Genomic DNA, 203,198 nt, shown 5'->3' with positions numbered 1-203,198 from the left:
TTGTTTCCGGCAGCTGTTGTGATTACATATTTCGCATTCGAGATAACCAAACATTGGTCTCGCCATGGTCTCGCAGAAAGGTTTTGTTTTGATCATAATTATTGTATAGGGTCCTATGATTTGGGGGAAAAAAAAACACACAACATTATTTTTGTATAAAAATTTAAAGTGACTTCAGTTTCAACATGGAGGAATAAATTTCAAAGAACTGTTTCCACCCACTTCACACAATCCAAAACACACCTACCCCATTCTATTCGGACTACTTCGCTAGTTAACCTACTGTATTTTCAAAAACTATTTTCTAAGAATAATTATTGTCACCCTATTCGGGCCCCTTTAGCATAGCGCAATGCCATGTCATTCAACGAGTGCACAACACACTCGCTTTAATAACCCGTGTACTGGCATTCAGCCAACTTTCTGATGCCGGCCGGCTAATAACAGAGAACATGTGATCTTTATTTACTGCCGTTCTACCTGCTGTGCACCCTCCCTCCGCGCGTGGATGCATAATCGTTTCTCGGAAGTCCACTTCTGCGGTCAATACACGCATACGTTATTTGGTTCATGGGTTATGCGCCTTTGAGCGTTGTTCTGATGGTCGTGTGACTGCAGTATAGGAAACATACCGTCAGTGTGTGTGCGGTATTATAATATGAAGAATACACTGACATTTTAGTGTCCAAATCCAATTAAATCAAGATAAAAAGTATAGATGAAATAATAAATCGTAATAAAAACTGTGAATTCTAGCTGAGATTGGGAGTTCTATTATACTGCCCCTTGTTTCGCGAGTTTACCCGTGTAAATTTCAACCAATATGCACCACAATGAAAACTAAATGTGAATGTTTAACAAATAATTTTGCACCAACTCGACCTCTGGATTAATATGCCGGTGCTCTACCACCTGAGATATCCAACCCAATGTTGGCGGTCTGTCAATATTGTGTTCGGGTAAAATTAATGATTAAAACAAACACACACCAGATAAATAAATAAATAACCAAACAACTTACAAACCTAAGCGGGAATCGAACCTGCACCAACCCGGAGGGCGAGGCTCACTCTGTAAACTCAAACATCGGAGGGCTTGTCTATCCAGCTGCCTAAAAATATCAACAAAATAAATTTTCAAGAATGAAAAATAAGTTACACAAGCGACAACAAACACATATACAATAAGGCTTTTTAATTTTTAATATGGAGCAACTTTGTCAAGAAACTATTTTTAATGTGAGGCAATACCTATAAGAATAGAAAAATTAATTAAGGAAAATAGAAACTATGGCGTTTCCAACATTTTTGAGTCACTTTCTGTGTACATTTTTGATGAAACTTGCACGCGTGAAAGGTTTTCATTGGCTGAGAGTCGTGCAGCGCGTACACGCGCGTGCACGTTTCCATTGTTTTACATCAAAGATGGTTGTCAATGACGTCATGTGCAACCTATTAGTGCGATGCGCGTTGTGCATGCATTGTGCTATAAGGGGGGGGGTCAAAATAGACCATGTTAACTTTGTTAAAAAAGTGTGACTATGGTGGTGGACGGTGTGACCTTGTACATTCTTTGAGTATTATTGCAGGCACAATACTGCACAGGTAATATGGGACAGTTGACATATTGTGTAATAATTTCCACATAAAATCCAAGAATTATGAAAGAAAGCTTGACAAGTTTTGAGATGTACCCCCTTCATCATCATATCAAAAGTTGATAAGAATTAGCGGTGCAATCTCCATAAAATATAAGATTTTATGTTTTCTTCCATGAGGCTGCGTACAATTCGTGCCTGCAGGAAGTCCAGGCTCTGTGGCTCTTTTGTAAGCATGTGATGTCACAGGTCACATATCGTCTATGTTTCCAAGTCAAATCTCAACTTCCCGCTCCATTTGATGTCATCTTTTTCATTTTCATTCTCCACGTACAATAATATTGTGCTTCCTTTTGAAATCTAAACATACACCGGATGGATTTTTCATGTGGTCCTCCCGACATTGCCTGGTTCTTCAAACCAGCCGGAAAGGTAGAATATGATATCAAGTTCATCACCACGTCTAGACCGCTGAGGACACTTCCCGTGCAATGGGATCAGAGAGCTTCCCCGAAACAAACTTGTTTATAATAATTGTTATAAACAAATTGTTTTCATCTTTTTGTTCTTCGACTGCTTCTGCAACATTAAACAACAAAAGGCAACTTCTTGTTAATTGGAGCGGTCAAGACAAGAAAACCCCAGCAGATGGAATAAATATAACAATATTCAAGAAAAGACAAAAGCCAATGACATCATTGCAAAGATAACGGGGTAAACTTAATTTGTAAAGTTATTTTAATACATAACTTTATTTTTGTTGGTAAGAAACGCAATGTACATTGTAATCAGTATGGGGCCCATAGGTGGTTACACATACTATTCCGACACCCCTATGTTCCGACAACTCTGCCTAAATTCCGACATCCAGACCAGGGATGTCGGAACACAGGGGTGTCGAAACCATAGAGGAAGAACAGACCTTCCTCTATGTCGATACATAGGGATGTCGGAATATAGAGCAGTCACCCCTCAAGTTTGACAGCAGAAAAGTCTCTCTTTTTTCGTGGTCTACGTGCGGCTTGTGCATCAGTGATTGATGATAGGACAGCTTCATGGTAAAACCACAGCCCATGGGATACCCTCTTACCCTGGTGGTTCTGTGGTAAACCTTGAAATGTGGTTTCTAGATCTGTCAACAAATTAGGCAGCCTCTAGAAATGTTACGACTGTTCAGCATGTGAAATAGAACAAGTCTGTCTCACGTCTCACACACACACACAAGGACAGAGATGGGATCAGAGCCCACGTTGTAGGTTGTTTGGCTCTCTTTTAGCACCGGTACCGGTCTAGTAGCTATGGGATCTTATTTGACCAACGTAGGACAATGGGCCGTTATTTATATGCTCTTACTACAATGCTCAAAGCCTGAGCAATAACAGTCCAACAAGTAATCCTCCCCTCATCCGTGCCCAATTTCCCATTACATGTAGTCACTTTTCATTATAACCAAACTGTTATAAACTGCTTACCAACCAAACTAAACCGGTTCGGGTTTAACTTGGTACGCTGTCTGAACATACCCTTTAAGCTGTATGGTGTTATAGTTGTGTACAATACATCCTTTGATTGAATGAAAGATTAGTAATGGGAACACGTCAGGACTTGTGCTCTAGTTCAGTTGCTGGATGGTTATTATAGCTTCTGGTAATATAAGGGCATTGCTTTATGGTTGCTGGTACTGCACATATTTTGCAGTATTTTGTTATAGCCACAATTTGTGCGCTTCAAAATAAACCCACTACAATTGGGCCGGGAATTCAACCTGGAAAACCAACATTTATTTCTAAGAAGTCCTTATTGAATCATAATAGACATGTAGAGCAATGCTTTTAATTGAATCGAAAATTACATTACGCAATATAATGTGTTCACACTAACTGTCCTTGCCCTATATTGCATTGCACACATATGAAACTTCCCTGAACGTCTCTATGACCTAGATCGGCATTGCACGATGAACACATGGCAGGGACTACCCTGGTAAACATGCGGTTTCGCGCACCAGGGCCTTATGAATGGATTTATTATCATCATACACAATCCCAATATGCAAAGTGAGAAAAAACGCTGGCCAATCAATTCTCGGCTGCTCCTGTAGAGCTATTGCAGGAGCCAATGAGGGTGTTTCATTAATGACCGCGCCATCATAGGATCGGAAGCCGGGTAATAGGCTCCGCCCCCTTGTGCAAACCAAAACAACCGGCCGGCGTGTGCGAAAGCATTCGACTATAAACCACTTCAGATTGTGTGGTTAGATATTCAGCGTGTCAGCGAGAAATAATAGCATAGCTTCGCCTGAATTCTGACACTACGTACTCACCGCAATCATAATCTTTAAAAATCTGGATTTTCAACAGTGAATTTAAAGTTTTTTCGACAAGTATGTACGGAACAAAACGACTAGCGAAGAGGTCCATCGTAGGAACCCGTGTGTGCGCCCAGTGGCCAGATGGTGTTTACTACGCTGGGGTTATACACAAAGTGGAACTCGAGAATAAGTCCAACTGTTTGGTGGATCCAAACTACACCATATGTTTTGATGATGGGTACATCAGAAGGTATAAGGAGGGCGACATAGTTGGCCAGGGTTTTAGCGGAATCAGCAGCGTGCACCTCAAGTTTGGACAGCGAGTGTTCTTTACGAATCACGGGAGAGAGATGGTTGGATTTGTGCAGAAACATAAAAGGCCAACGAATGAGGTATGTTTGTATACAAACACGCTACCATGCACGCAGCCTTCCTTGTTATTGTATTTTAATGTGGCCACCGTGCATTGTATTCAGAGGTTTGTGGTTTGCCTTTTGGAATTATGAAATAGATTCATACATCAACTTGGCCAGTAATATTGTATGAACAAATATAATATTGTACGTAGATGTAGGCCTTACAAATAAAAAAAAATAAACGCTTTCCAAACAGCAATCTATAGTGTGAATAAATAAGCCATGGAGGTAGAAATAGACTCCATGATATTTCAAAAGAGCAACGCGGCAAAAGGTGCGGATGGTCTGGTGTTTATTTATTCTTATGTGAATTTTTGGTGTCGGTATTTTTTAAAGCTTTGTACATTATCACATCTGGAGTTTTCCCTGGGTTGAATGTATCGCTGAGACTTATGACTTAGTTAGGGGTTGAAATAAGAATAAGGAAGGTTAAGAAAGGACAGTTGAGGAGGGACTGAGCAAGTCGAATGATCAATGTTGACTGTTGCTAGTCTAGGATTTAAAACTATTTGTTGAGCACGAGGTTTGGCCTTGAATCGAAGCCGGCTCTTACTATTGACTGATGACCAGTAGGTTTCCCTCCTTTATCCATGGAGGTCCAAACAAATACAAACTGCGTGCAGCTTCTGCGAAGGGAGCAAAAGAATAGTTATGTAATCCCCTTTACCGATAGTGGACTCGCACATTGGGGGTTTCACTAAGTAATCCAAACAGGGTGCGTTCGTTTAGCTTCCCTGGGTCGACCCCGGTGTGTGGCGTTTTTTTTCCCCAGGACGAACGTGGGTAATTATCTGCACACGTTCGTCCTGGAAAAAGAAAACGCCACACACCGGGGAAGCTAATCGAACGCACCCACATATAAACATTGAGTGGTGAAAAAACACATGTCTTTCCTTCCATGACCCAGGGGACGATTTCGGCCAGCACTTTTGCATAGCAACACAAATATATGTAGCCTGAACTTGTTTTGGGCTCACTGAATTCTATTAATAAAATTATTGAGATAGCATATGGTGATTTTTGAGTTGAGACTGAAACATTTTGTGTAGCAATTAGACCATGTGAACTTTGTTTACATTAAGTATGACCTTCAAGTTGTACATTCTTTGAGTATTCTGGCAGGCACAATACTGATATGATATGGGAAAGTTGACATTTTGTGTCATAATTTCCACATAAATTCAAGAATTTTGAAAAGTAAAAGCTGGACAAGTTTGAAATGTGCCCCTTTCGCCATATCAAAAGTTTATAAGAACTAGACAATAAGTAGACATTGCAATCTCCATAAAACATAAGGTTTTATGTTTTGTTCCATTAAGCTTTGTACAAATCGTGCCTGCAGGAAGTCCAGGCTATGTGGCTCTTTTGTAAACATGTGATGTCACAGGTCACATGTACAAGGGAAACCGTTCACTACATGAAAACCACTCGATGAAAAAGCCCAATTTAACTTGTTCTGTGCATTGCATGCTAATAATTTTAGTAGCAAATCGTAATTTGCTCTGATAGTACAAGGGAAACAATTCAATGCATGAAATACACTCAGTGAAAGCTCAATGTCATCCCTTTTGTAAACAAACTGACCTGGCCGATCCAGGTCTGGGCTCGTCACTTCCAGATACAAATCCACCATGTTTTCCCTCAGGCTAAAATGAGTTAGCGTGCACGGAAATACTCTAGCGCTAGTCCCTGGCAATCCAAGGTCACTATTGCTATTATTACACAGCATTGACATCGTCTCGAATTGTAAACAACATTTGCAATAAAAGCTGAATAGTATGTCCCAGGGAACTCCGTCCGCCGGTGATTCTGTCCCCCATGTTTATGGGAAATTAACAAGGGCTGGAGGATGAACCTCGAAGAGGGCGCGATGTCAGAAGAAGTTTGTACATAGACCTTTTCGCAAATACTGGGGCGGGCGCGTAAAGCTTGGAATTAGGTGCATTGTGGTCTAGCTGGTAGCAAAATTTGATTCATATCTATCCCACAATGCACCTCATTCAACAGTCTGCGCTTGCGCATTGGTATTTGCGATAAGGTCTATGATCGCCATATGGGGGACAGAATTCCCTGCCACACCAGCAGATTTTCTACCATCCGCAGGACAGTTCTTTCTTTCCAGAATTGAGAAGTCTCCAGAATTCCTACAATTTACTCCGCGGTAGTAAGTAGAAAATAAAGCTCGACAGTTTTCTAAAGAAGAAAATATACTATGTATAGATGTTGTTACTGCAAACCAAACGCAGACCAGTAAATGATTCGTTTTTGAAAAGGCAAAGGCACCAAGGCATTGGTAAAGGGCACGGGCACCCTATGAGGAACTTGTAAACCGCCTTAATTAGGCCGTGTCCGAAACGGCGACTTCGGCTACAGCTACGGCTAGATCGCGCGCCTCTGCCTATTCTTCAACACTGGTAGACGCGCTGATCTAGACGTAGCTGTAGCCGAAGTCGTCGTTTCGGACACGGCCTCAGTATAGTTGCCTCCGTGAAGTATCAGGCCTGCAAATATTATACATTTGTATATCATATCGTTACAGGTCTTTATCAAAGTAGACGATGGTTCGGATAGAGTAGTGCAGAGGAAGTTGGATGAGATCAGGCTAATGGAAAGTAGAAAGTCACCTCGGCTGGCTGATCACGAGACGGACTATCTGAAACTTGCTGATATGACCCCACCATCAGAGTCCAAGAAAAGAGCTGTGTCCAGTTGCATCGATGTCCCAAGGTAAGGTTTAACTTAGTCCCATTTTATTTGATGAATGTTAGCCTTTAGGCACAAAGCTTACTTTTAATGTGAGAGGTCGTAAGCTGTTCCGAAGCCACAATAGTGCTAAATAAGCTACACGGTCAAGAAGAGAGCCAAAAATGAATAGAAAAACGATGTGTGGAAAATGTACTCCCACTGGTAGTACTATACGTCGTAGATAATAACATACTGATGGCTGGGACACTTCAATATAACTCAGGAGGAATATTGTATTTTTTTTAGGGGGGGGGGGTACCCTCACCCTAGGATGACATTCAGTCAAACCAAATTTCAGTCAAATTTTGACATTCAGTCAAACCAAATTAATTTGCCAAGAGGACGCGTCAGGTACCTCTTTAGTTCGACACACAACATATCGGTTAGTATAGACTATACCAAAACCACGGTACCTCTTTTCTGTTCTTGAATGCCACAGTCATAGTCGTGTGGCCGTACCTCCGTCCACTGAGCAGCATGGTGATATTTTAAATTGATTTCCAATTTTAGTGACCCTTAGGAAAATCAGATTTTTTTATATTAAATTATTATTAAATAGCCTGAAAAGTCTATCATGTATGTCTAGCCTGGATGTCAGCCCTTATATACTCCCCAAAACAATGTTTCCAATCCCAGATCATGTATAGCTCTATGGTCAGTCAGATAAAGTTGGCAGCTGTGTAAATAATCATGGGTTTATGCTAGCCCTGGCGGCCTACCCTTTCGTGTTGTACTACTCTGTATCTGTGTACAGAGGAAGAGTCCTATATATAGGTCTAGGGTTTATGCCAAACTCGTCAGCATTCCATAATTCTTTGCTAACATCTTGCCTTGTATTGTTATATCTAACCCGATGAACTGTTTCAACTCCTGTTTCATTTGGGGAGGGGGGGGGGGCTGCCGAAATGGTAAGGCCGTTTCCGGAAGGACGTGTCTGTTTAAAGAGTAATTTGGTAGTTGTTTTAACATTAACCAAAACAGCGCGCCTGGTAATGTAGTTGGTGCAGGTTTTGATTGTTTCTGTATCTCTATAACGGGAAGTTCAACAAACTATTTTAGTTTCCTTTTTTCTGGCAGAAGTTGAATAATTTGAGTGAGAAAGTACCTCCTTCTCAAAAAATACTTTAGAAGGAGCCGTTGCTCACAGCTCTCCCCATGGCTCATTAGTTTTTATGCTAACAACTATTATGAGCAATTACCAATATTGTCCAGTGCAGTGCAGTGCCTTTGAGTCGTCATGTTATTCCAGTTCTATTTCTATTTTAGTTCTAAAGCAGATGGTTTTCACATTAGCAACATTGACATTACCATAATTAAACCGCTCATTCTCTGAGTAAAATGTGAGTGTTTTATCGGATGTTTTAAATTGATCCACTTCTAAAAGTTCACAATTTGCTTTCAGCGGTGATTGCTTCAACTTGATAAAAGGGCTTGTATATGTATCGTTTGGCGACTTTAAAAATTAAAGTCATACAAACATAATTGTTTAAGAAGTACAGCAGATTTGGATAGCACAATGCATTTGAGAAACTTGTAACTCAGAAGAATTGAGGTGATGCCTATAGAAAAAGCTTTTAATTTTGTATCCCCAAAAATCTGAATCTGTGAAACATTTCCCAGATTATGGTTTCAACATTTCCCAGATCATGTTTTCAAACATTGCAGAATATTTTTCTGCTTGGACATAAAAATACAGATATTCGGCGATATCTTTTAAAAACGATACCACCAAGTTTTGAAATAATATGTTCACAGGTTTATAGTTTGATATATTGTCTATATTCAACACTATTGGTTAACAGTGTGTTACAAATACCAAATTTATACAACCCCTTTAAATTGTCAAACAATGATGTTTTCATCAAGCTATTGTGTAATATGTTGAATACAATATCATTATCAATGACTATTATCAATGTAACTGCACGTCTAACATGTCCCCAAAATTATGAATCTTTATTCAAAGAACAATGTTAATGTTCATGTTTATAGGCCAATAAGAAATAGACGTGTTTGTGTTCTGATAAACAAATTCTTTATTATCAGATAAGTGACGTATACAGATGACTATTTGTCAGATATTTTGACAGTAGATGAGGACTTTGTCCTTATGGTTGTTTATGTATAACCAACGACTTTGTATCTGGGCCAACCACTTGCGTAATTGTTTGTTTTGTTGTCCGGTAAACAAAGTCACGACCAGCAGACGATTCTTGAACATTGAATTATCTTTAGATGTCTGAAGTTGTTTGTCAACAATTTGCGATTGTTAGATTGTTGTTATAAATGTATTTGGAATTAATAAATATTGAACAGTATTATTGCTCTTTATCAGAAAGTACAGTCGTATGACGTTTATTGCAAGAGCGCTGGGACTAATCAAATTATCTCTTTATAACAGAACTTTGCTATCTACAATAATTTTTGTAAAATTGTTTGACTCATGTCCTACAGCACCTCAGCAAGTAATATTTTAAAGGCAGTGGACACTATTGGTAATTACTCAAAATAATTATCAGCATAAAACCTTTCTTAATAACGAGTAATGGGGATAGGTTGGTATAAAACATTGTGAGAAACGGCTCCCTCTGAAGTGACGTAGTTTTCGAGAAAGAAGTAATTTTCCACGAATTTGATTTCGAGACCTCAGATTTAGAAATTGAGGTCTCGAAATCAAGCATCTAAAAGCACACAACTTCGTGTGACAATGTTTTTAAAATTATTATTTCATTCATATCTCGCAACTTCGACGACCGATCGAGCTCAAATTTTCACAGATTTGTTATTGTATGCATATGTTGAGATACACCAAGTGAGAAGACTGGTCTTTGACAATTACCAATAGTGTCCACTGTCTTTAAGGAAAGCTTTCTACCATAATATATTCAAATAAGAGGTCATAGGAAACAGAAAACAGAAATGAGATTCAGGTTTAATAAACAGACCTGTTTAGAACAGTGCTCCAAAGCTGGCTTAGGCCCTACTCATCGTAATGTATTTTTTTTTTTAAGTCACCCATGCATGTATCGTTCAAAGCATTGTTCGGGACCAAACCTTTTAATACTGAAAAGACCTCAAGTCTTTTCAGATGAATGTAAAAGCCAAATTTAATCTATTTGGTTTGTAACAATACCACGTGTCCGACATGTGTACAGTTTTGCTGGTATAATATATTCTTTTCAGTGAGAACTTGTCTTGCTATAAGGCCTATTTATTCTATAACATACCTCATACATATTCATGACCGAGAGTCGAGTTCTCATTGGTCCATTCCTCATTATTGGAAATTGTCAAACTAGTTAACTTTCAGTTTTTGGGAGCTATTATCGACTAGTCACCCTCAAACCATGTTATTTGGTATACTACCGCAGAGCAAACCAAACATACACTGATACCTCACCATGCGACCTTAAACCCCAAGTTCACTTACTAAACTTTTCTTGCATAAATCAACAACCAAGACAATTTACCTCAATGCAACTCACTATCTGGTCATCATTGGAGCCAAGCTATGTAAAGTGGAGCCAGGCATTTACTAAAGTGGGCGTGGCTCACAGTGGGATGACGTCATTCTTTACGAACATAATTGGGGAAAGTACCAAGAACATTTCTTCATAATGTTGCGTCATAAAAGGGGAAAACAATGATGTCATGCTCGTGCATTGCAAAATCTAAGGAGTTACACAGTCATCAAAAATAGTCCCTTCGTCTAGACAATGACGACAAGTTGTTTTCAATTCAAACCCACAAAGGACTTGTGTATGCCCCAATGTATTTTAATTGAATTCGGTTTAACATGGTTTAACAAGTTATCTCAATTGACATTTGTATGGGATTGTTGTTGAGTGATCTAATTGTCAAATTTAAACACTAAACTTGATATCATACAAAACACAGGTGCATTGCAAAATCTACTGAATTACATCAAAAAATAGTCCCTTCGTCTAGACATGACGACATTGGACTTGCGTAAACCTCAAGGCACTCGAAGTGAATTAACTCATCTGAATGGGTTTGTTATTGATCTAATCTTATCAAAAAGCTGTAGATGGATTGCACATGACGTCATTGACCACCATCTTTGATAGGCCTATAAAACAATGGAAAAGTGAAGACGTTTATAGGCGCTGCGCACAACTCTCAGCCAATGGTATCCTTTCACGCGAGTGACGTTTCATCAAAGATGGCGGCCAATGCATTGCAAGGGGTCTATTGTTTGATTTTGACCCTGTTTGCACGAGGAGAGCTCGATCTTGGGGCTATTTGTTGGGACGATTTAAAAGTGATTTTAAAAGATAGCTCTGGAGGAAATAATATAGGGGAGGCACGGCGTGCTCAGCAGCTTGGAACAAAATATGACTTTATGCGCAACACCCGGCCCACAGTCATGGTGCGCCCATCTCACCAGGGCCACCAGGAAAAACAATTACGTTTCTCTTCCACTATGTGATATTTGTTATCGATACCACACTTGCTTGTTTATTGTACTTAACTGATTTTGACTACGATGGAAGGTAACTAAAGCTCAAAAAGTGGTGTCCGCACACTTCGTTTATTGATCACATCTCAGTGTGGGATTTGGACTTGTGTGGATACCATTTCGACATAGTGTCTTGTTTCGTAGGCTGGAATCTCAAAACAGAACCATCTGTTTTTTTCACCACAGGTTTTTAGAGAAAGAGAGAGTTCATGAAAGTTCGTATTAAATTTATTGAAAAACTTGTTCAGACATGTTCTATATAAAATGTAATGCATGCCCCGACCAGCACGTACTCTGTACCTGCAGCAATACAAGGACTTTCAAGGCACTGTAGCCGATTTCACACAACTCTAGGATTAAAGACAATGGACACTATTGGTAGTTGTCAAAGACCAGTCTTCTAACTTGGTTTATCTCAACATATGCAGAAAAATAAAAAACCTGTGAAAATTTGAGCTTAATTGGTCGTCGAAGTTGCGAGATATTACTAAGAAAGAAAACACACCATTGTCACACGCAGTTGTGTATTTTCAGACGCTTGATTTCGAGACCTCAAATTCTAAGTCTGAGGTCTCGAAAATCAAATTCGTGGAAAATTACTTCTTTCTCAAAAACTACTTCACTTCAGAGGGAGCCGTTTCTCACAATTTTGTATACTGTCAACCTCTCCCCATTCCTCGTTACCAAGTAAGGTTGTATGCTAATAATTTGTTTGAGTAATTACCAGTAGTGTCCACTGCCTGTAAATGCTGTGCCTATGGTTAACTCGTCCTAAGTCCCAATATTAATTCTAAGAAGAGTTTGGTGAAATCGACGGCTGGACACGTTTGGTAATTGTCTAAGACAAGTACTCTCACTTGGTGTATCTCAACATGTGCATATAACAACGAATCTGTAAACATTTGGGCTCAATATATTGGTCAACGAAGTTGCGAGAAAACTATGGAAGAAAAAACACCCTTGCTGCCCAAATAAAAGGCTTCAGGCCTGAAGTCTTTTTCATCATAATTTGTGAGAAATTACCTCTTTTCAAAAACTTCAAAGGGAGTCGTTTTCACAATGATTTATACTATCAACGGCTCTCCATTCTCGTTACCAAGTAATTTTTTTGCTGAACATATTAACCAATGTCCAGTGCCTTTAATGGCAGTCGAAAATTGGATCCCTCAGAAATATGTCATAAAAAGAAATAAATGTAGAATTAACGGTTTATTGGAGGTTTAGAATAGTGGTGTCAGAATCAGTTCATTAATTTTAAATTATTTTTTGTTGTTCGTGACTTTGAATACCAGTAGATTTTGAAGGATTTGAACTAATCAGCATCAAGGTATATTGACTGATATTGACTGTACATCAAGGTCATGACATCGAGGTCACGAGTTCCGGTTTAGTTTAATTACAAAGGCACACTATCAATATCAAGTCTTAAAGTAAATTAAAGTTGAGTCGAACTACTTGGAGGTATTACGGCAACTTCTGTAAAATCCACGTACGGTTTTAGAATTCTCTCCAGTCAACGCAACGAAACTAAAATGATGCTTGTGGCTCAATATTTGTTTTTATATTAACATTGTTTGCGTATTTTGTCAAACTATATAAGGCCTATAGTTTGACAAAACAGATACAGGTTTCTGATGGTCGTGCGTGCATGCTTAAAGCCATTATACACTTTCGGTAAACAGTATTGTCCAAGTCCCACACTTCGTGTATCACAACTTATATATAAAATAACAAACCTGTGAAAATTTAGGCTCAATCGGTCATCGGAGTCGGGAGAAAATAATGGGAAAACCCACTCTAGTTTCCGCGCGTTTCGCCGTGTCATGACATGGGATTGTGTTTAAAATAAATCCGTAATTCTCGCTAACGAGAATTTGTATTGTTTTAATGTTTTCTCAAAAAGTAAAGCATTTCATGGAACAATATTTCAAGAGAAGTCTTTCACCATTATCTTTTGTAAACCCTGTAAATTATTTGTAAATCTGTGAACTAGTTTTTTCTTTTTCTGTACCGAAAGTGTATAATGGCTTTAAACTAATGTTGCCATTGAGTTGACTCCAGGTTTGAGCCGTCCAATATTGTTCCCGATTTAATAAGGACCAAAGCGGGTTTCTGGTTATAATAATATAATGTTGCTTACCGTAAGCAATAATAAACATGACTTGTAGTTTCACTTTTATCACCTATAAAATGCAAACAAAACTTGACATGACGCGACTTGCAAACCCAACCCTTAACTCGCATTCTTTTCGAATGAACTTGGGAAAAATTCCCCTTCACCGACATCAGTATGTCACAATGACTCTTTCTCTGACAACGACAACAACAACCAGGGTTTAATTCCCTCATACCGGAAGAAATATAAAACCACAAAAGTGCCTGGATAGATTGTTTGCGTTGCAATGCCTTATCAATTTAATATCCGGGGAAATAATGGAATATTCCTTTGAAAAAAAAATGGTACGGTCCTGTTTTGTTGGCAGCCAAAAGAAAGTCCCGCCTATTATGAATTTAACTATAACTGTGGCTACAGAATTTGGGTTGGCTTTCTTCCTGCAATAATGGATATTGTTAAACTTTTTTGGGCTAGTTTTGTCAACAATGAAGTTTTCACTTTTTGCTTTCACCATGCGTGCATTCAAAATACACATAACACATGTATATGGTTAGGATTTTACAAGTAAGTGAGCCCGTTTTCGAATTGGTGGCTACATAATATACGGCTACGGCTGTTACTAATGGCTGTTGGTAAGGCCGGAAACTGCAATGCAACGCATGATGACGTTCAATAGCCATACCAAAGGCTGTTAGTTGTAGCCGCCAATTCGGTTACGGCTTAACACGTCATCATAACAAAACTACCAGCATTTTAGATTGATTCCTTCCCACAAACACATGAGGTGATCACTCTAGCTAAATATATCATCATTTTTATGAACCTTCAACTTTCAGAAAGCTGCCCTGCATCACGAACTATCAAGAATCGCAAAAATTACGGCTGAATACGTTTTTTATTTTTATTTAAGCACCCTTTAGTCACATCAAAATTGTGTTAATAAAAAAGAGATAAGACAAAATCTAACTGTACGACTTCCACACCACAAACTGTGAGATATTTTCTCCCATTGACCAGTGTAAATTAGAGGAATCGGACTCTGTGGCTCTTATTGCGTCACAGGTTACGTAACTTTATCCTTAAGTGACGTCACGGATTGCGTCGCGTGATCTTTAAGTGACGTCACGGATTACGTAACGTGATCTTTAAGTGACGTCACTGACTACGTGTAATGTTTTTATGAACGCTATGGAGCCGCGTTATCAACAGACTCGGTGCATGGTCCCTTTACTTTAGCTCCATATCTTGTGTAATTATTTACCGCAAAAACTCCAGACAGTAGACGATCAAAATACAGTGGTTTTTTGATCTGTTAACCTCAAGACGTGTGTTGTATATCATGTCCCACATCCTAAAGTTCAACAACAAATGTTGGCAGGAGTTTAAGTGATTTTATGCATGACCATTTTTGTTGGTGTGGAACTGTAATTGAGTCTGGTTGAATCTGACTTTTTTAATTTGGAGAATAGGAAGGACGATAGTATTACTTGACCAAAACATAACTCAACAGTGCTACCAAAAAGTCTCCATTTCTAGCTGCGTTCAAACATGGAGGAACAATCTGTTTCGTCCTCCATGGTTCAAACAATCGTTTCGTAAACCATAATTATTCCGATAGTAGAACACTCTTGCTGAGATTATTTGGAACATTACTCCATGTTTGAATAGAATGAAAAGCGAGACATAGATGTGATTTTTTTTATTTATTTTTTTATTTTTTATTTTTTTATTAGGAATGCGTAGTTATCTTGCAAGCTATTTTGCTTGCTCAACATCATTGTCAAAAATCGTTGTTGGTTGAAAGTGTTTTTGCGAAACAAAACTAAACAGCTTTTTACATTGGAACGCACAGCGAGATTAAACACCCCTATAAAAAGGCTGATAATGGAATAGCCCATGAAGCATTGTATGGTAATGAGGTAAGCGTGCTGCCTCATGACGTATTCTTGTAGGTCTAGGCACGAGGCACGCGGGTGGACGTGCAAAAAGCGCGCCCAATGCTGTATTTCAAAATGTTGTTGGAGATAAACTTCTCCCGGCCGGTGCCAAATCAGGCCTAGTTTGACATCAAAGAATATACAATAAAAACAATCTCCTTTTTTTGTCACTTGAACAAAAACAATGAACTGGAGAAACATGAAGGAGATATTCACCGTCTGACTTTGAAGGGCACATTGAATAATATGACTTTTGGCTGAATTCCGACGTTTTATGTCGGCCTGGTGAAGAAAATCAGACGTTTCCACAAATAAAGAAATCCTGCTCATTGGTCTACTTCTCCAGTGCTTTGGATACTGTTTCAAAAAGCTCCTTGAAATCTATAGCCCCAGGGAAATATAAAACAGTATAAATGGCATCACTTCAACATACCTTTGAATTTGTATCCAAGTTTCAGACTTTTTTGTTAGTAATGACTCTAACCCCTGATTATAGATCAATGATTAAAGACAAATAATGTTACTCATAACACATTTTTAGCGTTACGTAACAAATACGAAGCATGGGTATTAAGGTGAAATGTTACAGTTTTATTCGCTCTTGTTGTTGGTGTGGGGTGTTTGTTTAGTAATTTTTTTGTTTTGTTTTTGAGGGGGGGGGGGGGTTGTGTCTTACACTGATGTTGATTCGAAGGAATAAAGTTTAATTAAATTTCCCTCATTATGATAATTTTTTTTTTCAAACTGGTTTATTCTTGTCAAAAATGTTCAGCTTTGTTTTAATCGCAACTTTGCATCAATAAATTAGGGCCATCAATTGGCCTACGTGCAAAACATTGGAACATCTGACACAGTCGTCTCGCTCTACATTAATGATTCATCATCATCATTAATGAATGAATTGCTATTCAGGTTATTGACCCATTATTTGCAAACAATTGTTTATATTAGAAAGCGGATCCGGTAAAGCGATGATAGAGTCATCGAAACCAAGTGGAACTTCCGTCAACAAGTTTAAAGGAACACGTTGCCTTGGATCGGTCGAGTTGGTCTTTGAAAAGCGTGTGTAACCGTTTGTTATAGAATGCATATGATTAGAAAGATATTTTAAAAGTAAAATATAATTATCCACACAAGTATTACTCGAAATTGCGTGGTTTTCCTTTTACCTCGTCGACAAACACGGTCGGCCATTTATGGGAGTCAGATTTTTGACTCCCATAAATGGCCGACCGTGTTAGTTCGCAAAGTAAAAGAAAAGCTATGCAATTTCGAGGCAAATGTGTGTGGATCATTGTATTGTACTTTTTAAACATCTTTCTAACCATGTACATTGTATAACAAACGGTTACATACGCTTTTCAAAGACGAACTCGACCGATCCAAGGCAACGTGTTCCTTTAATACCAATTACTCTGTTTTTAAAGGCACTTGACACGTTTGATATTGCCAATGGTATGGAATACCAGTATTCTCACGTATCTCAACATATGCATAAAATAACAAACCTGTGAACATTTTGACCTCAATTAGTCGTCAAATTTGCAAGAGAAGAATTAAAATAAGAAAAGAAACAACCCTAATAATTGTGTGTTTTCAGATGCATAATAAAATTATAAAAGTTTTCAGCTTAAGTGGGTTGGGGGCGTTAAATAAAATTATTTCAGCAATATAGCACCATGTAGCATTTCTAGAGCAAGGAATCGCCAAGTTGAGACCATACATCTCTATAAAAAGGTGTGAAATAATAAATAAAAATCGAAAATAAATTATATTTATTGTTAATTTACACAAAGCAAGACTTCCTGGTACACCAATATTATATGATGGGTCTTAATTGTGATTTTTTTGTATTGAACTTTAAAAGCGGGAAAGGCATTTATTATTGACAAACATGTGTTATAGACACCAGCATGCAATATCAGTCTCAAGTCAACAAGAACTGTTGTTGTGTGAACTTCTGATCATTGGTTAGGTCAGGAATTGTGATGTTAATTTTCCCAGCCGGCGTGATTGTGTCATGTCAATTGGAAGCATGGGCAAACTGCACGTAGGCCATGAAGACATACGGAGTTTTTTTTAAAATCGCCCAACAACGGAAGGGAAAACAATAAATATTAACATGGTCATAGTAAATATTAATTCATCCGGTGATAATGGTTCAAGAGAAGGTTGGATCAGGCCGGGCGAGGGGCATGGGTGGCTTTCAAGCCGAGAGGGCAAATTGTATTATAGGAAAATAATGGAAGGAATGCTTGACTGATTTCCCAGTGTAACCGTGGTGTTATACTTGTAGACCAACTTTGATATGTCAAAGTGACGGACAGGTTAACACCATTCAAAATACCGAACATTCAAACGGAATTCATTTTAAGATCAGTTCATAAATAAATGCGACTTAACTAAAACCTGGTTGGAAAATTTATAATTGAAATGTGCATGGAGAGGCTCATATGTATATGAGGTTGCTGTTAACAAACTGCCACACTTTTTAAATAGTAAAATTTCTAAAACCGAGCATATGGCTATTGTAACCTCACTTTATATAAAAGAGCGCCTCTGAGCATTTTGCCGACCCTGGATCGAACAAAACTTGTTTGGGAAAATTACAAATTGATTTGGGATATTTAAGACGCGAACTATTGTTTCAAAACCATGCAGATATAGCAATTCAATCAAACAAAAATACATAGGCACTTTTCGAATCCACGGTTTCGGCTCCAGATTCTCGGCTCAGGCTAGCTTGGCCCCACGGTTGTTCTGACATATTTTGCGCGTGCTATGCGTACGTGCTCATCGGGCTTCAGACGAGAGAGAATGGAGCCGAATCCAAAGCCGAAGCCGTGAGTTATTCTAATAGGGACACAATAAGTTATTCTGAAATTTGCGCCGCTTAGTCTAGAAAGAAAACGCGATCAATGTCGTGTGGAAATGATTTTGAGTTGGACCAAGATTTTCGCGCCCTGCGCCCAATAATTTCGCGCCGAAATCAAAAAGTTGTTCAGTCAGCGAAAATTTACGTCATGATCCGCCGAGCGAGAAAAAACGCTGCTGATATTTTATCTGCTTTGCAATAAATTGAGTCATTACTTCACCGATTTCGAAATAAAACCCCACAATTCTCTTTTTCAATCCAGATGGAAATACTTTAATCGATCGAGTGTATGAGATAGAAAAATTCAATTTGCATTTTGAACAGACCGCTATCGTCTCTCCAGTGTTTTTATTCAAACAAGACCCGGCCTAGTTTACCAGAGTTCCGAGAAATGAAAACAAACAATCGCGGAGCAGAATATTGAAGCGTGCGCGTTCGCTCAGTCCCAACCGACCTACGGCTGTTGTATGTTGACACTACGAATTACTGCCCACCCCCCCCCCCCCCATCCCTTTCTTTAATTTCTCGGAAAAACTCTCTTTCGGACGAGCACTGAGGTCGCAAAAAGGCTACGTGACAGGCGTGCGTCCACAATGAATCATTTACTATGCTCGGTTTTTGTTTAATGGTTAGTTGTAGTTCACTGAACTCAACATACTGACTAGCTAATGAACAATGCTTGATAAAATAATAGATATTGCTCATCCGAGTGTAGGCCTATTATGAACAATTGCATCCGATGAACTTCATGATACGAAAGTTGTATGCATTGTTTAGTTTGCCTCAAGTGTTTCCAATGCCACTACCCTCCTTGTTTTGTAGAACCTGGTAAGTTTGTTAATTATTCTCTGAGCTCATTAAACAAATTTCAAGGATAACGATTTAATTAAAAACAAAAGTATTTAAGATATTTTAAATACCATGTTTAATGGGATTTCCCAAATGAGATTAATTATAAGTTGTGACTTTTTAATTATTTTGTGTGTGTGTGTACCTTTTCATTTTTATATAGGGTACATCATAAATAATGCATTTTAATTTAGTGTGAGAAAAAAACACACCAGCAATTATTGGAATATGTGATAGGGTTACTACCACTACACTTAATTTTCAATTAACACAAAATTAATGTTGCATTGCATTTTATTGATTTATGTAAAGCAGGTGTTTAAAAACTGGTTTGGGTGGGTTCACCATTCAGAAAAAAAAAATTTGGACATGGACTTTGGATTTGGAGTCTGAGAAAAGTCATTTCCAGAAAATAGTTACTGCTGGTCTTTTTTTTATGATTATTTCAAGTTGGTAATTTCTTCAGGCCCGAGTCTATTATTAATTGAGTGAGAAATCACTTCTTCCTCAAAAACTATGTGTCTTAAGAGGGAGCTGTTTCTCACAATGTTTCATTGGGTTGCTGGGTAAATTTTGCGTGTAGGCCTATATATAATAATATGCCTTTGCCTGTTTGTGTATACTTTTTTTTTTTTGGTGATGGTATGATTTTACCAATTTATTAATTTTGTGTTTGTGTATAGATTTAACATGCTTATTGTAAACTCGATTTTTCCTAACTCTGTAAACACTTTGTAGATTTAAATGTTGTCAACCTTTTGGTTTTGTTTTATTCAGATTAAATAATCCATTAATAATAATAACAACACTAAGAATACAACTATCAACAGCTTTTCATTGCTTGTTACATAGGTAGATGTTATGCTAATAATTATTTTGAGTAATTACCAATAGTGTCCAGTGCCTTTAAATCAACTGGGGTTATCATAACACAAAGCCAATTATCATTTTAAGGCCCAAGATAATTACACTGTCACTGGTCACTTTGGTCAGTCCAGCCTTAAGTAGTTGGATGGAAAGGTTGGTTCCATCTGTGGAGGAAGGAAATGATCCCATGGGTCAGTCAACAATATTATCCATGAATGATCCAATCATCCATGAAGACACTTAAGTGGACAAAGTCCATCACTTCAGACCTGTGGTCAAGCCACCATGACCAACTGACCATCCATTCACAATATGGTCTCAATGACCCATTGTCCAATACTGCTCATTTTTAAATTTCCATAATAATCCATTGGAAGCTTTGACTTATACACAAGCTGCCAAGTCAAGGGAGAACAACTCAACTGACAATAAATTATTTGATGGTAGTTATTTGTCTTTTAGCGAAAATTCCATTTATGCAGTTTTGATATGTCACCGAGGCAAAGAAGGCGATTGCCTCCCTGCCCCCTGGTCATTGGTTGCCTTGATGACCTTGAACAGTAGAAATTTACAATTTTTCTCATAGGGTGCCCATTTACTAAGGAGCAAATGCCTTGGTGTCCTTGCCCTTTCAAAAACGAAGCATATCGGCCTGCAAATTGGGCAATTTTTGACCACAATTAACTGTCCCTTCTTCCTCTGTCATGCATCAGAATACCTTGCATGTTTATCAAGGTTCAGTTAATATTTTATGGTTGACTGCTGCCATTAGTTTATGTCCATTAAAGCATTTGGACACGTTTGGTAATTGTCAAAGACTCAAAGACCAGTCTTCTCACTTTGTGTATCCCAACATAAGCATAAAATAACAAGGCTGTGAAAATTTGAGCTCAATTGGTCATCGGACTTGCAAGATAATAATGAAAGAAAAAACACCCTTGTCACACGAAGTTGTGTGCGTTCAGATGCGTGATTTTGAGACCTCAAATTTAGCTCGAAGTCAAAGGAAATCATGGAAAATTACTTCTCATGAAAACTACTCCACTTCAGAAGGAGCCGTTTCTTACAATGTTTTATACTACCAACCTCTCCCCATTACTCATACCAAGTAAGGTTTTATGCTGATAAATATTTTGAGTAATTACCAATAGTACCTTTAAAGGGTTAGGGTACTTTTCTACGACACAAAACACAAAACGTCCACAGGTATTCATTAAACTAACACCGTTATGATGGTATAATAGAAAGCTTCCCCTTAAAATATTACTTGCTGATGGGCAGTAGTTCTTGAACAATTAGTAAAACAATTTCACAAAAATATTTATTATTTTAGCATGTAGTTGTACAGTGGATTTACGCAACTCTCCTCAAAACATTGCTTTGTGATTTTCCCTTTTTTTTCTCAATTTTGTTTTGACTAATGATGCCATAGGTAAATTATATTACAAACATCTGTATTCACATTGAGTAGGGACTCGTGTCATGGCCAAAAACTTAATCTACAAAAGTTATTAAAGGAACACGTTGCCTTGGATCGGACGAGTTGGTCAAAACAAAAGCGTTTGTAACCGTTTTTTATAAAATGCATATGGTTGGAAAGATGTTTTAAAAGTAGAATACAATGATCCACACAAGTTTGCCTCAAAATTGCGTGGTTTTCCTTCTACTGTGCGAACTAACATAGTCGGCCATTTATGGGGGTCAAAATTTTGACCCCCATAAATGGCCGACGTGTTTAGTCGACGAGGTAAAAGGAAAACCACGCAATTTCGAGGCATGTTTGTGTGGATCATTGTATTCTACTTTAACAACAGCTTTCTACCCATATGCATTTTATAAAAAACGGTTACAAAGGCTTTTCAAAGACCAACTCGACCGATCCAAGGCAACGTGTTCCTTTAAAACCCTTTAATTTATGTCCATCAGAAGGTATCATATCCTATCCGCTAGTAGTCAGAAGCAAACATTATAAGGTCAAATTTGACAGAAGCAATTTATTCACTGGCCAGAGAAAGGTCCCCTGACCTACGTTTCGTACTCTGGGGATGTCCAGTTTATCATAGTAATGACCAAGGACTATTGTCCAGTCCAAACTAACTGACCTGGACTAACTAGTGACCTTGTATGAGGTCATGTGATGGCCAAACCACAAAGACACTGGCCCCATGGTCAAACCACCTTGCTCTTTTATGGTTAATGGTCAATCCCAACCAACCATAACCACATTGTCAACACAATTGGGCTACATTTCACAGAAAGTTTGCTAAACAATTTTCTACAAACTAAGCTGATGGTTTTTTGACTGATGGTCCAGATTCTCTGGTAAGCAACATTGTTTTTGTACTAAGCAAAACTAAGCAGCTCTTTGAAACTGGACTCCCGGTCAGTTAACACACAGGACACTTTATTGAGACACTTTTATGACGTGGAATCAATTTTCGGATCTAATATTGGGATTTAAAGACTAGCAGGTAATGTTTTTCTTTTTAAAATGTTCTGCTTTTTTTTAACAAGAAGATCTTTTGGTTGTTATCAGTTGCTGTTCCTTGTGATTGTATTTTAATGTGTACCTTTATCAGTGAATTTGAGAGAAATTAAGGTAATCTGGGGCCATATTCACACGACAGCAATGTAGCAGGGGTCCTTTGCTTAACTTGAGCAGGGTTGTAAAATTTTAGGACTGTCCGAGGTCCCTAAATAAATCTTCTAACATTTTGCTTTCCTTTTAATGGACAGTATTAAAGGCAGTTGACACTATTGGTAATTGTCAAAAGACTAGCCTTCACAGTTGGTGTATCTCAACATATGCATAAAATAACAAACCTGTGAAAATTTGAGCTCAATCGGTCATCGAAGTTGCGAGATAATAATGAAAGAAAAATAACCCTTCTCACACGAAGTTGTGTGCGTTTAGATGGTTGATTTAGAGACCTCAAGTTCTAAACTTGAGGTCTCGAAATCAAATTCGTGGAAAATTACTTCTTTCTCGAAAACTATGGCACTTCAGAGGGAGCTGTTTCTCACAATGTTTTATACTATCAACCGCTCCCCATTACTTGTAATCAAGAAAGGTTTTATGATAATAATTATTTTCAGAAATTACCAATAGTGTCCACTGCCTTTAACACAAGGTGCATTTTGTAAAATTTCGCAACAATGCTAGCACAGGACCCTTGACTAATTGCTGTTGTGTGAAAAGGGCTTTATGCCTCAGCATGGTTAATATTTATTGGAAGAACCTGTTCGGGAAATCACAAGAAGTATTAACCTACTGTCGGATTGAATAAGTAACTGTTATATCTCAGCTGTGATGAGCAGATGATAGAATAAGTAACTGTCATATCAGCAATGATGAGTAGATGATGGGATGAGAGCAGTAGGGTATTTTCTTACTGATACTCAGCGTGTGTTTGTTTATAGTGGTATTGGCATTACTCATGTACGTCACCTCCAATATCAACCACAAGACTTTTTGCTCTAATCAGGGCTTGCGCTTAAAGGCAAAATATACCTTTGGTTTTTGGAACCTTTTAATTGTTTTTATTCTATATAAAATGTAGCTAACCTGTGCAACTTTTATTTTGAGATATCGCTAAACATTCAGAGCGATTATGTCCACGCAGGAAGACAAATATTTTCCTAAGAAACCTTTTTGACATAAATGTTTCTCAGATTCAAATTTTTAGGTATAAAATCTGATACATTTTCCCATATAACCAGCCACATTTGCTCGAAAGGAAATTATTCTGTGAAAATTTTGACTCATTTGGTGCAAGAGATAAATTAAAAACTGCCCTTGTTGCACAAATTTTTGTGCTTTCAGATTCCTAATAAATGACTTCAGGCCTGAAGTATTTTATTATTCGAGTGAGAAATTACCTCTTTCTCAATAACTACGTTACTTCGGAGAGAGCTGTTTCTCACAATGTTTTATACTATCAACAGCTCTCCATTTCTCAGTACTAAGTGAGGGTTTATGCTAAGGGGAAGCCCTGTGAATGTTGCAACATCTCCTGACTGATGAATATTTACACGAATTGATGATGCAAGACACAGTTAAAATTTCCCCTGACATTATTGCAAAACTTCTGAGTCATTTTCACGTCATGATGTTTTGTGCCATTGATGAAAGATTTTTTGGATGAAGACTGACCTTCTAGAAAAAGGGTTGTTATATTTGAGATATTTATACACCATGCCTATTATTATTTATGGTTCTAGAGTTCTTCGTGTCCGGTCATTGTCGTGGTTCTTTAGGTAAAGTATTTCAACATACTTGGTTGTGAATTAAACAGATATAACACAGGATAAAACCTGTTGTATGTACCTGTATTAACCTTTTAAATTAAATGTTATAGACATTTTAACAAATTTTCATGTAAATTAGATTTTGCTAGATGTACTAATGAATCAATCTGAAATGATAAAAACAATTTGATATGGCTTTCATTTGATTTGATTTTTCATTTTTATTAATTTAGTTTCATGTACTTCATGATTATTTTATGCGGTGTGATTGAGTTTACTAAGTAGAGTGTCTTGAAATGCCCTTAAATTATTGGTTTTTTGTGTCGCGACAAAATGAAAAAAAACAATTGGAATTGTCGTGAAAAAGTGCAAAATAGTTGTCCAAGTAATACGCACAACTTTCGTGAAATCTGCTGCTGATGTTCCGACCCTAGCAGAGTCTTTCTCGAAAGGCTTTGACCCCATAGTAGAAGTTCTCAGAAAAACCTTTTCTGGTGTGATCTCACTAATGAATGATAATAACCTACTTTGTCTGTTTTTTTTCTTCTAGTGTGAATTCACCGAAAGAGGAATGGGAACCATAAAATAGATGAAAATAACCTACTTTGTCTGTTTTATTTTCTAGTGTGAACTCACCCAAAGAGGAACCGGAACCACTAATGGATGACGTGATGGCAGCCATGGTGTTAACAAGCTTATCAGGAAGCCCTCTATTGTCCAGACAGGATAACTCAGGTAAGAGAGCGAAGACCATCGGACAGCTGAAGATTTGAGAAGAAAAGAAAAGAACCCTGGAAATTAGATGATTAAGTTCTGTGGTTTGTTTTTGCTGATTTGTTAAAATTTGGCCTTAGTTTCTTAAGCCCTTTTCATAAAGAAACAAGTTTGCCAGGAAAATTCCAAGGAAAGTTAAGTTCACACTTGAATTACTGACCACGGAAAACTCATGGGTGACCCCTTCATACCTACATGTACCCTTGCTTGGGAGTTCGCCCTATATAACCCAGGAAAAAAGCAATAGCCCCTAGAATATAGGTCCTTTTGCTTCCACAACCCTAAAAAGGTACGCTTTTTATTATTAAGAAATAAAAAATTACTGTGTACCTGTTGAACCCAACTCTAGACAATAGCTGGGCATGTTAAGAAGTCACTTCGATGTAAAGATTGATGGGAGATGCTTAGAAAATAATGTTTAAAATACCTTAGATTTTGTCAGGATTATTTACCTCTTTCAAGCATTGGGGTAAAGCTCATTAGCCATTTTGAGGTTTGGTGGACAGTTTATAATACTGTTTGGTTTTGGGTAAATTTGTCTGTATACACCCAACCCGAGGGCACTCCTTTTTTTCCCCTGCATTAAAGGATTTAAAGGCACTAGGCAGCTCAATGAAACTCGCCCTTGTTGTCTTTTTTCCTCGTGCACTTAAATACTCAGTGTTTTGACCCCAAGGTGATGTCATTACCTTGAATGGTCTTAACTGTTCATTCAATATTTTGAGCAAACTATAATAACCTTGCATTGTGTCTGGATTGACTTTTGAACAGTGTGCTTTGTAAACAGCGCAAGGACAATCAATGTATGTTGAATGTTTAATCACTCACGTTCGTACATGATGTTCAATTGACAGCATTGAATACCAGATCTGATATTCATGAAGGTAACCAAGGCGATTGCCTCCATGCCCCCTGGTCATTGCATTGGTGCTTTTGAAATGCCCCGATAGAAGTTTACAATTTCTTTATAAGGTACCCTTTACCAAGGATTTTTGTTTTACAATTAGTTTGATTTTGAAGTTAAACAATGGAGGTAACAATATTACAGATATAATAATAATTTTAAAAAATATTAAAAAAATAAAAAAAAATATCAAGCACAAATACTTTTTTTTAAATAGAAGATCTGAATCAAAACAAGATGGTCAAAACAATCTCAACTTTTCATAAAAAGAAACACCATAAATGGAGAGTAAAGCAACAAACACAAACACAACAGAAACTACACCCTCCACATTTTATAATCTAAACCTTAGCCTCTCCTCTCCCCAAAAAGGACAAGGGGCGGGAGGAAGAAAAGAAACATTCTGAGATCGGATATTATTTATTTGATTATGCTAAGACAATCCATTATTGTCCTGGTCGCAAGTATTTTGTTGGGCTATTAAAATACTTACTGGCACTCCCTGAGTCAATAATAACAGTTGGAAAGCTGCCAACAATGCATCAGCCAATGTTTTTAGACTTTGGTTTCCTTTCCGATCAATTTGTCAATAAATAAAAACCAGACATTTTTGTTTAAGATGATCTCCCCTGTCACGGGAATTAGGCAAACTCCCCGCAGGGGATATAAACACCAAGGGTATGAAGTAGTGTAGTTTTTTTTTATAGTTATAAAAAGGGTAACTAGTTTCCCAACACAATTATGTCCATATGGGCTGGGGCACATTCTGGCAAGTTTGGCACCTTGCCAAGCTTTGCCTGCTGGGTGGGTTACAAGTCATCCATCATCAAGAACACTGCACCTTTAAAGGGTTTTGATGTAGATCAAAGTTTTGGCAGTGACAATTTGAATCCACACTCCCAGAGAATGAAGATGTTTTTAATTTACCTGTAGAAGTTTCAGCTTCAGTCAGCAGTTATCATTAGTTTTTTTTTAAGAAAAAAAATGAAAATCACTAAGGAAATTTTTCACCATGAGAGTCACGTAAACCCGTAAAAACATGCTAAAATAATTTTCATCTCACTGAGTGAGGAGACAAAGAATATTTTTTGGTGAAATTGTTTTAGGCCTACTCATTTCTCAAAATCTATAGCACCTCAGCAAGTATAAGGGAAGCTTTATATCATCAATATCTTCAAACCGTGTAAGTTTAAAATCTGTGGACAATTAACTTGTCTTCGTCTGTGAAGTGCAGATTCGATTTCATGAGTAAAAGCAGCAAAAAAGAACACAAACACTTTTAAATCCACCCTGATCATGGTGTGCTGTTTACTGGTGTTTTTGCTTGAGCCCTGCTCAATAACAAGCCGGCCGGCTGTTTTGCATATTATTGATGTCAAGGCCACGCTTTTTGATGGATACACTGAGGGGCATTACCCTGCTATACCAACTGGACTGTAAATAATATTGTTATGATAACAGTGTAACACTGGTTTGTGGGAAGTGCAAATTCAATTAGAATGCACACTGTGCACTGGTATTAAAACACTGGTGTCTAATGGCAAAAACAACTAGTGTCAAATTGTTAAGTTTTTTTGACAACACAGCAATATTGTTATTTGGTTTGTTTTTGCCAGGAATTGTGTGGATCATGTTCCATGTTCAAAAAACCCCAAATGAAATTGAGCTTGATTTAACAACAGTTTCACTCATTTGAGAGTGAATGCCAATCTGTGTAACTGTTTTTGAGCAAAATTGGAACAAACTGCACTCATTTTAAAGGGAAAGTACACGTTTGGTAATTACACAAAACAAATATTAACTTAAAAAATGACTTGGTAACAAGCATTGGAGAGCTGTTGATAGTATAAAACATTGTCAGAAACGGCTCCCTCTGAAGTAGCATAGATTTTGAAATAGAGTTCATTTCTCACTAAAATAATAAAAGACTTCGCTAGAAGTCTTTTATTTCTATCTGGGTGTTCAATCCAACAAGGGTGTTTTTTCTTTCATCATTTTCTCCCAACTCCGACGACCAATTGAGCTCAAATTTTCACAGGTTTGTTATTTTATGCATATGTTGAGATACACCAAGTGAAGACACTGGTCTTTGACAATTACCAATATGTTACCTTCCCTTTAAGCTAGGTAAAAGTACCCGCCTTTCACTCTAAAAAAACATTGTCCACCATACCTGTGTGGCTCTTTGCAAGACAGGTATGGCAGACAAAACAAGTGGTTTGCAGTCTTTTTCATTAAGAGAGAGTAACATTTAAATTCCACACTCCCAAACTTTATTGTATACTGTGGCTGATAGCACATGGCAAGAAGCCAAGGTTTATCCTACACAATAATCTAAAAATATTCACAAACTTTGTTGGCAAAGTTATCGTAGATCCATGCTCCACAAACCGACTATTCATGACTCACAACAGTGTGTATGATTGCTCTGTTCCATGATCCTTTCTCTGAGCTGAGAGAGAGTTTTGGTTGACTGGATGAATATAATATCCGACTTAACTCTTGCCCACCTGATATATATAGCCCTCTGTTTTGTTATTTATTCCAAAGACATTATTAACTGCGTTTATAGGATATTATCCTTTCTTGTCACAAGGCGACTTTTGAATTGAACAATACTTATGACTACATGGATTCAAGTATTGATTTATCTTTCAATGTGTTTGTGTGAATGTTTATTCTTGCACTCAAGTTTTCTGGAAGGCGGGTCTTAAGTTGTTGAAAGGAACAACAATTAACAATTGTTGTGTACAACTGTCAGACAAATAAACAAACACCATGATTCAAGGAATCCAGGCTGGTATCAGTTGTTGTCATCAAAAGCTACGGAGCATTTTATTTAGATACAGTGCTGAACCATCTCAAGGGGAGGGGGGAGTTAGGTAAAGGTTTTAATGACTTATTATGTACTTTGAAGAATAGTCTTTGGTTTAATTGATGTACATGTGTATTGGATTAACAAATATTGTTGATTTGTTGGGATTATTTTGCATCTTTATAAAACGAGAAAATAGAACTAGCTGTTGCAAACAACTAACCATGGAGGTAGAAATGTCTACCCTCATGATCTGACCAACCTAAAAGGACTGAAGGTATAAATGAAAAGAAAAAAAAAGTTGATGGCCTGATGTTTCAACCCTATACAGAGTCTTTCTCGTAGGTCTGCTAGGGTCGAAACGTCAGATCTTTGTTTGCATCTTTATAAAACCAGTTTAAGTTTGTGCTGATGTAATTTGGAATGAGAAGTTTTAGATACCAAATAATAAACCACTTTTATTTTTAGTTCAGACTTTAACGTTTGCCTGGTGAACCCCCCCCCCTCGCCCCTGTTATTTCAGTTTTAATTCATGGTCTGACTTCTCTGGCCATGAGGACAGTGTCTCTACAACTCCTTAAAGGCAGTGGACACTATTGGTAATTACTCAAAATAATAATCAGCAAAAAACCTCACTTGGTAATGAGTAATGGGGAGAGATTGATAAAATAAAACATTGTGAGAAACAGCTCCCTCTGAAGTGACGTAGTTTTCGAGAAAGAACTAATTTTCCGCGAATTTGATTATGAGACCTCAAGTTTACAATTTGAGGTATCGAAATCGAGCATCTGAAAGCACAAAACTTAGTGTGGCAAGGGTGCTTTTTTCTGTCATAGTTATCTCGCAACTCCGACTACCAATCAAGCTCAAATTTTCACAGGTTTGTTTTTTTATGCATAAGTTGAGATACACTTAGTGAGAAAACTGGTCTTTGACATTTACCAATAGTGTCCATTGTCTTTTATATCTCCAGCTCCTAAGTTCCGGTTGTTATCACAAGTTTGAAATGTCATCCAACAATATTCAAGCTCCTAAAACAATAAGATCCTAAAAATTGTTTGATATTAAACTCTTTTACAGACAAAACTTATGTTACCCCTCGGCCTAGTTCTGATTTGGATACAGGAGCCTAAAAATAACATGTTATGACAATTTATGACAAGCGTCAACTATTTCATTACAAGACTATCAGACAGGAAAACAATTACCACCTTCTATTGGGTCGCCGAGAATGTCGGAGGTCGCGAAGGTCTGGACGTGCTAGGTCAATAAAGCGATACAAACATAAACTTTTATTTGGGAAATGGAGGCAAGGGGATATGACATTTGAGATACGGAGTGTTGTAAAAATAGAATCTTTTTTGGAAGAATGGTAATTTGATAGACAATGGAAACTAGACAGCTGGAAGATTCAAAACAAGTTTGTCAAATCAAACTGAAATGGTAACTTTGATAAATGATGACAATTTCAACTTTTTTAAAGTAGGATTTGAAACTTTGCATTTTGGGAGTATAATTAAGTGAGGTGAGGTTTGCAGTAGTTTTGAATTTTGCCCTTTTTGCTGAATTGTCAATTTGTTTTCCCTTGCAAGGAAGTGTTGTAGTTAATGAATGATTTACAACTAATATGAGAAATTTAGCCAAAAAGAAAAAATCTATTTCAAGAGTTAAATCAATTTATTTGATATCTCTCTTTTCCCTGCAGTGCCCTACAGCCCAATAAGTCCAACAGGGGGTACCACAACCGGTTCTTCAACGGGTACTGGAGCGTCATACAGCCCATCCAGCAGTGGTCATTTCAGCTGGGACTTTCATTCCCGAGGAACCCCCTCCCCAGCTTCCTCGACAAGTAAGTATGATAAAAGTAAAGATTAAAAGATGCAGCTTTGTGATTTCGTGTGGGGTGTCATGGCCGAGCCAGCCATAGACCGAGTGGTCTAGGGCCAAGGGTTCGAATTCTGGCCGGGCTGTTGCTGAGCAAGGCACTTTATCATAATCACTTCTCTCCACCAAAGAATACAAATGGGTACCGCCGAGAGCAGGGGAGTAATCTGGGATGGACGGGCATCCGTTCCACGGGGAATAGAATTACTCTCAGTTTGTTTAGTGTCAAGGAAACTGGATATTATTATAAACACTGGCCGGATGAGCAGTATTGGCTCGGGACAGACTTTACTTTAGCCCTAGTTTGCGTCCCCAACCCAAAAAACTTACAGCAAAGAGAGGGCAACTGATTTTTAAAGTTCAGTGTACAAACATTTAAAAAAGTATATTTTGAAACTTAAAAGAGTTGCTCATGCTAGTCTTATTTCTTGTGCCAAATTCGTCGTTCGGGAATATAAGTCTAGGAAGGTGGGAACGCACTGTAGAATCTCGCCAAAGCCAGTCACTGTAACTTTAAGCATGGCAGCGGAAGGAAAAGTCAAATGGGAACACGGCTTAAGATTGTTTATACAGGGAGGAAACCGTTGACCACGAGTCAAAGTTAGAAGTGTCTTGGTTTCAAAGATTATGTCATCACACACTGAACTTGACACTGACAGTCCAGGAAATCAGTCATAGCCTTGAACAGGAACGAGTCCAGGAACCGTTTACTCCTCTAACTCAAAACACGGACCTGTGGCAAATGCCAAAATCTTAATTGGATCTGTTCTATGATGTCACAGTTGTCATGGTAATGGCATACAAAAACATAGGATTTTTTTTCGGGGCAAGACACAGTGAATCAGATTATTTCTCTAAAAAACAGATTGAGTTTTGAGGGACCCAAAAGAGAAATTAACTTTATTTTATTTTGATCTAGTTTAAAAGGGAAAGTATACAATTGGTTTTTGAAGCTGTATAGTAACAAAACTAACCTGTGACAATTTCATTTCAAAAAGTGTTTGCGATTTTGAGAAATTGGCCCAAATCTGGAACGACTATGTCCATGCAGGAAGAATAATTTGTAATTTAAATACACAATCTGAAAGACGTTAGTGTCAGTAAGGCTTCTCAGATTAAAATTTTAGATTTTCAAAACGCTTTATACTATTATAAGCTTCTGTACTTCCTAACCAAGCTGAGTAACTTTTTATTGCCATTCACTTTCCTGTTAGTGTTAACCAGACCATGACACTACTCGACAACAACAAATCTAAGTGTACTTTACAACAAATGTCTACACCCAATTCTAAAAGCACAAAATGTGGACATACAAAAATAGCAACCCATTCACAATACACTGGAATGACAATGTACAACGATGTCAAAATAAAGGTTTTCCCAAAAGTTTACAAAAAGGTAATGCAATGCAGGCCTGTATGCTTCGTTTTTGAAAGGGAAAGGGCACCAAGGCATTTTCTCCTTGGTAAAGGGCACCACCCTATGAGGAAATTGTATATTTCTTCTGGAGCATTTCAAGGGCACCAAGGCAATGGCCAGGGGGCATGGAGGCAATCGCCTCCGTTGCCTTTGTGAAGTATGAGGCCTGGCAGTGAAATTTGCTGTTCCCTTTAAACACAAGGTCAAAGACCAACTACTGCTTGGAGATTTATCCTCCATACAAATGCGCTGGGGTGGAAAACAAAGCTATAAATACATTTGTACCGAATTGTTGTAGTAGGAAACTTGAAAAACATGTTGGTTTGATGGATTGTATAGCAGATGGGCTTTGATAGGCAAGGCTTGACTGGGTATTGTGGAATCTTTATCGCGACCTAAATCAAAAAAACATTCTCTTGCTAGGCAATATTAATTGAAGAACCAGTTTCCAAAGTTTATTCTCATTTTATTTGATTTAATTACACTTGTACTAACTTAGTGAATTGTTCTCAGTGAATTAAACGAGAAAGTGATGGATCAACAACCCCAAAATCTACACAATATTGTCAACAAAGAAATGATAAAGATGTGCTGCTCTGACATGAAAACAAAAACCATTTTAGCCGATGAAAGGGCTCCCACCTAACTTGGTCTGATCGTAGAGATTGTAAACATAAGATATAAGACAAAAGAAACTGTATTACTTTCCAAAAAGAAAAAATTACATTGTTTGCACTAGTTTAAAAGCACCACAACGTATCAAGAATTTATAATACAACTATTGCTGAGTGAAAACAACGCACGAGGATTTAAGAATAAACTCCCTACACACCAAGCAGCCTTGTATGTCACAGCCTCCTTGGTAGAAACAAGTGATTATTATCTGGATGCCCTCTGGGCCTGTGAGATTTACTTCCACAGAGGTCAAAGATCATCGAAGGAACTTCACTTCTGGGTTTAGAATTGCATTCAATTTGGTTCCCTGGGCATTTAATGATAAACAGATTTGAAGCGTACAGTGAGGCCAATTTAGGGGGAAATTGAAATATCCTTTAACTTTTTGTTTTTACGGTATTGATGTGGGAACATTAGTTGTAGTATTTCCAGTGTTTCTGTGGAAAGTTCGCAAAAGTTGTGTAAAGTGGTTCAGAAATTTCACATCTCAGTTCATTTTGGTTCCCTGGGCATTTTTATGATAAATGGATTTGTGGAGCATACAGTGAGGCCAATTTAGGGGGAAATTGGAATTTCCTTTAACTTTTTGTTTTCACGGTATTGATGTGGCAACAATTTAGTTACAATATTTCCGCTATTCATGCATGTTTCTTTGGAAAGTTTGCAAAAGTTGTGTTTAGTTTTTAAGATTAAGTGATCAATTAAAAATGGTCCTATAGGCTTTCATATTCATTTTAGCACCTTTTGAAGAAAAATGGATTGTTTTCATCTGAAATGATGAATTGAAAGTGCAGATGTTTTAACATTTTTTTCTATACACTGTTCTGAATGATGGCACAATGGTAGGCCTACCATTGGTTTGCTCATCTGGAGATTGCTAAACGTAATCTTGCCCCAAACTAATGTTTTGAGGTAAAGAATTCAAATCTAGATGGTAACTTGTGAGTAAGGAAGTCATTACACCGAGTATTTTGTTTTCAAATGGCCTATTCCCATCCCCGCGTATAACAGAGTATTTGACGTTGAGTTGTTGCGATTTCTCAACAGGTGATGTGGATTGTAGTGTGGCAGGACTCACGCTCACTGATATCGGTTCAACTAACGGCTTAATCTTTGGTCCGCCCTCTGTGGATGAAGGAATAGATGTGAGCGAGGTCGGAGCTTTGTGTACAGTAGATGTTATTCCTGCTAAGAAACCAAGGGTAAGTACAAGTCAGATCATCTTAATTTTTTTTTTTAATTTAAAGGCACTGGACACTATTGGTAATTACTCAAAATAATTATCATCATAAAACCTCATTTGGTAACGAGTAATGGGGAGAGGTTGATAGTATAAAACATTGTGTGAAACGGCTCCCTCTGAAGTGACGTAGTTTTCGAGAAAGAAGTGATTTTCCACGAATTTGATTTCGAGACCTCAAGTTTAGAATTTGAGGTCTCGAAATCAAGCATCTGAATGCACACAACTTCGTGTGACTAGGGTGTTTTTTTCTTCCATAGTTATCTCGCAACTCCGACGACCAATCAAGCTCAAATTTTCACAAGTTTGTTATTTTATGCATATGTTGAGATACACCAAGTGAGAAGACTGGTCTTTGACAATTACCAATAGTGTCAATTGTCTTTAACAAAGAGAAATTGACTATGCAAAAGACAATGGCCTGACGCTTCGACCCTAGAAGAATCTTTCTCGAAGGCTATAATGACAACACAACAAACATGAACAGGTAAGTTGTGACTTAGTTTTTTATACCATAGATCCTTTGGGTTGGTAAGTTGGTTGCAACAGCTTATTCTATTTCCTCACAAGTTGACTATAGCGGGATTTGAACCTGTGACCTGCGGATTAACGCGCAGGTGCTCGACCGACTGATTTATCTCGTCACTATGTTGGCATTTTTTCTATTTTTTCGATATCTTTGTTCGGGGATGCCAGTCAGAAGTCATTCAACCTGTAAAGCATATAGCTAGGGATCACACCCAGTTACAATACAACCTGTGAAGCGGCACAATAATTATAAGGGGATGTGACTTCCCTCTTTGAATCGGGTGAGAGCCCTGGCTATACGACAGTTATAGGTTGAGTTGAAATTTCATCTGAACATATATCTTTTTTGGTGCTCATCGGTTTTCATCTTTAGACCAAGGGAAGACTGATTCACAAATTTTCATTTGTTTTTACTCCACAATCCTGACTCCCTACTGCCCCAATTCAACAAAATAGTGGCACCCCCTGGTTCCACCACCACCAATTGGAATGTCACAAATACTAAGCCTACTGCTGTTACTTCAACAAAGTTCAACCCAAGAAAGTCTGTGCTTATTTTGTAGGACTTAATAGTTTTGATTGATTAGGATTTAACGTGTTTAGAGACCTTGCTCCTGTTATGAGGTTCAAAGTTTTACAGACAAACTTTGGGTCAGGGGAATAACACCCAGTCCACTGGGTCCATCCACTCATGATAGAGAAAACTCACACACATTGCTACAACCCATGAAAATCTGGCCTTGTTTTGTAGGGCTAAAACGTTTTGATCGATTTCGGATTTAACATATTTAGAGACCTTGCTCCTATCTTGAAGTTCAAAGTTTTACAGACAACATTTTGATCCACCCACTCAAGACATCGCCTGTTCAATGATTTTTAATTTAAAGGGTTTGCCCACAGATTTAGACTTGACTTACACGGTTTGAAGGTAATGATTGTAGAAAGCTTTTCCTAAAATATTATTTGCTGAGTTGCTGTAGTTTTTGAGAAATTGGTAAAGTTATTTTAGCATGTACAACGGGTTTACGTGACTCTCCTGAAAACATTGCTCTGCGATTTCCACTTTTTTTTCTCTCACAAAACTTGACAACTAATGCAGTTCTATCGTCTACACCTTTAAGGATTTATGTCATGGCCAAAAACTTGATCTATAAAAGGTATCAAAACCCTTAAAGCCCCACAGATTATTTCCAAGACCAAACAGAGAAAAATTCAACCACATCTTTTTAAAGTTGAGGGTGCCTTGATATCGAGGCCTTGCCATCTCTGGCCTTGAGCCAACTTCCAAGAGCATCCACTCTCAGCTCAAGTTGAGGTTTGTTTATATCAATACCGAACTCTGCAAAGAGCCATGCAGAGCCTTCTCACCACCCCCAGCCAGTTGTTTTGACACCACTGGCCCATGAAACAGCGTGATTTCACAAGTGTGGTGGATGGAAAATGGTGCTTTCAAGAAATCAATCTCAACTTTAAAGGGAAAAGTACTTGATTTATCCTAGGCCTGGTGTTACACGGAGGCCCCAACAGTGCCCCTTAAAAAGTTTCCCATAGACTTAAATATCTTCCAATGGGTGTGCCCTTTGCAAAATGAAAATGGCCTTCCCCTCTGAAGGTTGAAATTCCAAGCCTGCTATCCCAACCCACTTTGTCTTCAAGAATGAGGTCTTGTGTATTCTATTCTTCAGGAGAAATACAGTAGGGGTAAAATATGGGGGGAAAGTCCACTAGACTGTAGGGCTTGTATAGCTCAGAATGGTTACTGGATCAAAATCTTATTTAGAAGACCAGCCAGATCGATTTCATTAAACCCTTCCTAACTTAAGATAATTCTTAGGATGAGATAAGTCATGTTAACCATAGGAGCTAGGACGCAACCCATCCTAAGATACTCGTCCTAACTCAAGATAGGATTAATCCTAGCGTTTCGTGAAGTCGGCTGTAGGACTTGTAGCTCAGAAACTTTATTGAATCGGGAATTTATTTACAAGATGAGAATCAACATGAGAAGAGACTAGAATCAAAATGAGAACACATGGGGGCTCAGCCTGATTGAAATATATTTGTGAGACTAAAAGCTCATTATTTTGAACATTATTCTTCTAAGACAAAGATGTTGTTTAAACAAAACAAGACCACAGAACTTGTCCTGTCTTGAGTTTACTGACCTGATGCTAAGATCATTGGCTTGGGGCTGGTGATCTAGAGGGTTAAAGTTGTGCCCCGAGAAAGCAGTCTTGTTTATTGGCGTGTTTGTGTTATGGTTGAGAATATTTTCCCCTTGGCAAATACAGGTTTTGTGTTTTTTCAAAATAACAGACTTGCAACTTTAAAAACAGCATTTGGCCATAAAGATTTTGTTCTTAGTTTTTTAAATGTTTGTGTTGATCAAAAACAAAATTGACTAAGGCGGAAGGCTGTGCAACCTCTGAATTATTAACAGGGTCAACCAACTGAGCTATCTTGCTATAATATTGACAGTCTCTCTATTTTGTTATTATCTTTGCGGTTTACCACGTGTGGGTTATATTTTGGCACACAAAACAAAAACAGAAAAACAACAGAGAAAGCCAGCTGATTTGATCAGAAGTTAAAATACCTGAAACTAAAACTAAAATTAGCACGAAGTTGCAGTGAAAAAACGCGCATATTTGTGCAACAAGGGTGTTTTTTCTTTCATTATTCTCTTGCAACTTCGATGACCAAGTAAGTCGAAATGATAGTCAAACAGATAATAATGTTATTTTATGCATATGTTGGGATATACCAATTGAGATAACTGGTCTTTGACAGTTACCGAAGGTGTCCAGTGCCTTAAGGGAAGGACGTTATTGTAGAAGATTTTGAAATCTTAAATAATTTTTTCCTGACCAGTAAGAAGAGAAAGCTGAACATTTCTCTCTTGTAGTTTCAGTTTTATATTTGAGTTTGTCTTGACTCAAGACTTTCTGTTTCCTTTTCTCTTCTTGTTGAACTTCATATTATTTTATATTGAATGCAAAGGTGACTGATCAGAAGAAAGGATAATAAACAATGAAACAAAATCTGAAAATGTATTTCCTATGAACTAAAAATGGCACTGGTAATATTTTCTCAGCACAAGGTTCTCCTAAAAGGCAGTGGATACTATTGGTAATTACTCATAATAATTGTTAGCATAACAACTTACTTGGTAACAAGCAATGGAGAGCATTTGAAAGTACTTAGTATTAAACAGTGTGAGAAACAACTCCCTCTGAAGTATACGTAGTGTTCGAGAAAGAAGTAATTTTCCACTAAAACTTTTGAATTTGATTTTTAAACCTCAGAATTAGATTATGAGGTCCTGAGCACACACCTTGTGCAACAAGGGCATTTTTTCCTCCACTATTCAGTGTCTTTAAAATTGATGTCAAGTCAACAAAACTGCCAGGTTCCAGATTCTGTTCATTCATGAACTTCCTGTACCAGTTTGTTTTGGCTGATTTTCAATATTTTACGAGCCAAACCCCTTAGGAAATGAATCACATGGTGTATTCTTGTAAAGGTCAAAGGAAAAAAAATAACAAAAGCGGACAATAACCAAGAAAGAAACAAACCAGCACAATGCCAAATCACAATGGATTTAAAGGAACCATTGTGGAAAGCTTTTTCCCTTTTTTCCTTAATTCCTTCTTAGACTTTCTTTCTCAATCTTTAAAGGGTTTTGTCACCTTTTTATAGATCCAAGTGTTTTGCCAAGACATGAACCCCTACTCATTGTGCATGAAAATGTATTTGATAAAAAGTGTAGAGACAAAGAGGAAGTTTTTCAGGAGATTGGCGTAAATCCGTTGAACATGCTAAAATAATTTGGTCTTGTTAAAACAAAAGTTATTCTCAAGAAATTATTTTACTAATTTCTCAAAGACTACAGAACCTCAGCGAGTAATATTTTAAGGGAAGCATTCTATCATCATTATCTTTTAAACATCATGTAAGTTTTATGTAAATCTGTGAACTTTTGTGTTTTGACAAAAAGTACCCAAACCCTGTAAAGCAAAGCTTAGAATACTGTGAGTGGTTAAGTCAAGTCATAATTCATTGCCAAGTCTTATTGACATTCTTTTTATACATAGGCTTATCCAAAGATTCTCTAGCTCCTAGTGTTGGAAGCCCAGTTTAAGGGTTTGGGTACTTTTTGTACGACACAAAACACAAACGTCCAGGGATTTACATTCAAATTGCATAGTTGAAAGATAATGGTGGTACAAAGCTTCCCTTATAATATTGCGTGTTGAGGTGCTGTAATTTTTTTAGAAATATAATTGTTTTACAAAAATTATTTGAGCATGTACAATGGTTTTATGCAACCATTTTAATTCGTAAGCAGTTTGCAATCAGCTAAATCTTTTTGTCAAAACCGAAACTCTGTAAAAGGTCATGTCTGTTTTTACGAGAGAACTGGTAAATAGAAAGTCTGTTTTACTTTTACTTTGTTCTTATGCATCGACACTTCAAATGTTGTCTTGGCCTAAGACGTCAGTGGTCGATAGTGGATAGTGTACTAGGCTCAGTTGTAAATGTAGCGTTTTGTACTTATATATGTTATTGTATACATTTTTAAAATTAATGCTTTTTTATTTTCCTGTATTTTTATAAACATGTATGTTTTTTGTTGGAGGGGTCTGGGAGGGCACATCGCTTTTATGACAGTTTTTATAACTTTTGCCTTACCCTGGAGGGGCCCTGGCAATAAAGAATTATGTCCGAAGATTTAAAATAAAATAAATAAATAAAATAAATCTCTACAGTGCGCCTTCATATGGTATGATCGAGCCACTCAACAAAAAAGTAGAGTGGGATTTGAACCATCGTTCTATGGTTTGACGGTTTTTACATACAAACTGAGCTATCTATTTCTATACTGTAGCAGTCTCCTTATTTTGTCAATATTAAATCTTTGTTGGGGGTGCCAGTCTAAAGCCAAACAATCCTTAGCTGCTGTTTGAAAAATAGGTTTACAGGAAACATAAAGATATTTATACATGGCCAGTCCTATGTGGATAATTACACAGCATAAGGTCAGGTGATTATCTGTGCTCACCCTCAATGATTTGGTGTCAACAAACCCTTAATTAAAATGGTACAGTCTTTGCAGTAAGCCAAACATAATAAGGTATGTTTACTACAAGTCCTGATCCAAGGGCAACAGGAGGGGTGTAAGTGTGTGGTGGTTATGGAGGGGACCAAAGTGATGGGTTTGTTTCCTTTTTTAGGGGGGGGGGTGGTGGTATGGTTTGACTCGGTGATTATTAAAGTAAGGTCCCTGGATTTAGCATGGATCAAATGCCACAGCTGGAATAGGTAAGGGAATGTAAACAGCAGGTTCTTTGTGTTTCGGTTATTTCATCAACGATATAAAAATAAAAATATGGATGGAAAATGATTGTCGGGGAGTATTAATCAATTACTTTTCATTTCATTTTAATTAAGACATTTATTTCCATTACAACCAGATAATCAAAATAATTACAAAGAATTGTAGTGAGGAGACATGGAAATGGGGGCATGGACCAGAAAAGCCTGTGGTAGGCCTGTCCAAACCTTCTACCTCCATGTCCAAACAAACAAAAACACAAACAGACAAGGTACGATGTTTAACAATGCCTGCAGAATAGACTCTATGCGAACTGAGTGGGCAAAATTTATTTTTGATGGATAAATAGGAAGCCTTCTCAATTGGCTAACTGGTTATCTACGATTTAGTGATTAATTTGTTCTCATAAAAAATGTTTTTTAACAAATTCTGTTTGAAACTTATTTAAGCGTACATTTGCTGTGTGGTAACACCTGTTCAACCAATAAACATGTGACATACAAAAATATTTTGATATACTAAAAATAACAATCGTTGCACTTTTGTCTCAAAAAATTTAATCATGTTGGCCTAAATAATTTGAATTTGTGTTAACGGTCTATTAAATTTGTGTAAATAGACTACATAAAATCTTGTAGGGTATTGAAAAACAAAACCCAGTACCAGTTGAATGTAGAGTTGTTTAATTGCATGCCCCCACTGCAATATCTAGAGCACAGCCCAGAGGGAGGGAACCAATACAGTCAACAGCATCATAACAACGATATTTTTTACATAAGGGCTTTTAAAAATGCATGTGTAAGGGCAAGGCTGCAGGGACAAGGTTTTTCTCCTATAATATGCTAAAAGGCAGTGGACACTATTGGTAATTGTCAAAGACTAGCCTTCACAGTTGGTGTATCTCAACATATGCATAAAATAACAAACCTGTGAAAATTTGAGCTCAATCGGTCATCGAACTTGCGAGATAATGAAAGAAAAAAACACCCTTGCCACACAAAGTTGTGTGCGTTTAGATGGTTGATTTCGAGACCTCAAGTTTTAATCTGAGGTCTCAAAATCAAATTCGTGGAAAATGAATTCTTTCTCGAAAACTACTTCACTTCAGAGGGAGCTGTTTCTCACAATGTTTTATACCATCAACCTCTCCTCATTACTCATCACCAAGAAAGGTTTTATGCTAATAATTATTTTGAGTAATTGCCAATAGTGTCCACTGCCTTTAAATAGCTTTATTATTATCGCTGTGACATCAACAGAAAGTGGATGTGTTAAAAAAAATTCAAAATTAATTGATGGGTTTTATGTTTTGCTGGCAGAACAAACTCAGAGAATAATTTCATCTAGCACTTTTAGGAGCAAAATATTTTGACAGAACAGACCAGACTTTATGCACACAGAATCCTATTATATTGAGTTCCAAATTTTGATTATTTTTGAGACGCAACTAAGACATTTTTTGTAACATTTTGCTCTGCTATACAAGGGAAATTGTTCACTGCAACTCATTTTGATAAGTTAAGGCTATAAAGGGATAATTTTGTACCCCCCTTTTGTAGTATGTTTTATGTAGACATCTACATGTTCCTTCTTGAAATAATTTCAAAATTTGGTTTGGACATGTTTTTAGGGTCACTTGTGATACTTCAAACCATAGAGAAAGAAGAACCTGTTCAAACAAACACATTTTGAGAATTTTGGGGTAAGTGGCAATTGTTGGAAGAGCCCCAGGGGCTGTTTTAAAGGCAGGTGTTGTGTGTGGAGGTTTAGTGAGCTGTAATATTATGTTGGAGGTGTACATGTACTACTTGTTATTGATAGTCGAGTGATCCCAAACATATGTTGGAAAATAGATGAAAAGACTTAGGATTTTACACTGTGGACAGCTTAAAGGGGCACTCTCCCCCCACTACCTAAATACTTGAGTGCATAGTACATGTACTACTACTTGTTATTGATAGTTGAGTGATCCCAAACATATGTTGGAAAATAGATGAAAAGACTTAGGATTTTACACTGTGGACAGCTTAAAGGGGCACTCTCCCCCCCCCCCACCCAAATACTTGAGTGCATAGTACATGTACTACTACTTGTTATTGATAGTTGAGTGATCCCAAACATATGTTGGAAAATAGATAAAAAGACTTCAGTTGATTTTACACTGTGGATAGCTTAAAGGGGCAGTCTCCTCCCACTACCAAAACACTTGAAAATTGAATGAATAAAGCTTGTCCAATAGTACATTCTTGTTACTTATAGCGGAGTGATTCCAAACATATGTTGGAATGGCTTTGGAAAATGAGATGAAAATAATTAATATTTCACACTGTGGATATAGGGACTCTGTTAAGAGTTCCAGAGTTTAGAAGCGGAAACTGAAAAGACATTATCGCCATAGAAAGTTGTTAAAACAACTAGAAGAAGTTTCTTTGTAGATCAACGATGATATAGGCCTACATTATTTTATTATTATAAATAACACATACAAATGCTGCAGTTCAAATTTTCATCCAAATCATATTATCAAATACATCTCTGATAGAATTTTAAAGTATAAACTACAAGGGACACCATGAAAAAAAAAATCAGCTTTCAGTTTCGTTTCTATAAACACAATGTAAATCATAACAAGTGTAATATCTGATGGTTGTGGTTATGAGGTTGATATATAGTCGGTTCCCCATCAACGCCTCCACCCCTCAAACCATATCAATCATACAAGTATTTGTGATTGAGAACATTAGGAACACAAGGCCGTGTAAAAAAGGAAAGATGTTTAGCGTTCGGATTTCTCAAAAAAAGGAAGAAGGAGGGGCTTTTTATTTATTTATTTTTTATTTCAAGATGGCCACCATTCTTTTTAAAATGTCAAATTTCCATTGTTTTTTCTACTTCTCAAACACACAATACATAAATGAAACATTTTGGTCATGACATTCAGACAAGACATTCAGATTCTTTTAGCCGAGTTCGTTTAAAATAACCCTTTTTTCATTAAAAAAAAAATGCATACAAATATGTGATAAAAAATAAAAAATAAAAAAGGAGGCGGCCTCTAAAAAGGAAGCGGGTGGGGACGCTAAACATAATTCTTTTTTTACTTGACCCAACAGCTGAACAATTGCTAGTTTATGGTGCTCTCAGAAACATGGATGAAAGAAGTATTCAGGCCAGCCTTTAAAGGCAAAGCAGTGAACGATTTCCCTTGTATAGCAGAGCAAAATGCTACGCAAAATGTGTAGTTTCTCTTCAAAAGTCCCTTTTGCTACTCATTCTGTGTGCACGTAAAATTTTCAGTTGAAATGTTTTGCTATGCAAAAGTGCTGATGAAATCATTACCTGCAAAGTATACCTTCGGTTTATGGAACCAATTGATTCCGGTATAAATGTATACATTTACTATAATAAAAAAAAGTACAAATTTTATTTTAAAAGCTGGTCGCGCTTTTGAGATATCACGAAAAATCTGGAGCGAATATGTGTCTACACAGGAAGAATAACCCTGGAATATACAATTTGTTTTGGTAGAAATGTTGATAGTACGCTTCTCAAATTCAATGGGGCATACAACTTATCTGTTTACATATGTCATTAAAGTGAAATGTTTCTAAAAATGCTTTACACTATCAAAAGCTGCTGTAACCTTCTAAAAGTGTTTATGGCCGTTAAATTTTAGAGCGATTATCAATCATCCCTTTAGTTTTTGTAAGCCTCATTGGATATTTCCAATAAAAGTAGAAATTGGAAGAGTTCCAAGCCCAGCAAGCAGCAGGTGCAATTACATAATCGCTGTTACACCATCAAAGAAAGACCTTGGTCAGTGGTCAGTATGGCCATTAGAGACTGGTGGTCATTTCTCTATTAATAGCAGACTTTGCTCTTAGAGAGAGTGAACAAGCCTGCAATTACGTAATGCTGTTATGCTATCAAAAAATGACCTTGGTCAGTGTATTATGCTTTGCTCTTTATGAACATGGGGAGAGTGTATGAGCTTTTTTTATGCTCTGTGGATTAGGCCTCTCGGCCCAATTTTATAGGGCTGCTTTTCAAAAGCTGAACAAAATGCTTGGCAATTTTCTGCTTAGCCGAATGATACATATGACCGGGGCCCAATTTCATAAAGCTGCTAAGCAAAACATGAGTGGGGCACCAGTTGCAACAATGTAAAACTGATGGATTTTTGGCTGGTATCCACTTTCTGGTAAGCAAGCCTTTTGTGTGCTTACCAAGTTCTTATGCTTACAGGCTTTGTGAAATTGGGCCATGGTATTTAGGCTGGTAACCTTAGTCTTATAAGCACAATTTTGTTGTGCTTAGCTACTTTTGTGCTTTGAGATGCCTGGAAGTGTTGTATAAAAACTTTTTATCATATTCACTCTAACCGTCTGACTGACGAAGTTGTTCCACAAGTCGCCCCAGGTAGGAAAAGATGATCACCGCAAGCCAGTTTAGAAAAAATTAAATTGGCCATTAGCCATCCAGCCATCAGGTCAATGCCATGGCCAGGCCAGTTGACCAGGCAGCCAGGTGGCCAGGGACCTAGAACGGTCAGGCAGCCAGTTGAAAAGTCAGCCAGAGAGTGTATGCAGCGTAAGTGAAAAATGAGCTTGGTCACCAATTGGCCGTTAGCCATCCAGCCATCAGGTCAATGTCATGGTCAGGATGTTTAGTATCTTGGCCCTGTTGAAACAGTGACCTTCCCACTCTGCTGACGAACGGTCAATGAACAAATACTTCTCAAAGTCAAACACACAGGAAGGGGTTGAGATGACAAAGTGGGGCAAACTCTTCCCCAGGCTAAGGAGGAAAGGAAGCTCAAAGTAGTTCTTGGAACTCTCTGGAAGCTGAGTCAGAAAGGTTTGCATCAATTCAAACCCTAGGGCGGAAGGGAAGGAACCAAAATGGTGACTAAGACCCTCAGCTTAAATTAGAAGTTTTAATTATATTCAGTGGTGTAAGTCCAGATAATGGAAGAGTCCAAACATGAGGAGAGGTTGAGGGTCTTGTTTAACGGATCCCAGTAGGATGCTTGGTACACTTTTGGTGGATTGACTCAGTGTGATGACTATGTAGTGATGTAAACATTGTACTTCTGCTAAGTGTCCAATTGGTACAGATGCATTTGATGGGTAGTCGTAACTTGTTTTCCTGGGGTCTATTTCACAAAGGTGGTCCCAACTTAGGACTAGTCCTAGGACTCTTTAGGAATTATTTAAATAACTTAAGGGAATCAATGTGTGGTTAAGAGGTTTTCAACTAGTGGTTTAATCTCAACGAGGCCTGGTACTTGATAATTTTACCGAGACGAAGTGGCACAACTGTTTCAGCCGTTGCTCTCGACCAATAGGAATGGAGAAACTGTCTCACAAGAACAGGTGCAAGCTTGCGTGTCACGCCTATGTTTTAACACTTTTTACTGGTCATAAACGAAGGTTTATACACACCCACGTGACGCGCTCTCCACCAATAGGAATAGCGAAACTGTCTGAGGTGTTTATGAATCAAAACTTATAAACAGTTTTGCATTTGTGCTGGTATTAAAGATGAAAGTGCATTGAGGTTGCCTGCAGGAAGTGGCTCTGTGGATCTTCTGTATTGAACACTTTATTTCACAAGTTACTTGGTTGGTCACAGATCATGGATGTAGATCTATCTATACCTCCATGGTCACAGATGAGATACCGACTCTTGTAAATTACAGTTTATGGGCCTTCTCACCCCATGGCAACTTTAGGCAATGTCTTGGAGGCAATCAACTGCAGTGCATGCTAATAAAGGATCACTGTGGTAGCACATGAGTCATTTTCCAAACCATATCTTACGATCCTCGAGAATAGTAATGTAGACATTAAAATGTTGAATGTCTTTCCTTCATGGAGGTTGCCTGGAACTGGTTGACTGTAAACTGGGCTGTATGACATGATCTGAGATTGACAGCCAACATTGTATTTTGGTTTATACCAAAAAGTTACGAAATGCAAAACAACAAAAAAATGACAAGTTTCACCCCAAAAATAAAAATCAACTGGACATCAAACAATAAAACAAGCCGACCAATTACTTTTAAAAGAAATCTCTGTGGAAGTAAGCGGGGATCAAACTGAGTTATTTGATCAGACACTTCAAGGAAAAATGAGTATTTCTTCAGCCCAAGATTAATCTCACCTAAGGCAAGGATTGTCGGCTGAATGAAAATCAAAAATTTATAAAATCAAAACGGCCTTCCTTGTTGCTAGAGTAAAGCCTACAGATCACTATAAACAGAAAACCCCTTGAAACCATAATGAATTCCAAATAAAGACTGATACAATGCTATATTAAAATGCATTTAAATTATTGATGACCCTGTGCATGTCAAAGAAAATCTTTTAAAGGAGAGACATTTAAAAAAAAAGAAAAAAAAAAGCTGAAGCCTGCAAGAATAATTTGCTTTTAAATATTGATGAAAGATGGCCTTGTTGAAAGTACACACAGAAAATAAAAAGATAAATTATAATTAAAGTCATGCCTGGGAAAATCATTAATAAGAATTACAAGGACACGTTCAAAGATGGAATATTTTTCCCGGGGAAAGTCGAGATGTGTTACGTAATAAAAGATCAAAGCTCTATCACATGTTATTCATCATTTATATATATATATCTGTCTTTGTGATTAGTGGGTCCTCTGACAACTTTAACACAAAGACAGATGACTCAACCCTGTCTGTTAAATGGTTGAAGGAGAAAGAACAAATTATATATTCAATACATTTTAAAGTATTCCATTGTTTGTTTTAAATGTTTGATTGTTTTAGTCCTATTGTAAATAGACACAATAAAACTAACCTGTAGGCTACAGATTTCAGGTGGCCACGTTTTTATGTTCACAAAGGAAGAATAATCTGTATTAATTGGACTATACAACGTTTCACAAAGGAAATTGAATATATCCTTCAGTTTCACAAAGGAAATTGAATGTATTTTTTTGAAGGATGAATAAAAAATAAGACACAAAATGAAACAAAGAATAACACATTGAAACTCTTAACCGTAAGATAGACACAAAAAACTACAATTTTCAAAACCTTTAACAAAGAAATTAATGGGAAAAGGGGATAGAAGCGTGAACAAACATACGACAATTGCTTCATTTGTGATTTAAAAGCTGGTAGGCTAATTTGGTACAAATGGAATTCTGTATTCTTTCAACAGTTCAGCAAAAAAAAAAAAAAACAGTTCAATATCCAGACATTTTCCAAACAACATTACATTCTTCAAGGAATATCACAAAGCTTTTTCAGTCACGCACAATTTATTGACAAAAGAATCCACCGAAATTGAATCCATACCAAAGAACCCACCCCCAGAGAATTGTGCATGAATGGAATAGCATGGTCAGTAATTGGATGCCTGCATGTATTATGTAATCACTAGATGAGAAATTGACAAATGACCTCCAGTGTGGTATTAATAACAGGGTTGTTGATTACAGAATATAACATCCCTGGAAAAATTAACAATAAACTTCAGGGGGGGGGGGGTTCAATGTCATCATCTTGCTGGTGAGATAATGTAATGCCATATTAATACATGCCCATTTTACACAGTTTAAGTAATTATTTTCACGGAACCTTTCTATCTTATCTTTTAATATTGTAAGTTTTATGTAAGTCTGTGGATGTTTGCGTTTTGTGTCATACAAAAAGTACCCAAACCCTTTAATACATGTCACTTACTTGACTCAGAATAGAACAGCAAGTGTTGCAGATGTTATGTAATAGTGTGTGAATTTTGAGAGTAGGAACAAAAGTAAAGGAAAGGCAGCTTGAGGAGGAATAATGTACGAAGCAATTAAATGGGAAAATAGACAATATATCGCAGGGGGGGAGGGTGGGCACAATGACATAATCTTGGTGGGGAGATGCTTTTGTAAGACACGCCCTTTTTTGCACAGTTTGACTCCAGAAGCTGTTTGTAAATGCATTGAGCCAATTGAGTTCTACTGGTTACAAGTGTTGCAGGTGTTATGTAATAGTGTGTTGAATTTTAATGGTAGGACCCAACATTATTAATTTAAGGAAGGGCAGCTTGAGGAGGGAGAATGTATATGAAGCAATTAAACGGGAAAATGGACAATATCGCAGGAGGAGGGGGGAGGGGGATTAATGACATATGTGGGGAGGTGAAGCATTTCTATTGTTGAAACATGCCAATTTACACAGTTTGATTCCTGGAGCTGTTTGTATGCATTGAGTCGATTGAGTTTACGACTTTCTTTAGAGACTGGTTAAGATTAACTCGTGAGACTGGTTAAGTCATGGAGAGAGGAAGTAAATCTATGGTTAAATGTAGGTTTCTTTTTCACGAGTGTCTGGTAGGGATTCAAGGTCTTCAAATAAGTGGTATGGGAATGAATGATGTATTTGGAATGGGGGAATTTAACTTGAATTATGCTGAAATCTAGGTCATCTTTCGTGCTTGAAAGAGGGGGAAACTCATCATGCAACCTTGGTGGAGAGAACACGCTCCATGATGCAACCTATGCTCAGACATTGTTACATTCATTGTGTTGTATTTTCCATTATTTTAACTGTAGTGTTCTGTGTATTTTGAAGTTTTAATGCTGTCAAAAGGCCTAATGAATTTCACATGGTTGGACAATAAAATTTGATTTTGTAGACCAAGTTTTTGGCCGTGACATGAAACCATACTCACTGTGAATGCAGTGTGTAAACTAATTGACCTAAAGCAGTTCCAGCTTCATTACTCGTCAAGTTTTTGAGAACAAAAAGAGCAATGTTTTCAGGAGACTGGACGTTTGTGTTTTGTGTCCTTCAAAAAGACCCAAACCCTTGTCAATTCCTGGACTCTGTATGGAAATGCAAGTGCTGCAGATGTTGAATTTTTAAGTCCTGAACCAACGTCAAAGACACTGGACACTGTTGGTAATTTTCAAAGACCAGTCTTCTCACTTGGTGTATCTCAACATATGCATAAAAAAAAAAAACCTGTGGAAATTTGAACTTAATTGGTCGCCAAAGTTGCATGATAATAATGAAAGAAAAATACCCTAGTCACACGCAGTTGTGTGCTTTCAGATGCTTGATTTTGAAAACTACGTTATTTTTTAGGGAGCCGTTTCTCACAGTGTTTTATACTATCAACAGCTCTCCAATGCTTGTTACCAAGTAAGTTTTTGTGCTGAAATTATTTTGAGTAATTACCAATAGTGTCCACTGCGGCATTTAAAGGAAGGGCAGCTTATGGATGAAGAATCAATTTATGACCCAATTAAGGAATAGCAGCCTGAGGCGGGACAATGCCTTGGTGTGAGCGCACCATACAGTGGGATAATTGCCTGCCAGAGGGGCCTCAAGAAATTTCTGTAAAAGAAAATTAACAAATTAGTAAACACAATTTTAAATATCTTTATGGGAGAGTAGGCTATACCTTTGGTTTTGGGAAGTGTTTGATTGTTTTAATCCTATATAAATGTATACCATAAAACTAGCCTGGAAACCATTTGAAATTTCATTTCAAAAGGTGGTCGTGTTTTTGAGCAAGAAATGTTACCATTTGCCAGTTATAAATTACCATACTTTTTTTTCGTGACATTCTGCCCAGGGTTCACAATTAAAGTCTGGCATGTGCGGGATAGCGGAAATACAACCCATCATTCACACCTGGCATCACACTTCCACAGCAAATGATGTTTACCACTAAAAAATGCACAATTCGATTAACATTCACGCTGGTTCTTTTCATCAATATTTTGATGGATATAAATCAACATGAAACCATTGTGTGGTCACAATAAAAGTAGACATTATGTGTTGCAATTATAAACCAGTAGTGTCTTTTTCTATTCTCAATTTGGGTTTTTTGTGTGAACAAAAATGAGTAGAAGGCCCTGGGAATTGGTGTACAAAGTAAAAACAGAGTACAATGTATTGACCAGTTTAACACTGGTTTAAAGGCAGTGGAACACTATTGGTAATTACTCAAAAATAATTATTAGCATAAAACCTTTCTTGGTAACGAGTAATGGGGAGAGGTTGATAGTATAAAACATTGTGAGAAACGGCTCCCTCTGAAGTAATGTAGTTTTCGAGAAAGAAGTAATTTTCCACGAATTTGATTTCGAGACCTCAAGTTTAGAATTTGAGGTCTCGAAATCAAGCATCTGAAAGCACACAACTTTGTGTGACAAGGGTGTTTTTTTTCTTTCATTACTATCTCGCAACTTCGATGACCCATTGAGTTCAAATTTTCACAGGTTTGTTATTTTATGCAGTATTATGTTGAGATACACCAACTGTGAAGGCTAGTGTTTGACAATTACCAATAGTGTCCAGTGTCTTTAAAGGCACTGGACACTATTGTATTTACATCAAAACAAATGTTAGCATAACAACTTACTTGGTAATGAGCAATGGGGAGCTGTTAAAAGAGGTAATTTCTCAAATAATAACAGATTTTAGGTGAATTCTTTTATTATGCATCTGAAAGCACACAACTTTCATTATTCTCTTGCAACTTTGAAGACCAATTGAGTCCATAATAATTTATTGATTTATATTGCGACCATTCCATTCAATGTACTAAATTGCTCAATTATCATGAAATTATTATCCTAAAGGGGACAATATGATAAATGACTAAAATGATTAATTGCTACTCAGTGTCTTAAATGAAATTGTGCAGAATCCAAGCAACAGAAATAGCATAATGTCTTTGTCTTTTTGCTCAACGATAGATAATAAAAATACAATTTGATTGCTTTTAGCATTTCCGAATACAAAAGAATGCGGTTATTGTCCTGTAAACCCATCACGCATGACCACTTTAAAGCACATCCCTGGGAATCCAAGCATTTTTATGTTGTATGAAACTGATTAAAGGCACTGCCGACGATGTCACAAAACTCTTCTGAACTAGGGATTAATCTTAGGACGGGTACAGTTCTGTATCCAAATGCGTAGGAAGCATTGAACCCATCCTAAGTAAGAACAGGTTACTTGTCCTAGCTCAAGGTAGGATTATTACTAGAGTTTCAAAAAATCCGCTGCTTGACATGTGTTTTTTTCCCCTTTTTTTTTCCTTCTTTTTTCGAAGACCAGCATTCTGGCTTAAAATATAATTAGAGCCTGTGTGTTCATTCGGGTCAGCCCTCGTACTTCAAAGGTGTATGTACTTTTTGTATGTCGACAGATTTACACTAAACTTACACAGTTTGAAGATAATAATAGTAGAAAGCTTCGCTGAAAATATTACGTGCTGAGGTGCTGTAGTTTCTGGGAAATGAGTAAAACAATGTCATGAAAATAACTTATTTTAAGCATTTACAAACGTATTTTCATGACACTGTTTTACTCATTTCTCAAAAACTATAGCACCTCAGTAAGTAATATTTGAAGGGAAGCTTTCCACTATCATTATCTTCAAACCCTGTAAGTTTAATGTAAATCTATGGACATTTTGAACAAGTACCCGAATCCTTAAATAAAATATTGCTACTCCATGTGTAGTGGTTGATGCTTCATGAGCTAAGAAGGCATGTAATAAGGTCTCTTGCATCTCTTTGATTGAACCATTGGTGTATTATGTCCCTTCGCTGGCTAATTAGTCTTGGCACATGTACAGGCATGTGAGATTTCCTCTTTTTAGTTGATTTCCTCTTTTTGGGTTTTAAATTTCCTTTTTTTCCCTTCACTTTTTGTGCACAAAAGTATATGAATATTATCTTGTCCCCTTTTTTTCTTGCCAGGTTTTCTCTTTTCCTCTTCTTTCATGGATAGTTACTCACATGCCTGCATGTAAGAAGGGCAAGGTTGTCAGGGGTTCTGTGAGGGGGGGGGGTGGTGGAGGTTCTGGTCCATGATGAAAGCAACCATGTGTTCAAGTTTTTTATTAAAGGCAGTGGACACTATTGGTAATTACTCAAAATATTTATTAGCAGGAAACCTTACTTGGTAACGAGTAATGGGGAGAGGTTGGTAATATAAAACATTGTGAGAAACAGCTCCCTCTGAAGTGGAGTAGTTTTCGGGAAAGAAGTAATTTTCCACGAATTTGATTTCGAGACCTCAAGTTTAGAACTTGAGGTCTCGAAATCAACCATCTAAACGCACACAACTTCGTGTGACAAGGGTGTTTTTTCTTTCATTATTATCTCGCAACTTCGACGACCAATTGAGCTCAAATTTTCACAGGTTTGTTATTTCATGCATATTTTGAGATATTTTTTGTGTGTCCACTGTCTTTAAAGGGTTTTGATTCTTTTTATTAAAGGGTTTTCAAAGATCAATTTTTTTCCCCCATGACATGAATCCCTACTCACTGTGAATGAAGATGTATGCAATATAATTTAACTGAGCAATCTAGCCCTAATCTTAGTTGCTTCTTATTGTTTTCATGTACAGGTTTCGCCGACCAAGACGGTCTACAGATGCACATGGCAAGGATGTGATAAGATGTTGTGTACTGTACAGGGGATTGAGAGACACATCAGGACTCAACATCTCAGGTAAGCAGGGAGTTCATTTCTACGTTTTTTTTCATCAGAAGAAAAAATGAAAGTTCACAGATTTACAAATAACTTACAGAGTTTACAGAAGGTAAATGGTAAAAGACTTCTCTTGAAATATTATTCCATGTAATGTTTTCCTTTTTGAGAAAACATTAAAACAATTATCAATTCTCGATATCGAGAATAACGGATTTATTTTAAACACATGTCATGACATGGCGAAACGTGCGGAAACAAGGGTGGGTTTACCTGTTATTTTCTCCCGACTCCGATGATCATAAAGGAAGTTGCCATTACAAAATGAGACATATATATTTTGGCATTCAATTTAAAAAAAAAAAAAATGTTTAAATTTCACCCCTGTTGGCCTATTTTTGGCTTTTTTCTCCTAAAGGATATTTCCCACCAACGACCCATTTAATTGATTGTATTACATTTGACAACATGGTACAAAGTCCATCCAGGCTCATAAACATCTTTGAATGCACCTGCTAGACCACGCAAAGTCAATTATTTAATTCCAAAACATGGTTTTTGAGATTCAGTCATTTCCATGGCAACCAGCCTTCTTTCAATGATTAGATTGTCAAAATAAAGTTGGGAGAAAAAGTGGATGAGTCAGAAACTCCCTGGAATGCATTTTTTTCTCCCTTTTTTCCCCGCCATTTGTTACCCTTTGTCTAGGGGAGAAGAGAGTTGATAATTATCTGTAAAATTTTGTGGTTTAAATTTTATTTCATAGATTCTTTGTAATCTTCAATTTTGTTTTCCCAAAAATCACTCCAGAGTTGATTATCGATAAAATATAAAAAAACAATCATAATGTTAGTAAATATCATGAGACAAAAATTATCAAGAAAATCGGTTGTCACTAGTGGTAAATATTTTCCCTTAATTTGTGATGCCAGTTAGTTCATTCTTCATTTTTGGTAATTGGGTCGGTAAACAACAAGTGATAAAAACGTCTGATGGACTTTGTATGCCGTGTTGTTCACCATGTGATCTAAGGAGGGTAAACACTTGTTGTTATGTAAACGATCTGCTGAGTTGTGTAATGGTCAGGACGAGAATGTTTGAATTTTTAAGTTACCGGTGGAAAATATTGACTTTGATTAGTATTTGGGTCTGCTGGCCTTTGTTCGGAGTTGATCAAATCTTAATATTTTGACACTTCGTGAAGTGGTTGTAGGGACAGGTGTTGTAGCGGGGATTCTGGATTCTTCTTTGTTTTCTGCACCTGATTGCCTTTATAATAATTCCTTTGATTAGTATGTAGCTTCTGTGTTTACAGTGGCTGGATTGTTTTTTTGTTTTGTCTTTTTTTAAATGTTCTGTAAAGCAGAAAATATTTAAGCAGCATTTTCTGCTTAAAGACACTGGACACTATTGGTAGTTGCTTGATTAGATGCTTGATTTCAAAATGTCCCTAAATCTAAAGTCTCTAAATCAAATTCGTGGAAAATTACTTCTTTCTCAAAAACTACGACACTTCAGAGGGAGCCGTTTCTCACAATGTTTTATACTATCAACCTCTCCCCATTACTCGTCACCAGTTGTAGAATATAAAGCAAGACAAGTTCTCAAAAGAACATAATCAACCTGGCAAGTAAACACACACATGGTGTTACCGCAAACCAAATATTTATTGTTATTTATTTCGTTATGGAGTCTCAATATGTTACTTATCTCATTATGTTATTTATCTCGTTATCTCGTTTAGGTTAAAAGCGTCCAGTAGCAGCCATGAGGAGGAGTTCTACTACACAGAAGTTGAGACGACGGTGGATAGCATGTCCGACATGTTTGCCGATATGTACACCTCCTCCCCACCCCCTACGCTAAGCCATATGGATATGGTCAGACCCCCGTACGAGAACCCTGAAATACACACAGACAACAATGGCAACAACAGGACATGTCAGGATGAGGTCAAAGGTCAGGCTGTGCCGAACTTTCAAAAGAGTGTCATGATGGTAAGAATGGAGTTTTATTTTATATTTATAACAATTATTGAGTAAACTTCACAATCTGTCAGTGAACTTCAAAAGCCCCAAATTAACTTTACAAGCCATGAGTAAACTTCACAAGCCACATTTAAACTTCACAAGCAATAAGTAAACTTCCGAATCCAGAAGTTAACTTCACAAGCCACAAGTAAATTTAACGAGCCACATTTAAATTTAACAAGCCACAAATCACAAGTAAACTTCCAAATCCTGAAGTTAACTTCACAAGCCACAAATCACAAGTAAACTTCCAAATCCAGAAGTTAACTTCACAGTAACCAAGTTAACTTCACAAGCCACAAATGACATGTAAACTTCCAAATCCAGAAGTTAACTTCACAGTAACCAAGTTAACTTCACAAGCCACAAATGACATGTAAACTTCCAAATCCAGAAGTTAACTTCACAGTAACCAAGTTAACTTCACAAGCCACAAACGACATGTAAACTTCCAAATCCAGAAGTTAACTTCACAGTAACCAAGTTAACTTCACAAGCCACAAACGACATGTAAACTTCCAAATCCAGAAGTTAACTTCACAGTAACCAAGTTAACTTCACAAGCCACAAATGACATGTAAACTTCCAAATCCAGAAGTTAACTTCACAGTAACCAAGTTAACTTCACAAGCCACAAATGACATGTAAACTTCCAAATCCAGAAGTTAACTTCACAGTAACCAAGTTAACTTCACAAGCCACAAATGACATGTAAACTTCCAAATCCAGAAGTTAACTTCACAAGCCACAAACGACATGTAAACTTCCAAATCCAGAAGTTAACTTCACAGTAACCAAGTTAACTTCACAAGCCACAAATGACATGTAAACTTCCAAATCCAGAAGTTAACTTCACAAGCCACAAACGACATGTAAACTTCCAAATCCAGAAGTTAACTTCACAGTAACCAAGTTAACTTCACAAGCCACAAACGACATGTAAACTTCCAAATCCAGAAGTTAACTTCACAGTAACCAAGTTAACTTCACAAGCCACAAATGACATGTAAACTTCCAAATCCAGAAGTTAACTTCACAGTAACCAAGTTAACTTCACAAGCCACAAATGACATGTAAACTTCCAAATCCAGAAGTTAACTTCACAGTAACCAAGTTAATTTCACAAGCCACAAATGACATGTAAACTTCCAAATCCAGAAGTTAACTTCACAGTAACCAAGTTAACTTCACAACGCCACAAATGACATGTAAACTTCCAAATCCAGAAGTTAACTTCACAGTAACCAAGTTAACTTCACAAGCCACAAATGACATGTAAACTTCCAAATCCAGAAATTAACTTCACAGTAACCAAGTTAACTTCTCAAGCCACAAATGACATGTAAACTTCCAAATCCAGAAGTTAACGTCACAGTAACCAAGTTAATTTCACAAGCCACAAATGACATATAAACTTCCAAATCCAGAAGTTAACTTCACATGCACCAAGAAAACTTCACAATCCACCGGTACATTTCTTTGGACAGTGACTTTCAAAACTCAAACAATTCAAAGTTGTTCTTAGTACTAAATCCAAATTGTTGCCACTTGACTCTGAATGATAAGACGTCAGGGAAACATATTTTGCATTGCCTGCTTTTTCACACAGAAAATTTCATTTTGAGAAAATATAATTGGCTGATGTTGCAAACTACTTACCAGACCAAGTAATTTGGTCTGACATATCGACCCTAGCAGTCTCTCCTGAAGGTTAAAGGATAACACAACACATATTTTACTTGTTGAAGTATGTTTTGTTGTCATTAAAGCCTTCCAGAGGTCTCTGTTAAGGTGGGAACATCGGCCATTAACTATTTTGTGCGATGTACATTTTGATAGGTTTCACTGATGTGTACAGGTCAACAGGTCAGGGATTCTAAGGCCTTGATTGACAGTTTCTCCCACATGATTCTATTTTCTAGGTTACACAACCCAGTCAAGTCTTGCAGCAACAGACAACTTTTACTTGGCAGACGACATCCCCTCCTCCTACCACATTTATCACCCCTTTCCCGGCAAATGGAACGGGCCAGGTAAGAATCTGGAGTTGTGATTTGGCTGTAGTTTGGCCACTGTAAGTTTGTTTCATTTCAGTTGGTAAATTAATCAATACTTTATTTACACTCAATCAATTTTTAGCAACTTACACTCAATCAATTTGTAGCAACAGCAGCAGGCTCTTTAGTCATAAGCAAAAGCCACATCCACAGGCTGATTAGCCGCAAGCAATAGCCACTTCTGCAGGCTCAATAGCCACAATTGCAATAGCCACATCCATGGATAGGCTGATAAGCTACAAGCTATAGCCACAGTCAGAGTCTGATTAGCCTCAAGCAACAGCCGCAGTCTGATAATCCACAATTCATAGCCACAAGTCATGGACACATTGGCAGGCTGATTAGCCCCTGGCCGTAGCCACAGTGGCATGCTGATGAGCCATGAAAGCTACAGTCACAGGCTACAATAGCCACAGCAGGTTGATTAGCCATAAGCTATATCCACACTGCAGCAGACTGATTAACTCCAAGTAATAGCCACAGCCACAGTTCAACAAGCAACAAGCCATAAACGCTCGATGTGTAAACATTTACCCAGAGAACCTTAAAGCCATTGGACCCTTTCGGTAAACAGTATTGTCCAAGGCCCACACTTCGTGTATCACATCTTCTATATCAAATAACAAACCTGTGGAAATCTAGGCTCAATCGGACATCGGAGTCAGGAGAAAATAACGGGAAAACTTACTCCTGTTTTCGCGCGTTTCGCCGTGTCATGACATGTGTTTATAACAAATCCGTAATTCTCGTTAACGAGAATTTATATTGTTTTACCGTTTTCTCAAAAAGTAAAGCATTTCATGGACTAATATTTCAAGAGAAGTCTTTCACCATTACCTTCTGTAAACCCTGTAAATTATTTGTAAATCTGTGAACTGTTTTTTTTTTTTCTGTACCGAAAGGGTCCAATGGCTTTAAACCACCCCACATTTTCTAAATCGTCATTAAATCGGATTCTTTATTCCTCCTTTGCTTTGACACAGTATTCATCACCGATCCGTACCAAGGCAAGTAGCATCGTCCAGCAGCGTCAACAACTCCATCAAGCCGCGTCTCCCAAGACCCATCTCCATTTTGCCACATCCTCAAGCTCCGTCTCCCCCGGTCACCACCCCAAGAGCCGAGAAGGAAAGAAGTGTCGTAAAGTCTACGGGATGGAGAAGAGAGACTTGTGGTGTACGCAGTGTCGCTGGAAGAAGGCGTGCGTTCGCTTTACGTGCTAGTGCCCTGGTTTATTTTTATTTGTGGGGTCACACTGTGACTATGTGTTTTGATTCATGGAGAAACACTCTTGTAGCTTTTTGAGGTGTGCAGTAACTAAGTGTATAATTACTGTGTAATGTTTTGAGGTGTGCAGTAACTATGTGTATAATTACTGTGTAGTGGTTTACATGATACAACATGCAGGCTCTGGTGCCTTTATCCTATACAACCATTTATATGATTAGTCTTTGACTGTGATTAGCCAAAGGTACGATTTGTAGTGCTGAAAAAGAGTCTCTGATTTTGACTCAGAGAGAAAACTTTTTGTTAAGTGGGTCTCACAAGAAAGTTGACAACCTTCTTTTATTAAAGGAAAACAGCTATCTAAAGGCTATGTCACACATGGCAATCACTGTTTACAGGTAACTTTGAAGCAACCACTCTTCACAAGGAGCACATAAGACATTCTTCTACCTGGTAAAGGAAAAAATTCTACAAGGAAAATGTCAATTTGTATTGGAACCTTGCAAAGAGCACCAAAGCAAAAAGCACAGGGCACCACGGCAATTGCTGTGGGTGCCAGTGGTTGATTCAAGGCCTGGGTTCAATTTCATACATAGAGCTGCTTAGCACAAAAATTTGCTTAGCATGAAATTTCTTCCTTGATAAAAACAAGGTTACAAACCAAATGTCCACGTGATTTTCACAATAAGCTTCCGAACAACAGCTGAATACCAGTAACAAGCAATATGCAACAAATGGAAATTTGGTTGGTAATCCTGTTTTTATCAAGGAAGAAATTTTATGCTAGCAAAGTTTTGTGCTTAGCAGCTTTATGAAATTGGACCCTGATTGTATTTGTATTGGAAGGCACCACAGCAAAAAGCACAGGGCACCATGGCAATTACTGTGGGTGCCATGGTTTAGTTCTTGAGGTCAAGTAGAGTTTGTTTCCTCTTGGATACCTGTAAACAATTTCATATGGGACGAGGCCTTAAGAATCTTGGAGGATGCAGTATTTTCCTATGGTATTCTTATTAAATGCATTCATTCAATGTTGATTAAGAAGTGTAAAGTAGCTGAAATATTAGTACAAAATATCTAAAGAATCATTGTGTATATACCACAGTTTATGGTTTTTGATCCATCAATTCAAAGAGGCATTTGGGTGGATTTTAACGACCGTGACAAATGAAAAAGGAATTAATGGCGACAAGAAAAAAAAGAAGTAAACTTGTCTGGCTAGTGGGTTACCAACGTTGGCATCTCCTGCAATCATGTTGCAAACTATTTTCAGAGATGTATCTTCAATTTCGGTGCGAACTACCGTATAAAATGTTGAAAGATTCCAGCTCAAGAGATGAGATCTCACATGCCTGTAAAATCCAGTCATCTGAAATTCTATTTATGTCCAAACTTTTCATGTTTTGTACAGTTTCAGACAAACAAGTCTTTATGTCAGATTTTAAAAACAATTGATAGTTCCAAGTAGATGTCATCTTCACTTGCAAATTGCATTTTGGCTTGCAGGCGCATCAAGTGCACAGTAATGCATGACTGTGACTCCTGTGAGCTCCAAATTGCTTACTAAGATGGCCGATTTATGTCATATTGCAACCTTATCAATACTGGGAGTGTGATGAAGTTGTGTTCTTCATCAAAATCCTTATAGTTTCAATACGTTCTTACACACTTACTGTAAACTCTAAAAATGTAAATAGAACTTTAAAAATAATTAGAAATAAATCAAGAAGAAAGTGTGACCTGATTATACGAAACGTTTCTGAAAGTCAGTTGAGGTGAGATTTGACTTGGGCTTGTGAGAAAGTTCTGCAATCTTATGTGTTGGAATCAAAAATGAAGAAAAGTGACTTAAAATTTCAGAAGTAATAACAGATAATCGCAGTATGGGTATTAGCCTTCACAAAGAGTTAATTGTACAAAGAATGATTTCTATTTATACGTTTGTTTGTCTGTTTCGGCAACACCATATTTTACAATAAAATATCAAGACATTCTACTCAGGTTTATATCAACACTGTGTGGCTGCATTTTATCACACATCTTTCTTAAAGGCACTGGACACCTTTGGTAATTTTCAAAGACCAGTATTTTCACTTGGTGTATACAAACAACATATTGCACACAATAACAAACCTGTGAAAAGTTGTGCCCAATTGGTCATCAAAGTTTTAAGATAAGAATGAAAGAAAAAACACCCTTGTTGCACAAATTGGTGTGCCTAAAATGGGCCTAAAAAGGGCTTCAGGTTCTGGCCAAAGTCTTTTACTATTTGAGTGAGAAATTACCTCTTTCTCAAGAACTATGCTACTTCAGTGGGAGCCGTTTCTCATAATGTTGTATACTATCAACAGCTCACCATTGCTCATTAGCAAGTAAGGTTGTATGCTAACAACTATTTTGAGTAAATACCAATAGTGTCCACTGCCTTTAAGACATGAAAATCATAACTTCTTCCAATTGCAATTTCCCTGGAGTGTCTTGGCGACTAAAAAACACATTCTACTTTTCATATCTCTTATAATACAAGAAGCCAAACTCAGAACATAAAATCTGTCACGATTTTGACACAGATCTTACTCTGGATTTATATCTTCAAAACCTTTTTCTATCGGTTTTATTTTACAACAGAATTTGAGATTATGATCTACTTTTAGACCAGAGAGACTTTTGATAAGAAACTTGGATACATAACATGGAATACTAGCATGAGGTGTATGCGCTGCACACTCAATGCTTGGTTTGTTACACCGTAATTTCTATAAATGATGTAGAGGAAAAAAACTAAAAGCCTAGTTTTATTACAATCTTCCTTGGAAATAGTTAAATCTAAAGCCATTATTCTGACGAAAATTGCTGTGTTTGTATTTCTCTTACTTTATAAGGCAAGAGATATTTGCAAACTAACAAATAAAAGTACCCAATAATATTTTCTCGAGGTTGTGAACTTTTTCTATGAAAAGTATTTTAACACTCTCTTCCAAAAACCATTACCATCCCTTTGAAGTAATGTCACATTCTTGAGAATTAAACAAATTTATTTTTACTGTTTGTAAATGTTCTTGTTACTTGCGAACTAGCGGGTGTAGTTTGTTCACTAAAATAACCATTTTGACTTTGTGTGCTTTGTTTATTTCAACCAGATATTGCGCGCCTGACTCCTCGTAAAATGTTTGAAATGTATGATACGATTCTCACCATCAACAGATGAATGGCATTGTTCTGATATAAAATAGATGTAATACAAAACTGACGGTTAGATAATGACTTGTAATTTAGTATCACTTGCTTGATGACGTTCATTAATTAATGATCATATCTATTGTATGTACATGCATGTGGTAATATTTCATATCTATTGTTAGATATTGTTTTCAATCGACGGCTGTTGTCAAGCCTGAATCTGTTATCTATGAATCAGGGATTTTGTATATCAATAATTCTTCTACTAACAATGCACATCAGGCACTGATGCACTCATTACATCTGCATTTTTGCAGAAAATCTATAGTATAAATATTTTTGTGAAGTAAGCAGAGTTCCTTTTACAGGATTAGAGTACCTTTTTGTAACACAAAACACAATATCCACAGATTTTCATTTAACTTACACACTTTGACGATATTGATGGTAGGAAGGGAACCTACAATTTTTACTTAATGAGGTGCTGCAGTTTTTGAGAACGAGTAAAAAAATGTCACAAAAATATGTTTTACATGCTGAAATAGTTTTCGTTGCACTGAGACAAAACCTATTTTTACTCATTTCTGAAAAACTACAGCACATCGGTAAGTTATTTTTTAAGGGAAGCTTTCTACCATCATTATCTTCAAACTGTGTAAGTGTAATGAGCCTTTTTGAGGTATGGCGGACACGATCCGCGCGCGTCACACGCAGCGACTGATGCCACGCTCACCATGTTGGTGGTCATTAGGTTTACGTGTAAACACCGCATCGCCTAAAATGTGCACTTCACTGAATAACAACATACGTTCTATTTCTATGGTCAATACGCACAAATTCAAAAAGGCTTTGTAAATCTGTTGTTTTATGTCCCACAAAAAGCATCCAAACCCTTAAAGAATTTTGAGAAGAGAGCTCCAAATTGCTGTCTCTTTAAATTATTGAAGAGAGTTCTTTGCACTCCTGAAGACCAACTAGTTTAGCAAATGATGGCCACATTGGTAGTTAATTTACTGCTGTAAATGTAAAGCTGTTTTCCATTTTTTTTTACCACTTTAAAGTTTAAGTCGTTTTATTTTTTGCCCGCTTTGGACAAGGTTAAGGTTTGTGAAGTAGAGTGATTCTATACCAGCCAACATTGAAACCTCAATTTACGGGATCAAGAAGTCATGCGAGTAATATGTTATATTACATTTACACATACATGTACAAATTTACAGTTTTTAAACCAATGGACACAAATCATTGTGGAAACGTAGGATTCAAACTACATGTAGTTGGTAAGACACTGCTCTAGAATAGCAAAGGTTGTGGGTTCAAATCCCACCCAAGTTATATGCCTGTGATATTTTTTTTTCACAGAACTTGTGAAAGTACTGAGTATACAGTGGTAACACACATCGGTGTAAGGGTAAAACCAAAATTAACAAATCACTGTATCCCGCAAGAAAATCTTCTCTGTCACAAGCAAATGGCACCCTCTTTTCGGTTTTGTTCATTGCTTTCTCTTGCCAGAAATAGGAATGTTCTGAATTTTTGCCACTTTTTCGCGACCTTAAATCTAAAAAATCTGGCTGATTTGTTGGCAGGTATGTTGGCTGACTCTGTAAAAAATCAAGGTCTGGGTCATATGTTTTTCTTCTCAATCAGAAGCCACTTAGTATTTCTTTCAATTCTACTCTTGGTGTCTTAAAACTAACTGCTGGTTGGGATTTTAGCGAGCTACTTGTCTCTTTACAAGATTGCGACTAATAACTGATTCAGACATCGTAGAAATATTCAGTGAAGCGCTTAGCTAAATTGCTTAGCAGATTGGTATTTATATCAACGGATGAAGTGTTTGCCTTCCGCCTTCAAAGTATTTTTCTCTCATCAAAATATCACACGTGTCGAGATAGAATGACTTATTTTATGTTGTACATACAATCCAAATTGTCTTTTACTTTTGCTTTAACAAAAATTACACCTTAAGATTAAGTGAATTATGATTTGTTATTTTTATTTTTTTGTTTTCAAATTTGCAAATAATCTCCACTGGAATAGATAGATGCAGGAAGAAGACGGATTCAATTCTTTTTTCAATGCAAGATATTTTTAAAGTTTAATTTATTAAAATTTTCATCCAAAATCCAAAGGTTGCATACATTGACTTACAAGTGGGAGGATGTGTCGTTACATGAACTAGACCTACCCCCTCTGAATCCTTGTTTGTGTTAAGACAAAATGCTGTAGCGTTTCGGTATGTTTAAAATGTTTTTAAATTTTTATTTAAGTTGATATGATAAATCTTGTAAAACCACCTTCTCTTTTATGCATCAAAAAGAAAATGTTTCTTTAATGATTTATGGTAAATAATGGAAGTAAATCAATAATAACTCGTAAAACAAAATAAATATGAAAATAAAGTAGAAAAAATCTCCTTAAGAGAACAGCTCAATATAAATAACTTTGTCTCAAAATATTGTAAATTAGGGTTTATAAACAGCTGTACAACGAAATAAAACACTTGTAAATAAAGGTGACTTTTTTTAAAAGTCAAAAATCTCAAATAAAAGGTTTAAAACCGAAGAAAAGAAATAATTGCCTTGCTTGTACTTGTTTTTCGGTGTGTCTTGGTTCAGATTTTTATGGACATGTACTAGCAGTTGATTGCAACTTTTTATATTGTGTATTTGGTATTGTGAGGCCCAACCAATTTTGATAATAACGCCAGACAACAAATCTCTTCGGAGAAAACTTTTGCACCAGCTGTTGTCCAAGTTAGACAGATCATCATGTCCGAACATGGAGGTACCGTACACTTAACAAAGAATACTTCACAACACATAAGCCATGTTTAGCAATTTATGAAGACATTGTCTCCAAGTGGTTAAGGCAGGGCTGGAATTTGGGGCTAAAAAACCCACACAGCAGCTTGTTGCTGAACTGTTTTCAAAATGAAAAACAGTTTGAACTGTCTGATTCAGCTTAATAACATACCTTCAACTGTTTTTATTTGGACAGGCACTAAGATTTGTACGAGAGGATTTGTCATAATTGTCGTTTTCCGTAAAGAAAATTAAGTATTCTTCATTGCTCAATAGAATTGAAAGGTATTTCATCAGACTCAAAGTCTTTATTCGTTTGAGGGTTACCCATTTAAGATTTAAACTGTCTTCGTGGGTTTTAAGAATACTTCCCTTTTCAATTTAATTTAAAGATATTTTATCTTATATCAACATTTCAAAACAATATTAAAAGACTCGGGTATTAATATCAGGTCTTGAATTACAAGGACGTTATGAACTCTGTTGTCAGTGGTCTTGGCCAAAAGTTTCTCACTAACTTTGAGATTTCCCAATGGAAATGCCCCTTTCAAAATGAAAATAGCCTTGCCCTCTCAACGATGACAATACAAGCCTGTAATACTCAACTAAAGACCGCCCCGGGCTTGTCTGGTCACAGTGAGTTTACTGGCTAGAACTAAAGTCTTGGGCCTGTGGTCCAGTGTTAAGTTTGCACCCTGGTTTAGATGAGAGGAAGTTTTCAGGAGCCGATTGATGCCACTGCGGCTCCTCTAAATATTGCTGTTGCCTTTTTTTTTTATAAACTTGCACCCCCCTTCATCATCCAGTTTGTATCGCCACTACTTACGCGCTCCCGTACCTGCACCCTTTGCACTGCATATGGTACGACATTACTTGGGAGTCTCCGAAGAGGATCTGTACTTGAAGGAAGATAGATCTACGATAGAAAGCAACGGTAACAAACAAATGTCTGAAGATGTCAAAAGCAATCCACTTCTTCACAACATACCTCTTTTTCATCCCTCTGTTACAATTTTCTTGAGTTGTTTCTCGACTGATTCAACGAAGGCGGGAAATGTTGGATCAGAGAGGCAGAGATGGATGGCATCGTTGAGTCGGTCTTCTGTCCAGGATGATTGGTCAAAGTGGTAGGCAGCTGGGAGGTCAAAGGTCGCACTCCCAGTTACTACCTGTAGAGATAAGAATCAAAACCAGTCTTTTCATTTGGCGTGTCCCAACATATGCATAAGTATATACAAATGTCATCAAAGTTGCAATAGAATAATGAAAGAAGAAAACACCCTTGTTGCACAAATGTGTGTGCTTTCAGATGCCTAAAAAGGCTCATTTACCAATAGTGTTTAGTGCTTTTAATGCTTTGTTAAATCAAACCCTGGGCACGGCTTCATAAAGCACAAAAATGCTTAGCACAGAGAATCCATGCTCAGCATAAACAGGTTACCTGCCAAAATTCCATGTAATATATACAGTTTGTGACTGGTTCCAATCAAAGCTTTGCCAAGCAGAAAATGTTGCCCGGCACTGCCCGCCTTGGCTACAACACTCTGTTGGTAACCATCACCATGCAATCATGCCCAACGCAACACTAACTGCACCCGTTACCTTGGCAACCAGTCCAAGTGATACTTCTCCCTGTAGCGTCTGTCTGTCTCTTGTGGCATTCTGTCAAATAAATTAATCATCAAATATTTTATTATTAAATTGATTATTTTACAGCTAATAACTGGTACAAAATCAAACCAACGCAAAGGTAGCAGCATGGAAGCACTATAGGCGAGAGAAGCTGTATCGTTGGCTGTGTTAAAAGGCCTCCTCAAGACACTTTTGTTCCTCTTTTTTGTTGTTTATCGTTGGTCCATTTTTGTATTGCTTTTGTTCTTGTGTTGCCCTCCCTGTTAGGCGCTCTGTTATAAATATAGCGCCATATAAATGATGCCTTGAATTCAAAACCTCAGCTGATGTCTCGAATTCACTTAAAATTATTTAGTGATAAATTACTTCCTTCTCAAAAACTGCGTTACTTCAGAGGGAGTCGTTTCTCAATAGATTTTATACTTTCAGCAGCTCTCCATTGGTCGTTACCAAGTAAGTTTTTATGCTAAATAGTGTTCGGTGCCTTTAACCACTGTTTTGGTTTTTAGAAATCTTAAATCACCTGAGATGGAGACACAGGTTCTTCTTGGACTTTTATAAATGAGCGGAGAACGGTCAGACAATCAGCGCAGGCCTCCAGGGTAGATGAGAAAGAGTCTTGTCTGAATTTCACACGGAACTTCCTACACTCATTCTGAAAATAAGTTGTTAGTAGTGTAAGCTTATGTTTTGTTGTGCCTCACACTTCCACCACCCAGGCTCACAACCCATCCCAATTAATACAATGTCCACCCAGACATCAGTGTCCAGCCTGGCTGTCTGGGACTTGACAAATTTATATTTTTTTGTGTTTTTGTTTTTGTTGTGTACCTCTGGCCACACTCATCCTCACTGACCATGTCACACTGACCAAAATAAACATCGTAGTTTCTCATACTCAGTCATTCTTCTCTGTTCTGCACCTATTGACTAGATGACGAAATGAGCCAGCCAACTAGTCAGTGGAAACATTAAGCACAAACCTAAGTTTCATCAACCTAAGTAAATAGGGTTCAAAATGTATTTTTTATTAATATTCTACTTTCAAAACATCTTTCCCACCACAATGCATCTCATAACGAATGCTTTTTATGGCCCAAAGCACCCAATCCAAAGGCAATGTGTCCCATTAAAGGCAGTGGACACTCTTAGTAATTACCAAAAATAATTTTTAGCATAAAACCTTTCTTGGTGACGAGAAATGGGGAGAGGTTGATGGTACAACAAATTGTGAGAAACGGCTCCCTCTGAAGCGCCTTAGTTTTTGAGAAAGAGGTAATTTTCCACGAATTTGATTTCGAGACCTCAGATTTAGAACTTGAGGTCTCGAAACGCACACAACTTCGTGTGACATGGGTGTTTTTTTCTTTCACTATTATCTTGCAAGTTCGATGACCGATTTAGCTCAAATTTTCACAGGTTTGTTATTTTATGCAGTTGTTGAGAAACACCAACTGTGAAGGCGAGTCTTTGACAGTTACCAATAGTGTCCACTGCCTTTAAGAAATACTACAAACTTGTGGACAAATTCTTCCTTAAATGTTTTGAAGACTCACCTTTATTCTTTGGAGGAAGAGAACACAGTCTCCTTTTGCAGCCGCTTTTAAGTAATGTTCAGCATCAAACAGAGGATGACTTTCCTGTAACGGAGACTACATGTAAGTGACCTTTGATCCTTGGTTTGAAATTTCCATTATTTAAAACTTTTTCTCAATAGGTTTATGAGAGATTGAGGCTGAGTTTCAACCATTACTGATCAGGTTGGCTCTGTGGTTTCTTTTCCTGCCTTTCACCTCTGTGGACCTCGGTTCGAATCCCACCACAGACCAAAACCTTGCATGCGAAGTGGATTTTCCCCATTAGGGATTTTCCTCACTGAACATTTTGTCTTGTTTCCTATAGACGATGTGACATGTTTACATTCAAACCACCCTCTGTTGACAAAACACTGTATACGTCATGTTTCGCCGGGCAAAAAGACGCGTAGTCATGGTAAGATTGCATACACTTTCTAGCTGGCTGCCAAAACACAAAGGTTTTGCCCGGCAGTATGCGTGCAAATCATAATTTGGTTTCGAGTGACGTCAGAGGTCACATTGGGGAATACTGGCAGTTTGATTTATTTTTTAATTGTACTCGGTTTTCCAAGATGCATTTTCTTTGATAAAATCTGATTTTCGAATTTCAGTTATTTTATTTAAATCCACCCACCATGCCTAGAATTACACAAAGCTCACGGAGGCCACTGTTACCCTGGTCTTGGCCAGGTGTCCCTTCAAAGGTACCCATAAACTTTTTAGATTTTTCCACGGAAGTGCTTTGTGCAAAATTAAAATAGCCTTGCCCTCTCAAGGATGAAACTCAAGGCCTGACCCACACCTACTCCTAGAGCTATGAACTTCCTTCCGCTATCGTCTCCACGAAGGAGGCGATAGCAAAACGAACCTCATAGTGAGATTAGGAGTAACCCACCCACACCCACACCGGGCAAATTCAAAGGAAAAGATGCGTTTAGATGGTTGATTTCGAGACCTCAAGTTCTAAATCTGAGGTCTCGAAATCAAATTCGTGGAAAATTACATCTTTCTCTAAAACTATGGCACTTCAGAGGGAGCCGTTTCTCACAATGTTTTATACCATCAACCTCTCCTCATTACTCGTCACCAAGTAAGGTTTTATGCCAATAATTATTTTTAGTAATTACCAATAGTGTCCACGGCCTTTAAGTTTCTTACCAGGATGAGTTTGCCTCTAGTAATGAGGAGATGACTTGAATCTTGAATGGAAAGAATCAATGGCTCGGAATCACTCCATGATTGATGCTGCAGAAAGAAACAAACAAGTTTATGAGTATGGAAACAGCACTAGAGTCTTAAGGCTTTATTAAGCAGGGCTAGAATTGACACTGGACTTCAGGCCCAGGCCAGATGTTGTAATGTCGGGCCAGTAAACTTCTGATTGCGTTTATGACAAAATAATACCTTGTGGTAGCCTATAGTATAGTTGAACAAAAAGGGCTTTACTGTATAATAATTATTATACAGTTTCCAGAGCAGATGTAGGATAACTTTCCGTATGGCGCCACCACTTTTTCACTCATTTTTACAAAAAGGGATATCTCATTGAGGTAAATTAGATACTATATTATTTCATTTCGAATGAAAAAGTGGTGGCGCCATGCGGAAACTTTTCCCAGATGTAACCCCTGTTAACACTTCACTCCAGTCTCCAGATTCCAGAACGCGCATTTGCAATAAGCGTGAAAAGGAATTGTGAGTTAAAAGGCGACCCTCGCTGGAGCGTTACAATTAATTTGTTGTAACTAAGGGGAATGTATTTATTAATATTTTATTCAGGCATAACATTAATTAACAAAGTACACACAAAAATACAGTAGATAAAAATGTATAAAAAATTTACGCCACCAATAATTACACTACTATAGCTGTAGCTTTACAGGCTAACGTAACGCTAGCCCACCTTGTTGAGCTGTTAATGGCTCCGCTTTTAACATCGGTCTCATCACTGTAATGGTGACAGTGATGAGACCGATGTTAAAAGCGGAACAGCTCAACAAGGTGGGCTAACGTAACGCTAACACGCGGCTAAAATAAAAAGGGGGTGTGTCACTCTCCGAGTCCGACCACAAAACACACGCACATCCCACACAAAGAATGAGAACCATAAACAGAATTGACCCAACGTTCATATTTTTTCTCTTACCTTCCACGTCCCTTCAGGTTGCTTCTCCCCTTCCTTGCCCACTTGTTGGACGGAGGTCTGCACGGTAGAAGTAGAGCGAATGAATCGTGCATAGCGAAGCAATCGCCATTCACTCTGATTTGAGTTCGGCGCCATCTTTCAGTGAAAGTTTCACACGCCTATCTTAAACAGCGCCCTCAAGTGTCAAGCTTCAGAAACTGTAAACATGGCCAGAATAATTTGTGATCGTTTATCATCAATTCTGCATGACATTTTCCTCTTGTACGTCGTTTGTACGCTTTCTGTGTCAGGGGGCGAGGCAGAAAATGACGAATGGGAAGGTCAGTTTGTATAATTTATTCATGCAATATATGCCCTTTTTATACATGCGTCGATCATCGTCAATGGAGTGCACACATGTCACACGGGTCACACGTTGACGTTACAAACGGACGGGTTGGTTCTGTGACTGAGCAGCTGAGGGGAGAGGTGACATTGTCACATTCTTGGCAGCATGCAGGCTGTGCTGCCGAGAGAGTAAAATAGCAAGGCCTATGTCATCAATGATGATTGATGGTAATTCACAATTATTCCAACCCTGGATCTCTTGGATTTGAGCATAAACTCCAGGATCAGATGAAATACTCCCGAAATCATCAAAAACAACACACCAAATAATGTTTTCTTACTTAAATATTACAGTACTCTCTTATTTTTCTCAAAATTAGATTAGATAATTGTAATTAGTAATTACACTAATCTAATTTCAACACAACATTTCATTCGTTCATTAACCGCACATGATTATGATGATATAATGACTCGTAATACACAACTTACGATCAATACGAGCAGCCGGTTGTTTAACAACAACTATTGTGGTTTTTCATTTTAAAGATCAGTTTTATAATTAAAATTATACAACTTTTTTTGCACATGCCATGGTCGATGTTTGACACTGACTGCACAGCTCGCATGGGCAATTGGGATAGTTAAAAATCGTAACCCTCCAACCCCCCTTGATAAAAACAGGAATGCCAACCAAATTTCCACATGATTTTCAGGATGAGCAAACAACAGCTGAATACCAGTAAGAAAGCAACATGCAACAAATGGAAATTTGGTTGGAAATCGTGTTTTAATCAAGGAAGAAATTTCATGCTTAGCAAATTTTTGTGCTTAGCAGCTCTGTGAAATTGGGCCCTGGGTGATGGTGAGAAGCAATTAAAAGTTAGTTCCTTGTTCAAGGACAACAAATGCCATGAACTGAATTTGAACCCACACCCTGATGACTCGGTCGTCAGAACTTGAATCTGATGCACGTAAATCACATTCCTCTCTCAATAAATAGCCTATAAGATGATGGTTGTCATGGTTACTTGGGAAGACAGCTAATTGGATTTTGCTTTTGATGATGAGTCTTCCCCCTCAAGAATGTTTTCTTAATTTAATGGATTCCATTTCTTTCCTTAATCTCAATCACTGCAAAATACCTCCATACATCTCCGCTCATCGATCGCGGGGAGAGACATTAGCGGAACAAACAATGAGGTTTTCGAGGAGCTCCTGGTCCCTGTACCCATACTCGCAATGGTGAACGAACCTTCTCTGTTTTTGACCCCAATCGTTGGATTAATTGTGAACATGATTCCCCAACTCTGAACAAGATCAAAGCGCTTTTTTCAAGTTTCAATTCAATAATATGTTTATTCCATACTCTTGTTCAAAAAAAGAACAATTGTGAGAATTAAACAGTACCTAGAAATGTAAAAAAATCTAAAGTGCATTGAATTGTACAGAAACAATATAATCTTAAAGCAAATAATAAATAAATAACTAAGAATTTAACTATGTACAAGAGAGGAGGGAGCTAGAGCATGAGGCTGTTAGAGTAAGCCGAGGCATGCTGACAACAGTCTTTATATAGACAAACAGACAAACAAACAAACAAACGGCGAAGATGAAACGCTTCACAGCAAACGTAGGACATAATAGAAGCTAGACAAAAATAGAAAAGAGGGAGGTTTTGAGAAGTTCGGGGCCTATAGATAACTCTATTTTTATAATCTCATATTGTATATTTGCTGGTTTTTGATGTTTGAATGTATTTTTATATTGTAAACCTAAACACAATTCAGCCTTTTGGCTGTTACGTACGTTTGATTTTTAATAAACCAATAATAATAATAATAATAATAATAATAATAATCTAGGCAAGACGACGAAACATTCACATGTTAACATGCAGTATTATCTTGGAAATTATTTGTATTGTACAAATATTTCCAAGGTAAAATACTATAAGAAAAAAGAACAGTTTGTTACACTGCCTTGAAGTATTCCTTTTGCTTGCAGTGGGGTTGGTGTTAATACCTTTGACAATTTCCAGGTGTGACATGGCCTTCACTTGTTTTAAAGGCAGTGGACACTATCGGCAATTGTCAAAGACTAGCCCTCACAGTTGGTGTATCTCAACATATGCATAAAATAACAAACCTGTGAAAATTTGAGCTCAATCGGTCATCGAACTTGCGAGATAATAATGAAAGAAAAAAAACACTCTAGTCACACGAAGTTGTGTGCGGTTAGATGGTTGATTTCGAGACCTCAAGTTCTAAATCTTAGGTCTCTAAATCAAATTTGTGGAAAATTACTAACTTTCTCTAAAACTACGTCACTTTAGAGGGAGCCGTTTCTCACAATGTTTTATACCATCAACCTCTCCCTATTACTCGTCACCAAGAAAGGTTTTATGCTAATAATTATTATGAGTAATTACCAATAGTGTCCACTGCCTTTAACCGTTTTCTATGGCACTATTTTTGAAAAAAAAGAGGAAAATCAGCTGATCAGTTAAAAAGTTACATGCCTGACATGTCTTTCTTTGTTATGTGTTCTAAAGTGCAAAGAAACACTGCCTATGAAGAGCTATATAAACATTGATTATTATTTGTTAATATTTATGTTACATTTATCATTATTCATTTAAACTGTGTAGATTATCTGCTTTGTCGACAATGTGGCCATGATGTTACCAAGGCAACGGATCTTATACGACAAACAAGTCACCTGTCACTGAACCAACGGAATGACACCATACTGGGTGTGGACAATATACTCATTCAACTCTTCAAAAATCCACAAGGTATTTAAAATTATATTATTCAAATTTTGGGGGTCAAAGAGTGATATATTTGTCCAAATTACTGCAATACTTTATAGTGAAACAAATCTTTAAAAACGTGTTATATTCTCCAAAGCTGCTTATTTTATATAACCACTTTAAGTTTTGATTGACATTGATTTTCAGAGTCATTACCAAAACTTACCCTCCAGAGGTACTGGACACATTCGGTAATTGTCAAAGACCAGTATTCTCAACTGATGTTAATCCCAACATATGCATAAAGTACTGTGAAATTTTGGACTCAACTGGTCATCAAAGCTGCAAGAGAATATTGAAAGAAAAGTTGTGTGTTTTCAGAGTGTCACGGCCGAGTGGTTAAGAGCATCAAATTCAAGTTCTGATGCCAAGTCACCGGAGTGTGGGTTTGAATCCTGGTCGTGACACTTGTGTCCTTGAGCAAGATAGTTCTATAATTGCTTCTCTTCACCCAGGGGTATAAATGGGTACCTGCGAGGGTAGAGGTTGATATTGTGAATGAAAAAGCCTTCGGAGCGCCACGGCAGCTCGGGGCTGTATACTCCCTATTGGGAGCTGAGAAAGATAAAAGGGATGTTATTGGCCCAATGACTAGGGGACTAATGTAAAGCGCATTGATACGGTTTATAGTGAAATGCGCTATATAAGAATTTGTTATTATTATTATTATTCCTAGCAAAAGGCTTCTGGCCTGAAGTTTTAATATTTGATTGAGAAATTTCTCAAAACTGTTACTTCAGAGGGAGCCGTTTTTCAAAATGTTTTAAACTATCAACAGCTCTCTCTAGTGCTCATTACCAAACATATTTCAATTCTAAAAACTATTTGAGCAATTACCAAAGGTGTCCAGTCCATTGTCATTGAAGGCAGTGGACACTATTGGTAATAACTTTAAATAACTATTAGTATTAAACCTTACTTGGTAACAAGTAATGGGGAGAGGTTGATAGTATAAAACATAATATTGAGAAACGGCTCCCTCTGAAGTGACGTAGTTTTCAAGCAAGAAGTAATTTTCCACAAATTTGAGTTTTAGAGCTCAGATTTAGAATTTGAGGTCTCGAAATCAAGCATCTGAAAGCACACAACTTCGTGTGACAAGGGTGGTTTTTCTTTCATTATTATCGCGCAACTTTGACGACCAATTGAGCTCAAATTATCACAGGTTGGTTATTTTATGCATATGTTGAGACACACCAAGTGAGAAGACTGGTCTTTGACAATTACCAATAGTGTCCAGGGTCAGTGTCCAGGGTCTTTAAGACATAAAAACCAAAAATTATTCCAATTGCTCTTTCTCTGGAATGTCTTGGTGACTGAAAATAACACATTCTACTTTTCATCTCTTAAAAGACATGTGTCCAGTGCATTAAATGCTAACTTATTTGTAAAAAGTAGGTTTTAGAAATAACAGAATTATGTGTTTGGTTGGTTTTCTCAACAGGAAGGCATTTTGAATTAATTACAGCCAGTCTTGCGGATGTCAAAAAAACACAACAGGTTTGTTTCTATTTTATGATTGTCTATTTCGATGTCGGTCACTTCAAACCCAAGTCACTACGAACCAAAGTCACTACGTAGCACCAGCGTGTGCATGGTGTGTGTCAATCACTCTCTACCTGGTTTGAACCATGTTTGAACGTTCACTATTTTTCTCCATGTGGACATCGACATCGGTATATTTTCTCGATCATTAAAACTGTTGAAATAATAATAACAATACTGACATTTATATTACGCAATGATCTATATAAATATACTCTACTGCGCATTACAAGTAATACAAAAAGATGCAGAGAAAAAAATTTTAAAAAAAAATGGGGTTTTTAACTTAGATTTAAATACATTAAGTGAAGCAGACTGTCTAATGCAATGTGGGAGATTATTCCAAAGATTTGGAGCGGCGTATAAAAATGCCCGATCGTCTAAAGTAGCCCTTGATTTCCTAGATGGGTGAGACAACAATGTGTGGTCTCTTGAACTCCTGAGACGGTAGGTTGATTGAGACTGAGAAAGTGATTTCATGGTTATGAGTTCTTGGATGTACGTTGGTGCTAAACCATGAATGGCTTTATAAGTTAATAAAAAAAAGAACTTTAAATGATATGAAGATCAGAAAAAAAGTTTTGTAGCCTTTGTAAATTCTAGATTTCTGTAATACATGAGTGTAATATTTGTTATTGTTCAGTAACTAATAATGTACATGTAATGGAACAATAATGGGAAGGCTAGAACATCTATTGGAATCAGATGAAAAAACAAACTCATTCTAAGATGGCCAGAGATAAATAAAACTAAGCCAAACTACTGTGACTAACCTTCAAATGGGAACAGAATCCTTAACAAATAGATCTAAACCGGTTATATGGCTTCTGACTGGCACCCCAGACCAAAAAGATATTGAGAAAATAAGGAGACCACCATGGGCTAAGTAGCTCAGTTGGTAGAGCACCAGCACGTTAATCCGGAGGTCGTTGGTTCAAATCCAGCAAAAAAAATTCAAATTATTATTTGATAAACAAAAATGAAAATGACAAAACAAAATTGTGTTTTCCTATGAATCTGAAATGTCATTGCCTCCTTCAGAATTTCTTTTTAAATTTATATCACAGGTATATTCACAGGATAGCTGGTTCCCTTCCTACTCATGGAGGATAGTATATTGTTCACACTGTAAAACACACCTTGGTTGGTAAGCTGCCTTTAAACTTTTTAAGGGATGGTATATAGACGATGTGATCTCTGACGTCACTCGAAAACCATAACATGATTCGCGCGCATAACCTTTGTGTTTTGGTAGCCAGCTAGAAAGTACACGCAATCTTACCATGACTACGCATCTTTTTGCCTTGTGAAACTTGTATAGTGTTTTGTCAACAGAGGGCGGTTTGAATGTTAACATAGGTCACATCGTCTATAGCTTTGATAATTACCCCCAAAATTAATTCCCCTAAAAATTTACTCTGAAGAGCTGTTGTTATGAAACATTGTTAAATGACCATAGAAATAGAGCCTGGAGGACGCCGAGTGTCTCATTGTGCGTGCGGTTTTCTTGTGAGACCACTTTTATGGGCGCGCATACACCATTTTCATTTTGTGTATGGCAAAATATTTTGCCATACAATGACATCATCATTGACCAATGAACGTTCTCCGGGTTCTATTTCTATAGAATGACCCACTTTGAAGTAATGCAGTTTTAGAGAAAGAAGTATTTTTCATCAAATATTTTGATTCGGAAAAAGCTTTAGGCATGAAGCCTTTCTCTGGCATCTGAAAGCACACAATTCTTTTGCAACAAGGGTGTTTTTTCTTTCATTACTTTTTTGCAACTTTGTTGACCAATAGACCGATCCATTAAGCTCCGCCCCATTGCGTATTGACCAATCACAATGCAACAAAGGTCCGACAAACAAGGTCGGACATGCGTGTGCGTATGCTTGGCGCGCGGCAGAGTTGTGCAGAACGGCACTGGAGAGGCTCACGTGTTCTTACTCACACGTGCGTCTTGGGTGGAGCCTAATGGATCGGTCTTTTGACCAAAATGCTTAAAGGTTTGTTATTTTATCCATATTTTGGGATACACCACCCCAAGGTGAGGATACTGGTCTTTGTAATTACCAAAAGTATACCCTGTACCTTTAGTCACTCTCTAATGCTATGCAAATAAACTCTCCCGAGAGAATTTTCTGACAAATTTAACAGCTACTTGCGCAAATTGTTTAATGAAAAATAATGTTTAGTTTCATTTCATTGTAGTTTTTTTTGGGTGCTTAGCCAAGTTTTTATTGAATCTCACGGTCACTTGTTTCTCTTTGGAGTTTTTCGTTATTCAAGAATAATTTATTCAAGAGTAAATAATTAATTATTCAATAATAATTAGTTAATTACTGAATTACTCATGGACTATGAAACAACAATTTATATAAGGGTTTATTCTTGGCTGATATTGGCCTTGTGCTATTGTGTGTTCAATCTACCTCCATGGTTTAACTTGGTTTTTGAATCGTGACTTTGTTCAGAAAATATATATTTGTATAATAACTTCCTTGGTAACAAGCACTGGACAATAACCAAACATGTCCAGTGCCTTTAAAAACGAAAGTGGAAAACCTTTTAAATAAGATCCTCTGGAGCAGCGCTGCATGCCTGTTGCTTTATAATGTAAAGAAAAATCGTTAGTTTAAAAAAAAAAAAAACTGCTGTAGCCAGTAGGGCTGGGCTCGATTTCACAAAGCAATAAAAACCATCGTAAGACAAATTTTCAGTGTCACCATAGTGATTTGCATTGTGACATCACACTTTACTAAGCAACTAGGACTGATTTGCAGTTGCGATCAATTATAGCTCTTTGTGAAATCGACCCCTGGTGGTGTTGTGTGCTTGGCTTGACCTGGTTTATGAAGCGTGACTTTGTTCAGAAATCAATAGGCCATTTAAAACCTTAATTAGCTTCAGTTCAGCAGTGGTGCGTGCCTGTTGCTTAAAAATAGCAAAGGCGTAACCATTAGTGGAAAGAAGGTGTAAATGGGGACAGCTATTTTGTTTTGGAAAATACAAGACAAACTTGAACAGGAAAAACAAATAAACAAACAAACAATTAAAACCTGTTTTTTTCCTGCCTGCATAAATGTTTTTTAAAAAGTTTGTAATTTTTAATTAATATTCTATAAATGGATATGTTTTTCTGTGTGCGTTTTTTTGCGTCTAACGAAGGTCCGGAGGACCATTTCCCTCCAATGTAAATGGAAGAATAATAATTATATGTGCATTCGTGCATAAATGTGTTTTTTTTTCTTCTTTTTTCTTATTGATATTTATTTGGGGATAAGTAATACTTTTTGTGTTTTACCCATCCGGGTTTTTGGATGTCCAAATATTCCATAGTTTGGGTTGTTTGTCATGCTTTTTTTATTTTATTATAGAAGAATCCAAGGTGTCTGACCCCCACACTGAATGAAACCATAGGGTAGCCTACCTATTGTTTACACCATTATGGTTTGAAAAACTTTCATGATCTGGATATATTTTACCCCCATCCCTGTTGCTGAAGTTTGCTAATCAAGATGTTTAATTTTCATGACACTTGCAGTAAATCACCTGACTCCTGATTCAAATAATAATAATAATAATAATAATGGCAATTTATAATGAGCCATGTCCGTCTTAAAGACACTTCTGGCGCAGGAGAGATGCAGAAGCAAGATTGCAAAGACTTACATAGATAAGCACAAAACTAAGTTTTCAAATGGGTTTTGAAGCTGAAATAAATAGTGACTTATCAGAGATTTGGGGGGGGGGGAGTTTGTTCCATAGTGATGGGTCAGAGTGAGAAGGATCAGGCTCCCCATGATTGGGGTGTACTTGGAACGTGTCTCTGGATGTATGTTGGTGCTGTGCCCTGGAGAGACTGAAACACAAGAAGGAGAATTTGGAAGTCGATACGTTTTTAAACTGGGAGCCAGTGAAGAACCTTGAGGATTGGAGAGATGTGTGATGATCTTTTGGTAAGGGGGACTAGTTGGGCAACGGAATTTTGGAGTCAGAGATGCTTCATCTGATATTCTGGTATATTATATTATGGTTTATTTATTAACTGCACTGGTGGCCAGCAGGCCGAAAAAGTACATTTACAAGTAAAAATAGTTTGTTAAAAAAAATATATAAATATATATTACCACTTTTATGGTCCAGTAACCCATCCTTCCATACTAAACATCCTTTGTCCTCGCCACTTTACTCCTATTGGTTCATAGCCACCAATATTGTTTCTGAAATAGAAACTTTAATTTGCTGTTATTTTCCCGCTTCTTTCTGGATCCTTTCCTTAATCCCTTTCCCCCTCTCTTTTTCTATAAATGGAAATGTATTTGTTTGTACTTGTTTTATGCCTCTGAAGAAGGTCCGGATTTGATCGAAAGCTAAGGCCATCTACCCTATTCATTATAATTTATATATATAAATATGTAATTATTTTAAGATTAATTGCAAGAACAACCCAAAAGCACATTTAAAAGCTTGAATCAACACTGGTGGTCAGGCAGAACGTATTACAAGTAAAACTGGTACATATAGAACACTAGAACATATTGCTGAGTATGGCATTGCAGAAGTCAAGTCATGATGTTATGAGAAATAATTACATGCAAGTTACATGCAAATTGTATCCAAGGCTTGTTGGTTACATTTATTGTCCTTTTAGTTATAATGTTGTCCTTGAATAACAGATTATTTCACGTTTAGAAGTGATAAATCACTAGGGAACAATAAGTGCCTCACGTTAACGGCTACCGGTAATTTGATGGTGATTATTTTTACTATGAACAAACTATTTGTAAAGGATTTGATAGATCGTTATAAATTTCCCCTTCACAGTTGACTGGTGTAATGTAAATGATGATGAATATGTTCAACTTCAATGTAACTTTCTTTCATCAGCGCTGATGAAAAAACTAATAATGACTTAGCAATTAATCATTATGGACAATTTGATGCCAGGAAAAAGCCTTACAAATAAGGTTGTTTGATATTAATTTGAGGTTGGGTTATTTCTGAAATATTTATATTCAATATTCTTTCCAAGTTGTTGGTTTATTCCTGAGTTGTTTGTGTATTTCTGAGGTGGTAGATTTCTGAGGTGGTAGATTACTTTCTGAGTTGTTTGTTTATTTTTGAGTTGTTTGTTTACTTCACTACTGTGCCGTAAAAAACAACTGCATGCATATGCTTTTTTATAAATTTATATTTTTGAATAGTTTCCTGTATGTAGTATTATTGTTTTTATTGTGAAATGTGTGTGTACTTTTGAGTTACTTCTAGCATTTTGTCAAAATGTACTTATAAAACAGTGTTGATTACAGTTTTTGAAATAAGGAATTTACTTTTTCCTAACACAAAACACAATGTCCACAGATTTACATTAAACTTACACAGTTTGAAGAATATGATAGTAGAAAGCTTACTGAGGTGCTGTAGTTTTTGAGAAATGAGTAAAACAAATAATTTTCGTCTCAGTTTTAGCATGTAAAAACGTACTAACCAGTTATGCTATGGTTTTGGTATAATATCATAATTGGTTAATGGGATTTTACATGCTAAAATAATTTTTCGCCTTCATGAGACGAAAATTATTTGTTACTTGTTTTACTCATTTTTCAAAAACTACACAACCTCAGTTAGTAATACTTGAAGGGAAGCTTTCCACTATCATTCACTTCAAACTCTTTAAGTTTAATGTAAATCTGTGGACATTTTGAAAAAGTACCGGAATAAAACAATTCTACACAGTTACTGCAAATACAGAGCTGTGTGTCTATGAAAAACATGTAATTTTCTTTCATCATCAATATAAAGTCTACATTGTGTTTCAAAACTCTGCTAAAAGTCAACATTGTTTTAAAAACCCTGCCTTATCAGGACCTCTTTGTTCTTAGGTCCACAAGTGATTCATATACATTGCTTACGTCGTCACACACCCACGCACACCCTGGTAATTGAAGGATGGCTGTTTGTTACACATTTTAATTGGTCATCTGGGCGTTAGTTATTCATCAACGCTCCTAATTGGTTCATACAGAAAATCTGCATTAAAACTGAACAGTGTGAATTCCTCAACCACTCATACCAACCACCCAGATTATTAAAGCTCTCGGACTGTGCTTGGACTGTCATGATCAAGAGAAAGGCAAAGGATATCTACATTCTATTGTTCCCTTCTGTTAACGAACTTCAACTTTCTGAGTCAATCTTCAGTAGTTTTCCCCACCTGTAGGAGTCTACGTTGATCAATAATCCAGCTTGTTATTTCTGTTCAGTTATCTCCATCGAACTATCTTCATATTGGCTAAGGCACTGGACATCGACTCAGGCTTACAGACTGTAATAAGAAATCGAGATCATCATCATCTCTTTCTTCCACCATTTCTGGGGGAAATCTGTACTTGCCCACCTTGAGCCTACTCCTCTGAACGCCACCGACTCCGTACTTTGCCGTGCTCCGGGAGGGCTGCTGCTACACCAAGTCCAGGCCGCCCCCTGGGCTTTGGCCCTGCCTGCCTTCTAAATCCTGCTTTAACCAGACCGCTTTGGCTGTGCTGGTTTGGTGGGGGACGGAGCTCTGTTAGCCCCCACGAATGACTGTTCCTAAATACTTCATATGGGAATATTTTAACGTTGTTCACATGAGCTTCATGGTCATTCTTTAAGTCTTTAAGCTTTTATCATTTGAACTTTTCTTCAACAACTGCTCAGTGAGGTCTTTTAGCCTTGAATAATACATCTAAACATACACAAGTGCGACTTGCACAAATTCAATCTATGCATACAGAGAATTGATATAATCAAAGTTTGTCTTGATTAGAAAAACATTTGACATTTGATTTTCATGATCAGCAAACAATTGTCCAAGAAACCCTTAAGACGCCGAAACTTCAAGAGTTGAGTTCTATATTCTGAGCAATCTCAAGACAACGGCTAGGTCAAAAGGAAGAAGATTCTTTGAACATAAACAGTAATCTTGAAGATGGGAAAGTGCTCCTTACACATCTAGAAGGAGATGCCTGCCAAACTGACTGTAAAAGCTCTGCTCATCGGATCTTATAAAATAATAATTCCCTCCTTGAAGGATGACCGAGCCCTTCGAACTGCTTAATCAGCGACGTTGTGAAAGAGTCCTGAATCCTTGAAGAATTTTCTTTTGGAGTCCTGACTTCTTGAGGAATTTTGTTCCCGGATTTTCTAAACCACTTGTTTTCTTTGTACATTTTCAACTGAAGAGGGTTGTATCCCCTTGATGAGACAGCCATCCAAGAAAACTTGTCTTCAAGTGACTTGTAAAAGAGTTGTGTTTTGAACTATCAAGGGAAGTTGTTCTTCAATTTGTATGTGAATGTTTTTTGCGGAGCTGCCCAGTATACACTTTTGTGATTACTGCCACATGAAGAGTTTGCTGCGCCAACAAAGTTACCAACTCAGATGTATTGACTACTCACACATAGACAGCTCCATCAATTAAACAATGAACGTGGTGGTACGTGTAAATTAATCTTAAGTTGCGCCAACAAAGTTACCAACCTAGCCTTGACTACACACAGATAAACGGTTCCTATCAATTGTTTGGTTAATCAATGAACTTGGTAAGATAATCATAGACATTAGTATTTTACTACAAGTATATTTTATAGTAAGGTTTGCGGTAACACTATTGTAAATTGAAAACTTAAGCTTGTATCGTACAATACAGTCCAATTCCATAAGGAAACAGCTAGACTAATTGTACCACCCCCATGCGCTATCAAATTGGACTATTGATGTATTATTCCCAAACTTATGCAACTTGCACTGTTCAACATTTTAAGTGACTATTTACAAAGGTTCAGTTGGCACAGATTTACATCCAATTAGCTACACTCAAGTGGCCAATAGAACCTGGGGTCGATTTCACGAAGATAGTCATAACTAAGGACTAGTCCTATAGTAAAAACTTAAGGCTACAATCTGAAGTTAGGGCAAGTACCTCTTCCTAACTCGAGATAAGACTAGTCTTAAACTCTTTGTGAAATCAGCCTTTTGTATCCTAATAGCAACATCTGTTTGTTGGGGTGTTGTTGTTGTTGTTGTTTTTTTTTGGGGGGGGGTGTTGTGTGGTTAAATTATCTTTCCAACAAGGGAATGAGCAAAGATCCCACAAGGGGTGATAAATGCCAGGCTAGCAATTAGCCAATACCTCACATACAATCGATGGTTAAACAAATTGTGGTTCAGTAACTAGATAACAATAACAATACTTATTCTAGTCATTGTGAAATCAATGGTTAGCTAGGCCGGATTTGAACCCATAACCTTGTTATGGTCTATTAAGTATACTATTTCAGAAGTTTTATTATTGTTCCAACTACCTACATTTTACTTGGTTACAAACAAGACATTATGTTTACATCATTTTTCATCATTGTTGCTGTGTTTCTAATTTTGTCAGCTTTAAGTGCAATTCAGAGCCAAAAGTGCTACATGTTTGTACCTACTTGTCCAGCATCTTGGCACCAGTGGGGTGACTCGTGCTACCAAGTCACTGAGCAAAGTTTTACTTGGGAAGAGGCTGGGGAGCAATGCCTCACTTTGGGCGGGGTTCTAGCTGTACCAAGCAACCTTCAAGAACATAATTTCATGATGACATTGATTTCAACAAATACTTGGATTGGCTGTAATGATATAGAGATAGAGGGGGTATGGGAGTGCTGGGAGGGTGACAGGGTGGTCACATATAGGAATTGGGATTCTAGGGAGGAAGAAAAGGCACAAGGAGGTAGTAATTATCAAGAGAACTGTGCTGTACTGAAACATGGACTAAATGAAGGCGGGAAATGGCATGATTATCCCTGCAATAGTCCATTTCCAGCTGTGTGTAAGAAACATGCTGCTTTAAGCCTTGAGCCTTTACAGTAAATTCTGAGTTACTGCATGAAGAATTGGGTGAAATATTTATATCTCAAGCATAATAAATGTTTACTAAAAGTAAACAATGAAGGTGGTGGTAAGGGTTATTTTCTCCCAACTCCGATGACCGATTGAGCCTAAATTTTCACAGGTTTGTTAATTTATATATAAGTTGTGATACACGAAGTGTGGGCCTTTGGACTATACTGTTTACCGATGTTGTGCAATTGCTTTTTGGGTTGGGATTGGGGTTGGGGGTAGGGCTAGGGTTGGTAATGGGTTAGTGTTAGGGTTAGGGTTTGGAAAATATTAGTTTGGGGGTTGTCGGAACATATTATGTGTAATTATTTAGGCATGAGGGTTTAAATAACCACTGTGTGTCAGGGCCGGCTGAGCAATCAATCGTATCTGGACTCAAGCTTTGGAGTTCTGCAGAGGGTGGGTTTGAGTCCCGGACTTGACTCTTTTTTGTGTCCTTAAAACACTTTTAACTTCGGATGGGACAGAAAGATGTAGGTCCTGTGTGTTGTGTAATGCACAAAAAAACAAACACAAATGCGCTTATCGCTAAGAATCAGTTTTTCCCCTCTGTTTCTGGCAGTAGCTGCTGGATGCGTCGCAGCACCTGGAGTACCTTTATGAGCAAGGGTCGGGATTACGGCCCGGTCACACAGGCCCCGATAACGAGAACGAAAACAATAACGATACAAATGCACGCCCTCGATTGGTTGAATGAGCGTGGGCGTATTCTGCGTGGAGCAATTCAACCAATCGCGAGCGTGCATTTTTATCGTTCTCGTTTTCGTTATCGTTATCGGGGCCTGTGTGACCGGGCCTTTAAACCAATAAAGGAACACGTTGCCTTGGATCGATCGAGTTGGTCTTTGAAAAGCGTTTGAAACCATTTGTTTTGAAATGCATATGGTTAGATAGATAATTTAAAAGTAGAAAATAATGATCCACACAAACATGCCTCGGAATTTCACGGTTTTCCTTTCACGTCGCGAAGAAATACGGTCGGCCATTTATGGGAGTCAAAAATTTGACTCCCATAAATGGCCGACCATGTTAGTCCACGATGTAAAAGGAAAACCATGCAATTTCGATGGATATTTGTGTAGATTATTGTATTCTACTTTTACATCTTTCTAACCATATCAGTTTAATAACAAACATTTACAAACGCTTTTTATAGACCAACCTGTCCGATCCAAGGCAACGTGTCCCTTTAATGTTAAGAGCTTTGAGATGCCCGTAGATAAAGCGATATACAAAAACTAGTTATTATTATTAATGTTATAAATCAGAATTATTTAGGTGTTATGTTTGTACTGTAGATTTGAAGCATAACTGACCTGGTAGTTGTAGTATTATAAGAATTGGCTTTAATCTGGAAGTGTCGTGGTCGAGCGGTTACAAACACCAAATTCAAACTCTGGTGTTTTTGATCAGCAGAGTGTGGGTTCGAATCCCCAGCCGTGACACTTGTGTCTTTAAGCAAGACACCTGACCATTGTTCATCCTTTGGATGGGACGTAAAGCCGTTGGTCCCATGTGTTGTGTAACTTATAGAAAAGAGAAGGGGTTCGCCCCGGTATTCCTTGCTATGGCTGCTGTATGCGCAGTAGCACCTTGTAAATCCCTATAAGGTGCTACATAATTGGGTCTCAGAATTCATCACTGCAATAACCTATCTTTCTGAAAGTTTGTATACACTCAGCGCCTTGAGTACCTTGTTTGGTAGATACGTGCGCTATATAAGACTTCAATGTTACTGGTGAAAAGACTTGCATAAGGAAACAGGCCTGATACTTCTTTGTTGTCAGGGCAGGCCTAGGCCATTGTTTAGATTTATTTGTTTCAACTACTTTGTGTGTGTAATTAACTGTTTAAATTTTAGGTTTGCTGAATCTTAACTAGTTAAAGGGATTATACATGTTTTGTAATTGTAAGATTTGTAATTTCAAGTTTTGTACAGAAATATACTTTAAAACTAGCCTGTGAAAAATTTATTTCGAAAGATAACAGCGCGCAACGTATTTGAGATAACATCAACAAAATTTGGAGTGCTTTTACAGTCCATGTATTAAGAACAATCTGTAATTGGAATATGCAATCTGAGAAATGTTTCATGCAAAAATTTATCTCAATTTAAAATTGTTTTTAATCCTGCTCCCAGTACAATAGTTTTACAATTAGTTTTTTTTTAACTGCTTCTACAATCCCGGCCAAAATGCTTGGGCCACCCATTCCTAACGTTACGTAAAACCATTCCTTGTCTACTTCCCCCTGGTAAACATGGTCTCCCCGTCCCCTGTCCCCCCTGCTTAATGTTGATTGGAACGTAAAAGACTGCGCAATGAGAGCCAACATTGAAAGGGGGCACGGGGACCCAACGAGATACATTGTATAGCTGGGAATGTAGCTTACCGGGCAATCTCGGTGGTTTAGTTGGTAAGACATCTGCTCTAGAATAGCAAAAGTCATGGGTTCGAATCCCACCCAATTAATATGCCGGTGCCTTTTTTCACAGAACCTTGGGAAGTACAGAGTATACAGTGTGTAGACATATATGGGTGTATTCAAACCAAAAATAATTTTTTATCCCCGATGCAAATTTAACATCTGTTCAGTTTTTATCGTCGTCAATTTTTGGAGTAATTACTGACTGAAGGTATACCCCTTTAACCTTGTGTATGCGTAGTTAGAATGTTAAATTTGAGTTAGCTGTTGCCAACTGCTTACCAACAAAAAATCCTTAATGGCTAGCAGCCGATTTCACAAAACTTTACGCAACTGCTTAAGTCCACTTGTGTAACATTTATGGCGCAACTACATAAAGTTTAGTGAAATCAGCTGCTAATGTTTCAACCAGAGCAGAGTATACTGTTCCAAACATCGAGACCCAACCGGCTCTTTTCAGAGCCAACACTCACCCTAAGAGATTTACACATGGTTGTAACCGCAAGTTTACTATTTATTTATAGTTCTCCACACCATGCAAAGCTTCAAACAATACTTAGTCAAAATTTCTTAAATTGTTATTCCTCTAAGGAAGCCAACCCTTGTGAGTCCCTGCTGAAGTCCCTGCTGATATTAAAGACCTGCTTGAACGAAAATGTCAAGTCGTGAACTTTGCTGAATTTCACTTCAAATGTTTTCATTAAATAAGGAAATCATATGGTTATAAATAGATTTAAATTGTGTAAAAAATCAATCATTTCGAATGCCCTTATCCAGCACTTTTCTGAGAGATTTGCGAAAAGCCCCGTTACGTAATCACTCTCAGAACGTCATAGTTGGGAGATCCAATTTGTAAAGCCGCTTTGTTGCAGCGTGGTGGTATAACAAAGCAAACTCCCACAAATGACGTCAGCGGCATTGTCCTTCATAGCGCGGCAGAAGTGTTTAGGTTGGGGCCTGATTTTTTAATCGATAATTACGAAAAATTCAGAAGTGTACACATATCAAAATTACATTAAAATGGTGAACAAGTGCATTATAAACAAGTTGAAATACCATTTCCGTTGAAAAACATTCCGCTCAGGTAGCTGTTTAAGGCTGAGCTTTTAAAGCCTGGCATAGACGGGTGGGATTTAAACAATAGATTTAATTCTAAGGTTTAGAATTGAAGACGTCAGTGGAAACAATAATGCAAAAAGCTTTTCTCTGCCTTTGAAAAGTGCTATTTATAAAAATCATGACTGTTTAAACTTTCCTATGCAGTTTAGAAGTGCCTTGATCTATTTTGTTATCAGACAATAAATGTCCAAATTCTTGGTCTTCGTTTCCCCAGTGTCAGACCAAACACTATTTTATGTTTAGGTAATCGGCATTTAGAGATAATTTTCTCCTAGTGGGACAGTGATTTCTCTGTTTTTAATTTGAAATCCTTTTTTTTTTAAGAACAGAAAGGAACCCCCCCCCCCGAAATTGTTTTGATTTTCATGACTATTCTTTTTCAACAATGATATCCTTGCAATTCACAAATTGTTATAAGCTTTGATAGTAATGTATGTATTTCGTATTTGTATGTAGGATTACATGTAAACATAGTTGTTTGTGAAGTGTGGTCAGAAAGTAATAAAAGTAACAAAAAATATTATAACTCATGAAATTATTGTCAGATCTTGTTGGCAATTTTTATTTTTGTTGTTCACTATTTTTATAGTTTGCTTTGTTTGAAATTTAAAATTTTACGGCAGACCAAACAAGATTTAAAAAGGGGCTGTGTCGCCATGGAGTTATGAAAGAATTTTTTGCAAATGTTTTGATCGATAGTAACACAAAGATCAGAAGTGCAAAACATATCAAGTAACAATCAATGGAGAGCTGTTGATAGGGAATAAAACATTGTGAGAAACCAGACTATTTTGTTCATCCAGCCTCAGTTTGGTAACATTGATATCAATGGGAGAAATTCGAGATGGCTCCACCATGATAAAGGCCTTTAAAAAGCATCCTGTTAAAAATATTTCACTTACCTATAAGAAGCAGTTTAAAGATGAAAAGGTGTTGAACTGTTGAACTGTAAGTTTAAGGTTACCAGAATGCTAAGTGGTCCAGTGAGATTCAAGATGGGATTGGTGAAGTTCCTGAGGGAAGGTGGATGGGGGTGAAGGGAAAAGAACTTGATGAAAGGTATAAAGAGTATAATGGTAAAAAGTATGGGAAAGGTGGTATTTCTCCTCACTTTTCGCCAATAGGACCCTGATTTGAGCGTGTAGAGTGCCTTTTAAGTCCCTCAGGAATCAACACTGAATTTTCCCTTTTATTTACCCTTACTTCTACTTTCTTTCTACTTTACTACTCGGCAAAGTCCCATGGTGGGATATCACGCCAAGATTAATGAATCTATCACGCCTTTGAATGCTTGGGCTAGCCATTGGCAATATAACAATAAAAAATTCCCTGTCCACTTCCCCCACGACAATAAACATCCCCCCCCCCCGCGGTCAATGTTGATGGGAGCGCCAAGACTGCACAAGAAGAGCCTACATTGAAGGGGGGGGGGGGCACGGGGGCCCCAACACAGGAAATGGCCGAGATTGTAGACTTTTAGTGATTCGGTTACTTTTTCTGAGAGTCCCTTCACAACCCTAGAAAAAAACATGAAATGAAATGAACCAAAATAAGAGCAAGGAGAGTGAATTCAACCTTATCTCTTTTGTTTTGTCTGTATTTTTAGGTCGTTCGAACCTAACGATTATGAAGGAGGCGTCAAAGACTCGGAGGATACATTCTACGGACTCATTTTAAATCATCTCATCCATCAGGAATGTAAGTTGGTTGGTATGTCTTTCCTTGTTGTCCCTTGTCTTTTTTTCCCTACTCTCTTAATGTAAAAGAATGAAAATTTCTCTTTTTTGTCGAACAAACATTTTTTATACGAACTTCACCCTAAATCGAGTTGAAAGTACCTGTCATTCACTCTAAAAAGAGTTGTCCGCCATATGGCTCTTTGCAAGAGTGGTATGGCGGACAAAACAAGTGGTTTTCACTCTTTTACATTAAAGGAACATTACAGAATTGGTTTTGCTTGCAAAAACAGTTGCTGGCAGTGTAAGCACTTTTATGTAATCCACCATATATATAAACTGACAAACCTGTAGAAGTTTGAGAACGATCGGCCCTCTGGGTCACAAGAGAGTAGTGAAAAACCGATTACAAATTTTGCATTGCTTCGATGCCAAAACAAAAATGAATAAAACGCTCCCTGAGCGATAAACTCCAAACGCGAAATTAGACTATTTGTTTCTCATCAAAATATGCAATTTCAGGCAGAAATATTTCAAGGGATGTTTTCTACTATCATCATCATTAGACCGTGTAAGTTTTATGTAATTCTGTGATCTTCACAATTTTTGTTTCTTACCAATTCTGTATTGTTCCTTTAAGAGAGTAGGTTCATGTTACTGTACCTTGGTTGTGTCATACTAAATGTTTGTCTGTCCATAGACTAGGGAACAAAAGCATCTCACCTAACCTTTTACCTAAATGTTGTCTTATTGAACCATTGAGTACCTAATAAGTCATACCTCATACTATATTGCTTTTGTAGTTTCGATATAAATGTTCATTATTATATTATTGTATTGTACGACAGCATTGCAATAAATGTTACACAAGTAATCAATGAGTTTCCTCCCAACCAGTTTGGAAGTCCTTGCCTGTAGTCTGTGGGAGTTCAAGTTTACTGTATAAGATACTGGACACTGTAATTACCCAACAAAATTAATTTTGCAATGAGCAATGGAGAGCTGTTGATGGTATAAAACATTGTGAGAAACGGCTCCCTCTGACGTAACATAGTTTTTGAGGAAGAGGTAATTTCTCACTCAACCTGACTTATACACCCTGACCTACCTCTCCCACTTGTATTCCAATTCTTGTTTCTACTCAATTTTTTTTTTTATAGATGCTGATTCCCTAGTCATGTCACCCAAGATTTATGCTAGATAACATACCAGTCTATCCTTAAAAGTGAGTATTCATGTCTAGTTTTCTTCATCAGGGATACACAAAAATATGACACAAGGAATAGAACAAGGGAATTTTGTTCATATATATATGAACAAAGTTCCCTTGTTGCATATATGCAATAAAGCTACAAAGACCAAACTTATCCTGCCACCACTTTCTAACTCATTTTTACCAAAAGGAATATCTTATTTAAGTGAAATAGATACAAATTTATTTTATAACACATGAAAAAGTGATGGCAGGATACAGAAATTTTCCCATTTTACAAGTCAAAGCTTGCAACTTACTTGGTCATAGCACCTGGGTTTTCTTTGGCAATGCCTTGACAAAACCTACACAGCCCGCGCCCCTCCACCAAATACCAGTACAACCTTACTCATGCACAACATCCAGCAGACTGAATGCACATGTTTTTTTGAATGGGCCTCTACACACTAAGGCAGAGACTGACTGCACATGCTTTTTTGAATAGGCCTCCACACACCAAGTGAACAAAAGAAATGAAAAATTCCAGGGCCCAATTTCTTAAGCAGAGAATGTTGCTTTAAAGTATTCTGTTTAGCACAAAATGAGCAGGATATCAGTCACACATTGTAAACGTGATATGGTTGTTTAGCTGGTAACCTTATTCTGGTAAGCATAATTGTTGTTATGCTGAGCTACTTTTTGTGCTTATAAGCAACTCTATGAAATTGGGCCCTCTTGCATCAGGCACGGAGGTCGGCTATCAAAATAAGGTCGACCGATAAAAATAATAACTTATTAAGTTTTTTTCTTTCTTCTAAGTTAAGTCACTTCCTTTAAAGGCACTAGACACTATTGGTAGTTACTCAAAATAATTGTTAGCAGGAAAACTTACTTGGTAACAAGAAATGGAGAGCTGTTGATAGTATAAAACATTGTGAGAAACGGCTCCCTCTAAAGAAGTATCGTAGTTTTCAAGAAAGAAGTAATTTTCCACTAAAATATGAAAATTTGTTTTTGAGACCTCAGTATTAGATTTTGAGGTCCTGAAATCAAGCATCTGAAAGCACACAATTTCGTGTGAAAAGGGAGCTTTTCTTCCATTATTATCTCGCAACTTCGACGGCCAATTGAGTTCACATTTTCACAGGTTCGTTATTTTGTGCATATGTTGAGATACACCAACTAAGAAGACTTGTCTTTGAAAATTACCAAAGGTGTCCAGTGTCTTTATAAAATTATTAAATTGAATAAAGCACAATAAAAACAAACCTCCTCTGCAAAAACTACAAAAATAGCTTTTTTCATTTATTCATACAAAAATGCACATTGATGCTGAACACATTACAAATCACAGAAACTAACAAAATATGGAGGAAAAATACAACAACTATTGCATGAAACATTATTTGTATTAACTTTGAATTAATGTAGCACGAAGCATGTGATTCAAACACTGTTCATTTTTTAAAAGGATTGGTCAAAAACATTGGTTAAAAAGGTTTCGTCTTTTTCCTGGTTTTTGGAAAATCTAGTGCCTGCCAAAAAAACAAGTTATGGCACTGGTTATTTGGAAAAATTAATCAATACATTTTAAGAATTCATTTTATTTCATTCAAAAAGAGTACTTGCATAACAGGGCCCAATTTCAAAGAGCTTCGCACAACAAGATCTTGCTTACCGGAACAGGATTACCAGCCAAAAAACCATGTCACATGTACACTTTGTGACTGGTATCCTGCTCATTTCTGCTAAGCAGACAATTATTAAGCAATATTGTCTGCTTATGCAGCTCTATGAAACTGGGCCGAGTTGTTGACGTCACTCCCCTTTATCTAAACCTTGATTCAAAGAGAATAATGCCACATTACAACCTTGAGAAAAAAACCTCTAAAATTTGATCAACATTTAAAAATCTTTCTCGGATAAGCACATTAAAAAATACTAAAATCCACTTTATTTTCAGAAGCTGATTCATTGGCAGCCATCGCTGAGGTCAACAATGGGAGTGTGTAAAGGTCATGTGCCAATCACAGGCCTTCATTTGAACTCAGAGACGGCACTGTTTCAGTTTATATAACATTCAGATTAAAGAGAATAATGTCCCATTTGGTGCGGCAAAATATTCACATTTTGAACCCTAAAGGCGTGTGTCTAGATCAGCGGCTATGGCAATGGCTTGATCACCAAGTGAACAACTATCAAATTTATAGGAGGCCCATAGCAACACACTTAGCAACAGCCGCAGCCACAGCTGCCATTTTGGACATGGACTTGGAATACATGTACGTAAAAGCCTGCATTTTGTATTCACTGCAATTACACTTTAAAGGCAGTGGACACTATTGGTAATTACTCAAAATAATTATTAGCTTTCTTGGTGACAAGTAATGGGGAGAGGTTGGTGGTATAAAACATTGTGAGAAACATTTGAATTCGAGACCTCAGGTTTAGAACTTGAGGTCTCGAAATCAACCATCTAACTGCACACAACTTCGTGTGACAAGGGTGTTTTCTTCTTTCATTATTATCTTTCATTATTGAGCTCCAATTTTCACAGGTTAGTTATTTTATGCATATGTTGAGATACACCAACTGTGAAGGCTAGTCTTTGACAATTACCAATAGTGTCCACTGCCTTTAATCACAAAGTTTTGGACTGATTTCACAAAGAGCTACATGTAAAACTGATCTTGAGTGAGTATCAATCTTAATTGCTAAGCAAATGAAACATCCATCGATACCTCACCATGCAATGCCTCAAATCCCATATTATAAGCGATTCAAATCAACTACAACAAAATTAAATATATTTTTATGTAAGATAAATTCTGGGTAAATTGAGGTGCACTTTTTCAGTTTCAAAGTTTCAAAGGCATACTATTTATGGTTTTGAATATAGCCTGCCTATCTTGGCCTCTTGTTACTCTGTTTTTATGACATTTGTTTTGAATTTCTGTACTCTTCAGATTAATCAGAGTGCTTTGTGGAAATGAACCCTCGTTTGCTTTAAAGCTATGCTCGCCACATATTCAATCAGTTATTTAAACGTAGCAATAATGATAAACACAGAACATGACAAAACATTGTATTGCTTGCTTTAGTTATTATTTAAAATTCATTAGTTAAGATTACTTGTATAAAGAACAACGTGCCTACAAATTAATAATACTTAATTAAACATACAAGGTATAAGTTATTTTTGTTTACACTATTTTTTGTTGACACAAACTAATGTTGAATCTTTCATCCACATACAATTACAGTTCAGTATTGTTTTTGTTTTTTTCCAGTTATTTAAAATGGCTATTTTATAATAAAATATTATTTGTGCAGTTAAGATAAGAAATAAAATCCCTTACATACAAGGCAGCTGGGCTAGGTGTGTAGCCTCATTCATTCTATTTCCTTTTCTCCCAATTGCTTGGGCTTAACTCTTTCATTGCCAAGGTCACGTGTGTACTTTAGCTGCTGTGGGCATTTGTTACATGCAGGCATGGTATTTGGTGCTTGGGAAAAAAGTAGGAAGATTTCGTGCCTGTACATGCTACTTTAGCTGCTATGGCCATTTGGTGCCTGCTACTTTAGCTGCTATGGGCATTTGGTACACGATGGTTAACTGCTATGTGCATTTGGTCGATGCTACCTAAGCTGCTTTGGGCATTAGGTTCCTGCTACTTTAGCTGCTACGGCCATTTGGTGCCTGCTACTTTAGCTGCTATGGCCATTTGGTATACGATACTCTAACTGCTATGTGCATTTGGTCGATGCTACTTTAGCTGCTTTGGGCATTTGGTGCCTGCTACTTTAGCTGCTATGGCCATTTGGTATACGATACTCTAACTGCTATGTGCATTTGGTCGATGCTACTTTAGCTGCTTTGGGCATTTGGTACTTGCTACTTTAGCTGCTATGGCCATTTGGTGCCTGCTACTTTAGCTGCTTTGGGCATTTGGTACTTGAAGTCACAGGACACCTTTGATATTTGTCAAAGACCAGTCTTCTCACTTGGTGTATCCCAAAATATGCATAAAATAACAAACCTGTGAAAATTTCGAGGTGATTTGTCATAAAAAAAATGCAAGAGAATAATGAAATAAAATAAAACTGGAGAGTGCCCATTGGACTTAAAAAAATATTTGTTCATGCAAATTTGACCCAAACAAGGCTAAATCCACGCTTGGTAAGATGCTACAAGAACAAATTTCACATACAAATTTCTCATTATGGAATAAAGCTATTGCTAAAAGCCGAGGCACACTTCAGCGATAACGAAAACGATAACGATCACGACGCAAAGAGAACACATTGTATTGGTTGAATTGCTCCACGCAGAATACGCACATGCTCATTCAACCAATGGAATGCGTCCTCTTTGCGTCATTATCGCTTTCATTATCGACGCAGGGGGACCGGGCCTTAAGGCTCTTTGTTCTACATCTTACCAAAGCAAGTGCTCTTTGCAAATGAAAATGGGCTTGCCCTCTCAAAGATGGAATTCCTAGCCTGGGTTAATAATGACCATCAACCATTACTACTGATTTTTCTATTAATATTAAAGACATTAGACACTATTGGTAATTATCAAAGGCCAGTCTTCTCACTTGGTGTATCTCAACATAGGGATAAAAAACAAACCTGTGAAAATTTGAGCTCAATTGGTCGTCGAAAATGCGAGATAATAATGGAAGAAGAAAAAATTTGTCACAAGAAGTTGTGTGCTTTCAGATGCTTGATTTCGAGACCTCAAATTCTAAATCTGAGGTCTCAAAATAAAATTCCTGGAAAATTGCTTCTTTCTCGAAAACTACGTCACTTCAGGGGGAGCCGTTTCTCACAATTTCTTATATTATCAACCTCTCTCCATTACTCGTTAACAGGTACGGTTTAATGCTACTAATTATTTTGAGTAACTACCAATAGTGTCCACTGCCTTTAACAGTTCATTATTACTGTAAACGTTGTTAATGCACTAACAAAAAAGCCGAAGAAAAAAAAAAGACTATAAAAATAAACTAAAATAAAACAATTAACGTATAATTTTAACTTAAGTTGCAGCCTCGTTTTTCTTTATAACACACAGTTTTGTTCCAGAACATGTTTTGTTCCAGAACACGTTGTCACTTTAATTTCAGTAGCTACATTTAAAACCTAAAGCAAGCTTTTCAAATAAAAAATTACTACTAAGCCTGAATAACTTACACATAAAGCCCAAAATACAAAAACATGTTCAGCGTCTGAATTTTTGAAAAAAGGAATTTCTTTTTTTAAATGGTCGCCAAACACGATTTTAAAGACAACCGGCCGAAATCGTTACAATACATTTTTGTTCTTCTCTTTTCTTTTGCAAATTTTGTTTTCGCAAAAGAAAAAAAAGGAAGCCTTTTTATACTTGGCCTAACAGATAAATAAGTGCATAATTCTAAACTCCCTAGTTTTGAGTAAGATAGTTCAAGGCAAGAAAATCGTGCAAGTCTATAAGCCCTTGACATTTTTACTAAAACATTTTTATACAAAATACAGCCATAAAATTGTCTTATATTTTATCTAAAAAAAAATGATGCATTCAAAGACAGACTAAAACTGTGTCACCATTGGAACCGGAAAATGAAAAAACCGAAAGCCTACTTATTTATTTATAACATTAATAAGATATTAATTTTTGGTTTTTACCCTTACACTAGTGTGTGTTAATTCATTAAGTTACCTCCCAACTATCCAAAAAACAAAAACAAAATATACCCTTGTGAAATGTTCTCTACAAAGGGTCTGGACACTTTTTGTAGGGAAAAAAAACACAATGTCCACAGATTTACATTATTCTTACACAGTTTGAAGACAATGATGGTAGAAAGCTTCCCTGAAAATATTACTTGCTGAGGTGCCGTAGTTTTTATATAACCGACTAAAACAATGTCATGGAAATAATTTTCGTCTCAGTGATGTGAGACAAAATTTATTTTAGCCTGTAAAAACGTATTTTCATTACATTGTTTTTTTTTTCATTTCTCAAAAACTATATAGCACCTTAGCAACTAATATTTTAAGGAAAGTTTGCTACTATCATTATCTTCAAAGGGTGTAAGTTTAATGTAAATCTGTGGACATTATGTTTTGTGTTACAAAAAAGTACCCAAATCCTTTAAATTAATTAATTTTACACTTCAAATCTGGGTTACACTGTCAGGAAAATGGTTTTGTTCCCCCTGTGCAGTAATTTTTGGGAACATTTTGGAACTAGGATGTTATTCTTTGGTAACAATTAATTAAAATCAATTCAATGCATTTCAAATACAATCACACACCTGTCTTAAAGGCACTGGACACTATTGGTAATTACTCATAATAATTATTAGAATAAAAACTTACTCGGTAACGAGCAATGGAGAGCCGTTGATAGAATAAAACATTGTGAGAAACGGCTTTCTCTGAAGTAATGTAGTTTTTTTTTAGAAAGGGGTAATTTCTCACGCAAATAATAAGAGACTTCAGGCCTGAAGCCTTTTATTGTGCATCAGTGTTTCTCTCCTGGTGAAAATGTACCTCTTTCTTGAAAACTATAATACTTCAAAGGAGGTCTTTTCTAGTAATGTTATTATATCAACAGCTCTCCATACAGTGCTCTAAACAAGTACATTTTTATGGTAAATAATTTTTTTGAGGAACTACTAAAGGTAGACCCACCCTTTAAGACACAAATGTAGTCCTTCATTTACACAAATTTAACAGAAGTTATTACATTTGTGTTAATGTTTGTTTATCATTAAAATGTTCAACTGCCTTCATAGCCCTACTTTATATTAATGAGCAAGCTTTATATTCATAATTATTAGTTTATATCAAACAAGCATTACAAAACTCATTTGTGCGTTTTTAACATTACGTGATCAAGTTTACAATTTGTTCTGTGAAGTTGTTTATTCCTGGAACTTTGATTTATCCTTCAATCACTTGAGCTCCATGGCTGCTTTTGTGTAGAATTAATGAAATAATTTGAATTAAAACTAAGTGTAAACAAAGTGGGTATCCCTAGTTTATTTCAAATCGAGTTTATCATTCTTACTTAAAAAGCTAGCACCCAACATTTGACAGTCATGTTCAGCTGATACTAGTAAAACCTTTGTGAAATCGTTACGCACTTTTCTATAATTGATACGAGTGTGCTCACAGTGCAATAAATAAAATGTATACGCTGCGCACACAGATCCTTGTCTTTTGATTGGTGGAACAACACGCATCACATGTCAGGCCTAGAATATGTTCTTTGAAAGGGCAAGGCCATTTTCATTTTTCATAGGGCACTTCCATTGGAAAATCTTTAGATCAATGGGAAACTTTTGATGGGGCACCAAGGCCAGGGGCAACGGAGGCCATGGCCTGTGTGTAATTCAAGGCCTGACATGCCATCCTTAATCTTGCAAAGTATACTGAAGCTCCAAAAATTAATATAGGATTCCTATATGGATAACTGTAGGATGCTTCGCAGAGTCATTTCCGAAATGACCATTCCCCGCCCTTTGTTCAAAGGAAAGGTCAAGTCACGGCGGACGAGGTTGTGCCTACATAAAGTCGTCCATTTTGTGTAGGTTTTTTTCTAAAGGAATTTTCTGTGTTTTTGTTGACAAGTTTCTGGGTTTATTCTGAGGAAAAAATTCAAACAACAAGGATCCATGTCAGAGTAAAATAAAACAAGTGCCTGTAGAACTAACTTCAACCCAGCCTTAACAGCATTATCAATGTTCTTCTTATATTTCTACCAGCTTCGTGCCTTGACTCCTTTTTTCTCCCAACCCATCCTTTTTCCCGTCAGAAGTTAGGAAATTCAAGGGACGCCATTTGCCCTGCAATAACTCCACCTCCTGTTGACTGTCATGCTCCTCTAAAACTTCAATAAACGACTGTCGCTCCTTCGAAGTGGTTAAGAACCCTACATCTTTCTCCTCATTGCGAAGTATCCAAGTGGGCTGAGCATTATGGGGAAGAGGCTTTGGACGACTGTAGTGGGAATAGCGAGGTTTACTGCTTGGCGTGGAGAATGATGCAGGACTAACAGAGAACGGGGTCGCTAATACTTTCTTCTGAACATGATTGGCTGTCGTTGCATCAACATTTCGTGGAACACGTCGGCGCCTTTTAAAAGAATCTACAAGTAAACCACTCCTGAATTCTTGTAAGATCTGATTGAGGTCTACAGAACGTTGGGTCTCTGTAGAGTGAAGTCCAGATCCTTCTTGTTCTTGAATGATGGATGTTCTTGGAATAAGATCAGTAATGAAGAGAGACTTGGTCTGATCTTGAGACACCAAGTTCTGTGATTCGCCAGATCCGACATCTGATGAAGTTTCAATGGAAACATCAGTTCGAGATGGAGGGTGCTCGAGCTGGACAGGTGTCTTCATCGTTGCTATTGGCAATGGAGATCCACCAATGGTGCTTGCGGATGTTGATGTTGCCATGGAAACATCACTATGGGATGGAGGACTCTTGAGCTGGATAGGTGTCTTCATCGTTGCTATTGGCAACGGAGACCCGCTGATGATGTTGGTGGAAGTCTTTGGAGCAGCAGTTGTTTCCAAGTCCATTTTTCTGTAGTCTGTTAACGAAGGCAGACTGGAGATTGAGGAATGTAGGATAGTTTGAGATTCATAACGAGTGATGAAGTGGTCACCGGACTTTTCTAATCCATCTGTGTTTTCAGGAAGCCTTAGAGTGCTTGGGTTCAGTTCGAAAGGTTTGTCACTTATTTCTATTTGGAGCAAAACTGTCGAAGAAGGGTGATTTGTAACTAGTTCATCATCACCTGCAGCAGGCTGGTCATCTCTTGTGAAAATGGATAAGTCCACAGAGATGTGGTCGGTCTGAAGGGGGGTGTGGTCTTCGGGCTGTTGAGGTTCTTCTAGAGCCAGTGTTGCTAGAGGAATAAGGTCATCACTATTAGAATTCCCCAATGGAAACACCATCCTCTGCTCCTCTAGTTTTACTGAATCTTGTCTTGGCTCGTCTCCTTGAGGCTGTACCATCTCGTCTGCTGCTCCTTCACCTGTTGTTGTTGGGGTTATCAAGAAACTTCTTGAGTACTGCATCTCAGAGTCTGGCTCATTTTCTTGTGAATATCCGGATCCATCCTTCAACAATTCGCCAACAGGCAGTTTCTGAGTTGTTCTAGAAGCTACTTTGTTGTGTGGACTGTTGGTAATCAAGCTTCCCGAACCATCAACGAACTGTTCCTCAGAACGTTGAGATGTTTCAGGTGTGACTAAACCATCTGGATCTTCAGCACTACCAGAACCTTCCTCCTTAACAATTATTTCAGTTCTTGATACTTTTACTTCCTCAGAGCGTAGAGTTGTTTCAGGTGTGAGTAGTTCATGAGCTCTACCAGAACCTTCCTCGTTAACAATCGTTTCAGTTCTAGTTCCTTTTTCTTCCGGGTATAGGTTCCAAGGTTCAGCTGTCGACGACGTGATTGTTGGCATTGGGATTGCATTCCCAAGAGTATAGCTTTCTATGGTGCCATCTTCAGATGAAAATTCTGTTGTTCCTAGGGTCATTGAGTGTTCCTCTTTAGAAGAGGTCATAGTCAGGTCAGGGTTCATGCTACCACTGGGGTCAAAGGTCATGATTGTTTGACCTGGGAATGGGACTAAGGTAACATCGGATTTTGATTCAACTTGGGCAGTGGGAGGGGCATTTGATGATTGGTCAGTCACTGTTGGGGTTGGCAGTCCGTTTGTGTGACTTTTTTCGGTTTCGCTTTCGTTTCCGCTGCCATTTTTTCCAGAGGTGACTGTGAAAACAAAAAATTACATCAAAAAATGATTTTAGTAAAAATTTAATTATTGGCTTTTTGATTTGTTTCACATTGTCACCAGATCTCAAGATGTAACTTCAACTCATAAGGTCGTTCCATAGCATGGATTTTTGTCAATGTGTTTGAGACAGTAAAGCAACACAAGTTTGTTCTAGATTTGAAGCTTTTTCAAAAAGTGTGTTATTTTTATTTGAATTATGAAACAAGTTAAGGACTTGAGAATCAATATCTGAGATGTGGTCACAATTTCTGATTTAATGAGATACAGACATGTAGAGATGGAGCATGCTGGATGAGAAGACAGTTTGGCGGGCAACAGATGGTTAAAGTACAGTTAAAGCAACATACAAGTAAAGATAAGCAGATTCAGTAGCACTATATATACACAGTAGAAGCCATAGATTGTCTTCGGACCAAATAACCTCTGCATTACTCTGAAGTTTTCACTCTGAAATTATGTTTTGAAATAAATTTACTTGTAATTAACTGGATTGGCAAGATTCCTTTCTTCGGCAACCTTTTTCAAAATAATAGCAGATATTCTGTGGAATAAGAGTGCCCGACTTAACTTGATCAAAATCAAACTTAACGTGTGATTTTTCCGAAAAACCAGTGCGCTTTTCAAAGCTTAAAATTCCGCTTAAAAAAGTCTGGCTTCATCAAGAACTTTAAAAACCTTGTCAAATTTTGGACTTTAACCAGCTAGATGCTGCCTAAGCTAAAGCCAAAGCTTAAGCCAGAGCTAAGGCCCAAGCCATGGTTTTGAAAAGGATCTTAAATTTGTAATAATTCAGACAAACAAAATGGCTGCACCATGATAACGAGAATGATCAATTAGGCACAATGCTTGGTTAGTTTTGTCAATGCTTTAATAAGGTAACCTTATAGTTAGCATGCAGTAGGAACACTTGCATAGACCATTGCGCAAACACTAACTGTTAAATGAGATGCTGGTCTAGCTAGCGATCAAACGTGATCCTCAATTCACCTCATTCCATGCCTTACGAGCGCAGACCGAGTATTTGTGAGGAGGTCTAATGTCACCACTAGTGTCAACAGCGCCCTCACCGAGTTCAAAGCATAAAAAACTCTCGTTGGCTGAGAGTTGCGTGTGTGTCCTCAGTGACGGCAGCCTATGCAATAGGTTCTACTTTGTTCCTGTGCTACTCAACCCTTTCATGGCAAAACAGCCCAACTCAAATTTTTTTGTTTCTTACATTAAATAAATTCAGGGTAAATTTAGGGAGGTTTTTTTTATATTTCAAAAGTTTCAAGGCATACAATGAATGGATGTGAATATAGCACGTCCTATCTCAGCCTAAGTAGGATTTGAAACTTTGCATGGTGGAGATAAGATATAGAAGAGTTTGCGGTAACACCATGTAATAACAATCTCTAAATGAGTTGGGGTGGTTCTGAAAAGAACCGTTGGATTAACGCGACGTTTCGATCAGTATGCTCTGATCGTCTTCTGATCGTCTTCTCCAGAAGACGATCAGAGCATACTGATCGAAACGTCGCGTTAATCCAACGGTTCTTTTCAGAACCACCCCAACTCATTTAGAGATTGTTATTACATGGTGTTACCGCAAACTCTTCTATATCCTATCTCAGCCTCTTATATTATACACTTGTTTTTTTGGCAAAACAGCTTATCTCTGTACTTTTTCTCGTAATGTCATTTTATGTGTTTTGCCATGGAAGGGGGGGCGTCTGTGTTAAGGCCGAGTTATAATCGGTCGCACAATGGTCGCGTGATGGAAATTTTGACGCACAATAAAAAAAAAGACAGTTTTTAGACCTCAGCGACGACTATAAACTGTGTTTTTTAGGATCGCACGTCAAGATTCCCGCGACCATCGACTATAAACTGGTGCAATGTGAACGGATCTGTGACCCAACAATGATATATGAAACCACAGCACCATGCAAACACGTTAAAAATCAAACATATTGACACTGTGCGATAAAGGTTCATAAAGCTATGAAAAGAGAAATCAATGCAACATGAAAACAAGCAAAGAGGAATATAAAGCAACAGCTCATAGGAAGCAGGAAGGTAAAACCTGGTTCATTCTTTCTGCGAATGCAAAGCGAATTTTGATGTAACAAGTTTGCAATGAACAATTTGCAACAGTTGAGCGAAATATTCACAGCGCAAACAGGGCTGTGACATCAAAATTCACTTCGCATTCGCAGGAAGTAAGAAACAGGCTTAAAGTACAACTTTGATAGATGGTAAGCATTAACCATTTCAGGCATAATCACACCATTTTCACACCATTTTTGTGCAGCTCAAAGACAACTTTAACTTTAAAACTTAACAGCGGAGAGAAAGAGAGAGCAAACTCATGGCAAACATTCAGTAAAAACTGATATTTTTTGTTATACCTGTCAAAATTTTGAATTTTGAGCGGTCTCCTCGAAGAGCCTAGAGGTGGAGGAAAGGAAAGGATTGAGGGGAGAGAAGAAAAGAAGAAACACGGTGAAGAAGAAGCAAAACGAAAGATGGAGAAATAGTGGAAAGGGGAGATGGAAGGCAACTGACAGACAAAGAGAGATAGAGATTGGGAAGAGGGAGGGGAAGATGGTGAGAAGGGGGACATGATTAAGTGGTGAAGAGGGGAAAATGGTGAGATGATGAAATGGGGAAAACGATGAGGTGGGAAAATGGTGAGGTGGGAAAAAGGGTAAGACAGGGGAAGATGTTAAGGTGGGGAAAATTGTGAGAAGGGGAAGATGGTGAGGTGGGGAAGATGGTGAGATGGGGAGGTGGGGAAGATGGTGAGATGGGGAGGGGAGATGGTGACAAGACACAAGGAAAAATGAAAGGATTGAGGAACATGGAAATGAGGATGAGGTTTGGTAGAAAAGGCCGAAAAGATAACATGAGTTAAAATATGACCCAAACAAAAATGTTATGCCATGAGTTGTTGAATTTGTAAAGCAAATTAAGATGCAATAAATACGCAATCAGGAAAGCAAAAAGGAAAAAGAAGAAAAAAGAGAATTATAAAAATCCAATCAAAGCCCGGAAAGAAGGAAGAATAGCGAGCGGATAATAATAGTCGATGGGAAAACAAAATAAATACAATTTGACAAAAATATGACAGAAAACATGACGAATGTGGTTGTGAAAATGGGATGGTTGAAAAAGGATGATTGAAAGGTTGGGGAAAATGACAACAGAAGTTGGAGATAAACATAAGTGAAATATGGGCAAACGTGAAGAATGAGGAAATTTAAAAGAGGTTTGGGGATGGAGTAGGGATAGATGATCCACAATGGGGTACATATGATGGGAAGGCAGAAATGGTGGAAGTTTGGAGATTGTTCAGATAAGATTAAGTAGTTTGAGTGTAAGGTTTAGATTGGAGTTTGACAATGAACAAGATTTGTTGGAAGGCAGAAGGGATAAGTAGGAAGACAGGGGTCAAGTTAGGGGAAGGAACAAGATTTGGAAGAGGGGTTCAGAAAGAGACAAAGAAAACATTAATTACTCAACAAACAAAACAAACATCACAACATGTGAATAGCCATTTCTCATGCAGTGGCCATCTTAGATTTTCTTCAAATCAATTCAGTTTCAAAACTAAACTGAGGCTGGAAGATGGAATAGTCTGGTTCCTTTCTTACACAATTAAAAACTATCAATGTGTGAACAGGGAACAAGAAAAGATGGCCACAGTGAGATGCGGGCCAATTAAAACTACAAGTGCTTTCTCCAAACCTCTGCTCAGGCTCTGGCTTAAACCTTGTGCCCTTCAAGCCAGAACCACAAGCCACAGCCACAACCCAAGCCTTGGCTTGGAAAAGGCCCAAAGTGTAATGTTAGCTTGGTATTACTTCCTATGACTAGGGCCCAGTTTCATAATTGCTCAAGCAAAAAACATTTCTTAACAAATTTCTGCTGAGCAAAAAAGGGCAGTCTATCAGCCGACATGGTATTTTGACCGGAAACATAAATCTGGTAAGCTTATTTTGTACATAAGCATCTCTATGAAACTGGGTCCTGGTGGTCAGGGTTTTCTAGGGGAAATGGAATTAATAACAGTTTGTGTGAAGGGATCAACACACTTGGACATTACTAACGAGTTAAAATCGATGTTTGAAAAGATTGGCACACTTAATACAGTATAAACAACAAGCTAGAACATGCACCAAAAATATCTACCAAAAGCCCAGGGAATGGCCCTACTAAAAAGAAAAGATTAATTTGTGTGTTTGTGATTGCGTGTTTGGCTTTTGTTTTGCTTTGAATAACTTTGTTTACTCGTTTGTGATGAGCTTGTTTTTTTTTTGTATTGCGTTTTTTGTTAATATCTTAGTGACACACAATACTTTATTGTGCATGCTGGGGACAGTGTGAGAGCTAGACCAATTTTAGTGGTCGCCTCTAAATCCGATTTAGTCCACCAAGGGCAATCGTTTCAACAAAATTGACCATGTTTAGATATGGGGGCCATCATTGCTAAAAGTGCAATCTAGGGGAAATCTTTACTGGCAGTACAGTGTATTTTGTTTAAAGTGCTGGGTGAAATTTTTTAGTTCTGGGCAGGCCTGCCTGGCAGCGCCCACTGTGGCTATAAAACTGTACACAACCTTGCATAACCAATGAAGTTTGTAAATGGTGTTGGATGGTGTACATGTAAGTACCATAGTAGGAGGGTTAATAATGGACAACATGGTGATAAAAGTAACTGTGAAAATGCATGATGACATTGTCTAGTTGGTATAAAACACTCCTCTAGATGCAGTGGGTTCGAATCCCACCTGAGTAATTTTGCATGTGATTTTTTTTCTTCACAGACCTCTGGAAAGTACTGAGTATACAAAGCTATTACACATCGTTGTATAATGGGTAAAATCAAAACTGAAATTGTTAATGTTGTTAAATGCATCTTCTTATACTCTGAACATCAAATGAACTCTGTGTTTATGTTTTTCACACCTATAAAATTATCATTACATGGTTTATTTATTGTTGTTATTTTCGGTGAAAATGATTAACTTCTATTGACCAATCCCCTGGGCTCGATGATCTCATGATGACAACTTACGGTGCAAATCTGTAATTGAGTGGCATCCTAAAATCATGTGCGAAGGACTGCAGGCGAGACAAATGAGAAATAAATTGTTTCCAGTTTTAGTTGCATGCATACTAGATTTATTTGTACCCAAAATAAAACACTCTCCTAGAATAAAAACTTTAAAAAACGAAACACAAAACCCCTTCCTTTTTAGACTTGGAGATAGTACTTTGAACATCACTTTAAAGGGTCTAGGTACTTTTTGTTGGACACAAAAGACAATGTCCACAGATTTACATTTAACTCACATGGTTTGAAGATAATGATGATAGAAAGTTTTTTTTAAAGTATTACTTGCCGAGGTGCTGTAGTTTTGGAGAAATGAGTATTAAAACAAGTCACAACAATAATTTTTGTCTCAGTGACACATAAAATCATTTTAGCGTGTAAAACCTTTTCCCGTGATATGCCTTCTCATTTCCCAAAAACTACAGCACCTCAGCAAGTACAATTTTAAGGTAGGCTTTCTACTATCATTATCTTCAAATGGTGTAAGTTTAATGTAACTCTGTGGACATTGTGTTTTGCGCCACCAAAAGTACCCAAATCCTTTAAGAAAGTTGTTATATTGTTGGTGAGTTATCACTGGTGTACACAACTACCTATACACATCCCATACAATGTGTGCATTATTAGTCAATGATGTCAATACAAAACCTTCTCAGGTCTGTAATAGGTGAATTAGTCAAATTTATTTGAAGGCAAAAATGGTTAGTTTTTAAAATTCCAATTAATCCCCAAGCTTGAAAGTTATCAAAGGTCAACTCTCTTTCAGGAAAACAACAAATTTCATCTCAGGTCTGTAATGGGGGAATTAATCAAATTTATTTGAAGGTAAAAATTGTTAGTTTTTTAAAATTCCAATTCATCCCCTGGATTTTAGTTATCAAAGTTATCGAAGATCAACAGTCTTACAATTTTTATTTTAGATTTTAAATTACACAAAAGAAAAGGAAAATCAGACTCCAGTTGTCCTTTTTGTCTGCATGAAAAAAGAGAGCTATAGACTAAGAAGACAATCACAATTATATGTTCTTTTGGTAACGATTGGCAAAGTGATGGTCGTTAAACTTCTGCTTTGACAAGTACAGAGTGAAGAATAAAAACATAATTGCACAGAACCAAACTGAGTTAAATGTTTGTATTTATGTTTAACCTCTTCCACGTGCTTATATAAGCTCAAACAGCTTTTACAATTGTTTTTTTGTACTATCTAGATTTACAGTGGACATTTTAGTTTTAAAACACAGCACATTTCTAGACATTCGTGAGGTATTTTTAAGTATTTTTTTATGGCATACTAAACAAAGTTTCATTATACTCTTATTGTACTAAAGCAAAAAAAGTTATCAAATATGGCATTTGCATTAAAGCAAACTTTCTTTAAAAAGCAATAAATAGTTATAAAGTTAAAATATGCAAAACAAAAAAGAAAGGGTTTAATTTGTTGATGTAAACTTGAGGAGAGGAAAAGAAAAAAAAAAAAAAATGGATGTTGTTTATTATTGAGTTATTACTACTTTTGAAGAGTTCATATTTATGTTCTTGGATGGGACATCCAAAAAGGGTTTGTTTTTGTACATTCATCTACTTTGCCAACATAAATGTTACTTAAAAAAACAATTGTTGGTGTTTTTCAGGAGCTTTTAACCCTAAAAATGTAATAAAAAAAATTATTGAGTTGACAAACCTTCTGAGTTTTTTTAAAAACTTTACTTCTATTAAGAGAAAACCCTAACATGAATAGATGTTTTCAATCGAATCGTTGTTATTTTATATTTCAAATCACTGTGGAAAGCATAATTCCTAAAGTCAAAAGGTTCCCTTTACCTTCCAAACAGCTGTTTTAAGCACCAGTTTTTGCCAAATTAACTTCAGTAAAAAATTAACTAATTAGCATTTAAATATACATTACAACACATGCATGATTCTTGGCCCTTTGGGATCAAAGAAGGGACATGTTTATCTAAAACTACAAGGGCTTGTCTGAATGTACATATTCTTTTGTAAATTTTCATGAGGCCCAAACGTAGGGAGAATTTCATGCTTGACAAAACAAGTTTTACAGCGACCAGTCTGACATGACTTTTGTCATTTTATTGGCATGACTTGTCTTGATATTTCGGGCCATATGAGACATTCGGGGTAGATAGGTGGCAGCAGAGTAGACCAGATATGCGCATGATATCACTAAAGAAGAGCGCCCTCATTTATATGCTAAAAAGAGGCTGCTAAAAAGTCAGAGCATCTGGTGTCACACTTTGTGGTGGACGAATAGACCTTCAGACCAAACATCCAAGAAGTCCATTCAAGCTTAAAAATGCATACCCAGCATGTCTTGTGCCACCTATTGACTCAATATCTCAAGTTTTTTTTAAAAGACAATGAATCAAAATATTTCAAACGCTACCTGTCTTTCTTGGCATGTTACTTTTGTAAGCAGCGGTGCAGTTACTTGCTCCAGTGCAATATTTTAACGTCTCAAGTTCGTCCCTCATGAACTTTCTGTGATCGTCAGTGATTTCAGTGATGGCATTTACTTTCTGTAGGAAGAACAACAGAAGAACAAAGGAGGCTAAACAAGTTTAACTTTCAAACAAGGTGAAGAAACAGGTCAAGCTGGGAGGTGGTATCTTGCCTCCCCTTCCACCTCAAGTACCTCGGTTTAAAGGCACTGGACACCTTTGGTAATTGTCAAAGACCAATCTTCTCACTTGGTGTATCTCAAGATATGCAAAAAAAAACATACCTATGAAAATTTTAACTCAAGTGGTCATCGAAGTTGCAAGAAAATAATGAAAGAAAAACCACCCCTTGTTGCACAAAGTGGGGTGCTTTTAAATGCCTAAAAAGGCTTCAGGCCTGAAGTCTTTTAATATTTCAGTGAGAAATTACCTCTTTCTCAAAAACTAAGTTACAATTACCAAAAGTGTCCAGTGCCTTTAAGCGGAAATGAGCGAAATGCCAGTCACAAAACCTTCACCTGGTAAGCATAATTCTGCTGTGCTTAGCTGGGTTTTTTTTCTGCTTAAGCAGCTCTATGAAAATTTGACCCATGATTAAAGACACTGGACACTATTGGTAATTGTCAAAGACCAGTCTTCTCACTTGGTGTATCTCAACATATCATAAAAAAACAAACCTGTGAAAGTTTAAGCTCAATCGGTCGTTGAAGTTGCGAGATAATAATGAAAGAAAAAACACCCTTGTCACACGAAGTTGTGTGCTTTCAGATGCTTGATTTCGAGACCTCAAATTCTAAATCTGAGGTCTCAAAATCAAATTCGTGGAAAATTACTTCTGTCTCGAAAACTAAGTTACTTCAGAGGGAGCCGTTTCTCACAATGTTTTATAGTATTAACCTCTCCCCATTACATGTTACCAAGTCAGGTTTTATGCTAATAAATGTTAAAGTTATTACCAATAGTGTCCACTGCCTTTAAGCAGAAATGAGCAAACCAGCATAATTCTGCTGTGCTTAGCTGTTTTTTCTGCTTAAGCAGCTCTATGACAATTTGACCCTGAAATAAGAATTTAACCAACCTGATGAGGGTCTTCAGTCATGTCGAAATATTCTAAGAAATCTGTGATGAATTCACAATATAAGAAGTCATGCGTCTCATTGATAGAGCGAAGACAACGGTAGGAATTGTTGACTGAATTCAGACACATACAGAGATGACCCACTGTGAAGAAAAAAAAGTTGTAATAATTGAGTTAAATATTTAGTTTTTGTTAAATTTATTTAATTATATTTCACACTGGCAAAACAACTTCAGGTCATAAAAAAGTACCTACCAAAAAATAAAACTATGACTGAGAAAATAATAGATACAACAGGGCTCGAAATTTAAACTGGATTGCAGGCCCGATGTTAGTGAGTTTAGCACTGGGCCAGTGGTTCTGTGTTTTTTTATATATTTTTGATATAATAATAACACCTCACTGAATTTTAAACTTAAACTGATACTAATATCTTTCACTTCTGTCGAGAAGTTCTACCCGTAAGAAAAGTTTCCCTAAAACAGCTCAAATGTGAAACTGTGTTTATATAGTGTTTTTCTCATTTTGAGGTTGGTGTTATAAGAAAGATGATTTCACGAAAAGCTAGGATTAATCCTAACTCGAGTTAGGACATGTAAACCCGTCCTAACTTAGGATGGGTTTAATACTGACCCCGTCCCAAGTCCTAAGATGAATCCTAAGTCAGGAAGAGTTTGGTGAAATCAACGACTGGTCTTGTAAAATTTTGGAGCTACGAGCCCTGCAGTCTTGTGAATTTTTTTCTCAAAAATTGAACCCTATACAAACCAGAATTGTATGAGATAACGAGTCTGAAGATGATCAGAGCAGGATCAAATTTAAAGGCACTGGACACTATTGGTAATTGTCAAAGACCTATCTTCTCACTTGGTGTATCTCAACATAAGCATCAAATAAAAAATCCTGTGAAAATTTGAGCTTAATTGGTCGTTGAAGTTGTGAGATAATAATGAAGGAAAAAACACCCTTGTCCAACAAAGTTGTGTGCTTTCATCCTGTTCAGATGCTTGATTTTGAGACCTCAAAATCGAAATCTGGGGTCTCAAAATCAAATTCGTGGAAAACTACTCTGTTACTTCAGAGGGAGCTGTATCTCACAATGTTTTATACTATCAACAGCTCTCTATTGCTCATTACCATGTTAGTTTTTATGCTAAATATTTTTTTGAGTAATTACCAATAGTCTCTATTGCCTTTAAGGATTTAGATGAATAAACACAAGAAATTAGGGCTTAAAGTCACCTGGAAGTGGTATTTTTTCAAAATAAAGCTTTAGTCACTAATAAATGTGTTTTGATGAGTGGAATGTGAATAAACAGTTAACTAAGGTTTTAAAAAATCAGTTCTTATGTTATTTACAAATTTAAGAGTAGACCCCGACCCGAGAGGGCGCTGTTCGTGACGTCAATCGAGGCAGACTTTGCCTGTAATGTGTAGAGTAAACACAATTGCAAAGTACATGTACGGACCAAATCGTGAGTTTGTACGTTTCAAAACAAAAAAAAATTGTTTTTTTCCGGCAACTTTTTGAAATGTACCAACTCACGACTTGGACGTACATGTACTTTGCACGTGTGTTTACTATACGCATTGCAGGTAAAGTCTGCCTCGATTGACGTCACAAAAGGGGTAGGCGGAGTCAGCCCCCAAACAACTTTATATATTTTTTAAACATATAAATCGTGACAAACAATTACTAAAAAAATTGTTTCATTGTTAGTAAGCATATACTCTTATGTTTGAAAGAAAAAAAATTATATTTCCAGGTGACTTTAAAAATTACTTATTAAGAAAACTTATTAAGAAACTTACACGTCCAAAATGGTTTAACTCTCCAGTGATCGTTGTCATGTGATGTACATTTCATGCCCTCCACATGACAGTCTTGTTTATTTTGGAACTTCCTTTGTTTGCGAGATAAATTATCCGCCGGAATGACCGAGATTTCATCCTGTATGTCATCCTCGACGAATTCTCCGAACGCTGGGACGCTTCTGGCCGAACGGGATCCTCTGTCGCTGCTCGGTACCTCCAGCACAAACTCTCTGGAATTATCACAAGCAGAATCTTATTTAATATAAAAGAAAATTATGCTCAGATTTGATGAAGTAAAATCAAAGCAACACATTTGAGTTTGTGCTTAACTGACCTAAAATCAAAAGGAGGTTTTTAGGTTATTTATCATTACTAAATGAACAATAAAAAGAATTTATTCCTTAAACCATCTCAGCTCCCAGGGGAGTTTACAGCCTGTGCAACAAATCTGCAGTACTTCAGCTAAATCAATCACAAGAAGTAATTATATAGTTAAGGGTCTTGCACAGGGACACAAATGTCACAGCCAGGACTCGATCCCACACTCTGCTGAACAGAAACACCAGAATTTGAGTAAGGTGCTCTTATTCGCTCGGCCAACCTAGACAGCCCACATCTTCTAGGTCCTCCTGTTTTTGAATACATTAATGGCTCCCTCAGGGATCAATACTTGGTCCACTATTATTACCCTTTATTCTCCAGATGGATATATCCAAGTCTCTCCAGCTCTCTATATCTTCTCTACATCTTCTGGTGTCTCCCGTTTTCGGATACATAGTCCCTAAGGGACCAATACTTGGTTCTTTCTATTCACTTATTTCTCTACATCCCCTAGTTTCTCCTGTTTTTGAATATTTAGTTCCTCAGGGATCAATACTTGGTCCACTATTATTACCCTTTATTCTCGAGATAGATATCTCCCAGTCTCTCCAGCTCTCTAGCCTGCGCTTCTGATATCTCCCCGTCGATGTTATCGCAATTACACACTTTCTCTGGTTTGTCTTTCTTGTACGGCTCCTCTGGAACAATCTCAATTTCAATCTCGGACTTTTCTGAAACCGGTGGCTTGGTGTCCTTAAGGAATACTTTGATTTCTTTCAGGTCGTCGAGATGTTTGCGAAGAAGACGAACACGAGCAGCAATCAGCTTTCGATGGTTGACCCATGCTTTTCTTGACTCAAAAATCTGGGGGGGGGGGGGAATCAGCTTCGTAAGGTCATGCTATAATAATAATAATAATAACAGTAATAATAATGGACATTTGCAAAGTGCCATACCTGTCAGAAAGACACTCCTGGCATGTTGAAAAAGGACTCTGCTTATGACGGTACTTTAGGCAATATGACTGAACAAGTGAGTTTTAAGTTTGGTTTTGAAGTTGGAGAGAGTGTCTACCAGTCGGAGGTTCAGTGGAAGAGCATTCAAAAGAGATGGTCCAGAATGTGAAAAAGAACCTTACTTATAAATAACAACACATTGTGATTTTTTTAAAATTATTTCTAAAATAATAACAATAACAAATTCTTATATAGTGCATTTCACAATAACCGTATCAATTGCTCTCATAGGGCCAATAACACCCCTTTAATGTTTCTCAGCTCCCTTGGGAGTATACAGCCCTGAGCTGCCTGTAAGGCGCTTGTGGCTTTTCATTCACAATATCAACCTCTACCCTCACAGGTACCCATTTATAACCCTAGGTGAAGAGAACAATTATAGTAAAGTATCTTGCTCAAGGACACAAGTGTCACGACCGGCATTCTAAAAAACTACAGCACCTCAACAAGTTATATTTTAAGGGAAGCTTTCTACCATCATTATCATTAAACCGTATAAGTTTATAGTAAATCTGTGGACGTTTGTGTTTTATGTCATACGAAAAGTACTCAAACCCTTTTTCCATACCTCATTATCGCACATGACTGTGTCATTTCGATACACCTGGCACTTAGGATCATTCAGCAACTCGTTTTGAAGTAAAGCGTCGTCGATGAAGAACAAATCTTCATCTTCTATGATCTCGGACTCTCGTTTGCTTCTCATGAAGCGAAAAGGTGGATTCGCTGAGGAGGAATTTATTATAGTAACAATAACAGTAATGAGAGAGTAGGAAACTGCTTACCAATAAATAAAAATAATAATAAACATTTTAAAGTGCACCATGTCTGTCAGAAAGAGAGGTCACTGTGGTCAAGTGGTTAGACTGTAGGACTTGCAATCACCTAGCTAACCGCTGATTACACAATGACTAGAACAAATATTGTCAACCAAGTTAATGAATCACAGTTTCTTGATTTGTGTAATTTATAATAATAAAAGACGTTAAACCAATGTTTGTGAGAGAGACTGGCTGTTGCCAGCTTGGTGTTTATATCCCTTGTGGGAGTTTGCCGAGTTCCCTTGATGGGAAGATCCTTCAAACAAACAAACAAACAACAACAAACAGACACATGTTTAACCGTGTGATATAAACACTGCTAGAAGTGTTTAAACATAGGTGCTAATGTACACACCAGTAATCAATACACTACTATTCGCCTGCACACACAGCAATTGAGAGTTGCAAGCATTTTGAGGCTACGTGAGCCTGAGATCGTAACAAGAACCCAAAATTTACGACAAATTTTTGATAAATACCCCCCCCCCAGAAAAAGTACTTATGAATGGGAATAATAGAGTGGTGACTCAGTCTACAACATTCGCTTCAAGGGTCGTGGCCGAGTATTAATTGACCTCTTTTCAGCTTGGTCCTTTATCGCACCGTCAAGACCCTGCCGGTTTTAAACAGCCCTTCAATACCTCGCACCACTCTTTTAATCTCTTATCATGAACCACCCACAGGTTCCCAACAACCACTCCTCTAACCTTGACTGACATGCTCCCGTATGAAATCTCTCTGCTGGCGTTTCTCATCTCGAGTCAGGGCTGCCTGCGTGCTTGGTCTGTCTCTAAGCTTAAATCGTCTCCCTTTGGCTTTACTAGACGGAGCTGGAGTCTCGCTCCTCCGCACACAGTGACAGCGAATCTTAGGCGGCCGTCGACACTTCTTGATTTTTAGTACACCTGTGATTTCATCTTCCATACAAGCTTTGTCCTAAGATATTAAACATAAATTCAAATAAACTGGAGTTATAGTTGGTCCTTGGAAAAAAGTAGGGAAACTTTATGGAACATTCTCCTTCGAATGCGAAATCAATTTTCAAGTAGCGAATTCGCAATGAATAATTCGAAACAGCTGAACTGTGTTCAACTCCTGTGCGAATCATTGGGTGCAAAGACAGACCTGTGACATAAAAATTCACTTTGCACTTACATTTACAGGAAGTATGAACTACCATAGGCTTTATCAGGAATGTGATAGGCTGTTGAAAAGAATTACCTTAACCATGAGCGCAAAGCGTGAAGCTTGCGAGCGGTAAGCAGGAAAGCTTCCGAGGGTGAAGCCTGCTTACATACATTTATCTGTAGTTTTGAAAGCCCTACTCTGCAATATGGTTAGTTATAAAATATAAACAAATTTAAATGTAAGAACAAATTGTGTGGTTTTTTGTTTTTTTTAAATTTTTTTGAAGGGGGGGGGGGGTTGAAAAGTAATTGATTTCCAGTTTAAAAAAGCGGAGAAATCACATCCTTGTTTATCCGTATAATACCTGGAATGGTTTACAAGGTGATTGCAGATCATCTCTTTCTCTACATAGCTCCCTGAGTCGATCCTCTTTCTCCTTACGGATGTGAAACAGCCTCTTATACATCCGCTCTAAGTCCTCAGGAGAACGCCTTCATATACAAAACAAGAAAGAAAAGAATGACTTCGGGTCGGTGCTAAGAGATCCCCTTGACGACACATACACAAGGCTTCTTATGAGGGTACAGAACATCTCATGGCGTGAGGACAAGACCGAAGAACAGATCTACGGAGATATTCCACCAATCTCTGCTCATGTTGCTCAACGCAGAGTCCGCTTAGCTGGTCACTGCTTTTGGCCAAAGACCAGGTCATACCTGACGTGTTATTTTGGAGACTGCCTTGCCTAATAGAGGACCTCAATCACTCAACTTCATCAACATGTTGGTAGAGATACGGAGGCTGAAATCGTGGACCTTCCAAACATGATGAGGGATAAACACCTCTGGCGTGACGTTGTGCATGGTATCTCGGTAGCGACCGCTAAATGATGATGATGCTAAGAGAAAAGAGGAAGATAACATGACGGCCAGGCCGCAGGACATAGTGGGTTGGACCAGAGAGAGTGCTATTGTGTTTACATGAAAAACTTCCATTTAAACCTGTTAGTTAGGGAAAATGCATTTGTAGTGGCTCTTTAGGTAAGTTGAGTAAATAGACTCAGAGTGTCATTTATTTGTTATTCTCAGAAAAGTGCACTAACCATAGAGTCATATATAAGAACTAGAGGGCGAACTGGCCTATATAGGGCGAACTGGCCTATATATGCGGCCTGGCATACCAGGCCTGGCATACGCGCATGCGGCAATTTTCTAAGTTGACAAAAAAAACATCACACAGCATGTTGTGCGGCCATTTTGTAAGTTGACAAAACAGCATCGCGTAGCCGCTCATCTTCATCTTCATGCACATTGAGTAAGGGATTCATGGGTCATGGCCAAAAAATTGACAAACAAAAGGTACAAAAGGTCCTTTAAGATTCATAAACACTTACGTTCTCTCCACTAGAAAGCTAGACCTCCATGGTTCTGCTCCGATATAACGCCATTTACGCTTCTTGTTCTTTCCTGTTACTCTGTAGCTGTAAAATAAATATATTAAAAGTTTATGGTTTGAATGTTCGTTCAGTTTGAAGTATCACCATTTATATATCAGAGGATAACATAAATAATAGTAAACTTGCAGGTACAACCATGTAAAAAAAAATGAGGGAATGTCTGAAAAGGGTCTTTGGTCTTGACGTTTCAAACAGCTAGTATTCTCTGCTCGTCTTCTACTTTGCTGGGTAGATTTGTTCTTTTGAGAATTTGTCTTGTCATTTATTCACCTACCGCAGAGTAAAATTTGGAAATCAGGAGACTATAGTTAGTTCTGAAAAGAGCTGTCATGCTCATTAAGTACTACCTGGGCGGAAGGTAGAAAATCGGCCTGGACAACTTCTTTTGTTTAGTGGAATGAGGGGGCGTTTTCATTATTAACTTCACTGCCACAAAGTCAGTTCTTAAATGGTCTGATGGTTTGACGAAGATCAAAAGGTAATTTTTTTCACCCCAAAAAACCTTAATCTCAAAAAGGCTTCCAGCATAAATCCTTTCTCGGGCATCTGAAAGCTCACAGTTCTATGCAGCAAGGATGTTTTTTTTTTTATATATATTCTATTTTCTAGCAACTTCGATGACCAATTGAGCCCAAAATTTCACAGGTTTGTTATTCTATGCATATATTGGAATACACCGAGTGAAAATACTGGTCTTTGACAATTACCCAAAGTCTACCCTGCTTTTAAGAAAGCCTGGTTCATACTTAATGGAAATGCTTCGTGCAAAGTCAATTTTATTGCATCACAATCGATAATGGAGCACGTACCTATTATTTACCTGTTATTGCATCACCAAAATTGGCTTCGAATTCGCATTCGCAGGAAGTATAAACCGAGCTTTAGACAAAATAAATCAACCCAACTTACTTGGATAAATTGAACAGCTTCATAATAGACACACCATCCATGATAGGAGGGACATCCACCCCCGCTATGTCCAGAATGGTAGGTGCCAGGTCAATATTAAGCACTATATTTGGAACTCTGCACTTGTCAAAGAGGGAAGAAATAAGCAAAACCTGCGGGATCAAGGTACAATTGATACATTTCCAGCCATGCTCACTCTTTCAGTTTATGTTAATTTAAAGCAGATTTTAAAGCAGATTTTAAGTTAAAGTAAACTTACTTTCAATAATTAAAATTATTAAAGGTAAATTAGTTTCAATAGTTAAAATTATTGAAAGTAAGTTTACTTTAACTTAAGTAAATTTCCTTTCATAAAAATTTTGCTTTGATTAAAGTAAATTTGTTTCTACTAACTCAACCTCTGAAACTCCTTCGTTACTTACAATTGTACAACTGTATGGCGTCACGCCATACAAAAAGGCCCAATATTCCCTCATTTTGCCAATCAGCATTGTTCGAGAGCAAGGATCAACACACTCAGATTTGTAGTGCACATAAAGGACCCAGACCACTGCGGGTTTACACAGTCTTTGGTCCCTTCAAAACCAGACAAATTTCCTGGGAAAGTCCCTGAAAAATTAGTTGGGGTTTGATAACATGATCTTCCTTTCAAAGGGAACTCGGCAAACACACAATGGATTACACCAAGCTCTCTCATTCAAACATTTTATTTCCGGAGAGTGTTCGTAGTTGGAAGCAAGAAGGATTGTTGACAGGTTTCCTTAAGCTATATCAGGATTAATTTCACTTTTGAGGCATCCTAGGGTTTAGGAGTTGAAACTGTTCAAGGTAAAAGATACAATTTCATGAGATTTCCAAAGAAATCATGTAGTATAAACTCTTATGAGCCGTGTTGGTGCTGAGAAGAACCAGTGGTTTTACAACTTCTTAGTTTAACTTTCTGAACGAATACTCTAGTGAAAGTACTAAGCAATATATAACAAAATTTAATTTCTTTGGAAATCTGAATATGGATTGTTAAAAAAAGTATATCAATGTAAACTACAAGGGACCCCCGAACAAAGATATTGACAAGTAAGGACACCACCAACATAGGGCTAGATAGCTCAGTTGGTCGAGTGCCGGCACGCTAATCCGGGGGACGATAGTTCAAATCCCACTCTAGTCAATTCTTTGTTCAACCACCCCCCAACCCCCCAAAAAATATAAAAAAATAAAGCTTTGTTCTTTCTTCATGTATGGTGAAAAAAAAGCAAACTTTCTTGCAACACAGTGGGTGTTGCTTGTGTTACAAAAATTCGCTTTGCATTCCCTTTTCACATAAAGAAATAACCTAGCATAAAACTTGTGCCAACTTTTCTGAATAGACTGTGCAAGGCACTGGACACTATTAGCATTTTCTCAAAATAAGTATCATATTTTTTGAGGAAGAGGTAATTTCTCATTCAAATATCAAAAGACTTTAGTCCTGAAGCCCTTTTTAGGCATCTGAAAGCACACAAATTTGTGCTGCAAGGGTGTTTTTTGTTTCATTATTCTCTTGCAACTTTGATGATCAATTGAGCCAAGATTTCACAGATTTGCTATTTTATGCATATGTTGGGAAACACCGAGTGAGCATTAGTGGTCTTTGACAATTACCAAATGTGTCCAACGCCTTTAAAAGACACTGGACACTATTGGTAATTGTCAAAGACCAGTCTTCTCACTATGTGTATCTCAACATGTGCATAAATAACAAACATGTGAAAATTTGAACTCAATTAGTCATCGAAGTTGTGAGAAAATAATGAAAGAAAAAAATACCCTTGTCAAACATTCAGGTGCTTGATTTCTAGACCTCAAAATCTAATTCTGAGGTCTCTAAATCAAATTTGTGGAAAATTACCTTTTTTCTCAAAAACTACACTATTTCAGAGGGAGCTGTTTCTCACAACGTTTTATACTATCAACCTCTCCCCATTACTCGTCACCAAGTAGGGTTTTATGCTGATAACTATTTTGAGTAATTACCAATAGTGTCCACTGCCTTTAATCACATGAATAAACATTTTTTACTCACTCAATATTGGGTGGTATTTTTGGCCCCCTCATGTAGAAAGGAACGCGGATATCAAAGTCATAGGGTAGAGATTTGCCCTTGGGCAGGCCGTACTGCCCCAGGTGGTACCCATGATCTGACGTGAAGATGATGTAGGTGTTTTCCAGTTCTCCTACTGCATCCAGAACGCCGCATAGCTGCATGGGCAAACATAATAATTAAAAACATTTGTAAAGCGCCTAAATGCAAAAGCCTCTAAGCGCATAAACACAACAATAAAGTTAACAGTGAGTGAAAGATACAACACAAGTAAGCAAGAAAAAAAAGGCAACTTCAAACAAATAAAAATGAAGACATCAAAAAGGATGCAGTTAATCGTGATCGCTCGAGACCAACTTCACAAAGCTGTAAAAAATATTGCTTAGTGAATTTCTTTGCTCTTAAGCAAAATATGAGTGGGGCACTATTTGAGGTACAAATGATGTATCTCAAACAATGTACAAAAATCTTTACGTCATAATCAAATGGTACCCTTTTTGCCAGAACTGTTTGATTTGTTCGAAGCATTTTTGCCAACAATTGGAATTCTGACACCCGAGTAATACGCCTGTGATTATATTTTACAGAACTCGGGAAAGCACCGAGTTATAACACATCCTATAAGGTTAAAACCACAACTTGTTATTCTGTATCCCCAATGCAAATTTAACATCTATTAAAAATAGGAATGTTCTGATTTTTTGTGGCATGTAGGCCTAATCTAATAATAATAATAATAATACCAAAACTTGTATAGCGCCCTAATCATGTGTAAACATGCTCTAGGGCGCTGAACATGGAAAAATAGACAAACTAAAACATAAGAAAATACGGAATTATAACAACGGGAGTAAACATTCTTAAAAACATTCAACAACAAACTTAATCAATAGAAATCCTGAAGTGTTAAAAAAGCAATAAGGTCTAAAATCTCAAATACAAAACTTTGTTGCACATTGCAAGCATTAACAGTAGGTTTAAAAAAATACATGGAAACTTCTGGACAGTTCCAATTTAATCTGAACAGTTGGCAGGTATGTTACAGGGTTGGACTGACCTTGGCTATGGCATCATCAACCGACAGGAGCGAAATCAGACGTTTTTGTTGTAAGATGTCCGTAAAGGTCATCTCCCTCTCAGTCAATGGATGTGGATACCGTAGCAACCAATGCTTGTCATTGTTTTCTCTGAAATTCCACGTCTCTGTTCTGGATGAGTAACAAGATTTAAAAGGGAATTATAAAACATTTCTTAGTGAAGAATCAGGAGTGTTAAAGGCACTGCAGATGATTTCACGAAACGCTAGGATTAATCCTTGAGTTTGGACGAGTAACCTGTTCTAACTTAGGATGGGTTCAATGCATCCTAACGTCTTTGGATACGGAACTGAACTCGTCCCAAGTCCTAAGAAGAATCCTAAGTTAGAAAGAGTTTGGTGAAATCAACGGATGGAGATGTTTGGTAGTTGTCAAAGACCAGTATTCTAATTTGGTGTATCCCAACATATGCATAAAAATAGAACATTTTGACTCATTGGTCATCAAAGATGCAAGAGATTAATGAAAGAAAAAACAACTTGTTCCACAAATTTGTGACTTTCAGATGCCTAAAAAGGCTTCAAATTAACTCTTTATCAAAAACTACGGACATGAAAAGTTTAAAGGACACGTTTTTACAGGACCAACAGTCGGCAGTCTTGTTGAATTAATTATGTGAAAATAATTCAGACCTACCCCATGGGGGTTTCAAAACACGGCTTTCCAGTTATAAACAGAGAAATTACTTCCCATGTCTATTATATGCATGCAATAATATAATGAACATTTTCAAATGAGAAAGGCTAATTACACTCCACAAATAATTTACTCTGTCTGAGTAGTTTTACATCTGCAAAAAAAAGATAATGGGCCGACATTCCATTCCTAGAATAGCTTTTTCTTAAAGTCTAAAAATGAGGTATGTGGGGATAATAATGATACTAATGGTCAAAACATACCATAAAAACATGGAGCTATAAAAAGCTCAATGCTTAAACAAGTCCCCTAATTACAACTCAGACCTGCTCAAAATAAAAAAATTAATCAATCACTGCATAAAGTCTATAAGTAACTAATACATTCTTTGTTTGGTGGGACAGTTGTACATGTATACCCATTCTCTGGTTTGGGTACTGGCCTGGGTTCAATTTTATAGAGCTGCTTAAACAGAAAAGATTGCTTACAATTTTCTACTAGGATAATAGTCACAAATTGTACATGTGATACGGTATTTTGGACGGTAACTTTATTCTGGTATGCACAATTTTGTTGTGCTTTGCAATTTTTTTGTGCTTAAGCAGCTCTATGAAGTTGGGCATGGGTGACCATCTTTTTCTTCCATTCCGTACATTTTTAAAAAAACAAACATTTTTTTGATAATGTTTATGTAATTAGGGACCATTAAGAACATTCCATGTAGAAAATGAATGGTTTGAATGGCTTCAGTATATAATCCATACCTTGAAGAACAAAGTAATGCTTCAAATGGAACCAGACATTTTAAAACAAAAGGTCTCCAACATCAGTTTTCAATGACTTTCCTGGCTAAACATTATTACAACTTTGTAGTTTAGTTAGGAATGATGACAATCTAACCAGCTTGGTAAACTGGGTTTCTGTCTTCTTCTTGCTAGATAATATTATTTATTATTATTTATCTTCCAGTACCCGCTAATCCACCAACCAATCAGATGCTCGAACTGGAGGGTGGTATAATATGGAAATATTGACTGCTATGAGGGGCACAGTTAAATTTATAGGCCCAAGGTGCTGTCAAAACCATGACTATGCCCGAAGCGAAGCTGAGGGCATAGCCATGGTTTTGACATCACCGAGGGCCTATAATTTTTAACTGTGCCACGATTATTAAGCAGTCAATATTTCTTTTAGTCACTATGACGTCATATTGATAGAAAAAGGGGGCATAGCTATTTCCATGACTCCATTTTTAACCAATCAGATTAGAGGATTCTATACATGAGGTATATAAAAACCTATAACCTACTTCGGCCTGGTTGGATATGGGAGGCAGAAGCGCTATATTTTTCCGTATTCCACTCGCGCTTGTGTGATTACTTATAATTCTAAAAGAATAATTGAGTTCTGATTTTCAGATGTTTCTGTTGACCCACCCACCCATTATTTTGAAAACAAGTAAAGATTTTTTAAACATTGATTATTTCGAATGGCCCCTTAGGGGGCGCAACTCACTCCCTATAGTAGCTATGGTTTTCATCTTTCTAAACTGAAGTCACACACTCTCCAAAATGCTTTATATAGTAGATTGGAGTGAATGTGGGAGGCAACCAGTCTAAGCCAACCGCAGGAAGAGGGCTTATTTTAAGGACCCAGGGTTTCATAAGGACTCAGGGTTTCTTGTAAGGATTTACTTCAAGGGATTGAAAACTATTAATCTCCTTAGGATTGTGTTAAACCAGTAAGTTTTCTCTTCAGTTTAAAGGCAGTGGACACTATTGGTAATTACTCAAAATAATTATTATCATAAAACCTTTCATGATTACCAGTAATGGGGAGAGGTTTACAGTATAAAACATTGTGAGAAACAGCTCCCTCTGAAGTGACGTAGTTTTCGAGAAATCAGTAATTTTCCACGAATTTGATTTCAAGACCTCAAGTTTAGAACTTGAGGTCTCGAAATCAAGCATCAGAAAGCACACAAATTCGTGTGACGGAGGGTATTTTTTCTTTCATTATTATCTCGCAACTTCGGCGATCGATTGAGCTCAAATTTTCACAGGTTTGTTATTTTATGCATATGAGATACACCAACTGTGAAGACTAGTCTTTGACAATTACCAATAGTGTCCACTGTCTTTATCACTAATTATGTGTCTAAAAACAGCAACTCAATGCTTTCTATTTAACAAGCCTAAATGTCAAGCACGATGTCCTCAAAACTGTAATGCTTCATTAGAATTTAATGAGTTTCAACATTGTTTGGTTGAACAACAACATAGTTAACTAGATTATGGGTGAAAAAAAGGTGTATTTGCCTCCCTATCTGACTGGATCAACAGGCTTTCGTGCTACATTGTTTAAGTTTACTTGTTTTGATCCTGGCCATCACATTTTGGTTGTTTTGTAAATTTCTTGTCCTCTTACGGGTTTGTGTTGCTTTTGATTTACTTTTGTACTTATAAATTTATTTTACTTACTAACTGTTTGTGATTATACAATGGCCGAATCAAGAATAAGAATAACTGACAATCATGTGACAACCGTGTAATAATAAGTATGTTACAATCATGTGACAACTAAATGTATGTAACTTTGAGTGACAAAGTGATTATTTGCATCATTTACTCCTTTTGCAAATGTAAAATGGAGTATCCATCTTCGCCTTTATTTTTCAGATAAATTGACTGAGTTTAACTTTTATTTCATGCTCATATTCTACATATTTTGAAATATTGCCACATTGTTTCATATGAATTTTTTTAGCTGACACAAAATTTCACAATCTTGTACGTAAGATGACCTTAATCCTCAGGTGTAATTTTTTTCATTATTGAAAATGGTCCTGAAGTTAGAAAAAAACTAAATTATTGTGTGTATTGGCTCATTCCCAAGGGAAAGTCTATACATAAATATGACTCCCACGCACGAAACTGCAAAATTTTACTCGGATTGCAAAGCGATACAACACATTTAGGGCACTGATTATTACGAAGACCACACACTAAATGAAGCTGGGTGTCCATAAGTGATTGAAATATGAGACAAACTCCGGAAACCAAATCCGTTTTTTTTTTTTTAGGAATCTCAGACACCTCGCTGACTCATCAGATAGATTCTTGTGTCAACACAGAATGAAGAATCTAAAAAAAAAAAAAAAAAAATCACTACAATGAAAATGGATTGTGACCGCCAACTGGGTTGAGAACAAAAAACTACAGAGAGAAAAAAAATGACAAAAGTGCATTTACTTGTGGATTTATCTGGAGATAAAAAACCCGCACTGATGAGTCACTGGTCTCGATTGCATCAAAGGTGTCCATCACCTACTCCTGACACTTTTTTGCCATTTTCTATATCTGCCTTTCGTAACCTTTTTAAAAAAAACTTTTTGAGAGTTGTGGTGCTTTTAAACTTTTGCGAACAATGTAAATTCTTATATGGAGAGTAATAAAGTTTCTTTTGTCTTATAAATGTCTTCTCATGGAAAATGGTATTTGTCAATTTGGAAACCACATTGTTCAATTTTAATAAAGGCTATTAGTTTTGCATCAAGGATAAAGAATATATCATATCTTGTGTTAACCCTTATACCTTAGTGTGTTAAAGCCATTCGACCCTTTTGGTACAAAAAAAAAAAAAAAAGTTCACAGATTTACAAATAATTTACAGGGTTTACAGAAGGTAATGGTGAAAGACTTCTCTTGAAATATTAGTCCATGAAATGCTTTACTTTTTGAGAAAACGGTAAAACAATATCAATTCTCGTTAACGAGAATTACGGATTTGTTATAAACACATGTCATGACACGGCGAAACGCGCGAAAACAGGAGTAAGTTTTCCCGTTATTTTCTCCCGACTCCGATGTCCGATTGAGCCTAAATTTTCACAGGTTTGTTATTTTATGTATAAGTTGTGATACACGAAGTGTGGGACTTGGACAATACTGTTTACCGAAAGTGTATAATGGCTTTAAGCACTGTATACTCAGTATTTTCCCAATTATTATTATTATTTTTTTTTGGGGGGGGGGGGAACTCAAAGGTAAATCACTCGGTTGGGATTTGAACCGAGTATCAGTGCTTAAATACACATTGTCTAAGGGTAAAAAACAAATTTATATGATTCTTTAACCCGATGCAAAACAAACATCTATCAAACCATTGCAGTACCCGCTGCTTACATTATGATTTCATCTGCCTCTAGGCTAGCACCGTGGTCTAATGGTAAGACATCTGCTCTAGCAATGCAAAGGTCGTTGGTTCGAATCCCTCCATAGTGATTTTCCTAGGTTTTTTTAAAAACAGAACTCAGGGAAAGTACTGAATACAGTGCCTAAAACACATCGATGTAAGGATAAACAAAATTATCCATCCTTCAATTTTGACATTCTGAAAAAGAGTTGCTTTTGTAACAGGGCTTTCTTATACGTACTGTATGACCGTTGTAGTAAATGTATCTTGCCTGCAAGAAAGGGCATGGAATGTACAATGTCGTTCTTTTTGTCTAAAATCCCAGATCGCAGGAACCGCTTTAACGTTGGACAAGCATAACTAGTTTATCTCTCTGTCTGACCTATATCATTCCAACATTCCGCATCCCATCTTCTATATTAGATTACTACCTAGTAGGAACCCGTATCAAATGGTTTGATTTACATGTTCGTAGAGGTAGTTCAGACACAGTACTAGAGTCTGTTTATAACTCATGGTTCAACCTGATCGAGTTCAACTCTGTGTGTCTGAACAGTCCTAAAGTTAGACTGAAAAAGGTGTGATTTTGTTACGGGGCTTTCTTATAATTGACCATTGTAGTTTGTGAATCTTGCCTGCCAGCATGGCCATGGAATGTACAGGGTTATTCTTTTTGTAAACAAGGCAATTATTTCTTAGTAAAAAAGGGTACGTGAGAGAAATGAAATTTGTATTTGATCGTGCATCGCTGCAATGACTTTAAAGGAACCATTGCCTTGGATCGGTCGAGTTGGTCTTTGAAAAGCGTTTGTAACCATTTTTTATATAATGCATATGGGTAGAAAGATGTTGTAAAAGTAGAATACAATGATCCACACAAACATGCCTCGAAACTGCACGGTTTTCCTTTGACCTCGTCGACTAACACGGTCGGCCATTTATGGGAGTCAAGTTTTTGACTCCCATAAATGGCTGACCATGTTAGTTCGCACAGTAAAAGGAAAACCACGCAATTTCGAGGCAAACTTGTGTGAATCATTTTATTCTACTTTTAACACATCTTTCCAACCATATGCATTTTATAACAAACGGTTACAAACGCTTTTTATAGACCAACTCGTCCGATCCAAGGCAACGTGTTCCTTTAAGGCCAGCTAACAAACAAACATGTCCCTGCCCACCTCATTTTTTCTTCATCCTTTTTGTTTGTTTTTTGTTTTTATCAAAAAAAATAAATACAATAAAAATGTAAATTTTAACGATCTTCAGACAATTTTTTTTTTTAAGTCCAGCTGGTAACCTTTTAAAACGCATGGCTGGCCATTTAGAAAGGGGGGGGGGGGCATACGTCCTATCTTTTTTCAATAAGACATGACGCTAAACATGTTTATTTTTCCCAAGGGGAGTGAGGCAATCGCCTCCATGGAGATTGTAATTTTTTGAATATAAATCAAAACTACCTTCTTCATTGTGTAGAAAGGGAACTTAATAACACTGAATACAAAGGCTCTTTCTTTGAGGACCTAATTTCTAAGTACGTAGTTCAGTCAATGGATAATAAAATGGCCTTGGTTATTTTTAATATGATATTTATTCCACAGTGGAGTGGCATGATACTTAGCCCTTGGAAAAGAGGAAATTTTATTTAGTAAAAGGGCTGACCTACATTATAGGCCTAATAAAATAAAAAAATAATAGTGGCTTCTTTATAGCGCTCATATCTGTCACTCAGTGACACTCAAGGCGCTTTATCCTTCAATATTTTCTTTCAAGGTATGTTGAATAATGAGATATACTCCTTTAAAGGCAGTGGACACTATTGGTAATTACTTAAAATAATTATCAGCACAAAACCTCACTTGGTAACAAGTAATGGGGAGAGGTATAAAACATTGTGAGAAACGGCTCCCTCTGAAGTGACATAGTATTCAAGAAAGAATTAATTTTCAACGAATTTGATTTTGAGACCTCAAGTTTAGAATTTGAGGTCTCCAAATCAAGCATCTGAAAGCACACAACTTCGTGTGACAAGGGTGTTTTTTCTTTAATAGTTATCTCGCAACTCCGACGACCAATCAAGCTCAAATTTTCACAGAATTGTTATTTTATGCATATGTTGAGATACACAAAGTGAGATGACTGGTCTTTGACAGCTACCAAACGTGTCCAGTGTCTTTAAGGTGCTGTGGCTCAAAATGCAGCCAATCAAAGCAAGAACACCGAGGCGAAACCTTTCTCTTTGGGGTACAATTGCAATTCACAATAATGGAACACAGTTCACAATTGGGTCCACATGCTAGTTTGTGCATGATGGGGAAGACCCTGATATTGTAAAGGCTTTTTAGGCTATTTTAATTAAAGGCAGTGGACACTATTGGTAATTACTCAAAATAATTATTAACATAAAACCTTACTTGGTAACAATTAATGGGGAGCTGTCGACAGTTTAAAACATTGTGAGATACGGCTCCCTCTGAAGTAAAGTAGTTTTCGAGAAAGAAGTAATTTTCTATGAATTTGATTTTGAGACCTCATGATTAGATTTTGAGTTCTCGAAATCAGGCATCTGAAAGCACACAACTTCCTGTGACAAGGGTGTTTTTTCTTCCACTAATCTCTCGCAACTTCGATCGACCAATTGAGATTTTCACAGGTTTGTTAATTTATGCATATGTTGAGATAAACTAAAGTGAGATGTAAACCATTACATGGTGTGCAAAGGACTAGGTCTCAAAATCTTCATCCCATAAACCTTGCAGTAAAAATAATTGGCTCTTTGTATCCTTTGGAAAAGGCGCGTTATAAATACGTTTATTAATCAAAAAGGTTAAAAATTATGACAACATGTCCTTGGTTTTCACACTTGCCAGGTAAATTTTGTTTCTTGAGAAGTGTCTTGCTTTGCCGCGGATTAGATTTTCGGGATTCAGGAGGCTTCTCAGATCTGAAGAGAACTGTCCTGCTTCTAACAATTTAATTTTGTAATGATGACAGCCTTTCCCACACAATTTGACAAAGTTGCAGAGATGGTTTGGTTTCTGTTTTGAGATTGGAATCTTCATTCCTTGTAAAACTGAATGTGTTTTTATGAAATAATGATCCAGACACATGTTTGAATGTGGTTGTTTCGGTTTCGTGATTGAACAAAGGCTCCGGATATCGCTTTACCATCAAACCGAATGATTTATTGTCACTATTCCCCCAGCCCTCTCCTTTCAAATTAAATTTTTGCCCGGTAATTAAACTTCAGGTCTTTAGAGAACTGACATCGGTTTAGAATTTTTTGAATACTTGGGTTTTGATTTATCAGAACGTGATCAGGGGAAGAATGGCTAGCATTGTTCCCATGGTCGCACAGGTCACATGACTGAACTCAGGGAGTGTCAGGTGACCAAATGATCACACCATTGGCATGATGGGAATAGAAACACCCTTCTTGCTGCGTTTAATTGGCCATAAATTCTTACATTATTACAAAAATGTTAAAGAGTGGCTCCAATGTCATTCAGTTTTGTGATCAGTGTTGCAGCTAGACCAATTGTAAATTCAATTTATTCACCAAGGGGGAGCGGTTTAACAAAATTGTTCATGTTTAGATATGGGGGCCTTCATTGCTGAAGTGCAATCTTGGGAAAATCTGTGCTGGGCAGCACAGTGTGTTTTTCTCAGAGTGCTGAGCGAAATTTGTTAGTTCTGGGCTGGCCTGGCCGACACTGACTGCCAAGGCTACACAACTGTTTGTGATGCAGTAATTCTTCAATAAAAAGAGTCCTCATAACAGTCGGAAAAAAATTACAGAGTCTCTGACCCCAAATTAAAACAGTGTAGAATTTTCATTTAAACTTCATGAGAGCCATTAATATTCTTTATCCCCGATGCAAATTCAACATCTATTAAATCGCTGCAGTACCCCAGGCTTAAATATAGCATTCAGACTGCCTCTAGCTAGCCGGCATTCTCAGTGAATCGTTGGTAAGACTAAATCTAACCAAATACTGACTGATGCTCACAGAATCTCCACCAAAGGTACAAAAGAAAACTTTTTCACAAGGTCATCCAGCAGTATACACAGTTGCACATCACTTCATCATCCCAAACACTCAAAAGCCATTTACAATGTACACTCAACGCATATCATGCATGAGCGCTTCGATTTTCTACCTCAACACACATGCAAGAGCCCTCTATTGGCAGAGCACAAAAGAAAACTTCTAAATGGAACAATAACGACCCCCCTCCTTTTCCAGCCCGGATTTATGAGGTTTCCACCCCTGTGATCATTCTGAATACAAAGACTGTGCCCTAGGTTCTTGTACCTACCTCTACCCATAGAGAGGATTAGTAAGAATCTTCAAGCTACTCATAAAAGGATTAACATATCTCAGATAGTCAGCCTCCATTGTTGTGTCCCTCCCACACCCCTTTGTGCTGGTCCAAATGAAAGGGGATTATTTCCAAGTTAAGTGGTGTCCTTTTGATGGGTCAACTAGACCTGATTCAGGAAAACTTTTTCAATTGAGTTTTTTCTTCAGAGAACTAATGTTGTTAACCCTTTTCTTCACCATAGGTAACTTAAGTGGACTGTACTCGAATGACCTCTCAATGACCATTCAGCATGGGCGCCATTAGTCGACCAAGATCCAACATGAAAAAGCACTTCAGCCCTATATGCTTTGTTTTAGAAAGTGCAAGGGTACAAAGTCATTTTCTTCTTGGTAAAGGATGAGGAAATTGTAAGTTTCTACTGGAGAATTTCAAGGGCACCAAGGCAATGACCAGGGGACATTGAGGCAATCGCCTTCTTGAAGTATCCCGTTCACAAAACGCTAGGATTAATCACATCTCGAGTTAAGACGAGTAACTGGCCCAACTAAGGCTGGGTTCAATACGCCCTAACGTCTTCGGATATGGAAGTGAAACGACGGTTTAAGTCCTTAAGATAAATCCTAAGTTAGGAAGAGTTTGGTGAAATCGACTGCTGGCACTTAATCCAGAACACAATGACCTTTTTTATAAATCTCTCCACAGCCCGGTTTTCACACTAATATTCCCCAGGGTTACCCATGGTCGAATAACAGTGTGAAAGTGGCCCAGGGTAACCATGGGGTTAAAAAGTCACAGTGCCTCCCCAAGGCTGTATTATTCTATGGGGGTAAGAGATATAGAGCAGTGGTAGGGTGAACCAAAATCTAAAGCTATGTATTTAAAGGCACTGGACACCTTTGGAATTGTCAAATACCATTCTTCTCACTGGTGTATCTCAACATAAGCACAAATAAACAAACCTGTGAAAGTTTGAACTCAATTGGTCATTGAAGTTGCAAGAAAATGATGAAAGAAAAAATAAACTTGTTGTACAAAATAGTGTGCTTTCAGATAGGAATTTAAGTCTTTAGGCCAGAAGTCTTTTATTTTTTAGTGAGAAATTACCTCTTTCTCAAAAACTGCGTTACTTCAGAGGGAGTCGTTTCTCACAATGTTTTATACTATCAACAGCTCTCCGTTGCTTGTTACCAAGTAAGGTTTATGCTAACAATTATTTTGAGTGTCCAGTGCCTTTAAAGATTAAAGGATTTTTGATGGATACCAACCTGTGTAGATGGTTCCCTTCAAACATGTCTAGATACTGTGGTGCTCCATCCTCTGGCCCATGGGGTGATGGGAAGGACATCACCATGGCAACAGGATTATCTGGGTACGTCCTCTTCGACATCTTGAAGAATGTCAGACTGTCATTGGCAATCAAATCAGGAAGATAATCCCTGAGTTTTACAAAAAAATAAGGAGGTTAAAAAGATTAAGGAGATTAGAAGGATGACAGAAACTTTAACCAAAGTTAGGATATTTCACCCGTCTCGGAAATTATTTAACACTCTTGGTTCAAAGTGGTGTGTCTATTTTCTTCAGCTACGCCACGCAGCTGGAACTTTCTACCACTTTATCTTAGATCTTGTCTTTGTACCACAAAATTAAAATCTCTAACTCTCAAAAATTATCCTATGTCACAGGTTTTCAAGGCGTTACGTAGTTGTTATTCTATGAAAATGGCCTGGCCCTCTCAAAGAGGAAATTCCACAGCAAAGAGTAATTTTATTTCAAAAATTGTTGTTAGTCAAAGATGAAGTTCCACCGCAAGGGTAATTTTGCGGCAGCAAACTTTTTTAAAAATTATTAATTGGTTTATTGCTAAAATGACATTGCAGCCAAAAAAGGCTCAAATTATATGACATTTACAATATTAAGACGCATACAAATTTGATTATTAAACTCTTATTTCAATATTGGTTGGTTACCTGTAATAGTTAAATCCATGTTGGTTGAGTTGGCCGTTTCTACATAAAGTGTAGTTGTAGTACTTAGAGTTTTGTACGAGCCCAACCCATTCCGTCCAGCCTGGTGGTATATACGACCCATTGTAATTGTTTAAGTATTTACCGAAATACCCTGAAAGAAAAGTGACAACGGACATAATCATTAGTTTAAAGCTTGAAATCATAATCTGCACAGACAGGTGGGTTGGTACTTGCTCTATGGTTACATGAAGTATCAACAAGCAAAAGGCATGCCAACAACATGTGGACCACTTTAGTTACTCAAAACAAATAATATTATCTTAAAAACTGACTTGGTAACCAGCATTGGAGAGCTTTCGATAGTGTAAAACATTGTGGGAAACGACACCCTCTGAAGTAACGTAGTTTTTGAGAAAGAGGTAATTTCTCACTAAAATAATAAAAGACTTCTAGCTAGAAGTCTGTTATTCTTATCTGAAAGCACACAAATTCATCCAACAAGGGTTTTTTTTTCCCTCCATTTTCTCTTAACTCCGATGACTAATTGAGCTAAAATTTTCACAGCCTTGTTATTTTATGCTTATGATGGGATACACAAAGTGATGAAACTAGTCTTTGACAATTACCAAACGTGTACCTTCCCTTTAAGGCACTTGACACTATTGGTAATTACTCAAAATAATTGCTAGCGTAAACTTTTACTTGGTAACAGAGTTTTTGAGAAAGAGGTAGTTTCTCTTTCGGCTTGACAGGGAGGGCAGTTTACCATGCAGCCCCATTGGACTTGGTTATGTCATTCTATAGAAAATAGGAATGGGAACGCAGCTTTAGTTTGATTGAATTTAATTGAAGTTCAGGATAAACTAACAAACAACCCTTGGTGACGTCATCAGTAAAGCCTGGTTCTTGATAACTTTACCTTAACTTCGTCATGTTAAAAGTATCAAGAACCAGGCCTCACCATGTGTAAACAAACATTTTGAAAACCCCTTCCCCGGGCGCACTCTGATTCCCTTAATACAAAAAACACAAATTGAGAGGCACCCTGACTGCTCTTTCATGATTACCAATATTGTGACTGCATTCCTAACAGCAGGGGACCAACCTACAGCAGACATACAACCACAGCTGGAACCAATTTCCTCAAGCAACTGAAACTCAAAAAGAGTTTGCTTCATCAAGATTAGACAACTGGTTGTGAAGAGTTTCTATCAAACTATTAAACTAAGGAGACAAAACAAAAAGTTTGTTTTTGTTCTTCACGTCTATGTCGAGAACAAAACTAATTAATCTCCGAAGTACTGTGAAGCAGCCATTCTCTTGTGGCCTCATCCACAGGCATGGATTTACACGCCAGCCATGGAGACGGATGCCTCCGTTGCCCAAGGTCTTGGACTTGTTGCCCTTCAAAAGTTTCCCATTGACTTTAAGATTTTCAAATGGAAATGCCATTTACAAAATGAAAATGCCTTGCCCTCTCAAAGATGAAATTCCTCGCCTGCAACCACTCAAGAAACAAAACAAATATAGGGGGAAAGTGTTTTGGAATAAATAAATTTAACTGTTAAAAATTGGCTTTGCAAAACTGTCATTACAGTAATTCATCAATCTCTCACAGCATTTTCTGAATGGCTTCTGACTGGCACACTCGAACAAAGATACTGACAAAATAGGGAGACCACAAACTAGGGATAGAGATAGCTCAGTTTCAGTTGGTAGAGTGCCAGCACTTTAATCCAGAGGTCGCAGGTTTAAATCTCTCCAGAGTAAATTGTTCACTGCTAAAAACACCATTAAAACTTCCTGAAGACACATAAAGACAATGGTGGGAGTGGCACCAGAGATTCAAGCAGGCTACAATTTGAGGAGGAGATCATGGGCTTATTGCCTACAGTGTATGTCTAGAGATGTAAACAAAGGTACATGATTGTAATAAGACACTGTGAAAAAAGCACATTGCCCCAAGACTGTCAGTATGTATTAAACAGTCGACTTTTGAGACCAAAAGTACCCCAGTTGCATCATGGAGGTTGCGCTAACATTACTTATGGACTCACTGAAAACAAACATGGTTTCACCTTGGCACAATGCTTCTTTTGATGAAGGCAAATCTGATCCGAATCCTAGCAAAACATGGGCCCATATTCCTGGGATTACACCAAGGTTAGATTACAAGGAGATGTTAAGAAAAGTGAAACATTAAACTCTGATGTTAAAGGGGGGTTATTCCTTCAGTAGTAAAATCCAAGAGATTAGACATGGTAGTTCAGATATTTCATTCAAAAATTTGTATCGAACAAATCTATAAGATATATTGTTAGTCTAATATCGTTAGTCTCGTAGAACATTAAAACATTAAACTCTGATGTTAAAGGGGGGTTATTCCTTCAGTAGTAAAATCCAAGAGATTAGACATGGTAGTTCAGATATTTCATTCAAAAATTGGTATCGAACAAATCTATAAGATATATTGTTAGTCTAATATCGTTAGTCTCGTAGCTAGACCAATTTTAGTGGTGGGCTCTAAATCAGATTTAGTCCACCACCACGGGTGAGCGGTCAAAACAATTATTCAGTTTTAGACAATGTGGACATCATGGCTGAAGTGCAATCGGGGGGAAATCTGTGCTGGGCAGCACAGTGTATTTTTGCTCAGAGTGCTGGGCAAAATCAGTTAGTTCTGGGCCGGCAGGACCACCTGGCACCGCCCACCTTGATGCACTAATTACATACAGGCTACAAACAGAATTTGAAACATCATTACTACAATTTTAAGATAATTTGACTGTTAACAATATGGGAAAATCTTGTTTCTAAAAATTTTCTCTGCAATAGACAAAGATTCTGACTGGACAAAATAGTGACAGATGAGACCAACTAGATAAATCAATTGTTACATTGTATTAAGTTAAATTAACATGATTACCAATTAACATTCAACAGTATGGTAATCACTTTAACGACCATCAAAACTAACTTGGTAAGAGGCGCTGCAGCTGTCGATAATGTCTAATATTATGAGAAAGTGATTCGCTTCTAATTAGTTAGTTTCAGAGAAAGGGAATCTGAAACAATTAAATCTGAGAAATACGCATTAACAGTTCTCAGATTGTGTATTCCAATTTCAGACGCTCAGATTTTATTTATTTTTATTTTTTGTGGGGGGGGGGGGGCTGAACTGTAGCTCAAAAACACTACCACCTTTTGAAATGAAATTTTCACAGGTTAGTTTGATTTCCAGTTTTTGAAAGGGCAGGGGCACCAACTTATTTTCTTCTTAGTAAAGGGCACCCGTGAGCAAATTTCTACTGGAGCATTTCAAGGGCACAAAGGCAATGTTCAGGGGCCATGGAGGCAATCGCCTTTGTTGCCTATGTGAAGCATCAGGCCCGAGCGTATATATATACATAGGATTAAAACAATCGAATGGCTCAAGACACCAAAGGTATACTCTGGCTTTAAAGCATTTTGCTAGGGCCTTCAGTTGTCACCAAGGTCTTAGCTTTCAAGAGGGTGGTTAAGAAGGAAAGTTGACACCAGGAAAAGGGCCGCCCAATTAAAAAGATAAATGACAAGTGGACTCTCTGCACAGCATGTTAGATTCTTCACTGTCTGTCTGGTCTGTGGCCTGGTGTCCTTGTAGAGAGTGCACTGGGCCTTTGTTTGACCATGAAGTGGCAGACTGGATTATTACAGCACTGCTCCAATTTAGGGGGAAATCCAGAATAGGCAACAGAGCTTGTGGCTCAAAGTTCTAAACTGGACTATACAAACCTTTTTTAACAAGACCAGAATCGAAATAGGGAAAAACTATCCATGGTTTTAAAAATATGAACTGTTTTGTTAGAACAAGCACAAAGTTAATACAACATAGCTCCAATCTGGGGAGAGTCCACAGGACCTCATGTCTTGTAGCCCAAAGTTCTAAACTGGAATATAGAAACCTTTTAAACAAGACCAGAATCAAAATAGGGGAAAACTACCAAAGTTTTAAAAATATGAACTGTTTTGATATGTCCGTCTGATGTCTACTACAGTTTATGTCCACTCCGTTCGTTTGTCTGTTTTTGTTTCATTGTTTTGTTTTGTTTTGTATTTTGAATTTTGTCTTCCTTGTTCAATATTGATTACTTTTAAAGTATATTTATTTTTGTTTGTGTTTAAGGCATTCCGTTTATAAGCTTTGGCTTACTGTGTAATGCCTCCACATATTAGTTTTATTGTTTCAATCGTTGTTGTTGTTGTTTTTTCCCACGTTATTAGTTTTATTGTTTCTTAAAGTTTTTATCCTTGGTGTTGATGAATTGAATTGAATTGAACAAACACAAAATGAAGATTTACCAATATCTCAATTGCAGACCGAATCAGCATTTTAACCGAATTATTACAACATAGCTCTAATTTGGAGGGAAAGTCCACAAGACCCGGGGTTGTAGCTTGAAGTTCTAAACTGGACTAGAAATCTGTTTACAAGAGCAGAATCGATATAGGGAAAAACTATCCATCCAATTTTTAAAATATGAACTGTTTTGGTTTGCATTAAAAGAAGATTTATCTCTACAGCACTGCTCCAATTTGTGGTGAAATCCACAAGCCAGCAGGGCTTGTTGTAGCTCAAAGTTCTAAACTGGTCTTGAAACCGTGGATACAAGATCAGAATAAGGACTAAAAATCTTTTTACAAGTCCAGAATCTGAGTTCACAGTGCTAACACACATCGGTGTTAGGGTAAAACAGAAACTAATATCTGTTATCCCCGATGCAAATTTAAAATCTATTATGACCAGATGAAAGGAAAATTTTGAATTGCTTGTTCCTTGCAAGAACCTCTTTAACCTGTTTATTTCTTACCAGGAAAATCCTAGCAAAGTGAAACAAACATGCGGATGTGGTTTAGTAAAAATTCTCCATAACTTCCCTGTGATTTTATTATGATTTGAATAAGAGATATAGTGTGAAAAGGGCTTAAAGACAGTGGACACTATTGGTAATTGTCAAAGACCAGTCTTCTCACTTGGTGTCTCAACATACGCACAAAATAACAAACTTCTGAAAATTTGAGCTCAATTGGTCTTTGAAGTTGCGAGATAATAATGAAAGAACAAACACCCTGTTACACGAAGTTGTGTGCTTTCAGATGCTTGATTTCGAGACCTCAAAATCTAATTCGGAGGTATCGAAATCAAATTCATGGAAAATTACTTCTTTCTCAAAAACTACATTACTTCAGAGGGAGCCGTTTCTCACAATGTTTTATACTTTCAACAGCTCTCCATTACTCGTTACCAAGTAAAGTTTAATGCTAATATTTATTTTAAGTAATTACCAATATAGTGTCCACTGCCTTTAAGAAATGTTTTCAAAACTGGAAAATCCCTGTCCCACTGGGATCAATCATAAAACACAAATCAACGTCCATCAAGCTCTGTGCCAGGAATTGGACCCAAAACATCTGTTAAAATGTTTCTACATGTAACTCTTGGCAGTGAAAGAACACCAGGAAAAGCACGTACTCCAATTCCGACCCCTACTGTTTTCAAGCATTCAGGCAGAGTTTGAAACAATGCAGTGGGTTCTACAAATAAATAAGAGATTACTACGTGCATATTTTCATGTCAAAATGAACATTAATTTTGTCGCCGAGTACTCTTGTATTTTTTGTGCCTGCTAGTTTACAGGCATGATATTTGGTAGATCCTTGGAAAAAAGTAGGAAATATTGAAACAAGTACAAGGGCTAATCTGCACATATACACATAAGAAGCTTTAAATTAATAGTATTTTCAGACTATTGTAACCATACTATTCTTCAGAAGACGATCAGAGCATACTGATCGAATTGTCGAGTTGAAAGCAACGGCTCTTTTCAGAACCACCCGAACTCATTTAGAGATTATCATTACATGGTGTTACCGCAAACCTTACCTATATGTATTTCCATCATGCAATGTTTCAAATACTACTTAACCACACTTTGTTTTCCTGATTTTTTTTCCCCAAGGGCAAAAAAAGAAGGAAATCAGACTAAAGTAGGAAGAATATCATTTCTGAGTTTATTGCTATTATATTTTTTACAATCTATGTAAAGGACTACGTATGATCAACTTTAAAGTTATTATATGAAATGTAAGTAGACAGTATATCAACTCTAAATTTAAAAAAAATCATTTAGGTTGAATGGCTTCTGACACTAATGGTAATTACTCAAAATAACTATGAGCATGAAAAGTTACTTGGTAATGAGCAACAGAGACCAAAAACATTGTGAGAAACAGCTCCCTCTAAAGTAGTTTTTGAGAAAGAGGTAATTTCTCATTCAAATATTTTAAAACTTCTTTTTTTTTAAAGGAAAGACACATAATTAATGCAACAATGGTGTTTATTTAAATCATTATTCTCTTGCAACTTTGACGACCAATTGAGACAAAATTTTGAAAGATTTGTTGTTATTTTATGCATATACAATCAAGTGAGAATACTGGTCTTTGACAATACAAAGGAGTCCATCGCTAAGCTCTATGCAGTTTGTCTTATCAGTAAACAAACAATAATCCTATTTTAACCAATTATGGTTATTTATTGCTCAGGAATAATAGGCAAAAAGTACACCAGTCTCTTTTATGAGTAGATAAGGATAACAAGTCCCAAGTCGCTCAATCTTAAAGGTAGTGGACACTATTGGTAATTGTCAAAGACTAGCTTTCACAGTTGGTGATCTCAACATACATATCACATAAAATAACAAACCTGTGAAAATTTGAGCTAAATCTGTCATTGAACTTGCGAGATAATAATGAAAGAAAAAAACACCCTTGTCACACGAAGTTGTGTGCGTTTAGACGGTTGATTTTGAGACCTAAGTTCTAAACCTAAAGTCTCGAAATCAAGTTCGTGGAAAATTTCTTCTTTCTCGAAAACTATGGCACTTCAGAGGGAGCCGCTTCTCACAATGTTTTATACCATCAACCTCTCCCCATTACTTGTCACCAAGAAAGGTTTTACACTAATAAATATTTTTAGTTATTACCAATAGTGTCCACTGCCTTTAAGGTTTTACTTTGGGATGGGGGGGGGGGGGGTATTCAACAAAAAGACAACATCTAATGAAAAAACAACAACCCCAGTAATGCCACTTGAATTTTGAACGAGGTCATTTTTTTTAGTATGATTTTCCTCTCAACGGGAAATAACGAGAGATTCATTTATCTAGGTTAGCTCTTCAGAGGGTACAATATATTTGAAGAAAAGAAAAGAAAACAGCCTGTGAGACCACAAACTGTGCTGCGACTTGGGCGCACTCAAAAGAACCAGCGTGGACTTTATTGTCTCCATTCTGTTCAGAACAACAGACTAATGCTGATTTGAAAGGAACTAACAACAACAGACGGGTAAATAATTGGTCAAGGAAACCGCAAGTTTGTGTCTGGGTAGATCAATGTTTACAGACAACATGGGAATGTGATTCTGTCAACTTGTATTTCGCTTTGTGATGTTGTAAACATGATTTGAGTTATTTGATTTGCACAAAATCTGGAGAGAATGATATGCCACTACCGCAGACCACGTCCTGTTTGCTTGGTATTCAAGGATTTGGGTAAATTCTTACATTATTACAAAATATTAAAGGGTTTTTTGTTTGTTCTTTTTTGTAGATCAAGTTTTTGGCCATGAAATGAATCCCTTTACTCACTATGAATGAACATGTAGAGTATGTAAGATAATTTACCTGTAGAAGTTTCAGCTTCTTTAGTCAGCAAGTTTTCGAGAGAAAAAAGGGATAATCACAGAGCAATGTTTTTACGAGAATCGCAAAAATCCGTTGTAAATGGGAAAATATTTTCATCTCACCGAGACAAAAATTATTTTAGTGAAATTGTTTTACTCTTTCCTCAAAAATTACAGCGACTCAGCAAGTAATATTTAAAGGGAATCTTTCTACCATCATTATCTTAAAAACCAGGTATAGTTTAATATAAATCTGTGAACGTTTGTGTTTTGTGCAGAACAACTACCAAAAACGAGTCGTATTTCAGATTTTACTCTGAAGTACTGAAATCCTTTAACATCAAACATGATACACATAATCTGAGCCTGTACAAATAATCCTTGAACTTTTGACTCCTTCTGCACATATTTAAGCCTGCTTTTGTTCGCCTCTGAGTTAAAAACATTATTTGATTCTCAGTTTTCTATTGTTTAACTACATTGAAAGAATTTTATTAACATATTTTGATGTAGTTGATATATTTGGGCTTTACCTATAAAAGGATACTATGAGTTTACTTACTGTGTTTTAATCACTTGTTACTTGTTATTTAAAGAGAAACACAGAGCTGTTGATAGTTTAAAACATTGTGAGAAAACGGCTTCCTCTGAAGTTATGTTATTTTTGAGAAAGAGGTAATTTCTCACTCAAATAAAAAAAGACTTCAGGCCTGGAGCTTTTTTTTTATGCACACAAGTTTGTGCAGCATGGATGTTCATTATTCTCTTGCAACTTCGATGACCGATTGAGTCCAAATTTTCACAGGTTTGTTACATGTGCATAAAATAACAAACTTTGTTATTTTATGTATATGTTGGGATACGCCAAGTGAAAATACTAGTCTTTGAATAACCCAGGGTATAATACTAAGTTTAGGGGAGGGGGGGGGGGGGGGGGCACCCCCATATCCCATTGTCCCATAAATGTTTTAAATGCTCTAGTTTTAACATGAAAATAAATGTTATTCTATTTTGTGCTAAAATAAAGATTTCAATACAGGACTGAAAGTTTTGGGGTGAGTCTAAACATGTTTTCCCAGTTTTGTAATAATATTGATAAAGCTAATATTGATAAAGCTTATATTTGCTTTTACCCATATACACACAGTACGAATCCCCCGAGTTCTGTGGAAAGCCACAGGCAAATCCATGTGCGTAAAGTTACCGTGACTGGCTTTGGTGTAATTCTAACATACGTTCCCACCTGGACATACAGCATGGTCGCTGTTGGTTAACAGCGCAGAGTTGTTCCCATTAGACTTTTTTAGCGGCACTGTTAAGTAATCGTGGCTATGCAGACCGCAACCTCTTTCAGCCTGTTAGTTTACATCAGGCTCGCGGTAAGTTGATGGGAGGGTAGTTTACAATTGGTTCCCATTGGGTTTAATTTTGTCTAAAAATGTAAGGCTTCTGATTCTCAAATTTGTTCAACAAAATAAACAAAGAGGTGACTCACCTGTTCTATAGTCAGCATCCTTAAGATACTTTGCAAATGTTTGTAATTCTGGACCATTTATCCACTCATTGGACCCGCAGTGGTCAACGTTGGAGTAGACGTGATGGTTGTGAACGTACTGACCGGTCAGAATACTGCTGCGGGACGGGCAACACATTGGCGTTGTCACAAACGCGTTCACAAAGTTCGCCCCAAACTTTCCTAAAACCGTTTTGGTTTTATTCATTGCACTCATGGAACCTGGAAATAAGACATAACAGTGGTATGAGTTCAGTGTTCTAGTCGAAAGAAATGTTAGGAGGTTTAGCCACGATGATGACGTCATGTTTTAAGTTTTGCTTGAAAGAGGTATAACATAGTATTTGAGACTGTTTAAATGTTAGGTTGTAAACTTCAAGAGTACGCTATTTCAAATTTGATCACGCACAATGTTTTTATATTCATACCTTCTTACAAGAAGTGACAGGTCAGATAAATTTAAACTGTCACTGCAATTGTACGGAAGATTGTTCACAGCTGACTATTCACTCCTGACAATCTGTAGGAAATATGAAAATCTCGGCAAACGTTTAAAATATCAACTCTTCACTTACCTAATAGGACATCCTGATCATCCGTTAAGATAAGTACTATATTTGGCTTTCTGTTAATGGCCGATTGTTTCCAATATCTGGAATGGTGTTGGGGTCGCGACCTCCCTAACCCCTGACCCCTCAATGAAGTCCTTTCTGCACTGCAACAGCAGTTCATCATCCATAGTAACGCTGCGTATAACAGTAAGCATGGTATTGGTCTGTGGTGATGCATTGTGGGAGAGTTGTAGACAACCTGCCCGCCGCGACCTGCCCAAGGCAGTAAGGGTGACCTGGTCTGGTGTCTTCGCTTCTATGGCGTGTGTTTCTCAATAGAACTGTCAGGTACCAGTCTGCAGTCACTTCTTGACCACTTTGAGCATATCACAAGTGTTCCACTGATTTATCAAATCGTATAGGGACGTCCTAGTCAAATCATGATTCTTTCTTGATTGTCCTGTTAAAGATAAACACAAGTAAATATTTATAATGTTTTGCCTGTAATTTAATCTTGAGAAAAGGGAAACATAAATCAACCAAAATCATCATCAATGGTCATAGGCTACTGCCCGTGACGCAACAACCGCCCACTTCTTGTGTGGCTGGTGCAGGGGTGATTTTTGCTTCGCTGTAGGGTCGCTGCAGTAAGTTCAACCACGCCTCTTGGAAATTTTACAAAAAGGGCACAAGCACCCAGAAATCTTGAAGAGGCGGGCCATAGTCTGTGGGAGTTTTGAAGCCCGCATTCATTGTTTAGAGCAAAATTTGGTAGCATAATAACATTACAATTAAAATTTATAAGGCGCTATTCCATCAAGATCATAGCGCACTAGAAAGCAATTAACACGGGAAAAGGCGAGTCTTTAGGACTTTCTGAAATGCAGATAGAGCAACAGATTCCCTATATATAATGACAGTCGGGAGATTGGCCCAGCTACACTTAAAGCTTTCTGACCTAGAACTTTGTTTGCTCGGGGAACATAAAAGTGAAAAGTCAACGATCCTGGTATCAGAACATTCTGTGATTACGTAAGTGTATATTTCGCAGGAATTTGGGCGTGAGCAAATGTGCATAGCTCATGTTACTAAGCATTTCTCCACTCGCAGGACATGCACATTGAATCCTAACCATGTAAAGCTCAGGTTGCTCTGTGCGTAAAATGGTAAAACAATCCTTTGAACATTTCATTTTAAAGGCAGTGGACACTATTGGTAAATGTCAAAGACATGCCTTCACAGTTGGTGTATCTCAACATGCATAAAATAACAAGCCTGTGAAAATTTGGGCTCAACATCAAAGTTGCGAGAAAATGATGAAACAAAAAACACCCTTGTTGGACGAATTTGTGTGCTTTCAGATAAGAATAAAAGACTTCTAGCTTCTAGCTAGAAGTCTTTTATTATTTTAGTGAGAAATTACCTCTTTCTCAAAAACTACGTTACTTCAGAGGGAGTCGTTTCCCACAATAGTTTATACTATCAACAGCTCTCCAATGCTCGTCACCAAGTCAGTTTTTCAGTTAATAATTGTTATGAGTAATTATCAAACGTGTACCTTCCCTTTAAAAGGTGGTCGCGTTTTTTAAATATTGCCAAAAATCCCGAGCGGTTATGTCCACGCAGGAATAATAAACCGTAATTGGAACACACTATCTGATAAAGGTTTCTGATAAAGTTTCTCAGATTCAAACTTTGAGGAATACTGATATTTTTCCCAAACCACTTTACTTCTCAGTGAAGGATTCTCAAAAAGCTTTATAGTATTGAAAGCTGCTGTACTTCTAACCAAGTATAGTGTTTAGCCGTAAATTTTAAAGGCAGTGGACACTATTGGTAATTACTCAAAATAATTATCATCATTAAACCTTTCTTGATTACGAGTAATGGGGAGAGGTTGATAGTATAAGAAACAGCTCCCTCTGAAGTGACGTAGTTTTCAAGAAAGAAGTTATTTTCCACGAATTTGATTTAGAGTTTAAAATTTGAGGTCTCGAAATCAAGTATCAGAAAGCACACAACTTCGTGTTATAAGGGTGTTTTTTTCTTTCATTATTATCTCGCTACTTCGACGATCGATTGAGCTTAAATTTTCACAGGTTTGTTATTTTATGCATATGTTGAGATACACCAACTGTGAAGACTAGTCTTTGATAATTACCAATAGTGTCCACTGCCTTTAAGAGTAATTACCAAAAGTATACCAAACACTCTACTCCTGCGTTCTATCTTATCACCTCACCCTCTATGTTCTCACAAAAAACAAACATTTAGAGCAGTTTGCTCACATCAACAAAGCATAAACTTACCTTTTATTAATTAATAGAAGAATACTGATAAATACTACTCAAGCCCAACCCTAAACAGACGGCAAATCAGAGTAATATTATATTTCCACGTTCTATAAATCTGCAAACTTCTCACAAACCAACATCATTTAGAGCAAGGCTAACACCAACAAGTAAGTGCTAACTTACCTTTTATTAATTATTATTAGAAGAATACTGATAAAAACTACTCAAGCCCAGGACTAGAGAAGGCAAATCAGAAAATCATTATTCCATTCCCGCGTTCTATAAAATCCACTACTTCTCAAAAATCAACATCAACACAGAGCAATGCTTTACATCAGCTGCCAGTCCAGACCATCCTAGGTGTGAGAATGAAACCACCCAGCACTGAGCACTACCTTCTACCATAGAGTAAGGCTTCTACCATGGGTTGCCATTGTATACACTCACACAGGCTGGGACTGGCCAACACAATACACCACTATCCACAGTCTATCACTGGGATAGATTAAGTAAACAAATACAGGACTTATGATATGATTGCACTGTGTAGGTGTGAACTGCAGCCCTCAGGCAACCCCCCTCCTTTCCCAAACAATAGGTGGGAAACAAACTTCCTGTCTGGACCACGCTCATGAATTATTCATGGTTTATTCATGAACTAAGACAACCCCCCCTCCTTCACAAACATTGGGTGGGACCACACTCATGAATTTATTCATGATTTATTCATTACCTCAAAGATTCCCCCAGTAAACAATTGGTGGGAACAAACTTCCTGTCTGGACCACACTCATGAATTATTCATGAACCCAGGCAACCCTCCTTCACAAACAAAGGGTGGGAAAAAACTTCCTGTCTGGAACACTCTCATGAATTATTCATGACAACTTCAAAGGAATGCTTTTCATGTGTTGAATGATTTATGAATATTGAATACAACTTAGTCTGAAAACCATGATGTCATGATGAATTAATTTCCAAATTTAACAATCTCAGATCATCAGATCCTCTCTTGGACAAAGACAAATTGACAAGAGCGGGACTTTAACCTTCGACCTCAGATTGACGTGCTTAAATATTGAACTGCATACTTCCCTCTTCACAAAGATTAACTAAACATTTATATACAAGGTCTATATAAGAAAGCAGAATTTGTTTAATGCTATGCTCGCTCAGACGAAAGATCTATTTAAATACCAGTACTGATAAATCTGTTTTAAAATACTAAAATAATGTTCCTCTCCTGAGATGAATCTTTTTTTCTGTGACACTGTTTTATACTAACTTCTCAAAAACTACAGTACCTCAGCAAGTAATATTTTAAGAGAAGCTTTCTTCTTTAATGAGTTTAAAGACCTGCTTGAACGAAAATGTCAAGTCGTGAACTTTGCTGAATTCCACTTAAAATGTTTTCGATGAATAAGGAGATCGAGTCATATGATTATAAATAGGTTTCAATTGTGTTAAAAAACAATCATTTTGTATGCCCTTGTCCAGAGCTTTTCTGTGAGATTTGCGAAAAGCCCCGTTACGTAATCACTCTCAAAACGTCATAAGTAGATAAAGCCGCTTTGTTGCAGCGTGGATGTATAACAAAGCAAACTCCCACAAATGACGTCAGCGGCATTGTCCTTTGACGCCCGCTCTCAACGGCAGAAGTGTTTTTAGTTTTTCAAAAAACCTTTAGGTAGGGGGCCTGTTTTTTTACTTGATAATTACAAAAAGTTCAGAAGTGTACACATATCAAAATTACATTAAAATGATGAACAAGTGCATTATAAACAAGTAAAACTACAATTTCTGTTGAAAACATTCCGCTCAGGTAGCTGTTTAATGTGAATCTCTGGAAATTGTGTTTTGTGTCCTACACATAGTACCCAAACCTAGATTCAAATCCATTTCATCAAAAATCACCACATATTAGAAATAGCAAATACTGCTACTCTAAAAGTTAAAGCAGCAGTATGTGATTTAAGCCAATTGATATATATAAAGCACATTTCATAAAAATCATTACATAGAAAAAATGCTACTTTAAGCGGTGATCCAAAACCATTTTATTACTAATCATTTCCATCACAATGCAGTCTCGTCTGAATACCTCTAGATTTATCTGTCTGCCAGTGTCTCCATAGCAACGGCACACATAAGAATTCATACCTTGATAATCGCAAGACGTTAACCAATAAGATCCTGACACTACGCAAATATCAAAGCATACAATGGACATCACCCAGCAATGAGTTAGGGAAGATGGGGGAAATTGTTTTGGGAATCGTGCCTTTCATGATACAAGCATGGAATCTGACACACAGTCTGAGTATGTCATCTAATATTGCCTAAACATTTTCTGCTTAGCAGAAATGAGCAGGATACCAGTTCAAAATTGTACATGTGGCATGGTAGTTTGGCTGGTAACCTTATTTTAGCATGCAACATTTTGTTGTGCTTAGCTAGTTTTTCTGCTTAAGCAGCTCCATGAAATTTGGCCTAGGGCTCGAATTTAACTAAACCTATCTTCAAACAGCTTTCTCATGACTGTGCCAAATACTTGACTCATCGACGCACAATTTCATCACCTACAATATTATATCATCAAGTCAGCTTTTTGACCGGCACTTGGTTGCAAAACTACAATATTATGATTGGTCAACATATCATTGGTCAAACCTTTATCATTGGTCAAACCTCTGATTGGTCAACGTATCATCGGTCAAGTTTTTAATGAGTGTTCATTTCCAACCGCAAAAAATGCTAACCAAGCCAAAACAAACATATTTTATACCCCAAAACACACACACACTAAATCCATTTCCAAACAAAACCGACGCCACCCACCCCCCCCCCCAAAAAAAAAAAACACTTCATAATTCTCTCCTCTTCGACTAATTTGATAATTTTTACAGGAGTTGGATAAAGAATCCCTGAGGGTGTATTTTGTTGGCAGAGTGCAATCCGAGAGGGAAGAAAAAGCCAAGTTATGGTTTCTGTTGGCAATTATAATCTGATTCCCTTTCACACTCCATCCTTCGTCTGCCCCACAGGCCGATCATTTTCATTCATCTGAAGCGGTCTAACACCTGGCTGAGTTTGTAACTTCCAGACAAGACACGAAACACGAAACACACCACTGACACACACCACGTTTACACTATTTTCTTCCTCCATGATCCAGCAGACATGCAACTTTCTAATTCCCCCGCCCCCCCCCCCACAACAAAAAGCGTGAAGTGACCTATCACACTTAACTTTTGTACAGTGGTTTTTTTAGTTTTCTAAGGCACTGTTTTGAAAAGAAAAAGAGCAAAAATCAGCTGATTAGCTGAAAATTTTCATATGCCTGATCAAGAAAAGTGGATTGAGATCCGGCATTTTTATCAAGACCACAGATCATTGATCTCAGAGTTCATCCTGAGTGACTTGTGCAACCAATGTCGTAGTCACGACTATTGATTGCTTAGTTGAGTCGCGACTATCGTTTTCCAACAACTTGTTTAATCACTGCCAGTGCAACTGCAACAAAAATAGTGTAAGCAAAGAATCGGTGCTTGAGGTAGCAGGGAATGCCGCCCTTACGTCAAGCAATTTCACCAGTTAGCTGGGAATTTTGGCCCGTACACGTGCATACCCCACGATACAAGGCTTTCATCGCTTACACGGCTAAAGCACAATTTCAGGGCTTGCCTGAAACAGAGAATGGTGATTATAAGCGCATAATCGGGCGATAAGCAGAGCCATAAAATTGGGCGCAGGCCTCAAGCATGCCTTCTGGCTTCATTGGCACAATGCCACCATGGGTCCTTTTTCACTGCTCAAGGGTGGGGCAGGTGGGTCTTCTTACACTTTTCTTAAGTCATCCAGACAGATTAACACCTCCAGTCTTAAAGAAATGGAATTGCTTCATGACAACGATTATAATTATGCCATTAAACCAAGAGTTTTTAAAGTGGTGTGCATGCGGCCAAAGTAGTTAGGTGGAAAGTATTCTTTTGGTAATCAGTCTTTTATTAATGGCAAAACAACTTTGGGTTAGAAGCCTACAGCAACTTCCGATACTATAAAGCATTTTGAGAGACACTTCACTTCGAAGTAATGTAAAAAGATATCACTGTTTATGGAACAACACGTAGGGCCGGTGGTCTTGAGTTTTTCAATTGACTAATAACAGTAATACCACATTGAGTGATATCGACTTTTGTAAAACTGTCCATTCATGAACTTTATTCCAAAAAAAGTGTTTACTTGTGGTAGTTTTTGGGTTAGCCAAAAGAAAAGCCCACCCCAAAATAAACAAACAAATAATATAATAATCTTAGCATTTATATAGCGTTCTTACACAGAAAAGGTACCGCAACGCTTGACAACAATAATGTACAAACAAACTCCAAACTCTGTTTCGTGTTAAAAACGAAAACACTACCACAACACTAAAAACTTCAGCCAAAAGTTCCACAATCGGATTTCTTGTCACCGCATTTTCTAAATTCATTCCTAATTGTTCAATTTCCATCGGCAATTGTCACCGGAAATTGTGCCATTTGTCCCAAGTACACACCTTCGCCCCTAACCAAAGTTGAGGTCAAAAAATGGGTCAGAGGAAGAAAAAAAAATCAAAACTGATTTGAGGAACCCAGGGGGCAAAAAGGGTTGATGTCCTTTTTTCCCCGAACAGAAAGCCTTTTTTCTTTGAACTTTTAATTTTCTTCAAAAGTTCAAGTGATGAAGGTAATTTTTAATTGAGGGAGTTATTACATTGCAATGTAACAATGATCTTTAACCCAATGCATTCGGTTGAAGATTATTGTTATTTTGTTATTTAAGCACTGTGTATCCAGTCTTTCTGATTCTGAAAGCTTGAGAGTCACTGCTAACAAAACGGTCTGAAACTAGGGTGTAAAGAAGGCAATTGCCTCCATGCACTTGGCCATCGATTTCCCCAAACTCTTCCTAACTTAGGATTAATCTTATAGGACTTAAGATGAGTTGTTCCGTACTCTTAGACATTAGGATGCATTGAATCCATTTTAGGTTAGGACGAGTTTCTCGTCTAGGACAATTACTCGTCCAAAACATCAAATGGATGAACGAGCTGGCTGTCAGACTTTTACCTATTGGTTCAATATTTCTAGTGACTTAAAGTCACCTGGAAGTGGTATTTTTTTAAAATAAAGCTTTTGTCACTAATATATGTGTTTTGATGAGTTAAATGTGAATAAACAGTTAACTAAGGTTTTAAAAAATCAGTTCTTATGTTATTTACAAATTTAAGAGTAGACCCCGACCTGAGAGGGCGCTGTTCGTGACGTCAATCAAGGCAGACTTTGCCTGTAATGCGTAGAGTAAACACAGTTGCAAAGTACATGTACGGACCAAGTCGTGAGTTTGTACGTTTCAAAAAAAATAAAATTTGTTTTTTTCCGGCAATGCCGACCAGGTGTATTGCTGCTGAATGCAGAAAAACACTTTTTGAAATGTACCAACTCACGACTTGGACGTACATGTACTTTGCACGTGTGTTTACTATACACATTGCAGGCAAAGTCTGCCTTGAATGACGTCACAAAAGGAGTAGGCTGAGTCAGCCCCCCAAACAACTTTATATATTTTTTAAACATATAAATCGTGACTAACAATTACTAACAAAATTGTTTTATTGTTTGTAAGCATATACTCTTATGTTTGAAAGAAAAAAAATTCTATTTCCAGGTGACTTTAATGTCTGAACCCGGAGTAGGTCCTTTTGGTTGGTAAGCAGTTTGAAACAGCTAATTGTTCCCTTCATTCAAGTTACCACTAGAGTGCCTCTTGATCATTTCTTCAAAGTCACTTGTACCGCATGCTATTTGCATACTTTGCGATAGAGTGCCACTCCTAGGTCAGCTTCCATTTTTCAAGATGCGATTGTTTCGTGAGAGTGCCACTTTAAGGCTCCCTTTTAATTTGCATACTTTATTAGAGTGCCACTCCACAGTGGTTGGCTCCCTTTCAATCCATGTACATTGTCACCCTTTGGTGTTGTTGAATGTTGACATGTGATTTCTGAGTTTCGTTAGAGTGCCACTTTAAGGCAAACTCCCTTTTCAATCCATGTATGTTGTCATCCCTTTGGTGTTGTTGACATGCGATTTCTGACTCTCGTTAGAGTGCCACTTTAAGGCAAACTCCCTTTTCAATCCATGTATGTTGTCACCCTTTGGTGTTGTTGACATGCGATTCCTGATGAAGATTTGTGTACGTTCACACCTGGTGTGCCAACCAGTAATGAGATCAGGGGATTGGGGGCCACAAGGGGGGGAGTGGGGACCCTAATCTCCTATGATTGGGTCCTTCACCGGATCACCAAGAAGTGTCTGTGACTTTCACTCCGTGCTTAAAGGAACTGGGCAACTTTGGTAATTGTCAAAGACCAGTCTTATCTCAACATACGCATAATAAAACAAACATGTGAAAATTTGAACTCAATTGGTCGTCAAAGTTGCGAGAGAATAATTGAAGAAAAAACACCCTCGTCACACGAAGTTGTTTGCTTTCAGATGCTTGAATTCGAGACTTTAGTTGAGGTCTCGAATTCAATTCAAATATTTAAATGAAACATTACCTTTTTTCTCAAAAACTACGTTTCTCAAAAACTACGTCAGTCTCAGAGGGAGCTGTTTCTCACAATGTTTTATACTATGTATCAACAGCTCTCCATTGCTCGTCGTTACCAAGTAAGTTTTTATGCTAACAATTATTTTGAGTAATTACCAATAGTGTCCAGTGCCTTTAAACCATACCTTCACCTATGACTCACTAAAGGACAAGGTGTTTGGTTTGGCTCTGGGGCAACTATCATGGATGAATCAAAACAATGGTGGAAAGAAAAATAGATTGAGGAGCTGGTTTTGGTTTGGGTTTAGACAGGTTCGATAGCCCTCAGGTATGTGAATGCATTTGGGATGGAATCTTATAGTCTGGGCCATCAGTATGGCAACCAGAAGACAAAGCGGGAATGGCTTGGGTTTAGTTTTGATTGCACAGCGGTATTGAATAAATAGCAAGATGTGTATGACTAAATAGATCTGCATCACAGATGGTTTCGTCGAAACAGAGCAAGAAGCGTTGTCGAGAATTGATAATTGTTTTAATGTTTTCTCAAAAAGTAAAGCATTTCATGGAATAATATTTCAAGAGAAGTCTTTTACCATTACCTTCTGTAAACCCTGTAAGTTATTTGTAAATCTGTGAATTTTTTTCTTCTTTTTCTGTTCCGAAAGTGTATAATGGCTTTAAGTCCCTGTTTTGATGGAGTTACTATAATCATGTTTAGACTGTTTTAAAGAGACAAATCCTCAGATCAGGTTGGCCAGTAATTTGTTTTAAAAAAAACCCTCAAAACATTCATCGATTCAGAATTTTCCCCAAAAAACTGGAGCCTTGCACCCCTACAACGCAAATGAAGAAGTCTTCTGACTTCCCTTCCACGCCATCGTCGTCGGTGAGATGAAAGGGCCACCTGCTTACTTGCCGTCCCAACAACAACAAAAAACCTCCAAGGTGAACACTGTGGTGACTTGACATTTGAACTTGACAACTTCAGAGAAAAAAAGTGGACTTAAAACACGTTCATTATTGTGATTTTTAACTCATTAATTGGTACCAGAGTACCTCCGGCTATGGAGTACTGTGTGTATGTGTGTGGAACCACGTTGGCCAAGTGCCAACCATCAAGTTCTTGAACCTGAGACGAATGGAATTATTATAATCATGTTTAGAATGTTTTTTAAAGAGAGAAATCCGCAGATCAGGTTGGCCCGTAATTGGCTTAAAAAAATGCTCAGTACGTTTGTTGATTCACAGTTTTTAAACAACTTAAAATAAAAGTAGATGTTGTCTTTAACAAAGTTAGTGTGTGATGTTACAGTCGACTCTCATTACATTTCAAACATTCTCATTGACAATCTTACGGGCACTGGACACTTTTGGTAATCACTTATCATTGAAAATTACATGTACTTGGTAACGAGCAAGAGAGAGCTGCTGATAATATTATAAACACTATGAGAAATGGCTCCCTCTGAAGTATTATAGTTTTTGAGAAAGAGGTAATTTATTACTCAAATATTTAAAACAAGACTTCAGGCCTGAAGTCTTCTAATAATTTTGTAGGCATCTGAAGGTGCAACAAGGGTGTTTTTCCTTTCTATATTCTCTTGCAATTCTCTCTTTCACATATTTATTTGATGAATATGTTAGTATACACCAAGAGACTCGTTTTTGACAATTACCAACGTGTCCAATGCTTTCAAACACTGACAAATAAAATACCACTGTTTACTCCCATGAGGTCGAGTTATATAGGAGGTTTTCAACTTAAAAAACAACAAGAACAAAAACAAGGAAAAGGCAGACGGCTGCTTATCCCAAACACAGCAATTTACAACATCCAGCCAGCAAACTTCCCTTCTCAACAAATTTCCTAACATCTACTTCCCAGAGCTTGTCAACAACGCCTTCTCTACGAAGACTGTAAAACACAAAACAGGATGCATAACTGAAAATAACATGTTGGCTTCGCACAAGGGATCATGTGATACCAGATGAAGGAGGGAAAAAATAGACTTCTTGATGACAGGTCGATGATGACCTAAATGTGGTTATCATAAAGTGGGTGTTATTAGGGAGTATCAGGTCACCCACCACCCCACCGCCTGCAAATGGAACATCACAAGCCAGTAGAGTAACAGGAAAAAGGAGTACATTCACCCAGCAACAATAAATAGACCCTTCCCATGAAATATGTTATCTGCACATAGTGCGTGCGCACTAACATTTGGTTGGCAAAATGAGGGAACATCGCGCTGTTTTGTACGTCTGCTTTGCACATCTCTATGGCATTTGCCAGCCAATAGGGTCTGTACGAATGAGTGGATGTAATTAGCATATTTCATGGGAAGGGTCTTGGCTCAAGACCTCATCGATAGCCATGGTTAGTGTACTGTGCTCGGTAACCGTTGTAAATCATTTAAGCGCTCCCTCGTAAGTCTACCGAGTTAAGAAATATGGCTACAGACTCCAAGTGCAAATTCAGTTTAGTTATGCACTCATTTGTTAATAGATCAATTTTTTAGAAAGGTGAAGAAAAAATAAACTTTAGAGACAGTCAGGCCTGAATGCTTCGTATTTGAAAGGGCGAGGGCACCAAGGCATTTTTTCCTTGGTGAAGGGCACCCTATGAGGAAATTATAAATTTCTCACTGTGGGCATTTCAGGGGCACCCAGGCAATGACCAGTGTGCATGGAGGCAATCTCATTCGTTGCAGTATCACCCCTGGACAGTGTTCCAACTTGTCCCAACTACCAATTTTTTGGTAAATCACTTTTAAATGTTCAACATAAAGAAACCCAGGCGATCCCAGGCACTTGCGGTCGTTCAACCCATTTTCAAGCTACGTATACAAACATAAAACATCTAAAAAAAAACCTCGTAATTTATGACCTCCTAAGTCAACACTGCAGGGGCACTTTGAATTTGAAATTTACAACATTTACAGAAGTCGCCCCAAAATTTATGAATCTATACACAGATGTTAAACAAGCTGAATTACAAATAAATCCATTATCATGTTAGGTTTGGGCGCTTGAGGATTACCATATTCCTCTTAAACTGTTACTATAAATTGCACAACAGGTTGGTAATTTATTGTCTTGACTGTAAACAATAACTCAGTATATACAGAGACCCTTGTTGTTTACTTCCCTTGTGGACACTTATTAAAGGGGGGGAACTAAATTCAGACATTTTTGGTCCTTTGAAAAAAAAGTAGGAATACTTAACCAAGTACAAGGATTGACCTAAGCCTACCTGAGCTGTGTAAATAGCTTTAAAGGCAGTGGACACTACTGGTATAACTCAAAATAATTATTAGCATAAAACCTTACTTGGTAACGAGTAATGGGGAGGGGTTAATAGTATAAAACATTGTGAGAAACAGCTCCCTCTAAAGAAATTTTTCACGAATTTAATTTCGAGACCTCAGATTTAGAACTTAAGGTCTCAAAATCAACCATAAAATGCACACAACTTCGTGTGACAAGGTTTTTTTCTTCTATCATTATTATCTCGCAACTTCGACAACCAATTGAGTTGGAATTTTCACAGGTTTATTATTTTATGCATATGTTGAGATACACCAAGTGAAAAGACTGGTCTTTGACAATTACCAAAGGTGTCCAGTGTCTTTTAACTGAATCTTAGTGCTTAGTAGGTGAAAACTATGTCTGGATCATTAGCGTCAAGGAAAGTCAACAACCTCAGAATTCATCAATAACCTCAAATCAGAAGAGCTACAACGTCCCTTCCCAAGGAAAAATGACCAAAGCCATCTGCAACTTCCCCCTCATTTTGACCCAAAATAGTGTCTTATTCACCCAATTAAGAAAAAATAGTGACAGCTCAAGAAAACCATGTACTTTTTCAAAGTCATGTTTGGACTGTCATTAATTTGTTTTTGTCAAACATTGATGAAAGCTGTGGTAACAGTGTCACAGGAAACGGTTTCTTCCCTCATTTTGAGCCAAAATAGTGTCTTATTTACCCAATTAAGATGAAAAAAGTGGCAGTTCAATAAAACCTAGTACTCTTTAAGGTCATGATGTGTGTAATTTTGGCTGTCATTAAATTGTTTTTGTCAAACATTTTGGGCTGTCATTAAAAGAACGTTACAGAAGTAACTTTCAGCGAATTTGAGACCTCAGATTTAGAATTTGGGGTCTCGAAATCAAGCATCTGAAAGCACACAACTTCGTGTGACAAGGGTGTTTTTTCTTCCATTATTATCTCGCAATTGAGTCAAAATTTCCACACGTTTTTTTTTTTTTATGCATATGTTGAGATACATCAAAGGAGAAGACTGGTCTTTGACAATGAAACTAATTTTCAAATACTTACTTACAAATACTCCCAATACATCCACAAAGACCTTGGGTCTGCACATATAAAAATCCTTGTCGCCTATCAAGTGCCACTCCTTGAAAATGGCTTCCACTGGACACATGTACCAGGTAAATGACCCTCTTCTACCCATGGGTAAATAATAATGGGAGGGTCGTTGAGAGCTATTAAAGAGAAGCTCTCAATACCCGTTTCCCTCTCACCCTATGAACTCCAGAGTAACCTCTTCATCTGTTTGTATTTCTCATACCCACCTTAGGCCAAAGAAGAAAAAAAACATGAGTAGCGTCCCTTCCCAATTTCCTTTTTTTCTTTTTTTTCTTTTATTGAACCAAAAAATATAACATTTTAACGACCTCAGACATAAAAAAAAAAAAAAAAAAATCGAAAAAATAGCCTAGCCGGTTGTCTTTAAAATATGTGTAGTTTTTTTTCCCTTCTTTTTTTTTTTTTGGGGGGGGGGGTTGAGGGTTGGGTCGGGGAAAAAAAAAGAAGAAAAAAAAGGCCCTCCTCCTTCCTTTTTCCAAAAATGCAAGATGCTAAACATGTTTCTTGTTTTCTAGGCCTAATCCTGAGACATTGTAACAAAGGGGTTATCCAGGAATAGATTGTCCATCCCTCACAACTAGTTCCACACCATGGTATGTCTCTATTTGCTGACAAAAGAGTTTACTTAGCTGTGAAGAGGATACTTTTAGAAAAGGAAAGGGGGGGTCTCCTCGTCACAGCAGATGTCTGATTGATGAAAAGCTGGGATAATCCCTACCCACTCTCTAGGGATTAGGATTAGGCCATGATACTAAGTGATTCCTTACTCGTTAAATGGAGATTTAGGGGTCATCGCAGGGGAGTGGTATATCCCTCTTGGGAGTAGGACTCTGATTGGATCTGTCTGATATGATTGTCTGGCTGGCTGGCTGTGCAGGACGCAATGTTTCTTCTTGAGTAGGAGACTACGTTGCAACGCTTTATGAAATAATCCCCCAACAGGGCAGACGTGCAAAACGGCGTTATAATTACATATAAATGGCTCTCAGGCTTTTTAACAGTGCAAAGGTGTTTACATCCTTGAAGTATTTATTTGTCATCAATATTTTTACAAAAATTACATAACGGAGATCTTTTCTCCGAAACTGACAGACAATTCCCCAAATAATCACTTCAAAATTCAAATTTTAAGTCATACCTTCAGATTACCCTTCAAGTGGGACTCTGATTCCCTACACGTGAACAAACTCAGACAATATTTAAGCCGGCTTAATAAAGATTATGAAGAGATTAACCGATTTCATTGTCTTTAAACCCTACCCAAGGAAGGTTAGTGGTCCCATACAATGCTAGCCACAGCTGTTTTCTCCTGTCAGATTTAAGGCTGCCAGGTGAATGTGCTTTTGTCTGCCAGATTTCCAGAGGGTTTTATTCGTGAACAAAACACTCCCCTTCACTTTTTCCCGGGACTTGGAACTCCAATAAGGACACATAATCGTTACTAATAGCTATTAATCCCATATTATTCAAGAATGCTGAATTTTTTTTTTTTTTCTTGGAAAGTAAAAGTTTGTACTTTAAAATAAATTCATTTACAATTTTTCAGCATGTAACCACATTGTCCTCACTTTTGGTTACAACCGAAATTTAAATGTTGCCGTTTCTTACCTTCAGTTTTTTTTTAGTTCTTGGGTATGACTGCATTTAAGAGGGAAATATTTCACAGACAAATAAAGGTTGGAGTATGTTCTTATGTTAGTCAGTGTTGTTAATGTCAGTCAGTTGATGTGTTTTTGTTGTTGTAGTGTCAGTCCATAGGTACGGGAACAAAAGCTCATCCCTGTAAGCTTAAATAATGTCCTGTTTTTTTGTGTGATTATTTATCCAGCCCCATATAAATTGCTAGTATTACTGCTGCTTTTCTGGTTCGCCTTATATAATAGCTATCATGAACCTAAATTTCAGTACTTGGATGTATTTTTTAATCATGGCAGGCAACATTGAAATCAATGTAATATCTATACTCACTAAGCTTTCAGACTAAATTATACATTGATGTTTTTACCCTAATACCAATTGTATAATACCTTTCATCGTTGCCTTATTTTTGTCAAAAAGGCAGCCATCTTCAATGTTCTTGTATTCCTGTAAAGGTTCTTTACAGGATTGGCGGTACAGATAGTGACAAATAGTGACAGTGGTCACGTGAGCTTTCAGACTAAAATTATACAACGAGGTTTTTCACCCTAATACCAATCATGTATAATACCTTTCAACATTGATTTATTTTTGTCTGAAACCAAGACCTGGCTGGCAGTACAAAGTCTCGAGGGAGCCCCCCAAAAAGCTACAAGTTTCACAACTTTGTTGGCTGTCCATCTCTTTCTTGGTTTGGTCGCTAATTCTCCTTTGACACAGTGTTACCTTCGCTCTGGCATGTTTGTAGGTATAAGCGGAGGCTATTTTGTTTGCCCTTTGAGTGCAACTCAAACGTTCCCTTTACAGCTCCGGGGAACTTTCTCACAAGCTTTAAAAAAGCAAAGTCTAGCCGAAGATGTTTTTGTTATTTTTGCTCAACTTTTGTATTTTGTTTAGTGATGTTAACCCTTTTTTTTTTCTTTTCGCGATTCCCTTTGGTGGCAACTTTTGGATACTGTGTCGAAAAAGCTTGTTTGAAGAAAAACATTTGTAATCATCAACATCAAGCCAATAAGCCACGGAATGCTGCGGGCTAGTCAAGGAAAAGCCCTTTTCAACTTGAAGAATTTACAATGGGAAAATAAAAACATCTGAGGGAGCTTTACTTTTTTATATCCACCCTAGAAAAAAAGTCTTGGTAAATTGGCAGCCTACAACAAGAAAACACCTCCAATCAAATACAAGCAAGAACTCTTCATTGACCATAATTTGACTAAGTTTGTCCAGACTATCGACTCTACATGTAGGTATGTCTCAAAACCAACCAAAAACCATTGATTCTAGACACATTAAATAGCAATAGCATCCAAGACTTTGTCTTTGCCCAAATCCCCCCCCCCCCCAAAAAAAAAAAAATAAATAAATAAATAAATAAACAAACACATGCACTGAGACACAAATTATTTTTTTGTGTGAAATTGTTTTACTCCTAAAACTGCAGCGCCTCAGCAAATAATATTTTAAGAGAAGCTTTCTACCATAACTTTCTTCAAACTGTGTAAGTTTTCATATAAATATGTGGACATTGTGTTTTGTTTCGTACAAAAAATACCCAACCCTTTAAAGCTCTCTTTACCACCTTCTACCAACCTGACAGCCCTCCTAAACCCCATGAGGGGCACCGCTATGTACCAGCCTTGACACCATGGGGCTATAAACAACATGTATCTAAACCCTGCATAGGGGTAGGTGACCCATGCTTGTACCCCTGTGTGTTGGAACCTAGGAACCCATGTCAAGACAGGTTTGTTACAGACGTGTCATGTAGAGAGATGAAGTTGACAATTACGCACTCCCTGCACCAGCTTTTTTCGTCTGCTGTTTTTAAGGTTAAAGGACGCAGTCAACATTGGTTTTTGCAAAAAAAATGTTCTAATAATAACTAATTCTTTAGTGCCATTTCAAAATAACCGTCTCAATGCGCTTCACAGTAATACCCTTATCATTGGGCCGTAAACATTCCTTTAATCTTTCTCAGCTCCCTTGGGAGTACATAACGGGCAACTGTAGTGCTCCAAAAGCTTTTTCATACACAATATCAACCCTTGCAGGTACCCATTTATACCCCTGGGTGCAGAGAAGCAATTATGGTAAAGTATCTTGCTTGAGGACACAATTATCATGACTGGGACTCGAACCCACACTCCAATGGTTTAACCACCAGAACTTGAATTCGATGCTCTTAAAGCCATTGGACCCTTTCGGTACAGAAAAAAAAAAAAAAAGTTCACAGATTTACAAATAATTTACAGGGTTTACAGAAGGTAATGGTGAAAGACTTCTCTTGAAATATTAGTCCATGAAATACTTTACTTTTTGAGAAAACGGTAAAACAATATAAATTCTCGTTAACGAGAATTACGGATTTGTTATAAACACATGTCATGACACGGCGAAACGCGCGAAAACAGGAGTGGGTTTTCCCGTTATTTTCTCCCGACTCCGATGTCCGATTGAGCCTAAATTTCCACAGGATTGTTATTTTATATATAAGTTGTGATACACAAAGTGTGGGACTTGGACAATACTGTTTACCGAAAGTGTATAATGGCTTTAAAGACAGTGGACACTATTGGTAAATGTGAAAGAGCTCAATTGGTCGTCGAAGTTGCGAGATAACTATGACAGAAAAAACACCCTTGTCACATGAACTTGTGTGCTTTCAGATGCTTAAATTTTTGACACCTCAAAATCTAAATCTGAGGTCTCTAAATCAAATTCTTGGAAAATCACTTCTTTCTTGAAAACTGCCATTTCTCACAATGTTTTATACTATCAACCTCTCCCCATTACTCGTTACCAAGTAAGGTTTTATGCTAATAATTGTTTTGAGTAATTACCAAAAGTGTCCACTGCCTTTAAGCCGATGGGGTAAAGCTGGAACACTTTTGGTAATAACTCAAAAATAATAGTTAGCATTCAAACTTACTTGGTATAAAGAGCAATAAAGAGCTGTTGATAGTATAAAACATTGTGAGAAATGGCTCCCTCTAGGAGTAACGTAGCTTTTGATAAAGAGGTAACTTCTCACAAAGACTTCAGCCGTCGATTTCACAAAACTCTTCCTAACGTAAGACTAATCTTAGGAGTTAGGACGAGTCCCAACCCTGCACTGTGGCATGCAGACCTTAAGATTAATCCTAAGTTAGGACTCGAGATAAGACGAGTTCTAACTCTCTGTGAAATCGACCCTGGCCTTTTATTATAGGCATCTGAAAGCACACATATTTATGCAAGAAGGGTGTTTTTGTTTTTATTATCCTCTTGCAACTTTAATGACCAATTTCCAATTGAGTTCAAGTTTTACAGACCGTTATTTTTGTGTGCTTATGTTGGGATACACCAAGTGAGAATACTGGTACTTCCACAATTACCCTGGTGTCTAACGCCTTTAACAACATCCTTACTTAGTTTAGTAGTTACAATAACATCAATGTCTAAAGGAAGGAGCTATGAGAGATGGGTTTATGCTCCCCTGAGAGATTTAAGCAAAGCTGATGGGGTTTAGCTGGGATCTTAAGAGAGTTTAGGAAAGTCTACTAAGATTTCTACCCCTATGAATCTTGAGATGCTGATAGCTTTAGACAGCCATTGGATTTCCTTGATCTGATTTTATCATGATGGATGAGAAGGGCACACTAGGATGCCATTCACCACTCAATCATGCACTAAACACTGTACCCTTAAAGGCACTGGACACGTTTGGTAATTACTCAAAATAATTATTGGCATAAAACCTTTCTTTGTGACAAGTTATGGGGAGAGGTTGATGGTATAAAACATTGTGAGAAATGGCTCCCTCTGAAGTGCCATAGTTTTCGAGAAAGAAGTAATTTTCCACGAATTTGATTTCGAGACCTCATGTTTAGAACTTGAGGTCTCAAAATCAACTATCTAAACGCACACAACTTTGTGTGACAAGTGTGTTTTCTTCTTTCATTATTATCTCGCAACTTTGATGACCGATTGAGCTCAAATTTTCACAGGTTTGTTATTTTATGCATATGTTGAGATACACCAACTGTGAAGGCTAGTCTTTGACAATTACCAATAGTGTCCACTGCCTTTAACACTGTCAAAGACCAGTGTTCTCACTTGGTGTATCCCAACGAATGCATAAAATAACAAATCTGTGAAAATTTGAACTCATTTGGTCATCAAAGATGCAAGAGAACAATGAAAGAAAAAATACCTTTGTTGCACAAAAGAGTGTGCTTGTAGATGCCTAATAAAAGGCTTTAGGTCTGAAGTCTTTTAAAATTTGAGTGAGAATTAGTTATTTCTCAAAAACTATGTTACTTCAGAGGGAGCCCTTTCTCACAATATTTTATACTATCATCAACTGTCCATGCCTCGCTGCCAAGTAAGCTTTTATGCTTACAATTGTTTTGAGTAATTACCAATAGTGTCCACTGCCTTTAATGGATTGAAATGTGTCTTACAAAATAGTGTCGCTTGTTTGATGTCCCACAACCAAGAGGGAACATAATAGGCCTAGTACCCCATTATTCAGGGAACTTTCTTAATTGGCTACCAATTAGAAAACAGACTCATTTCAAACTTGCTCCTGCTCTCAAATTATTTTGCAGGATGACTTCCATCTTTAAGCTCTCAAATACAAATTACACACACAAAACGTGGGGTCGTTACCGAACGATGACCCTTCTTTTAAACTACAGTTGTGTAATTTTGAGTTGAATAACAAAACCGAATCAATGAATGGAAAAGGAAAAAACTCTACTTTGCATTTAGGATTATGGGTTTTCAATTGCTCAAAAAGGTGCTTGCCCTGGGTATCAGTCTAACTCCCATGGGACTCCATAGTGCTTTAACGGGTAGTGGTGGGTCAGGGATCAGACATGAAGGTCAAGCATGTCTCAAGTGCCTCAATCACTCTTACAGCATTTATTGTCATAATTTTTGGAGATTTTTCGTCCTTAGCAACAGTGCTCGATTACCCTTAGTTTGTGAGTACAAGCCGAGTTTTTTTGCAGAGAATTTAAAGGCAGTTACTCAAAATAATTGTTAGCATAACAACCTTACTTGGTAATGAGCAGTGGAGAGCTGTTGAATTGATAGTATCAACATTGTGAGAAATGGATCCCTTTTTTGAGAAAGAGGTAATGTCTCACTCAAATATTTGAATCTGATAAGAGACTTCTGGTCTGAAGCCTTTTTTGGGGCATCTGAAAGCATGAAATTTAAAATATAAACAGCTTTCTGATGGCAAACAAATCGGAATTCAGAAGAGCATCTTGCCTGTAAACTGGCTACACTTCAGAGTAGAAACAACTTTTGACAACAAAGCAGCACTTTAAGCAAAAAGGTGAAGCAAACTCCACTGTCCCGCATGACTCCAAATTTCGTTGAAAATGAAATCGCCACAAACAACTCTGCAACCTACCCAAGCCAAGCTAATTCAATTGTAGGAAGATAAGATCTCAATCTAATGTCTGGATCAGCGAATAAGGCCCCCCTTCTGCGTTTCTAGGCTTTCTAGAGCGGCCGGGTAAGTACAAGGGGACCCAGGTTGTGTTCCAGAAGGATTAACTTATCAAATTATTTCATAATTTCATGGATGATTTGAGGCAGGATGTATCACATTCCAAAGGTTTCTTGATAAAGTCACTTGTTTCCTGTTGCTTTAGGGTGTTTCTTTTTCCTTTTTGGTGGGTTACTGGGAGAAGGGTCGTCAGCAGAAGAGGAATTGTTTCTTGGCAACAATTTGGTGAGGGTGGAGCAATTTGGAAGTTGCTGCGGGCAGAGGAGGAGTGCTTCCTTAAGACAATTTTGCAGATTTATCAAATCGAGACCTGGGGTCGTTTTCACCAAGATAGTCTTAACTTAGGACTAGTCCTAGGACTCTTTAAAGGCAGTGGACACTATTGGCAATTGGTAATAACTCAAAATATTTATTAGCATAAAACCTGACTTGGGGAGAGGTTGATAGTATAAAACATTGTGAGAAACGGCTCCCTCTGAAGAAACGTAGTTTTCGAGAAAGAAGTTATTTTCCATGGATTTGATTTCAAGACCTCAGATTTAGAATTTGAGGTCTCAAAATCAAGCATCTGAAAGCACACAGCATTTAGAGAGTAGTCTTAACTCTTTGTGAAATGCACCAAAGGAAAGACATTTAGCTTGATGAAAGGGTCCAGTTTCACAGAGCTCCTTCTAAGCACAAAAAACAGCTAAGCACAACAAAATTATGCTTAAAATGTGGCTTTTTGAGGCATTCCAAGAGGTGTCAATGTGTATTTTTAGGTTTGCCGTAACTCTGTGTGTACATACAATGTTATATCTACTTTGACGTGTAGATTTTGCTCTCTGAGAATATAGGTCTTGTTAATTATTCTACTGTCGCATAAGAGTTCGGAAGACTACTTAAATTATGCTTAGTAGAATATGGTTACCGGCAAAAATACCATTTCACGCACACTCTGTTACTGGTCCTGCCATTTTTTTTTGCTCTGCAGCAATATTTTCTGCATTTATTAGCAGTTCTATGAAATTGGGCCCAGTCTTTGAGGGGATAAACTAACTTGTGAAATTTGTTCCCCCGGCTACCTTCTTCCAGTTTGGACAGAACCCTGCAGCGTACAAGTTTGTGTGCATCGTAGGTCCCCTAGCGCACACATTCTATTAATAAAAAACCTCCAGCCAACAACTATTTTGGATGGTTTATTTATCTTTACAAATCCAGGCGGTTTTTTTTTTTCACTTGAACGGGTCTCTGGCCATGCAGCAGAGAAGGAAAAAAAACCTCCCTTTTTATCGAAATGTGTAACTCTATCTTTCAATGAGTAGCAGAGTCAATATTATTCCGCACTGACGGGTTTGATTAAGAGCGCGTCCAAGCCGTGATAGCCAAAGTGTTAGATTGACGTTTAATCATGTTTTCATAGCCCAGATATTGGTACACGCTAACCATCTAAACGCCTGCATAAAAACATAATGAACTCACAGCCAGGTACTGCGAGGTGCGAGAATCTTTTGTCTGTCGTTTGAAGGGGTTGGCTCTTCCACCTGCCACTAAGGCCAAATGAATAAATAAAAAGCGCTACCGTTCCCAACCGCTTCCTTTTTAGAGGGCGCCTCCTTTTTTTCTTTTTTTTTAATTTGAGGAAAAAAATTAAACATTTTGACAATCTCAAATGAGAAAAATTAATTTTGCAAAAATCGCACGGCCGGCTGTTTTAAAAATTGTGTCGGGCAGCCATTTAAAGATATAAACAAAAACATATATAAAAAAAGGCAGGACGCTAAACGTGTTTTTCTTTATTGGCCCAACTATACCTTTATCCCCCCCCCCCTCTCATCAGTGCTCTTATGGACAATGTTCTCTAAAGCTTGTTGATAACATTTGTGCCAATTGTTGGAATGGAAATAAATGCCACAAAATAACATTTAGGTCAAATGTTTTCAAAATGCATGTATACATACATTCCTTAGACTACAAATATATTAAGCAAATACAGCTTAAAGCAGGCCTGCAGCTGATTTCACGAAATGCTAGGATTGATCCTATCTCGAGTTAGGACGAGTAAACCATCCTAACTTAAGATGGATCAATGTGTCCTACGTCTTTGCATACAGAACTTTACTCGTCCTAAGTCCTAAGATTAATCATAAGTTAAGAAGAGTTTTGTGAAATCGACGACTGGCGTTTAATTTTTGAACATGTTGAAAGGGCAATGCCATTTTCATTTTGAAAAGGGCTGGGCACTTTTAAGCCAATGGGAAACAAAGTTACATGGTACGTTTCTCAGATTCAAACAATTGGCAATGCCAAATTATCTGGACCTTATTACTTCAAAGGAACTCCTGTCTCAACAATCAAGTTTTGTGTTCATTAAAGCCATTGGACACTTACGGTAAACAGTATTGTCCAAGGCCCACACTTCGTGTATCACAACTTCTATATAAAATAACAAACCTGTGAAAATTTAGGATCAATCGGACATCGGAGTCGGGAGAAAATAACGGGAAACCCACCCTTGATTCCGCACGTTTTGCCGTGTCATGACATGTGTTTAAAATAAATCTGTAGTTCTCGATATCGAGAATTGATAGTTGTTTTAATGTTTTCTCAAAAAGTAAATCATTTCATGGAATAATATTTCAAGAGAAGTCTTTCACCATTACCTTCTGTAAACCCTGTAAGTTATTTGTAAATCTGTGAATTTTTTTTTTTCTGTACCGAAAGTGTCCAATGGCTTTAACTTTTGAGGAACTTTACAACCCAAAGTCGTAATCTGAATCAATCCACTCTGAGTGTAGTTTTACAGAAACGGTAATTTTCATCCCTAAAATTTGAATCTGAAAAAGGCTTTTTGACATGAAGCCTCAAGCCCGGTTCATACTTCCTGCGAATGCGAATGCGATACGAATGTTGAGGCAACAAATTCGCAATTAAAAATTCACAGGAGTTCAACTTTGTTCAACGCCAAATTCACGTCAAATTGGCTTAGCATTCGCATTTGAATAAAGTATGAACCGGGCTTTACTCAGGCATCTAAAAGCAACATATTCTATTATTTTTCATCATATCCTTGCAAACTCAATGGTGACCAATTGAGCCCAAATTTCTGACTGTTTTTTTTATATACCTTTAAAGTACAGTTTTCGTTTATCAACCCAGATTTGAAAATGTTTAACAATGAAAAGCAAACAAAGTTTACTTGGCAAAACAGCTACCTAAATTGTGGTGCAAATTATCTGTGAAAGTATGTCAATATTGTGTGTTTAGTATTATAGTGCTCAAACAAGGCTACTGGGTAACTACGATGTTAGTAGGGCAGAAATGTTTGCTATGCGTGGGAGTCAGAGAGGGCCATTCAGAATGCTCAATGTGGAAAAAAAATTGGGAAAAAAAGAAAAAGAAGCCTGGTAGGTAAAATGAAATTGCTGGGGAATAAATAGAAATTTAGTTTTTGTTTAAAGACACTAGACACTTTTGGTAACTGTCAAAGACTAGTCTTCACAGTTGGTGTATCTCAACATAACTTTATGCATAAAATAAAAACATGAGCTTAATCGGTCGTCGAAGTTGCGAGATATTAATGAAAGAAAAAACACCCTTGTCACACCATGGTCACACAAAGTTGTATGCGTTCAGATGCTTGATTTCGAGACCATAAACCCTTTTTTGTTTTCTTTTTTTTTTTTACTTGTGGGAGCCTGGTAGGTAAAAAACAATTGCTGGGGAATAAATAGAAATTTAGTTTTTGTTTAAAGACACTAGACACTTTTGGTGATTGTCAAAGACTAGTCTTCACAGTTGGTGTAACTCAACATAATTTTATGCATAAAATAACAACCTGTGAAAGCTTGAGCTCAATCGGTCGTCGAAGTTGCGAGATATTAATGAAAGAAAAAATAACCCTTGTCGCACCATGGTCACACAAAGTTGTATGCGTTCAGATGCTTGATTTCGAGACCATAAACTCTTTTTGTTTAAATTTTTTATTGTGGGAGCCTGGTAGGTAAAAAAAATTGCTGGGGATCAAATAAAAATTTATTTTTTGCTAAAGACACTATACACTATTGGTAATTGTCAAAGACTAGTCTTCACAGTTGGTGTATCTCAACATATGCATAAAATAACAACCTGTGAAAACTTGAGCTCAATCGGTCGTCGAAGTTGCGAGATATAAATAATAGAAAAAAACACCCTTGTCGCACCATGGTCACACGAAGTTGTGTGCTTTCTTTCAGATGCTTGATTTCGAGACCTCAAATTCTAAATCTGAGGTCTTGAAATCAAATTCATGGAAAATTATTTCTTTCGTGTAAACTACGTCACTACAGAGGGAGCTGTTTCTCACAATGTTTTATACTATCAACCTCTCCCCATTAATCAAGAAAAGTTTATGATAATAGTTATTTTGAGTAATTAGCAATAGTGTCTTTTGATAAATTATTCATTAACAACCGACAAAGAAGAAAAAATACCCAGCTGGCCAAGATTGTCTTTTTAGTTCCTGATTCAACAACAATGTTTTTTAAATTTACGGAGTGCTATTTTTTTGCACTACTTGAACAGGGAATGCGTAGGAGTGCACCCACATTTTGATCCTTACAAATGCTGGTCTGAATTGGAATGAACGAGGCACACAAAATAAAATGCCAGATTGTCAGATTGAATAAATGTCACGATTGCCTTCACGTTTGTGCTGCTCACTCCAGCGGCCATCTTGTGTGTACATTCCAGACCGACTGTGTAACACTAAACAACAGCTGTACTGCAAAGTGTATTGGGAAAAGTATCCCACAGTGTTTCAAACCAAACAACCCAACATTTCTGACTTCTACATACCCTTCCAATTTTCACCGAAAAATGCCCCAAAAGAAAGAAAAAGAAAATAAAGACGGCTATGAATGGAGGTTATTTGGCTACATCTAGTTCTCTTTGCGTTGGTATGTCTGATGAATTCAAAGTCTAATTGTAATAACATTTTGTACAATTGCATGTAGAAAGCAATCAATCAAATAGAGTAATTCTTATTTTACACCAGTGCTATTTTCCTAGTTCCCTTTTAATGCCAGTGTAAGACACATATAGTTTGTAAAAGTGTGTACACTAGGCCTGGGCGAATTATTCGAATATCCGGTTAATGGCGAATAGGTTTTCCTATCCGTAACCGCGAATGCCTTTTTTTTCTTAACCGGATATCCGCATAGGGCGCGAATACCTATTTACAAACCGGATAATTCTGTAATTACAACCGAGTAACCGGATATTCTTTAATATCCGAATATCCGCGGACGTCGGGCGACAACTGATATGAATATTTTGTCTGAATCCTTATGAAACTTCTATTAAGACAGCATAAAACAGCATATATTAAGTATTTAACTATGCTCACCTCCGTGAAGAGTTAAAACTGACATTTCTGACGTAATTTGTTCAAAGATTACAAAAGTTTTCCTTCACGTAGAGTCAATCACGATCAAAAGAAAAAGCAAATCGCCATCTTTAAATTAGATCCGGTCATTTTTATGAATGAACCGAGTGACACTGTCTAAAACTAATATCAATCCGCCCATAAGATCTCATTCACAAACGAACAGCGCCCTCTAGCGGCAAAAAAAAAATATATATATTTTTTTTTTAATTTTATTTTTTTTAAATAGCGCCCTCTAGCGGCAAAAAAAACTATTCGAATATCCGGTTAATTTCGGATAGTTGGCCAGCGGTATCCGAATAACAAAAATTCACTATTCGCCCAGCACTAGTGTACACCATTTTCAGGTTTTGGGGTCTTGTTTTGTTTTTTTAAAGGTCAGGATTGTTAAAGAGCCAATAAAGGATGATCTCAATATTTCAACTGTTACCTTTTTATGGCCAAATAGACATCGTAGATACAGGTTAATAACCATTTTACTCTCAAAATTTGCATTTAGTAACGAATAACTCGAGTCAAAAATGCACCCGGCCGCGCGGCTTTTTCAGCCGAGAGTCAAAAACGGCTTATCTATTGACCTCTTGATGCCAGTGACGATATTCCCCTAAAGGTGAAATAATCTAAGGTGAAATCATAGGCCTAATCCGTAACAGCTGATGTTGGTTGTGACAACCAAAATTTCTCCTAATTGCACAATAGAGCTTTTAAAAAACATCACAGACAGAAACAAATTAAGATATCTGCCTCTAGCCATCAGTGGTCTAGTGGTGAGACATCTTCTCTATGCAAAGATCGTGGGTTCGAATCCAACCCAAGTGATTTGCCTATGGATTTTTTTGCATAGAACTCAGCGGAAAGTAGGGTAAAAATAAAATTATAACCTAGTTTTAATTCAGCGTGCTCTGGACTAAGCCTGACGAATTCGCAACTAGTGATTGCTTAGTCGAGTCCCGACTATCGTTTTTCAACTACCCTCGGTCAATCGTGTGCCATGACTTCTACAAAAATAGTTGTGACTGCCTGCTTGCAACCAATATGCGGCAATGCATCCTGGGAATTAAAAATTAGTTGCGAATAGTGTCAATGTCTGGACTATTTGAGGTGCGACTAGTCGAGTAGTAAATTTCACTAGTTGCTCAGGCCTACCCTGGACCAACTTTGAACGACCAAATATTGGGTCCAGAGAGCCCCACACCTTTGACAAATCCTGTGGAGAACCCCATCAACAAAACAATTTGAGCCCATGAAGGTAATAAACAATGGCTTACCTATGATATGAAGTGGCCTGAAGAACTCAACACCCTCACACTCCTGATTATGGGTCAAGGCAAAACAGCTAACTGAAAATCATTCTCGCTGGCAAAGGTTATAATATTCATCAATCTCTCATGGGGTCAATGACCTGCGGTAGAGAGGGCGTGACCGTCTTGTGAGATGGTTGGATGCACTCCGGTTGACGTCACTGTAGACTATTGATTTCCAATCCACTGGTGATCATGAGATGAGTGTAAGATGAACCAAAGATGATGTCTCACTCTCAAGACAGTCTGGCTCCTGCCCTTTTGGTGTTAGCACATAGCGATGACAAGTCTAGCGTCTGTCTCTCCTTCTGGAAATGAATACGATGATAAGAAAATAGTTATAATTTTTGTTTTACCCTTACATCGATGTGTGAATAAAAGCACTGTATTTTCCAAACCATTTTCACCCACACACATTTTAATCTTAGAAACGAAGCATGAAGATTGATGAGATTTATGAGAAGCAGTACCCACTGTCACCTCGCTAAACGTGGATGGACTCAAAGTTTGTGAGAAAATACTAAAGCCGTGTTCGCACTGGACTAATATTTTGGGTAACTTAACCATGACGCTGGGTAACATTCCGACGGGTTAACTTTCCCACCGTCCGCACTTTACTTAGAATGAGCATATTTGGTGCACACTGAATGCAAATTCTGAAAAGCAGGTCATGGCCGAGCGGTTACGAGCACCGGATTCAAGCTCTGGTGTTTGATCGGCAGGGTGTGGGTTCGAGTCCCGGTCGTGACACTTGCTACGTAAATTTGGGGAGGTAGTACTTTCTGCTCTACCGGCCAGGCTTCGGACTGACGATACCCAAGCCTACATCCGTATGGACTGTAAAAGTGGTAACCTTGTTTCAGGCCTAAGAGTAAAAAATAAATGTAGCCAACACCTTATAAAGTGGCCTTCAGGCCTTGTGTGTCTGGAGACTTGCATAAAAAAAAATGTAAAAAAATAAAAAATAAATGCTTATTTTTAAACAACTAAAACATTTTGTGTGGCATTTTTTTCTGCTGTACCAGGGAAATCGTTCACTGACCCTACCTTTAAGTATTGGTAAAATTTGATTGCATTGACAACATACGTTGGGTTGAACTCACAAGTATACACAATCACATTCCCCCAAAGAGTCCATCATTTCAAATCTCTCTTACTATAAAGATATTAGCTGTTTTTGCAATACTTCTCTCCTCTTGGGATGTTACAATGATTTCAATCTGTCAAATGACTCAAAAGATTCCTAACTGTCTGCTGGCCAGGGTTAAAGGTTCCTGTACGTTTTGTACGAAACAAAACACCATGTCCACAGATTTACCATAACCTGCACAGTTTGAAGATAATGATGGTAGCAAGCTTCCCTAAAAATATTACTTGCTGAGGTGTCGACATGTGTAGTTAGAGAAATGCGTAAAACAATTTCACATAAATCATTTTATCATGTACAACCGTGGAGGTAGAATTAGAAGGAGCTGGAACAGCAATTTAATATAATTCTACCTCCATGGTACAACATATTTCAGAACTCTCCTGAAAACATTGCTCTGTGATTTTCACTTTTTGTTTTCAAAGGCAGTGGACACTATTGGTAATTACTCAAAATAGTTATTATCATAAAACCTTACTTGGTAACGAATAATGGGGAGAGGTATAAAACATTGTGAGAAACAGTTTTCAAGAAAGAAGTAATTTTTCCAAGAATTTGATTTTGAGACCTCAAGTTTAGAATTTGAGGTCTCGAAATCAAGCATCTGAAAGCACACAACTTCGTGTGACAAGTTTTTTAAAAATTTCATTCATATCTCGCAACTTAGACAACCAATTGAGCTCAAATTTTCAAGGTTTGTTATTTTATGCATATGTTTAGATACACCAAATGAGGAGACTGGTCTTTGACAATTACCAATAGTGTCCAGTGTCTTTAACATACACATCTTCATTCACAGTGAGTAATGGATTCATGGAATGGCCAAATACTTTACATGTATCTATAAAAGGTATCAAAACATCAAAAAGGTATCAAAGTATTGTTATAATTTTTTTTGAAATTGACAACAAATAAGCAAAGAGTCAATGTATCAATTCAAATCTCTCACACTAAGGACGCTGCTCTGTTTTTGCAATACTTCCCATACTCCTGGGATGTTACAATCTGTCAAACCACTCAAGAGATTCCAAAACTGTCTGCTGACCAGGGTTAATAATAAAAGCGGAGGTGTAAACGTACTTTCCTTGTCTTGAAGTCTGTCTGTCAAGTAGTAGCCTCAATCACAGTCCAACCAAGGTCTGGCAAACTCCTTACCCTAACAATGTTAAATCCACGTAAACCATACTACTTCTGTTACTGTATTGGTGGTGGTGTGGTGGTGGTGTGGTGGTACATCTGTACACACAGATGTACTGTACATACAACAAGCTTAAAATGTGCAGTGACTGCCAGATGACATCATCACCATACTGATGCCTGATTTGCTGGCGACTTGAACCATTGAGAAAAGCTTTACAGTCCATGGGGGTGTTTTTCTTTCGTGGGGGTGTTTTTTTTCGGGGAATCCTGTTCAATTCAAGGGTACTGGGGAACCAACTGTTGAACCATTGGTTCTAAATGTCACTTAAAGCTGAATGCCACACACATGTAATTATAAATAGGTTCTTTTCTTAGAAACTGTGAAAAGAACAATTGAAAGTACATTGTTTTTCACTGTTTTAAAAAGGAAATCAAACTCTGTGATTTTTAAAAGGTTGAAATTGTTGTTGCATCCAGCTTTCTATACGACTTCTTCACTGATTGTTATTTTATTGTTATACTGATGTAGTTAATGGGGCACCCTGATGCTATTCTAAACCTGTATATGCTTCTTTTTTAAAGGGCAAGGGCACCATGGCTTTTTCTCCTATGTGAGGAAACTGTAAATTTCTCCTGGAATTTCTAAAAGGGCACCAAGGCGTTGCCTCTGTGACATCAGGCCTGAGTTTCATGTAGACAGACGGGGTGTTTGATCACAAGGCGCAACAACAAAATGACATGTGTAAATGTATCACACAACACAGGACGGATATTCAAGTCAAGGGTACATTCTGCCTGAAATGTTTTGACGGCTGAAATTTCAAAAATGCGATTCCATGCTCAATTTCATTGATGCGATGCCAAGATTTCAAGGCACTGGACACTATTTGTACTCAAAATAGTGGTTAGCATAAAAACTTAATTGGTAACAAGCAATGGAGAGCTGTTGATGATGGTATTAAACATTGTGGGAACACCTCCCTCTGAAGTAACACAGTTTTTGAGAAAGACTTCTTTGAAAAACAATTTGAAAAAATTCTCATTTTAAGATATTAAACATTTTCAGACTTGAAGCCTTTTACTAGGCATCTGAAAAGCACACAAATTTATGCAACAATGGTGTTTTTTCTTTCATTATTTTCTTGCAACTCCGATGACCAATTGAGTAAAATTTTCACAGATTTGATACTTATTCATATGTTGGAATACACCGAGTGAAAATCCCGGTCTTTGGCAATAACCTAAGATGTCCAGTGCCTTTAAGAAATCCCTGCCCCTTAAGAGTCTTAAGGTTCAAGGTTTCTTCATGTTCAGTTACAAAAGTACTTGGAGCAAAGTTTTCTTGAGGATGGAGCAAACCACATGCTGGGTGTCCGAGTCCACTCACCCTTGCAGACCAGTTTTGTTTGAGTGTTCTTGGGGTTACTTCCTGGAGTGTCAGGTCCAAGACTGAATGCCATGTGTTTCAGATTCGATTAGTCAGTACTTGTAAGGTGCTTGCTGGAAATATATTTCTAATTCCTCTTTTAATTTTTAACTTTTTAGTAGCTTAAAGGGTCTATGTAACTTTTGTAGGACAAAAAACACAATGTCCACAGATTTACACTAAACTTATACAGTTTGAAGATAATGGTAGTAGAAAGCTTCCCTGAAAATATTACGTGCTGAGGTGCTGTAGTTTTTGGGAAATGAGTAAAACAATGTCGAGAAAATAATTTTCGTCTCATGAGACGAAAATTATTTTAATCATTTACAAACTTATTTTCATGAAATTGTTTTACTCATTTCTTAAAAACTACAGCACCTCAGTAAGTAATATTTGAAGGGAAGCTTTCCACTATCATTATCTTCATACCCTGTAAGTTTAATGTAAATCTATGGACATTTTGAAAAGGTACCCAAATCCTTTAACAGTTTAGTTAGTTGAGTTTGTTACCTTGATTGAACTTGGAGCAAACAAAGGTTAAGACACGAGAGAAGTCACATCTGGGCACAGTTTCACGGCTCTGCTTACCTCCGAATTCTGCGCTTACAATTATGATTCCCCCGCTTACGTGCAAGCGCCGAATTTCTGCGCTAGCCTTGTCAGCGTAGAATGCCTAGTAACGCAGAGTACGCACGCGCAGAAGCCAAAATTTGCCGCTAACCCGTGAAATACGCTTGCCGTAGGCACAGAATTACCTGCTTCCGTAAGCGCCGATTCTGTGCTTACGGTAAGCAGAGCCAAGAAAATGGGCCCAGTTGATTTTAGAGGAGTGAGGCAGCAAGCACCCTTCTTTAAACTTACAAATAGGGATGGGGGACCACAACCCAATACTCCCTGCTAACAACCGTGGCTCATATTATTATATTTCCTCTGGATGTTTTAAACCATTAGTCATACATTCAATGTTTGTCTTAAAGGGAAGGTACATGTTTGGTAATTACTCAAAATTACAGTCTGGTTTTACACATCTTTTGATGACATTTTTTATACTTTTGCTTTAACCTTGACAGCCCCTGTACAACTTGTAACTATTGTGTATGTCTCAAGATTTAAAATAAATAAATAAATAAAACAAATATTAACTTAGAAACTGACTTGGTAACAAGCATTGGAGAGCTGTTGATAGTATAAACATTGTGAGAAACGGCTCCCTCTGAAGTAGCATAGATTTTGAGAAAGAGGTCATTTCTAACTAAAATAATAAAAGACTTCTAGCCAGAAGTATTTTATTCCTATCTGAAAGCACACAAATTTGTCCAACAAGGGTTGTTGTTTCTCTCATCATTTTCTCGCAACTTTGATGTCCAATTTAGCTAAAATTTTAACAGGCTTGTTATTTTATGCTTTGAAGGGATACACCAAGTGAAAAGAATGCTCTTTGAAAATTACCAAACATGTACCTTCCCTTTAAATCTGCTGCTCAGATTAGAAAAAAAAAAAAACATCAAGGAAATGTCACGATTTAACAGTTAGGCGTCTTTTCCAGATTTATCAATCATCAAATGTTTTCCCCATGAAATTACCCCTTCGCCTAATTTCATTCCAGTCCGATAGTTTGGGTTAATTCTGGCATGATATCGGCTTGGCCAGATGTCATAATTTGCTGCCTCGATTGACAGAGTTTGAATGATTCATTTGGGGGTTTCGTGTCTTGAAGAATCTCTCCGGAGGCTCATTTCATAACGGAGATGGATGTACCATCTTGCTTGATTAACTGTTTCCCTTAAGTCAAGCTATTAAAGAGAGGGGGCATCATTGATGTTCGAAAAGGTACATTCTTTCAAATCCTCTAACAACAGGGTTTTCCCAATACACAAGCTAAAGTTTTGGGTCGATGTGTGTGAGAATTTTTTTCGGCCAGAACAAAAAAATACCTGGTGCTTATTTCCTAAACCGACTTGCTGCCAATTTTCAAGAGGCGCCCCTCTAAATCCCACGCTAAATAGGACCAACTTTAGTGCCTGTAAAGTCTCATAAAAAGTTGAAGCACAGAACCCCCAGGTTGTAAATTTTTCCATTTTTAGTGTGGTGTTCCCCTGTGGTCTGAACTCCCTGAAAGCAAACACTGGTTTGGAGGCTAGCGCCAAGGGGGTGGGAGTCCCCATACGTAAATTGTGCATAGAAACAACAGAGCCAACTTGAGCACCCTGATGACATGGTAAAGCACTTCGAGGGTACTTCCTGCACCCCCTCAAAAAAAGGACCTGCAAAACAAATCTCCCTCTTGCAAGTTTGAAACATCATGTTGTTCCTTCCTTTTAAAGGCAGTGGACACCTTTTGGTAAATGTCAAAGACCAGTGTCCTCACTTGGTGTCTCCCAACATAAGCATAAAATAACAAATCAGTGAAAATTTTGAGTCAATTGGTCATCGAAGTTGCAAGAGAATAATGAAGGAAAAAAGCAAGAGAATAATGAAGAAAAAACACCATTATGTTGCAAAAATTTGTAAAGTAATTGATCACTTTTGGATCATACAACTGACTCTGTGCTAACCCATGACGACAATACCTTACTGCCCACACTTCCCACTAGAACAAGAATCTGTTACAAATAAGCTTCGTAAAACAAATTTAAAACAAATGTTCTTCCCTTTAACGAGAGCTTGTGATAAACCCAAACTGACAAAGAATTGCGATCCAGGTTCACCAGTAAGACTCTCCCACTTACAGCCCCCATCCATCACTACTGTCTACAAATAATTTATTACATCCTACATCCTACCCAACCACAGATGTGAAGAAAGCCCCAAGAAATCCACTCGACAAGCACCTCTCAAGAAGAAGTCCCGGCAAAGGAACCAGCAATAGACCTTTATCATGGTGCAGCCATCTTTATTTTTCCCCATTGATAACAATGTAGCCAAACCGAGGCTGGAAGAACAAAATAGTCTGGTTGCCATTTGCTTAATGATAATTAGCATTCATTCCTGTTATTCAATACAAGAAACATGACCAAGATGGAGGCAGCATGATAGGAGTCTATGTGTCATGGCCTAGCTGTTAAGAGCGCTGGACTCATTACAAACTCTGGGGTCGATTTCACAGAGAGTTAGGACTAGTCCTAACTTATGACTAGTCCTAGGAGATATACAAATTGCATGGAGAGTCCTAAGTTAGGACGAGTAAATGGTCCTAACTCGAGATAAGACTAATCCTAACTCTTTGTGAAATCCACCCCTGGTGTTTCTGATCAGCAGTATGTGAGTTCGAGTTCCAGGTGTGACACCTGTGTCCTTAAGCAAGACACTTAACCATTGCTTTGTTTTTTTGGAGGGACGTAAAGCCGTTGGTCCTGTGTGTTGTGTAACTCACATAAAAGAACCCAGTGCACTTATCAAAAAAGGAAGGGGTGCGTCTTTGTGTTCCTCGATTTGCTGAATATTGCACCACAGCACATTGTAAACCATTACATGGTGCTACATTTATATGTAAAAGGAGTAGGGGTGGATTTCACAAAGGTAGTCCTAACTTAGGACTAGTCCTAGACAATGCTAAGAGATAGGACTAGTCTGGAGTTAGGACCAGTAACTCATCCTAACTTAAGACTGGTCCTATCTCTTAGCATTGCCTAGGACTAGTCCTAAGTTAGGACTACCTTTGTGAAATCCACCCCTGGTCTCATAATTCAAACATAGTCCCACATACTTTGCAAAAAAATACTGAACGTTGAAGTGCCTTGAGCTCGGTGATGGTTATCAGCACTATATAAGAAGCCACTATTACTATTATTATTAATCCAGGACACAAGGAACCTTAGCGAGAGAGATGGAGAGTGGGGGGAAGAGGAAGATTAAGGGAGTCAGACTGAGGAAGCCCTTAAGGAATGATCCAATCAGTAGACTGAACACCTTTGTGTCATAACAGCGACGCAAAACACTGCAGCCAAATGTACCCTGTGGGACTAATGCCTAAGAGTTTGGTTGGTTGGTTCCTTATATAATATCTTCATACATCACACCCTGTGGAACAATTGGTTACCGGTTTGGTTGGTTCCTGAGCATCTTTGTGTCATAAAGACGCTGCAATAGACGAAAGCCAAATGTACCCTGTGGGACTAATGGTTACCGGTTTGTTTGGTTCCTATCATAATCTCTGCATACATCATACCCTGTGGGACTAACGGTTACCGGTTAAGTTGGTTTCTGAACACCTTTGTGTCATAACGACGCTGCAATAGATGGCATCCAAATGTACCCTGTGGGACTAACGGTAACCGGTTTGGTTGGTTCCTATCATAATATCTGCATACGTCACTTTGCCAAGTCCAGGGGGGATACTGATAGAAATCAAATGATTTTTTGTGGGGGTAAAAAAAAAATAAGGAAGGAAACTGAAATTGAAATCGCATGGAGCGGAGACGGTTGTGAATCATCACATGGTCATTGAGAGCTATTGTTCAAGTTCAATTGTTCCCTTTGTCAGACTGGTGCAACCACGCCCAATTTCATAGAGCTGCTTAAAGACACTGGACACTATTGGTAACGATCAAAGACCAGTATTCTCACTTGGTGTATCTCAACATGTGGACAAAATAACAAACCTGTGAAAATCTGAGCTCAATTGGTCGTCGAAGTTGCCAGATAATAATGGAAGAAAGAAATAAAATTGTCACACAAATTTGTGTGCTTTCAGATGCTTGATTTCGAGACCTCAAAATCTAATTCTGAGGTCTCGAAATCAAATTTGTCACTAACTTGAGAGGGAGCCGTTTCTCACAGTGTTTATACTATCAACCTCTTCCCAATACTCGTTACCAAGTAAGATTTTATGCTAATAGTTATTTTGAGTAATTACCAATAGTGAATTGTGTCCACTGTCTTTAAGCAGCAAATATTGCTTAACAAATTTGTTGTAGGATAATTGGGCAGGATACCAGTCACATCAAACATGTCAAATGATATTTTTGGCTGGTAACCTAACAATGGGTGACTTTTGAGATGCTGGCGGCAGAAGACATAACAGTCCTTTTTTGGAGCTCTGAATATGCATGTACATCCTCAGTAATGCGCATGTAGTTCTGAGCACACGCACTACTGCGAGAAATGTGAAAACGTCTCCCATTCGTTATTAAAGCCCAATCACATTTGTTGTGCAGATGGAAACAAACCGACCAACCAAACAAACACACAAACATCACCAAAACCTGGATATGTTAATGGTTAAATATCTTCAGCACCACATCTCCCACACCTAAGAAACAGCACCACATCTCCCACACCTAAGAACCATCAAGATATTCTTATGAAGTGATTTCTGATGAAGGAGTAGTGCCAATGGCTTGTTTATTCTCACACCTCGCTCTCTCCAAGGCCAGAGTGCTGAGGCAAACCATCCGACCACTTAAGAACATGAGTGGTGACAGAGACTGAATAGTCCTGAATGAAGTTAAAGGCACTGGGGTGGATTTCATGAAAGGCTAAGATTATACCCATCTTGAGTTAGGACGAGTAACCCTTCCTAACTTAGGACGGATTCGATGCGACCTAACATCTGTGGATATGGAAATGAACTCGTCCTAAGTCTTAAAATTAATCTATCTTAAGTTAGAAAGAGTTTGGTGAAATCGACGACAGGAAATGTTCGGTAATTGTCAAAGACCAGTATTCTCACTTGGTGTATCCCAACATGTGCATAAAATAACAAGCACATTTGGACATTTACATTAACAAATTTTAATGTTAATTTACATTAACAAATATGGATATGGAAATGAACTCGTCCTAAGTCTTAAGATTAATCTTAAGTTAGAAAGAGTTTGGTGAAATCGACGACAGGAAATGTTCGGTAATTGTCAAAGACCAGTATTCTCACTTGGTGTATCCCAACATGTGCATAAAATAACAAGCACATTTGGACTCAATTGGTCATCGAAGTTGCAAGAGAATAATGAAAGAAAAAACACCCTTGTTGCGCAAATTTGTGTGCTTTCAGATGCATAAGTAAAGGCTTCTGAAGTATTTTATTATTTGAGTGAGAAGTTACCTCTTTCTTAAAACTATGTTCCTTCAGAAGGAGTAATTTCTCACAATGCTTTTTACTATCAACAGCTCCACTGCTTGTTACCTAGAAAGTTTTTATGCTTACAATTATTTGAGTATTACCAATGTGTCCAGTTCCCTTTAACTTTACATGCTTGTGATGAATCCCTTCAATCTTCAGCCATTAAAAGATGACATAAAACTGCTCCTCCTGGCTGCTAAGCAGTGAGTCACCACCTTCCGAACAATGTATTGGATGTCAAGAAGGATTATTTAGAAAGGATGTGGTATTAAGAGGGGATATTTAGCTGGGTACTATTAATAAGGGAGAGAACAGAAGGTGTTGTGTTTGAGTTTTCCCTGAGGTTGGAGTTTCCTTTTTATTGTAAATTTGCATCGGGGATTCATGTAAAAATACATTATTTGGTTTTAACGTTACACTGATAATAAACTGATGAGCGTAAAGCAATCTGTACTTTCCCCAGTTCCTGTGAAAAAAATCCACTTAGATGTTATTAGGTGAGATTCAAACCCAAGACCTTTGACATTCTAGAGCAGATGTCTACCACCATACCAAACCACCAAGACAGCACAACTAAGACAGCTAAGAGGCAGTTTGAATCCTTTATAAAATAGAAATAATAATTTAACAAGTTCTTATAAAACGCATTTCAAAATAACCGTTCCAATGCACTTCACACTCACAATGTATAGATGGTCCAGCAAAATGTCTCAAAAATCATCCTCTGAGTAAAACAAAAAGACTGCGAGAACAATTCAACCTGGTGTTGCATCTTGAAGAGGCCAGTAGGCGGTTTTGAAGGTAATTTGATGGGTAGTTTGGTAATTTGGGCGATTTTTTTTGTTGTGACAGTCAATCAGTCATAGAAAATGTTTGTTTAACAATTTAGGGTTGGATCATTGACATTGCCTGGGGCGCTTAAGTATGACTGATATAATGACAAATTTAGAAAAAAGGAGTACAGTGACCACGTTACTGGCCTGGATCTACTTATATATAATATTTTAGCAGTGGGTACAACAAAACAGTTCAATAGATATTTAAAGGGGAAAAACAAAACTTCGGGTGAAGGTATAGGGCTACAATACATTTAGGCCTAAGCCCTACATCTACAGTCTAGTACATTTTCCAAATGTAAAAAAAGGGCAGCTTACCCCACCATGGTTTAATTTCACCTTCTCCAGCTTGTTGACAAAACTCTAGAAATTGCGTGCAACAGTTGCCAACCTGTTCACCCAACGTTTAATTTCTCAGTATGTGAACCACAAACAATGAGGGCAGAAAGTTCACAGTGGGGGCGGGGTTTAGCCTCGCACGCATTCTTTCTGGTTAAATCTGCCAACCACTTATGAAGGCCATACCTGCTTCCCAGGGAAAAAATGGGTGATGGGTACCTGGCAGGGGACCGGTTGTCCACATATCCGTGGTCGTTGATACAGAATGATAGATTAGATTGCAAGTACGTAATGATATGGCTCATTGAGCATGGTATGGCTGAGTGCACTTGATGTCGAGAGTAGACACCCCAGACAGTTCATTGTAAATCAAACCAAGGTTGAGGCAAACATCACAAATTATTTTTACCTTTTACATGATGTAAAGCTTTTTAAATGGCATTTTAGTGTTTGCAATTGATGACTAGCCAGTATACTGTAGGACTTTTGTCATTTCACTAGTTCAACAGTTTTTCATTGTAATCAAACCAAGGTTGGGCAAATATCACAAATGGTTACAAATTGTTTTTACGGTTTACGTGGTCATGGTGTAAAGCTTAAAGGAAAACGTTGCCTTGGATCAGACATAGAGCAAGGATGGATCAGACGAGTTGGTCTATAAAAAAGCATTTGTAACCGTTTGTCAAAAAATGCATGGTTTGAAAGATGTTTTAAAAGTAGAATACAATGATGCACAAAAGTTTGCATCGAAATTGCATGGTTTTCCTTTTACTTTGCGAACTAACACGGTCAGCCATTTTGACTCCCATAAATGGCCGACCATGTTAGTCGACGAGGTAAAAAGAAAACCGTGCAATTTGGAGGCATGTTTGTGTGGATCATTGTATTCTACTTTTACAGCATCTTTCTAGCCAATGCATTTTATAACAAACGGTTACAAATGCTTTTCAAAGAACTCGACCGATCCGCGTTTAACTAGACCAACAACAGCGTTTTATCAAACTAAGGTTGGGTAAAAATCACATGGTTACAATGTACGTTTTTGGTTTACGCGGTCTAAAGCTTGAATATTTAAATAGCACCATAATATGTCAGGGTTTACAACTATTAAAGGCAGTGGACACTATTGGTAATTACTCAAAATAATTATTAGCATAAAAACTTTCTTGGTGACGAGTAATGGGAAGAGGTTGATGGAATAAAACATTGTGAGAAACAGCTCCCTCTGAAGTGCCATAGTTTTCGAGAAAGAAGTAATTTTCCACTACTTTGATTTCGAGACCTCAAGTTTAGAACTTGAGGTCTCGAAATCAACCGTCTAAACGCACACAACTTCGTGTGACAATGGTGTTTCTTCTTTCATTATTATCTCGCAACTTTGATGACCGATTGAGCTCAAATTTTCACAGGTTAGTTATTTTCTGCATATGTTGAGATACACCAACTGTGAAGGCTAGTCTTTACCAATTACCAATAGTGTCCACTGCCTTTAAATGACTAGCCAGCAGGACTAGTTAACTTGTCATTTCACTGGTTATCCGAGAGTGTTTCATTGTAATCAAACTAAGGTTGGGCAAATGTCACAAATAGTTTACGATTTTGTTTTAAAGCTAAAATTATTATAGCACTGTGTCCAGGGTTCTCAACTAATGACTAGCAGCAGGACTGGTTAAAGCCATTATACACTTTTGGAACAGAAACAAAAAATAAAAAGTTCACAGATTTACAAATAACTTACAGGGTTTACAGAAGGTAATGGTAAAAGACTTCTCTTGAAATCTTATTCCATGAAATGCTTTACTTTTTGAGAAAACATTAAAACAATTATCAATTCCCGACAACAAGTATTACGGATTATAGTAAACACAGGTCATGACACGGTGAAACGTGCAAAAACAAAGGTGGGTTTTCCCGCTATTTTCTCCTGACTCCGATGACCGATTGAGCCTAAATTTTCACAGGTTTGTTATTTTATATATAAGTTGTGATACACGAAGTGTGGGCCTTTGGACAATACTGTTTACCGAAAGTGTCCAATGGCTTTAACTTGTCATTTCACTAGTCTGCCTGTAATTTTGTACACATGTAGTCATTTAACTATAGATTAGAGTTATTACCAAAGTAACCCTACCTAAACCATGGAGGAAGCCTAAACCGAGACTTGGTTACACTTCTGTCATTCCATAGGCTTGGGAACAAAAGCTGTTGTTTCACCCGAACTAGACGTTACCATTTGTTTCAAGGTCACCTTTGTATCCCTTTTATAAAATATAATAATGTTAACTATAGCATTTTGTAGTATTCATGGGTAACACCCCCCCCCCACAATATTTTTTTTTAAATTAACCAAAATTAAAATTTTGAATTACGGATTTCGGCAACATTGAAAAAAAGTAATATGATTGAGAAAGTATGGTTTAACATACACTTGGCAAATGTTTTCTGTACAAAAACTGGCAGCCATGTGTATCAATGACTCATTGGTTTAATTGAGGAATCTGTCTCCCACCCAGTGAGTACACCCAACTCATAGTGAAATGCATCATGTGGGCTGCAGGATATTCCTTTTAATTAGGGCGCAATGGGTTGTAAGTTGATAACAATGAAGCAAACCTCACCAGCCATCCAAGTGTGTCTTTATCATGACAGACAACAATTGAATTCAAGAAAACGTTTGTTGTCTGCGATGACACATGACTTTGACAGGGGGGTTATGGCTGACTACTCAAGTTGAGTTACATTTTGTTTCAGAAGTAGTTTAATATTGTTTTGACAAAATTAGAGTGGATTAAAGGCAGTGGACACTATTGGTAATTGTCAAAGACTAGCCTTCACAGTTCGTGTATCTCAACGAATGCATAAAATAACAAACCTGTGAAAATTTGAGCTCAATCGGTCATCGAACTTGCGAGATAATAATGAAAGAAAAAAACACCCTTGTCACATGAAGTTGGGTGCGTTTAGATGGTTGATTTTGATTGAAACCTCAAGTTCTAAACTTGAGGTCTCGAAATCAAATTCATGGAAAATTACTTCTTTCTCGAAAACTATGGCACTTCAGAGGGAGCTGTTTCTCATAATGTTTTATACCATCAACCTCTTCCCATTACTTGTCACCAAGAAAGGTTTTATGCTAATAATTATTTTGAGTAACTACCAATAGTGTCCACTGCCTTTAAAAAAGAACTGATTTTTCTGAAAGGTCTGGTGTTTTTTCTTCATTTCGATGTAACCTGATTTACATGTTTCTGCCAGACAGTGTCTACTTGTTGAGAAAACAGCACGAAACTGTCACAATGTTATCACAAGAATGTTGAATCCCAACTTGTTGTAGTTGCTAACTTTTAAAGGTCTGGATCCTTCAACAAGAATAGCTTTCACAAGGCTGAAACTTGGTATGTTTTAAAGGCAGTGTGCACTATTGGTAATTACTCAAAATATTTATTAGCATTAAACTTTACCTGGTAACGAGTAATGGGGAGAGGTTGATAGTATAAAACATTGTGAGAAACAGCTCCCTCTGAAGTAATGTAGTTTTCGAGAGAGAAGTAATTTTCCCTGAGTTTTCCCTGACCTCAGATTTAGAATTTGAGGTCTCAAAATCAATCATCTGAAAGCGCACAACTTCGTGTGGAAAAGGGTGTTTTTGTTCTTTCATTATTATCTCAAAACTTTGAAGACCGATTGAGCTCAAATTTTTACAGGTTTGTTATTTCATGCATATGTTGAGATACACCAAGTTAGAAGACTGGTCTTTGACCATTTCCAATAATAATGTCCAGTGTCTTTAAACATCTATTGCGACTTTGATTAAGTAAAATAAAAAAATCATCTTCTTCTCCAGAAGACGATAAGAGCATACTGAACGCAACATCGAGTTGTAACCAACAGTTCTTTTCAGAAAAACCCCCTCATTTAGAGATGGTCATTACATGGTCTTACCGCAAACCCTTTCCATATCGTATTTCCACCATGCAAAGTTTCAAATCCTACAAAGTCTAATGTTAAAAACTGTCTGGTGTGAAAGGGCCTAGACCTCCATGTGAAGCACACGTAAGTACAAAGTATGATAAACCTCAACATCGGTGGAGCAAACTCCCCACGTTGATAGACGGGAAATCAGTCACAATAAGTTTGGGCAACATGGGACATGACCATAACGCTCTCCCTCCGGCGCAAAACCTTAGAGAAATAAACAGGGTACCGGGGAATCCAAGGCGGCCGGGTGGTAAGCCTCTAAAGCCTTCACTATTAGGCCAATCAAAAAAAATACTGGTCGATTGTCCCCTCCTTCGCTCTTTTTTGAGGCTGCATCCGTATTTTCTTTTCAAAAAGACAATTTTGTCTTTGCATTTCTCATTCAATCTTTTAAGAACTTGTATTTACATAATGTAAGTAGTGACTTTAAACTGAAGAATTGGTGGCCAATTTGAATTAAAATGATCGGCGACCACCTTTGAAATAAAAAAAATTAATATATAAAAAGGTCTGTCGTCCCCCTCTTTTTGGAAAAACCTGGACAATCATCTGGTATTTTTTTTACTTGGCTTTACATCTATGTGTGGTTCCTATCCAGTGGTTGGTAGCCTGCAGGGCATGGGAGCATGGAAAAGATCAAAGCGAGAGAGAGAGACGACAGGGGTTTAGAGGAAGGTGAAAGAAAGTACACCAAAAGACTTCAAATAAACATGGTACCCCCATCGGAGGTTTAAAATGTGGTTCACATTAAAGGGTTAGGGTACAATGACAAAAACCACAACATCCACAGATTCACATTAAATTTGCACCATTTGACGATAATGATGGAAGAAAGCTTCCCTTAAAGGCAGTGGACACTATTGATAATTACTCAAAATAATTATCGGCATAAAACCTCATTTGGTAACGAGTAATGGGGAGAGGTTGATAGTATAAAACATTGTGTGAAACGGCTCCCTCTGAAGTGACGTAGTTTTCGAGAAAGAAGTAATTTTCCACGAATTTGATTTCGAGACCTCAAGTTTAGAATTTGAGGTCTCGAAATCAAGCATCTGAAAGCACACAACTTCGTGTGATATGGGTGTTTTTTCTTTCATTATTATCTCGCAAATTTGACGACCAATTGAGCTCAAATTTTCACAGGTTTGTTATTTCATACATATGTTGAGATACACCAAGTGAGAAGACTGGTCTTTGACATTTACCAATAGTGTCCACTGTCTTTAATTGGGTACTTTGGTAGGACACAAAACACATTGTCCATAGATGCTGTTGTTTTTGAGAACTGAGTAAAATAACATCACTAAAGTCACATTTGTCTGCTTACCATAAGCAAAAAATTGGCACTTGCAGAAACAGGGCATTCTGCGCTTACTTCAAGCATATTTCACAGGTTAGCAGGGAATTTTGGCTTGTGTGGCTGCGTACTCCTTGTTACTACGCATTCTTTGCTTTCAGCTGCGCAGAAATTCGGCGCTTGCAAACAGTGATCTTAAGCGTAGACTGCAGCGATAAGCAAAACCATGAAATAAGGCCCGAGCCATTAAAGGAACATGTTGCCTTGGATCGGTCAAGTTGGGCTTTGAAAAGCGTTTGTAACACTTTGTTATAAAATGTATATGATTAGAAAGATATTTTAAAAGTAGAATATAATGATCCACACAAGGATCACTCGAAATTGCGTGGTTTTCCTTTTACCTCGTCGACAAACACAGTCGGCCATTTTATGGGAGTCATGGCCGACCGTGTTAGTTTGCAAAGATATATATTATGTGTTTCTTCAGAATTTTTGTAGATGACCTACATTCACATACATCTGAATAACATGCTTTTACGTAGATATATTTTGTTAATTTTTGTTCTGTGGATTCAAACTCTTCCTAGCTACTGGGCAATCTTGGTGGTCTAGTTGGTAATTCTACCTCCATGGTAAGACATTGCTCTAGAATTGCAAAGGTTTTTGAGAAAACATATGCAGGTTATATGCCTATGATTTGTTTTCCTTTGAACTCAGGAATGTGAAGAGATTATACAGTGCTAACACATATTTTTTATTGGGCAAATATTACTGTATGCTAATAAGTTTGGTCAAACTTTTGCTGTCAATGAAATCGACAATCAGATTTTTTGTGGCTCAAAAGTCAGATGAGATTAAAACAGCTACTGTATTTCACCAGTCCTTCTATGTACATCAATTAATCAATTAATCCATTTGTCTGACAGGTGGATTAATTGACTATTGGATCAATAGCTCTAATCCAAGCTCTGACACTAATCCCTATTAAACATCCTTGGTGAACACACAAAAGCCAATAATTGCAGCCAATGTAGTTTCATTGTAGGCCTATAGATTTTGAACAATGCCCTGTTGTCAGAAGGTTTAGAAAACATTCACAGGACTGTGTGTGTGATGGAGAGGTCAGACACCCCTAGTAACTGGTTCTGACAAAATGAATTGAACATCTGAAGGATATCTTGGGAAGTCCATACAGGCATTTTGACAAAAGGAACCTGCTCTCATTCAGAGTGATTGACACTCGCTGAAGGATAAAACAAGTGAATTGCTACAATCTGTTCCTGTTGGTATGTAGGAAAAGCTAAGTGCATGATATGTCTCCATGAGTTGTGGTAGATTCTGAAAGAACTAGGCCCAATTTTATAAAGCTGTTTAGCAGAAAATACTGCTAATATTTTTGCTAAGATATATTTTTTATACCTGGTATGGTCTTTGCTCTATGCAACGCTGCCAACATTTGGATCTTGCTATCAGTAAAATTGTCAATCAGAGAGATATTAAGAATCAATGTAATGGGGAAAAAGTTTCCATTTTATCAAAAAGATTCTCAAATTTGTTCATCATAACATGGAAAGGTTTGTTTTTTCACAGATTTTTTTGCAGAATTAGTGGACAGCTCTGTCAACATTACGCTGTGACCGATGTGTAAGGAAACCCATTGGTAGTACTCAATGGCTGACTCGATTTCTAATCCTTAACCAACCCCAAGGTTCCCATCAAAATCTAACTGCACATAATGTGTACATTGAACAGCAGAGCCATGTGTATATTAAAAATGCCATGTCAGATTTTGGGCCGATTTGACCCAAAAATTTTGATTTAAAATTCAATAGGTATTTTGATGGGGGTCGAGAAATTTACAAGCTTTCATTTGAGCCATTGCTCGAATAAGTCCGCCAATTATTAGTAGCAGTGAAATAAAGTGCTCAAAATTAGTTTTTGTCAGGATCCCGACAATATATCACGTGACCAATTCTTATGTGTTTTATAAGAAACGTTTTAAAAAATTTTCATTGTTCCTGACCATTAAAAGTAAAAGTTTAAACAAATTCGTTTGAGCTGGTGATACTCTTTGAAATACCGTTCACTCAAAAAAATCTATTTTTCAATGTTTGGGGCCAAAAATCTGACATAGCATCTTTAAAGGAACACGTTGCCTTGGATCGGACGAGTTGGTCAAAACAAAAGCGTTTGTAACCGTTTTTTATAAAATGCATATGGTTGGAAAGATGTTTTAAAAGTAGAATACAATGATCCACACAAGTTTGCCTCGACATTGCGTGGTTTTCCTTCTACTGTGCGAACTAACATGGTTGGCCATTTATGGGAGTCAAAATGTTGACCCCCATAAATGGCCGACGTATTAGTCGACGAGGTAAAAGGAAAACCACGCAATTTCGAGGCATGTTTGTGTGGATCATTGTATTCTACTTTTACAACATCTTTCTACCCATATGCATTTTATAAAAAACGGTTACAAACGCTTTTCAAAGACCAACTCGACCGATCCAAGGCAACGTGTTCCTTTAATGTAGTGCATGTTATGGTCAAGTGTCTTGCTCACTGGCACAAGTGTCAATATGACCGGGATTCGAACCCACTGACAAACCCAGAGCTTGGGTCCAGTGAACAGACCCCTCAGCCACGACATACTGTATTTTGTTCATTATTTTTTATCCCGCTGCCCTTTTATAGAAACTACCTCACAAAAGTACCTGTACAAAAACCATTCTTTTACAAAGTCTCCCCACACATAACTGAAATATTTGACATCTGTTATCACAAACAGAAAATTCCGATTCGATATCACCACCGAAGCTTGAAAACGTGTTTTTATCTAATAACATTTCTACATAGTAACAGTACAATGTTCCAAGTCTAGTCTACATGATGATCTGAAGTAGAAGTACTTCTGGTTGACAATGGCCGCCATGTTCACTTGTTTATTCACCTGGTATTGACATTAACGGGGTATTGTGTTCATTTGTGCTGATTTCACCCCTGGTATGAGGTGCAACAATGCGGGTTCAACAACATACAAGTTGGAGAATGATACCAGAGTTAAAGGGTCTGGGTACTTTATGTAACACAAAGCACAATGTCCACAGATTTACATTAAACTTTTGGTAATATTTAAAGGGGAAGTTCTTTATTACCATTATCTTCAAAGTATGGTAGTAGAAAGCTTCCAGTTAAAATAATACTTGCTAAGGTGCTTTAGTTTCTGAGAAATTAGTAAAACAAGGTCACAACAATACTTTTCGCATGTAACAAATTTACCAGTTATGGTATTTAACCATAACTGGGTTAAACGTTTTACATGCTAAAACAATTGTTGTGACTTATTTTACTCATTTCTTAAAAACTACAGCACCTCAGTAAGAAATATTTTAACTTGAAGCTTATTTTTAAGGGAAGCTTTCTACCACCTTCAAACCGTGTAAGTTCAAAGTAAATCTGTGGACTTTTTGTTTTGTGTCCAACAAAAAGTACCTAGACCCTTTAAATTGACATTACCCTCCGCCAGCCTGGCAATTTGGTATTTTAATTATGTGCACTAACCTCATTATTTTGACTTTGTCCTTTAACTTGCAATAAACTAGATAATACAATCTGATAACAATGTTTTTTCTTCGATCTGAGTTTTTTTCTTTCACGAAGGAATTTGAAGAATTTACAAACCTATTTATTTAGTCCTTCTATTATGTTAAACCATCCCTGGTTTAATTCAGTTAAACCATCCCTGGTTTAATTCAAGGCACAATAGAGGCTTTTTATTTTATTTATTGAAATGAAAATGAAACGAATGGGGTTCCAAGAACTTCAGGGGTTCCCCCCAAAAAATGGGGGGAAAAAGATAAACAAACTTACACAAAGCTCTTCATGTTTCTGATTATGTGAGTGTAGGTTCGAGTCCTATATTATTATGGACTTGTGTCCTTGAGCAAGATACTTTGCCATAATTACATTGTCTTTCGGATGGGACATTAAGCTGAAGGTTCTGTGTACTAGGATGAGTAGAGTTTGTGAAAGAACCCAGAAAACTTACATGTATTATGGAAGTGGGTTAACCCCAGTGTTTATGATCCACATGCATGAAGCAAGCCCCCTTGTTTACAGGTTTCCTTAGATGTGTGAGCTACAGTGATTAAAGGAACACGTTGCCTTGGATCGGACGAGTTGGTCAAAACAAAAGCGTTTGTAACCGTTATTTATAAAATGCATATGGTTGGAAAGATGTTTTAAAAGTAGAATACAATGATCCACACAAGTTTGCCTCGAAATTGCGTGGTTTTCCTTCTACTGTGCGAACGAACATGGTCGGCCATTTATGGGAGTCAAAATTTTGACCCCCATAAATGGCCGACGTGTTAGTCGACAAGGTAAAAGGAAAACCACGCAATTTCGAGGCATGTTTGTGTGGATCATTGTATTCTACTTTTACAACATCTTTCTACCCATATGCATTTTATAAAAAACGGTTACAAACGCTTTTCAAAGACCAACTCGACCGATCCAAGGCAACGTGTTCCTTTAAGTTCACTTATGAGACATCCTTGGTTTTGTTACCAGTAGTGCAGGTCAGTGATGTAGCCACTATGGGCGGTGCTGGGCAGGCCTGACCAGAACTATCAAATTTTGCCCAGCACTCTGAGCAAAATACACAGATTGAGCCCAGCAAAAATTTCCCCCAGATTGCACTTCAGCAATGATGGCGCATGGCGCCATATCTAAACATAAACAATTGGTGGACTAAATTAAATTCAGAGCCCACAACTAAAATTGGTCAACAACAACAGAAGTTGTGGAGACCAGGGAAGGGTTTGGACACCCTGCCTTGATACCCTTGTCATTCTCAGAGTTGAGTGACTGGATTATGATGATCCACCATACACAAAAGTTCCCCAAGTTAGGCCAAATAAAAAAATGTAAAATGTATAGCGTCCTCTTATTTGAAAAAGAAAGGAGGAGGGCCTTTGTTTTTCCTTTTTTTTAATGGCCGGCAGACATATTTTTAAAGACAACTACCAAAAGTGTCCTGTACCTTTCAAGTTTACAACAAGAAAAGTTGCGGAGACCAGGAAAGGGGTTCGGACACCCTGGGTTGATTCCCTAGTCACGCACAGAGTTGAGTGCAGCCAGTGCTTATAATGATGATCACAGCCGACCATTTTATAGCAAAGGTGTTCACACTGCCATAGAAAAGCCCCTCAACCTAAATCACTCCGGGCAACGGAAAACCACCAGACACCAAGCGCCCCTGTTCTCACAGTCTTCAAATGCGCAACAATTGCACCCCGGCTCACATCTGAATAAATGTGTATTTAACAGACAATAACACTTTCAACAAGTGCTTGAACAAATACATGTATAGAGGCCCCTTATGAACACATCAGGAGTGAGAGACCACCGTTTGATCTTAACAACAACGGAACTCCGAGCGAAGGGTAAGGCCAACACCTCTTTGACCAGCGAACAATTGGTGTCATGCTTCATCAAAGCGTGATTGGCTTTACTAAATCCAAGGTTTTTCCTCTCCCTTTTTGATAATAAGGCCAAGTAACAAAAATACCTGGTGATCGTCCAGGTTTTTCCCAAAAGAGGAGTATGAGGGCCTTTTACATTTTGTATTTGTTTATTTCGTTTTAAAGGTGGCTGCCAAGTATTTAAATTCAAACTGGCCACCAATTCTTCAGTACAAAGTCACCACTTACTTTATGTAGTTACAAGTTCTTAAAAGATTGGTAACTTTAATGAGAAATACACAGAAAATGTCTCTTTGAAAAAAAAAGTGGGGAAAAAAATTAATAAAAAGATGAGGCATCAAAAAGGATGAGGGAGGAGACGATCAACTGGTATTTTTTTTATATTTGGCCAGATGAAATCGAAAGGGCTTCTTGCTCTGAAAGGGACAAGGCAGAAACAGTGCAGTTCCTTTTCAGCAACCACAAAGGGGGTCCTTTTGTGAAGGAATCAGTCAAAAGCTGACACTCTCAGGGACCCATTTTTATGCCTGGAATAACAAGTTATGGACTGAGTAAACGACGTGATGTGTCCCCATCTCATACAGACTTGTTCCCACCATTGGTAGGAATACAATTGCTGTATCATTGAGCTTCATTGCAGGTTTATGTGTGCAAAGTTCAAATTCAAATCATGAGTAGGCCCATACACATTAGTGACACTCTTCTGTCCCCAACCATCTTGAATGTTAAACTTTGTGAAGGGCAAGGCCCAACTGCAATCTTGAATGTTAACTTTTGGAAAGGGCTACGCCCAACTACAATCTTGAATGTTAAACTTTGGAAAGGGCTAGGCCCAACTGCAATCTTGAATGTTAAACTTTGGAAAGGGCTACGCCCAACTGCAATCTTGAATGTTAAACTTTGTGAAGAGCAAGGCCCAACTGCAATTTTGAATGTTAAACTTTGAGAAGGGCAAGGCCCAACGCAATCTTGAATGTTAACTTTTGGAAAGGGCTAGGCCCAACTGCAATCTTGAATGTTAAACTTTGGGAAGGGCAAGGCCCAACTGCAATTTTGAATGTTAAACTTTGAGAAGGGCAAGGCCCAACGCAATCTTGAATGTTAACTTTTGGAAAGGGCTAGGCCCAACTGCAATCTTGAATGTTAAACTTTGGGAAGGGCAAGGCCCAACGCAATCTTGAATGTTAAACTTTGGGAAGGGCTAGGCCCAACTGCAATCTTGAATGTTAAACTTTGGAAAGGGCTACGCCCAACTGAAATCTTGAATGTTAAACTTTGGGAAGGGCAAGGCCCAACTGCAATCTTGAATGTTAAACTTTGGGGAGGGCTAGGCCCACTGCAATCTTGAATGTTAACTTTTGGAAAGGGCTACGCCCAACTGCAATCTTGAATGTTAAACTTTGGAAAGGGCTAGGCCCAACTGCAATCTTGAATGTTAAACTTTGGAAAGGGCTACGCCCAACTGCAATCTTGAATGTTAAACTTTGTGAAGAGCAAGGCCCAACTGCAATTTTGAATGTTAAACTTTGAGAAGGGCAAGGCCCAACGCAATCTTGAATGTTAACTTTTGGAAAGGGCTAGGCCCAACTGCAATCTTGAATGTTAAACTTTGGGAAGGGCAAGGCCCAACTGCAATTTTGAATGTTAAACTTTGAGAAGGGCAAGGCCCAACGCAATCTTGAATGTTAACTTTTGGAAAGGGCTAGGCCCAACTGCAATCTTGAATGTTAAACTTTGGGAAGGGCAAGGCCCAACGCAATCTTGAATGTTAAACTTTGGGAAGGGCTAGGCCCAACTGCAATCTTGAATGTTAAACTTTGGAAAGGGCTACGCCCAACTGAAATCTTGAATGTTAAACTTTGGGAAGGGCAAGGCCCAACTGCAATCTTGAATGTTAAACTTTGGAAAGGGCTAGGCCCAACTGCAGTCTTGAATGTTAAACTTTGGAAAGGGCAAGGCCCAACTGCAGTCTTGAATGTTAAACTTTGGGAAGGGCAAGGCCCAACTGCAGTTCTGAATGCCTGTACCGTGATGTGACCATGTAGATGTAGATGCCTCTAAATAGTTGTTGATTTCTTCTCGGCTTACATGTATGCTGTAGTGTTTTTGAGTTTCCCACTACCCCTCCCCGAAAAAATTCAATAAATTGAAAATTAGCTGATCCGCTTAGAAGTAACAAGCCTGTATGTCTAGTATTAGCAACACTATGAACATCGCCTTTGGCATTTGGTAAATGTTTAAAAACATGTTGCATCTCAAGTCATTGTGGTTGGTCTGAACTCCCCAATGCCTTGTTAACACACATTGTCAGACATCGAATCAAATGCTGCATACCTAGCAAGCAGGCCCAATTTCACGGCTCTGCAAAGAATTAACCCTGAAGGAACAGGAGTTCCGCGCTTCAAACAAGCAATGCATATTTCAAAAGTTAGCAGGGAATTTTTTGCTAGTGCGTGTGTGCACTCCACGTTACTAGGCATTCTTTGCTTACACAGCTAGCACAGATAGTTTGCGCTTGCACAGTATTAAGCAGAGAATGGTGATTGTGAGCGCAGGATTTGGCGGTAAGCAGAGCCATGAAATTGGGCCCTGATGATTTAAGACTTCAATATATGTGGCAGGCTTTTTGCATTCTGTCAACTTTTATAAATACATTGATAAATTCATCCATTCATTTTTAATAATTTCAAATGGCGATCCCATTAGCTACACATCGCTTAGGGAGGTTGTATGAACAGGCCTGGAATTTCATCTTTGAGAGGGAAAGGCCATTTTTATTTTTTTAAGAGGCACATCCATTGGAAAGTCTGTGGGAAAATTGTGAAGGATTTTGTTTTGTTTTGAGAATTAGTTGAAATTTAGCTATGAAATGTTAAGGCCCAGTCAAGGCCCTCAGGTAAACAACTGACTATAAGGGAAAACTGTGCGCGACGCCCGTATCGCATGATGTGGCAAAACACTGTCTCGGCCGTTGCTCTCGACCATTAGGAATGAAGAAACTGTCTTATAAGCACAGGTGCAAACTCGAGTGTCACGCCCATGTTTCAACATTTTTTACTGGTCATAAACAAAGGTTTATACACACCCACGTGACGCGCTTTCCACCAGTAGGTATAGCGAAACTGTCTGAGGTATTTATGAATGATATATAACAGAACTCGAATTTAGTGAAAAATCCTCAAGACTGCAGGGCTTTAGCTCAAAACCTTTACTTGACTAGAGAATGTGTTACAAGACCGGAATCAAAATGAGAAGAACACTACCTACACAGTTTCACATTTGAGCTGTTTTTGGAATCGTTTTTGTGTATGGGTAATAGACCTACTTCAATACTCAACAGATATTAAAGGCAGTGGACACTATTGGTAATTACTCAAAATAATTATCATCATAAAACCTCACTTGATTACGAGTAATGGGGAGAGGTTGATAGTATAAAACATTGTGAGAAACAGCTCCCTCTGAAGTGACGTAGTTTTCGAGAAAGAAGTAATTTTCCACGAACTTGATTTTGAGTTTAGAACTTGAGGTCTCGAAATCAAGCATCTAAATGCACACAACTTCGTGTGACAAGGGTGTTTTTTTCTTTTATAAATATCTCGCAACTCCGACGACCAATCAAGCTCAAATTTTCACAGGTTTTGTTATTTTATGCATATGTTGAGATACACCAAGTGAGAAGACTGGTCTTTGACAATTACCAATAGTGTCCACTGTCTTTAAATAAAAAATGCAGTAAGGTGTTATTTTTCAACAACAAAAAACTTATACAGTCATAAAACTTTACTGGTCCGACGCTAAAACCAATGGCCTCAGGCAAGCGTTCCAGTGTTAATTTCAAGCCCTGTATAAATACGATTGACTTTACTACATCAGTGGTTTTCAAACTGTTGTTCATAAAATGGTCACAAAAAAATTGTGCACCCATGATTGTGCCTGTACATAACTAATCCACCATACACAATATCAACACAAGAAGGTTACACTCTCCACCTTGTCCCCAGGGATCCATTGCCTTAACACTAAGGAAGTTCAATCCAGTTATTACAGTAAACAATGGTCTGCTCAACCTCAAACACAGAGGGATAATTGTTTCTTAGGAGGTATCGGGACACATTGCAGTCACTGGGGCACAAGGTTTTTTTCTCCACCAAGCAGCTTTTCCAAAACTATTTATCAGAAGCCGAAAGTAAAATATATTGGTGTGTAGGAAGTGTGGTTTTGTTGGTAGGGTCACAAAAGGGTTAGGTTATTTTTGTACATAAATTAGCAGGAGAGGTTTTTGACCTTCTGCTAAATATAAATTGCATTGGGTTGATCAAAAGTTTGGTTACTAATAGTCGAGAAAAGAAACTATCCTTTGCTCAAATTATGATTGATTTTGTTGTTGACAAATTTTGTCATATAAACATTCCAGTTTAGCTGCGATTTTTAACAGTCCAGCCAACTACTGAACATGGAGGAAACAACAACAAAAATGAGCTGTCAATAGAGGCCTACCTTACTCATTAACTTTCCAACATTTATTTGCATCAGGGGCAACCTCCAAATTCAGGCACAACAGTGGGGGAAATCTGAGCGCAGCAAGACGAAAACAATTTAAAGCAAACAATTTTGTTTTACTCGGTGTTAGAAATTGTTCCTTATATTTTTTATCTGTGTAAAGTTTCAAGCAAATCAATTCCTCTGCCCCTCCCCTCCCCCTTAACCAATGAAATCACTTGATCATATCTTTCAGGTCTGGAATTACACAAGCCACGGAAGCCATAGCCATCGTTGCCCCCGGTCTTAGCCTCGGTGCCCCTTCATTTGACATAAGATATCCCAATGGAAGTGCCCTTTGCAAAATGAAAATGGCCTTGCCCTTTCGAAGATGAAATGTCAGGCCTGACTTTAAACAAAATAACCAGGTATTAAATCGATGCTGTACTTTTTTGTGTCCCCCCCCCCCCCCCCCCCCCCCCCCGTTAAAAAAAAAATCACAAGGGCAAGTGGGGGGGCCAAGTGGCATAATACAATCCCTACACGTATCACCATAGGCAGCTTTTTCTTACAAATTGAGCCTATTCTAGCTAATCCAGACAACAGTAGCAGCAATGAAAGCACATACTCTGGGTTTTACCTTAATGCACCATTGACTGACAATACAAGGGGTTTAGCTGGGGTGAGCTTGGGAGTACTATGGCACCTAAAATGGTGAAAACAAGTTGGGGACAATGAACCGTAAGTTCTCACCGTTGTTCAAAGTTACATCAACAAGTTTTTTTTACTATTTTCTCTTTTCTTTTCAAGAATACGTTTGGGAAAAACAACTATGATTGAAAAGAGTTCCACAGAATGTAACATTTTTATTTTATGGCATCCCCTAACAAAGATATTAACAAACAGGGAAAGAGCGCTGGTACATTAATCCGGAGGTCATTGGTTAAACTCCAGCTCCAATCAAGTTTTCTTTGTTGTTTAAACCCAAACTATTCATTTTTTGAAGACAACAAGAAAGTAAGTTGAACAAAATTTCAAGGTCTTCGGAATGTTTTCTGCTCGGTGTTTATCTTGGTTTTAAAACTTAAAAGCTCTACTCTGCAATCAGAGTTTCCTCTTGATGTTTTTGTGATTTTTATTTTATTTTAAATGAAATAAAAACAATTGCGAGTGTTGTCACGCAAATCACAGGTATCGGTCTAAAACGCTAGCTTACGTGCATGTGGGAGAACCCTGTTTTGAGTACCCATTGCTCTTCTCTACGCTCTACCTATCTTTCTGAAAGCTTGTTCATACTCAGCTCAGTGCCTTGAGTAACTTGTTTGGTAGATACCTGCGCTATCTAAGACTTTGATATTATTATTACTCACAGGTAAGTAAACCATCATGCTCAAGTACTTCATGGTGTACATTCCATATAAAAGCCGTTTTGAGGTATTACGGACGCAATACTATGACGTTATTAGGTTTGGGTAAATCGTATTGTATCAAACAGCGCAATCCCGTAGTGTCCACCATTTTGAAATAAGGCTAAATGGCATCCATGTTGACACCAACTACAGGTGGGAAAGTTCCCATCAATGAAATCATTCAAGAGTCCGCAGACTGGATCTCGATCTGGATAGATATTCTCAATGCTCTTATACCTCTTAATATTCATGCATGACGTCACAATTCTAGCCCCCTAAATGTCACGCACGTCACGCCACCACCAGTACCAGCTAAGCTTGGGCGATATCACGATATTATCGAATATCGCGATATTAATTTGGAAACGATTTCGATATCGGTTCAATTTGGTTTTAATCGAAATATCGATATATCGCGATATATCGAGATATCGATTTAGTATCGCAATATCGCGATGTATTTCCTAGCTGAGACATCTTGCACCCCATAGGTTTGGAGTAAAACCAGAAGAATAGGTCATTATAACACCTCTCTTATGCTATGATTGTCTCTTCTACAACTGTCACTGGGAGTTTGAAGACTGATGATGTCAAATTTAATTAATCGTGATTATATCGAATATCGCGATATATTATCGGCGATATATCGTGAATAAAACAATTCGATATCGCCCAAGCTTAGTACCAGCCACTCGATGCTAGTTGCAGAGGCTGCGCCGATGGCCTTGTTTTGGGTTAGAATGGTGATCAACGTCATGCATGGATTTGAAGAGAGGCGGAATAAAGCAAAACGAGGAGTGGGTGTGTATAGTCACAATGTGGTATTCTGGATCTGGTTGAAGTCTATTGTGATAGGGAGACAGTGGTTGTTGTGGTCCAGACTGAATACTTAGAATCTATGGACAATGAAATGAGCATTCAATGCCCCTGGGTTATCTATGGGTTGATGGGAGAAACAGAAATGTCATCACTTACGCCAAGCGCCTGAATCAATGCTTAGAGGATACAAGTCATGACAAGTCTTCAGGCATGAGACAACAATGGTGGTTGCCTCCATGAACCCCTGGTCATTGCCTTGGTGCCCTTGAAATGCTCCAGTAGGAATTTACAATTTCCCCATAAAATGCCTTGGTGCTCTTGCCCTTTTAAAAAATGATGCAGCAGGTCTGCATCTTGGTGCAAGACGTTTCTAAGTTATTTTTGCTTCTTGATTGGTTAATTTCCACTATATAGTTTTTTCAAAACTGTGGACCAGTGCATTCTGAGGACAAATTTTCGGCTGTTTGGCAGAAGCACGCTTAATTGAAACAAGGCTGTTGTAATGGTTTTGAATGGTGTTTATCTTTGTTTTAAAAGTCGCAACTGTTACTTTCAATCTGGAGCATTCTTTAGCCTGTGTTTTTCTCTTTCGGCCAAAATTTGACCATATCAGCATGCAATTCTCTCTATGCATTGGGAAAACCTTGGCACTGGCTGCTGTTGGTAGTATTTATGAATCATTTTGACAAAGATTGCCTTCAAAGTTTGTCACCCCAAAACACTTGACTATGCATGAGTGGTTGTTCAGATTTATGAGGGGTATCTGTTCGCAATTGCTGTGGCCAGGGATGCGGTTGGTACCTGCAGTCATTGTCACCTTGCTGCACATGGATGGAATTGTCGTTCGTGTGCAAATACCGTGACAGGTTTTTCACTGTTTTTTAATGCGTAAACACTTTAGCTGAAACTTTCACAGGTTGACTTTTATTGTATCTTTATTGGCCTATAAATCAGCATAGCGTTGACAAAACCAATCTATGACCCAACCTATCAGACCGACATGGAGACCACAAGGCAATGACCTATGGAATGCACAAAACCCCACCCTAACACACTTCAAGGCATCCTTATTTCTAGAGGGACTGGAAAGTTTGGAATTCTAATTCAATTGCAATTAACTGTACCAGGCATTTGTACAGTCATTTGACCAGTTCGGGATCATTGACCGGTTCGGGATCACTTCAACTTTGCAATAACCAAATAGTTATATAATTTCTCACTGTTACCACTTTCTGTTGATAAATGTGAAGATTAACACCCATTAAACCAACAAACCCAAAACAAGGTGCCAAACATCACCAGCAAATAAGTTTTGGCTGTTTTCCTGAAGGTTGTCTGCGAAATTGATCATTTTTTTGTTTAAAAATTTTTGTTGAAAAACACTGTTAAAACTTCCTACCTTTAGAATTCGAGTGCCAGGGCAAAAAATATTTATGTAAAATGATAAGAATGTGTAAAAACAAATTCCGGTAAATACTGTGCAGTCATCTTGTTGTTTTGAGGATACGAAGTTACCAAAATCTTCTTTGGGGGGGCAACTTACCCTTGACCAGTTCGGGATCACTCAACATCTCATTGCGTCAAATGGTGACGCACTAACTTACTAAGTAAGGTAAAATCACACTACTGCAGTAGAAAGTTTATTTAGTTGATTTTGAGAAACATTACTTCAACAAATTCTTGTAGATTTTTTGTTTTGTGAGAAAATTAAACTTGGAGGGGTCAATAATGCTTATTAGGTTCGCTTCACTTTTTCATTTGCCTTTGCTGTTGTTTTGTGGTTTTGTCGTTGGGTTTTTGCGCTGCTATTGAAGACACTTGCATGACATTCACTAAAGAAAGGAAGTCCAAGTCCATGCCAACACACCTCTGAAGTTTTGTGTCCTTGAGAGACAGTTTTATGGATGGGAGTATGGGTTTGCAATAAAGGGCACTCTACTGATTCAGAATAGATTCAACTGATCCTGAACTGGTCAAACCGGTGACGATACTTTTCTTAAAGCCTCTTCAAAAGAACTAATATTTTTTTGTCAGTGAATACTTGGTGAGTTTTATGTCATGTTTAGGTAAACTGATAAACTTTTTTGTTTAAAATATCAAAGAGATTGCAACAAAAAACAATGTGAATTCAAAAAGTGATCCAGAACTGGTCAAACGACTGTATACCAGGAAACACATAGCTCCCCACAACCCTTATACCAAACCCCACCCATCAACATAATGACCAAGTAAAAAAAAGCATCTTTCTGTATGGCGTCACCTTTTTTTTCACTAATTTTTTACAAAAAGGGATACCTCATTGAGGTAAATTTGATACTAACATTTCAAATGGAAAAGTGGTGGCGCCGGCGCCATACAGAAACTTTTCCCCATCAAAATCAATGCTTCACAGTGGCGTTCACTGGAGTCACAGAGAAAAACATCCCTATAATTTATAAAGATTAATAAAGAATTATTATCAGAATTAATAACACGGTATAAAATTACACGTTAATCTGGAGGTCGTTGGTTCGAATCCCACTCTAGTCAAGTCTTTGTTCAACCCCCAAAATCGGTATAAAATTACAATACAACCAGACCATACAAATATACATACATAGCAAAAGTCAAGGAAAAGACAATCACGTTTTTTAAATTAAAGAATGAAAGAAGAAAATTTTCCAAACGTGAGGCTTTAATATGCGATGTAGTTAAACAGAAAACAGTGTTGCCCGCTACTGACTGGCATAAACATTAAGGGAGGACCCTCCATCCTCCATGGATGGAATTGAATAGGCCTGACACCGCCATCGACTAACGTGCACTGTGTGTGATATCTGGGCAACAACCATAGCACAGTTCTACCTCCATGCTACAACACTGCTACATTACTAACTGCATGCTCATCACTAGGCCGTGGTGGTGGGGATACACACACGTAACCTGGCGTACGGTGTATGCCCATGGAGCAATAAACTATGCCCAAACAGGGGGTAAATGAGATCCCAAAACAACTTCATTACTTAACGCAGAAGACAATTTTTCAAAAGAATATTCTTACCTTTGAAATACTCAATAAAACTTCATCCAAAAGCGAAGACTCACATAGAAAACTGTCTCTATGTTTGTACAGACGGGGAAAAGTGGGTTACACATCACTGGCCCAGAAATCACACGCACATGTCCATTGTGCGACAACACTGGATATTCTGTAACTATTTCATGTCCGTATTGATACCAAATTTATCAGACGGCTGTTTGTTAATACTTGGTTATCGCTAACTAATTTCTATACATTTCCTAACACGTTTTCATTGAAAGTTTAGAATGGTAAAATCAATTAAAATGCTAATCGAACTATTGAAGAAAATTAAACCTATTTGCGTTGTAATGGAAATAATTATGAGAAACACTATGGACACAAGAATGCTCAAGACATAGTTTTAATTGCGTATAATTAGGCCTGCTAGTTCTGAGTGGTTTGAATGAAAATTAAGTGGTTGAAACTTTACCATTTTTAAAAGCCCAACTCATCATGGCATGCTTGGAGATTTGGGATGCTTTTGGCACCCTGTCAAAATGCTTGCCTACAGAACATTTTTGGGCCAGGAGAACTTAGTTATTACTATAAAAATGAGCAATGGAAAGCTGTTGGTTAGTATAAAACATTTTGAGAAACGGCTCCCTCTGAAAAACGTTTCTTTTGTGAAAGAGGTAAATTTCTCAGTCAGATAATAAAATACTTCAGCTGAAGCCTTTTTAATGCATCTGAAAGCACATAAAGTAATATCACGTAACAAGGGTGTTTTTCTGCCATTATTCTCTTGCAAATTTGATGCCCAATGAGCCTAAATTTTCACAGGTTTGTTATTTTATGCATTGGGATACACAAAGTGATCAAATACTGGTATTGACAATTATTATCATTGATCATTACCAATCGAGAACTTAAAGTTCAAAACAGACATTTCGTTGGAAATTTGATGAGTTCTCTCGGGTAATGATAATTAAGCTCATCAAACAAGTACACACTGAATGCTCGTCTAGCAAACAAACAAATGCTGCAATGGGACAATAAGCAAAGTGAAAACCAAAGTCTGAATTTTTAAAAAGTCAAGGTGTCAAATCAAATTGATTTTGTTTAGGGCCTCTTTTCCAAAGTATGGCTTCTGTTGGTGAGTCCATGGAGGTAGAGTGAGTCCATGGTCCAGACCAATTATTGGTACCACCTGAGGTGGCAAAACATTAAAAGTTGCAAAAATGCTTTGTAAGATGAAACTAGGAACAAACATGCGAAAGCATATCTAAATGAGTAGCTTAGTCTCTGTTTTTATATAGTTTTGCGTTTGGCCATTAACAGTGCATCATAATGACTCTCGGGTTTCGAAAAGGTTTGTCGGTACCGAAAGTCGCGAATAGGGACGAAAGAGGGCGCTACATAGGATCCTCGTCAGATGTCCTAGCTTATTGGTTAGACCAAGTACCTTCGGATGGGGACCAAGCCACAGTCGAGTCATACTGCCAGCTGTGATTTCGAAAAGGGCTGTGGTTCTGGGCGGTAGATCACACACACATTTTACATTTCAGAAGTATAATAATTTGCTTAAGTATGATTTGAAACTTTGCATGGTGGAAATACGATGAGTTGAAACCAACGGTTCTTTTCACCCCAAATCATTTTACATTTTAGAAGTATAATAATTTGTTTATAATAACTATTTTTATATCGCTTATCTACGGGCATCTTAAATCGCTTATCATTATTTATTTTCAGACAGGTTTTGAAGTTTATTAATTATTTTACTTAACAAGATGTTGGCGCACTCAGCAGCCGGTGTAATTAGGATTCTTTTAAGCGCATTGCACAACACACTGGACCAAGTCTTTACGTCCCATCCGCAGAATTTGGTGTAATTGTTAGACCGTGTCCGAATTTACGGCTATAGCTAGGGCTACGGCTAGATTCCCGCGTCATCATGCGTTGAGATATCGCATCCCCTTAGCAACACCCTTAATAGTAACAGTCGTAGCCGTATGTAGCCACAGTTCGGGCACGGCCTCTGAGTTTCTAAGGATTGGGACTCAAATCCATTATTATATCGCAACTTAAACGACCGATTGAGCTCAACAGGTTTGTCATTTTATGCATATGTTGAGATACACCAAGGGAGAAGACTGGTCTTTGACAATTACCAATAGTGTCCATTATCTTTAAAGGAATGTATACTTAAGGTTTTTGGAACCTTGAGAAATGTATACAATCAAACTAATTGTGTGAAAATTTCATTTCAAAAGGTGATGGCGATTTTTTTCAAAGTAGATATTGCCGAAAGTATGGCGGGGATATTTCCACACAGGAAGAATATTCAATAACTGGAATAGACACTCTGAGAAACGTTCTGACAGTAGCTTTCATCCGATTCAAATTTGGGGGCATACAAGCTGATATTATTTCCATAACCACATCACATCGAAGTGAAATCATTCTCAATATGCCTTATACTATCAAATGCTGCTGTAGGCCTTCTTTCAACTAAGTAAGTTGTAAGATTTAAATTAGTATGCATCGGGGACAAATAAACTTAAAGGAACACGTTGCCTTGGATCGGTCGAGTTGGTCTTTGAAAAGCGTTTGTAACCGTTTTTTATTAAATGCATATGGGTAGAAAGATGTTGTCAAAGTAGAACACAATGATCCACACAAACCTGCCTCAAAATTGCGTGGTTTTCCTTTTACCTTGTCGACTAACACGTCGGCCATTTATGGGGGTCAACATTTTGACTCCCATAAATGGCCGACCGTGATAGTTCGCACAGTAGAAGGAAAACCACGCAATTTCGAGGCAAACTTGTGTGGATCATTGTATTCTACTTTTAAAACATCTTTCCAACGATATGCATTTTATAAAAAACGGTTACAAACGCTTTCGTTTTGACCAACTCGTCCGATTCAAGGCAACGTGTTCCTTTAATTTTGGCTTTTTATCCATAGCACAGATGTGTGTGAGTACTGAGTATACAGTGCTAACACACATCGGTATATGGGTAAAAAACAACATTATTAAGTTGTGTTGCCATTATTTTAGAAAGTAACCGAACGTAAACCTTCCCAAAGGGTTTTGATATCTGGTTTTGATACCGTTAGATCAAGTTTTGGGTCATTCTTACTCACTGTTAATGAAGATGTTTACCGAATACAAAATTACCTGTGGAAGTTTCAGCCTCATTAGTCGTCAAGTTGTAAAGCACAGAGCAATGTTTTAAAGAGAGTCACGTAAATCCGGTGTATTCTACAATAATATTCGTCGCATCGAGACAAAAAAATTCTCTTCCTGTAATCGCTTTACTTATTTCTCTATAAAACTACAGCACACCTCAGTAAGTAATAATGATAGCTTTCTGCCATCATTATCTTTAAAAGGCAGTGGACACTATTGGTAATTACTCAAATTAATTATTAGCATAAAACCTTTTTTTGTGACGAGTAATGGGGAGAGGTTCATGGTATAAAACATTGTGAGAAACGAGTTTGATTTCGAGACCTCAGATTTAGAACTTGAGGTCTCGAAATCAAGCATCTGGAAGCACACAACTTCTTGTGACAAGGGTGTTTTTTCTTTCATAGTTATCTCGCAAGTTCGATGACCGATTGAGCTCAAATTTTCACAGGTTTGTTATTTTATGCATATGTTGAGATACACCAACTGTGAAGGCTAGTCTTTGACATTTACCAATAGTATCCACTGCCTTTAAACCGTGTAAGTTTAATGTAAATCTACGGATATTTGTGTTTTGTGTCCTACAAAAAGTAGCTAACCCCTTTAATAATGAGTACGAATTAACCAAGGTTTATATAATTATTTTGTAATGTCCCCTCTGCGACCCCATTCAAATACCATATTATTATGATGAATGATGGTCTTCCAGCCGGCCGGGCCTTTATGCAGCTTAATTAGTTGTCACAATATGGTTCAGCCTTGTGCAGAATAAAATACATGTTGTTGTTGTTGTTGTCGCTGTCGCTGTCGCTGTCGCTGTCGCTGTCGCTGTCGCTGTCGCTGTCGCTGTCGCTGTCGCTGTCGCTGTCGCTGTCGCTGTCGCTGTCGCTGTCGCTGTCGCTGTCGCTGTCAGTGTTGCTGTCAGTGTCGTTGTCGTTGTCGTTGTCGTTGTCAGTGTCGTTGTCAGTGTCGTTGTCGTTGTTGTTGTTGTTAATTTAATTTCCATAAAGAGTGAAAAGAAACATGATTTCCTCATGTCTTTGTGCACAAAACTAGACACATGTACACCGTGGCAGTGGCGCGCGGTGCTCAACACCCGTACGCCCGGTGCGCGTCTGGATTTGTCGAAGTTGCGAGATAATAATGAAAGAAAAAACACCTTTTTCACACAAAGTTGTGTGCTTTCAGATGCTTGATTTTGAATAATAATGTCCACAAGGCAAGTACAATAAGCCAAGCTCATGAACTCCCTCAACTGGGCCGCGGTCATCCATCTTTAAGTATTTATTTTTCCCTTGTTAGCTATGTTTTAAAGGCAGTTGACACTATTGGTAATTGTCAAAGACTAGCCTTCACAGTTGGTGTTTCTCAACATATGTATAAAATAACAAACCTGTGAAAATTTGAGCTCAATCGGTCATCGAACTTGTGAGATAATAATGAAAGAAAAAACACCCTTGTCACTCGAATTTGTGTGCGTTTAGATGGTTGATTTCGAGACCTCAAGTTCTAAATCTGAGGTTTCGAAATCAAATTCGTGGAAAATTACTTCTTTCTCGAAAACTAATGGCACTTCAGAGGGAGCCGTTTCGCACGATGTTTTATACCATCAACCTATCCCCACTACTCGTCACCAAGAAAGGTTTTATGCTAATAATTATTTTGAGTAATTACCAATAGTGTCCACTGCCTTTAAAATAAAGACAAGTAGGCCGAAGTGTACTCGAGTCAGTTTTAAGTACGGCCAGAAGGTTCAATTAACAAACTCAGCTTCTAATGATGTGTCTTAACGAAACCTTCAAGTCCGGGCCCTGATGATAATGAAGCTAACTTTAGATATCGAGGAAACCCAACATCCATGTGTATTAAAAGAAGGCTTCTCAATTAAAATTTTCCCTCCTCATTAAAAAACTGCACGTGGGCAGTCACGCTGCCGCTTAAAGCCTCAACAAGGTTAGACTTGTAAACAAGTCGTTAATAGTCTACCGCAGTGAGATATCAAGTCGTGGTGGTGTGGGCGTATGATTCGGGTTAGCGTGATCGGATACTGCTCTCGCGAGATCACTGCTCTCGTGCGAACTGCTGGTTGCCGACGTCATACTACCCACCAAATGGGACCGCAGTAGTCTCGCGGGGGCTAGCAGTCTCGCGAGGATACCACCAGTGTCGCGGGAATCGCGGTGAGGGAGTCGAGGACGCGGAGAAAGAGAGTCACAAACGACTTGTCCAAGTCTATATTCGAGGTCGGATGTATAGTCTAGTTAGAGCCGTGTTTGTGGGTGG

At 37.6% G+C, this 203,198-nt stretch overlaps 4 protein-coding genes across 8 annotated transcripts; 2 read left to right on the top strand and 2 right to left on the bottom strand.

Annotated features, from left to right (window-relative positions):
• Positions 1-3,819: 3,819 nt before the first annotated feature.
• Positions 3,820-57,819, top strand: LOC139949690 (zinc finger protein 704-like). The gene is made up of 9 exons (XM_071948169.1): positions 3,820-4,300; positions 6,864-7,051; positions 25,067-25,176; positions 30,640-30,783; positions 33,960-34,114; positions 52,419-52,522; positions 54,246-54,498; positions 56,454-56,564; positions 57,572-57,819. Exons 1-9 carry the CDS (start codon positions 3,983-3,985, stop codon positions 57,809-57,811), a joined length of 1,623 nt encoding a protein of 540 aa, XP_071804270.1. The 5' UTR covers positions 3,820-3,982; the 3' UTR covers positions 57,812-57,819.
• LOC139949691 (meiotic recombination protein REC114-like) lies at positions 25,089-69,329 on the bottom strand. Its single transcript, XM_071948170.1, has 7 exons — positions 69,158-69,329; positions 68,170-68,256; positions 66,991-67,074; positions 65,958-66,089; positions 65,405-65,464; positions 64,791-64,971; positions 25,089-25,202 (listed from the first exon to the last, which is right to left on the bottom strand). Exons 1-6 carry the CDS (start codon positions 69,290-69,292, stop codon positions 64,798-64,800), a joined length of 672 nt encoding a protein of 223 aa, XP_071804271.1. The 5' UTR covers positions 69,293-69,329; the 3' UTR covers positions 25,089-25,202; positions 64,791-64,797.
• Positions 69,330-69,352: 23 nt separating this feature from the next.
• On the top strand, positions 69,353-92,565 carry LOC139949692 (protein cereblon-like). Of its 2 annotated transcripts, none has more exons than XM_071948171.1 (7): positions 69,353-69,477; positions 72,135-72,281; positions 73,744-73,799; positions 74,912-74,991; positions 87,922-88,013; positions 89,152-89,216; positions 91,147-92,565. In XM_071948171.1, exons 1-6 carry the CDS (start codon positions 69,363-69,365, stop codon positions 89,193-89,195), a joined length of 534 nt encoding a protein of 177 aa, XP_071804272.1. In that variant the 5' UTR covers positions 69,353-69,362; the 3' UTR covers positions 89,196-89,216; positions 91,147-92,565. The 2 variants fall into 2 exon arrangements, with proteins under 2 accessions (XP_071804272.1, XP_071804273.1); XM_071948172.1 differs by lacking the exon at positions 69,353-69,477 and adding an exon at positions 69,557-69,712.
• Positions 92,566-92,720: 155 nt separating this feature from the next.
• Positions 92,721-197,870, bottom strand: LOC139949689 (extracellular sulfatase Sulf-1-like). Of its 4 annotated transcripts, none has more exons than XM_071948165.1 (18): positions 197,759-197,870; positions 166,266-166,606; positions 139,202-139,637; positions 138,609-138,848; positions 129,391-129,541; positions 128,689-128,859; positions 118,228-118,378; positions 117,153-117,328; positions 115,091-115,207; positions 114,119-114,205; positions 113,090-113,216; positions 112,305-112,533; positions 111,345-111,502; positions 110,335-110,624; positions 109,437-109,669; positions 107,625-107,767; positions 106,492-106,624; positions 92,721-98,967 (listed from the first exon to the last, which is right to left on the bottom strand). In XM_071948165.1, exons 3-18 carry the CDS (start codon positions 139,413-139,415, stop codon positions 96,926-96,928), a joined length of 4,662 nt encoding a protein of 1,553 aa, XP_071804266.1. In that variant the 5' UTR covers positions 139,416-139,637; positions 166,266-166,606; positions 197,759-197,870; the 3' UTR covers positions 92,721-96,925. The 4 variants fall into 4 exon arrangements, with proteins under 4 accessions (XP_071804266.1, XP_071804267.1, XP_071804269.1 ...); XM_071948166.1 differs by lacking the exon at positions 197,759-197,870 and adding an exon at positions 168,526-168,659; XM_071948168.1 differs by lacking the exons at positions 166,266-166,606; positions 197,759-197,870 and adding an exon at positions 152,406-152,454.
• Between the last annotated feature and the right edge of the window lie 5,328 nt (positions 197,871-203,198).

Source organism: Asterias amurensis, chromosome 17 (assembly GCF_032118995.1).
Source record: "Asterias amurensis chromosome 17, ASM3211899v1".
Taxonomy (NCBI): Eukaryota; Metazoa; Echinodermata; class Asteroidea; order Forcipulatida; family Asteriidae; genus Asterias; species Asterias amurensis.
The sequence above is the reverse complement of the archived record's forward strand: the minus strand, read 5'-3'. Positions and strand labels throughout refer to the sequence as shown.

Coding starts and splice junctions, on each gene's coding strand:
- LOC139949690 (XM_071948169.1), top strand. CDS start 3,983: ATGTACGGAACAAAACGACTAGCGAAGAGGTCCATCGTAGGAACCCGT. Junction 4,301..6,863: donor ATAAAAGGCCAACGAATGAG/GTATGTTTGTAT, acceptor ATATCGTTACAG/GTCTTTATCAAAGTAGACGA. Junction 54,499..56,453: donor TTCAAAAGAGTGTCATGATG/GTAAGAATGGAG, acceptor TCTATTTTCTAG/GTTACACAACCCAGTCAAGT.
- LOC139949691 (XM_071948170.1), bottom strand. CDS start 69,292: ATGGCGCCGAACTCAAATCAGAGTGAATGGCGATTGCTTCGCTATGCA. Junction 67,075..68,169: donor CTAGAGGCAAACTCATCCTG/GTAAGAAACTTA, acceptor TCTCCGTTACAG/GAAAGTCATCCTCTGTTTGA. Junction 65,465..65,957: donor AACCTGTGTCTCCATCTCAG/GTGATTTAAGAT, acceptor TTTATTTGACAG/AATGCCACAAGAGACAGACA.
- LOC139949692 (XM_071948171.1), top strand. CDS start 69,363: ATGGCCAGAATAATTTGTGATCGTTTATCATCAATTCTGCATGACATT. Junction 69,478..72,134: donor AGAAAATGACGAATGGGAAG/GTCAGTTTGTAT, acceptor TAAACTGTGTAG/ATTATCTGCTTTGTCGACAA. Junction 72,282..73,743: donor ACTCTTCAAAAATCCACAAG/GTATTTAAAATT, acceptor TTTTCTCAACAG/GAAGGCATTTTGAATTAATT.
- LOC139949689 (XM_071948165.1), bottom strand. CDS start 139,415: ATGCATCACCACAGACCAATACCATGCTTACTGTTATACGCAGCGTTA. Junction 128,860..129,390: donor CATGGATTTAACTATTACAG/GTAACCAACCAA, acceptor TGTAAAACTCAG/GGATTATCTTCCTGATTTGA. Junction 112,534..113,089: donor CACCTTGTAAACCATTCCAG/GTATTATACGGA, acceptor TTAATATCTTAG/GACAAAGCTTGTATGGAAGA.